At 41.0% G+C, this 238,215-nt stretch overlaps 1 protein-coding gene and 1 pseudogene across 1 annotated transcript; both read right to left on the bottom strand.

The window, feature by feature from the left end:
* Positions 1 to 14,107: 14,107 nt before the first annotated feature.
* On the bottom strand, positions 14,108 to 224,825 carry LOC136159108 (17S U2 SnRNP complex component HTATSF1 pseudogene; annotated as a pseudogene).
* On the bottom strand, positions 84,270 to 105,682 carry LOC136163683 (glycine cleavage system H protein, mitochondrial-like). Its single transcript, XM_065928255.1, has 3 exons — positions 105,506 to 105,682; positions 101,576 to 101,703; positions 84,270 to 84,942 (listed from the first exon to the last, which is right to left on the bottom strand). The coding sequence occupies exons 1-3, from the start codon at positions 105,680 to 105,682 to the stop codon at positions 84,420 to 84,422; spliced, it is 828 nt and encodes a 275-aa protein (XP_065784327.1). The 3' UTR covers positions 84,270 to 84,419.
* Positions 224,826 to 238,215: the final 13,390 nt, after the last annotated feature.

Consider the following 238,215-nt stretch of genomic DNA (forward strand, 5'->3'; position numbering starts at 1 on the left):
ACCAGGACAAGCATACTAGGTAGTTAGTAGCCAAACCCTACAGGCCAAAGGTGGAATAAGGGGGTCATTGGGGCCGTTACTGATCTAGAAAGAGCCCCTGACCCGCATTAGAGATGGAGACAAGCGTATTCACCTGAACTCTCTTCAGTCAGAACACAGTACGCACTGAATAATTTGAGGAGCTGTCGGGAACTCCACAAGGGTAGTGCTCCAGTGTGGCTGTATTGGTCTGAACTTTGGGGTTTTAAATAAGATTTATTTATAATATAATTTATCTTCTCAATCAAAACACTTCTAAGAGTAAAATAAGACATTATTAATAACTATGCTGGAACAATAAGTATAAACTAGGACTGTCCCCAAATGAAGACACATGCTCACCCTAGTTTCTAGTGTTGGAAGTCAAATAAAACTGGCTTAAGCAAAATAACATTTATTGGTGCCAGGGTTTGAAAAGTCCAGTGGTGAGCCTGACTTCAAGGATGCCAGTCTCCGAGACTCACTCTCTCTCACAGCATCTCTCTGTTCTGTTTCCCCTCTGACAAATACGCCCAGTCCCCCCACTGTCCCCTGGCACCTCCAGGCTTACATCCTGCATGCAAGCAACAACAGCTTCTCTTTCCCAACACTCTTCAAAAATCCAAGAAAAGTTTCACTGGTCCACTTGGTTCTCAAGCCCATCCTTGACCCAGTCACTGTGGCCCTGAGGGAATGGAACAAGCTGACTGGCCAAATCTGTATCACAAGTAAAGAAGCTGCAGTACATAAATACAATGGACTACTACTCAGCCATAAAAAGAACAAAATAATGCCATGTGTAGCAACATGAATGCAGCTAAAGATTATTATACTAAATGAAGTCAGTCAGAAAGACAAATCCCACATGATATCACTTATACAGGGACTCTAAAATGTGACATGTGAACCTATCTATGAAACAGAAACAGAATCGCAGACACAGAGAACAGACTGGTGGTGGCCAAGGGGGAGGGGTGAGGGAAGGATGGGGTGGGAGTTCGGGGTCAGTAAGTGTAAGCTTTTATACATAGGATGGATAAAAAATAAATCCTACTATACAGCACAGAGAACTAGATTCAATATACTATGATAAACCATGATGGAAAAGAATATATATATACATACTTTGGTCACCTGATGCAAAGAGCTGACTTATTTGAAAAGACCCTGATGCTGGGAAAGATTGAGGGTAGGAGAAGAAGGGGACGACAGAGGATGAGATGGTTGGATGGCATCACTGACTCAATGGACATGAGTCAGTAGACTCCGGCAGTTGGTGATGGACAGGGAGGCCTGGCGTGCTGTGGTTCATGGGGTCACAAAGAATCAGACACGACTGAGCAAATGAACTGAACTGAACTGATATATGTATAACTGAATCACTTTATTGTACAGCAGTTAATTAATACAACATTGTAAATCAACTATACTTCAATTCAAAAAATCTGTATCATAAGGCCACTTTTGGACTTGAGGATAAGAGAGAGGGCAAGTCATCTACCCAAACCACATGGATCAAGCCTGGTCTAGTTATGACTCTCCAATGGAAAATCAAAAAATAAATTTGCAGGAAGAATTATGCTAGGCAGGTAACATTAATAATGTTCACTAACTCTAGGACTCATTTTGGTTAATAACAGCAGATAACTTTTTTTTGTGAGGTTCTTATGTGCCAGGATCCATGTTAATGGCTCTATATGGAATATCCCATTTAAACTTCAAAACAATTCTATAAGCTAGATACTTTATTGTATGCATTTATAGATGAGGTAACTCAGGTACAGAGAAAACTAAGTAACTTGCTCAAACTCACAAACCAGGGCATGAAAAAGCCAAGACTGAAATCCAGACAAGTCAGGTTCCAGAGCTCACGCTCTGAGCCCTTCTCAGAGAACCATCCCATGCAGGCTATGTAAGCACACTTGGTTAGATCTCTTGGAACAACCCAGGAGAGGTTTGGAGTGAATCAAAAGAAAAAGGGCCGGGCCAGTTAAGAAAAGCCTCCTCTCTATTGATTTACAGCCCCAAAGTCCTGATACAAATTACATCAGCACCTGATAGAGTGTACCAAAGCCCTGCACTCAGCCAGCTTCTTGAGATAAGCACAGGAAGCAGCTTTATCTGTCTGGCTTCATCTATCTCCAAAATCCCAACAAGAAAGTCTCTTAACACCACTGAAACGGTACACTCTAACAGTGGATCCCATGAATTCAAAAAGCCCTCCATTAACAAACAACAAAAACTAATCTCAGAGAACGGAAAAAATGGGGATATGTTGCTGAGAAAGATTGGGAGGAGAAGGAGGTGGCACAGGATGAAATGGTTGGATGGCATCACCAACTCAACAGACATGAGTTTCAGCAAACTCTGGGAGACAGTGAAGGGAGGGAAGCCTGGTGTACAGCAGTCCTTGGAGTCTCAAAGAGTCAGACACATCTTAGCAACTGAACAACAGCAACAAAAATGTTTGCAAACTGTTTTCCTTACAGCAAGCAATTTCTAATCATAGTTACACAAAACAGACTTTAAAGAATCCAGAAATAATTTAGTTGTGTCAATGCAGAGCAGTACTTGGCAACTTTGAATGCAAGTGTATTTAAATATATTTGGCCATGTTTACTTGCACATTCCTAAATTAGATCTGAATAACTAGCTGATAGATACATAGTTACATACAGCTTGTTTTTAACAGGAAAATTGTTCAATCTATCTTCCTTTATAACTGACCTTCCACAACCTTGATTTATTGGTGGAATTCAGGAAATTTGCCCCACATAGAGTTATAAGGAATCACTTTCATTTGTATGCTAACTGCTTTTGATTATCTTTAGCATCATCAGTGGCCTTCATGATTGATTTTCAGTCTAGCTAAACCAGTTCGTTATTGTACATATTTCCCAGTAGGAAAGAGATTAGCTTAGCAGATAGTACACTTCATTGTGCAAAAGTTCTAGCTCAATCCACTGACATTTGAAAGTTTTCAAGGAACATGCCCCATGAGCAAGGTTTCTAGGCATTTATTATTATTTTATTATTTTTAAAAATTATTTATTTTACTTTACAACATTGTATTGGTTTTGCCATACATTGACTTGAATCCACCATGGGTGTACATGTGTTCCCCATCCTGAACCCTGCTCCCACCTCCTTCCCCATCCCATTCCTCTGGGTCATCCCAGCGCACCAGCCCCAAGCACCCTGTATCATGCATCGAACCTGGACTGGTGATTCATTTCACATATGATAATTTACATGTTTCAATGCCATTCTACCATATCATCCTGTCCTTGCCTTCTCCCATAGAGTCCAAAAGACTGTCAATACATCTGTGTCTCTCTTGCTGTCTCGCATAAAGGGTTATCATTACTGTCTTTCTAAATTCCATATAGTATACTGTATTGGTGTTTTTCTTTCTGGCTTACTTCACTCTGTATAATAGGCTCCAGTTTCATCCACCTCATTAGAACTGATTCAAATGTATTCTTTTTGATGGGTGAGTAATATTCCACTGAGTATATGTACCACAGTTTTCTTATCCATTCATCTGCTGATGGACATCTAGGTTGCTTTCATGTCCTGGTTATTATAAACAGTGCTGCGATGAACACTGAGGTACGCGTGTCTCTTTCAACTCTGGTTTCCTCAGTGTGTATGCCCAACAGTGGGATTGCTGGGTCATATGGCAGGTCTACTTCCAGTTTTTTAAGAAATCTCCACATAAATCTACCTAAAAGAAAAAAAAGACCTATATATAGAAAAGTATAAAACACTGATGAAAGAAATCAAAGAGGACACAAATAGAGGGAGAAATATACCATGCTCATGGATCAGAAGAATCAATATAGGGAAAATAAGTGTACTACCCAAAGCAATCTATAGATTCAATGCACTCCCTATCAAGCTACCAACGGTATTTTTCACAGAACTAGAACAAATAATTTCACAATTTGTATGGAAATACAAAAAACCTCGAATAGACAAAGCAATTTTGAGAAAGAAGAATGGAACTGGAGGAATCAACCTGCCTCACTTCAGGCTCTACTACAAAGCCACAGTCATCAAGACAGTGCAGTACTGGCACAAAGACAGAAATATAGATCAATGGAACAGAACAGAAAGCCCAGAGATAAATCCACATACCTATGGACACCTTATCTTCAACAAAGGAGGCAAGAATATACAATGGAGAAAAGACAACCTCTTCAACAAGTGGTGCTGGGAAAACTGGTCAACCACTTGTAAAAGTATGAAACTAGAACACTTTCTAACACCATACACAAAAATAAGCTCAAAATGGATTAAAAATCTAAATGTAAGACCAGAAACTATAAAACTCCTAGAAGAAAACATAGGCAAAACACTCTCTGACATAAATCACAGCAGGATCCTCTATGATCCACCTCCCAGAATATTGGAAATAAAAGCATAAATAAACAAATAAACAAAAGCATAAAAAAACAAAACTAAAAGCTTCTGCACAACAAAGGAAACTATAAGCAAGGTGAAAAGATAGCCTTCAGAATGGGAGAAAATAATAGCAAATGAAGCAACGGACAAAGAATTAATCTCAAAAATATACAAGCAACTCAATTCCAGAAAAATAGAAGACCCAATCAAAAAGTGGGCCAAAGAACTAAACAGACATTTGTCCAAAGACATACAGATGGCTAACATGAAAAGATGCTCAACATCACTCATTATCAGAGAAATGCAAATCAAAACCACAATGAGGTACCATTACACACCAGTCAGGATGACTGCTATCCAAAAGTCTACAAGCAATAAATGCTGGGGAGGGTGTGGAGAACAGGGAACCCTCTTACACAGTTGGTGGGAATGCAAACTAGTACAGCCACTATGGCTTCTAGGCTTTTAAAGGAAAGATCATAGCAACAACCAAAAAAGTAGTTAATTCTTTAGACATAGATACAGTGAGGGTATTCATAACAACTAAAGAGTTAAAGAATTTAGTCTCTGAGGTCAAGACTCTGGAGTTTGCATCTTAGCATCAACCATTCCCAGTTACATGACCTTAGGCAGGTTACTTAACCTGTCTAGACCTTCATTTCCACACTGTAAGATCAGAGCCGCTAGCAATATCAACAATATTGAGCTGTTTGAGGATTAAATAAAATGCTGCATATGTCACATTTGGCATGGCTTTTGGCTCATAGGAAACCCTCAGTAAATATTAGCTCTTAATGTTGTTGTTGGAATTGCAAAGGAAAGAAATGCAAAGATACTTCTTTGGCCACCAGATACCTGATAACTTAAGGGGAATGGAATAGAGAGTCACTCAAACAAGATCGAAAATGTCCACTCAGCCAATAGTGATTTTTCTGCACATGGGCTAGAATTTATTCTTTTGAGTATCAACCCACGTTTGTCACAATGTCCCAGTCAAAGAATGAGATGGGATCATGATTCCAATTAATGATCTTTTAGTTAATACAACAGTAAATTTTCATTCATTTCAGTTTTCCTCCTGACCCATATCATATGTGATCATGCATCTCTTCCCTACCATAAAAATGAGAGCTTTGTCCTACACATTCCCTGCTATATCTTTTGCACCACCACCCCCCACCCCCAATGCTGAAAATACCACTAATCCTCCTCCAAAAGGCCTGTAGTGTTCCCAGCTGTAACTTTGCAAGCTCAGAGGATGTGTTTTACGTTACACTTGAGGCAGGTGCTAGACGGCACATTTCCCATCCTTATGCCCCAGGCCTCAGGGAAAATAGGACTGTATGATATGCAATGGCCATTCCTGCAGTTTCTGCCCTGATCCATGTTCTTTTATTTGATGACACCACTGGATCTGCTTTTGGGAAGTTCCTCTAACCCACTGCACACAGTTACAGTGAGGATGTCAGTTGAAGTCAACTTCTCCTGGGCAGAAATGGATATATGACCTGTATTTGTTTCCTGAAACAAATCACCAAAAACTTGCTGACTCAAATAACAACAACGAATTCTCTCACAGAGGACCCCAGTTTACAATCCAGCTGCAGCAGGCTTGGTTCTCTCTGGCGGCTCTGAGGAGAAAGCATCCCTTGTCGCCCTTTCATCTAAAGATGGTTATTGCCCATCCTGGTGTTCCTCAGCTTGTAGACACATCGCTCCTGTCTCTACCTCCATTCTCCCATCACCTTCTTTTCTCTGTCTCTGTGTCCCCTTCTTGTCTGACATAAAGACACTCCTGTCAGATGCAGGGCCCACTCTAACCAAGTATGACTACATTTTCACCGTTTCCTTAATTACATCTCTATGTGTGTGCTAAGTCATTTCAGTCATGTCCAACTCTTTGCGACTCTATGGACTGTAGCCCACCAGGCTCCTCGGTTCACGGAATTCTCCAGTCAAGAATACTGGGGTGGATTGCCATTTCTTTCTCCAGGGGATCTTTCCCACCCAGAGATCAAACCCTGCGTCTCTTATGTCTCCTGCAACACCAGGCAGGCTCTTTACCTCTAGTGCCACCTGGGAAGCCCAATTACATCTGTAAAAACACTTACTCTAAATAAGGTCACACATTTTGAAGTTATGAGTGGACATGAATTTTGCGGAGATGCTATTAGACCTATTCCATGACCCAAGATAGGGCAATCCAAACCTCTTTCCTTGGAAAGTCAAAAGAACTACAGTAAGTCCCCTACATACACACAAGTTCTGTTCCAAGACCATGCTTGTAAGTCCAGTTTGTTGGTAAGTCCAACAAAGTTAGACTAGGTACCTAACTAACATAATTGGCCATATAGTACTGTACTATAATGGGTTTATAATACTTTTCACACAAGTAAAACATAAAAAACAAACATGAAAAATAGAGACATATTTAATCATACAGTACTACAGTACAGTGCCTTGAAAAGTACAGTAGTACAATACAACAGATGGCATACAGGGCTGGCTTCAACTGAAGAAGCAAAACGAGTTGCTGACTGGAGGAGGGAGAGGAGGTGGGAGATGGCAGAGCTGAAGGACCATCAGGAATAGGAGATACAAGGCAAGCTTCGTTTTCACTCACGTCTGATGTTGATGGAACGCACGTTCACATCTTTGAAAGTTTGAGACTTGAAGGTTCGTATGTAGGGGACTTACTGTAAAACTATTTGCAACATGGTCATTTTCCCAGCAGAAACCTGAGGAGACAGCCCCCTAGTTCCTACTACCTATGTCCTAGAAGCTTCTCTGGTCTCCTACATTGCATGACTGAGTTATTCAGAGTCTCCTTCACTCTGCGCACTTCCCAATAGCCTGGCAATAAATTCCCATGCAGCTTAACCAGATGGAATCAGGTTCTGCTACTAGAAACCAAAGGAGTCTAAAACAGAGATTGCAACATCTGAACCATCTCAGTCATGAAATGTAGAAATAGGAACAATGGATGTCAAGGCTTTTTTTTTTTTCAGACTTCCCACTGACTAAATAGTTCTTTGATCACAACTCTTCCACCCATCTAACTTAGAACATGTTATTCCTGGAGACTTTACCTGTTTGTCATAGTAATTTTTCTAAAAGTCTTAAAAGTTTATGCAAGTATGTAGGTAATAGTTCCCGGCATTCTTCCAAAGTCTGAAAATGCTGACAGACTAAGAAGCATTGTAGAATGCTAGGGCAGGCTAATTAAGTCCTACACATTGACATTTTGGCTAAAAATGATAACTGCACTAATTAGCCAGTTAGAAAACGTTCACATCTCACTGTGCCAAATGAGAGGGAATTCCTTATAATCGTTTCTATAGGATTGCCAGCTACTGCTGGGGACACCATTGAATTACGTCCCAAGTCCCATCACCACTTAACTACTGAAGAGGTTCCCACCCAAACAGTGAGTAGGAGTCAGAGCTGGATAGGCTTCCTAGAATCACGGTTCATTACCACTGCATTCCAAAGTTTGGGGAACATCCTGAGTCTTTGAAAGTGAAATGAGCATCTCCTCTGACTTCCTATAAGATCCTGTGCCATCTCAAGACACAAGGAAGCCAAAATTCTAACTGGTACAGGGTGAACACTGCAAACTTTTGAAGACACTGTGGAAGCTATAGTTCATGTTTATAAAGAACATTTAGAGCTTCCAGGAAAGCACTGAAAGTAAAATCCCTAAAGATTTACTAAATGTCAGGCAGAGGAATTAAAATGTCAGTATACCACAGAGAGGTCAAAACTGAATTAACAACATGAAGACAAATTACTCAATTCAATATAATTTAACAAATCATTATGGACACCTACTATGTGCCTGACACTGAGTAGGCTCAGCAGAGGATCAAAGATAAGATAGAAGAGACACGCGCTCAGAGAGTTTGCAGTCCAATAAGAAGGATAAGAGCAGAATGTGAATCCCAGAAATACAAGGGGGAAAATGCTATAAGACAATTAGAAAGAGAAAAACGAATGTGGTATATTCGAGCATATATCTAGAATCTAGAAAGATGGTACTGATGAACCTACTTGCAGGGCAGCACTAGAGATGCAGACACAGTGAACAGACTTGTGGACACAGTGAGGAAAGGAGTGCTCGAGCTCATTCACGCAGTCACGTCCGACTCTGTTCCTCTGTCCGTGGAATCTTCCAGGCAAGAATACTGGGGTGGGTTACCATTTCCTCTTACAGGGCATCTTCCTGACCCAAAGATTGAACCTGAGTTTCTTTTTGTCTCCTGCACTGGCAGCTGGATTCTTTACCACTGAGCCACCAGGGAAGCCAAGGGAAGGAGAGAGTGAGATAAATTGAGAGAGTAGCAGTGATATTATTTACATATTACCATATGTAAAATAGATAATCAGTGGGAATTTGTTGTATGACGCAGAGAGATCAAACCCAGTGCTCTGTGACAACCTAGAGGGATGGGTGGGGTGGAGGCAGGAGGGAGTTTCAAGACGGAGGGGACATATGTATATCTATGGCTGATTTATGTCCATGTATGGCAGAAAACAACCCAATATTGTAAAGCAATTATCCTCCAATAAAATAAACTTAAAAAGAAAAGTGCTATAAGAAACAAAGTGCTAGAGGAAAAATGATTACATCAGTTGCAAAGATCAATAAAGGCTTTCATAGAGGAAGTAAAAAACAGGGATGGTCCTTAATTGACAGATATGCAGAAAAGATTAACCAGATGGAGAGTCAACCCAAGCAAAATCAAAGAGACAGGAAAACCTATGGTCTATTCAGAGGACATAAATTAATTTAGTCTTTCTGAGATACAGGGTTCAGTAAAGAGGGAAACATGGCTGGAAAAGTAGGTTGGAGCTACGCTAAGAAGAGCCTTACGGGATAGGTGCGTGACCTTGCTTATTTGTGGAGGGCAATGTGGAGTCACTGAAGGTTTTTGCAAGGGTGCAGTATGTTCAGCACTAGCTTGAGAAGGATCCATCTGGAGGCAACGGGAATGATAAGCAGGGGTTAGAGAGGTCAATCAGCTGGGAGTCTGATTCAGCTTTAAGCAGGAGCGTTTGGGAAGAAAGGAGGACACCTGTGCAAGAGATAAGACAACGTCCAAACCCAGAAGAGTTCTCAACCCTGGGTGCATGGTAGACTCTTGCGAGTAACATTACTGAAATAATGCCAGGGCCCACCCCAAACCAATTACAGTAGAACCTCTGTGGTTGGGTTTGAGCCTTGGGACATTTGAAAAGTTCACTAGGTGATTCCCATACAAAGATAGTATTGACATTCATTTATTCTTCAAGGTATAGTTCCGGGATCAGCAGGCCCAACGTCACTTGAGAGTATGTTCGAACTACAGACTCTCAAGACTACTGCACTCAGGACACACACGATTACAAGATGCCCAGGAAATATGTCCATGCACACTGAAGGTGGAGAAGCACAAACAGACACTTCCGGGACAGGCCCTGAGATGCTTCAGGTCTAATCAGCAGCCAGGTGAAGCCAACACAGGCCCACACACCACGCCTGAGCATGTGTTAGAAACGCAAGCGCCACACACAGCCAGACCACTCACTGGGGCATCTGCTGTGCTCTTGGGGTCCATGTCCTAGTGTCAGACCTCATCCCCATCTCTGCACCCTGTCACCACGTTCACAGGTGTCAGGAACAACTCCAGGAAAACACTCTGGCTATTCCTCAAGAAGCCACACATGAATGACCATATGACCCACCAATTTCACTCCTAGGAACATACACCAAAGAACTGAAAGCAGAGACCCACACAGACACCTGTACACCAGTGTTCATGTGGTGGTTTAGTCACTCAGTCGTGTCCAACTCTTGCAATCCCATGGACTATAGGCTGCAGGCTCCTCTGTCCATGGTGTTCTCCAGGTGAGGAGACTGGAGTGGGTTGCCATTTCCTTCTCCAGAGGATCTTCCCAACCCAGGACTTGAACCCAGGTCTCCTGTACTGCAGGCAGGTTCTTTACTGACTGAGCCACCAGGGAAGCCAGTGTTCACATAGCACTATTCACAGTAGCCAAAATGCGGAAGCAGCTTGACAGTCCACTGACAGAGGAATGGATAAGCAAAATGCAGCAAACTTCAGTTTATTGTGTGTGTGTGTATATATATGTACCAGTAGTCATGTATGGATGTGAGAGTTGGACTATAAAGAAAGCTGAGCACTGAAGAATTGATGCTTTTGAACTGTGGTGTTGCAGAAGGTTCTTGAGAATCCCTTGGACTACAAGAAGACCCAACCAATCCATCCTAAAGGAAATCAGCCCTGAATATTTATTGGAAGGACTGATGGTGAAGCTGAAACTCCAATACTTTGGCCACCTGACGTGAAGAGCTGACTCACTGGGAAAGCCCCTAATACTGGGAAAGATTAAAGGCGGCGCGGGGGGGCGGGGGGGGGGGCGGGCGGGAAATAAATAAATAAAGGCGGGAGGAGAAGCGGATGACAGAGGATGAGATGGTTGGATGGCATCACCGACTCAATGGACATGAGTTTGAATAAGCTCCAAGAGTTGCTGATGGACAGGGAGACCTGATGTGCTACAGTCCAAGGGATCACAAAGAGTCAGACAGAACTGAGCGACTCAACTGAACTGCTATATAATGTAATATGTATCCTGTGGTCAACAGTCCGAGGGTTTCAGAGAGTCGGATGTGACTGATGACTAAGAACAGCACACGGCATATTGTGTGTGTATATATATCATATATATATATATATATATATATAATTTCATCCTAAAAAAACAGACTCTGACACATGTTGCAACATGGATGAACACTGAAAACACTATGCTATTTGAAATAACTCAGACACAAAAAAGGACAAATAGGAGAAGTATTTTATGATCCCACTTATATGAAATATTGGTTAGGCAAACAATAACTCTAACCCTAACCCTGGAGGTTCAGACAGTAAAGAATCCACGTACAATGCAGGAGACCTTGTTCGATTGCTGGGTAAAGATCCCCTGGGGGAGGGCATGGAAACCCACTCCAGTATTCTTGCCTGAAAAATCCCATAGACAGAGGAGCCTGGCGGGCTATAGTCCATGGGGTCGCAAAGAGTCAGACATGACTCAGCAACTAACACTTTCATTACTTTTCATAGAAACATAAATTAGATTAGAGGTTATTAAGGGCTAGAGGGAGGAGAGAATAGAGAATCATTGCTTAATGATTACAGAGTTTCTATTTGGAATGATGAAAAGTTTTGGAAATAGTAATAGTTTCACAACATTATGTATATGATTAATGGTGCTGAATTATGCTTGTATGCTTTAAACATGGCAAATTTTACATTATATATATATATATATATATATATATATTTCCCCACAATTAAAAAGAAAACAAGCTCCATCCCCACCATTTAATTGAGAGTTCTAAGCCTCCTGCTCTTTGTCCCCAGACTGACACATTACTTCCAAACTACTTGCATTCCCCCAAATGGGACACTTCCTGGATTCCAACCTAAACTCACATTGACACAGAAAGGAAAGAACCTGCATTGTATCCAGATACTTCAAATTAAACCAGGGCTCCCCTGGGGACACGGAACAGACAGGTTCCAAATACGAAAAGGAGTACATCAAGGCTGTGTATTGTCATACTGCTTATTTAACTTACATGCAGAGGACATCATGAGAAACGCTGGGCTGGAAGAAGCACAAGCTGGAATCAAGACTGCCGGAGGAAATATCAATAACCTCAGATATGCAGATGACACCACCCTTATGGCAAGAGAGTGAAGAGGAACTAAAAAGCCCCTTGATGAAAGTGAAAGAGGAGAGTGAAAAAGTTGGCTTAAAGCTCAACATTCAGAAAACTAAGATTATGGCATCTGGTCCCATCACCTCATGGGAAATAGATGGGGAGACAGTGGAAACAATGTCAGACTTTATTTTTCTTGGCTCCAAAATCGCTACAGATGGTGACTGCAGCCATGAAATTAAAAGACACTTACTCCTTGCAAGGCAAGTTATGACCAACCTAGATAGCATATTAAAAAGCAGAGACATTACTTTGCCAGCAAAGGTCCGACTGGTCAAGGCTATGGTTTTTCCAGTGGTCATGTATGGATGTGAGAGTTGGACTGTGAAGAAAGCTGAGCGCCAAAAAATTGATGTCTTTGAACTGTGGTGCTGGAGAAGACTCCTGAGAGTCCCTTGAACTGCAAGGAGATCCAACCAGTCCATCCTGAAGGAAATCAGTCCTGGGTGTTCACTGGAAGGACTGATGCTGAAGCTGAAACTCCAATACTTTGGCCCCCTCATGCCAAGAGTTGACTCACTGGAAAAGACCCTGATGCTGGGAGGGATTGGGGGCAGGAGGAGAAGGGGACAACAGAGGAGGAGATGGCTGGATGGCATCACCAACATGATGGGCATGAGTATGAGTAAACTCCAGGAGTTTGTGATGGACAGGGAGGCCTGGCGTGCTGCAATTCATGGGGTCGCAAAGAGTTGGACACGACTGAGCGACTGAACTGAACTGAACTCCCTGGTGGCTCAGAGGTAAAAAAATATCTGCCTGCAATGCAGGAGATGCTGCAGACGCAGGTTCAATCTCTGGGTCAAGAAGATCCCCTGGAGAAGGAAATGGCATCCCACTCCAATATTCTTACCTGGAGAATCCCATGGACAGAAGAGCCTGGCAGGCTACAGTCCATGGAGTTGCAAAGAGTTGGACATAACTTAGCCACAAAACAACAACAAAAACTTCAAATAGAATCATCCAGCCTTTCACCCCATTCTCCAGGGTACTTGGGTTGTCACAATTTCCTTCAGCTTAAAGTGATACCTCTGGTCTCTGTACCAGGAAATGCTGCACTGTCCACCTCACTTCAAACAATCCCAAATTGGCCCAAGCTTTTCACCCCTCCCGGGGGGGTATTCACAACACTCAGAATCCTAGTTTGGTGACATGATCCAAAAACCCCACTTTCTTTTTTTTTTTTTTTAATGAAAATGCACCAATGCAGTTTATTTTAATTCTAATTTATGAGAATAACTTCTTAAGTGCAACATCAGAAGCCAATTCATCAATACTGAATTTGGAAAGCGCAATCAAGAAAAGAGCCACATTTTTTATTGGAACTACACAATTTCCATAGTACTAGGCACCACAATTCTAGAACAAAACCAAAAACAAAAATCTGAAATATTCGTGACAAAAGTTCTTAAACTCCAGGAGATGTACATGAACTGCCCCAAACTGGATACAAAAGGTTGTGTAGTATACACACAGATTTTTCTGGGGAAAGGTCTTCTAACTTGAATCAGCTTCTAGAGGTGTCCAAACAGTAAATGGTAGAATTCTAATCTCCTCCATTTTTTCAATAATGGAAGCGGTGGACTGTGGGAAGTTCACCTTTGCACATTTAAGAGTCACTTTTCATGGGAAGAGGGTAGAAAAAAGTAACTTGTGAGGACTGTGGAGAGAAAAACTCCAAAGAGTTCTTTACCTCATAAGTTTTAGTAACATGTTCTGGTTTAGAGAGGGAAAATGGGGATATCAGTGGTAACATCATAAAGTGGAAGCAAGGAGACACCTACAGGGATTTTTCAAGTCCTTAAAAAACACCAAACATTAGTATGAAAAAAGCAAGAGCAAGAATTAAAAATGCAATTTAACTCAAGTACAATTTTCCATTTCTGCATATCAACAACATTCTTTATTTCTGAATGTCACAAACTTCAATCAGAATACTTTAAACAACATTATTTTGCATGCACTTAACAAATCTGACAAAGGACGAGGAGCAACGTAACTTGCATTATGCTATGGAATTTGAACTGAACAGCCAATGAACACATATTTAAAACCATTAGGTACAGGTAACCATGAACACTTCACTGCATTAATCAGATGGCATCCTACCTCTATGCACACATTCATGTAACACCATGAGTAATTACCCTGCAGCAGAGGCAAAATGGAGAAGGAATCTCCGTAAAAAGCAAGCTTAAGGGATTAAATAGTGTTGTCATCATCATCATCCTCACTACTGAGAACAAAGCTGCTGCCTGTGGACAAGGGCCCTTCCTCTTTAACATTCCCTAAACCACCCACAGTCCCTCTCTCGTCAGAATCTTCAAACAATTTGTCGCTGGAATCGTCATCAAACAACTTCTTGTTGGAATCATCATCTTCAAATACCTTTTCATCTATGCCTTCATCTTCCTTTACATCTCCATCTTCATCTTTTCTGTCCGAATCTTCAAATAGCTCTTCATCTGCATCATCTTCTTTGTCCTTTTCATCAGCATCTTCAAGTTCCTTTTCTTCTGCACCTTCTTCATCCTCCTTCTCATCTGACTCATCATCAAATAGCTTTTCACATGCATCTTCCTCTCCTTCCTTTTCATCTGACTCTTCTTCAAACTCTTTCTCAGAGCTTTCTTCATCAAACACTTTTTCAGAGCTGTCATCTTCGAATTCTGATTTTTCAGACTCATTTTCTTCTAACTCATTTTCCGTAATGTTTTCATTAAATTCCTTGTCGGAGGCATCTTCCTCAAAGCCTTTCTCAAGGCCATTTTCTTCTAACTCTTTTTCAGAGCCATCTTCCAACTGCTTTTCCGAGCAGTCTTCAGACTTTTGTTCTGAGTCATCATCTTCAGAAGCCACCTTTTGGGGGCTGGCCTCCCCCTCAGACTCCTTGCCGGGGCCTTCTTCAGACTCCTTCTCATGGCCATTCTTGTCAGGGTCCGTTTTGAGTTTCTTCCTTTTGGATTCTCTTTCACGGACAGTCTCTTTTGACTCTTTGTTAGGATTACCCTCTTCACGCTCTTTCTCAGGGCTGCCTTCTCCAGATTCTCTCTTGGGGAAGTCTTCTTCACTCTCTCTTTTGTGACAGCCTTCCTTAGATTCTCTTTCAAGGCAGCTCTCTTCAGATTCTTCTTGGGGACCTTCAGCTTCTTTCTCAGGGTCACTTTCTTTAGCATCTTTTTCAGAAGCAACTTCTTCAACTTCTCCCCCATCTTCCATTTTTTCAAACGTCTTTTCATCTATAGGTTCTTCAAATGCCATTTCAGTTGCAGCTGCTTGAACATTTGTTTGAGATGTGCCAGGGTGCTCAGAAAAATGCCTAACTCTAGAAGGCCCTGCCCTTTCTGGAGCATGGATGGAATCTGAATGCTGCAGGCCTCTGTTGGCCTCAGGAGCGTTGAGGAAAGCCTCCCATCCTCTCAGCCTCTCCTCCCTTTCTCTTGTGGTCTCCTCCACCTGATAATCCGTAGTTCCATCCCATGCTTGGGCAGTGATTTGATGCCCACCAAACCACCTTCCATTGAGGGTTTGGATACAATAATCAGCTTCCTCTGGATCCCTAAAGGACACAGAGGCCACACCATCGGGGTGTCTATCAAAGAGAAGGAGCTTCCTAATTTGTCCAAACTTTGAGCACTCTACTCGAAGGTCTTCTCTGATTTCATTCAACACCAGTGGATCATCCTCAAAATCCACTGGATGAAACATGTATTTGAGGATGACAACTCGCTCATGGCGCATTCGGAACGGGCCAGCTCGTCCCTCAGGTCTCCAGTCCAACTGCTTTTGTTGCACAGACAGCTTTTTCTTGTAGTCTTTGCACTTCTTCTTCTTCTTTGAGGCATCATATTCTCCCTTCAACTGAAATTTTGCCACCTCCACGTGTAATTTGTAGCCTCTAATTTCATCTTCATCCAAAAGTTTTAATGCCAGATCCACAGATTCTCTCTTCAAATAACAGCAAAGTCCATCTCCTTTAAGATTTCCTTGATTATCTTTGTAAAGTTTGACCTTAAATTCTTCTGTTTGAGGATCTCTCATAATAATGCCAAACTTCGACATGAGCTGTATAAATTCATCCACTGTAAAGTCTGGAGGCAAACCAGACACATAAACATTTGTATTTCTGTCTTCTTCAACACAAAACCATCCTGATTCAGCCTTTCTCTTTTCTCCCTTCTTTTTCAGGTCACTGGGTTCAGGAGATTGTCTTTGCGGAGGTTCTTTTGCAGTCCTAGCACTGACATCTTGGACACTTGCAGTAAAACTAGATGCACCATCGTTAGAAAAGCTGTAATTGGCCTGATAAGTAGCAATGAAATCTTCAGTGATCTTGGGGAACCAAGCCTTCTTGTCGAGGTCCCACTCGTATGGGGTGTCAGTCGGCTGCTGCCCGAAAGAATCGGTTTCTCTACCAGGATCTTTCTCGGTGTTGTCGTCCTTGGTGTCTCCGTACAACTCTTGCATTCGCAACTGCTCATCAAACTCATCATTTGCATTCAAGTTGTTGCCGCTCATGTTACCCACTTAGCCTAGAGGCAAGGTCCGGTCAAGCGAAGAGGCCGAGCTGATGCTGGAGGGGAACAGAGAAAAGAAGGTTGGCCATACTCAGCCTGCTCCCCGCTGCCCCCCAGCCCGCCTCCCCCGAAAACCTCACTTTCTATAAACCAACACTTCTAAGGGTAGGAGGGAAAAAGTCCATTTCAAACAGCAAACTCTTAATGCCCTGAGCCTATGAGACCTAAAATGACCAAGATGAATAGAGTGAAAACGTGAGTCCTTTCATGCACATTCTCTTCTTGAACTGAGACAGTTCAGCTTGATGTTTGGTACAATGATAAATTGTTCTGGGCAGATTTTCCAAAGTAATCCAAAATCCCCGAGTCCCTCTATACAAATTGTCTACTGTGGTGACTTAATTTCATGTTTTTAGTTTTAAGGAGAAGAGATTTGGATAAATGTTCTAATGTAGCAATTAGCAATTACACTAATAGCATTGATTTCCCATTATGTTGTCCCATTATTCTAATTATATTTCTCTTTAAACAATTTTTCAGACTGCAATCTTTTACTTAGATGAGCCTGACACCCCAGATAACCTCCCCTCGCCATTGTCCACCCAAATTGGTAACGAGTCCTGTGCTGTTTAACTTCACATCACACATTTTTTTAAAATCATTCTGGAAGAGCTCTGTGTCAGTGTATTCTCTTGAGCAATTATCGCCAGGACCCAGAACCAGCGTTGCAGTAATCAAAGCTGGTGGCCATTTGGTAAGGCTCTCTACACAAACAGCTCCTTAACATCCCACTAATGTACTTGAAATCTTACCCTTGAAGAGCACTTTTGGGAGATCTTTGGGGGTTTTCAGGCTTTAACAGTTTCTGCAAAAGAGCAACCCATGTCAGGCAATAACCAGGAAAGAAGACCACTTAACAAGAGCCTATAAGACACACCAAATACTCTCAAATGAGAGCTAACTAACACTCTATGTTTCATGCACTATTCTGAATGCCTTACATATATTAACTCATTTAGTTCCCTCCTATACTTGTATAAGATATGTAATATTATGATCTCCATTTTACAGATGAGGAAATTGAAGCTCATCCAAGATCATCTAACAAAATGGGGACACAGTCAAAATTCAAACCCAAGCACGCCGCCTTCAGGATCTGTACTCTTCACTGATGCTGTTTTGCTTTCTGGTATGTTTCTTTTTCAGCCCTCTCATGAGACCGGCATTTTATGTCTTCTTGGACAGATGTACTTAATGATCAGAAGGTTAAATAACTTGGCCAAAGGCACACAGCGCTAAGTGTCCAGCTATTATGTAAACCCAAATATTTCGGACTCTAGAGACTTACTCTTTCTCCTCTGCTGCCTACCCAAGAATGTATCACAATATCCAATCATGATGCCTATTTATGAGCAAGACCAAAACAACCAGGAGATAATAATAATAGGCTATATGGTACACTAACTAACAGAAAAAATGGCAGACAGGTATGGCAGAGCCTACTAGCTGATTGACAGATCTATTTTCTCTTCCTCTTGGGCACACACTGCCTTTTCAAACATCCTTTGTAGTCAAGTGTAGTGAAGTATCTGAATTTCAACCAGTGAGTTTTGGCCAAAATATCGTATTAAAATATGTCAACCTTCTCTCCTCACACCTGAATGGAGAGACACTGAGAACCTCGAGTAGGGAGGAGCCACAAGAGTGAGGGGGCCTGGGTTCCTGATTGACCCTGTGGAAGGGTGACCAACCAGGAAGCGATCCGAATGATCCTGGCAATAAGAAGTAAGCTTTAGGAATTCCCTGGTTGCCTAGTGGTTAGGATTCTGGGTTTTCACTGTTGTGTCCCAGGTTCAATTCCTGGTTGGGGAGCTGAGATCCCACAAGGTGTGTGGCATGGTCAAAATAAAAAGTAAGCTTGTACAGTGTTGAACCATAGAGGTTTCAAACTTACCTCTTATAGCAACTACTGTTATACCAACTAATATAAGATAAAAGTTGAATGTTGTCATCAAAAACTTAGAGTAAGACATTGATTTACAGTTGGATTTTGGATAGAAGAGAAATAAATGACTAACTCAGGTTGAAAAGCTGGAGATCATGTGGTAAGTATCCGCAAAACGCTTGGCCAATCTTTCTCTACAGTAACGCGTAAAGCAGTTCATCACTCGCCTCCTGGCTTTCACTCCAAATGAAATGGGCCACCATTTGGGTGTGTTGAGTAGCATCACACAATCTGATGTTATTAAATGTTCACGTCTGGCTGCTGTGTTGAGATTAATTTGCAGGTCAAGGGTAGAAGAATGACAAGAAGTTAAGAGGCTATTTTCACTGATCACAAAGAGTGAATTTGTGGAATGAAGACTCTCCTCCTACAGCCGGATGATGCCTGGTTCTCCTAAAGACTGTTTCTGAACCACCAGGCCAGGTAGAGTTACCACCGTGGGTTCTGAGAACACTATTGCTTCTGACTAATGATATTTCAAAAACAAATCAAAAGTGAAGAAACTATTTGTGTCTGAGCATTCAGTTTTTTCTTTGTTAACATTTTCTTTCAGATGGTTTTAATTTTCTTTTGAGATCTTATATATATTAAAAAGCAATGGATATCCAGTTAAATAATTGGACATAGATATCCAATTTATTTAAAAGATCCTTAAATACCTAATTGTGTTGCCTGTAGAATCATGACTTCTATAAATTTGGGGTGTATGAAAACAGAAGGGATATTTAGGGGTCTGCAAACTGCAGTAGGGACTGAGATTTACACTGGCCTTCCTGAGACAGACATTCACAGTTCAGTGAAACCCCCCAAGGCATAAGCATGAGGCCCATAAGACGGGTAGTAGGAAACACCACCTTCAATGCTTCAGTTTAATATCTCTGTCCCACCTTCAAATAAGCCTAGAAAACATGCTACTCCATAGACACTCTGCATATATTTTCCATTTACAAATGGCTGTATTTTATTATATCTCTGCCTACGGTATGGTCACATTCCAGTAAAATCCTAAGAGACTGGCAGGGCTGGGAGCAGTGTTCTTGGAAAACTATGAAGAAGTAGGAATTCTAGCATGCAGTGTTTGAAAGTGAAGGCGTTAGTCGCTCAGTTGTGTCCAACTCTTTTCAACCCCATGGACTGTAGCCCACCATGCTAGGATGCAGTGTTTATCCATCATTTGTATGCAAATTCCAGTTCAGTCAGTAATTAGAAAGCAACCCACGCTCTGGATCCTGCTTAACTGCCTACACCTAAAGGGTATGCTTGTGTGTCCACTGCTTGTTTCTAATCCATGTCATTACTGAGATTCACATCTTAGAAGTTCAGGCTTTTGTGGTTTGTTTTGGGATTGTTTGAAAAAAAAAATTTTTTTTTTAAAACTAGAGTGGATGGCCTGATACTCCCAGTGTTCCTCAAACGGAGGGAGGAAGGACTCTCTTCCAAGTCAGTATTTAGATTCCAACTCTGTCATCAATGATGAAATGATCCATTGCAGATGCTGAGACAAAAAAGGCAAAATGGGACACCCACTGTTTTCCTGTCTGCTGACCATCATTCAAAGGTAGAGTTAGCTGTTATTGAAATAAACCATGGAGAAAATATCAAAATAAGCCTATTACGCTAGGACCCAACCATTACAGCCAAGGAAATAAAACAATAAATCCTTTGAAATGAAGAAATATAGCAAGAGGCACTTGAAACCTGAGAGGTGTTTTGTCACCAAATTGCAGCATTAACAGTGCTTTGATGCTCCTTGCTAAATTGTATAGTTGTGACACTCAGAACGAACATTTGGAAAATAATACTTATTTCATACAACTCGTTAGCAGCAAAGAAGAAAACAAGATGATGTTTTAAAACCATAAATCTCCTTTATAACTAACTGTGAACCTAATGATATTGGACGACGAAAGAAAATTGAAAGGGAAAGTATGATTCCAAACTGCATTATAATCTTGGGTGTAAATGAACTATTATCTCATCAGTAGAGGATAAGTTCTATTTGGAATATGATGCTGAATGTTGGCAATATTCCTTCTCTGATAATGATAAGAAACTAGGAATCACAGGAGAAGTTATTTCTTTTTCATTATCAGTGGGACACTGGTGCCATTACCTGTGATTTTTTTTTTTAACCAATTTTTCTTCCTTACATATATCCCCGTGTATCCCAACTAATGAAATATCACTTAAATTTATGTTACTTAATAAAAATGACAAATTTAAAGAATCAGAAGGAAATTGGATGCTCACAGCACACTGCTCCATAGGCAAGGTCTATGATCACCAGCACCATTTTCAGACTTTCGTTAATGCTTGCTGGTATTCTAGATGTCTGTTTACCCAATCTCATTTTAATTTGTTAAAGGAAGTTGAAGTCATGACTCAGCTATAATGTGGCAGCATTTGAGTATTAAACAAAAATGCAAATCTAGCAGTACCTCCCTAATGAGATGTAGCAAGCTCATTTTTCTTCATATCATTTCTAATTCAGTCTCTGGTTTGAGGGAGCATTTCTGCGGCACACGGTCATGTTTAAACTTTATTTTATTACTTCTAAGCTTCTCCCATATTATTAGTCAACTTGAAGGCCTAATTCTGAAATCTGTTGGCTTAGAGACCTGCATAAACACTTGGGAAAATATTTTTCATGCAGCCACTGCACTGAACAGGGGGAACATCTGAGCTGTTTCAAGTGTTCTGTCTGTGTACAAAAGTGACAGCTAGGTTGCAGAGCTCCCAGTGTCTTTAGACATATGCAATGAGTCTTTCTCATCTGTCTTAATTTTTCATCCTAAACAATGCATGATTCTGTCATTAACCAGCAGACAGAAGACTCCCTGAGGGGTACCTAGTTGTCTTAATTTGGGTCTTGGGTGAAGGGAATATTGGGGAGCTGATCTCAGAGAACACCTTGAGCTAGCGGGGAAAACAAGAAGAGGAAGGAAGATCTGTGAAAGGTGGGTTAATGAGGGATTACTCTGTGGGCAACCCAGACTGTATCCCACAAGGGACTCTCTAAGCAGTTGTCTTTTCTAAGACCTCAAAATTGCTGAAGGGCAAGGAAACAAGGCATTAAATCTTTCTGGTTTCTAAACCTCAATGGTTGAGGGCTGCTCCTGGAGCATGAGGCCCTCAGGACTTCCAGCCTGCCCAGCGTTCTAACGAAACACACTTTCAGCGACCAGAGAACGCCCAAGGTCAGAGAGCTGCAGGAAGCCACCAACAGGAAAAGGGACTTCCACGCTGGTGCCTCCAAGAGAGCCAGGGGCACATGGGCAGGGACTCCCCAAAAAAGGAGACAGCGCTGTGAGGCAGGATGCTGACAGTCTCGGCCTGAATCTCAGGGAAGCAAAACCTGCTACGCTAATTAGTCTCTTTCAGTTCAGTTCAGCTCAGTCCTCAGTCGTGTCTGACTCTCTGCGACCCCATGGACTGCAGCATGCCAGGCCTCCCTGTCCATCACCAACCACGGAGTTTACTCAAACTCATGTCCATTGAGTCAGTGATACCAATTAGTCCCTAGCATGCAAATTATTTTAGCTGAAAACAATCAAGGCCCAAATGACTCAGGAAGAAACTTTGACCTTCCCCATAACTGCCTGAAACAATTCAGACACAGGACCTGAAACTGAATGTAAAACAGCTTAAACTGGTTTTGTCTCCTTAAACAGGGTGCTGTTTAACCAAACCTTGAGTTATTTTACAAAAACAGCACTGCTCATGTGCAAGACAGGAACCTCTGTCTCCCAGATCACCCCAGAATCAAGAATCTCCAGTATACCAAACTCAAAGAATAGAAATATTGTCACCAGAACCTTTTACAAAGAGAGTGTTAGTCGCTCAGTCGTGTCCAACTCTTTGCAGTCCCATGGTCTGTAGCCTGTCAGGTTCCTCTGTCCATGGAATTTTCCAGGCAAGAACATTGGAATGGGTCGCTATTTCCTTCTCCATTACAAAGAAAGAAGTCCTTCAATAACGAAAATCTGGCTTCCAGCAGTGCAAGTAGCTTATGGACTGATTCTAGACTAGCCAATCAGCTTCCAAGTTTGAAAATCCCTTACCCCTAAAAAATAAATAAATAAATAAAGCAAAAAGAAAATCCCTTACCCCTTAAATTTCTGCTCCAAACTCTGAATTGGGAAGACAGATTTGAGCTGTATCTCCTAAGGCCATCAACCTATTAATAAAACTCTTTCTTTTCTCTAAAGCCTGTGCCACAGTTCTGGCTTCCATGTGCTTCACTGAGTCAGGAGACTTGCTCCATAAAAGGCCTTTCCTGGAATAGAGCTATCACCAGAAATACCTGCAGAGAATATGAGCGAGATGTGGTAAAGGGAACAGGGCCTAAAGATCAGAGTCCTCTCAATGATTAAAGCTGTGGTAGCTATATGCAATGAATATTACTCAGCCATAGAGAGAATGAGATAATGCCATTTGCAGCAACATGGATGAACCTAGAGACTGTCATCCTGAGTGAAGCAAGTCAGACAGAGAAGGATAAATATCATATGACATAACTTATATGTGGAATCTTAAAAAATAATACAAATGAGCTTATTTACTAAACAGAAACAGACTCACAGACTCCTAAAACAAACTTACGGGGACCAAAGGGGAAACAGGGGCAGGGAGCAGGGGTAAATTAGGAGTTTGGAACAGATGTACACACATTACTGTCTATAAAATAGATCATCAGTAAAGACCTACTGTACGGCTCAGGGAACTCTACTCAATACTCTGTAACAATCTATACGGGGGAAAAGAAGCTGGAAAAGAATAGATACATGTATATGTACATGTGCAACTGAATCACTTTGCTATATACCTGAAACTAACACAACATTGTAAAACAACTATATGGTATCTCAGTGGTAAAGAATCTGTCTGCCAATGTAGATGAGGATTTGATCCCTGGATCAGGAAGATTCCCTGGAGAAGGAATCCAGTATTCTTGGGCTTGCCTGGTGATCAGCTGGTAAAGAATCTGCCTGCAATGCAGGAGACCTGGTTTTGATCCCTGGGTTGGGAAGATCCCCTGGAGAAGGGACCGGCTATCCACTGCAGTATTCTGGCCTGGAGAATTCCATGGACAGTCCATGGAGTCCCAAAGAGTGGGACACGACTGAGAGACTTTCACTTTCACTTTAGTGACTAAACTATAACAACGAAACAAAAATTTTAATTAAAAAAAAAAAAAAGAAGACAACATTCAAAAACAGAGAATGGTTAAATAAATAGTAAAACATCTTAAAAAGAAAATAAAAGGTCCTCTCTGTGTTCCCTTGTCACCACAGGGCCCAGACAGAAGAAGCTGGAAGAGCAGAGGAAAATGTCTTCCTCCCCTGCAGACCCCTGCTTCCCCTTTACTCATCGTGTGATTTGGATGCATGACTTAAGATCTCTGAATTTTACTTTTCCATACAGCGAGGTTTGTGACGCTGAGCTCTCTGGGTGATAATAAGGATTCCATATAACGATGTGAGACTGTATGTAAATTTGCCCACCAAGGACTCAGCATACAGTAGGTGCTCAGTAAGTGCTGCTCATTTTGGTTGTGATGATTATAATCTTTACTAACTATAATGCCCAATAAATATCCTCTGAACCTCAGCCCCTCCTTGCAGAGTAGGATAGTCCTACCATGCTCATCTCGCCCTCACAGCACAGTTTAGGACAGGAAGCGGGAGGAGTCTGTCAATCGCCCCTGCATCACTTCTGCAGCACATTTCTCGAACACAGCATGTCTCGTGACATCGGGTGCGAGTCACAAGCAGGCAGTCCTCTGAGAAACCCCAGCAGCCAAGCAGGGCGTGTGGCAGAATCAACCCTCATCTACACTCCTCGTAAAACTCATCAGAAGCCCTTACTACACTCAGAAGAAAAGAGTCACAGGGTAAGGCCTGTTGGTCTGCGGATATTGATGTCAGCTAAGGGAGACACTGACTCTGATTTCTATTAACTTTAACACTGCTGACTGAAAAAAATGAACAATGTAAAAGTTGAAAATTATGTTTTATTCGGCAGATGTGTTGAGGTCTTAAGCTCAGGAGACACTGCCTCTCAGTTCTGAGGGACCGTTTTGAAGAGGTAAGGAAGGAACCAGGATATATTGGAGTCTTTGCAACAAAAGTCAGGTAGTTTGAACATCAAAAGAATACTGTTAATTAAAGAAAAACTAGACATCTGAAGTTAATGGACTTAGCACTTTTCTCTGTATGGGAAGATGCGTGAGTCTGGGCTCACTGAACTCATTCCTTTGATATGCACCATAACTATCTAGGGCCACATCTGATTTCCTCCATCCTGCATCCCCTAAGGGTGCACAGTCGGGGGTGACTGCAGTGGCTGATTGCTTGATGCAAGCAACATCATTTACTATGGAAGGTGATGATATTATGATATGGAAGGTGACATTCGTCATCCACAATACTGAGACCCACTCTTGCCCCTTTCCCTCCAGCAAAGCTCCAATCCCCTTGGACTAATTGTACCATGAGGTCAAAGTCACCTCCATCCCAACAACTAAACAGGTGAGACTCCAAGGTGAGAGAGACATAACAATAGCTGTCATCAGGCAGTTTTCTCTGTGAAAAGGAATGCTGCTCCCAAGTTCGTACTAATGTCTGTTGACTTTTATAATGCCAGCCTTTCCATTACCTTGCTTTCCCTCTCTGTTTTAAAAAAAAAAAGTAGGAAAAAACTCTACAAACTCATGTTCCCGAGGTTATTCTGTAGCAAAACAATGTCTTCCTGGATCTGAGTTTTACGCCATTTGTGAAGTGTCAATAAAGCCCTCAGTTCCATAGATCATCAGGAGACCTCGCCCTTTCTCATCTTTGTATATGTGGCTGAGTATCCCTAAACTATTCCTCCCAACTCTGGAGTTACTAATAAATGTCCCGGGGAAGCATTAGAAACGAGAATACTGTGCTGGCTTCTATCCCTATGACCCCTCCTACTGAGAGTTCAGAGGAACCGTAGGATTGGAGGAAGGAAAATAGAGGGCAGGGAACAGAGAATCATATCATCCATGAGTTCATTATCTTGTACATTTATTGCACTGGAATCAACCAGCTTTCTATTACATTGGGTACCTAAATAGTACACTTGTTTTTACTGTTGCTGTTTAGTTGCTCAGTCATGTCCAACTCTTTACACCCCCATGGACTGTAGCCCACCAGGCTCCTCTGTCCATGGGGTTTTCCCAGGCAAGAATCCTGAAATAAGTTGCCATTTTCTTCTCCAAGGGATCTTCCCAGATTAGAGATCAAACCTATGTCTTCTGCACTGGCAGGCAGATGCTTTACCACCGAGCCATCTGGGAAACCCCTAATAGTACATTTACCTACATGTAATTTTTATATAGGGCTTCCCAGGCGGCACTATGTAGGAAGACTGAGGTGAGAGAATTAGTTACATGGCCCTCAATTTTACAGAAGGAAATGAACGGTTAATGAAAGCCTACTCACTGGGTGGATTTTTATATCTTATTCTGACGTGGCTGCATGTCTGGATGGCAGGCTGAGTTATAAATAGTTGATGCGATGCTCTGGTGCGGCAACGCCTATTGAATTGTTGCATCCATAAACTTTTTACGTGCTCAACTGGAGAAGTGAACCAATTATAAAGTTTTGCCCATTTGAACCCTCCACATAAAGTATCTTCAGCAAGTAGATAAACATCTTTGATGCCTTTGACTGCTTGGTGAGCTAAAATTTTATTCAAATTGGCTTTGTAATATCTTAAAATATACATGCCTGTGATGTTCTGCTCTTAACGTTCATACAAAATGAGTATTTGGACATCGTTAAACAAGAATACTGGCTGAACTTCCTTGTCAAAGGAAATTTCAGAAATTTTAATTTGTTCAGGGCCTCCTTTTTATTACATTTGTTTGTATCTCTAACTATTCCATTCGACCTCCCTGGCATCAGTGTGAAGAAATTCTTTGAGAAAAAGCTGATAGTTATGTTTCATGGAAGCCAAAGTCCTCCTTGCAAATTAAAATTACATTCCACTTTGCTGAACACTAAGAAAATCAGCTTTGGAAAATTACCTCAGCCCTAAAGACTGGGCCGCTACTTAGCAGTCAAACCCTGTTCCTTTAATGCGCATCTGTGAGCAAACACGCTTGGCTCTGACCCACACTGGACTGAACAAACCTCATTAACAGACTCGGTCTGAAGAGGCGCTTGAAAAGGCAGCTACTCATGTTCCACATGATAGGAAACGTCACACAAAATCAGAACAGAGGTGAAGTTTTGGACACGTATTTCCATCAGAGGACTACCTTCTCTTCCAAACAATAGCTCAGAATGTGTCAAAGCTGCTCTTCCAACTGCTCCCATCCCTTGACTGAGATTATTAATAAGCCATTTTTAAGATGAGGACCAGGAGAGAAAAGAAGGAGGGGAAGGTGACAGCTTGCTTGTAATCGGGAGAAAACAAGCAGTAACAACGGCTTGAATGCTGCGGTGGGCACTGGTGTCTTAGGGACGTGAATGGGAAACTGATCCTGCCTTTCAGAAGCACGCTGTAGAGGGGATCCAGATCAACAAAATGAAGGGAAACAAAAACACAATTACAAGACAGGATAAGTGGTGCTTGAGTTGGGACTGAAGCAGGCAAAAAAGCTCTAAAGTCAACTTGGGGGAGTCAACATTCTACAGAAGATGCTGAGCTGAGGCTTTGAGGATGGGTAATTCAGAAGACAAATGAGGGAAGGACACTGCAAGCTGAAGGAATGGTGCTTGAAGGTTCAGTATTGCCAGAGCTGGGGCTCAAGGGGCTAGAGGGAAGAAGTGAGGCTAGGCAGGTAACATGAAGCCACTTCAACAAGGATTTTGAATGCGTTGAAAAGAAACTTGGATTTGGTTCTGCAATTAGTCTAGAAGCAATTAAGATTATTGTGTAGGAGAATAGCATGATTATACACAATTATCAGAAAAATCTCTCTGCTCACAGCACAGAAGAGAGATTTGAGAGTTGCAAGAACACAGTCAGGTTTATCTCTGAGAGGGACAGGACCCCTAACACAAATATAGTGGTGTACTTCATGGACCATGTCTGCTAACACTCTCTGTTAGAGGTCTATAGCCACAGTCTCCAGTTATTTTTTAGCACCAGGGACTGGTTTTGTGGAAGACAGTTTTTCCATGGGCTGGGCTGCAGGGAGGATGATTCAGGCGGTAATGCGAGCAATGGGGAACAGCAGATCAATGTTCACTCTCTGGCCCACCACTCACCTTCTGCTGTGTTACCCCATTCCTAACAGGCCACGGTTGGGGTCTTCAGCATGATGCTAAACCAAAATCTAGCAAAAAAAAAAAAAAAAGACAAGATCCTGATGCTGGGAAAGACTGAGGGCAGGAAGAGTAGGGGCAACAGAGAATGGGATGGTTGGATGTCATCACCTACTCAAGGCACATAAGTTTGAGCAAACTCCAGGAGATACTGAAGGACAGGGAAGCCTGGCGTGCTGCAGTCCATGGGGTTGCAAAGAGCTGGACACAATTTAGTGACTGAACAGCCACAAAACTAAAACCAAACTTTATGAGGGGGCGAACTGGTCTAAGTTAAGGCTGTCTGATGGCCTAACTTAAATTTGAGAAAAAATTACCGAATTTAGACTATTCAATAACATAAACATTATTTAAGTCAACTTTTTGGCAAGTTTTGGACAGCTGAATATCAAAAGTTACAAGCTCCCTGGCACTTTCCTGATACACACAGTTTCTCTGAAACTCATGAAGGGTGTGCACATGCATTAACTTCAGGGCCATGCCATTGCCATCTGTGAAAAGTCTAACCTACTCAGTCATTTGAGACTCATTCAACATGCCTCAACACATTTAAAGTGGTGAATTTTGGAGTTCCTTTCTAGTCAAATCCTGATTTTCCAGATATTGTCTTGCCTTTATCTGATTACAAATTCTTAAGAACCCACACCATCCAGTTTGCTTTCCTTGAACACTTTTGGCAAGAAAAATAAAAACGTGAGGAGATAAAGCTCACACTAGTACATGTCCCTATTTATCTGGGCTGACAGAAAGTTAGGGAGGAAGAATTCAGAGCCTCCATGGCACTTAGACATGAACACTACATTGGCCAAGACTTCGTTACTCAGGTTATGCTGGGGGTCTGCCTAGTGACATAATGCCTAGGACGCTGGGTGGTACACGCAATAGTTGGGTAAAATCAGAAACCTAGACAGGTCATTCAGCACCTGGTGTCCAGCAGCACTGGAATTACTGCCCAGACCTTCCCGAAGCTTTAGCCTGAGACGTTCCACAGTGCATTCCACCATCTTGGAAGTAACGCTGCTTCCTGGTTTAGGCTTGGTTTCTCTTCAGGAATATAAGTTAATTTCATCAGAAAATATCACATGAGCAAAGAATGGACCCGAACTTCTCAGATACATCTCCACACCCAGGTTTCCAAAGCTTGGGACGAGTCCGAGCTCTCTGGTGGTCACAGCTTTCACATTTTCCCCGAAGTCTTCTTCTGTTTCTCTGAGTAAGAATTCAATCCCTATACCACTTTCTTATTTAAAGAGTTGGGTTTTATGTGTGTTATGACAGTTAAATATTCCATCTTCTGACAACTAAATATAAAAACCAATAAATGGAGGGATGAATTTTCACAATTTCACATTAGAATGCATCTGCCTTTGGTTTCATCAATTTATATGTGGTTACCTCTTATCATAAATAGGTTTTGAGCTGTCAGAATGATCCTTTTCTTCACACATTCCCCAAACAAAAACTTTGCACAGAGCTATCTATACCCCCAAGAAGCATGAAAAATACAGGTTTCTTGACAAGGAAGAAAACATGATAATTGATGACTAAGATAGGCTGCCCTTCTCTGGAGGTTTTTAATTACCACCTTTCATTTACATAACACTTGAAGCTCTTCCAAGAGCTTTCAGGTACATTATCACATTTGTTCCTCGGCACAACTCCGCAAGGAGCGGGAGCGTGTATTATAATCATTACTTTCAAGAATAAACCGGGAAGACCCAGAGGGATGGGATGGGGAGGGAGGCGGGAGGGGGGATCGGGATGGGGAACACATGTAAATCCATGGCTGATTCATGTCAATATACGGCGAAAACCACTGCAATATTGTAAAGTAATTAGCCTCCAACTAATAAAAATAAATGAAAAAATAAATAAATAAAAACGTATTTAAAACAATTAAAAAAAAAAAAAGAATAAACCACTAAGAATGAGAGAGGTGAAGTGATTTGACGAGGTCACACAGCTTGTTATGGATGGAGTTCGTGCTAGAACTCAGGACACCTAACACCTCATCAGATATTTCCTACCATACATATCTTCCATAATTCCACTGACTAGAGAGCTATCTGGTATGGCTCCTCTGACCTAAGGAGTGTACAGCTGATGGCAAAGTTAGTGTAACAGTTTCTTTTATGAGCATTTGTTATCTTTCCATTGGACATTTCAAAAAACTATGGTTTGAGACAAGAGGTGGGACTGTGGACATCCATTCCAGCAAAGCCTCTTGGCTTTAGAGGCAACTCAATCACTTGCTAGATAAGCATCTATAAGTCTCATTTTCCTTAAGCATCAAATGAGCATGATAATAGTACCTATCTCATGGAGTTATTGTGAGGGCTGGAAGAAATGATGCGTGTAAGGCACTCAGCATGATGCCTGGTACATAGTAAGTGCTCAGTAAATGACTGCTGATATTTCTAGGGTTGCTGTTGTCACCATCATTGTCATTATTATTATAGATCATGATGTGTGTAATTCTGAACTCTGTGGTAAGATTCTCCAAATACTGCCAAGCTGTCATTTGGGGGTTATACTGGCCTGTACTTTTCTGGCCCTTACTCAAATAATACAGTTTGCAATTCCATTGACTGGGTGTGCTAATCAGAAGCTTTTTAAAGATTTCTCTTGTCCATTGAGGCCACTAAATAATCTCCACAAGGGTCAAGCTCTATAATCACCCCCGTGGTCTCACCGATTGTACAAGTCAGCACTTACAGCCATGATGGAAGATCTATGGTGAAACAAAATGAAAAGTCTAAAGACCCAAAATCAAACTTGTCTGTGGTCTGGTTTATTCTTTCATTGTACCTAATACTCAACTTTTATCTACATAATAATTAAATAATAAGACATTTTCTTAACCAGCATCCTGCCCATTTTTAAATACATCCTTTATTAGATAGTAGAGCTTATAAAATATTCATCAACACAAGCTACTGCAGTTTTTTTTTCCTACTGACCTAACCTCAGAGCTGCTCAAGTGGAAATTAGATTTTTTTGTTAACTCGCAGAAACTGTCTGCATTTGCTAGATTTCCTAAGAAGCAGGAAAAAAGTAATTCTGTAGGATTAATAAGGGCAACGTATAATCGTATTCCAAAAAGACACACAAAAAGGGGGCAGAGATCCTATTCAGCGAGGATAATTGATATTGTAGCACAGCGTTCTGCCTAAGCTCATTGTATTTTGAATAGGTGCACAGTTTCTTTGAATCCTCATCAAGAATAGTTTGGGGGTCTCTTACATCTTACCTTGAATTAAAGAAGACTTTTAGAGACCTTATGAAATATAAGATACTCATAATGTTAATCAGCATAAATAGACATCTGATTGCACTGCCAAAAGAACGAGGAAGAGATTTTGTCGTGTCAGAGTGTTCCTAACCGAAAAGCAGGAAAGTCTAAGAACTGTTATTTATCTCTCTTTGCACCCTCATGCATGCAGCCCCTGTTCTGCCCATGCTCTCTTCTTCCCTCGGCGCCTTTTGCTCCTTTACTTCTCTCTCTTAATTAAAAAGTTCAAGCTTCCAGAAGATTATTGGTTTGGTATTGAATGTCTTGCTTGTTTTTTCTGTGATGATTATAAAGCCGGGACCTCAAAGTGCCCTCTCTGTAATCCCATATCTTCTTACCTTGGCATCTTGGTTTGGATGCAACTTCGCTGCAGACACCCAGAGACTCACTTAATGAGAATGTTCATCAAAACACTAAAAATAGACTAAAACCCTCAACTTCATCACACAAGTCTCTGACCCCTCTACTGTAAAGTGCATCCTGCCCCCTACATGGAACCCCACACACACGCCCAGTGTCTCAACTGCGATATGAGACCAAGTGAAGTTTCCCTATTTTAATTAGATTTAAATTTCTCTCATTAGGGAAGAAGGAAATCTGCTTAGCATTTACATTACTGAAAAGAAGGTAACTCTGAGCCACACAAAAGAGCTTGAAACCACCACCCCCTCTTATATTAACAATTATTGCAACAACATTTTCTCGCAGAGGTGTGTTTCTTGCCCACTCAGACACTAATTTTATGATAATTGAAATTTATGCTATTGATATTAAGAAAATTGAGCTGTGTGAAATGAAAATATAATATAGTATTACCATACTAGTTTTCTGTTTGTAATTTAAGGTCTTCAGGGCCACATACCAACAATCTGCTTGAAATTTTTCTATCTCTGAAGTAACCTTAGCAACAGGAGGCATCCAAGTGGTACTTCCATTGACATACTTTCTATTTGATTAGAATGTGTTTATCTTAGGACATTTATCTTAAAACGGAAGTGACAGTAATGGTCATGCTCTCCTGTTCTTATTTCCCATTTCCGTCCCCATTTTTCACATTGCTCTACCCGCCCCCCCTCACCTTAAGAACCATCAGAAATGGAGAATCCATGTCAGTGGTTTCCACCAAGTAAACCCCAAGCTTTTTGGAAAGCTTCACCCATTACACTGGGTAGAAAATCCAGATGCCGTCCAAGCATTACCTCCAATTTGTCACCGTAAACAACCTAAAGCAATGAACCTGAGGTTTTCTGAGTGGAACTGAGGAGATAACCTCATTTCTGAATAAAGTCCGGGATCCTGTGGGCCTGTCCTGCTCAGTTAGACCTCTGAACTTTGACGCATCCATCTGGTTCCGATGATATCTTGACACCCAACCCAAGACTTAAGACCATTAACCATGATGCTCAAGAGAAGGCTCTACCATCCTGTCCAGCATCAGACACATCTGCCCTAAGAAGAAGAATGCTCTAATTGGAATCATAAACTAACAATGACAAAGGAAGAGTTGATGCCATCTGCTTCTTTTTCCTACTGTATTCAGTAATCAGGCTTTTCCTCGCCTCACATGTTTTCAAAATTCTGGTTTTAATCTTTCACCATATAACTGAGTTAGAATTCTAATTCTATATTTACAGTAGTAGTCACTAAACTTGTGTTTTGTAGTTTATCATTTCTGAGTTCTTGAAATGCCTAAAAATCAACATGTACATTGATTACAATATTTCCTTTTCTAAAATGCTATTACTAAATCAGTAAGTGTATTACTCTACATCATCCTGAATTCACTGAAATCAAATTCTTCCTCTGGGCAGTAGCACAGCCAGCTATGTCAACACCTAAATGTAGACTTATCTCCCAGGATACGTAAGCCCTCCATGGTTTATGATGAAGCCACTCAATCACTCTGTAAATTCAGTCTCATTACTGGACTCTGGGGCCTATCCAGTTCTCCTTATCCTCCAAACCTAGACAAATACATCCTTACATCCCAGTAACGGTAGCTGGGCTCTGACCTTGTCTCACTTCCTTTAGCAACACCCTCCCAGCACCACCTGCCTGCTCTGTAGCCCCTGTAAGTCTGTCACTGCAGCTTACCTCTGCCGAGATCCATCAGCAGATGGATCCTCTGTTCGCCTGTGTATTCCGGGGCACAGAAAAAAAGAGACCGTACTCAACTTTGCAATGTTTACATTTATTTTTGATGTTTCTCTTGTTGTCACTGTGAACTGATGTGGCAGGGGGGATTTTAATCTCTACAGCATTAATGTCCTCTTAAGAACTCTGTCTTTGGCTTACTACCAGATCTTCCTAGCATCTCAAGCTACTGGTTTCTTGGGTCACTCACTGTTATCTATATCATGGCCATGGAGGCCCTCAGTGACCTTGGCTGGGGCTTTCTCCTATCCTGCTGATGACTACTGTATCATCCTTTGTTTGCCCTTGGAGATCTATTGGATTTTCAGGACTGACACTGGCCATTTTACCCTGGGCAGTATTGGTTATAAGGGTTATCATTGTTTCATGAGCAGATTGAGGGAGAGAGATCAGTGTAGGAGTTCAAAACAATAGAATAGTATCACAGGGACATTGAGGAGGCTATTTAATTTCTCTGAACTTTATTTTCATCTGTGAAATGAAGATAATAATACCACTAGTATTATATGAGAATTAAATAAGAAAATGTATGTAAATATCTGATTACAGTTTCTATCATACTAAGCACTATATAATATGTAGAAACTATTAGCTATTATTATTAGATGACATGCCCAAAGACAGAGAGCAAGTGAGTGATCTAATTCTAAGCCATTCACTTGCCCCATTTCATTTTCAGAGCTGACCTAACAGTGTTAACCTGTTGTCCCACGTAGAAATCTCTCCATCTGAAGCTCTCTGATCACCATGGAATAACATGTGCTTCTCTTCCCTTTCTGAGAAGAAAAGTGGTCATGGGAGAAACTAATTAAACATACTTTGTATTAGTTATACTGAGGAAAACTTGGATCTACTGGAAGAAACAAGAAGTGACTCAAGAAAAAAACTGTTCTAATCATCTTCACTATATGGCAATGGAACAGACCACTGCATAAGAGGGCAAGCCCCCCATCACTGAAGATGTTCAAGCTTGGATAGATGTAAAGGGTTAAGAACTGACAGCCTAATCTTTGTTTCTTTCCAATCCTGAGATTCTAAAGATTAGGAAACAAGGCAGCCTATCAGAGTTAATTCACTCATTCAACATTAACTTTCAAAGCATACAGCATGGCTCCAAATTGTGGTTTGATTTGGAGATTCAAAAGCACTTTTTTTAAAACCACTGTAGAGGAGAAACCATGGTATAAGATTGAATCACTATACTATGCACCTGAAACTAATACAACATTGTAAAGTAACTATACTTCAATTGTTTTTAATGGTTTAAAAAATACAAAGAAGAGTAATGTGGTGATAGCTCCCTTCCTAGAATAGGTCGTCTACCTAAATTCTTTAAGGTAATTAAGAGAAAGGTCAAAGGTTCTTTCTGAGTCTTTGGGGGCTTGTTTTGGGCCTGAAATAATCCACATGTCAAAGAGATGCATCTTGAGGTGGCAAGGTTTGCTCGCTTACAAGAACAGGAATCCAAGGTCCCTACAATGACCTACAGGTTCTATGTGATCCGGTCACGCATAAGGTCTCTGGTCTCAGCTCCCACCACTCTCCCATCATCACTCTACTGCAGCCAAACTGGCTGCTTTGCTGTACAGACACTCTCTTGCCACAGGGCCTTTGTACTTACTGACATCCTTTCCCCAGATCTCCATGTGGTTCACTCTCTCACCCTCTCCAGGTCTTTACTCAAATACCATCTTTGCAGTGGGATATTCCCTGACCACCTTCTCTAGAATTTCAACAGCGTCCACTTTCTCAACTTTTCCTAACCCCATCTTTGCTTGATTTTTTCCCCATAGCACTTATCACTATACAGCATGTTAAACATGTTACTTTTCATCACATTAAATTGTCTGGCCACACACACTAGAACATCGCATCCACAAGGACAGAGATTTCCTTTGTTTTGTTTACTGTTGTGTCTTTAATGCCTGGAATGATGCCTAAAACATAGTAGGTGCCTAATGAATCTTTGTTGGATAAAGGAGAGGAACAGAAGGAGCTCAGATCTCTGATCTTGTGGAGCAGACCTATCAACTTAAGCTCAGAGAGAACCACTGTTTTAATAAGTTCATTATTACATCCTCCCTTTGTTACAGCAGCCAAACCAATACTCAGTGAATGCAAAGAGAGTGATTCTCCTTCAGCAGAGACTAAACGATGCCCCACTCCAGCATCATTCATAACTTCCACGGGGTGCTCTTCTGATAGGGGATAAATTCATGAGCTAAGACAGACAGACATGACTCTCCCTTCACAAAGTCTATATTTGAATAAAGAGGAAGGCATTGATCACATAATTGCACCAACAAATAACAAGCTGCAAGCAAATGAGACCAAAGAGAGGCAGCCAGGAGAGCCAAGAGAGGGAAGATGTGACCTAGTGGGAAAGCCTTAAGGAAAATAAACGTGGAGGGGGAACTTCCTTGGTAGTCCAGTGGCTAAGACTCCATGCTCCTGATGCAGGGGCCCCAGGTTCAATCTCTGGTCAGGGAACCAGGTCCCACATGAAACAACCAAGAGTTTACATGCCACAGCTAAGACCCAGTGCAACCAAAGAAATTAAAACATACACACACACACACATTCGTGTGTGTGTGTGTGTGCGTGTGTGTGTGTGTGTGTGTGTGCGCGTGTGTGTGTGTGCGCGCGCGCGTACAGCTGATATGTGGAGGGTAAGGAAGTCTTTCTTTGGGAAGGAGGAGAGGGAGGAAACTTCCAGGCAGAGGTACAGTATGTGTCAGGTCCCCATGTTTGGAGGAAGTGTGGCAAACATAAGAGAATGAGGGAAGCTCGCTGGCGGGAGCAGACTGTGGGGGAGAGGCAAGTGCTGTCTGAAGGAGCCCGAGAGATAAGAGCTGAGGACTTTTGACTTTCTATCGTGAACAGTGCAAACCCAAGACGTGCTTTAGGCAGGAGGGCAGGTGACATGACTGATACAGGCCTCCTGGTTTTCAGAAATGTTCTCTGGACCCTCAGAGCCCCCTCTCCAGCAGAGTCACTCCCCAGCTGCCCCTGAGATGACGACAGACTGAAAACCTTTGGAATGGGAGCCTGGCTTCTGTTACAGCTCTTTCATTTGGCGCCTCACAAATTACTTGCAAGAACTTGCCCTGGAGACAAGGGGATGTAAATGCAGACGATGTGGAATTGTAATAACATAAACATTATGAAACAATGCAAACCAGTTGGGCCCCCTGTGGAGAAATAATCCCCGTGCTCCTTTCCGAATTGTCTTTATGGAAATTTCATAAAATCTGCCATTATTAAAACTGAGTAGCAATTATTTCTTTCTTTGGTTCATCAGTTGTGGGAGGAAAATTAATTGCGTTCTCCTTCTTTTCTGGAGTTCATCAGTTAGGAATGAGGCAATGAGGATTGACAGGCCCAGGCCCTCTGTTGATGGAGAGAAGGCAGGAGAGCCCGTGGGATGTTATCACAGATGTGACTTTAGAGGTGGGAGCGGTTAAGAGAGTGGTCGTGGCAGATGCGGCCGCGCTAACAAGTGTGCTCAGGAAGCCCAAGTCATTACGGTGTGTTGACATAACATTTGCCAGCTTCACAGGGGCCATCATTGTAAATTAGATTTAATATTGATCAGACCATTCTCCATCAGGGCCAGGAGAAAATTGGACACAGAGTTCTTAGTCAAAATTGGCTCTTAAGATTCTGTTTTCTAATTACCATAGAAGAACAGAAATCCGGGGCCTGGCTGGCTGGCCCAGTGTGGCAATAACTGCTCTCCTGTCCCCTAAGGGCCGTGCAGAAGTGACAGCAATTTCCGCTGTCTCTCCATTTTCTCTCCCAGCCCGACTCCGCTGTGCAGCCGTGGAGCAGAGAAGGAAGGGTGAGGAGCAGGATGTGGCAAAAGGACCAGGGGGCTCGCAGGGTACAGACGGCTGCGCTCCTCTCCTCAGCTGTCACCTCAGAAAGCTGAGAGACTTTTTAAAGAAATCTGGTTTGCCCATAGTCTAAATAAGCTATATGTTGTTTTTTTTTTAAGTCCACTCAAAGTTAGGAGTCTAGAGAAATTGCCAGTGTATCTCCCACCACCACTGGCTTACCCTGACCCTTTGAGGGAACGTGGTGGACGAGCCTGGGTTAAATCCTGACCTTTAGAGAAGCCTGGCGGGCTATAGTCCATACAGTCACAAAGAGTAGGACAGGACTGAGATACCAAGCAAGCACTCAGCTGACCCTCTGCACCATCTGACGTTGGGCAGATGACTGACATCGCTGAACTTCAGTTTCTTCTACAAAACAGAAATCATGATACACCCTGTCTCAAAGGGTTGTAGTAAGGACTAAAGGAATAATGAATTAATTAGGCATTCAGCTAATAACAACTATGGTTTTCAGTACTGTTATTGTTGTGGGCTTAATATTGCCCTTATTAGGATATGATTTGTTCTATTAGACAAGAATATTAATGCTAATAATAACAATAGGAGCATGACATCTAATTTTTTACTTTAAAAACAATAACTGGCCAGGACAACTCCAAGAGAAGTATCAGAAAGCAGTTCCCAGGCCATTTTAGACACTTGGGCTTCTCTCTTCCAACTCCAGCTCCATCCAGAGGCTTGCAGAACGCCCGAACTTCAAGTTTCTCTGTTTGACATCTTTTTCCTGGGAGCTTCAGGAGGACCTAATACTTCTCAAGACTTATCTTCACCTTTCATGGACTTCCCAGGCAGGGAATGTACTGGAATCAGAAATCACATCCCATTTATCTTTGGCTCTCTTGACACCTTACACAGAACTTAGCCCGTAAAAACCATGCCGGAACTAAGGTGAAGCAAGGGAGGCTCCCAGGACATAGAATCTGAGGCTGTAATCACCCTCAAGCAAGCTCTACACTTTCACGACCCTAAGAATTAGCACTTCCTTAAATTGTGTGCCCTAGAAGCCTCCTTTATGACACCAGGGTCCTGTCTCTGCATAGAAGAGATGCTTTATCAAGATGACATGAATAGATGAATGATAAGAAAAGGATTTCTCAACTGTTCTATAACCCTAACCCCCAGCCCTGGGCACCCAGTTGCTACTGCTGGTTTGCTGGCCTGGATACACACAGGAAGAGAAGATTTTGAGACAAGAAAGTTTTTAGGAATCTGCTGTACCAATAATAAATGCAAAAGTACCCGATTTAATATTTATTTATTTGACTGCATCAGGTCTTAGGTGCAGCACAGGGGATCTTCCTTGCTGCGCAAAGGCTCTCTAGTCGTGGTCCACAGGCTTAGTTGCCTGGTGACACGTGGGATCCTAGTTCCCTGAAAAAGGAATTAAACTCACATCCCCTGCCTTGGAAGGCAGATTCTTAACCACTGGACCACCAAGGAAGTTCCCAAAGTACCAATTTTTAAAAAACAGCAGTCCCAGGTTTATCTTATCTGCAAAAAGTTCTTCCTCTAAGCTTCATCAAGTTACTGGTCTTCAGAATTAATTACAAAACTCCAGTCCAACCAGAAACATCTGCTGCCCGTTAGTAAAACAGTAACCAAGGAACTGAAAGAAAGCAGGTCCCAGGAGCCTTAGGTCCCCGATTTATTAATTTACAGAGCTTTTTTCCTCCTGCTCCCTCAAATGATTTCCAGAGAGTCAGGCAGGTCTAAAATCTCTATGGGGTTTTACTCTCTGTCCCCCAGGACTACTTCTTACACAACTGACACCTTTCCATAGGAAAATATATATATATATTTCTCTTTGACTGTGCCTTCTCATTCAATTCCAGCTTCTGCCTTCAACTCCAAGAGCTTTCTTCCCTTGAAGCCATAAGTCTCCTAATCCATCCTTCCCAATTCGCATTTTAGTGAGTTCACCTACTCTTGGAGACCAAACTGCAGCTGTGGAATTTGTTTATGGAGTCAAACCATGCACTAAAAATGTTCAGAATTTTATCATAAGCACAGGCACATGATAAAATATGTATATATGAAAAAGCATCCAGATGATGATAAACCACTAAAATGTTAACCATTTTTTGTGCATTTAGTACATGCCAAACCTTCTTTCATTTTATCCTGCTACTAATTAGTTCAGTTTTCTCTCCTATAAAATACGCCATGTGAGCTGATTTGTTACCTTATTTCAATTTGAAGGCATCTAGTGTGAGGCTAGGAGGGTTACTAAAGCTCTGAGGAGGCCAGGGCCTGACTTAGTTATATACTGAAGAGGACATCTATCATTTGTCCCTACCCAGCATTCATCCCCCTGTTTCTAGAAATGGTGCCCCAATTTTCTTTTGGAAACCACTTTTCCTCCTCTCTCCAACCATATGCAAGGGGTTGGACTCAGCCTATTGGTTTCAGAGATGGGAACGGGTCAGAGTTCTAACTAATCTGAACGGCACACACCGAGCGCCCGTGACTGCCCGTGCTACGCATGCCGTGAAAGCTAGAGGGATGGAGGGCAGACCCAGACCATGAGCTGGAGGAGCGGTTCCCTCTCTGTACAGGGAGGCCATCAGCTGAAAGGTACTGAATGGTCACTTCTCTTTCATGCAGGGAGAGCCTGCCAGTAGAAAGCAGACTTAGAGCTGGGGCAGAAACATCCCAGAACACCTTATGTGGACTTCTGGAGCCATCTCTGCCAGAAGTTGGAATTTGCAGTTACATAAAACAATTTGTTTTCACTTAAGCCAATATGATACATGAGACATTCGTAATAGTCTGAAAAGTCAAAGTGTCAGTCACTCAGTCATGTCTGACTCTCTGTGACCCCGCGGACTATAGCCTTCCAGGCTCCTCTGTCCATGGAGTTCTCCAGGCAAGAATACTGGAGTGGGTTGTCATTCCCTTCTCCAAGGGATTTTCCCAACCCTTCAAACCCACATCCCCTACATTGTAGGTAGATTCTTTACCATCTGAGCCACAAAGGAAGTCCATAATCTGAAGCAATGGCTGAAGCATTGATTTAAATCAATTGGAGGGACATCCCCTGTGGTCAAGTGGTTAAGAAACCGCCTGTCCATGAAGGGGACGTGAGTTTGCTTCCTGGTCCGGGAAGACCCCACCTGCACTAAGCCTGTGCACATCCACTGAGCCTGCACGCCTCGAGCCTGCGCTCTGCAACGACAGAAGCCGCCAGAGTGAGAAGCCGTGCACTGCGACCAAGAGCGGCCCCGCTCGCCACACCCCGAGAAAGCCTGAGCACAGCGACTAAGACCCAGCACTGCCAAAAACAAATAAATAAATTTAAAAAAAATCATTGGCGAGTAGTGACTTCCACAATAACACAACCACTTGGCTCAGACCAGGATCGCCACTGTTTTCACAATCAGATCTGCCAGGCAAGCAACCCAGTGATTAGTCCAAACTGACCACAAAACAAGCTACTACAAGTATCTTCATTCATTATACCTATGTATTTAGGGGACGGTTTGGAGCAGACCCCATCCCCTTTCAGAGAGAGAAATGCCTTCCTGATGGAACTAATCTGCTTTAAGAAAGCAAGGTTTTTGTCCTCCAGTTAAATACTTGAGCGGTAAGAGCAAGGGCTCGAAGACTGGGCTGTTTTATTCCGCACCTGAACAGTAGAGATTAGGTGTGCTGCACCTTCATGCCCAGAAGCTGCAGTGGCTAATGAAAGCTGAAATGAGGCAGGAACCAGCGTGCGAGGCAAGGGGAAATGGATGAACTTGGGAGAGCGGCTGCTGTGGGGAGCCTTTCCCAGGCAGCACCTCTAACTGTATGAGCAATAAGGACGACACCACAGAGGCTGGAAGCTTGGCAGAAGTCGAATGTTGCCTAAATGAGACTGTACCAAGTTTCTAAACTTCGGTGTTGGTCAGTAAGACCTGACTGGTTCAAAGACAGAAGCATTTACATAAATCTTCAGCCTTTAGAGCAGATTCCATGAGAAAGCTCCAGAAGCACCATGATAAGCTAAGGGAGCAAAAGCACTGTTAAAGGACATGCAGGCAGATGTAGCTCAGCCTTCTCTGATGTGTTCACCAGATTTCTGAGCTCTATTTAGATTCTTCCAAATGTAAATCTTTTCTTTCTCTTTGCTTCTCCAAACTGAGGCATCTCCTGCTGAACAGTGCTAGGGAGAGGCAATATTGGACCAAGTAACACATTTTTAATGATGTGAAACAAAGCTTTAATCATCATAGTTATTTACAAAATAATGTCCTCCTTGCATTTGGTTTAATAGCACTTTGTCCACAGCTTTCATCAAAACAACTACCCATCTGACTTATTGGAAGATTATATGAAATGTCAGAAGAGCTCCCTGGACTCATAAAGTGCTTCCTCGCCAATCAGGATTTTAATTTTGGATGGAGAAAGAATAAATACAATAATCATTGAACACTGTGACATTAACTGATCAAGACACCCTCTTCCCTTGAATTATCAATTTCACATTGGCATAAAAAATAGATCAGTGACAATTTAGTCCCACATCTGGTGACCTTTAAGTAATGCTGTAACACTTCACAGCTTTGTCATTAGCATGTCATCAGCCTTCTCTCTGAAAGAAATGATACCTAAATGCTTCATTTTAGAATGTCTCCAAAGTTTGCTAATGTTTAATATCTGGTAACAAATCTAGAGAAGTATAAAGGACCCATACCACACAACTTGGTCAAAAGCAATCTTCAAAATAATCTCATTATAATTTACCGTGTGAGAGACATTGGATAGTCAAAAAGCTATAGAACCTTGATATGCATTGTGTTCAAGGGGAGACCTGCTCACAGCCACATCTTCCTGGTGGGTAAGGATGTTGGTGCCAACACTGTGGGACTCTATCCAGATTTCAAATATACACCCCTTTCTACTCAACAATTCTACTTCTAGAGTTCTAGTCTACTGAACTATTTATACATGAGCACAAAAGACTGTTCATTATAGCTTTGTCTGTAATATCAACCATATCCAAAACTGTAAACCTAAATTCCTTGTGGCTCAGCTGGTAAAGAATCTGCCTGCAATGCAGGAGACCTGGGTTCAACCCCTGAGTTGGGAAGATCCCCTGGAGAAGGGAAATGCTACCCATTCCAGTATTCTGGCCTGGAGAATTTCATGGACTGTATACCCCATGGGTCACAAAGAGTCGGACACGACTGAGAGACTTTCACTTTCAAATTTCCTTTAAAAGAGGAATGCTTAATTAAATTGGTGCACCTGCATAATGGTGCATGACCCAGTCACTAAAAAGGAATGAGTGTACCATATACACTGACCTCATAAGTTCTTTGTACTGTACTGTTAACATCACATCAAACATATCAAGAAATCATCTTGAACTCATTTCAGACTATGACCAGAATCCAACCACTTCTCACAACCTCCTGTGTGCCCATCCCAATTCAAGCCACCACTATCTCATTTAAATGACCGCAGTCACCTCCTATCAGGTCTCCCACGTCTGTCTTGTCTCCAAAGAGTCTATTATGAACATGGCAGCCAAAGTCATCTCGCCAAATGTCATTCAGATCAAGTGTCTTCCTAACAGCAAAACCTAACAGTGACTTCCCATTTGACTCCCCACAAATGCCAAAGTCCTCACAGTGGCAATGAGGCTCTTCCTGATCAACTCATCCCTCCACCCCACAATTACCTCTATGTCTTCCATTCTTCCATCTGCCCCGCCGCCGGACTCTGCTTTAGCCCCTATTTCTCTCTATTCCTCAATCATGTGGAGTCCTCGGGCCTTTGCACTGCTTGCTCTCTCTGTCAGAAAACTCTTCCCCAGATACCCACATGTCCATTCCCTTACCTTCTTCAAATCTTTGTTCAAAAAGCACTTTCTCAAAAAAGCACACTTTGAAAACGTTAGTCGCTCAGTTGTATCTGACTCTTTGCGACCCCGTGGACTGTAGCACACCCAGGCAAGAATACTGGAGTGGGTAGCCATTCCCTTCTCCAGGAGATCTTCCCCGACCAGAGTTTGAATCCAGGTCTCCTTCACTGCAGGCAGATTCTTTACTGTCTGAGCCACCACGCATCTTGACCAACATATATAAAATAACAATGCATCACCCCCTGGCACTACTAATCCCGTTTTCCTTTCCTCCATAGCACTTATCTCCTAATTCACCACATAATTTACTTACCTGCTATATCATTGCTTACTGTCTACCTATCCCTCTCTCCACTAGAATATAAACACCAAAAAGCAAGGATCTTTGTCTTTTTCGCTCACCAATATATCACAAGAGCCTTGAACAGTACCTGGCACATAGGAGATGCTCAATAAATATTTCCTGAGCCAATGAATGCATGGACATAATAAAATTATATTCATAACAAAATGCTTTATTGAGCACTGATCCTCTTATAAGCACTAAACTAAGCATTTAGCATATATTTATGTCATATAATCCTTACATAAATACTAGGGAAAGCAGAAAGGGCAGAAGAGAGGGTAAGGTATTATAATTCCCATCTGCAGGTGAATAAAATGGAAAACCAGAAGGCTAACAATCCACAAAGGCTACATTCTAATAAGCAGCGGGACGAATGAGAGGAGGGGAAGGAGGTTTGAATGCAGGTCTGTCCACCTGCTTAAATGGGAGATTGTAACCACTGTGCCCGACTGCTGCTCCAAAGGGAGCCCAACTAGCTAAAAGTCTACCTGCGTTCATGCTACGTCCCTCCAATAGTGTCCAACTCTTTGCGACCCCATGGACTGGGGCCTGCCAGGCACCTCTGTCCATGGGATTCTCCAGGCAAGAATACTGGAGTGGGTTGCCAGGCCCTCCTCCAGGGGGTCCCCCTGACCCAGGGATCAAACCCACATCTCTACGTCTCGTGCATTGACAAGGGGGTTCTGCACCACTAGTGCCACCTGGGAAGCCCTAAAAAGCTACATATCCACTCAGTCTCTTGCTCCATCCTCTTTAGGCTTCCATAATACCTATCAGGCTTCCCAGATAGCTCAGTGGTAAAGAATCTGCCTGCCAATGCAGGAGATGAGGTTAAGTTTAATCCCTAGGTCAGGAAGATCCTCTAGTGGAGGACATGGCAACCCACTTCCCCGGAAAAATTCATGGACAGAGGAGCCTGGTGGGCTACAGTCCATGGGGTCACAAAGAGTCAGAAAAACAACTGGGAGACTGAGCATTACTGCTGCTGTTGCTACTAATACCTGTTATTTTAGACAAATGCTACCAAGCTGAACATGCTTCAGCTTTGCTGACGCTTACTCCTTGGAAGAAAAGTTATAACCAACCTCGACAGCATATTAAAAAGCAGAGACATTACCTTGCCAACAGAGGTCCATCTGGTCAAGGCTATGGTTTTTCCTGTAGTCATGTATGGATGTGAGAGTTGGACTATAAAGAAAGCTGAGCACCAAAGAATTGATGCTTTTGAACTGTGGTGTTGGAAAACACTCTTGAGAGTCCCTTGGACTGCAAGGAGATCCAACCAGTCCATCCTAAAGGAAATCAGTCCTGAATATTTATTGGAAGGACTGATGTTGAAGCTGAAACTCCAATACTTTGGCCACGTGATGCAAAGAATTGACTCATTTGAAAAGACCCTGACGCTGGGAAAGATTGAAGGCAGGAAATGGGGACAACAGAGGATGAGAAGGTTGGATGGCATCACCAACTCAATGGATATGAGTTTGAATAAACTCCGGGAGTTGGTGATAGACAGAGAAGCCTGGCATGCTGCAGTCCCAGGGGTCGCGGAGTCGGCCATGACTGAGCAACTAAACTGAACTGAACTGAACAACTTTGTATACCTAAAAATGAAGTGTGGTCCTGGGTAAGATAATGGATGAGGCCATAAGTCTTTAAATTTCCTTCAAGCTTGTGTTTTATCAATATTAAGTTGCAAATCATACTTTGCTTCTGGGAGTGGTGCTTTGGTTTACTTTCACTCTAAGGAACTGTATCTCTCCCTCATGCCCAACTATTAGCTGTAATCATAAACAGCAATCAGTGGGACATGAGGGTTTTTTATAAGATAGTTAATTCCAATGTGGCATTCTTTGGTATTTTTGAAAAATTTTAATGTCAGCAAATTTGCTTTTGGATCTGCAAATATGATTTTGTTCTAGATACTCCTGTTTTATGAGTGAGATTAATTTTACTCAGAATATTGCTAGAAAGTAGACTGTCTTAAATTTAGTATGTCAATAAATAATTTCTCTCCCATAAACTAAATGAATTCTGAGTTTTAAAAAAATGGATAAAGTATCTAGAATCTAAGTGGTAAAATTAAATTGGAAAGTTTTAAGGAGGAAACACCCTCAATGATTTTTTCAGAACTTTTCTAGGATCAGTGATGTCAATGCTAATCCCATAACTCTCAGTATTAACTTGGAGAGCTCCCTCCATGAGTAACAGAGCAGATTCTGTGGGTGCCCCACCCATACCTCTGAGCTACGTCACTTCCTCCACACGGTCTGATTTCTGATGGCAGCATTCGTATGTTTTGCTTCAGAAGATTTTTTGGCCTTCTATGCCTCTTCTACCGAAGCATACAGGCCAGAGTATCAAGAACTGTATGCCCAAGAGACACGTGCACCCTAATGTTCATCGCAGCACTGTTTATAATAGCCAGGACATAGAAGCAACCTAGATGCCCATCAGCAGACGAATGGATAAGGAAGCTGTGGTACACATACATCATGGAATATTCCTCAGCCGTTAAAAAGAATTCATTTGAATCAGTTCTAATGAGATGGATGAAACTGGAGCCCCTTATACAGAGTGAAGTAAGCCAGAAAGATAAAGATCATTACAGCATACTAACACATATATATGGAATTTAGAAAGATGGTAACGATAACCCTATATGCAAAACAGAAAAAGAGACACAGAAGTACAGAACAGACTTTTGAACTCTGTGGGAGAAGGTGAGGGTGGAATGTTTCGAAAGAACAGCATCGAAACATGTATATTACCTATAGGGAAACATATCACCAGCCCAGGTTGGATGCATGAGACAAGTGCTCGGGCCTGGTGCACTGGGAAGACCCAGAGGAATCGGGTGGAGAGGGAGGTGAGAGGGGGGATAGGGATGGGGAATACATGTAACTCCATGGCTGATTCATGTCAATGTATGACAAAACCCACTTCAATACTGTAAAGTAATTAGCCTCCAACTAATAAAAATAAATGAAAAAAAAGAAGTATTAAAAAAAAAAAAAGAACAGCTCTCAATTACTGGGGCTTAGCATACAACAACCCCACCCTCACAGGATGACTCTGGGGTGCCTTTCCTGCACTAGCTCCTAGTGTGGCCCAGTGAAGTTCCAGGGGTCACCTGCCTGACAATATATTCTTTATTGGCACCTTCTTTTTTTCTCCATTCCCTAACCACTGTTACCTGGGACCAACTTTCTAGTAATTTACTTGTATTCGAATCCTTATGACAGGATCTGCTTCTGGAGTAACTCAGTCTAAGACAGCTGCCTTCATTTGGGGCTTAGATGTAGGTCTTGGGAATAATAATATTCTTCCTTCTTCAGAAAATATATATTGAATATCTACCATGTTCCAGTGAAAGACAAGGAAGCTTGGCGCGCTACAGTCCATGGGGTCACAGAGAGTCAGATACGACTGAGTGACTGAAGAAGAACCATGTTCCAGGCATTGTTTTTGTCACTGGAGATTTAACAGTGACCCAATAAACAAAAATCTCAGTTTTCATGGAGTTTACATTCTTGTGGGGAAAATAATATACAAAATAAAAATATTGTGTAAGATAGATTATGATGTAAGTGCTGTGGAGGAAAACAAAGCCAAGGAGAGGAGTAGGGAGCGCCAGCTACTGAGGTGTGCGATTGCAAAAATGTGGGCAGTGAAGGTGGACAAGAGAGTGACGCGAACAAAGACCTGGAGTGGTGGAGGATAAGCCAGGGAAGAGGAACGCTTGCCTAGGCAGGAGGAGACAGGTACAGAGGGGGCCGGGCCTGCAATGCTGCAGAAATATCAGGGCCACTGGGGCTGGAAAAGGGGTAGGAAAGGAGAACATGATAGGAGATGAGTCATTTCTGTTATTGTAACTATTTCTTGTTAGTACCACTGCTTAATAGCTATTTGTTGTTGTTGTTTCCATGTTTTAGTATGAAAATTACAGAAAGGTTGAAATGTTTCACAGTGAAGACCCATGTACTCACCACCTGAATTCTACCATATCTGCTATACCTGCTTTTCCACACATCTATCCTTTGACTCATCGATCAAGCCACCTTTCTAATTCATCTCAAAGCAAATTACATTTAACAGACATAATCATAATACAGATACTGTTTCTAAACCTGCAAAAGCCTTGAAAGGTGGATGCTATATCCCTGTTTTACAGATAGGAAACCTGAGACTCAGGGAGGTTGAATAGCTCAGCTAAGGCAGGAACACAGGCACTGGCTCGGTGAGTCTAGTCTGAGCTTGCTCACGGCCAGCACTCACGTTCTTGCCACTACTGACACACCTGCTGCTCTTTGCCAACAAATGCATCCTGAAGAATGGACAAGCAGTTGGCCAGCAGCCCTGCTCTTCTCTGAAGGGAGCGGTTTCCCTTCCCTACTTCCTCCGCATCTCAAAGACAGAGATCCAGAGATGTGCTGGTAAATGTTTACCAGTCAGCTGTTTGGATGAGGATGGGGAGAAGGGCAGAGCCCCAGTGTGCAATATTTTACCAGTTCCTGAGATATAAGTGCTCCTGCCCTGGCTGATCTGAAGCCACCTAACTGGGGTCATTTTGTAAGCTCTTGTGAGCTGGTGCAAGCCGGCTCCAGCAGAGCATCACAGTTGCTCAGTCTTACACTGTGGACGACAAGTACCACTGGCCCCGAGGACCAGCATCAAATTCGGGATCAGAGCCCATTGCCTGTATCAGTGCTCAGTAAATACAAGTGGTGGTGAGAACAGAGATCTGCACCTTCCCACCCACATCCACAGCCAGCATCACACATCTGCTCACACATACGCACACACATTTTCTTCTCAGGGTGGATGACAGAACATTTGAATAATGAATACGGGACACTATATATAACACACTTGTGTAAAGCAAACTTCACCACAGAAAGTAACAAAACCCCTTTCTCTGTATAATTTCTAGCCCTTGATCCACTGCTCTTGCTTTGTCTCTCTCTTTGTCTTTTTTGTTTCCCTGTACTGCTGACCATTTCTTTGGCAAGAGCATTGATGTTGTGCTGAAACCAGAGAACACCATATTTCACGTGGGTCAAGGTTATAAATTAAAAGATGCTTGCTCCTTGGGAAAAAAGTTATGACCAACCTAGACAGCCTATTAAAAAGCAGAGACATTACCTTGCCAACAAAGATCCATCTAGCCAAAGCTATGGTTTTTTCCAGTAGTCATGTATGGATATGAGAGTTGGACCATAAAGAAGGCTGAGCACGAAAGAATTAATGCCTTTGAACTGTGGTGTTGGAGAAGACTCTTGAGAGTCCCTTGGACTGCAAGGAGATCCAACCAGTCCATCCTAAAGGAAATCATTCCTGAATATTTATTGGAAGGACTGATGCTGAAGCTGAAGCTCCAATACTTTGGCCACCTGATAAAAAGAACTGACTCATCTAATGCTGGGAAAGATTGAAGGCAGGAGGAGATAGGGACAACAGAGGATGAGATGGTTGGATGGCATCACCAACTTGATGGACATGAGTTTGAGCAAGCTCCAGGAGTTGCTGATGGACAGGGAAGCCTGGCGTGCTGCAGTCCATGGGGTCACAAAGATTTGGACACGACTGAGCGACTGAACTGAACTGAACTGAAGTGAGGTTATAAACCATTTAAAACACAGACACTCTGCCCTGAGAAGCTTGCTCTTCCTCCTCCTCCTCAAGCTTCCTTTCTTGGTCAAAACATTTACACACGTTCAAAGCATTTCCCAGGGTTGCCCTGAACAAGATTCTGTTTCTTTTCATCACGCATTATGCCACCTGAAGCCTGATTCTTTTTGTCTCCCTGCTCGATCCTCCTCCCCCAACTGCCCTCTACCTTCTTCACCCAAATTTCCCTCTGCATCCTTTCCCCATGGGCCTCATACATTTAAGACAAAGTATCTGATCCCATCACCTAAAGCTCCCTGTCTTCCAGACCTGGCTGAGGCTATTTGCACGAACTTTGGTAGGTCAGTTCCGGAAGCCTTATAGTCAGACTTCTTCAAGTTGAACCCCTTAGTCATTTCCTCCTTTCCCACCTCACCCCCTCTCACCCCAAATCCCACCTCCTGCCATACTCTTGTCCCATGCAGGCCACATCCCCAACAATCTGCAGTGCAAATAACAATCACTGCTGGCAGAATCAGCACGGACAAAATCTGATGCTTAACGACTTCAAAGCATTTTTACAGTACAGCAAATCCCATTACCATGCAACAAAGAACAGCTAATTGTTAAGAATTAATAATGAGAAGTAAGTATAGATAATGGTTTAGCTGACACTGTCATATTTTAATACACTATGTCCTGAAATATTTGCGCCTTTGGGTTGTGAATGTGCTATTTTTGTCACTAATAGGCCTACAGAAGCCTTGTGGAAATGAGAAGTTTCCTCAGAGAAAGTTATGCATTCTGAGATTTCTGTGATAAGGGGAAGGGGTCAATGTGCCTGTAGTTTCTGTGCTTCATTAAAATTCTGCTTCCATACTGCATAATGTGAGTAATATTAATTTTCTAAACATTCGTGTACAGCAGCTGCTAACTAATTTCCATAACAGTGTTCCTATTCTACAGGCATTTTAAAGAGGGGGAAGGAGATGACTGCTGACTGTCTGCCAAGCAGAAAGGCTTATCCTAACCTCCTCTGAATCATTCCAGGCCAAGAAAGGGACCACATTAGAAATGCTATCTCTCTACCCATGAAGACATCTAGGATTCGACAAGCTGCCTGGGTCCCAGGGCTGATACACCTGGAAAAAACTGTGGGCTTATTCCAAGGCTGTATCTTCCCCCTAACACTTCTGTAATGGCCCAGTTCATATAACCTAGACTGGCTACTAATCCAGGCATGTCTGAGCCCCGGTCAGACTGAATACTAGCAGTTTCCCCTCCCATCCTGGTCCGGGACACTGAAGTCCCCATGAGACAGGCTGCAGTTACAGCAGTCCAAACTGGCACTTGTGGACGCCATGCTTTTGGGACTTGCCTCAGGGCATCCTCCACCAAATCTCCTCCAGAAAACACAGAGATACCTGGGCACATAGTCAGAATATAATTTGAAGAGTTTTCATTATATGTTGATACATTCTCAGATTGGACTTCTGTTTTCTGCCAAGATGAAGAACAACTAGTGTCATGAACGTGAACAAGTAAATCTCCCCCGACTCTCTCCATCAGTCCTGTCCTTTTGGACAGTGACCTCCAACCATTTTCGCACCAGGTACCAGATTCATGGAACACAATCTTCCCACAGATCGGGGGCAGGGAGGGAGATGGTTTGGGGATGATTCAAGCATTTTACACTAATAAGTATAAAATTATAAGTTATAATTTTAAAGTATTTCTAATTTATAAATTATAAAGTACACTTTATTTCAATTATTATTATTACATCAGTTCCATATCAGATCATCAGGCATTGGATCCTGGAGGTTGGGGACCTCTGCTTTTGACGATATCATCCAATGTTGCATCCATCACCTTTGCAACCCATCTTTGCCTTCATACTCCAGCCCCAACTTGTCTCTCTAACCCTACCTTCCACTTCTCTTTCTCACGTGCTCAGCAATCCCACCACATAGGTCTACTTGACCACTCCTCCTACAAAACCATATCCAGTCACTCCTCCAAGTCTTAAGTTGTCATTTCTGGCTAGATCACCTACCCTTTTGAATCCCAGTAAAACTTTACTTTTTATCTTTTTATAATCACACAAAGTTGCTCCCCTCCATCTTCAAACTGTCCCAGCTTTCGTCCTTACCCAGAACCTGAGACGTGTCATGATGCTGGCTGGTGGCTGGAGTGGCTGGTTGGTCAGTGACGTGCAGATCTGTTTCCTTTGCACCTTTGTGATGCTTAGAGTCAATGAGCTGGGTTTTTATCCACCTTCATATACACTGTGCTCATAATACCACAGGCACTAAAGAAATTCTTATTGAATGGAATTTATCCTCAAAATGAGCCTGCACAGGATATGTAGAAATAGGTGACCACAAATTTTGTCAAGTCATATACAAACATAATTAGAGCCAGATGAGGGAAAACTAAACTTGCTTCTATTCTGTATGTCTCCCATCCAAAAACTGGCTACAGATAACCCTATATGCAAAACAGAAAAAGAGACACAGAAGTACAGAACAGACTTTTGAACTCTGTGGGAGAAGGTGAGGATGGGATGTTTTGAAAGAACAGCATGTATATTATCTATGGTGAAACAGATCACCAGCCCAGGTGGGATGCATGAGACAAGTGCTCGGGCCTGGTGCACTGGGAGGACCCAGAGGAATCGGGTGGAAAGGGAGGTGCGAGGGGGAATCGGGATGGGGAATACGTGTAACTCTATGGCTGATTCATATCAACGTATGACAAAGCCCACTGAAATGTTGTGAAGTAATTAGCCTCCAACTAATAAAAAAAAATTAAAAAAAGAACAAAAACTGGCTACTGTTTATCAATCAATTATCATCCATATAGATTAGCCAGTGTGGGCACTCCAGAGAAATAGAACCAAGAGCGTTGTTGTTGTTGCTCTGTCACTAAGTCGTGTCCAGCTCTCTGTGACCACATGGACTGCAGCACACCAGACTCCTCAGTCCTTCATTGTCTCCTGGAATTTGCTCAAATTAAAGAGATTTGTTTTAAAGAATTGACTCATGCAGTGATGGAGGCTTGAGAAGCCCCACGATCTGAAGACCCAGGAACGCAAGTGGTGTAGTTCCAATCTGAGTCCAAAGGCCTGATAACTGGAGAACTAATGGTATAAATTCCAGTCCAAGCCTGGAGGCCTGAGAACGAGGAGCATCCATGGTGTAAGTCACAGTCCAAAGGCTGGAGAAGACCAGTGTCCAGCTCAAACTGTGAGAAAGAGGGAGAGTGAATTCCCCCTTCCTCCACTTTCTTGTTCTATTCAGGTTCTCAACAGATGGGAAGAGAACCACTTGGGAAAGGCATCTCCCTTACTTTCCCAGCACAAATGCCAATCTGATCCAGAAACATCCTCACAGGCACACGCAGTAATATTTGTGTCAAATACCTGTGCACCTATGATTGAGTCAAGTTGTGCATACATACTCAGTCGCTCAATCATGTCCAACTCTTTGTGACCCCATGGACTGTAGCCTGCCAGTTTCCTCTGTTCATGGGATTTCTCAGGCAAGAATACTGGACTGGGTTGCCAGCTCCATCTCCAGGGGATCTTCCTAACCCAAGGGTCAAACCCATATCTGCATTGGCAGGTGGCTTCTTTATCACTGTGCCACATAGAATTAACCATCAGAGCAAGTGTAATCCTCACCAACAACCCTACAAGATATGTACTATTATTTCTGCTCCATTTTACAGATTACGGACTGAAGAATCAGCGAGGAGAAGACATTGAGCCTAAGCCACACAGCTAGTTAGCGGCGCAGCTAGTGAGGGACTCCAACCCAAGTCGGGGCAGCTCCACAGTCTGGGCCTCTGCCGTCCCCTCTACTAACTCAGCACAGAAAGGCTGCCCCTGCTGCCTCACTCCACAAAGCAGTCCAAAGGAAGAATTAGGAAAGAAGCTAAGAGGGCTTGCTACTTTCCATGGGATCTACTTCTCAGGGTGGTGTGGACAGAACAACTGGAGCTCAACCAACATAGATAAATGTTGAATGGATGGTGTTGCTAGAGAAAGGCCATCATGGAGGTTCATATATGGCCCCCTGGACCCCAGGAGAAGAGGCCTCTATATTTACGCCGGACATTTTCCCTCGTGTTCTCTCTTCTGCCTTCCTGACCCGTCCTCCACACCCTCCTGAGTTGGCTCCACTACTCTCATTCTGCTCTCGTTACCATGAAATTGTTCCTCCCCCTTTCATATTTCCACATTTACACAGTCAGTCCCCAGAGTTTCTGCCTTCTCAAAAACTGTCTAACTCATCTGAGATACAAAATTGAAACAATAAACCAAAATGAGGATGCAACTCAATAGTGAAAACTCCACATGTGACAACACTCAGAAATGCAAAATCAGTTCCCAAGTCTGCTATCATTGAGGATTCTATGACTAAATGTTTTTGCCTTAATTCTAAATTTGGTACTGGCCTCAGCACACACTAAAATGGGCAGGGACTTTCTGCAATCTCTCTTGGAAGCCAAAGAAGTAACGGATGTTAATCTCAACATGGGAGCTTCAAAGTCATCAACAGAGTTGGAACAAGACTAAGTTCCAAGTAATAAATGTGAGAGATGAATGCCAAAGTCTTTGGTGAAATCTCTATCAGTCTTGACCACTAACTGAGAGGTGAAGGATTATTCTATTTTTTTAAACTGACTGCCTTTTTAGAGTACATAAACTATTACATACTTCTTTATTTGGCCGCATCAGGTCTTGGCATGCAGGATTTTGATGCACCATGTGGGGTCTCACAATGCAGTGCACAGGGTCTGTCTAATTGTGGCATGCATGCTCTCTAAATGTGGTATGCATGCTCCTGAGCACTAAGGCTCAGTAGCTGTGGCGAATAGGTTTAGTTACCCTGCAGCATGTGAGATTTTATTTCCCTGACCAGGGATCAAACCCACACCCCCGGCATTGCAAGGAAAACTCTTAAACACTGGACCCTCAGGGAAGTTCTGGGAATACACAGAATTTAAACACCCATTCAAAAAGCACTTCAATATGAGTGAGAAAAAGTCAAAAGCTAAAGAATGCGGGCTCACGATTCAAATGATCAGGCATTTCCTTGACCGAAAAGCTGCGTGAAGAAGAGATGGGTCATAATCACATAAACTGTAAAAGCAAGTAGCTCAGGGGGTCTTGAAAGAATTTCCTCAACCCAAAAAGGTTCTCTCTCAATAGGCCCCAGAGTAGACACTCAATATATGTTTGCTGAATGAACAAATGAACTTATGGGAAAAAATTAAATGTATTTCAATTTTATAAATTAGATTTAAAATTTTAAATGTTTAAATTTTAATATAAATTATAAATTGTATTGTGTATAAAATAATCGGTTACTGTAGTAACATTTTTCAAAATCTTCCAACAGTTTATTAAGCATTCATACATACCTAGACAGTAGGAACATTAGGATGATGACTGACTATGTTCTTCAAGTTCTGCTCAACAAAAGGGCTCTGAGAACTCACTGTGTCCCCAGGGGCCACACACAAGGCCAAGGGGGATGCAGAAGCAAAATGGAGGTGGTCCACCTCAGCTGCTGGGGTCGCCGTCTAGTGGGCGATGGCGCCTGCAGCAGGAGTGCAGCAGTCCACCCTGGGTGGCCAGCAAACAGCCCCGCTTCATTACCCTCACAGGGCCTTATATTTCACCAGTGAAGACTCATGCCTCCACATCTTGAAGGTTAGCTGAGTTTCTTAATAAAGGTTAAGTGAGTACCTTGGGGTGGGTACCTTCTTAAGCCACTGTCACGTGCGACTGGGCCCGAGCGTCGGATCACAGCCAGCAGAGAGCACGCTGGGTGGAAGACAGAAGAGCAGCGGAGTTTCAGGATGAAGACACAGAGGGGACGCACCTGAGGGCACCACTGATTTATTTTATTTGCAGTGTCCTCATTTTTCCCTTTCCTTAACCACTCGAGGCTGGCACAGAAAAGCCACACAAGACTGCACCCTTCCACTGGAATGCCTTTTCCATTCCTTATCGCTGGGTTTCTAGGCTCCACACCCTGCATTTTCTATTCCAATAATAACAGGCCATGCTCCCCAGATGCTTAATCTGTGCCAGCTAGTATCCTAAGAGCTATACAAGAATTATCTCATTTTAGTCTCACAACCATGCTACCCTTATTGTACAGCTAAGAAAACGGAGGGTCAGAGAAGTTAAGTAACTTGTTAAAATCACCTAGCTTCATATAGCAAAGCCAGGATTTTAATTTAAGTCCAACTCCAGACCCCAAGTTCTTAATCTCATTACTACAATGCCTCATAACTTAGGCTGAAATTACTACAACAGCTCTATTAGACAGACTTACGAAGCAATGGTCGCATTCTAGCCTAGCTTCAAGGTCCAGTTTCTCTGAGGAACCATGAACCTTAGTGTTCTTATCTGTAAAGAGAGAGTTAAGAAAATCTCCTGTGAGATCAAATGAGGACCCGATGAGCTCACAAAGAAAGTGTTTGGCCAGAGTATTTCGTAAATAGCAGCTATAAGGCACAGACTTCCTGCCTGTGCTTCTTTGCTCTGGTAATGTTCCAGCTGGCCTCTACGGGTTGCTCAAGCCTCCACTCGCTGCCCCTCCTGCCATGGAGGTGTCAGGGCTCTCAGCCTGACTGTGCACTCAAATTTCCCAGCTATAAACACACACATGCATACATACGCATGTTAATTTAGATATACATGTGTGTGCACATCTGCATACATATGTACACTTACATATGTGTGCATATATAAATACATGTCCAAGGGCAGGGCCTGGACATGCTTTAGAGTCATCCAAGTCACTAATATACAGCAGGGTTAAAGCCGCAGCAAGGGCTTCCTTGGTGGTCAGGTGGTTAAGAATACACCTGACAATGCAGGGCAAGCGGGTTCGATCCCTGGTCAGGGAACTAAGATCCCACACGTGAGTACCCTGCCGAGTCACTTACTTCAACTGCGTCTGGCTCTGCAGCCCTATGGACCGTAACCCACCAGGCTCCTCAGTCCATGGAATTCTCCAGGCAAGAATACAGGAGTGGGTTGCCATTCCCTCCTCCAGGGGATCTTCCCAACTCAGGGATTGAACCCGCGTCTCTTATGTCTCCTATACTGGCAGGCAGGTTCTTTGCCACCAGCGCCACCTGGGAAGACCCACATACCGTGGGGGCAACTAAGCCCACATGCCGCGACTACTGAAGCCCATGTGCCTAGAGAAGCTGCTGCAACGAGAAGCCCACCCACTGCAACAAAGTATAGCCCCTGCTCTCCGCAGCTAGAGAGAGCCTGAGTGCGGCAACGAAGATCCAGCGAGCCAAAAATAAATGTAAAAAGCCACTGCAAACAAAAACTGCCAGAAAGGGCTAATGACATTTTGGAGTTGAAGCAACAAGGAAATGGATGTTACTGAGCAAGAAGTTTAAAAGTTAACTAGAAATTGAAAATTCTAGTGTCCAAGTGGCAAGCGTCCCAGTTCAGAATCTGTTCTTCAGCTCTCCACTGTAGACTCTCCCTCTCTATAGGAGCCATCTCTTGGCTTACCTGTAAAAATCCTAGCCATACTTGGACCCTGGACCCTGAGCTTGACTCTGACCACAAGGACTACCCTCCTAGACTCCCTGACATGAGGCCCTGATAACTACTGAAACATGACCCTGACCTTGGTGCTATCTTCAGCGAACCTTGGTTAGAGGTTGAAGCAGTCGTCAGATGCCATGACCTCCCCACCACAATGACCTTCCAGCATCAGCCCTAGCAGGCAGGACAGGTGTCCCACTTCTGTCCACCCCACAAGCATGACAAAGACCAGATCTATCTTGCTTCAAGTAAAGTCCCTTTAAGTCCTAGGCTGAGACAAGACTCTTAGAACCAGGATCTCTTTCCCCAAAAGCAAAAATAAACATATATTCGGCTTTGTTGATAACTGTTGCAGGCTGATCACACACAATTCAAACTTCTGTCCTTGTCCACCCTGAGTGCAGCTGATAAGGCCATTCGCCTGCCCCAGTGGGCCTGCAGTCTTTATAACGCAGGATTCAAATACTCCCTCCCCTACTGCCTCTCCAGATTTTCAGTTCCTCACTCATTATTCTCCCAAATTATAAAAAACCATAGAGAAAAGTATGCTCACTACCCACCCTGCTCTGAATTAGGGATCTAAGCAGTTAATAAATTATCTGGTTAAGAGCCTCACTTTTTTTCTTAAGAGGTGAAATATTCCCTCTGCCCATTACTCACACACTTGTCACTCAAAGGGGACTGAGCACATATTCACCAGATTTGGCAACATTTCACTCTGAGACTGAAAACGAACATGATAAATTTCTCCCCCAAAGAAAATGTTGGTGATATGTACAGGCCACCGAAAATGAGAATGTTACGACTTTAGTGCTGGGATAATATATGGTAGTAATTATATTAACAAGGGAAATTACATCCCTTTTCAGCAATTTCAGCTCATACCACCCACATGAATAGTGGGCAGAAGCAAAAATGCTGAAATGGCGCTAGTCATATAGAGGGAGCAATATTTGCTGAATTTAGAACCTGCTTTAATCACTTTTTTAATCTATTGAGCTCCTACTATGTGCCAAGCACCATGTGAGCACAGTGGGGAATGAATGCGATGTAGCCTGTGATCTTAAGATGCTCACCGAGTAATAAAGGATTTTAGCTATGTACATAAATCACTGTAATGCCAGGGAGGAAGTGAGAGGTGACAGGAGGGTACAGATAGAGTTCTGCAGGGTTTGAAAAGAGGAAGCTATCACTTCTAGATAAAGCGCTGATGAAGACCTGGCTTGCCCAGAAAGCAACCAGACACCCAGGAGGTGAGCAGTAAGCAGCAGCCCACAGTTTTCAGCATCGAGATAAACTGCAGCCAATTAACCCTGGAAATTCTGCCACTGACTTGGCCCCAGAAAATATCCACCAGCAGCCTCCATAACTGGATAACCATGGAAGCAAACCCCATATCCCATGGCTACAGAAATCCTTCTAAAAACTCTTCTGCCAAGAACTTATAAATGTGTGGATTAATGAAATATAAATAGGGATTAAAAGCATGAGTAAAACTCTGTAATTCATTTTGAAATTTTATTGGAATCAAATTTGAGATATTCATTCTGTTTAGCTCTACCAATCTGATTAGCTTTTGTTTCCTTTCTCCCATGTACAAGAAGGTATAGAGGATTCGAAGAGAAATAACACACAACCAGACCCTGAGGTGTCTTGGAATTTCAAATGGGAGAGGAACACTTACAAAATAATTGTAAAAATGATCTGCTGTTTCATCAACTTGAGCTGGTGGAAAAAATAATTTTGAATCAGACAGACTTACGTTGAATTCCTAGTTTGTAGCCTACCAGCTCTGTGACCTAAAAAAGAATTATTGACTCTTTCTCTAGGTTAACATTCATTTATCTGTAACTGTTCAAATTGCAGGGCTGTGCTGAGGATTAAATAATACAATATTGTGAAAACATTTTGCCTAATGCCTACAAACATCTAATGAATCTGTAGAATAACATGCATCAGAAAGCTTCTGTGTGTCAGAAGGTTTTTTCTTTTTAATATTTAAAGAAAAGAATCTTAATTACTATGGTGTACACCTGAAACTTACATGCTGCAATTCATGGGGTCACAAAGAGTCAGACACGACTGAGCGACTGAGCTGAACTGAACTGAACACCTGAAACTAACAAAATATTGTAAATCCACTATATGCCAATAAACTTTTTTAATTAAAAATAAATAAGTGAAAAAAACCCTAAAATAATTCTCAAAGAAAGAGCTCATTTTGAAGTTGGAGGGAACAGGAGGAAGCGGAGCACCAAAGAATTGATGCTTTTGAACTATGGTGTTGGAGAAGACTCTTGAGAGTCCCTTGGACTGAAAGAAGATCCAACTAGTCCATCCTAAAGGAAATCAACCCTGAATATTCACTGGAAGGACAGATGCTGAAACTGAAGCTCCAATACTTTGGCCACCTCATGCAAAGAGTTGACTCATTGGAAAAGACCCTGATGCTGGGAGGGGTTGGGGGCAGGAGGAGAAGGGGATGACAGAGGATAAGATGGTTGGATGGCATAACCGACATGATGGACATGGGTTTGGGTGGACTCCGGGAGTTGGTAATGGACAGGGAGGCCTGGTGTGCCGCAGTTCATGGGGTCACAAAGAGTCGGACACGACTGAGTGACTGAACTGAACAGAAGAATTTTGTATATGAAAAACTTGACTTACAGAGTCACTCTAGACAAATCAGTACTTTAACACACATAACCTCCAAAACACCAACCTATGTAATCAAAACTCCAGTGGTGCCCAAGACAAAGGACACACACATGGCAGAGGAGGACAGTTCTTCCAGATCATAGAAAAAGGAGAGCTTTGAAAAGTCAGCATAATATTTATACCATAACATTTTTTAATTCAGACAAAAATTTTCCTATGAATATTAAAGCAAAAATGCCATAATATATTGGGAAACAGAATACAGAAGCATAATAAAGGAATAAAATAACACATTTCAGTGGAGTTTACCCTAGAATTGCAAAGAATTATAGGATTAAATACCAGGAAATTTATTTATAAAATTACTTAAAGTAAGGATAAAAATTAAAATTTAAGGAAATAGTAAAATCACTTAAAGGACAAAAAGAGAAATACATTGCAATTTCCACAGGTACTAAAGTCATCTAATGAAATTTAATATCCATTACTAAGTTTTAAATAAAAAATGATAAAGTGTGAATAGATACTTCATTAACATGGCAAATATATAAATATATGCAGCAACCTAAAAGTTATCACAACTAATGGGAAAATACTAGAAGATTCCCATTAAAGTCTGGAACAAGTTCACTTGTGTCACTAATACTTCATATTACCCTGGAGCATCTAGGTAGTTAATAAATTTGGTACCTGAAAGAAAGAGAGAAAATCATATAAAGAGAAAGTAAAAGCATTATGACTCATAGTTTTTAAAAGGGATGATAGCCTAGAAACTCAATAAAATCAACTGAGAAACTAATTTCTTAGTATTGGTAACAAAAAGAATTGAATAATGAATTAGCTCAAAAAAAGTAATATGTGGAAAGAAATAATCTTCATGTAAACATGTAACAATTAGAAGAAATAAAAGACCCTAATTTACATGAGTACCAAAAAGTATAAAATACATATGAATAAATTTAACCAGAAAAGTGCAGAAGTTATACAAAACAATTTTAAAGTGCTTTAATATCATTGCAAAGAAATAGAGGAAAACAACAGAATGGGAAAGACTAGAGATCTCTTCAAGAAAATTAGAGATACCAAGGGAACATTTCATGCAAAGATGGGCTCAATAAAGTAGAGAAATGGTATGGACCTAACAGAATCAGAAGGTATTAAGAAGAGGTAGCAAGGATACACAGAAAAACTATAAAAAAAAGATCTTCACAGCCCAGATAATCATGATAGTGTGATCACTCACCTAAAGCCAGACATCCTGGAATGCAAAGTCAAGTGGGCCTTAGGAAGGATCACTACAAACAATGCTAGTGGAAGTGAAGTGATGGAATTCCAGTTGAGCCATTTCAAATCCTAAAAGGTGATGCTGTGAAAGTGCTGCACTCAATATGTCAGCAAATTTGGAAAACTCAGCAGTGACCACGGGGCTGGAAAAGGTCAGTTTTCATTCCAATCCCTAAGAAAGGCAATGCCAAAGAATGCTCAATCTACCGCACAATTGCACTCATCTCACACACTAGTAAAGTAATGCTCAAAATTCTCCAAGCCAGGCTTCAACAGTACATGAACTGTGAACTTCCAGATGTTCAAGCTGGTTTGAGAAAAGGCAGAGGAACCAGAGATTAAATTGCCAACATCCGCTGGATCATCAAAAAAGCAAGAGAGCTCCAGAAAAGCATCTATTTCTGCTTTATTGATGCCAAAGTCTTTGACTGTGTGGATCACAATAAACTGTGGAAAATCCTGAAAGAGATGGGAATACCAGACTACCTGATCTGCCTCCTGAGAAATATGTATGCAGGTCAGGAAGCAACAGTAAGAACTGGACATGGAAAAACAGACTGGTTCCAAATAGGAAAAAGAGTACGTCAAGGCTGCATGTTGTCACCCTGCTTATTTAACATATATGCAGAGAACATCATGAGAAACGCTGGGCTGGATGAAGCAGAAGTTGCAATCAAGATTGCTGGGAGAAATATCAATAACCTCAGATATGCAGATGACACCACCCTTATGGGCAGAAAGTGAAGAGGAACTAAAAAGCCTCTTGATGAAAGAGAAAGAGGAGAGTGAAAAAGTTGGTTTAAAGCTCAACATTCAGAAACCTAAAATCATGGCATCCGGTCCCATCACTTCATTGCAAATAGGTAGAAAAACAATGGAAACAATAACAGACTTTATTTTTTTGGACTACAAAATCACTGCAGATGGTGACTGCAGCCATGAAATTAAAAGACGCTTGCTCCTTGGAAGAAAAGTTATGCCCAACCTAGGTAGCGTATTAAAAAGCAGAGACATTACTTTGTCAACAAAGGTCCGTCTAGTCAAGGCTATGGTTTTTCCAGTGGTCATGTATGGATGTGAGAGTTGGACTATAAAGAAAGCTGAGCGCCAAAGAATTCATGCTTTTGAACTGTGGTATTGGAGAAGACTTTTGAGAGTCCCTTGGAGTGCAAGGAGATCCAGCCTGTCAATCCTAAAGGAAATCAGTCCTGAATATTCATTAGAAGAACTGATGCTGAAGCTGAAACTCCAATACTTTGGCTACCTGATGCAAAGAACTGACTCATTTGAAAAGACCCTGATGCTGGGAAAGACTGAAGGAGTAAGGAGAAGGGGACAACAGAGGATGAGATGGTTGGATGGCATCACAGACTCAATGGGCATGAGCTTGAGTAAACTCCCAGAGTTGGTGATGGACAGGGAGGCCTGGCATGCTGCAGTCCATGGGGTCACAAAGAGTTGGACACAACTGAGCAACTGAACAAACTCCCACAAAAAATTATTTAAGCTAATGGAAAGACATTCCACATTTTTGCAGAAAGTTTTATCATTTTAAAGCTGTAAGTTTTCTTTAGTTTAACCATTTACACAAATCCAAAGTCTACCAAGGGGATTACTTTTGGAACTAAAATAATTTAATCTAGTCCATAAAAGAAAAAACAACACAAAACCAAGAACAGTACAGAAGTTTGGTGGAAAAAATTTGTAACGTGAGATTGTCATTGCTTTTGTTTAGTCACTCAATCATGCCCAGCTCTTTGCAAATGGACTGACTATAGCCCACCAGGCTCCTTTGTCCATGGAATTTCCCAAGCAAGAATCCAGAGTGGGCTGCCATCCAAAGGATTGAACCCACATCTCCTGCGTTAGCAAGCATATTCTTTACCACTGAGTCACCAGGGAAGCCCAATATGAGATTAGCCCTACAAAATATTAAAATGTAGAATAAAGTTACAATAATTAAATAATATGATACAAGTCATAATATGAATATGCAAATAGATAAAATAAAACAGTCTAGAAGCCCCTTAAAAAGACTCAAATATATATTTAAATTTAAATACACTGAAGATAATATTTCAAATTGGTAGTTCAACTGTTACTTTAAAGATAAAATATTGTTATATTATTGGAACACCAGACTATCCATTGGAGAAAAATACTGACTACTTGCCTCACAATATCCATAAAAATAAATCCCAAATAGATCAAAGATTTAAAGGTGAAAATAAAACCTTAAAAAATAAAGAAGACATGAGAGTATTTTTTTTTTATTTTCAAGTGGGAAAGGTCTTTAAAGTAATATTTTTTTAAATCCCAGTGGTCATAAATAAATTATTAATAAATTTCACTACATAAGAATGTCTTAAATTTCTGTATATGATAGCAGAAAAACAAAGCAAAAAGAAAAAGAAAAATCCTGGGGAAAAACGTTGCAATTCACAACAAAACAAAAGGATAATTTTTCTAATATATGAAAAGCATCTACAAATCAAAAAGCAAAAGAGATGAATAACCCAGTAGAAATATAGGCAATGAGTATGAAGAGTTTTTAGTAGATAGAAAATATGAATGGCAATGTAAATATATGAAGAGCTATTCACCTGACCCATAATAAAAGAAATGCAAATTAAGACTACAACTAGGTATTATTTTTTACCTAACATTGTCAAAGATCACTAAAGTTTGCTAAAATACTCTTACAATCAGCATGTGGGGAAATAGCCCTTTTTTACATTTCTGATGAGATTGCAAATTGTACAATCAGTGAGAGCAGCAATTTGGTAATATCTGTCAAAAATTAAAATGCCTACTGTCTGTCAGCAATTAAAATGCCTACTATACCCTTTGATAAAATTGATTTCCAAGGAATTCATCCTGCAGACTCTATAAATAAAATATATTCAGAGATAGTCCCTTCAGTATGAAATATTTGACATGGTCAAAAAAAGGCCCCATTTGATGGTTTGAGAAGGTTCTATTTATCACACCCACACAATGGATTTATTAAAGCGTATGGGAACACATTTGTCACGCAGCATCTGGCACTCAGCCCGCGATAATGCAAATTGTACCTCTAAACATCTGTTCACATTCTTAATGCCATTCAGTTCCCAAGAAAAAGCTCCACATTTTTTGCCCTATGTCTTCAAATGAAAGGTGACTCTATCCAAATATACTAGAAATTTGTGGGCTGTGCCATTGCCAGTACCAGAAATGACCACTGCCTTGGGGAATAGGAGTGGTATAGGCTACAGAAGCATTTCCTAAGGGCAAAGACTAATAACTTCAATGTTCCTCTCAGATGGCAAGAATGCAACTGTTGTTGCTGTGTCCAACTCTTCGAGACCCCACTGACTGCAGGACACCAGGCTTCCCTGTCCTTCACGATCTCCCAGAACTTGCTCAAACTCATGTCCACAGAGTCAGTGAAGCCATCTAACCATCTCATCCTCTGTCTTCCCCTTCTCCTCCTGCCTTCAGTCTTTCCCAGCATCAGGGTTTTTCTAATGAGTCAGCTCTTCGAATCAGGTGGCCAAAGTACTGGAGCTTCAGCATCAGCATCAGTCCTTCCAATGAATATTCAGTGTTGATTTCCTTTAGGATTGACTGGTTTGATCTTCCTGCAGTCCAAGGGACTCTCAAGAGTCTTCTCCAACACCACAGTTCAAAAGCATCAACTCTTTGGCAGTCAGCCTTCTTTATGGTCCAGCTCTCACGTCCATACATGACTACTGGAAAAACCATAGCCTTGACTATATGGACCTTGGTCAGCAAAGTAATGTCTCTGCTTCTTAATTCATTCTCTAGATTTGTCATAACTTTTCTTCCATGGAGCAAGCATCTTTTAATTCCATGGCTGCAGTCACCATCTGCAGTGATTTTGGAGCCCAAGAAAATAAAATTAGTCACTGTTTCCATTGTTTCCTCATCTATTTGACATGAAGCAATGGGATCAGATGCCATGATCTTAGTTTTTTAAATGCTGAGTTTTTAGCCAGTTTTTTCACTCTCCTCTTTCACTTCATCAAAAGGCTCTTTAGTTCCTCTTTCTGCCATAAGGATTGTACTGTCTGCATATCTGAGGTTATTGATATTTCTCCTGGTAATCTTGATTCCAGCTTGTATTTCATCTAGTCCAGCATTTCGCATGATGTACTCTGTATATGTTAAATAAGCAGGGTGACAATATACATCCTTGATGTACTCCTTTCCCAATTTGGAACCAGTCGACTGTTCCATGTCCGGTTCTAACTGTTGCTTCTTGATCTGCATACAGGTTTCTCAGGAGGCAGGTAAGGTGGTCTGGTATTCCCATCTCTTTAAGAATTTTCCACAGTTTGTGGTGATCCACACAGTCAAACGCTTTAGGGTAGTCAAGAAGCAGAAGCTTTTCTAGAATACTCTTGCTTTTTCTGTGATCCAACAGTTTGACCCCCGGTTCCTCTTTTTTTAATCCAGCTTTAATCTTTTCTTAATCCAGCTTGAACATCTGGAAGTTCTCAGCTCATATACTGTTGAAGCCTAGCTTGGAGGATTTTGAGCATGACCTCGCTAGCATGTGCATCACATGAGTGGAATTGTGTGGTAGTTTAAGCATTCTTTGTATTGCCCTTCTTATGGGATTGGAATGAATACTGACATTTTCCAGTCCTGTGGCCACTGCTGAGTTTTCCAAATTTACTGGCATATTGAATGCAGCACTTTCACAGCATCATCTTTTAGTATTTGAAATAGCTCAGCTGGTATTCCATCACCTCCACTAGCTTGGTTAGTAGTGACGTTACCTAAGGACCACTTGAATCTGGACTCGAGGAAGTCTGGCTCTAGGTAAGTGATGACATCATCGTGGTTATATGGGTCAGTAAGATCTTTCTGTATAGTTCTTCTGTGTATTCTTGCTAACTCTTCTGCATATCTTCTGTGTCAGTTAGGTCCATATCATTTCTGTTCATTATTGTGCCCATCTTTGCATGAAATGTTCCCTTGATATCTCATTTTCTTGAAGAGATCTCTAGTCTTTCTTATCTCTCCTTGCTATTCTTTGGAACACTGCATTCAGATGGATATATCTTTCCTTTTCTCCTTTGCCTTTTGCGTCTCTTCTCAGCTTAGTAAGGCCTCCTCAGACAACCATTTTGCCTTTTTGCATCTTTTTCTTGGGGATGATTTTGATCACTGCCTCCTGTAAAATATTATGAACCTCCCTCCATAGTTCTTCAGGCACTCTATCAGATCTAATCCTTTGACTCTATTTGTCACTTCCACTGTATAATCATAAGGGATCTGATTTGGGTAGATTCCTGCATCTTTTTTACAATGAAGCTGATCATACGTTCTCTTGCTTCCTGTGCTTTGTTTTGTTTATTTTAATGTTTGAATTGTGATTCCACTTCTGGTGTCCACAGAAGTTGCTAATAGTAATTGGTTGAGGAACGTTACCCAGTGTAAACAACTAATAATTCTTCTAATAATGGAATGATACAGATTCCTTACAACTTGGCCCTTGGATGGACTTTGAAGACCAGAACCAAAAAAGCTTTAAATGAGTTTTAATTTAAATTAAAATACTTTACTAACACGAAATTATCATTTGATTAATGACATTTATAATTAAAATATTAAATGAGATCAATTAATTTCAAAAAATAAATATACAATAAATTTATCTATATTCAAGTTTTTATTTTTGACATTCAGTCATCAAATTTTCCTTTTGCCTTTGCATTCAGTGGGTATTTTAAAAGAAAGCTTTTCAAAGACATAAAAATTACTATTAATAAATATTTTATACTTGTATTGATTTATATTTGTATTATCGATTTATACTTTTATGCAAATACATTTAAATTTTGTACTCTTTGAATTACATGTTCAATACCAATATTATTATTGATAATTTTGATTAAAATATCTTAAGTAATTTTGCTAAAATGAAAGAAGAAAATAAATTATATAGAGTACATTGATAATGAATCATATTTTTTACTTTTATTATCAATCCAAATATCAGTGTATCATCAGAATACTGTGACATCTGCAATAATAATTCCAGTTTTTATATTTTGCCAAGTTTCAGTTATATAAGAAATATAACTTTATTCACATGTTTCTATTTCATGTTGTTCATCAAAGTAATAGGGATAGAATATATTTTAGTTAATAGCTTGTGATTTATAACTTTTAAATATTTAGACACATTGTGTGGAGGTTCCATCTGAATTAATTCCCTGAGCTCCACAAATGTTATTATGAGAGGGGCCGTATGCAATATTGCATATAATAGGAAAAACTTAAGAAATTCTAAACACTCATTAACATGACACTTGCTGAATATTTTATTTCATATGTATAATATTTAAAGGACATATTAAGTGTTTGTATGTGGGTGGAATAAATATTTCACTAATTATCCTTTTGTATACATTGGATTTTGAACTATATACATATTCCCTTAATTTGGGGGGAGAATGGAATCTAATGACCAAAAAATCTTAACATCCCAGTTCTGATACTATCATCTCAGAAGCAAATACCATCAGATTCTCATAACCATCACTTCTCCTATGCAGTGTCCTAAAACTGGAATTCCCGGTGGGCACGCATGCATTGTAACATAGCACTGCCTTGCGTATGTCTGGTTCTTTACAGTTAACCACATTCTATCACATGCACAGTGTGGCTCTTTCCAGGTACACAGAGAAAATGTCATCATCCCTAATTTACAGATTCAAAACCTGCCCAAGTTCAAACAGTGCAGAATGGGGTTCACTTTCCACAGCTCACACAGCTGTTATAAAAACAGATTCAAGTCGATTTTTTGTACTGCTCTGGAAAGACAGCTCTGTTCTGTGGAATAGACAGCAGGTTCACTTCTTTAAGTGGTTGGCATCCTTTACAAATACAGCATCCTCTAAAGCTGAGTTTGTGGCCAGTTCCAAACGCACTTTATGAAGCGAAAGAGGAACTATATTTTCTCTCCCTTATTGTTTATTTTTACGGTGCACTGTCTTTAGTAATAAATTTTGTTACACAATTGTGGCAAAGTGTAATAGGTTTGCCTGAAAATCCTTCTCTTAGGTGATGAAACTTTCCAAAAAGAATTCTCCTTTCCATGTTTTGTTTTTCCTCTTTAATCCAATTCCCTATGACTTTTACTGAAAACATTTCACTTCTTTAAAAATGACATTATCACATTTTTCTTAATTTCATCATCTTCTCAACTCCTGCATCCTTTATGCATCATGCTTTTGTATCCTTTTATTTTCAAGTTCTTTTCATGTTTCCCCCTTTTGTTTTATTTCCATGGGAGCTTTCATTGTCATCTCTGTGTTTTTGTCTAGGCTTCTACACTGAGGCCTGGCCCAACAGTGAGGAAATGAACAGGGAAATAGCTGTGATGCAGTGGTAAAGGCAGACAGGTGCAAAGGACGGGAAGAAACAAAAAGGACAGAGAAAGACTGGATGCAGACCTGATTATTTTTTCAGCCTTCAGGGTATAATATCTTTGAAGGTGAAAAATAATGACATTTACACAGGCATCTAAATAAAAAATGTGACTTGCAGAACATAGAATTGCATAGAAAACAGTTTCCTTTATTTAGAAGCTTGTTTCCATGTCCAATAGGCTGAGTCAAATTTACTTTGAAGACATGAGCCAGAATATTACCCTGCAAAGCTAAGGTTGACAAATGAACTCAGTCTGTCTTGAAACCAACTCATTAGTAAGTGAAATTCAGAATTCCACTTGAAGTTTCTTAATGTTGATTGAGACGAAGCAAGCCATGTTCCTTAATGTCTAAAAGCAATATATCAATTTAATAAATCAGTAAGAATGGCCACAGTATGATTCTCGTGCAGAAAGATTAACAATCAATATTAGAAATTTTGACAAATAGTTGTTCCTATCTCTACTTTTTTTTTTTTAGTTCTACCACTTTATTGCTACCAACCCATCTCCCTCCACCCTCGTGCACACATGCTCAGTCATGTAATCCCATGGACTGCAGCCCGCCAGGCTCCTCTGTCCATGGACTTTTCCAGGCAAGAATACTGGAGTGGGTTGCCATTTCCTTCTCCCCTATCTCTACTTAATAGACATTTTTGTGTTTCAGATTTAGCTGTTTATGTATCCTCTTTTCTTGGAGTTCATTCTGGCTTGATTTATCTTTCACCTGCCTAGCTTCCAACCAGTATCGCCTAACTCTTTAGTCCATCTATAATTCTACCCCTACTACCCTATAACCCATGGAGCATCTACAGATCAAAACTGAGCAATTAAAATAAGAGGCAGATCCCTGCTAAAAGGGAATATGTGTATTTCATAAAGTTTTTATTGCCTTTGCAATGAACTAAACTAAATCTGAAAATTTCATCTCACAAAACCATTAAAAGTGATACATGTGATGCATGTGTCTGTGTATGTGAGGCTATGACTGGATGGATATATGTGTGTATTCCTAAATATGTCTTGTGTGAGGATGCAAGTGTGTGTATGCATATCTGTGAGTTTGCCATAAAGGGGCAACAAGGAGGAAAATCAGTAAATCAGACCATTTTTTATTTACTTGGCATTAAATGACTGGTTACTTATAAATATGTATGATTAATTTTTTGCTTTAAAAAATGAAAATCTGGATGTTAAACATATATGGAAAATGTGAATGACTTTGCCTTTGCCTTAAACTCTTTTTTTCATTTACTCCTTTTCCTTTCCTTATCTGCTAGCTTTCACCCTCATTTTGCTTTTTCTATCTGGTGTTTCCTAGTTCTGTTCAGTTTAATTTATCCAAATGTCATACCCAATAAGTTGCTGAATTTCCACTCCATTCCTGCTGAATTATTGTATTACTTTTAAATAACTTGCATCTGCTCCTGATTCTTCCATCTGCTTCTCTTCCTTCTTACTTTCTCATCAGGATGCCTGGCTCAAAGTTAAGGACATTGGCCAGACACCCTTTATTTTCTGTTTTTCAACCACTGACACAAAGTTCATTATCCTTTCAGACTCTCGACCTGAAAAAGCCAGCCACAGGCAAAATTTGTGAAGTAGGTCAGATATGTGAATGTTGCCGTGCATACCTTTCATACTTTCTCGTTCATGTACCTGCAAGAGGTACCACACAATTCTGGTTTTTTCCCTTTCATTCCCCTCCTTCAAATAGTACACATCCAGGTCTGCATTACCTCACTTCTAGGAGAAATCCAGTAGGAAAATCCATTAAAATATTACACATAGACAATAAAAATTTCATTGTTCATCTTCTATGGAATGAGTTTCAAGATGTTTTGTTTCTATGTTCTGTCATAATTGCAGACATGTGAGGCAGCCCCAGAAAAGAAACCAGCTGTAACTGATCTTCAACACTTGTAAGCAAAATTGACTGCTCTCTTAAACCCAAGAATTTGATGGCATTTTAGGAAAAGAAAGGAAATTAACATTTCCCACATTTTTATTTTGTGCCAGACACAAGCTAAACTGCATGTTCATTTTAATCAATGAAAAGACAGAATACTTGCCCAAAATGGAAAGACCGTATGGCTGTAAGAAGTGCAGATGCTAGGTACAAGTGAACAGCAAAAACCCAGTGCTCTGTCCACACATGCTGCTGCTTGAACCCAGAGTCGTGGACCAACAGCATTCCTCTGTTTTAGGTTCCAACCATCCATCATACCTCAGTAGCTGTTATGCATCAAGACAAAGCTGGAAGTGAGAAACAGCTTGGGGTGGATGGTAAACTGTTGTAAGGGCACAAAGTCTGCAGCAGGGATGTGTCCTAAGAAGCATCACTGGGATGCAATTTTGAAAGCTTTGTAGTACAGACTACAGAACTCAGGCCTGCGGTGCCTTTAAAGGTTCTAAGCAAGAGAATGAGATGGGCAGAGTCGAGTTCTGGATTCATCATCCTAGAACAGGATATATACAGGCTTCGAGATGGACACACTCCACGGAGGGTGACTAGTTGGGAAGCTACATGGCTGTTGCCCCAGCAAGAGATGAAAGTCAGCTTAAATAAGGCAACAGAAGATACAACGGGACCTCTATTTTCGGAGGTAAATCAGTAGGACTTAGTGATCATCTGGATACAAAATGTAAAAGAAAAAAAAAAGGAATCAAAGATGTCTATTTTCCCTTTGTATTTGTTCCCAAGTGCCACAGTCTTTTTCTAAATCAAAGGAAAGTGAAAGTCGCATCCGACTCTTTGCAACCCCATGGACTATACAGTCTGTGGAATTCTCCAGGCCAGAATACTGGAGTGGGTAGCCTTTCCCTTCTCCAGGGATCTTCCCAACCCAGGGATCTAACCCAGGTCTCCCACATTGCAGGCGGATTCTTTACCAGCTGAGCCACAAGGGAAGCCCAAGAATACTGGAGTGGGTAGCCTATCCCTTCTCCAGGGGATCTTCCTGACCCAGGGATTGAACCAGGGTCTCCTGCACTGCAGGTGGATTCTTTACCAGCTGAGCTATGAGGGAAGCACTATTATGATAAACAGGGGTGCCTTAGGACAGATTCCCAAACTGAATTTATGAATGCTTAAGGCTGACAAAATTATACCTAACCTGACCAGTGACACATTCGGCAGGTATAGTTTATGACCAGAATATATAACATCCACACAATTAAAGAATAATTTACCCTTAAGAAAAGGCTAGAATTCTCTTTTCTGGAAAATCATCTTTTCCTACCTCAAGAGGTGTCTTGACAGAGACAGTCTTTATAATTCTTGGTTATGTTTACAGCAATTTGATTTTAGAAATCATCCTAAAGACAGATATTTCTATAGTGAACATTCCCAGCTGCCATCTTTGGAAGGAGTAATTTGATTAGTGGCACTGTGCTGAATTGCATTATAACTGGTTTCTGCACATAATGTCTACTGCCTACATAAAGAAAAATAAATAAATCATAAACTAATGTCTAGGTGATCTGCTTGGCACAAAAGTGATGGCAGGATGGGGTTAACAAGTGTTTGTGGAGAGATAACAGGGAATGATGAACTCTCTCAAGTTTTGATGTTTATTAAAGAGTTTATTGAAATCTCAAAGAGCAGTAACAAATGATCTAATAAAGCAAATAAGATTAAGCAGTGCCAGTAAACAAATTTATAATAAAACTCCAGAAGAGTAGACATAAACAATTTTTATTTTTTTAATTCTTGCAAGTGTCATATTAATATTTCCAAATCTTATAAAGAGTTTTGGAATTAGGACCCTGTTTGAAAATGGACATAGCCATTCAAATCATGATTCATGTAATTTATTAATTCATTTAATGGGCTATATAGCCACATTAGCAAACTTTTTAAAGGAAGATAACTTTTCCTGGCATGAGATTAGGGGAAAACCACTGAACATTGATCAGCAAATAAATGGTATATGCTGCAGAGTTTTATTGGAAAATGAAAAACAAGTAAACAAGCTTGAGTTGAAGAGACGAGGAAAGTTTCCTAAAGGAAGAAAGGCTTGCTTAAGGAAGTTACGAGATATCAGATGTTTCTAGCAGCCTTCTTCCTTGCCCATCTTTCTAAAAGGAGAAAAGGGGTTCAGAGTAAATATAGGCAGATGGGCTGTGGATATCCTCCAGAAATTCACATATCTAACACAGCTTGGGAAAAGTACAATTAACTATTTTGGCCAAAACAAGTTCCTAGATAACAAAGTGACCAGCCTGAACAAGCTAAATGGACAAGAACCAGGTACATCTCAGCAGCAAAGGTGTAGACCCATGTCCCCACAGAACAACAGACCTCTCCATGGATTCTCCTATGCACAGATAAAATTAGAGACCAAATATGCTCTAAATGCCCTGGAGTTGTGTGAAGTCCCTCGGAAGCTAGGCAGTGACATGATATTGACTGGTACTGAGTTTGTGCTGCCCTAGCAGAGCAGGAACTGGACACAGTAAGTTGAGACAAACAAAAATAAGGGTCTTATTTCTTGCCCACCTAAATACTGGACTGGGGGTTGCACCTGCTACATACGGGAGAATGCTTTAAATCTCCTGGGCAGATACAGACAGGTGAGTAGAAAGAAAGAAGAGAAGGTAAAAGCATCCTGGTAAGAAATTAGGGAAATTTCTCAGGAAGGTTCCCAGAGGGGCAGAAATCACTGAGTTTTAAAGACGGGTTTCTGAACCTCTTTCTGATAAGGAAGTGTATTATGGACTGGATGTTTATGTTCCCCCACCCAATTCACATATGGAAAGTATAACCACCACCAATATAATACTAGATAGTATTAGAAGGTGGAACCTTTATGAAGTGATTAGGTCTAGATGAGGTCATGAGAGTAAAACCCAGATGATGAGATGGTGGCTCAGTGCTAACGAATCCGCCTGCAATGCAGGAGTCTTGCAGGAGAAGCGGGTTCTACCCCTGGGTCAGGAAGATCCCCTGGAGTAGGAAATGGCAACCCACTCCAGTGTTCTTGCCTGGGAAATCCCATGGACAGAGGAGCCTGGTGGACTACAGTCCACAGGGTCACAAAAATGTCGGACACAGCTTAGCAACTAAATGACAGCAAAGAAGAAGAAAAGACTAGAGTTCTCTCTCTCTCCCCCCTCCCCCTCTCTCTCTTTCCCCACCACGTGAGGATACATCAAAAAGGCAGCCACCTATCAACCAGGAAAAGGATCTTCACTAAGAACCGGACCCTGTTGGCACCCTGATCTCTGACTGTCACACAGCCTGCAGAACTACAAGAAATAAATCTCTGCTGTTTAAACCTCCCAGTCTACAGTATTCTGTTACAGTACCCCAAAATGATGACGACAAAGGGCAATTCCAAAGGTTACATATGGATCTTGCAATTGGTGAAGATAAAAACTTAGGCTGGAGTTCTTCACTATCCCAAGACTGAGCTTTGAGTTTTTATCTCCGGGCTTCCTAACACTCAAAAAAATGAGAAATATGAGTTAATTACATGATTTACATCTTTTAAGAAAAGTTACATGTGCCAATTCTTTAAGACACCAACAAAAATTTAATGAAATAAATTTTTTGCCTTTATTCCATGGATACTGTTCAACATAAGATACAATATTTCCTCTGACAGTTGTGTAAAAAGTAAGAATGGAATTTCCATTTTTTTCTTGTTTTAACTCTTAATGAAACCTTTTATTACTCATCTTTGCTATGCTTATGTATGCATATTTTCTGTTGGATTAGGTTTTCTGCCAGGATAAGGCTTGTGACTCATTACAGAAACCCAGTTCTTAGCAGAGTGGCACATGTGAGGACTTCACAAATGTGTGCTTAACCAGAAGTAAGTAATGCGGTGGAATGACTTCTGATGGAGAGAGGTACTGACCTAAACTAAAGATATGTAAATTTTCAGGATCTCAGTCAGCTTGGGTTGCTATAACAAAATACCATAGACTGGGTGACTTAAACAACAGACATTTATTTCTCACAGTACCAGAGGCTGGAAAGTACATGTTCAAGGTGCCAGCAAATTCAGTTCATGGAGATGGCACTCTTCCTGGCTCCCTTCTCACTGTAAATTCACCTGATGGAGAGAGGAAGCTCTGGTGTCTTGTCCTTTTCTATAAAGGCACTAATCCTACCACAGGAGTTCCATCCTCATGACCTCATCTAAACCTAACAACCTTCCAAAGGCCCCACCTCCTAATACCATCACACTGGGGTTAGCATTTCTACCCGTGAATGTTGGGGGGACACAAACATTCAGTCCATAGCAGGATCTAATTTGGACAGTACGTAACAGGATCTAATTTGCACCACTGATAAAAATCCAAACCACCCAAACTCTCCTAAGCACATAGTTTCCTTAATATATACTGAAAAGAAACTTATAATATCTTTAATTTCTCTTCAAGATAAGTAAAAACATTTCCTTATTTTGCACTAGAACTATGAAAATCTGCCTACACTGCTAGATTCTTTTTTTAATGATGGATCTTTGGTTCAGTTACAAAATAAGATTTGTTGAATCAGGGCAAAAGCATCTAAATAAGTGTCTTAGAAATAAAGCTCAATCTTGAATCCAATGTTTCATTGTGTAAAGATTCCATTTTCAAACTTTTGTCAATGACACAGCATGGACACTGACTAATCATAAAAGGTATCATCTGTAAACAAGTGCTGTAATCATCTGAGTGCGTGCCAGAGAAATATCTGCAAGTTATGATGGATTTAATACTCAAAGTACTCAATAGGTGGTGAATAACTAAGTTAGTAATTACTTAATTGTAATTTTATTCATACAGAGATTTCTAGAATTAGCAGCTATAAGAACATTCTTATGATAATCTAAGGTATCTGCTGAGGTAGAAATTGATTTTTTTTTTCAGTATCGAAACCACCTAACCAACAAATCTGTATATGTAATTTGAACCTCCAAAAGGCATTCAAATGTCCCCAACATGATTGAAAGTTGGAACTAATGGGGCAGTGACAATAGTTCCTTTATACAGACAATTTTATAATATTTCAGGACACTGGCATCTAATGATGGTGACCAACACAAAATCATTGGGCTGTCAGCTTCTACTTTCTGCAGCAAAGTTAGCAATTATTCTGAAATAATTTCCTGTTACTAATGCCTTCCCAGAAGTACTTAAGCATGATGGCCTTATGAATATAGTTATTAGTGGAACTACATTTAGTACTTGGATTCTTTGGGAAATCTGATAAAGATAATATTCCTCCAAAGGTTACTGTCCAGATTAGAAGTCATTTTTATCACTGGACCTAAGTTCTAGTCAGCTGTCATTAAGAGCATCTTGTTAGCCAGGGAAGGACTTTGTAGCTGGGTCAAGGCCGAGGAAGTCTGGGCAAGGTTGCTAAGGTAACGAATCTGTCCAAAGGCTTCTCTCAGCATCAACCTTTCATCTTATTAAATTTAGATAAGCAAAGCACTGTGAGGAGAATGCTAATAAGCCAAATGACAGAAAGAATTGCACAAAGATATTTTTAAGCTTGATAGATGTGTGTTTAAGCTCTTTTATAAAGATACAACAATATGTGTGGGCTTAGAGATGTTCATGGAAATGAGCTAAATTATCCCGGGTCCACATATTGCTTACATTAGCATGTGAAATATGTGGCTCTACAGAATAGAATTTAATATGATGATACACATTGATTGAGTGCCTGTTTGGTACCTGAATTTGTTTTTCAGTGTAACATTTGAGTCTGAGAAGAATTAAATTCTAAAGATAGTGAAGCTTAATATGTCTTCTAAAGAGTCCAGACTCAGTGAGGTAGAGAAACTTCAGGTCTTGCTTTAGGGATTGTTGGCTAGGTGGAGTGAGGCTATTGTGCTAAAAATATACAAGCTATCCAGCAGTCCAACTCCTGGGCATATTCCCAAACAAAACTATAACTCAAAAAGATGCATGCACCCCTGTGTTCACAGCAGAACTATTCACAGTAACCAAGACATGGAAACAACCGAAATGTCCATCAACAGGCGAGTGGATAAAGATGTGGTACACACATCCCATGGAGTATTATTCAACCATGACAACCTAGAGGGGTGGGATGGGGGTGGGTGGGAGGGAGTGCAAGAGGGAGGAGATATATGCATACTTGTGGCCGATTCATGCTGCTGTACAGCAGAAATCAACACAACATTGTAAAGCAATTCTTCTCCGAAAGTGAAATGAAAGTGTTGGCTGCTCAATCTTGCCCAACTCTTTGCAACCCCATGGAGTGTAGCCCACCAGACTCCTCTGCCAATGGAATTCTCCAGGCAGGAATACTGGAGTGGGCTGCCATTCCCTTCTGACCCAGGGATGGAACCTGGGTCTCCAGTACTGAAGGCAGATTCTCTGCTGTCTGAGCCACCAGGGAAGCTAACTGAAAATAAACAGATGACAGATGAGAAGGAGGGCGAGATAACGCCATCTGTAGCCATATGGATGGGCCTAGAGTTATCATACTAGGTGAAGCACGTCAGAGAAAGAAAAGTGGTAACGGTGTCACTCACATGTGAGATCCAAAATACAACAGAAACGAACACATGTGAACCAGACTCACAGAGAGAAAACACACCTGTGATTCCAAAGGGGAGGGAGAGTAAGGAAGGAAAGACTGGGAGTTTGGGATTCAGCAGATGCAAACCACTATATACAGAATGGATAAACAGCAAGGTCCTACTGTATAGCCTGGGAAATTATACTCAATATCCTGTATAAGCCATAATGGAAAAGAATATGTAAAAGAACATACATATATGTATAACTGAGTCACTTTGCTGTATAGAAGAACTTAACATTGTAAATCAACTATACTTCAATAAAATTTAAACATATTTTCTATATATACATATATATATTAAATATATAGGGCTTCCTCATTGGCTCAGACGGTAAAGAGTCCACCTGCAATGCTGGAAATGCCTGAAGGATTCCAGGGACAGAGGAGCCCGGCAGGCTACAGTCCCTGGGGTCACAAAGAGCTGGACACGACTGAGTAACACTTTCACTTTCATATATATATAATATATATGAATTTAATATGTATACACACACACACACACACACACACACACACACACACACAATAGCAAAGACTAACAGAATCATGTCTAAAGGATACAAGAGTCAAATTGAGGGGCTCTGTCTGGCCTAAGATAGGACAACTTGAACATCAAAAAGAATAATTATGACAATGGATTGAAATGAATCAAAAATGGAAAAGTCCAAGAGCTCATAATGATATTGGGGGGAAAAAAAACCTAATTGAACTCTATTAGGAGTTGCTAAGGCCACTAACTCACTACTGAAATTTAATAAAGAGTAGGAAAGAATGAAGTATATGTCTTGCCTTTCCTATATGAATTGCATTTCTATACAACTAAATTGCTGATTAAAAAAATGCTTTTATTTTTTGATTGGGTCGTTTATTTTTCTGGAATTGAGCTTCAGGAGTTGCTTGTATATTTTTGAGATTAATCCTTTGTCTGTTTCCTCATTTGTTATTATTTTCTCCCAATCTGAGGGCTGTCTTTTCACCTTACTTATAGTTTCCTTTGTTGTGCAAAAGCTTTTAATTTTCATTAGGTCCCATTTGTTTATTTTTGCTTTTATTTCCAATATTCTGGGAGGTGGGTCATAGAAGATCTTGCTGTGATTTATGTCGGAGAGTGTTTTGCCTATGTTCTCCTCTAGGAGTTTTATAGTTTCTGGTCTTACATTTAGATCTTTAATCCATTTTGAGTTTATTTTTGTGTATGGTGTTAGAAAGTGTTCTAGAACTAAACAGACATTTCTCCAAAGAAGACATACAGATGGCTAACAAACACATGAAAAGATGCTCCACATCACTCATCATCAGAGAAATGCAAATCAAAACCACAATGAGGTACCATTACACGCCAGTCAGGATGGCTGCTATCCAAAAGTCTACAAGCAATAAATGCTGGAGAGGGTGTGGAGAAAAGGGAACCCTCTTACACTGTTGGTGGGAATGCAAACTAGTACAGCCACTATGGAAAACAGTGTGGAGATTTCTTAAAAAACTGGAAATAGAACTGCCATATGACCCAGCAATACCACTTCTAGGCATACACACTGAGGAATCCAGATCTGAAAGAGACACGTGCACCCCAATGTTCATCGCAGCACTGTTTATAATAGCCAGGACATGGAAGCAACCCAGATGCCCATCAACAGATGAATGGATAAGGAAGCTGTGGTACATATACACCATGGAATATTACTCAGCCGTTAAAAAGAATTCATTTGAATCAGTTCTAATGAGATGGATGAAACTGGAGCCCATTATACAGAGTGAAGTAAGCCAGAAAGATAAAGAACATTACAGTATACTAACACATATATACGGAATTTAGATAGATGGTGGCGATAACCCTATATGCAAAACAGAAAAAGAGACACAGAAGTACAGAACAGACTTTTGAACTCTGGGGGAGAACGTGAGGGTGGGATGTTTTGAAAGAACAGCATGTATACTATCTATGGTGAAACGGACCACCAGCCCAGGTGGGATACATGAGTCAGGTGCTCGGGCCTGGTGCACTGGGAGGACCCTGAGGAGTCGGGTGGGGAGGGAGGTGGGAGGGGGGATCGGGATGGGGAATACGTGTAACTATATGGCTGATTCATGCCAATGTATGACAAAACCCACTGAAATGTTGTAAAGTGATTGGCCTCCAACTAATAAAATAATATTTAAAAAAAAAAAAATGCTTTTAAAAATAATTGCAGATAGTACATGCATAAGAAATAGTAAGATTAAAAATCAGAACTTTTCAACTCTCAATGAAATGATGGATCTAGACAACATACATCAATGAACGCTAAAACTATTAGGTGAAATGTTGGTGGGGAACTTAATAATGGAGAGACTATGTTGACAACATCTGAACTCACTAATCAATCAAAACATCATTAAAGATGGGACTATCAGACCTGAGGCACCTCATAATATAATGCAATGGGAAGTACACCCATCACTTATGAAACAGTCTTGCCTAGGAATATTGATTGAATCTCAATGTAATCAACCCTCTAGTTCTAACTACAAGGAAGAGAGAACGTAGCTTTGAAAAAAGCAAAATCCAAAAATTGGGACCTTTTAAAGACAAATGACCCAGTTTCTCCCACAAATCAATAGTGTGAAAGAAAGCAGGGAGGGGAGCTGCTTTATAATAAAAGAGTCCTAAGAGACAGAACAGTCACATCCAATGAGTAGACCTTTTCTGGATTCTGAGTCAAACAAATCAATGTAAAGCAACATCTTTGACAAAATTAGAAGAAATTTAACGTAACTGAGAAAGAGATGATACAAAATTATTATTTGTGTTCAGTTTGATAATATTAGCTGGTGCTTTGAAAGATTCTAAGCAGTTAGAGATGTGTGTGGCCTGCCCGCACAGTCAAGTCTGACTCTGCGACCCCATGGACTATAGCCCACCAGGATCCTCTGTCCATGGGATTCTCCAGGCAAGAATGCTGGGGTGGGCTGCCATCTCCTCCTCCGGGCGATCTTCCTGACCCAGGGATGGAACACAGGTTCCCTGCATTGCAGGTGGATTCTTAACGGTCTGAGCCACCAGGGAAGCCCAAGAATGCTGGCATGGGTTGCTATTTCCTCCTCCGGGGGATCTTCCTGACCCAGGGCTCGAACTGCATTCTCCTCTGCCTTTTGTTCTGCAGGCAGATTCTTCATCACTGAGTCACGTGGGAAGGCCTAGAGATGCCCACTAAAGTATTCACAGGTGTTATAAAATGGGGTCAGAGGTTTGCTTTAAAATGCTCTAGGGAGGGACTTCCCTGGCAGTCCAGTGGTTAAGACTTTGCCTTCCAATGCAAGGGGTGTGGGTTCAATCCCTGGAAAGGGAGCTAAGATCCCACATGCCTCTAGGTCACAACACTCAAACATAAAACAGAAGCAATGTTGTAACAAATTCAATAAAGCTTTTAAAAATGGTCCACATCAAAAAATACTTTAGGAAAAAATGCTTTAGGGACCTCTATTCTACCTTGTAATGACCTATATGGGAAAAGAATCTAAGAAAAGAGTGGATATGTGTCTGTCTATAGTTTATTCACTTTGCTATGTCATAGAAAGTAACACAACATTGTAAATCAACTATAGTCCAATAAAAAATTTAAATGGCTTTAAAATGCCAGGGGGAATGCAGGGAAGTTAGTAAAACACATTGGCAAAATGTTTATGACTGTCAAAATCCTGAAAACAAAGCACCTGTGGAAAACCGGGTGCTTGAATTACAGTGTTGGAACTAACTGACTAATATTTCTTACAGTTTCACCATGGAGAGAACCAGTAGCACCTGTCTGGTGCTTATATAAATTACTCTTACTTCTGGCAAGAGTCTCTACTGAATGGAGTCAGCCAAACCACCATATTTAAAAATTTATATTTATCCTGGTCTTTATTCCAAAAGAAATATGTCAGTTCCTAAGGATAATCTGAACTCTGAAACATGCCCTCATCTGAAAATATAAACAAAGGAAGAGTTTGGTACAGTGAAAACACTGCCCCTAGATAAAGATAAATGATTTGGTGACTCAGAAGAGCATACCATATAGTCACCAGGGGGAACCTCTGAAGAGTCTAAGCTTTCTGCTAATTTGGGCTGCTACCAAGCAACTGAAGCCACTTTCTTAGCAAGCCAGACACTCAAGTTTCTGTCAACAACATGAAAAACTGAAGGAGGAAAGCACAGAAGTACACAGTCACTCTTCCTATTAAAATAAACTAAAATTAAGTTAAATAAGAACAAGAGATTTTAAAGAATTAAGGAATTACTTATAATGTGACAATGATAATATATAAAGAGCTCCTACAGATCAATAAAAAGATGAACACTCCAATAGAAAAATGGGCGAAGGACACAAAATCAATTGAGAATAATATAAATGATCAACATACATTATAAAAATCATTTTAAACACTTGAAAATCAACCTCAGTAATAATCAATGAATGCAAATAAGACAAGGAAATACCGCTTTTATCTATCATACTGGCAAATGTTTTCAGTGATAAATAGAATGAGATGGTTGGATGGCAACACTGACTCAACGGACATGAGTTTGAGCAAACTCCGGGAGAGGGTGAAGGACAGGGAAGTTGGGCATGCTGCAGTCCATGGGGTCACAAAAGCTCAGCCACAACTTAGCAACTGAACAACAACAGTGACTTTCTCTAGAAACAGTAGTAACAATTGGTTCAACACTTCTTAAGGTCAATTTGGCAAAATGTATAAACATCACTGTCTTTGCTTCAACAATTCTATTTCCTGGAATTAGTCCAAAGGATATAATTATGAATGCTGACAAAGATTTAGGCAGAAGAAAGTTCATTCCAGTGATGTTTATAATAGTTCAGATCAGTCGCTCAGTAGTGTCAGATTCCTTGTGACCCCAAGGACGGCAGCATGCCAGGCTTCCCTGTCCCTATTTTCTTCAGTTTAAGTCTGAATTTTGCAATAAGGAGTTCATGATCTGAGCCACAGTCAGCTCCTGGTCTTGTTTTTGCTGACTATATAGAGTTTCTTCATCTTCGGCTGCAAAGAAAATAATCAATCTGATTTTTGTATTGACCATCTGGTGATGTCCATGTGTAAAGTCGTCTCTTGTGTTGTTGGAAGAGGGTGTTTGCTATGACCAGTGCGTTCTCTTGGCAAAATTCTGTTAGCCTTTGTTCTGCTTCATTCTGTACTTCAAGGCCAAACTTGCCTGTTACTCCAGATATCTCTTGACTTCCTACTTTTGCATTCCAGTCCCCTATGATAAAAAAGACATCCTTTTTTGGTGTTAGTTCTAGAAGGTCTTGTAAGTGCTCATAGAACTGTTCAGCTTCTTCGGCATTAGTGGTTGGGGCATAAACTTGGATTACTGTTACATTGACTAGTATAGTAAATATTTATAATAGTAAAAATTGAAAATAACCTAGATATTCAGTAGAAATAAATTATGATACATACATAAAATAGAACACCATGTTATCATTATCTCTGTTGTCATAAAGCTATCCAGATAAATATGAAAAGATTCAGAAATTTGCTTATATTATACTCTTAAGTATAAAAATGGGGCTTCTTTTTACTGACTTAGCAGTAAACAATCTACCTGCCATGCAGGAGATGTGGGTTCCTGGGTTCAATCCCTGGGTTGGGAAGATCACCTGCAGGAGGAAATGGCAACCCACTTCATTATTCTTGCCTGGAAAATCCCATGGACAGAGGAGCCTGGCAGGTTACAGTCCATGGGATTGCAAAGAGTTGGACAACTTAACAACTAAACAACAACACAAAGTATAAAAACGGGCTATTAAAGTAGTATGTGTTGTGTATGCATATGTAAATACATGCAAAATAATCACAAGTAAAATATACTCAAAGTGGCAATCAATACTCTGATTAATGGGAGTGTAATTAATAAAAATAATTCTTATTAGTCAATATTCTCTAAAATTTGTACACTGAACATATAAGGATAAAAGCTATCATTTAAGAGTGAAAAGAAAACTTTCTAAGGACTAACTTCTACTTCTCCAACTGTGCTCAATTGTTGTTTCACTCAGTTTGGGTTTACTGCACCCTATTTCCTCACTGATGGAACATACAAGGGAAGCCCTGCCATTTCCACCGGCCGGCTGCACCAAGAGCCCCGGGGAAGAGACACACTGGTGGCTGGCCTCTAAGTGTGGAAAGCCTTTATCACCCAAATTGTTATGCTTCCTGTTCCATTTTTCCTCACAACTGTCTCAGCAGTGCCAACACCTCTATCTTTTCTCCCTGGCTAAAACTAGAATTCAAGCAACATAGAGCCCCTGTGCGCTTCCCTTCTGTGTCAATGGTCCCCTATCAGAAATACCCTGCCACCAAAGACTCATTCACCTAGCCTGATTTCCATGCCAATAAATGCTTAATCTACTGGTTACAATCTTTTCATAACCCTATGCTCCTATTTCCAGGGCAAACCTATATTACTTCTTAGCTGTATCCATTTGGGGTTCTCAAAGTCAGAGTGCCTTTTTTTCTCCTTTGGTAAGTTTAAGTATCAGAGCTTGATAAACAATTTTTAAATGTAGAAAATAATTGTTTTGTCATTGAAGGCAATCCTATTTCCAAATTAAGATATAATTTTAAACCACCATCTTCATAATTTTAAAAAAGTGATTAAGGTCACAGAAATCAGTTAAATTGAACATTGTACAGAGCAGATTAGAGAAATTTAATCCTTGCATTCTGGGATCTTACAATTTCAGGCAAATCACTCATATTTGCATAGTGTCAATGTACCATTTCATATACTCAACAAACCCTTGTTGAGTACCTACTAATGGTCAAGGGACACTCCTTCCACCAAAGTCCTGGAGGTACAAATACACACAGGCAGGGACACTATTTGAGAAGCTAACAGATTAGTCAATGTTGTCAATAGACAATATGTGAGCAATACAATCCAGTGGATGAGTGTAAGAACAGAGTTGTGTTCTAGGCAGTATATGCCCTTCATAGGGACTACTAAAGAGTCACTCTTTATTCACTAAAGGAGTTTCTCAAGTACGGTGTTACTCCAGGTGTCAGCAGGAGATAAAAATAAAGTGTTTCCTAAGTCCTAGGACAGACTAGGTTAAACTGAGTTCAAGAGGTTTCTTTGCTGTATAACTTATCAGAGTTTTTATTTATTCTTTTTTAAGAAGTTGAATATTTTATTATTAAATTGTTTATTCTCCTGCAAGGCTGTTGCTTCACTGTATAAAAATAGCACCAGCAAACACAGTATATTGCAAAATTAAGACAGTAATATTCTTCACTGGACACTATACAACTAACAAACTTTTCTCCACTGGGAGTTATTTCTAGTGGGAAGATCATTTTGACCCAAATCCAAGGATAGCTGTAAGCAAGTTACAATGTCATATAAGGTATAAGATAACCATGCTATCCTTGAATTACATAATTTTTATAATTAGTTTTATCAGAGATAATTTCAGGAATTCTGAATATTATAACTGGAGCCTAGCCTAAAAATCACAGGATGCTGTGGAAAAGATACACAGTGTTTATTGAAGGCATTAGAAAGTTAAGGGGTATTTTCTTCAGGAAACATTGTTACAAGTAGTTTCTTTTGCTAAAAGTTGCTTTTTAAATATCTATCCACCACTAATTTAAGACAACTATGCTAGATTAAGTTGTTTCAAAGTAGTTTATTTAGGGGTTCCATTTTCATTCCTCAATAGATTTTATGTATTTTTCATATGCTTCTTCACTCATTAGTTCATCTAGTCCTGAAGGGTTACTGAATGTCATCTTGATCAGCCAACCATCTTCATAACAAGACTTGTTGACAAGTCCTGGATTTTCTGCTAGAGCTGTATTAATTTCAGTTACTTCTCCTGATAGAGGGGAATAGAGTTCACTAGCAGCTTTCACACTTTCCAAAGCACTAAACTCCTCTTGTTTGTTCAACTTTGTCCCAACTTCAGGCAGACTACAGTAAACAACATCTCCCAAAGCTTCCTGTGCAAAATTGCTGATTCCCACTGTTCCAACACCGTTTTCTGTTGTTACCCATTGGTGTTTTTCTGTGAATTTCCGCACCGACAGCAGAGCAGGGCCGGTGCGCAGTCCCCATGGCCGCGGCGAGCAGGGCGCGCTGGGTGGAGATGGCGCGCAGACTGCCGCCCGCGCCCGCACGCTCCGCACCGCTTGCAGCGCCGTGTTCGCACGGGTGCAGAGGGGCTCGGCGCTGCACCCAGAGCACCCCGGCCGGCGGGGGCGGGCTTATCAGAGCTTTTAATATCCAATGTTCATCATGAATTCCCAGGATAAATTTCCAAAGATTGGCATTGTGAATTTCCAAAAATTATCCAAGAATAAGCTACTGGACCACAGAACTCTTTCTTCCCAGATCACCGTGATCCAAGAGTTTTAGAGTTCACAGAGTGCTTTTCTAAGGTACATAATCTCATGTGCCCAAGATGGCAAGCTTCTTGTGCAGAGGAACTGAAGACACCCATGAGACGAGGCAATAGGAACATACCTTGCTTACCTTTGTATCTCCAGAATCTACCCAGCATTTGGCACAGAAAAGACTCATTTAGTTACTGATCTATTTGTGACTTACTGCACCTTCCCAGCTGAGCCACCAGAGCCTGGAGGGAATAATTTAAGCACGTATTAGCCTCACTTTACAGAAGAAAATATACAGTGCGGGGACATTAAGTGACTCAACCAAGATCACAGAGTAAGCGAGTGATGCAATGAGGACTGGAAACCAGATCCCCAAAAGTCCAGTGCTCCTTTTCTTGTATGATGATACAATCTGAATTTTCTGGGTAGTCTTAATTTCAGATGCTGCTGCTACTGCTGTTAAGTCACTTCAGTCGTGTCCGATTCTGTGCGACCCCACAGACGGGAGCCCACCAGGCTCCGCCATCCCTGGGATTCTCTAGGCAAGAACACTGGAGTGGGCTTAATTTCAGATAGTCTGTTTTAAACAAGACCAAGTGACACCCTTGCTTTTTGGTTCTGAAAATAGCCTCCATAGCCACAACTTTCTATGTTTTATAAACATAAAAATATAAACATCTACCTAATAAATATGGAAACATACAGTCAGTCATGATATAAGGGAATCTACATGATATTGTGTGTGAGTGATTACACAAGAATGGCCTTAAGTACAGTCTGATTATTCTGTGGGAGAAGGGCATTTACAACAATGATAAAGTCCATTTTCAGTTCAGATTCTAAGTAGGGACAGCCACAGCTGGGCAAAGATGCCAGGAGTCTCCCACACAGACATCACTCAGAGAAAGAAGATACTCTCAGGAGCTGGCTGTGGGTCCTTCAGAGAGACCACAGCACAAAACACTGTCAATCATCCTCGGCTAACAAGCCTGGTGCCCGCCCCCCAAGACTACATGTCAGGAAAGCACATAAACAAAGATGAGACCAAGATGGATCAACACATTTTCTGTAGCAAGAGATCCCCTGAGCAGCATGGAATAATAGAAGATAGTCCCCATCAGACCAGCCCTAGGATGGTTTGCTTAGCCACACAAGTTCAGGGGTATTGCTAGTCCTTTAGTGAACAGGACAGAGGTAACCATCAGAATGACCTCTGTTCTGGAGGCAGAGACACTCTGAGTCAGAACCTTGCCTCTGCTATAATACCTTGCCAAGTGAATTTATCTCTATAAAGCTTCATCTATAAAATGAAAATAATAATTTTAGCTTCCTCACAGGACAACTGTGGTTTACATGAGATAAAAGGACCAAGTGCTTACCAGAGGACTTAGAACACAGTAAATGCTCAATATTTTTATTATAAAGAGGTACTATTTTAATTAATAATTCTATCATAACACATCACACCCATTAGGCTGTGCAGTCATTCCTATTACTTAATGTAACTTAGTCATCCTCAGCTAGTCCTTTGGTCTTCTCCTGAAAGTTCCTAGTTCAAGACCCTTTCAGGAATCAATAGAGAATTTAAAGCAAGGGGACCTCATCTATACATTACAGTCATCACCCAGGGACCCAAAATGGGTAAAAACACAGAAGCAGCCTCCTTGTAGAATGCTGTCTCAATAAGGCTTTGTTCTAGGTGGGAATTCCAAATTATAAGTAAGTAGTGGTCCAAATGATCAGAGACAGCATCACTGGAATAAAGGGAACAGCCTCTCTCTGCTATTCCTCTCAGCCAAGATCATCTTGTTCTTTGAACATAGTTACAAAAACTAATGGGCTTCCCTGGCGGCTCAGTGGTAAAGAATCCATCTGCAATGCAGGAGACTCAGGTTTGATCCCTGAGTCGGGAAGATCCCCTGGAGAAGGAAATGGCACCAGTATTCTTGCCTGGGAAATCCCAAGGACAGGGCAACCTGGCAGGCTACAGTGCATGGGGTCACAAAAGAAAAGGACACAGTGACTAAACAACAAAAACCAATACCCAATAAGACTAAACAACAGCTAAAACCAGTAAGAGTGGGTCATTTCTAGGGCTAGGATCACAAAACAAGTTTCTTAACTCACAAGGCATTGCTTTACGTTAAACATAGTATTTCTTGATTTTTTTCCTTATCCAAATAGAAAGCCCTGAAAATTTTTTTAAAAGAAGAATGAAGGTAACAGGTTGATAAAAATAGCCTTGATCAGTCAGCATCTAATTCCTGCTAGGTCTCTTCCATCTAAGTCGTGTATTGACTAATAAGCACTCTCTCCTGTCACTTGCAATGGCTTGCATGCATCACAGAGTTATTTGCAAGTTAATATATATTAAAATCACATATGCCCACACACATTACTTCTGTGTGTCAGGAGACCTCAAGAGATAATACATCCATCTTCATTTGTGACAGTGTATGCACCCATAGTTCATAAATGGTGATAAATGAATTGTCATGCCATCCCAATGGTATAATACACTTATCCCCTATTCTTGCCATATTAATACATGTTCATTTCAGCACCAGTCAGATCTTTAAATGAGTGATCCAACATCTGCCTCCTATTGGTAACCACAGAAGAATGCTAATTTCACCTCTCAACACCCAGTATAATTTGTTTGGTATGTAAATCAACAGCAGAAGAGAGAAGCCAAAAAAGTAATAATAATAACTTCAACTCATTATGTCTCTCTGATATGCTATGACAAATTGAGATGGAAAATGTTGACTTTGTTTATATTTCAGTGAATCCAGGGAGAGATTGCCCTCGGCAGCTGACCCACCCCCAGCTCATGGCCCACCCAAGTGGGGAGGGAGGGTAAAGTGGGGAGAACTGTTCAGGTTGATGAATAGGCCTGTGAACGCTCTTTAAATCGGTCTCTAACTGATGTGTTTATCACTTTCGCATCTGCCTGTATTAAGTGATTATTCATTAATAATTGCCATCCTCACCTTATACAGCCAACTTTCCATTTTTCAGAGGCTAATGGTAGTTTATCACTTAACTCTGCCTATACCTTTTGAAGGAGTATGAAATATCTTCCAGTTATTTTAGCCCTTCACACCTGCACTTACTGATGGCTGATGAAAGGAGATGCAACCTGAGGTCACTAAACCTTGAGGCTGAGAGGGAACTTAGGTGTGCTGGACTCCACCCTGACCTCATCACCTCTTTACCTCTCTCTGCCTCCTGTTCCCATGCTCTCAGCCTCCCTCCCTCACACCTTCTTTCTATCCCTCCAAGCTTTTTGGTTTGTTTGCCTGGTAAAATGATATTTAGGACTACAGAAATAAAACAGATGGCCAAAATGAGGACATGCATTAAGAGTGAGTCTTGTTAACTAGTTCTCACTAAAAAGATGACACAGCACTAATTAGTTGCTTCCAAATCTGGGGATCACCCACCCTATGGGTATTTAAAAATTTAAAGCACACATAATATATAAAAACAAGTTCTATATATATAGGACTTTATTTTTAACTGGTGTCTTTTTGGTGGGGGCAGAGCCATGCAGCATGCTGGATCTGAGTTCCCTAACAGGGACTGGATCCAGGGCCCCTGCAGTGGGAGTGCAGGGTCTTAGGCACCGGCACAGCAGGCGAGTGCCTACACTGTAGCATTTAAATCCCTCATAGCTCAGGGTAACGAATCTGCTCGCAATGCAGGAGACCCGGGTTCGATTCCTGGGTCAGGAAGATCCTCTGGAGAAGGAAATGATAACCCACTCCAGTATTCCTGCCTGGGAAATCTCATGGACAGAGGAGCCTGGCAGGCTGTAGTCTACGGGGACTGTAGTCCATGGGGTTGCAAGAGTCAGACACGACTTACAACCTCCAAAAGGAGATAAAATGTGAACAGATAACTCTCTTTTTTTGCCTTTCACATGTTGGAGATGACAGACCCAGATAAGCCAATCCCTTTCATGAGCACTTCGCAGATCCCAAGTGGTCCAACATATCTCTTTGGAAGAGGTCTTGTGAATAAACACGTGGACACACTCCTTTTGGTCAGAGTTCTGTGAACTCAGCACACTTTTTGTGCAATCCCTTGTTTCCCTGAGATTTGCATTCTGACGCAATTCTGTTTCAATAAGTTTGGAGTAAGACTCAGAAAACAAGAGTCAAACCTTCTGAAGCTATGTATGCGTTAAAAATGAATATTTTCTCAATCACTTATCCATTTAAGTCTAACAGGTGGCCCAGGGACACAGCCAGAGCCAACGTGAGGCCTCAGTCAAAAGCAAACAAAGAACAGGTGAGACTCCTCACAGGGGTGGTCTCAGGGGCAGCTGTCTGTACAATTCGGCAGAGAAAAGAACACGAGGGGAATGCTGAACTGACAAAGTCAGTGAGTTATAATCTCTCATTCCCATAAAATGACTCTCGTTATTCTTGGAGCTTAGACTCTGAAGCGAGCTGTAATGGGCCACTGGGCTAAAAATGAAGTGCAGATTTATTTCTATAATCACCACCAGCCAAGCCCTTCCCTGGGAAATAACGAACTTGGCTTCTGAAGTGCTAGGATACCTTTAGGATGCTTGAGATTTATCTTTGGGATTGAGTGCTTGTGTTGCTCTGGGACAGTCTAACTGTTTGAGTTGTAGATGCCCCAATCAGTGTGCTGGGGAATGCTGGAAAGACAACAGAGAAGGGAGCTCTGCTTCCCTTTCACACTCTGTTCTGAGAAAATTCTTATGCCTGAGAGATGGTAAGTAAATAGCTATTACAAACACATCAAATACTGAGCTAAGAGACCACCTGATTCAGCCTCGGTCCAGGAGACCAAATGCTTTCAGCCTCAATACAAATTTAAATTCTGAAATTGAATCCGATTCACAATAGGCCTCTACACTGATGGCTCTTGGCTTGGGGTGGTGGGGTCAGTGGGGGTTGGGGGGTGGGTGGGTAGGGGAGGTTTACTGTACTTCCCTTGCTATTCAAAAAAATCACTGGATCTAGAAAATGTTCCAAGTATAGTTATATAATTATGAATCTCAAGAGTTAAGGTAAAAGATACATACAGAAAAGTAAAACAAAAATAAATAAATAAAAACCACAAGGTCCTTCACGTAATTCTGGCACAGAGCTCACTGTGTAACACTGCCCTTCCTCTGGCACATGGGTGATCCAACAGCCACTGCTGTTCCCTCCAATGCCTCTTGGCAGATGTCTTAACTCATAACTAATTCATTTATTGGTTGCACACTGTTACTTCAGTTGCATCTGACTCTTTGTGACCCTATGGACTGTAGTCCACCAGGCTCCTTGCTCTATGGGATTCTCCAGGCAAGAATAATGGAGTAAGTAGCCCTGCCCTCCTCTAGGGGATCTTCCCCACCCAGGGACTGAATCTGCATCTCTTAAGTCTCCTGCATCAGCAGGCAGGTTCTTCACCACTAGTGCCACCTGGGAAGCATACATATAAATATGCTTTTCCTGGGACTTCCTGGCTGTCTGGTGGTCAACACTCCATGCTTCCACTTCTAGGGGTACAGGTTCAATTCCTGGTCGGGGAACTAAAATCCCACATGCCAAGTGACCAAAAAGTAAAAATTAAACAAAAAATAAAACTAAATAAATAAATTGGGCCAAGACATTTTTTAAAAAGACTAAAAAAATTCCTTTTCCTGACTTTCCTCTGCCTCATCTTTAAGAATCTTCTCAACTCTTAACTTTGTACAAAGCAAAAGTACTTCAAGCATTTTCTGGAAGTGAAAACTACAAATCTCCATTTGTGGAATTACCATGATGTTCAGAGCATAATCCAAAAAGCACAGAATTTTAGAGCTGAAGGTTCTGAAGGAGCATTTATACCAGTCTTTATGGACAAAAACACTGAAGCCCAGTGGGAATAAATGCATCATCTGAGGTCACTCAAGCAGTCAATGGTAGACTGAGAGTAAAATCTGGTTCTTCTAGCTCTGCCATGATAATGCCTTAAAATACTTTAAAAAATTACAGACCCAGAGGAATGACAGTAGAAGAAAGTTATTTCTTTGCTTTGAAAGGGTCAAAGGTCTGAGAAGGTCAGAAACTGCTTCCAACATCTAGAGCCTTAGCCCATAATGAGATAGACTGCCAGTATTTGCTGGAAAATGCCTTCTTCTTTCACAGGTCAATTAATTTTTTAATGATTTATGGTGATTCTCAAAGAAAATGCTTTTCCTGCAAGAGGAATTAATATGCTAAACTTAAAATATTTGCACTAATTACTAAAGGTCAAAATGGGATTGTGCAAAGACATTAAGCAGAAGGCCCAAGGGAATGGGAATACATTGGACAAATAATGTGAAATTCTGATCAAAATATTGAGTAAAGTGCCCTTTTTTGCTTATGTGATTACAAACTGGAGCAAGGACATTCTCCCTTAAATCTAGACCACGAATTTTATGATGACTTGCCAATAGTGACCATAATATCAAAACCCTAAATTGCTCAGAATGTCCATAAGAGAAACTGCAAAGTCAATTACTAGCATGGAGATAAGGCTCTTCCTAATCTGATCCCACCCTGCTCGTCTATTTCTACCATTGCTTTCTCCTATCCATACTGTCCTTCTTTCACTTTCTCAAAGTCGCCAAACCTCTAGAACTGTCCACTTGTGTCCCCTGCCTAGACCACTTCCTCCTCTGACTATTCCACCCACTTCCTTTCATCTCAAGAAACCCTACTCATCCTTCAGGTCTCATTAGGTGTCATGTTCTGTGTCAAAAGGCTGCCTCACTCTCCCCAATTCTTCACTCTTTAGTGTATTAACGTATGGTATTAGAAGACTCTACACATGGAGAACACCACATGGTCAATACCAAAATCAGATTCATTATATTCTTTGCAGCCAAAGATGGAAAAGCTCTATACAGTCAGCAAAAACAAGACCAGGAGCTGACTCTGGCTCAGATCATGAGATCCTTATTGCCAAATTAAGACTTAAATTGAAGAAAGTAGGGAAAACCACGAGACCATTCAGGTATGATCTAAATCAAATCCCTAATGATTATACAGTGGAAGTGACAAATAGATTCAAGGGATTAGATCAGATAGACAGAGTGCCTGAAGAACTATGGATGGAGGTTCATGACACTGTACAGGAGGAGGGATCAAGACCATCCCCAAGAAAAATAAATGCAAAAAGGCAAAATGGTTGTCTGAGTAGGCCTTACAAATAGCTGAGAAAAGAAGAGAAGCAAAAGGCATATGAGCAAAGGAAAGATATACCCATTTGAATGCAGAGTTCCAGAGAATAGCAAGGAGAGATAAGAAAGTCTTTCTCAGCAATCAATGCAAAGAAATAGAGGAAGACAACAAAATAGGAAAGACTAGAGATCTCTTCACAAAAATTAGACATACCAAGGAAAGATTTAATGCATAGATGGGCACAATAATAGACAGAAATGGTATGGACCTAACATAAGCAGAAGATATTAAGAAGAAGTGGCAAAAATACAAAGAAAAACTATACAAAAAAGATCTTCACAACCCAGATGATCACAATGGTGTGATCACTCATCTAGAGCCAGACATCTTGGAGTGTAAAGTCAAGTCGACCTTAGGAATCATCACTACAAACAAAGCTAGTGGAGGTGATGGAATTCCAGTTGAGCCATTTCAAGTCCTAAAAGATGATGCTGTGAAAGTGCTGCACTCACTATGCCAGCAAATTTGGAAAACTCAGCAGTGGTCACAGGACTGGAAAAGGTCAGTTTTCATTTCAATTCCAAAGAAAGGCAATGCCAAAGAATGCTCAAATTACTGCACAATTGCACTCATCTCACATGCTAGCAAAGTAATGCTCAAAATTCTCCAAGTTTCAACAGTATGTGAGCTGTGAACTTCCAGATGTTCAACCTGGATTTAGAAAAGGCAGAGGAACCAGAGATCAAATTGCAACATCAACTGGATCATCAAAAAAGCAAGAGATTTCCATAAAAACATCTATTTCTGCTTTACTGACTATGCCAAAGCCTTTGGCAGTGTGGATCACAACAAACTGTGGAAAATTATTAAAGAGATAGGAATACCAGACCACTTGACATGCCTCCTGAGAAATCTGTATGCAGGTCAGGAAGCAACAGTTAAAACTGGACATGGAAAAACAAACTGGTTCCAAATAGTCAAGGCTGTATATTGTCACCCTGCTTATTTAACTTATATGCAGAGTACATCATAAGAAATGCTGGGCTGGATGAGGCACAAGCTGGAATCAAGATTGCTGGGAAAAACATCAATAACCTCAGATATGCAGATGACACCATCCTTATGGCAGAAAGGGAAGAAGAACTAAAGAGCCTCTTGATGGAAGTGAAAGGGGAGAATGAAAAAGTTGGCTTAAAACTCAACATTCAGAAAACAACGATCATGGCATCTGGTCCCATCACTTCATGGCAAATAGATGGGGTAACAGTGGAAACAGTGACAGACTTTATTTGGGGGGACTCCAAAATCACTGCAGATGGTGACTGCAGCTATGAAATTAAAAGATGCTTACTCCTTGGAAGAAAAGTTATGACCAACCTAGACAGCATATTAAAAAAGAAAGACATTACTTTGCCAACAAAGGTCCATCTAGTCAAAGCTATGATTTTTCCAGTAGTCATGTATGGATGTGAGAATTGGACTATAAAAAAAAGCTGACTGCTGAAGAATTGATGCTTTTGAACTGTGGTGTTGGAGAAGACTCTTGAGAGACCCTTGGACTGCAAGGAGACCCAACCAGTCAATCCTAAAAAAAATCAGTCCTGAATATTCACTGGAAGGACTGATGCTGAAGCTGAAACTCCAATACTTTGGCCACCTGATGCAAAGAACCAACTTATTGGAAAAGACCCTGAAGCTGGAAAAGATTGAAGGTGGGAGGAGAAGGAGACAACAGAGGATGAGATGGTTGGATAGAATCATGCACTCAACAGACATGAGTTTGAGTAAACTCCAGGAGCTGGTAATGGACAGGGAGGCCTGGCGTGCTGCAGTCCATGGGGTGGCAAAGAGTCGGACACAACTGAGCGACTGAACTGAACTGAACTTAGTATATTCATATGATGTGTCCTGTGACTTTTCAGTTTCTCCCACTAATGGATGGTGGTGACAATTTAGTCTCTAAGGTGTGTCCAGCTCTTGCATCTCCATGGACTGTAGCCCACCAGACTCTATCCATGGGATTTCCCAAGCAAGAAGGGTGAAATGGGTTGTCATTTCCTTCTCCAAGGGATCTTCCCAACCCAGGAATTGAACCCAGGTCTCCTGCATTGCAGATGGATTCTTTACTGACTGAGCGACCATTTCAGTTTCTCCCACTGATAAGAGATTATTTTCCCACTCCTCAAATCTGGGTTCAGCCATATGACTTTCTTTGACTGACAGAATGAGGCAGAAGTAACAATGTGCCAGTTACGATCATAATGCTTTAAGAAGTCTCATATATTTCCGCTTGCCTTCTTTGATTCTGCTATAGCATGAGAAGAACATACTTGGACTAGCCTGCTGATCCCAAGAGAAAGATGAGGGATGTATAGAACAGAGTCACCCAGGAAAAGTTCATCAACCAAGCCCAGACCAGATCAGCTGTTCCCCAGGTGACGCATGGGCAAATGCACGAATCCAGAAAAGATCTGCTACTTGTTTAGCCTGGGTGAGACAACCTAAAGGTACCTGAGAAATGACAAATGATTGCTGTCTTTAAGACACTAAATTAGGGTGGTTTGTTACACAGCAATGATATTTTTTCTAACATAGCCGTTATCAAACTTTATTATAATCCTTGGATTAATTTCCTCTCTCTTGAGGACTGAATTCCAGTATGATTGAAGCTATGCCCATTTGCTCAACACATTATTTCAAGTTTAGTACAGTCTACTGGTATGCAATAGATACCCATTAAATAAATGGTTGTAAAATCAATTCCTTATTATTGCAAAACAGTTTCTCTTCCATTCTTTAGTCTCTCTCTAGCCAGACAGAACACTGCCCACCGACACTTTTCAAAGCTCTTCCATGGTAGGTACACAATTTTAACCTGACAACCATCCTGCAAAGTAAATTATGCTTATTTGATTCATGCTAGACCGAATGACTGAATACAAGCCCCTATTTTGTTCATCTATTATTGTTTATCTCATTGTGATTTTATAGTTAGTACTAAACAGATGAATGAACATTAACAAATAAAGCATATTCTTACATTCGGCATCACATTCTATGTTCCTCCAAATTTCTTCAACCTGTATAAATTAGATGCAAAGTCAGTCTTTGAATACATGCAAAATCTGTTAGGAATTAAGATCCTGTTCTTACAGGATCTTTCTTACAGATCTGTTCTTACAGAATGGCTATTGGAAACCTGAATATAGTGGTGAAAATTGCACTTAAATAGTCATCAAAGAACCCATCTCATGCACCTGTTTCCACATGGTGCTTTGGAAAAGGGAGAGATGCAGAGAATTTTACAATCTTTTGTTAATCCTCTGTGCCTTTATTTCACATCCCAACTCTTCACTTGCACTGAAGATTCATAATTGTAAACATTTGGCATTGTCAAGGGCTCAGCCACATGAACTATGAGAAAATGGAGATTTGATTGATTTAGCCCATTTTTAAAACTTATTTTTTAATAATTGTGGTAACAGTGTGAGGGTACTTAATATTATTGAACTGTATACAATCATTTAGCCCATCTTTGCTGCTATATGATCTAAAAATCCTTAACCTCTAGGACCTGTAGGACAAAAGAAACTGACTATGTTTGAAAGGAACACTACTGGTCTCCACCACTGAGAAATATACTTTCTTCTCATCTATAGTCTTTACTCTATGCTCTGCCTCCCATAGGAGAGGGGCATGGGGAAAAAAGTACCCGTTGTGTTAGAACATGCCAATCTTTTATTACAACCACCAACACCAGGTGTGAGCTGAAGAAAATCACTAACACTCCCAATGCAAGAGGCCTGGGTCTGATCCCTAGTCAGGGAACCAGGGAGCTTCCTAGGTGGGATGAGCGGTAAAGAATTCCCCTCCCAATGCAGGAGATGCAGCTTCCATTCCTGGGTCAGGAATCTGACCTCATGCAGTAGGAAACGGCAGCCCGCCCCAGTATTCTTGCCGGCAAAATTCCATGGACAGAGGAGCCTGACAGGCTACAGTAGATGGGGTCACAAAGAGTCTCGGACATGATTAAGCATTCACACACACAGGGAACTAGATTCCATATGCTCAAACTAAAAGATCCCACATGCTTCCACTAAGACCCAGCACAGTCAAATAAATAAATATTAAAAAAAAAAAAAAAAGAAAGAAAGGAAGAAAGAAAGAAACTTTCTCCTTGCCTCAGTTCAGTTCAGTTCAGTCACTCAGTCATGTCCGACTCTGCGACCCCATGAATCGCAGCACGCCAGGCCCCCCTGTCAATCACCAACTCCCAGAGTTTACTCAAACTCACGTTAATCGAGTCGGTGATGCCATCCAGCCATCTCATCCTCTGTCATCCCCTTCTCCTCCTGCCCCCAATTCCTTCAAGCATCAGGGTCTTTTCCAATGAGTCAACTCTTCGCATGAGGTGGCCAAAGTACTGGAGTTTCAGCTTCAGCATCAGTCCTTCCAATGAACACCCAGGACTGATCTCCTTTAGGATGGACTGGTTGGATCTCCTTGCAGTCCAAGGGACTCTCAAGAGTCTTCTCCAACACCACAGTTCAAAAGGATCAATTCTTCAGTGCTCAGTTTTCTTCACAATCCAACCCTCACATTCATACATGACCACTGGAAAAACCATAGCCTTGACTAGACGGACCTTTGTTGACAAAGTAATGTCTCTGTTTTTTAATATGCTATATAGGTTGGTCATAATTTTCCTTGCAAGGAGTAAGTGTCTTTTAATTTCATGGCTGCCATCACCATCTGCAGTGATTTTGGAATCCAAAAAAATAAAGTCTGACACTGTTTCCACTGTCTCCCCATCTATTTGCCATGAAGTGATGGGACCAGATGCCATGATCTTAGTTTTCTGAATGTTGAGCTTTAAGCCAACTTTTTTCACTCTCCTCCTTCATTTTCATCAAGAGGATTTTTAGTTCTTCTTCACTTTCTGCCATAAGGGTGGTATCATCTGCATATCTGAGGTTATTGATATTTCTCCCGGCAATCTTGATTCCAGCTTGTGCTTCTTCCAGTCCAGTGTTTCTCACGATGTACTCTGCATATAAGTTAAATAAGTAGGGTGACAATATACAGGCTTGACGTACTCCTTTTCCTATTTGGAACCAGTCTGTTCTTCCATGTCCAGTTCTAACTGTTGCTTCCTGACCTGCATACAGGTTTCTCAAGAGGCAGGTCAGCATCTCCTTGCCTAGGCCCTCGAGAATCTTACATGGAAACTGGGAACCAAAAAAACATTATGTAATAGTGTGAGTGTGAGGATTAGACTATATTATGCACAGAAGGATTCAGAGATTGGCTTGTCCTATTGAAGATTCTTCACAAATGTTATTTATTATGGTGCAATCTTGTATGCATGGATGATTCCTGAAGTACAAATAAGGCATCTACTTTCCCAACTCTATGTGTGACAAGGTTAAAAAAAAAAAAAAAAACTTGCACTTAAAATGAGATCTGCTTTGCCCTCCCTCCTTAGGCTTGTGCATTCTTGCTTTTTAAAGATACTTTGTAAACACTGCCTCTTCTGCGCCCTTGCCTCACACACAGCTGGTTTCCTCCTCGTCACCTGAGCTCCCCTCCATCACACCACTTGTTACTTGGCACTGGAATACTCCGTTGACTGGTCTGCCTCCCTCTGGGTTTTAACTAGGTTCAGGACAGAGTCCATTATTCCTCTAAATAAGCACTTCTGAGTACTGATCTGGCCCTCCCAACTGCCCAGGACAGTGCCCAGGACCCATAGGTGCTCAGTAAATCTTCAGGGGAGAGAGAATAAACAAAAAGGACACTTGGACAAAAAGAGTGGACACGATGACGGGTCTGGCATCAAAGCAAGCAGTCGGGTTGAAAAGTCCGAGCAGGAGAGCCAGTCTTGTGTCCAGAACCTAGAGAAGGGCACAGCTCAACAAAGGCTCTTGGCAAACAGGTGACTGGGCATAGCGCTTAGGGCTGCAGGCTCTGGTGCCACGAGCTACCTGAACGTGGCTCGAGGCGCCACCCCTCACCAGCTGTGCAGCCTTCAGCGAGCGACTCACTGATGAGACCATTTCCTCATCTGCAAAGCAGACACCCTGATGCCTTCCTAAGAGCGACGTGAGGCTTAAATAAAGTGATAACTGGAACTGTTTGCCTAGCACATAGGTAAGCGCTTAATAAATGTTAACGGCTGCTATTGTTATTGTTGTTGTTACTAATGGCTGAAACTATAGGCTTTGTGGTCAGCATTGAATTGAAATCGGTGTTCTAGGTCCTATTAATTTTTGTGACCTTGGGCAAATTAGTTAAATTTTGTAAACCTCAGTTTCCTCATCTATAATGAGGCAATAATATCTGTGGTGGGAAAATAACAAATAAAAATGTAGCATCATGATGCCTGGCCCCTATTAAGTTCTCCATAAAGGCTCATTACCATTAAGTCAGGAATCCCCACACAGAGTTCAAACAGGGGCAGGGACAAAGTGGAATCCAGATAGACTGGAGCAGTATCATGGGATCAGGTCAGGAAATGGTGTCACAGGTCTACTCAAAGAGGCTTGGTTACCTTCTACCCTGCTGAATGCATGTGTACACAGACTTAGGTGACTGTCACAGCCCAAAGAGTCAAGACTTTGCGGCCATCACAGCCTCCCCCACACCTAAGGCTGGGCATCCTTTGCGTTCCCACAGCTCATTATGTTTCCTCTGTCTTGTCTTCAGTTTAGAAGTATTTATGCAGGCATCAATACCATGTCTCATCTCCCTTGGTGCCCCTAAAGCCTGGCGTAGTAAAGGAATCCAGTAACATTCACTGAGTTAGCAGCACTGACAGACAGCTAGGTGAGACTCCTTCAAGGCTGAATTCCAAAACTTGGGATCTTTGGCCCTCAATGTATTTCTTCATGTCTATACTCACTTGTATTATTATTAGTATTATTTGCTTTAAAAATTTTGGAATTATCTTGGGCCAACTACAAAGTAAACTGGTTTTAAAACCTCAACTATAGAGTGCATAAAATTTCTGAGGTCCACAAACCTAAGAGAAAAGCCAAACTGTCCTCTCTCCTTCCTACCTCCACTCCCTGCTCCACCAACAAACGCGTCTACAAAATCTCACCAGGCAGTAAATCAATTGTTAAAAATGGCTATTTTGTAAAATAAAGTTTTGTGATCAATTTTCCTAAGGAAGTGGTGGGGGGGAGCAAACACTGTGTTTTTTAGTCATATAAGCACGCACACACACACACACACCAAGAAAACTTAGTTCTAATAGTGGAGTTGATCTCTGTGTGTTTCAGAAACCCAGTTTGCAGCCTGGGAAAGTGATATTTATTTGAAGGAGCTTATTGCCAAAAGTGAATCATAAATCTGCTGGCTGTTGAGACTTCAAGGCAGAAAGAACAGAGGCAATTATTAGTCTGAATGTTCCACTGACAATATGAAATCTTTGTCTTTCAAAGCATTTGTTTAAGTAAGAAAAAGTTTGCCCAGGCTGGAGAACGTTCTATTATGGGAAATGAAACTTCTGAAAGCTCCAAAGCTTATTTATATATTTGCTAGGCTTCTCTCTGCCAACTTTCTTCTCTCCCAGAGCGTCCGTTAATGCTAAGAAAAGCCTCTGAAAAGCACACATTATAAGCAGAGAAAAATCTTAATGAATGTAATATATTTGGCAAATCTGTTTTATCTACCAAAGAGATTTCCTTCCTCTCTTCATCACTCATCTCTTTTATTTTTTAATGTTTTTCTCCTTGACTCATCTTAGGTAGTTTATTTTTCTCTCCTTCCAAAAATAAAAATAGAAACCCAAACAGTCTCTTGACTCATTCTCCTGTTGTCATTTTCTATTTCTTCCTACTTACTCGATTTCCCTCCTTTTGGGGAACTCTAGAAGAGGTATTCTTGCCTGGAAAATCCCATGGACAGAGGACCCTGGCGGGCTACAGTCCATAGGGTCACAAAGAGTAGGACACAACTGGGCGTGTCCTATGCACAGCAACATAGCACAGAAGGTTGGGGTGTGGAGGAGCAGGCAGTGCAGGGAGCCTTCAGAGCCCTGTGCTAACGTCCTTTCTCTAGCTCAGCCAGAGGACTATCCATTACAAAACCCAGCTCTCAACTATGCACTTTACAAATGGTCTTTGGCTGATAGGCAAGCCAAGCTTGCCTCCCCCTCCCACTGAGCATGGTCCTTCCCTCCACTCATACATGCTCAGGAATTGCTAAGCCATCATAATACAGATCTGAACAGCTCCACATAAGTTATCAGCTAGAAAAAGTGGGAGTTTTTTGGTTTTTTTTTTTTTTAAATCATACAAGGCATTCCAGATCCCAAAGATGCAGGGGTAATTTCCTCCTAACACTAATGAGGATAAATATGAGTTGAATGTATTTGTACATCTTCATACATAGTTCTCCTTTCTGTCAAAGCTGTGCTATCTGACACCACATCTGTGACCTGAGACCCTGTTAACACCTTGCTAGTCAGAGCGCGGTGCCCCTGCCAGCAGTATCAGCATCACCCGCTATATAGCCCTGGTGGCTCAGTGGTGAAGAATCTGCCTCCACTGCAGGAGACCTGGGTTTGTGCCCTGGGTCGGGAAGATCCCCTGGAGGAGGGCAAGGCAACTCACTCCAGTACTGGGCTTTCCTGGTGTCTCAGCTGGTAAAGAATCCACCTGCAGTGTGGGAGACCTGGGTTTGATCCCTGGGTTAGGAAGATCCCCTGGAGAAGGGAACGGCTACCCACTCCAGTATTCTGGCCTGGAAAATTCCGTGGACTGTGTAGTCCATGGGGTCGCAAAGAGTGGGACACGACTGAGCGACTTCCACCTCACTACAGGAGTAACCCACTCCCCACTCTGCAAACCCTGGCTACTGACCAGAAGCTCATAACTCCAGAGGCACCCATCCTCCCATGGCTGCAAGGGTTGGAGACTGTATGTGATGAATGGGTCCCTTGAACTTTGTCTCAGCTTAATGCTGAAGACACGACCCCAAACCACATCATTAACCCTTCAGCAGATCCTCTCCACATTGAGGCAGTAAAAACACTTCTCCAAATGCATACCCACGCACATTTTAGTTTCTTGTTTTTTGTGTGGGGGTCTCATACTCCCAAGAAGCCTCCAGCATTAAGTCATTCCCTTGGAATCATGAGTTCTACATTTCTTTCCTTTCAGGCCGACAAAACGTGGGCCGGCAGCCTCTGGCCAACGCAAACGCAGTGAACTCTTCTCAGACACACGGGGTTCCAGCCAGTTTGTGGTGGTTCTGTTACTCTGAATAACCTGACACAGTCATGGATACCCTGTCAAGCTCATCTGCTTGACACTCAACACCTCGGCCCTGTAAGGAAAGCCGGGTCTGGAAGCTTCCAAAGGGCTCACACCTCGTGTCAGGTCACCGATGGCCATAATACCTCCTCCCAGCTGCACCTGTGAGACATGCAGAGAGTGCTTCCTGGTGGGTGGCCTTAGGCCTAGAACTTTTAAAATCCCTCCAAGAACAAAAAGGAAGAGTTGCATCCTCCTGCTACTTTAACATGGCCACAGACACTGTTTTATGTGGGACTCCTAGCAGTGCGAGAGTAAGAGAGGTAGAAACGGGCAGCTGAGGAAGAGGACTGGACCTCTCACGGGGTGCCCACCCTGTGTTCTCCATGGAGCATGTCCTCTGAGAGCCTCTGAGGGGCTCCGTAAGAACACAGTGGGCTCCTGCCCCTGAACTCCTCACTCAACTTTACAACCTCTGCAAACTCTGGAACTCCTGCCTCTCTCAGGAAGTCCCGACCTATCATCAGATTGAGATAAGAGTCTTGTCTCCTGCCACGAAATGAAACAACCTCTCAGGAATGAAACTATCTAAGATTCCATTTAGATTAAACCCAGTTAATTCAGCTGCAACAGAGGCCATAGGGATGTGTTCTGAAGAAGGAGGAAAGCCATTGCTTTAACTGAGTTCCAACAGAGATGTTTCACTTACAGTGGGGCCTAGGATGTAACTTTCCTGTGAGTCTCAGGGATTTGTCAAAAATTCAATTTGGATATTTTGAGATCCTTAGGAGGATCTAGTTGGTAACAGGGAGTGGTGACTTGCTTGCCACAGATTAACTTAAGTGGAAAATAAGATTAGTCTAAATGACCCCCGTGCCTATTTCTAGCATAGTCCCTAAATGAAACGTCCTTTTCTCACAATGCATTTCACTGTTTTGAGAGGAGCTCCACTGTTGTTGTTGCTTTAATTTCTAGTGGAGTACAGTTGCTTTATAACGTTGTGATAGTCTCCACTGTAAACTAAAGTAAACCAGCTCCACATACACACAGATCCCTCTCTGGGGATTTCCTTCCCATGGAGGTCACCATGGAGCACCAAGCAGCGTGCCCTGTGCCGTACGGTAGGTTCTCATTAGTTATCTGTTTTATACACAGTATGAACAGTGTATATATCACAATGCAGTTTTATAACATCACTCTTTCAATCTACTAAAAAAGGAACAAAACATAAGACTGGCCCTCATTTTAGTTCTCAGTCCTAATTCTGCATGTATTTAGTGGCATATAATCCTTAGGTTATCACTGTTTCCATACTGTGCATCCCTACTGAGTGCCTGGGGTCACCGTGGAGGATATCAAAGTATGAAACTCAGTTTACTACACAGAGTTGCAACCCACATGAAGCCAAGCTGGCCTTTTCTCACCTAGAAGTCAACCTTAGCCTGGAATCTATCAGAGAAATGAGCTCAAAAATAACCAAGAAGCAATTAATATCTATATTGAAATCTATTAAAAATCCTCCAAAGAGATCCCACTCATAGCACATAGCAAAACCGATTGAAATCATGTTTTTGCCACTTTTATCTACATAAATATATTATTTGGTGTGTGCATTTCTGTGCATTGCACCTGGAAGCTCTCTTCTCCAAAATCTCTCAAAAGTCAGACTCCCACAAGATTTCTTCTCTGTCCGCCTTCCCTGTGTCCACAGGTGACACTTCCCCTTGTCAGCAGTACTCTGGTGATTCCAGTGTAGACCTGGCTGACCTCCCCTAAAATCAGTCAGTGATTGGCCCAGAGCCCACCTGGGAAGACACGGGGAAGGGAGGCAGGAGGGGCTGCAGCTGCTTCTCCTCAGCAAACCAGGGGGGGGGACGCTGTCAACATTTAAATGATATTCTTGCCCTATTCGGAGGGAAATGTTTAACAAATATTGGTTGAATACCTCTTTTATGGGCTACACACTACTCAGTACGAACCTTACTGATAAAGCAGATATGGTCCCTTATAGTCCACAGGCAGCAGCAATTCTCAGTAATTGAATAGGATGGCTCCTACAGCCACCAGCAGGGAAGTCTCTATCCAGATGTCCCTGGGTGCAAATGAGAGCATCCCATATCCAGTGATTATGTCCGGAGCCCTCTTCCAGAGCGCAAAATTCCCAAAGAGAAGATGGGGAGGGTGAGATATATTTTCCTGTCTCAGCTGAAATCTCCCTCATTTCCTGCTTCTGCCGAATTCTTGTTCTCTGTTCTGTGCCTGGAGGTCAATCCTTTTTCTCCCTGATTCCCTATTCAAGTAACAAGGGAACAAAGCCTGCGATGTGTAGCAAACTTCTGCTGAAGTTTTCTAGGTCACCGCCAAAGAGTTACATTCCTGCGTGACACAGCAAATAACTTAAAACAACACATTAGTCACCTCATCTTAAAAGTCCCTTTGGGGACTTTGCTGGTAGTACAGTAGTTAAGACTCTGCCTTCCAATGCAAGGGGCAGGGGTTTGGTCCCTGTTCACGGAACTAAGATCTCACAAGCCTCATGGCCAAAAAAAAAGAAGCCAAAACATAAAAAAGAAGCAATACTGCAGCAAATAGACATGTTAAGAAATGGCCGCTATCCATGACATGGGATTTCACAATGGTCTCCCTGCTCCAATCAGCACCTGGTCACTGACCGTCTTGCTGCTGCGTGTGCACACACGCAGACACAGACACACACGCACGTGCATGCAAAAACTGCTCAAGGAATTCCAAATTCCTCTCACTTTGTTAGGCACAGAAATTCAGTACTCTCCAACCCTTATATCCAAATTTAATTCTAGAACCAACCTTGGATAGCTAAAAATTTCAGCTACTCAGAGGAGAAAAAGAGCTGGTTTTATGTTAAAAGCAAAAAGAACGACATATTTATAGTCTTTTCCCTAATAGGATTGAGCCTCCTTTATTAAGTGACAAAAAGAATTATGCCAATGCTAAGAGGTATAAAATTTGCCCCTTTCTGTGTAATAAGATTAGACCAATACTCTCTAAGACCCACTAGACTATAAGTTTCAAAAGAGCAAGGATAGTGTCTGTCTTCTTCTCTGCTGTATCTAGTATCTAGCTATCTCAACAAATATTTTTAATAATTTACTAATATCCTGTTCCGTACTGACATTCTGTAATTCTTTATTATTTGCAATTCCTTAATCTATTTTTGGAGCTCCCTCAATGGCTCAACAGGTAAAGAATCCACCTGCAAAGCAGAAGACATAAGAGACGCAGGTTCGATCCCGGGTTGGGAAGGAGGAGGAAAATGGCAACCCACTCCAGCATTCTTGCCTGAAGAATTTCATGGAGAGAAGAGCCTAGTGGGCTACAGTCCACAAGGTCACAGAGTCGGACACGACTGAGTGAAAGCAGAAGCAACCTTTTTTTTTTTTTACCATACTTCTCTCACATTTGGAGGATGTGTAGAAGAAATGTTTTAGTCAAAAGAGTTAAAGCATTAAATGCATATACTTATTACTGTATCAGAATTACTTCAGCTATGAATAACTGAAGAACCAACTCAAAATAACTTAAGTGACAAAGAAATTTATTATTTCACAGAATACGAAGTTCAAAGATGAGGTTGTCTTAGGGCTAATCAATTTTGCAGCTTGGCAACAATATTGATATTCAGGTTCTTTTCCGATTTCTACTCTGCCATCCTGGGTGAGGTCCTGTGAAAGGTAAAATTCAAACGACTCCATTTTAAGATAATACCACCATTTTGAGCAGAACTCCCCCGAAGAAAGAGAAGAGACAAAGAAATTCAAACAAGCCAATCAGGAGAAGACAAGTTACCCTTCACCCCTAGCCAATCAAGGGAGGGCAAGAAAGTCCCTCTAGAAAGCCCCTCACCTCCCACCAATCAGTAGCTTACAAGACCTCCCTAGTTAAAGAAATAACCATCCCCTTAAGCTACCCGCTTCCCCCACTATACGGTATAAAAATGGATCGCCGCCATCACTCGGGGCTCTGTCTGCATGACCATTAGGTTGTGTGGAGGGAGTCCCTGCTCGAGCTTGTAATAAAGTTCCTCACTGCTTTTGCATCGATCCGCGGCTCCTGTGGTGTTTGGTGGGATTCCGCGATCCAGGTACAACAGTCTTTGAGACATCTTACAACTGCAAAGTGGCTGTAGCCACACCAAACATCATGTTTCATACAACAAAGCCCTTCTCTGGGTCCTTCATCAGGAACAAAGATAACCTTCCCAGAAGCCACTCTGTAGACTTTAGCTCACATTTCACTAGCCAAAACCACATTACCTACTCAGTCCTAAACCAATGCAAGGGAAATGGAATAACGACTGTGCAAGACTAACCAGGATTCAGTCCTTAGAGCTGGGACACCAGAATCCCAAAAGAACCCAAAATCCTTGAAGAACTTGGTCACTCCTTGCCTGAACGAAACTGGAGTTCTATTCTAAAGGATAAAGGAAGGAGTGTCTGCTGGGTAGTCAACCAGCAGTATATACCATACTTACTACCATACTTACTATCATTTTAAAAAGCCATTCTGAATGCAATGAGAATTACTTCAAATGGGGAACAAATTCCAATCAAAAGGAATGTTTTTAAGACTAAGTCACAGATTAACACAAAATTGTCAATGTTGGTGTGTTAATCTCTTTTTCCTACAGACCTTTGATCATATTTTGAATCCAAAGTTATTGGGAATACTAAAGATAAAAATTGTCAATGTCTTCCTTCTAATTATTTAGGATTCCTGTCTTAATTGGAACTTTTCAGAAGGATATTCTGATGCCATGACACAAACAAACAAAAACCATATGCAATCGATCACACCAAACTCTAGGAAGTTGTTATTTATTTGGAATGCTATATAAGCCAACCTCTTAGAAATATTCCATTATCTTGTGGAAGTTTCTCTCCTGGATACCAAGCTAGAACACAGAAGAGCTAGTCATTAACACTAATGACCACAGCAAACCATGATAGACACCAAAGCTATAAAGACAAAGCGTCAGGCCATGTAGTAGAGATCCACACAGAAAGGCAACAAACCATTTTCATCTCGTTGCCCTTGATAAATCGAAGACTCTTCTAGGTGCAAGTGACAAAAATCTGACCTTAAACTATCTTAAGCAGAACAGGAGTTTCATTGACTCATCCAAACATTCTCTGTGAATCTCAATAGAAAGGAAACTTCTTTCCAATTTAAACTTTTGTATCATCATTTAGGATTTTTTTTGAAACAGTAGACAGTTTAAAGGCTTCCTGCTTGGTTGCCAAATAGCACCGCGTGATGAATCTTATAGCACCCAAAATTACCATCAGCAGCAACCCAGCCGCTCACATCTGCTTGTGGAGTTACCTTTATAATCAATCAGGTGATTGAAAAGGTCTTTGTGATGCAGAAGGGAATAAGTCACCTGTGTTTTTCAATTTACTCTAATTTGTACACAAAATATAATTTGCTACACTGCAGGTCTCTTGCTCAAAAAGATTCAAAACAACAAAAGCAAAAATATTCACTACTATTCTGAGAGTGAGATAAGTGATAGGAAATCTAGCTGTGATCAGCTGGGAATTACATTAAATCTAAACCATACATAGAAACAAAGATTTTTAGTGGAGGGAAAGACCTAAAAAATGTATCACAGTAACCTCCCATTTCATAGGTAAAGAAATGAGGTCAATGGCCAGTTGCATGCATTGATTTTCATTTCCTCCGCAATCCCAATTTGACTAAATGAAATGTATAAACCAATGGGCAAAAGAGAACAGCAGAGGACATACATAGCAGACAGGAGGTCACAGGGGAGTAGATGAGTGGCGGTCACACTAAGCAGTCAGAGAAACCTGGAAACTGAGTGGCTCTAGACAGACAATCCAATGGCAAGAAAACCTACTTCTGCCTCTAAACTGCAGAGAGGAGTGGGAACTGGTGACACCAGGTACCTCTGAATGGTTGAAGGATGAAAATAAAGATCCAGAGAACTGGTTGAAAGTCAGGAAAAGGAGCCAGTAAATCTTAGGTCACCTTCCCAAATCTACTTAGCCAAGAGACTGTTCATCCATTTTGGCAAAAAGAGGGAGAGTTTTCATCTAGACACTGAACCAGAGAAGTTCCATGCTAGGGCAACGGAGGGAGGGAAGGATGAGACACAATGGGGGAATTATACTGAATTAATAATGATTTTGATGACGACAGGTGTGTGTGTGTGTGTGTACTAAGTCATGTCAAACTCTTTGCGAGGGCAACGGAGGGAGGGAAGAATGACACAATGGGGGAATTATACTGAATTAATAATGATTTTGATGGCGACAGGTGTGTGTGTGTGTGTGTGTGTGTGTGTGGCGACAGGTGTGTGTGTGTGTGTGTGTGTGTGTGTGTGTGTACTAAGCCAAGTCAAACTCTTTGCGACCCCATGGATTGTAGCCCACCAGGCTCCTCTGTCCATGGAACTCTCCAGGCAAGAATAATGGAGTGGGTTGCTATTTAACATTCATGATGTTTAAAGGGCTTCCCAGGCGGCTCAGTGGTGAAGAATCCACCTGCCAATGCAGGATATGGAGGAGATATGGGTTCGATCCCTGGGTCAGTTAGATCCCCTGGAGGAGGAAATGGCAACCCACTCCAATATTCTTGCCTAAGAAATCTCATGGACAGAGGAGTCTGGAGGGCTACAGTACATGGGATCCAAAGAGTCAGACACAACTAGGCACGCATGCACACACACATGATGTTTAAAACACTGTAGGCACTTTATAGGCCTTGATTCATCTAATCCTAAAAACTACATGTCTCCCCCACTTTTCAAAAGTTCAATTTACACCACTTCAATTTTATTAAAGACCTAAATTAGTATTGTTTTCATTAACTGAAAGAACTCAAAGAGAATTTTCACTTTTACCAAAAAAAAGACAAAGTGCAGAAATAATGTTTATCTGCCTCAAACCGCTTGGGGTGAACCACCACAGAGGCCACTGGCACTCGGGGCAGTGAGCCTGGCACCGCCGAGCTCCTCCCCAGGCGCCACACTCAGCATCTCAGTACAAGCCACCAGCGCTTTGAGCTGTGTCTGCGAGCCTCTGTGCTTCATCTCCATTTATTCTGTGTGCTCAGCGGCAAGATGTTTTCCTAAGGTATTGATAGTTGCTTCTTCTCTTTATAGTGTCTCAGCTTATGAAAGGTTTCATAAGAACACTCTACTTTTGGATAGCAGGGGAAACCTATATTCTATAAAATAGGTATTACTAGGGCCCTTATTTTACAGATGATAAAACAGGTTTTAAAATTTTAAAGAACCACAGAGAAAAGACCTATAGGTCCTGCCAGATCCAAGTCACCCATCAGCCTGATCCACCAAGCACCCGAAGCTTTTATTCAGCTTCTTAGAATGTTACAGTTGCTTAAGAACAGACAGCCAAGGACACCATGTATTTGAGGAAAGTCTCTAATGTGGAAAAGAGGAACCAAAGAAAACTGGAAAATGGAATTCAGAAAAATAAAAAAGAAAGTAAAATGTCTTCAGAGAAACAGGAAAAAATACTGATCCAAGAAACAAGTACAGAATGTTATTTTTTAAAGAATTTTTTTAATTTAACATCCTAAATAGAAAAATCAGAAGTTGAAATTAGAAAATACGTAAGAAAACTATATATATAATCAATCTATGATTCAAGTATCTTATTAATAGGTGTTTTACAAAAAAAAAAAAAAAAAAAAAAAAAAACAGAGAAAAGGGAGGGGAGAAAATTACCAAAGAAATGATACAAGAAAATTTCTCAGAAATGAAAAAAGTGAAAGGCGTATTGTGTGTCCAACACAATGAACAACAAAAACAGCTCTACAGTACACTATTAATTTCAGAATATCAGAGATAAAGAGAAGTTCCAAAAAACTTTGAAGAGGACAAAGAAAACATGTACAAAGAATCAGAAATCAGAACAACATTAGATTTCTCAAGAGGAACCCTAGAAGTTAGTAGACTAGGGAGAAATATCTTCATAATTCTTAGGGGAAAAGATTTCTAAACCAGCTTTGGCTAACTCTCCAATCTATCCTGCTCTACCCTGCCTTACCCAATCTAACTTGCAATCCAGAAGCAATTTAGCAAATTCCCAGGGGCCTGTGGGCTGGCCTGCACTGTGCCTGGCTGAGGTGGCAGCCAAGGCTAACACTATAATCCCACCATAGCTGCTGTCACCATTCCAGGACTCCAACTTTTCCGTGGCTCCCTCTATGGCAATTTTTATCATTTGTTGCAGACCCAGACTATTCCACCTTTATGATGGGTTTCCAAAATCTGGTCTGTTGAAGCTAGTAAATTAATTCTGTATTTGTTTTCTTTTGGCTTCTGTAACAATCACCACTAATTTAATGGTATATAATAATACAGGTTTATTATCCCACCATTCTGTAGGTCGGAAGGCTGGGCAGACTAGACTGATTTCTCTGCTACTAGCCTCAGAAGCTGTACTCAAGGTATAGTCTAACCTGACTCTCCCCTGGTGGCTCTGCGGGACAAGCTGCTACCAGACACACTCCCGTTGTGGGCAGAATTCAGCTCCCTGTGGAGGTGGTGTCAAGGTTTCTCTTACAGACTGTCAGCCAGAAGCCCCTCTCGGCTCCTAGAGGTCTCCCTTCACTCTGTGCACACAGCCTTCTGCATCTCAAGGCCTGAAATGGCACATCAAGTCCTTCTTACACTCGGAATCTCACTGGCTTCTCCTGCTGCATCTCCAGCCCAAGAAAGTTCTCTGCTTTTAAGGGCTCTTGTGATTAGATTGGGCCTATCCGGATAGTCCAGGATGAACAACTATTTTAAGGTGTGTAACCTTAAATACACCTGCAAAATCCCTTTTGCCATGTTATATGACATATTCACAGGATCCAGGATTGGAACACAGATCTTGGAGGAACCATTCTGCCTACCACAGTTTGTACAGAAAATAAAGTCAGTCTATTATGTGGGTGTGCATGCTAAGTCACTTCAGTTGTGTCCGACTCTGCGACCCTATGGACTATAGCCTGGCAGGCTCCTCTGTCCATGGGATTCTCCAGGCAAGCATACTGGAGTGGGTTGCCATTTCCTTCTCTAAGGGATCTTCCCAACCCACATCTCTTATGTCTCTCACATTGGTAGGCAGGTTCTTTACCACTACCGCCACCTGGGAAGCCCCAGTTTATTACAGCAACAGATAAATCTATTTTCCTCCCTGACCCTTCACTGGAATAGGAATATTTGTACTTACATATGTATCTGTTAGCACCTGCAATGACTAATTTGAGTCATTGAGCAACAAAATTTGAGTGCTTACTATGTAAAAACATTGTGGTAAGCCTAGGGAATTAAAAAGTGATGAAACAGAGTCCACTCTCAAGATGCTCACAGTACAGCAGATGAGATAGAAAATGATCCTCCTCAGAAATGCAGGGGGACTTTATTAGAGATGACCCACCTGTTACCTGATAAGACTCGGATCAGAACCTAAGTCATCCAGATCCAGTAAGAAAGTCTAGTACCTATTTCACTGTGGTGCACCATCTCTACTTCTCAAGTTTTCTGTTCAATTTATTTAGCTCTTTGCCTCATTTTTATAATGCATGTGATACAATTATGGATTTATGGAACACCCGAAAGACACCAATTGATTTTTACTTTTTGCCTTTGAGTTTACTGCACAAGAAAGGAGCAAAATTATACCCATACTCAGACATTACTGCTTTGTTGATTTTTCCCAAAATGAATAATTTTTTGTTGTTCTACCACAGCCATTAAAAGAAACAGAAGATCTGATCTGTGGAAACATTGTGATTGTTGCAGGGAAGCCTCCTGGAGGACATGCGGGCTATTGGTATTCTCTCCTCAAACTGAAAGCGGTCTCTGGAGATCCATGAGAGACACAGAATAACAACAAAGACTGGAAAACAAATCGATGGAATCAGAGATGGCTGCAGACCCGTGAATAGCTTTTCACGCTGTTGCCGTTTCAGTTCAAATTACACTTCAGTTTTGCAAATTGATGGAAAAAAAAATTAGTTTTATTTCAGTGTGTTTAACTTTTCAGTTAAAGACCAAAGAGCAGGTTTCTACACTCAAAATGGATCCTTTTGGTTGCTTTGTTAAAAATCACAAAGCTCCTTTCCCCCCAAAAGAGGCCCATTCATTACACTGCAATGCTAGGAGCGAACTGAAAGGAGAATGTGTGACTGTATGAAGGTTTTAATATTTTCATAAAGATCCTCTCTTTGGCTCCTCAAGCATTTGCCTTTCATTTTGTTTTATTGAATTAGGCTGCAAAGCACTTGAGCATGAAGCTCTTTGTCATCTCTAACCAGGCTTACACTGATTCCACGTATCCATATGCCTCGTCTTGGTATATTAATATACACATCTATTCCACTGAAAAAGAGAACTCTCTAATTTATTATGTAAAAGGATAAGCCACTTCCATAGCCTATTTGCATGCAGGTATGCTAAGAAGCAGATTTGTTTTCTCAGACTTAGAGCTGACTCCTTTAGTGGCATTAAACCAAGGGAAAAATGAAATTATATTTTGATTTTTATGGTGGATTATGCTACAACCATGACAAAAGCAGGCTGAAATTTGGGCTTTATATTTCTTTAAATATAAGCAAATTTTAGCACAAAGAACTCTAAACTAATATAAACAAAACTCTTCACACAGACACACACACATACACACAACCTCAAAAATGCAAACCACACTATTAATTCACCACCTGCCACTCATTTGGGTCACTTTATCCTTAGCCCAAGCAGAGGATTTCCTGGGATGGTAAAGGGATTTATACAAGTGACCAAAAATGTGGTTTCCTCATAAATATTACTCTTACAAATATTAATAAGGGAAATGTATAAAATGAGCAATAAAGCAATCAAGAATTTCAGAGTCTGAAGACCTTAGTTACTGTTTATAAGGCAAAAGCAAAATAATATTTTCTGAAGGCCCTCTCCTTAGTCACAGAAAGTTTTCAGATGCATTTATAAGCTTCTCTTTCACCTTATTCTGATTCAGAAGCATCTTTTCTAAGAAGAATGTGTACCTGGCTTGTCTATTCTACAAAATCTATTGAGTGCCTCCTCTGTGCCAGGCACTATTCTGGGTGCTGGTGTATAGTAATGAGCCAGTCAGATGCGTTCGCTGTTGTTGTGGAAAATGAACAGCAAACACATGAATATATTAACATTAGAAAACTTCAAAAGCAGTGAAGGCTTTGAAGAAAATTCAATATGACAATGTGAAGCCAGTGGCTAATGGAGCACCGGCAGATGTGGGAAAGAGTAGAGACCAAAGCTGAGATCTAAATGACAAGAGTCAATCACATAGAATCTGGGTAAGAGTCATCCAGGTGGGGGCAGCAGCAAGTGCCAAGGCCTGGGCTGGTTCACTGCAGCTGGAACAGGAAGACAATCCATCCTCCATTCACTGAGCCTCTGTTCAGTGGGGCCCAGGAATATAGAAGTAAAAACTTCCATTTCTGTTCTCAAAAGGCTCAGTCTAGTGGAAAAGACAGACAAAAAATTTGAACATAACACAGTAGGTGCTATGATGGCAGTATGCACATGGAATATAAGACACAAGAGTACAGATCAGGTAGGTCATGAAACCAGTCATAAATTAGGTGCCAGCCAATGTCGGATTTTCACACTGGATTAACCATTAATTAACGTACACCTTGGCAGGTGAAAGTTATTCATATTTTCATGCACTCAGTATATCAGTCAACAAATGCTGAGTATAATACTCCAGGACTACCTTAGGTGTGAAAGTAAAAGTGTTAGACACTCAGTTGGGTCCAACTCTTTGCGACCCCATAGACTGTAGCCCTCCATGGGACTCTCCAGGCAAGGAAAGTGGGTATGCTTCTCCAGGGTATCTTCCTGACTTAAGGATCAAACCTGGTCTCCTACATTACAAGCAGACTCTTTACCATCTGAGCCATCAGGGAAGCCCGTATTAGGTATAGGGGACTTTACAGCAGCTCAGGTGCTTTCTCTTGCTAAGAATAGAAACTTGTGTGTGTTAGTCGGTCAGTCATGTCCGACTCTCTGTGACCCCTTGGACTGTAGCTCACCAGGCTCCTCTGTCCATGGAACTCTCCAGGCAAGAATACTGGAGGGGGTTGCCATTTCCTACTCCAGAGGATCCTCCTGACCCAGGAATCAAACCTGGGTCTCCTGTATTGCAGGCAGATTCTTTACCATCTGAGCTGAAAGTCAACTTGGAAATCTCAAAACAGGAACTTCCCTGGTGGCTCAGTGGTAAAGAATTTTCTTGCCATGTAGGAGACACAGGTTTGATTCCTGATCCTGGAAGATCCCACATACCGAGGAGCAACTAAACCCGTGGGCCACAGCTATTGAGCTTCTGCTCTAGAGCCCAAGAGCCGCAGCTACTGAGCCCATGTGCTCTAGAGCCTGTGCTCCACGCAGGTGAAGCCGCCACAGTGAGAAGCCCACACATAGCGAGAGCAGCCCCGGGCTCTGGAAGCAGAGGAAGAACCTACACAGCAAATAAGATTATATTTTTCTAAATATCAAAATGGCTTAAACAAAAGAGGAACTTCTTTGATTTGCCTAACTGACAAGTCCAGGAGTTTGACTTCAAGTACAGGCTAGTCCAAAGGTTCAAACAATAAAGCTAAGTCCATCCAACCTCAGAAGTACAAAACTGTAGGCCTTCAATTATGGATAACTTACATTTTGCACATCATTAAAATTTTCCTGTTCTTTGCAATGGTATTCTGTCTTTCAGTTTGATATCTTTAATTAGCCCTATATCTTAAAGATGCTGTGGTCCAACATTTGGTATTTGATGTTCCTATGGGTCTTTGTTGCTGACAACAATGTTGCCATCTCTATGTCTGGTTTATAGTCAAACACATATATGTCCCTACTTGCTTTTCTTTTTAATGGAAATTTGATGAGGAAAGTTTTCAGATTTTCTAAAACATTCATCATAAAATAACTCTCTGTCCCAGAATCATGCTCAAAACCCTTAAGTCATTTTGAGATAGGTTGGCTGGAGTATGAGTTTTGTTCATACGTATATTTGTTGAATATAAAAATCAATAACATCACCACTCTGCACATTTATCTAATATAATAATCAATACCAATACCTTTCCTGATATTTACTTAATGTAATAATCAATAACAATACTGTTTGTTTATTTGATGACACTGATCAAGGAAGAAGACCAAATCTATGTGCTTTACACACCCTACGTACATTCAGACTGGGCCACTCACTGCTCACGTCTCCCTTCTACTTCACACCATCCAGACCTAAAGAGACAGCATCCTTCTTCTCTTGGCTATGGAAGGCACTGGGCAATAAATTATCATATTTTTGTGAGGCAGTCAGCATTGATGGATCCCCTCTCTACATTATTCTTGGTAATGTGAAGGAAACAAAGAAATAGAACATGATTTACCCCTATATTTGTTAGTGTAATACTAGCTACTGTAAAAGATAAATTCCAAGATAACAGTAGCTTAATAAATGATAAACAGATAAGTTAGTTGCCTATCATCTGACAGTATAGTATGGCTATTTCTGGTTGCTCAAACGTTTCCATATAATACTTGGGGACCTATGCTTCTTCCATATTACCTTCTCCTAGAATCCTACAATCCTCTGCATTCAGATAGCATCCATGGAAAGAGCATGGAAGCCCACTTGAAGTAGCTCTCATCACTTCTTCCTGATCCCTTTGGCTTGACCTCAGTCTGCATATACCAGGCAAGCTGAGGATACAATCTGGCAATATGACCAAAAAGGAAATGAATTTGTTAAACAGCCAATCTCTGCCACCATCCCATCCTTAAGTTGCCTATAATTCAAAGAGGAAGACGAGATGAGACAAATGAAGTATTATACATCTGTAAAAAGGGAGAAATATTAAAGACTGTAATAGTCAGAATACTAGAGACTTTTCTAAGGAGAAACTAAAAACGAGTAGAATTTGAGGATAAACCTGAAAAGCCATCCCAAGAAATAAAACACTACAGTATAAGTAAAATCAGAAGTAGAGACAGGCATGCATCTGGCAGAGGAGTATAAAGGACTGATCTGACAACTGTACAGAGTCTATGCCAGAAGGTAGAAAACAACACACCCGGCTAAGGAGACTTGTATGAAACTACCCTGGCTAGGACCACTGATCGTGCCACCTTAAACATACGTTTGCACTGCATTATGTGTGTTGCACTGCATCAGAATTCCTATAATATAGCCAAAGAGCCCAGTGTTCTTTACCCTCTTTTTCTTAGTAATCTCTAAATCTCAGCTGACATTTCCAGTTTGAGTAGAAAATGTTGATATTACCTAGAGGGTGTGTGTGTGTTAAATTGCTTCAGCCGTGTCTGACTCTTTGCAATCCTATGGACTGTAGCCTGCCAGGCTCCTCTGTCCATGGGGATTCTCCAGGTGAGAATACTGGAGTGGATTGCCATGCCTCCTCCAGGGGATCTTTTCCCACCCAGAGACTGAACGCATTTCTCCTGAGGCTCCTGCATTGCAGGCAGATTCTTTACCACTGAGCCACCAGGGAAGCCCAGCTACCCTTCACTAATTTTGAGTTTCTCAAAGAACAAAGAAAAAACAAATAGCAAATTCTAAGAGATAATGATTAACCTAAATAACCATCTCACTTGTGAATTAAACTACCAGTCTTTGTAATACAACAAAGTTAAGAAGTCGTTGAGAACCAGACGCTCCAGCTGAGGACACGTAGGAGTAGATAATTAAATTCTTGACCATGGACATAGAGTTACAGCAAAATTAAAGTAGCAATTAAATGCCAGTAGCTCTCTCTTTGGATTAACCACTAAATACCCACAGCATTAGGGAGACCAGGGCTTTAATCAAATACTTCCTACAAAAGAGGAAGTTTCTAAAGGTTAATTCACATGTGGTCCCAATAGAAGTCCTTATGGGCATATGTTTTTGAATCTTTTAGGGAAGACTCTCTGGATGCCAGGGAACACACCTCTGCCTCAACTTGTTCTGATGCCTGCTCCAATATTTCAATGTGCTGCATCACTCACCTTGCTAAACTGAAAACTATATCTTCAACTCCATCATGCTTTGTACTCCATGATACAGTACACAAATCAGGACTGTCCTGTCCCTTTGTGGAAATTTTAGGGCAGTGGTGATTTACCTTTGAGGAATTTTGAATTTTTAAAATCCAAAGGAAGCTATGGCTCATGTCTGCTCCCCAGAAAAATTCACATAAGCATAGAAAGGATTTTAATTTTATGTGAGGGAGGCATTCCAAAGAAGCTCTTATAATTTTAAGACCCCGTTTTTCCACTCTCCGACATAAATCACAGCAGGATCCTCTATGACCCACCTCCCAGAATATTGGAAATAAAAGCAAAAATAAACAAATGGGACCTAATGAAATTTAAAAGCTTTTGCACAACAATGGAAACTATAAGCAAGGTGAAAAGACAGCCTTCAGAATGGGAGAAAATAATAGCAAATGAAGAAACAGACAAAGGATTAATCTCAAAAATATACAAGCAACTCCTACAGCTCAATTCCAGAAAAATAAATGACCCAATCAAAAAATGGGCCAAAGATCTAAACAGACATTTCTCCAAAGAAGACATACAGATGGCTAACAAACACATGAAAAGATGCTCAACATCACTCATTATCAGAGAAATGAAAATCAAAACCACAATGAGGTACCATTACACGCCAGTCAGGATGGCTACTATCCAAAAGTCTACAAGCAATAAATGCTGGAGAGGGTGTGGAGAAAAGGGAACCCTCTTACACTGTTGGTGGGAATGCAAACTGGTACAGTCACTATGGAGAACAGTGTGGAGATTCCTTTAAAAACTGGAAATAGAACTGCCATATGATCCAGCAATCCCACTCCTGGGCATATACACCAAGGAAACCAGATCTGAAAGAGACACGTGCACCCCAATGTTCATCGCAGCACTGTTTATAATAGCCAGGACCTGGAAGCAACCTAGATGCCCATCAGCAGACGAATGGATAAGGAAGCTGTGGTACATATACGCCATGGAATATTACTCAGCCATTAAAAAGAATTCATTTGAATCAGTTCTAATGAGATGGATGAAACTGGAGCCCATTATACAGAGTGAAGTAAGCCAGAAAGATAAACACCAATACAGTATACTAACGCATATATATGGAATTTAAAAAGATGGTAATGATAACCCTATATGCAAAACAGAAAAAGAGACACAGATGTATAGAACAGACTTTTAAGACTCTGTGGGAGAAGGTGAGGGTGGGATGTTCAGAGAGAACAGCATTGAAACAAGTATACTATCAAGGGTGAAACAGATCACCAGTCCAGGTTGGATGCATGAGATGGGTGCTCAGGGCTGGTGCACTGGGAAGACCCAGAAGGATGGGATAGGGAGGGAGGCAGGAAGGGGGATAGGGATGGGGAACACATGTAAATCCATGGCTGATTCATATCAGTGTATGGCAAAAACCACTACAATACTGTAAACTAATTAGCCTCCAATGAAAAAAAATAAATGGGAAAAAAAATAGACCCCGTTTTTCAGCAATAATTTCCCATAGGAATGCCATAGACTTCTATGGGGCAGGACAGCACACTAGTAAAGCCTGTTTCCTATACCAACTCAAGTTTCCCCATTTTATAGATGAGAAAAATGATGCACAGAGACATTAGGCAACTTATCATGTTCCACCTCCAGGAAGTAGCAGAGCAGGAGGAAGTGACCAAGCAGTCTACCTCCAAAGACTTTGTCCACACATATAACCACAGTGAGATACTGTCCCCACTTGTCTGTTCTAATGATACATTTTTTTTATTTTTAAAAGAATAGAGACTGCTCTATCCACATTTCTGATGGAAACAGAAACCCTAAAGGGGTTGGGTGTTGCACGTTACCAGTGCTCCATCTCCCGCCCATGCATTTCGGTCAAGTTATCAATGAGGGATACCTTCACACAACCTTAGGATGAATTCCTTATTTTCAAAGAGTCAGGCATATGTGGTACCGAATCGTGTGCCTCCTCTCTCCTAGGCTCAAGCCAGGCCACTTGGTTTCTTCTAAAGCTAATTACTGAACCATCTATAATGGAGTTCCCATATTTCTTTATTTTTAACTTCCCTGACTTTCAGGCCACACATCAAGACAAAGCCCTCCTGGACGTAGTATCATTTTACATTCTCCAGACACCATCCCAGGAATAGCAGTATTCTTCTCTTAATTTGCCTCAGCTCTGGAGTCCCTGGGCTCCCCTTGTGGCTCGGCTGGTAAAGAATCCGCCTACAATGCGGGAGGATCTAGGTTCAATCCCTGGGTTGGGAAGGTCCCCTGGAGAAGGGAAAGGCTACCCACTCCAAGATCCCGGCCTGGAGAATTCCATAGACTGTATAGTCTGTGGGGTCACAAAGAGTTGGACATGACTGAGAGACTTTCACTTTCACTAGAGTCCCTGAGGTTTGTAGTTAGCCATACCACTGGTCAGGGAAAGACTATAATAAAAGCTCATTCAGTCCAAGTTAATAAAATCTTCTTTAGTTTTCAGTTTTAATCTCCTCATCTTGGCTTTATCTAGGCTAAAACTCAGGGTGATATCTAATTAAATTTGGAGAATTAAATATTTTAATTGATTTACTTATTTTCTATAATCTTAAGCAATCTAATGCCCCACACTTGATTAGGCCAATTTTGTTAAATTTGCAATAAACTCAAACATTATTTAGCATTTTCTAAATTTAATCCAAATGCATATGTTCTAATTATTAAGTTTATGAAGAGTTCCTTCTCACCACTTCTCCAAAAAGGCATTATGACTGGTAGGGGCCTTTATATAAATCCAGACTGGATATCTAGCTTTAACTACAAGTGGAGGCTTAAGGTCATTTTCTTTCCACGTTATCTCTGTCAGGACTTCTCAGTCTTCTCCAAGTAAACATGTGTCATAAGTAAAAACACTATTCTCACTATTTTGTTGTGATTCATATCATGTGTCTCACTGATTCACGTCTGACTCTGTGACACCATGGACTCAGCACACCAGGCTTCCCTGTCCTTCACTATCTTCCGAGTTTGCTCTAACTCGTGTCCATGGAGTCAGTGATGCCATCCAACCATCTCATGCTCTGCTACCCCCTTCTCTTCTTGCCTTCAATCTTTCCCAGCATCAGGGTCTTTTCCAATGAGTTGGCTCTTCCTATCAGGTTGCCAAAGTACTGGAGCTTCAGCATCAGCATCTGTCCTTCCAATAAATATTCAGGGTTGATTCCTTTAGGAAATTTAGTTCAACATAAAGACCATGTCAAATTTCTATCAACTTGCATTCAAGCTATTCCAAATAAACATGGATATCTAGTAACAAAAAAAAAAAAAAAAGAAATAGTTTTTGTTATACATGTTGCAAATGCAACTATAATATATTGATAGATTCCTAAACAAGTTCTATCACCTTCCAGATAGAAAATTTCGTGTTCCCACTGGTGTCAAAGACTGTCAAAGCAACTCTGTGGCTTAATTCCATATTTTTTCTACCTATAATATTGAGTGTGGGACCTGAACTTAGAAATTATTTAAGTGGTGTAAAAATTTGTAGTCAAGAAATTGACCTATAAACTAGTCTAGAATCACTGAAAAACATAGGTCCCTAGCAAAGATGGGGTAAAATACCCTATAGAGGTGCCTCCTCAACTCAAAGCTCAAATAAGACAACCAAGAGACAACTCCAACTGAAGACAAGTTCATAACACAAAACTGTGAAACACATGGACACTCATAGCGCTTAGAGAGAAAGCAAACACAATAAATGGGGGAATTTACAGCTGAAAGAATTCAGGCAATAGAATAATCTAAAATAAAGTCTTTTTTTTTTAATGGCACATTATTTAATGTGCCATGGTCTGGTTAACCATCGACCAAAAAATACATTAATAAAATTAAGTCTTTAAAAATGAAGTATGTTAATAATGTTCTATAAGATAAAGGAAGGAAAAAGTATCGACAAGACAAAACCAAAATGCTTTTAAAAAGAACAGGCAGATTAAGAAAGGAAAAAAATTTTCTAGAAATGAAAACCATAGTCATTGTCAATTGATGGCTTAAACAAAAGACTAAACAAAACTGAAAAAGAAATTACTGAGCTAGAAGGCAAAGAACTAAGGCACCCAGAACATGAAAAAATTTAAGATACACAAAAGAGAGAACAAGAAGTTTTAATATACCTATTATAAGGATTTCAGAAAGAAGTAAAAGGTTATGGGAAAGAAGCAATACTGAAAGGGATAATAGTGAAGATGTTTCTAGAAAAGAAAAAAGGCATGAATCATTAGATTTTAAAGAACATAGTGAGTTCTTGGCAGAATTTTTTTTGGGGGGGGGGCCATGCTGTGCAGCTTGTGGGATTAGTTCCCCAACCAGCGGCTGCATTAGGGCCCTTGGCAGTGAGAGAGCAGAGTCCTAAGCACTGCACCACCAGAAACTCCCTTTGCAGAATTTCTTTAAAATCACAAATCATGGTGAAACTTTAGAGAATCTAAAATAGAGATAATAAAGCTAGCTGGAAGAAATGACTGTTTACCTTCAAATAAACAACAATCACACTGACAACAGGCTTGTCATCACGAAAATAGGTTCCAGAAATCAAAGGAGAAACATACTCAGTGTTCTGAGTAAAGTAACTATCAACCTTGAATCATCTGCCCAGTGAAACTAACATTCAAAAGAGTGACAATAAAATAAAGGCATTTTCAGACATACAAAGAATAAAGGAGTTCGCTACTTATAGACCACTAAAAACTAAACCTGAGCAAAAAGCAAAGATAGAATTACAACGGAATATAAGAAACAATGGTTTAAAAAAAGAACTTGGTTTTCATTTGCATATCTAAATAAATATAGACTCTATAAATAATAATAAAGTAACTAATTTGAGGGATGATCTCAAACCACAGTGGAGCTAAAATATGAGACTAACAATAATAATGGAAGATAGGATGGGTTCAGAGGAAAACTAAAACATTCTAAGGTTCTTGCTTTTTATTCCTCAGGAAAACGAACGGGGAAAATGAACCAAACAGCACAAGAGAGAAAGGATTATGCCATAGTTGTGTTTGGGTTATGAGTGGGGAAAAGATAATTAAGATTTTCTTTTCATAAAGTTTCCAAGAATACGATTTCATCCTTCTCAAATGAGATTAATATAAATCACTTTAAAGGTGTTTTTCAAATACTCTTTCCTTGCATTAGAAGTAGCTACCATTTTTCTAGAAATTCAAAGACAATGACTTTGATCCAGAAATAAGAAAAGTTACTTGTTTGTGACCCAGTTCATGAAGAATTAATTTTGACATTCAGTTTCCAACATTAATATTTGTTTCTTTGAGTTTCTATGAGCTCTAAAATCCCCATCAAAGTAGATAAATTATCTCCATAATTCCACATACTTTACAAATTAAAAATAAAAATATTTTCCACAAGAACTGAAAGTCCTAAAAACTCCTCAGAAATAATATCTTTTATATTCTCCAAAAAAAAATTCTCAAGTATCCCTTTCATTCTTCCTGGGAGAAAATCCATAGACAATTGATGTTAACTATAATTTATGAATAAATAATTATCAGGCTCCATGCTGCCTTATCACCAAGGAATCCACCTGGAAAGTCAACTGCCGAGTCTACATTCATTTGAGGGAAAAAAAAAGCCCATCTATAAAATTACATTTTAGGGCTTTATTGCACTAACTAGCCACTGTCGCCACAAAGAATCATTTTTACTTGAACACAAGTGCTAAAAACTTAACTTCGCTTTTTTATTTAGTGCTTTTGAGAGACTAAATTGCAACTCACAAAGACAGTTATTAAGGTCTGAATGGAAAATTATTTAGATTAAATATCATGTTCACATTCAAGAATCACTGTAATTGGTCCATTAAACAGAAGCATTGTAATGGGGTCTATATCTTTATTTGCTCCATTACTTAAAGCTAAATAGCAGTTATTATATATATTACAGTGGTTAAAGATTCTACTGTTTACATTGTTGATGTTGAAATTTAGCTTTTTATCAACTCATTGGCAATTTCCTCTATTTATTTATTTATTAAACAATAGATGATAGATTAGCTGAATTCTCTGCCTTTATATCAAGTTTTTTAAAACAAAGAATACAATCAAGAAGGTATTTATATAAGTCAAAATATAATGGCTATTAGCAATAACAAACATGTCCAAAATCCCAACAAAAACAAGGGTTTATTTCTTCTTTGTACTATATATCCATTGCTGGTTGGCCATGGATCTGCTCCATGTCAACTTCACTGTAGGACCTGAAAACTCCCCAAAGCAACACAGATCTTCATAGAGGAGAGGAAAAAAAAAAAAAAAGATAAGGCAAACTGTGAGATGGTTACATGAGCTTCTATTAGAAGTGCCTCACATCACCTCCACCAGAGCAAGTCACATGACTAAGCCTCCCTTAACAAGAAAAAAAACTGTGTAATCCTCCCAAAGAATGACACCACAGGAGAGGCATCAAAATATATGGTAAACAGTCATACAATATATCACAGTGACCATGCCAATATTTTCTATAAAATTGAGGAATCACTTCAATATACGATTTGCTTTCCAAGGCAAAGCTGGTCCTGTTTCTTCACTGAAGATAGAAAGTGACTCTTACTTAAGAAAATTCCAGATAAATTAAACACATTGACTTGAACCTGAAAAAAAATTTTGGTGCAAGATTACAGAATTAAATTTTCCTCTGACTTTCAACAAGGAGTAAGGGCACAAAGAATGCCCACTGTAACAGGAAGCCTTAAAGAATGTGATCATTTATGGAAAGAAATTTTTCATAGAAGTCTTCTAAGGGCATTTCACCAGAAGAAGCTTACATTTCAATTTCATTTCATATAAGGGATGAAAAATATGCTTAAGAGGCAGAAGCTAAAATTTGAAGTTTAAACTAATTTTGACAATTTAACATTGCCAAAATCAAATGCCACCTCACACACCCTTATGATTTGTACTTCAAAAATCTTAAGAGGTTTTAGACAGCTGAGTGTATTCATTTTAAGTCTTAAAAATGTTTTGGTGTTATAGACAGTATTTAAGAAATCTTCAGCCTATAGAACAAATTGTCAGTATTTGAGACTGAACTTTTTTGCTTTTATTCAAGGAAGTAAATTTTATCACAGCAGTTACTTGATGTGATTATTAGAACAAGATCACAAAGTAGAAGTCACATGAAGCCATATTCCTGGTTTATTTAAATGTCAATAATACTTTGCCGGGCTTCCCTGGTCGCTCAGACGGTAAAGAACCTGATTGCAATGTGGGAGACCTGGGTTCGATCCCTGGGTAGGGAAGATCCCCTGGAGGAGGGCATGGCAACTGACTCCAGTATACTTGCCTGGAGAAGCCCCATGGACAGAGGGGCCTGGCGGGCTACAGTCCACGGGTTCGCAAAGAGTCAGACACGACTGAGCGACTACGCACACAGCACACACAAGCAGCTCTACACGTTTGCTGACCACTGAGATCCCATCTCTTTCACCACCACGTGCCAAACCCAAAGTTACATCAACATGAACCCAGCAGAGCTTCCCAATGTTTGGATTTAGAAGAATATATAAAAACTTTTAACTATAACCACAGTAAAGATCAGTAATTAAAACAAGTTCAAATGTGGCACCCTCAAGCCCACTCAAGAAACATTAACAAGCAATTCTATTTATTCTTCTAAGAAATTTAACATCAGCCACACCAGCTTTTCCCAGAGCATATCCTATAAATTGGTAGTTCTGTAGAATTTAATTGACAGTTATGTGACATTCTATAATCAAATAAGTTTGGGAAACACTGAGTTAAACAAAAATAAAATGTTTGTTTATTGAAAAGTTCTCACAGCTATTAAAAGACCAATACACATCAAGGATCTCCAAGAAAGAAGGGTAGCATAGAGCACTTCCCAAAATTATTTGGCCACTGAATCCCTCTTTATTTTTTTGAAGACATTAATAGTAGGACCAACTGTTCCACAGGATATACTTCAAAATGTTCTGAATTAAGAGGAAGGAGAGGATGAGATGAATGGACAGGATAGCATGGAAGCATATCACTACCGTGTGTAAAACAGGCAACCAGTGGAAATTTTCTGTCTGACTCAGAGGACTCCAATCAGGGCTTCGTAACAACCTAGAGGGGTGGGAAGGGTGGGAGGTAGGAGGAAGGTTCCAGACGGAGGGCACATCTGTACATCTATGACTAATTCATGCTGCTGTATGGCAGAAATCAAACTAATATTGTAAAGCAATCATCAATCAATTAAAAATAAATAAAGATAATTTTTTTTAAGTTCTGAATTAGACTCTTTCAGATGATGTCTACATTAGACTATTATTGTAAATATTATGTAGAGTCAACGCTTTAGTCACAACATCTGTTCAAAATTATTAAATCACTCCATTTAGTCAAAAAATGACTAATTAGACAGTAATGGCCATTACACAGCTGAATCAACCATAACACTGCAGATTTCCTTTTTTCCGTCATCTTAAGACCAGATTTAAAGAACTTTTGACAATGTGATCAATTGCTTCATTATCAGGAATTTATGAATAAAAAGGAAAGGGAGAAGAACAAATTAATCAGTGAATGTTTTCATTCTCTATATATCATATTTTACCATCCTATCATACAGAACCAGCCAATGTAAACCCAGTCTCTGGAGTCCCTTCAATGACTTAGAAACAACGTAAGTAAATGACAGGAAGCAGTAGTTTTCCCAGAAAATCAATCTGGCTGGAATAGGAGTTGCTCACATTTTTGAGAAGGAGCTTGTCTTGATTTTCCTTCAAGGATCAAAGAAGTGAAGAGGACTGAGGCGCTGACCGTGAAGAACATGAGAAGAAAGCACCAGCAGCCCTCTTTGTTCAGGCTGAGGAGGAACTGATGTCAGCGACTCATCTTCTTCACCAACGGAAGGCACAGCATAAAAGGAAAAGCGACGGCACACCAGCTGTCTCCAGTTAATGGTATTTGAAATTACCAAGGCCTGCTGGCCACCAAACCCAAATACTTTCTCAATGAAGCCTACCCTGACCACTCCATTAATACTGAAAGCTGCCCCCCACCTCCATCAACCCCACCCCATCCCTGGAACTCCCACTAACCTTGTCCTACATTTTTTCTATAATTTTTGTCATAATCCAACACATGTAATTTACATATTTATGAAGCTTAAGAATTATTGTCTGTTTTCCCCACTAATTTAAGCTATACAATGACTGCACAAATACTTTTTGATTTAATGAAGTTAATTAGAGAAAAAGAGGTTCTGAGAATTTTGGTCCTAGGACGGTTCCCTTATAGGACTTCCAAAGACATTCATTCCAACAGTGCCTGCCTCTGTCTGCACATTCCCTCAGGAAGGAAAAGAAGATGGGGGAGACAGCTAGAATTCCACCCACCGAGAGCCCACTTGCCAGAGGTGCGGCCTGTGTCTGCTACTACTGTCACCATCCTGCTACTTACCCTCTTTAATTGAAAGGGATTATAAAGCCAAGAGGGCTTCCCTGGTGGCTCAGATGGTAAAGAATCTGCCTGCAATGCAAGAGACCCGGATTCTATCCCTGGGCCAGGAAGACCCCCTGGAGAAGGAAACTGCAACCCACTCCAGTGTTTTTGCCTGGAGAACTCCATGGACAGAGGAGCCTGGCTGGTTACAGTTCATGGGTCACAAAGAGTTGGACACGACTGAGTGACAAACACACACACACGTAAAGACAAGAAGAGCGGAAATCTTTCTTCAGACCCTATCCTTGAAAACTTACAAAGCATGAGAGCATAGTATGGAAGCCTCTTAACTGAAGATGCCACATTTTCACCTCAGTCTATTTCAACACAGCAGCCAGGATGATCCTTTGAAACCTAAGTCAGATCACACACTGCTCAGTTAAATGGCCCCTATTTCCCTCAAACAGGAAACAGAGTCTCCAGTACTGCATGTCTGGCCTCGCATTTCCTCTCAGACCTCATTTCCGATTGCTCTCTCCACCCCTGGTCCCCACTCTGACCTCCCTGCTGTCTTTCAAACATGATAAGCATGCTCCCACACCAGGGTCTTTGCAGCAGCTTTTCCTTCAGCCAAGAATACTCTCCTCTTAGCAGACAGTCACATGGCTCATACCATCCTTCTTCAACGTTCTGCTCAAGCACCACCTTGTCAGGGAAGCCTCCTGTGACCCTCGTATTAAATACTGACATCTTGTCCCGGTTTGTCCCAACCATGCGGCTGCCCTCTCTTACCCTGCTCCACCACCCTCTTTTTTGTCTTTTCTTTTTAAATTGAGGGTAATTGCTTTACAATGTTGTGTTGGTTTCTGTCACGTGCTTAGTCATTCAGTCGTGTCTGACTCTGTGCGACCCCGTGGACGGTAGCCCGCCAGGCTCCTCTGTCCATGGGGAGTCTCCAGGCCAGAATACTGGAGTGGGCAGCCCTTCTCTTCTCACACGTGCAGGCGGGTTCTTCACTGTCTGAGCTAGCAGGGTTTCTGCCATAGAGCACCGTGAATCAGGCAGAAGTACACACCCTCCCTGCGGAGGCTCCCTCCCACAGCCCCACCCCACCCCACCGCTCCAGGCTGTCAGCAGGCAGGGCTGGGCTCCTGGGCCCATAGGGCAGCTTCCCACGAGCTCTGAGCTTGGCACGCGACAGTGCAAACGTGTCAGTGCTACCCTCTCAACGTGTCCCACCTTCTTTCCCCTCCACGTCCACAAGTCTGTTCTCTCTGTCTGCATCTCTACTTGTCATACGTAACTCACTTCTGGGAAAGTCATGCCCAACTCTTTGCAGCCTCATAGACTATACAGTACATGGAATTCTCCAGGCCAGAATACTGGAGTGGGTAGCCCTTCCCTTCTCCAGGGGATCTTCTCAACCCAAGAATCAAACCAGGGAATCCTGCATTGCAGGCAGATTCTTTACCAACAGACCTATTAGCGAAGCCCCACTTATAGCACATAATTTACTTGTCATGTTTATTGTTTTAATTCCCCACTAGAACTTTTTTTAAAAAAAGAAAAGAATCTTCAGAAAGGCAGAAATTATTGCAATTCCTCTTTACTTTTTATCCTTAAGGCTTGGAGTATTCCTAGCACATAGTGTTTTACAAATGTTTGTGGAAAGAATAGAGTAGTTTAAATAACATATTTTGGTTACACAGACTGGGCCTGAATCCCAATTCTATCATTTATTAGGGCTTTCCTTGTAGCTCAGCTGGTAAAGAATCCACCTGCAATCTCTGAGTATGTACATGTACAACCTGCATACACTGAGGATAAAAATGGACATAAATTAACCAAAGTGATCTACTACACAATGGATTTTATGAATAATGCAGATAAAAATGAAAGCAGTTGACCAGTATGATACTTTGAAGTTGCTCTCTTCATACTGGTTGAAATGCACCAAAAGGATTTTTCTTTTCAATACTTCAGAAACAATACTTCTATGGTGTCTCGGGGTTGCCCAGATTGTCTCCATTTCATGCATCCTAGAATGTCATTAGGATGACTTTGCACTTGCCATTTCTTCCCTATGTCTGTTAGCTAGACTGGCTTTGGCAGAAAGGAAAGGCCATATGGTGACCATCCATATGGATGGGTTGGCTGGGTTTTAGACTCTTATTCCCTATTGATGTTCCTGTTGTGTGAACAGAAGAACTTCTATTTAAGAGGAAAAGACGTGGGATTCCAGTCTTGCATACTGTATCAGTTAGAAAATATGCTCAACTGGGAGCAGCAAAGAACGGAGCAGAATATCAGAGTTTACACAAACTGGGGTGGTACGATGGCTCTATGACCTAACTGTAGACCTCTTCTCTCTCTTCTTTGCCCTTCATCTTCTCTGATCTGTGACTTCCTCCCTGTTATACTATGAGGCTGCCTCATATTCATAAAGTGGCTACTAGAATTCCAGCAGTATTTTCTTGTTCCAGGTAGGAAGGAGGGGAAGACAAGGAACAAAGGGGGCATGTCAGATGAGGCACTGCCCCTTTTCAGGGAGTTTCACCAGAAGACTCATCCAGTAACTTCCTCTTATCTCTCACCAGCTAGAATTCAGTCATAAACCCCTCCCATCTTTCAGGTAGGATGAGAGAGCTAGCATATTTCAGTGAAGCATGATGCTATGCTAATAAAATCAAGTTTTTATAGCCATCAAACGGGAGAGATAGTAGGTATTTAGTAGTCTCTTGTCTAGAAAAATACTTGATTTCTCCAATAAATAGAGGAATCTTAAAAGATGACTGTCATAGGCTGCTAATGACTTTACAGTTCCTCTCGCACCAAACTAGAAATTAAAATCCTTCCCTTTAGCTCTCCAAATGGTGGTTTACAGCAAATATCATTTTTTAAAAGTCAATCTTTACATTGGTATCTACACTAATCACCAAGACTCCAGCTCACTTTTGCAGACCATTTGGTCTCCGTTTGATTGACTACATCGGTGATTCCAGTCATTCTTCACTGAATTCTGTAGGAGGAAACACTGTCAGAACCCCATCATTGGAATCATCATTTTGCTGCAGTGATCCAGGATCAGAAGCCCCCTTGTGTAATTGAGAACCCTGCCTGCCTCTTGCTCCTATACAATACGTACTGTAGAATTGATGTTTGGGGAGCTATATCTGTTTTTCACTTAAGAAACTCTCTAAGAATCCTTTAAGCACTCAATAGCCCTTTCAGGTCACCAGGGCGTGATCTTGGTACATTTCACCCTAGTCAACTACTTCTACAGGCATCGTTCCAAGGACTAATCTCTTAAACTGCCCCTCCGTTGCTTGAAAAAGTCACGCAGCTTCAGAAAGTGCCTGACTTGCTCTCAGGCAGTGGCCCATCTACTAAGAAGATCTAGAAGCCAAAAAAAATTATAGAATTCCTGTTGTTCCTGATTCCTAATACTACTTGAGGAATGGGAAGATATAAATGCCAACAATTTGTTCTAAAGACCAAGTATGTAGTCATATGGGACAGAGCCATGAAAAAAACACATACTACACATACCCTCCCCCTTTCCCTCTATCCCCACTCCAGTGCTTACCTTTTGTTTGCTAAATAAAATAGAACCTGCATCCACTATGAGAAAGATAAGCCTTTGATTTTTTTTAATCTATTTTTAATTGGAGGATAATTGCTTTACAATATTGTGTTGGCTTCTGCCAGACAACAATGTGAGTCAACCCTAAGTATACACATGCCCCCTTCCTCTTGAACCTCTCTCCACTCCCCTACCCCATCCCACTCCTCACAGAGACCTCAGCCATAAAAAGGAGAACATCCGAGACAGATGGACTAAGGTAGATGAACCTAGACACTGTTATACAGAGTGAGATAAGTCAGAAAACAAAATACAATTATCGTGTATTAATGCGCGTATATGAAATAAAGAGAACGGCACTGGTTTGCAGGGCAGGACTGGAGGCGGAAGCATAAAGCAGACTGTGGACACAGCAGGGGAGAGTGGGTGGGACGAACTGAGAGGACCACTGAGGCACACACAGCACCGTATGTAAACAGACGGGTGTAAAAGGGACAAGAAGGCAGCAGAGGGTGAGACGGCTGGACAGCATCAGCAACCCAATGTACACGAATCTGAGCAAACTTTAGGAGACAGTGAAGGACAGGGAAGCCTGGCATGCTGCAGACCATGGGGTCACCAAGAGGTGGACACAACTTAGCGACCGGACAACAACAACAACAAATAGGATGCCTTTGATTTTTTATCTGAATTTTTTTCTCCTTCATGGAGATGGCTCCCTGGAGCTTTCAACTTATCAGATATAATCTGTTCTGGCCACACAGTCGTGAGAGGATGACAGCCACAGAAACTGTGATGTCAGATTAAAAAAAAAAAAAGCATGAATGCAAATGCACAGGCATCACAGAGGTGATGGACCTGAAGTTCTCTTCCTGAGAAGGGATGACCGGGAAGGAGCAGTTACAACAAATGACATGGGCCTCTGTGGATAGAGTGCAGCCCAGAGCCTCAACCGGTCATGTGGGCAGTTCCCAAAGACTGTTCATCCACACATCTCTCTTGTCACTCCCACTGAGACCTTTTGAAAAGAGGGCCAAATCGCCCTTCATCAGGATATGCTGATTCAGACAGACAGCTAAGCCAAGATGGCTTTGGTGAACACACTGTATGGGATGAAATGAGTTCCCCTGTGGTCAGCTGCCCTGTTGCGGTTTAACTGAAACCAGAGGATCTCAGAGTTGCTAAGAGATTGTCACACTGCTGTGGGAAGAATTTACACGATTGGTGCCCTCAGGCAAGTAGTGCTGAATCTGTCAGTATTCAAGAATGTGTAATTTTTTTTAGCTATTTCTTCATTCTAACCTCTATGGAGTACAGCCTTCTCTCCACACTGACATAGTAGGCATTTATAGCACTGCTAAGTTCGAAGTAAAGCAAAGACTGGCTACCAGAAGTGTGGGTTCAAGGACTGACTCCTGGGGCAAAACTGGTATGAAGATAAACTGTCAGAACTGAGAGTGTGGACAGCTCCAGAGGTAGACATAAAAAGCATCTGGAAGGTGAGTCAAAGCAATGGCAGAAATGAGGAAGTGTCCCTAGAAATTAGAAGTCGTGATATTTGGGGTCTGAAACTCACTGAGCAGTCCAAAAGTAGATTTGCATTAGGAATAAAGATCCAAGTTAAATAGTAGGGCAGAACCAAGATGCAGCACATATGTTGCTCAATTTGCCCAGCTCCTTCCCCAATAATCAGAAAGTCAACACCAATAGACCCAATTGATGAGGCAGGGAGCTATGCAGTCTCACACGCCTTTGCCACAGACAACTGGATCTCAGACAAACATCAGACTCAAACACAGCCAATCAAGCAGATGAGTACCAACCATCTGATTCTCTCTCTTGAGAATTTAAAATAAAAGATACACTGATTGCAGCTGGTCAGATAGTGCTGGGCACTAAACCTCTAACATCATAGAGAACTGGGGCCAGAACCAATGCCACAACAACCTAGAGTCACGTGCAAGCCAGTCTCAGGGGAGCCTTTGAAGGAAGCTGGTGTGGAAACAAAGATATGCAGACAACAGCAAAGGTGAGAGATCATGTGATCCCAGACGGAAAGAGAAATGGGGAAAGTGACTACGCTATCAAGTAACTTTCCAGCTCCTAAGAAGTCTAGAGGTAATGCCTTCAGTCCAGTTCTCTGAGATTTCCTGCATCCTCATAATCTAACCAAAAGCCTTGATCCTGCCTGGTGCCCCACATTCAGCCTACACCCCACTGTTGTAACGGCAGCTTTGCTCCAAACAGATTCATTGGATTGCAGAGAACACACTCAGGCCACCCTAAGAAACTGAATTGCCATAAAGATACCCATGAACATGTCCAGAACCACAGAAACTTCTGAGAACCAAGACAGACTAGGGGTCAGACGCTCTCTGTCTCTCTGCGTCTCTCACAGTCTCTCTCTGCGTCCTGCTCCGTTTTCCTCTCTATACCAACTGGTCTCTTTCCCTCCACTCTGCATAACTTTCCTCTGCTTCAAAGATTCTGCTCCCTCATAGCTTTTGCTTTATAAAGCCTGCTCCAGCTTGCTGGGACCTTTCATGGCCCTATCTTACCTCATAGCTTCTCTTTATAGATTCCTTCTGCGTCAGAGACCACCAGTAACTTCATTTTCTAGTACATCTTCAAAAGACAGAATAGGACAAGCCCTGCTCACTTTTTTGCACCAGCTCACGGACTGGCCAGTCTCTGGTTTTGTTAGGGGAAGCACACTGATTGAAACCGCCCACCCTGGCCAGGCACCATAGTAACCATTTGCATGAGTTGTTTTATGGCAGGAGATCCTGATAAGGAATACGGAACTAATAAGCCACCACCAGCCACAAGAGTTCGGGAAAGGTCGAGAGGAGACACTACCTGTCCGCCACTTCCCAGAATCCCTCTCGCTAGCATCCACGTTGGCTGAGCGATGCTGCGCCACCAGGAAAGACTCTGAATTAGAATGATTGGCCAAAGACCACCCGGAAACGAATCCCATCACCATAAAACCCAAGACTGCGAGCCACGCGGCAGAGCAGTTCTCCTGGGTTCCCCTACCTACTGCTCTCCACCCGGGTGCCCTTTCTCAATAAAATCTCTTGCTTTGTCAGCATGTCTCCTCGGACAATTCATTTCCGAGTGTTAGACAAGAGCCCAGTTTCGGGCCCTGGAAGGGGTCCCCCTTCCTGCAAGAGTTTGACTATTCTTGGAGCAAAACCCACTCCTTATACAGCCAGCCCCAGCCATTAGAGCAGAGTCTCATAGTATAAAACACAGTAATCTAGGCCTATCCATTTAGAGGGGGCTCTGAGCCTGGAAGACATTATGAGGAGCATGTTTTCCATGCCAGTCCCTCCTTGCCATAAATATCCTTGAAATACTCTCCTCTGTTTTCTAAGAAAAAATTAATTATGTGATAAAGCAATTAATTTTGTGATACTAATAATCATTCTGTAATTTTTTTAATTTTCTTCTTTTCAGAAGTTTCCAAATTTCCCAGAAGTAATATATCCTACTTTTATAATTAATACTTTTGCATTAAGTATTAAGAAAACGAATGTAGCATCATTTATACGACAAATATATTGAGCGTTAACCACATACCTGGCTTTATGCTAAACACTGCAGATATGGCGGTGAACAAGAAATGGACTTCTTGTCATGGAACTTGAGTGACTGTATACTGTATCAGTCAAATGAGGACACTTTTGAGGGTGAAAAGGAATGTTATTAATAATCAGATAAGGACAAAACTGGAACTGTGGGCATATGGTGAATGTTTCCAATTATGCGTGCCAGCTAACATTTTAACCTTCCTGTGTATTTGAGCAGAGGACTAAGGCTTTAACTCTCCCCTCAAAAATTAATTTCTAAAATCAGAAAACTCGGAGACTGTGTCAGGCAGGTACTGGGGACAGGGAAGACTTTAGCAGTCCTTTGACTCTCAGCATTCGCATTCCATACTTTGGAAACCAGACAGGGTTCCAGTTTAACCAAGAAGGGCCAGAAGAGGGAAGCGTGAGGTAGGGGATAAGGAAGGAGAATTAGTATCTATTGATCACTTATATGTGCCAGCTACAGGGTTGGGTATTTTCCATATGCAATCAAAGTTAATTTCACGACAATTAGGTGATACAGTTATTATTAAACCCATTCTCCTAATGGAAAAAAAAGGCTCAGAGAGTTTAATTAAGTTGCCCAAGGTAACACACCCAACATTTAGGACTAAAATTTGAACCCAGCTCTAGCTAACTCCAATACATCAAGCCACTTCTCAACAATTTGAGACCTTAAAGCACTGAAACATTATATCTAATTTCCTCTAAAATAAATACGAATAATGATGGGATTGTCATTAAAAGTCAAGTTACAGTGGTCAACTCTTCCACACCATCACTGTTTCAGCTTATACTGTTGAAATGAGCTTAACTGATACTGCTTCTTGGAGTATTTCTCATGGTCTTTATGTAGGTGAATTTGCATGTAATTTGAAAATGAGATTCTTGAAAGCAATTAAAGAAAAACTTCTGAAGAATGCAGTTAGCCCAGAGAAAAACATCCAATATGCTGAAAAGCATTTGGAACTAATTTCCTATCAGTTGAGTCAAAAGAGAATAAGTCCACTGATATCAGATTGGTTAGAGATATATGTCAAATTCTGTTTTGACAAATATCATCACAATTCACATCTCCATTCACTTTAATGGGATTTGACCTCCATCAACTTCTTCCAAAGCATGAAAGTGGAAAAAAGGTAGATTTTGCTGGAAGAGTTTTGCTGTTTGTTTGGGCTTTTTCAATTGTTACAGTTTATGCTTATTGCCAAATTATGCAAATGGCCAACTCTGGATCAAAAAGTCATGGAACTCTAGAAAACAATTTTTTAGGACATAAAATAAAATCACCTGTACAACGTTTTTCAGTGCCCTCTGTTAGTAAAATTCATTTACAGACTAACATTAAAGAATGCCAAAACACATAAAAACAGCATAGAAAATCATACTGCATCTGTGACTTGTTAGATCTCTGCTTCAGATCAAATTATACATTTCAAACTCATTGTCTTTGGAGGAGCTGCACTGAAGATCCTGCCATTGGAGGATCCCTCTGAAATAGAAAGTCTCTTTTTATCCTCAGATCTCTCTTGAAACAAAAGAACTTCTTAATGACATATTTTGGAAAGTCTGAAATAAAAGTTCAAAATGTGGTCCTTATTGTACTTAAAATGTGAGAGGTGAAGAAACAGAATACAGTTTGATAAGGAAAGGAACTTTCTTTAAGACCTAAATGTTTTGAGTGGTACATAAACAGAATTGAGTAATTTCATTCACTGTAAAAGAAAAACAAGATCCTTTTGCTACAAATAAGTAACTGATGCATCTATCACAGAACTTGCACTGTTCTTCACCTTTAGACCTCAAGGCTGCAATTCAGACCAGTGTTTTAAAATACTTACGGTCTTTATTCTCTTTCAGTTTCTTCCATTAGCCAAGAAAAACACTCTCCTTTCATGTTGTGTAGCTGATAACAAAAACTGGCTAGCACAAGAATGCCCTGCTGAATTCACAGTCAGCTTTGCAGAGCTTAATTGTATAGAAATAAATGAAACTACTTACTGCCTCACTGAATTATGGATTTTAGAAACTGTTTAATAAGGAAGAAAACATTTAAGACAGATTCTATTGAATTTTGCAAACATAGAAAACTAACATGAAACAGGAACTGATAACAGATTTTGTTGGGAAAGTTAAATTGTAATTTTATGACCATTTAAAAGCCTAGATATCTTCACAAGGACAAACCACACAATTATCTATGTGTCAGTTACTTGGACTTGGATAATTATATTTTAAATGGTCAGATCCCTCTTTACCTACAACTTGAGATTTAGAACTTTTGCTATTTCTTTGGCCTTTATTTAACTCCTGGAATATAAAGAAGAAAAAAACAAAAAAACAGTTTCCAAATATTTGCCACTTCCTCTCCTACAATTGTTCAACTGTTTTGGAGACGATTATCACCAGAATTATTGCTTGTAAATTCCTCAGTGGAAGGTAAACTTCTTAAGACCTAAAACGTATTCATTTTTATATCTTTCAGAACACTTAGTAAATTACAGGCACAGAGCAGGACCTCAGAAAATGTGTTCTAATTGACATGAACTTTTATGGTTAACCCAAAGACTCACAAGACTTCTTATGTTTATTTGTTATTTTTAAATTGTATGTGTACTTGGACTTGCTGAGAGCCCACCAAATGTCACTCAAAAGTGATTAGAGAGAAAATCAAGCTCAGTCTTCACCCCGCAGCAGCTCCCAGTCCTGTGTGAGAAACAAAGGAGACAAGAAATCATAATTGTGTGTGTGTGTGTGTGAGAGAGAGAGAGAGAGAGTGTGTGTGTGTGTGACTGTGTGTGTGTGTCAGTGTGTGTGTGTGTGTGTGTGTGTGTGTGTGTGTGTGTATGTATGCATGCTCAGTCATGTCTGATGTTCTACAACCCAATGGACTGCAACCCGCCAGGCTCCTCTATCCATGGAATTTTTCCAAGCAAGAATACTGGAAGTAGCAAGGTTGCTACTTCCTACTCCAGGAGATCTTCCTGACCCAGGGATCAAAACCACATCTACCACTGATGACACCTGGGAAGCCCAATACTGCGTGACAAACACCAAACATGATAGCATAGGAGGGAAGTATCTACCTTACTCAGAGGGCTCAGAGCTTTGGTAGAAGCTTACATCTAAGTTGAAATAAGCACAAGTAGTGAAAATAGAGAGAAGGAGATTCTAGGCAAAGGGAAGAGCATACTGCAAAGGTCAAGACTCAAGAGAAAAACCACGTTTTGGGGAACTTCAAACAATTCAGTATGGGTGGAGTATAGAGTGTGTGGTAGGTTGGGGGAAAGACAAGACTGAACCACAAACAATAGGGGAACCTTTGGAGAGCTTTAGGTACCAAGTTAACTCATTATATAGCCCTAGAATAAAAATTGCTGATGCTTCTGTGTTCTTTCCCATTACAAGGAGTTGAGTTTTACCCTAGCCCCCAAGATGGTGTCATTACTAAAGTCAAGAGAAACAAAAGATAATTTGCTTTAAAATAGGGTGATATCATTCAGCAGATATTCTGAAGTACATATGGTTTTAGCTTATAGAACCAAACATGTTATATATCTCTTTTTCTACCTCCACACTTAAAGAGATAGGAATACCAAACCACCTTACCTGCGTCCTGAGAAACCTGTATGCTGGTCAAGAAACAACAGTTAAAACTGGACATGGAACAACAGATTGGTTCAAAACTGGGGAAGGAGTATGTCAAGGCTGTATATTGTCACCCTGCTTATTTAATTTCTATGCAGAGTATATCATGTGAAATACTGGGCTAGATGAAGCTCAAACTGGAATCAAGATTTCCGGGGAAAATGTCAATAACTTCAGTTATGCAGATGACACCATCCCAATGGCAGAAAGCAAAGAGGAACTAAAGTGCCTCTTGATGAAGGTGAAAGAAGAGAGTGAAAAAGCTGGCTTAAAATTCAACATTCCAAAAACTAAGATCATGGCATCTGGTTCCATCATTTCATGACAAATAGAAGGAGTAAAAGTGGAAAAAGTGACAGATTTTCTTTTCTTGGGCTCCAAAATCACGGCAGATGGTGACTGCAGCCATGAAATTAGAGGACACTTGCTTCTTGGAAGGAAAGTTATGACCAACCTATACAGTATATGGACTTTCCTGGTGGCTCAATGGTAAAGTGTCTGTCTAGTGCAAGAGACCCAGGTTTAACCCCTGGGTCGGGAAGATCTCCTGGAGAAGGAAATGACAACCCACTCCAGTATTCTTGCCTGGAAAATCCCATGGATGGAGGAACCTGGTAGGCTACAGTTCACGGGGTTACAAAGAGTCAGACACGACTGAGAGACTTCACTTTCACTTTTACTTTCAGACAGTATATTAAAAAGCAAAACATCACTTTGCCAACAACAGCCCATCTAGTCAAAGCTATGGCTTTTCTAGCAGTCATGCACCTCTGTGAGAGTAGGACCAAAAAGAAGGCTGAGTGCCAAAGAATTGATGCTTTTGAACTGTGGTGTTGGAAGAGATTCTTGAGAGTCCCTTGACTGCAAGGAGATCAAACCAGTCAATCCTAAAGAAAATCAACCCTGAATATTTATTGGAAGGACTGATGCTGAAGCTGAAGCTCTAATACTTAAGCCACCTGATGCAAAAAGACAACTCATTGGAAAAGGCCCTGATGCTGGGAAAGACTGAAGACAAAAAGGGAAGTCAGAGGATGAGACGGTTAGATAGCATCACAGACTCAATGGACATGAATCTGAGCAAACTCCAGGAGATTTGTAGGATGGAGGAGCCTGACATGCTGCAGTCCATGAGGTCACAAAGAGTCAGACTTAGCAGTGGAACAACAACACACAAATCAGCTTCAACACACCACTGGAAAAAAAAGTAGGTGGAGATCTCACTCTCTATTTACCATTTTAGAAATGACACATGTCTCTCTCTCTCTGTCTCACTCTCACACACACACTTTACTCATGCATAGTTCACTTTACTCACAGTCCATTGGTCAAAATTAGTCATGTGGCCTTCCTGACTGCTAAGGTATCCAAAAGGCAAAAATAGGATACTGGCGAGCACAACAAAGCCCAATCCTTGGGCATCCTCTTTCTTACCTGGCAAAACCATTATATACTTTCCTCAAGCAAAAATTATTCTCTCAATAAAAGAAATTCTACCACTACCTTCAAAATAATTATTTGTTCTCATTTATTATATATATGATACACAGATACAAAGAAAAAACAAAATTATTTCTGAGTAATAGTTTTAGGAATTTTTTAATTTTCTTTTGATTAATTTGTATTTTTTTATTTTCCATAATAAACATTGTTTTTATAAAAATAAAAATGTTTTCATGTTTAATATACATGTGTGTCTTTCTTGAATAATTCCTGCAAATTCTTCTTATTTTGACTTTAAGATGGGGGAGGTAGAATACGTAATCATTTGGTTATCACTTTTCTGGTCACTCCCAGCAACTGTGGCAACCTTCCTTTTACATTAGAAGTTTCTCTTTAATTTTGCCTTAGAAATGCTACTTGGCATTGACTGACAAAGCTCCTTGTAATCTAGATTTTCTTGTAAGTTTCCCTTCCCAGTCAAACACCATAGCAGCCTCCAGATCAGTGTGCCTCAGGCAGATCTAATTAATGTCCTCTCAATTCCTCACATGGCCACTAGTTAATGTCAAAAAATCGAAATACGGAAATCATTCAAGGAAAATACTTTTCCCTGACTTCCTCCAATAAACTGTCTGAAGAAGAACATTGTTAAAAATTTGGCAGACAATTCTTTTTCATTTTTTCATCTCATTTCCATGATCTGAAATTTAATCTTCAGAGTACATAAGAAGGTTTTCTCCATCCATGAAAACCCAAGGGTGAGAAGATTGCTCAAGAGGGAAAAAAGACCCTAAAGGAGCACTGTGGGTGAGGGTACTCATAAAATCTAAGAGTTTATATGAAGTTATTATAAAACATCAGCTACGTTACCTGTGCTGTACACTACATCCCTGAAACGTATTTATTTTACACTTAGTAGTTTTTAATCTCTTAATTCCTGTCACCTATTATGCCCCTCCCCCACATCTTCTCCCCACTTCTCTCCATATCTGTGAGTCTGTTTACGTCTTACTCATTCATTTGTTATTTAGATTCCACATGTAATATTTGTCGTTTTCTGTCTGATTTATTTCACTAGGCGTAATATCCTCAGGCCCATCCAGATTGTCACAGATGGCAGATTTTCCAGGATTTTTATGGTTGAGTAATGTTCCCCCATGTACATGTGCCACATCTTCTTTATCCACTAACTTGTTGATGTGTACTTAGGCTGTTCCCCTTTCTTGGCCGTTGTAAGGACTGCTGCCATGAACATAGGGGTGCATATATCTTTTTCTAGAGTGTAATGTATAAAAATATCAAATTAGTATGGTATACACCTGAAACTAATATATATCTTGTAAATCAACTATACTTCAATTTTTTAATGAAGAAACTGACAGCTTTCCATCAGCAGTATTTGAGTGTCAATTGTTCCACAGAAATTCTAGTGAGTAGGTAAAGTAGTTTATGGCGGTATCAATATGTGTTTGTACAATAAGCCACTGGTCCTCTGCAATAAATACCAAGCAAATCTTGGTGAAAACGACATTACAACAATTATCCTGATGTACTATAATATCAAGGGCTAACAAGATTGTCAATCATTTGCCTGTATATATTAATAAACCATAAAAAGGCAAAAAAAAGAACTAAGGCTCTAAATAAATACAAGTTGTTATTACTACATTGTATTATATCTAATATTCATTTGTACTTAATATACATGAGTTTTCAAGAAGTTGTTACTTCTGCACCAACTTCAGAATAATGTATTTGTTACTGATTGCCTTTAGTACTGAAATAATAAAGATCTGCATCTACATTTTTAACCTGGAATAAATGAATAGTAGTCTTTCTTAATTGTTTACTTATAATCCAAGTTCTTTTTCAAAGTGAATTTTAGAATAGCAAATGCATAAATCTAAATTACTCTTTAAAGGTAAAGAATACAGCACGAAGACAAATTTTAAAATATTTTAGAGGATTTTAGACATAACTTTATTACCACTGCAATGTTCCCCCACGTATCAGGTAACCACTTCCCTGCACTGAATGTTCTGTCTGATAATGGAGGAATATTCATCGAATTGAAAAGGGCTAGAGAACGACATTAGATTACAACTTTTATATACAGGAAAAGTACATCACAGCAATGCCTTTTCTTCTTTTTATCTGCTTCCCCTTTCCCTTCAGGCAAAATATAAATGAAAAATGCCTTCTACCTTCAATCAAATACCAAAGATAAAATACCGATTGCTTGCTCGACTGCTTACAATGGAGGTATAACAAATGTTAATCTATTTCTGCAGCCAACAGAGAGGGGAAGTTGGAAAGGGGAGAAAGGGATTAGAAGAGCTTTTCCTCGGTGGCATTTTTGAGACTTCAAAATGCTCTTAGAAGCTACTTAACAACAAAATCAGTTGATCCCATTGTTGTGGCTCAGAATTCTGTTTCAGTATACTGCAGCTGAGTAAGGAAGCTAAGGTGCTGGAGAAGAATTAATGCATTGCCCATGGATATTTCCAAAATCTTTTCATTGTAACACTTTAAAAAAGACCTTATGAAAATCCTCTGGCCTGCCACAAGACCTGTGTCGCTGGAGGCAGGCCCACTATGGAGAAAATCAAAGCCCACGTCACCTCCTCAGAGGATCTAGCTTGTTTCTGAAACTCTAATTCTGCCCAGTCTTTACCTGTTCCCCACCCATGCCCTGGCTTTACCTCTCCTCTGCAGTGGGTGTGCAGGAGACATTCTCTCCTTCATCATGGGTTCCATATGACTTCCTGTTGCACTATTACAGTTTCTGATTTCACTCCTTTGTTGCAGCCACCAGTGCCCAGCCTTAAACACTAACATCCCCTGGGATAACCCTGACCCACCACCACCATCACCAATCAAGTTTCATATCCTGCTTAGCTGCTAGAAAAGAGAGGAAGAAAAGGAATTTGAGAGAGCATCTTTCCTCCTTCCTTTGATGGTTAATTTTATGCATCAACTTTACTGGCCCTTGGTGCCCAGCTGCTGGCTCACGCACCAGTCTAAATGTTGCTATAAAGGTATTATTTAGATTAACATTTGAATCAGTAGAGCTTGAGTAAAGCAGATTGCCCTCCATAATGCAGGTGGTCCTCATCCAAACAACTGAGGGCCTTCAGAGGAACAGACTGAGGCCCCCTGAAGAGGAAGGAGCTCTGCCTATACACTGCCTTCAGATCCAAGACTGCAGTATCAACTCTGGCTGGAATTTCCAGCCTGCTGGCCTGTCCTCAAGATTTTAGACCTTCCAATTCCCATGATTGCATGAGTCAGTTTTTATATATATTTCTATTGTTTCTGTTTCTCCAATTGGTTCTGCTTCTCTGAAGTTCCCTGACAAATACACTTCCCCAGCAGCTTTCCTTTCTTCATGGGACAGTGTATATGACTTTAAAAGGTGGACTTGAACACTCAGGATTCTAATCCCCTCAAGTAAGGGATCATCTAAACCTTCAGGATGTGAGTTGTGAAGCCCAATCATGTAACTTTTCTCTGACCAAGTTTTGAGGCTGACCCACCCCCTAAGGCTTGAAAGGAAATTGGTAGCAAGAGAACCCTGCCTTTTTGCCCTGTCACTTCCTCAAACCTAGTGACCAAGGGGACTTTGGATCCTCTCCAACCCAGGGGGACCCTGTGTTTCTCTCTCCTTCTGGTGACTACTCCTGAGGAGAAATAGCTTTTCCATTTAGTAAGACTCTGCCATCTGATAGACCATAGCACTAATGGGCAGGCCACTTCTGGATATGTGCCTGTATCCACCACATACTTCATGATGATTGACCCTTAACACAGACAGGGTTTTCCTCAAGCTTCCAGAAAGGTGAGAGATTCCCAATAGGTACTATAAGATGAAATTGTACATGATTCCATTTATCTGTCTCATGGAACAAGAATTTGGACAGGAGAAAAGACCCAAATTCTGTCTCCTGAGACTTTTCATTCTTTCTCGCTCTTTAGACTCTGAGTTGTTCTCTGCAGGCATAAATCAAACTCTAAGATCATCTAAATTCTTCAGTAGTCACCCAGAGTCCTGACTCTCCAAAGTAGGATAAATCTTCCCCATCCACACCCTTTCCATGTGATCTTAGTGTATTTCATCATCACCTTTCATCTTCTGAAAGTCAAACCAGCTTTTTATATGCTTTCTCCTTTATCTTTCTCCACTCTCCCTTCACCACTTTCCCCTTTTTCGTTTGGTCTCTCTCTGGTATTGGATTTGACCTGAATTATTTCAACAACTGCATTTTCCTTCTATGTCACACTTGCTCTACAGACCAAATCTCAACATATTTCTCCATTCACTATATTCTGGATTTTTTTTTTTTCTCTTACGCTTTTTTCTCATATGTCCATGAGCTCATGGAAAAACTAGGAAAGCTTGAATTACAAGTATCTAATTGCCTTACCTACTTCATTCATATTTATTACCTTTACTCATACAAAAACTGCACCAAAATTCTCCAGGAAATTAGCTCTGCTACCCCAAAAGTACAAGGAAGAAATTGTGTGAGATTCCCTGAGAGATTTAAAGTCATTATCATGGTAACTTGGAAATAACCAGCTACAACTGCTCCACTGAGGTCAAAGACTTGGCTAACTAGCACTGCTTAATTAATCCAAGACACTCTAACTGAATGCCCAACTGTTGTGAAAATAATTACTAAATAACCAAAAGGTCATCTAGAAGCCAAGAGAATAGCACTTGGGCCTGCCTATAGAAACAGAGATTGAATTCCTCCCTTCTGGCTTCCCTCATGTCTACTGCAAAGTTGGTTACCCTAAGAAGAAGGGGAAGAAATAAGATCTCGGAAAACAGAGGAGTTTTGACCAAAAGTTAGGCTCTCCCAAGAGAGTGAGCCACATTCCCTCAAAATGATACAGCAGCCCATGAATCATGAAACAGAAAGAATGATCTGTCAGGAACTAGTGTTTTGAGCTGAAAAGGAAGGATATCCTGGGTAACTACCCTGACAAAATGTATGGAGGTGCCCTCACAAGGCTAAAAGTAGAGTCTGCTGTTCAGCAACCCAAAACAACTTTTAAGAATGCAAGATATAGAGGTAGCCTGAGTTCAAATCCCGACTCCCCATTTTACCAAATGTGTCATCTTGCTGAGTTAATCTAACTAAGCCTGAGTGTCCCTACCTGTAAAGCGGGAGTGACCACAGGATGGGATGAGAATTAAATCAGTTCAGATCAGTTCAGTCGTTCAGTAGAGTCCAACTCCTTGCGACCCCATGAATCGCAGCACGCCAGGCCTCCCTGTCCATCACAAACTCCCGGAATTTACTCAAACTCATGTCCATCGAGTCAGTGATGCCATCCAGCCATCTCATCCTCTGTCATCCCCTTCTCCTCCTGCACCCAATCCCTCTCAGCATCAGGGTCTTTTCCAATGAGTCAACTCTTTGCATGAGGTGGCCAAAGTACTGGAGTTTCAGCTTCAGCATCAGTCCTTCCAAAATATACCCAGGACTGATCTCCTTTAGGATGGACTGGTTGGATCTCCCTGCAGTCCAAGGAACTCTCAAGAGTCTTCTCCAACACCACAATTCAAAAGCATCAATTTTTCGGCACTCAGCTTTCTTCACAGTCCAACTGTCACATCCATACATGACCACTGGAAAAACCATAGCCTTGACTAGACGGACCATTGTTAGCAAAGTAATGTCTCTGCTTTTTAATATGTTTAGGTTGGTCATTACTTTCCTTCCAAGGAGTAAGCATCTTTTAATTTCATGGCTGCAATCACCAACTGCAGTGATTTTGGAGCCCAAAAAAAGAAAGTCTGACAGTGGTTCCCCATCTATTTCCCATGAGGTGATGGGACCAGATGCCATGATCTTAGTTTTCTGAATGTTGAGCTTTAAGCCAACTTTTTCACTCTCCTCTTTCACTTTCATCAAGAGGCTTTTTAGTTCCTCTTCACTTTCTACCATAAGGGTGGTGTCATCTGCATATCTGAGGTTACTGATATTTCTCCCGGCAGTCTTGATTCCAGCTTGTGCTTCTTCCAGCCCAGCATTTCTCATGATGTACTCTGCATATAAGTTAAATAAGCAAGGTGATAATGTACAGCCTTGACACACTCCTTTTTCTATTTGGAACCACTCTGTTGTTCCATGTCCAGAAATAACTGTTGCTCTCTCACCTCATATAGGTTTCTCAAAAGGCAGGTCAGGCGGTCTGGTATTCCCATCTCTTTCAGAATTTTCCACAGTTTACTGTGATCCACACAGTCAAAGGCTTTGGCACAGTCAATAAAGCAGAAATAGATGTTTTTCTGGAACTCTCTTGCTTTTTCAATGATCCAGAGGATCTTGGCAATTTGTCTGTGGTTCCTCTGCCTTTTCTAAAACCAGCTTGAAAAACACTGATGAAAGAAATCAAAGAGGACACAAACAGAGGGAGAAATATACCGTGTTCACAGATTGGAAGAATCAATATTGTGAAAATGACTATACTACCCAAAGCAATCTATAGATTCAATGCAATCCCTATCAAGTTACCAATGGTATTTTTCACAGAACTAGAACAAATAATTTCACAATTTGTATGGAAATACAAAAAAACTCAAATAACCAAAGCAATCTTGAGAAAGAAGAATGGAACTGGAGGAATCAACCTGCCTGACTTCAGGCTCTCTACTACAAAGCCACAGTCATCAAGACAGTATGGTACTTGCACAAAGACGGAAATATAGATCAATGGAACAAAATAGAAAGCCCAGAGATAAATCCACATACCTATGGACACCTTATCTTCAACAAAGGAGGCAAGAATATACAATGGAAAAAACACAACCTCTTTAACAAGTGGTGCTGGGAAAAATGGTCAACCACTTGTAAAAGAATGAAACTAAAACACTTTCTAACACCATACACAAAAATAAACTCAAAATGGATTAAAGATCTAAACGTAAGACCAGAAACTATAAAACTCCTAGAGGAGAACATAGGCAAAACACTCTCCGACATAAACCACAGCAGGATCCTCTATGACCCACTCCTAGAATATTGGAAATCAAAGCAAAAATAAACAACAAAGGAAACTATAAGCAAGGTGAAACAACAGCCTTCAGAATGGGAGAAAATAATAGCAAACAAAGCAACAGACAATCTCAAAAATATACAAGCAACACCTGCAGCTCAATTCCAGAAAAATAAATGACCCAATCAAAAAATGGATCTAAACAGACATTTCTCCAAAGAAGACATACAGATGGCTAACAAACACATGAAAAGATGCTCAACATCACTCATTATCAGAGAAATGAAAATCAAAACCACAATGAGGTACCATTACACGCCAGTCAGAATGGCTGCTATCCAAAAGTCTACAAGCAATAAATGCTGGAGAGGGTGTGGAGAAAAGGGAACCCTCTTACACTGTTGGTGGGAATGCAAACTAGTACAGCCACTATGGAGAACAGTGTGGAGATTCCTTAAAAAACTGGAAATAGAACTGCCATATGACCCAACAATCCCACACCTGGGCATATACAACGAGGAAACCAGATCTGAAAGAGATACATGTACCCCAATGTTCATCGCAGCACTGTTTATAATAGCCAGGACATGGAAGCAACCTAGATGTCCATCAGCAGACGACTGGGTAAGAAACCTATGGTACATATACGCAATGGAAAATTACTCGGCCATTAAAAAGAATACATTTGAATCACTCCTAATGAGATGGATGAAACTGGAGCCCATTATACAAAGTGAAGTAAGCCAGAAAGATAAACACCAATACAATATACTAATGCATATATATGGAATTTAGAAATATGGTAACAATAACCCTATATACAAGACATAAAAATAGACACAGATGTATAGAACAGGCTTTTGGACTCTATAGGAGAAGGCGAGGGTGGGATGATCTGAGAGAATTGCACTGAAACATGTATATTATCAAGTGTGAAACAGATCGCCAGTCCAGGTTGGATGCATGAGACAAGTGCTCAGGACTGGTGCACTGGGATGACCCAGATGGATGGGATAGGGAGGGAAGTGGGAGGGGGGTTCAGGATGGGGAACACATGTAAATCCATGGTTGACTCAAGTCAATGTATGGCAAATACCACTATAATATTGTAAAGTAATTAGCCTCCAACTAATAAAAATAAAGGAAAAAAAAATAATAAAATCAGCTTGAACATCTGGAAGTTCATGTTTCACGTATTGCTGAAGACTGACTTGGAGAATTTTGAGCATTACTTTACTAGCGCGTGAGATGAGTGCAATTGTGCGATAGTTTGAGCATTCATTGGGATTGCCTTTCTTTGGGATTGGAATGAAAACTGACCTTTCTCCAGTCCTGTGGCCACTGCTGAGTTTTCCAAATTTCCTGGCACACTGAGTGCAGCACTTTCACAGCATCATCTTTCAGGATTTGAAACAGCTCAACTAGAATTCCATCACTTCCACTAGCTTTGTTTGAAGTGATGCTTTCTAAGGTGCACTTGACTTCACATTCGAGGATGTCTGGCTCTAGGTGAGTGATCACACCATCGTGATTATCTGGGTCGTGAAGATCTTTTTTGTACAGTTCTATCTTTGCATGAAACGTTCCTTTGGTATTTCTAATTTTCTTGAAGATACCTGTAGTCTTTCTCATTCTGTTGTTTTCCTCTATTTCTTTGCATTGATTGCTGAGGAAGGCTTTTGTATCTCTCCTTGCTATTCTTTGGAACTCTGCATTCAAATGGGAATATCTCTCCTTTTCTCCATTGCTTTTCGCTTCTCTTCATTTCACAGCTATTTGTAAGGCCTCCTCAGACAGCCATTTTGCTTTTTTGCATTTCTTTTCCATGGGGATGGTCTTGATCCCTGTCTCCTATACAATGTTACCAACCTCCATACATAGCACATCAGGCACTCTGTCTATCAGATCTAGTCCCTTAAATCTATTTCTCACTTCCACTGTATAGTGGGATTTGATTTAGGTCATACCTGAATGGTCTAGTGGTTTTCCCTATTTTCTTCAGTTTAAGTCTGAATTTGGCAATAAGGAGTTCATGATCTGAGCCACAGTCAGCTCCCAGTCTTATTTTTGCTGACTGTATAGAGCTTTCTCCATCTTTGACTGCAAAGAATATAATCAATCTGATTTCAGTGTTGACCATCTGGAGATGTCCATGTGTAGAGTCTTCTCTTGTGTTGTTGGAAGAGGGTGTTTGCTATGACCAGTGTGTTCTCTTGGCAAAACTCTATTAGCCTTTGCCCTGCTTCATTCTGTACTCCAAGGCCAAATTTGCCTGTTATTCCACATGTTTCTTAACTTCCTACTTCTGCATTCCAGTCCCCTACAATGAAAAAGACATCTTCTTGGGGTGTTAGTTCTAAAAGGTCTTGTAGGTCTTCATAGAACCATTCAACTTCAGCTTCTTCAGCGTTACAGGTCAGAGCATAGGCTTGGATTACCATGATATTGAATGGTTTGCCTTGAAAACAAATAGAGATCATTCTGTCATTTCTGATATTGCATCCACATACTTGCATTTCGGACTCTTTTGTTGACCATGATGGCTACTCCATTTCTTCTAAGGGATTCCTGCCCACAGTAAAAGATATAATGGTCAGCTGAGTTAAATTCACCCATTCCTGTCCATTTTAGTTCGCTGATTCCTAGAATGTCGACATTCACTCTTGCCATCTCCTGTTTGAACACTTCCAATTTGCCTTCATTCATGGACCTAACATTCCAGGTTCCTATGCAATATTGCTCTTTACAGCATCAGACCTTGCTTCTATCACCATCACATCCACAACTGGGTATTGTTTTCGCTTTGGCTCCATCCCTTCATTCTTTCTGAAGTTATTTCTCCACTGATCTCCAGTAGCCTATTGGACACCTACCGACCAGGGGAGTTCCTCTTTCTGTATCCTATCACTTTGCCTTCCCATACTGTTCATGGGGTTCTCAAGGCAAGAATACTGAAGTGGTTTGCCATTCCCTTCTCCAGTGGATCACATTCTGTCAGACCTCTCCACCATGACCCGACCGCCTTGGGTGGCCCCACAGGGCATGGCTTAGTTTCACTGAGTTAGACACGACTGTGGTCCTGTGATCAGATTGGCTGGTTTTCTGTGATTATGGTTTCAGTGTGTCTGCCCTCTGATGCCCTCTCGCAACACCTACCATCTTACTTGGGTTTCTTTTACCTTGGACGTGGGGTATCTCTTTACGGCTGCTCCAGCAAAGCACAGCCACTACAGATATGAGGGGTATCTCCTCAAGGCCACCCCTCCTGACCTTGAACATGGAATAGCTCCTCTCAGCCCTCCTGTGCCCGCACAGTCACTGCTCCTTGGACTTGGGGTAGCTCCTCTTGGCCACTGCCCCTGAACTTGGACATGGGGTACCTCCTCTCAGCCGCTCCTACACCGTCACAGCCTGGTGCTCTCGGTCGCTGCCGCTGACCTTGGGCGAGGGGCAGCTCCTCACGGCCGCACTTCTGCACGGTCTGTCGCGGCCGGCGTGCTTCTGCGCGGCCCATCGCAGCTGGAGCATCCAAATTAATTACCTCATTAAATAAGCATTTGAATAAATTACAAACGGTAAATGTTTTTCAAATCATGTCTGATTATCATGTATGAAAGCACCAACCACTGAAAAATTCACAGAATAATTGCACCATCATAAGAAGTCTTAGATTTTGAGATACTCAGGGACCAAGCAAGAAATTAAAAGAACTGGATGACCAGTAGCATTAGGGTTTCTATCCCAAGTAATGGTAAGAAATTTGAAAAGTAAACGAGGACAAAGAATCCAGGAAGTGAGCAGCTGATATTATTATACAGTGTCAGAGAATGGGTTTGGGATTCCTGAATGATTGTTTAAGGTCTCAGAAACAGACACCTGGCTGGGGATAGGGCTGGTGAATGGGAACACCTACTGTCTATCAACAGTAGAATGAATAAATAAAAGGGTGGTCTATTCATATAAAAATGAGATACTACTCACAATTTAAAAAATAATTAAGTACTAAACACACAATATATAGATAAATTGCAAAAACACTACGAGTCAAAGAAAGCCAATTACAGAAGTATACACTGCATGATTCCATTTTTATGAAGTTCTAGAAGGGAAAAAACTAATCTAATGATGACAGAAAACCAAACAGTGCTTTGGCTCTGTGATGGGGTGGGAGGGGAGGGATTGACAGGAAGAGGCCATTTGGGGAGGGATGGCAATGTTCTACAACTTGTTTTGGTGGTGATTTATCAAAATTCATTGAACTGAACTATGTGATTGTTTTACTGTATCTTAATTATCACTCAAGAACAACACAGTGAAAGCAAAATAAACACATTTCAGATTAACAAAGACTGAGAGTTTACCATTCACAGGCCCTCTTTGAAAAATGTACTGAAAGATGTTCCTCATGAAAAAGAAAATTAATGAAGAAATGAAAAATGAGAGCAAAGAAACAAAGAAATCGGGGGTCCATCAACTGTATAAAAGATGCCAAAAATATTCACTAATCTTGTGTGTTTGCATTTCAAAAGGCAGAGTTAAACACTATACAGGGCTACCCAGGCAGCGCTAGTGGTAAAGAACCTGCCTGCCAACACAGGAGACGTAAATAGACATGGGTTCAGTCCCTGGGCCAGGAAGATACCCTGGAAGAGAGCATGACAACCCCTCCAATATTCTTGCCTGGAGAATCCGACAGACAGAGGAGCCTTGTTGGCTACAGTCAATGGGGTCACAGAAAGTCAGACACAACTAAAGTGATTTAGCATGCACAAACACTATACAATAAACAATAACATGAAAGGCAGGAACTACCTTTTCATAAAAAGAGCAGAAATACTGATTAGATTTTTTAGGTCAAGTACGCATGCAAAAAGGAATAATGGCACCTAAAATGGTATCACAATGTACAACTTGTGGAGTGGAAGGCGATGTAGAAAGTTGAAGTAAAAAAGTGAAAGTGTTAGTCGCTCAGTCGTGTCTGACTGTTTGTGACCCATTGACTATAGGGCACCAGGTTCCTCTGCCCATTGAATTCTCCAGGCAAGAATACTGAAGCGGGTAGCCATGCCCTTCTCCAGGGGATCTTTCTGACCAGTGATCAAATCCAGGACTCTTACATTGCAGGCAGACTCTTTACCATCTGAGCCACCAGGGAAGTCCTATAGAAAGGTACACAGCAATAAAGAATGCTCAATGATCTAATAGACACAACCAAACACATATGCAAACATACACACACACACAAAAAAAACCACACACAAATGAGTGAGAGAATGAAAAATCAAAGAAATATTATAATCATAAAGTACAAAATAAAATGGTGGAAATAGAGATATCAGTAATGACAAAAAACATACATACAATACACTCATCAGTCTTATATTGGTTTTTAAACATGTGCACTCTCCAATTATATACTGCTTCCACCTAAACATAATACCAAAAAGATTAAAAGAAGAGAGGTGCAAAATTATACAATGGGCAAATACTAATAAAAATAAAATCAATATAGTCATATTAAATCAGACAAAAATAGATTCACAGGAGAAAACATATGATGAAAAATGTTATTATGTAGTGACAAAGTGAATAATTTTTCTGAAAGATATAATAATACTATACCTGTATAATAACATAGCTTCAAAATATATAAAGCAAAACAAAAAATCCATAGGGAGAAATGAATAAATTCACAATCATTAGGGGAAGATTTTAATATATTGCACTAACTGCTGTATAAAAAGCTAATAAATTTTCTCAAATGCACTGAAATGTATGTCCTACACCAAAAATTAAAGAATAATTTAACACAAAAAAATTAATTTAATTTAACAAAAAATAGTTTATTTTCAATTGCATATGAATGAACTACCAAAATTTGACTAAGTACTTGCTTACAAAGCAAGATTCAATAAATTCAAAACTTTCTGTAGCATACAGACCACATTTTGTGACAAAAGGACTAAAATATTAGAAATCAACAGTTCAAAAATCCTAAAGTATCTCATAAATCATCTATAAGACCAGGGATAAATCAGAAAGAAAATTATCACCATTCAAACCTGAGGCAATAAAAGTACTACATATCAAAACTGATGTATGCAAATAGCAGTACTCAGTACTTTGGGGCAGTTGAAGTCTTAAATGTATATATTAGGAAAAAATTAAAAAGTTATGACTTTAGCATCTAAGTCAAAAAAAATGAAAAATAGCAAACCTGTATGAAGGAGTAGTAGAAAGAAAACATAAACTAGAAATTTATCATATAGAAGCAAAAAAAAAACAAAATAAAGAGGGTCAGCAGAAACAAAGCCTTTGCAAAGACAGAAAATAAGCCAGTCCTCTGGCAAGGTACAAATTAGCCTTACTAGACATAAAAAGTCCATCCAACCAGGCCATCCTAAAGGAAATCCGTCCTGAATATTCATTGGAAGGACTGATGGTGAAGCTGAAACTCCAATACTTTAGCCACCTGATGCGAAGAACTGACTCATTAGAAAAGACCTTCAATGTAGGAAAGACTGAAGGCAGGGGGAGAAGAGGAGGACAGAGGATGAGATAGTTGGATGACATCACCGACTCAATGGACATGAGTTTGAGTAAACTCCGGGAGTTGGTGATGGACAGGGAGGCCTGGCATGCTGCAGTCCGTGCTGCAAAGAGTCGGACACAACTGAGCTACTGAACTGAACTGATTACACTGAGACATAAAAAGGGCTTCCCTGGTGGCTCAGCTGGTAAAGAATCCACCCACAATGTGGGAGACGTTAGTTTGATTCCTGGATTCAGAAGATCCCCTGGAGAAGGGAACAGATACCCACTCCACTATCCTAGCCCGGAGAACTCCATGGACTGTAGTCTATGCGGCTGCAAAGAGTTAGACACAACTGAGCAACTTTCACTTTCAGACATTAAAAAAGATATATAATTGCATCTGGTCTCATCACTTCATGGCAAATGGCTGGGGAAACAATGAGAGACTTTATTTTCTTGGGCTCCAAAATCACTCCAGATGGTGACTGCAGCCATGAAATTAAAAGACACTTGCTCCTTGGAAGCAAAGCTATGACCAACCTAGACAGCATATTAAAAAGCAGATGCATTACTTTGCCAACAAAGGTCCATCTAGTCAAAGCTATGGTTTTTCCAGTAGTCATGTATAGATGTGAGAGTTGGACCACAGATAAAGCTGAGCACTGAAGAATTGATGCTTTTGAACTGTGGTGTTGGGTCTTGAGAGTTCCTTGGACTGCAGGGAGATCAGATCCAGTCAATCCCAACCGAAACTGGAAGGACTGATGCTGAAGCTCCAATACTTTGGCCACCTGATGCAAAGAACTGACTCATTGGAAAAGACCCTGATGCTGGGCAAGATTGAAGGCAGGAGGAGAAGGGGACAAGAGAGGATAAGATGGTTGGATGGCATCATTCGCCCAATGGACAAGAGTTTAAGCTAGTTCGGGAGTTGGTGATGGACAGGGAAACCTGGTGTGCTGCAGTCCACGGGGTGGCAAAGAGTCAGACATGACTGAGCAACTGAACTGACTTGATAATTCAAGTGAAGTGAAAGTTTCTCAGTTGAGTCCGACTCTTGGTGACCCCATGAATTATACAGTCCATGGAATTCTCCAGGCCAGAATACTGGAGTGGGTAGCCGTTCCCTTCTCCATGGGATTTTCCCAACCCAGGGATCTAACTCTGGTCTCCCACATTGCAGGCGGATTCTTTACCAGCTCAGATGCCAGGGAAGCCCCTGTATAATTACAAATACAATAAAAATTTAAAGTATCTTAAGAGAATGCTTGAACAACTTGATGCCAATAAATTTGAAACTTACAAAGTCATGCATTTAAAAAGAAAATAAAGCTTGAGTCACCAAACTTTCTCATAAAAAAAATATGAAAAACCTGAACAGACTTATGATTGTTAAAGCTGAATCTGTAATTTAAAAACCTATGCTCTCCCCCTCCTCCAAAAAACGGGGCGCCACAATGACTGTACAGATAGATATCAAATTTGCAAAGAACAAATATTTCCTAACTTATGTAAATGTTTCCAAGTACTTAGAAAGGAAAAGCTCCCAACTCATTACACAAAGCTCTGTCACACTTAGTGCCCGAAATGGAGGAGGAGGACACAAAGAGTGAAAACCACAGGTCAGGCTCACTTGTGAGCAAAGATGTCAAAGTCTTAAATAATTTTTTTAGCAGTCAAATGCATTGAAGTATTTAAAAACAAATACCCTGTGACCACGTAGGGCTTATTTCAAGAATGCAATGAGGATTTAGTATTAGAAAATCAATAAAAGTAATAAACAACCCTAATAGAAAAAAAGGAAACAACCCATGTGATAATCTCCAAAGATGCAGAAAAAGAGCAGATGAAATTGACTCAAGTAAAAACTCTTAGCAACCACGACTGGGAGAGAATGTTCTTTACTTAGATTAAGGGTATCTACCCCAAAACGTCAACAAATACTATGCTAACTAGTGCAATGTTGAAAGTATTCTATTTTCAGGAATAAGGATGCCATTTAGCACTGACTGTATTCAGCATTTTCCTGAAGGTCCTAGCTAAAGCAAAAAGACCAGGGGAGAAAAAAAAAATGTAATGATTGGGCAGGAAGAATCAAAACTGTCATTATTCACAGATGATATGATTATCTACATGGAGAAAAAATCCATGAGATTATATTTTAAAACTATTAAAAGCAATAAGAGCTTGGTGGATACAAAATAATATACCAAAATCAATAACATCTCTATACACCAGCAACATTCAATTTAAAAATATAAAAATCACATTGGTCACAGTAGCAACAATATCTTCTATTTATAAGGTATGTAAGCACAAAGCTAACAAAATATACTAATTAATATTATAGAAATTGTATAAAATTTTATTGAAGGATATAAATTTTTAAAACCTGGAAAAAGAAGTGAAAAATGCAGCAAATTCATGGGTAAGAAAGATTTACTATTTTAAAGATAGCAATTTTCTCCAAATTAATCCATAAAGTCAATACATTTCAGTCAAAACTTCCTAGAAGTTTCTTCATAGACCTCATCAAGCCGATGCTAAAATTCACACAGAACAAGAAAGGACAAAGGAGAACCAGGAAAATTTTGAAGGAAATAAATGAAAGGGGAGATATAACATCTCACACTGTAGGAGATAATAATGTCAGATCACAGGGCAAGGTGGCTGTGTCTGTGCCTGGTCACTCAGCCATGACTGAATGACTGTGACCCCGGGGGCTGTAGCCTACCAGGCTCCTCTGTCCATGGGATTTCCCAGGCAAGAATACTGTACTGGGTTGCCATTTCCTCCCCCAGGGGATCTTCCCAACCCAGGAATCAAACCTGAGTCTCCTGTGTCTCCTGCATCTCCTGCGTTGCAGGTGAATTCTTTACCCGCTGAGCCATCAGGGTTAGGTGAGAGAGTGGACAATTGGAACACAGCAAGAGCCTTGAAACAGACCTGGGTTTATGAACTGGAACTTAGTATGTGACCAAACAGGCCTTAAAGCTAACAGTTAGAACCTTACATGGAACAAATGACTGGTTCCTTGGGAAGGAGTACAACAAAGCTGCATACCATCATCCTGTTTATTCAACTTATTTGCAGAATGTTGCTGTTCAGTTGCTCAGTCATGTCCGACTCTTTGTGCCCCCATGGACAACACCACACTAGGTTTCCTTGTCCTTCCCTATCTCCTAGAGTTTGCTCAAAACTCATGTCCATTGAGTTGGTGATGCCATCCAGTCATCTCACCCTCTGCCACCCCCTTCTGCTCCTGCCCTCGATCTTTCCCAGCATCAGAGTTCTTTCCAATGAGTGGGCTCTTGACATCAGGTGGCCAAAGTATTGGAGCTTCAGTTTCAGCATCAGTCCTTCCAATGAACATTCAGAGTTGAAAATCAGGATTGACTGGTTTGATCTCCTTGCTCTCCAAGGGACTCTCAAGAGTCTTTTCCAGCACCACAATTCAAAAGCATCAATTCTTTGGCTTTCAGCCTTGTTTATGGTCCAACTCTCACATCTGTACATGACTACTGGAAAAACCACTGCTTTGACTATACAGATCTTTGCAGGCAAAGTGATGTATTTGCCTTTTAAGAGACTGTCTAGGTTTGGCATAGCTTTTCTTCCAAGGAGCAAGCATCTTTTAGTTTCATGGCTGCAGTCACCATCTGGAGTGATCTTGGGGCCCAAGAAAATAAAGTCTCTCATTGTTTCCACTATTTCCCCATCTGTCTGCCATGCGGTGATGGGACCGGATGCCATGGTCTTAGTTTGCTGAATGCTGTTTTGAGCCAGCTTTTTCAATCTCCTCTCTCACCTTCATCAAAAGTCTCTTTATTTCCTCTTCACTTTCTGTCATCAGAGTGGTAGCATATGCATATCTGAGGTTGTTGATATTTCTCCTGTCAATCTCGGTTCCAGCTTGAGCTTCTGGTCCCATCACTTCATGGCAAATAGATGGGGAAACAATGGAAACAGTGACAGACTTTATTTTGGGGGGCTCCAAAATCACTGCAGATGGTGACTGCAGCCAAGAAATTAAAAGATGCTTACTCCTTGGAAGAAAAGTTATGATAAACCTGCTGCTGCTGCTGCTGCTAAGTCACTTCAGTCGTGTCCGACTCTGTGCAACCCCATAGATGGCAGCCCACCAGGCTCCCCCATCCCCTAGACAGTGTATTAAAAAGCAGAGACATCACTTTGCTGAAAAAGTCCGTATAGTCAAAGCTATGACTTTTCCAGTAGTCATGTACGGATGTAAAAGTTGGAGCATAAAGAAGTCTGAGTGTTAAAGAATTGATGCTTTTGAACTGTGGTGTTGGAGAAGACTCTCTGGTATTGGAGAGTCCCTTGGACTGCAAGGAGATCAAACCAGTCAATCCTAAAGGAAATCAACTCTGAATATTCAATGGAAGGACTGATGCTGAAACTGAAGCTCCAATACTTTGACCACCTGATGTCAAGAGCCAACTCATTTGAAAAGACCCTGATGCTGGGAAAGATTGAGGGCAGGAGCAGAAGGGGATGACAAAGAATGAGATGATTGGATGACATCACGGACTCAATGGACATCAGTTTGAGCAAACTCCGGGAGATGGTGAAGGACAGGGAAGCATGGTGTGCTGCTGTCCATGGGGTCACAAAGAGTCGGACATGACTGAGCAACTGATTTTCTCAAAGCCATGTACAGTTAGCCACCTCTGGAATTAATCTAGCTTCCCTGGTAGGCTAACACTCTGCTGTGGATAGACTGGAAAGCACTCACCGGAAAGGAAGATTCCTGCCATTCAAAGGGCGATGAAGCCACTATGATTTGGCCTTTGGATTAGGATCCAGAAACCCCTGAGCTCAAATCCCACTCTCTCAGTAGCTGGGTTACTTTTGGGCAAGTTAACCACCTTCTCTGGGCCTTCATTTCTTCATCCTCAAAATGGGCATAACAAGAATACTTGCTTCATTGGGTTACTCAGAAGTTTAAATAGTATGATGTGTACAAAGAGGTTAGCACATTGCCAATCATACAGGCAATGTTAAACAGACCAGCAACATCTGCATTGCTTGAGAACTTGCTAGAAATAAAACTTCTCAACCCTGCTCCAGACTTAGTGAATCAGAAACTATAGGGTAAAACCAGCAGTCCGTGCTTTTTTTTTTTTTTTAAACAAGCCCTCCAGTCATCCTGTTGGCACAAGAATTTGAAAATTACTGGGTTCAAATAATCAGGAACACCCCAAAAGCTGAAGTCAATTAGCCTCCCCCGTTCCATCGACTGCACAGAGGAGGGTGGGGTGGACCTGAGAACAAAAGTAGCATACTCTCTTTTTTAACTCTGGCTGTGCTGGGTCTTTGTTGCAGTGTACAGCCATTCTCTAGCTGTGGCACAAGGGCTCAGCTATTTTGTGGCATGTGGGATCTTAGTTCCCAGACCAGGGAATGAACCTGTGTCCCTACATTGGAAGGCAGATTCTTAACCACTGGACCACCAGAGAAGTCCCAAAACTAATATACTTTTAAGAAAAGGAAGAGGAATGAATGCAAGGAAAGAAGACATATATATGCTAACATTCCTTGACTATTTACTACAAACTATTGGGTTAACCATTTTGCAAATGTTATATAACAACCAATAAGACAGGCAGTATTTTTGCCCATGTAACAAGTGCAAAAATTGAAGCACAGAGGGTCCACACGACTTGCCCAAGATCACAATACAACCAGTGACAGGGTTGAATTTTCATCAAGCTAGACTCCAGTGACTGCCTTCTAAACTAAAGCATGTGTGTGCTTTTCTTTTTTTTTTTTTTTTATTTAAGGTGCAGTCTTTATTTTTTAAAATTAATTTATTTATTTTAATTGGAGGCTAATTACTTTACAATATTGTGGTGGTTTTTGCCATACAGTTACATGAATCAGCCATGGGTGTACATGTGTTCCCAATCCTGAATTCCCCTCCCATCCCATCCCCCTCCCATCCCATCACTCAGGGTCATCCCAGTGCACCAGCCCTGAGCACCCTGTCTCATGCATCGAACCTGGACTGGCGATCTATTTCACATATGATAATATACATGTTTCAATGCTGTTCTCTCAAATCATCCCACCCTCACCTTCTCCCACAGAGTCCAAGTCTGTTCTTTACATATGTGTCTCTTTTGCTGTCTCACATATAGGGTCATCGTTACCATCTTTCTAAATTCCATATATATGCATTAATATACTGTATTGGTATTTTTCTTTCTGACTTACTTTGCTCTGTATAATAGGCTCCAGTTTCATCTACGTCATTAGAAGCGATTCAAATGCATTCTTTTTAATAGCTGAGTAATACTCCATGGTGTATATCTACCACAGCTTCCTTATCCATTCGTCTGCCGATGGACATCTAGGTTGCTTCCATGTCCTGGCTATTGTAAACAGTGCTGTGATGAACATTGGGGTGCACGTGTCTCTTTCAGTTCTGGTTTCCTCGGTGTGTATGCCCAGCAGTGGGATTGCTGGGTTGTACGGCAGTTCTATTTCCAGTTTTTTAAGGAATCTTGTGTGGGATTTTCTTTTCAAAGTTTCTCTACGTGCAAAATGGAGGACTAGCTCCAGATTGCGGATAAGCCTCATGCTGCCGGGAGGAAGCCATCTTCTTCAGTGACATTGTACCCTGCCTCACTTTACAGATAAGGAAACAGATAAGGATGAAGCGAAGAGAAGCTAAAATACTTCCCTAAGTCAATGAGTCTGTTGGCACCACAACCAGAACTTGAAATCCACTTTTCTTAGAATAAGATTTATGATATTTGTTAAATGTACATCTGTCTTAGCATTGGGGGATATTTATTCCCTTTTTTATTTCATTTAAGTTGTTGTTAAACCTGGAGTTTTAAGCAATTTAAGTATTAGCAGCTTCTTGACTGGAGTAGAAACTGCTGAAAAGACCCTACATGAGCAGTGCACTTAGGGAGGAAAGGTCTTCTACTTCCTTCATAAACCCTCTGAAAAATTGCCGTCTGTGCTATGGTAGCAGCTGTTCCGTTCTCATATTTGACTCCACGGGGAGTCAACTAACTTTGGGTTCCTTTTTTAAAAATTGGAAATCAATGTCAAATCCAGTGATGGAGAAGGCCAATGAAGCCCTTTTGTTCATATTCCCTAGCTACAGGGCACAGACACTCTTCCCTTCACCAGCATTGATCTGAGAGCAGACAATTGTCTGCAATTCTTATGTTGGCGTACCGAGATCCTTCAAGTACTCTGAGGCTGGCATAGGCTGGACTTGCTTTAGACTAGAAAAAAAGAAATCAATATTTCTTTCTAAAAGTCGTACTTGGGGCAGTGTTCAGAAGCCTTCTTATTTCTGCTGCTTTGGTCAAAATGACTGAAAGATTCGGTACGAGACATACACTCTGTTCTCTGTAATTTGCTGCCTTAAATTTCTAAATTGAGCAAAAAGTGGGCAAAGAGTTAACACTATCAGTTAGGCTAAGGAAAGTCAGCAGAATGATGGCTTCTTTTCAAATTATCACCCTTTGAGATGCGGGTACCTGGTGTACTATTTGATCATTTTCTAGTTTCATGGCACTATCTTTCATCTTTCTCCTTCTTTGCGGCAGACTGAAAGATGGGCTCCAATTCTCCACCCTTCCCTTGTCAAGGCCTCTCGATGGCCTGATGCCTTTCCTGCCCTTCATGTTGGGCTCTACTATGTGGCTTGCTCTCATCAGCGGCAGAGGAAGGGAGAGTCGAAAGCCTAGACATGGATTTTTCTGATGGCCATCTTGTTCCTCTGCTGTCGCCATGAGAAGAACTGGCGCTGGGTGGCTCTGGGAGGATGAGAGGCAGGTGAAACCCATCTAGGCCAGACTCCAGTGAGAAGAAAGCCACTGCAGCCTGACGGGACACTTGGCTGACACCAGCGCGCCGGAGCAGACCCCCAGCTGCGCTACTCGTTCACAGGCCTACTGTTGGACGCTACCGAGAGTTTGTGCTGCATTGATGTGATGATGGTTAACTGGAACACTCTCTTTTTCACTTTTTATTTTGTATTGGGGTATAGCCAGCTGACAACTAAGCCATACACATACATGTATCCATTCTCCCCCAAACTCCCCTCCCATCCAGGCTGCCACGTAACATTGAACAGAGTTCCCTGTGCTATACAGGAGGTCCTTTTGGTTATCCATTTTTAAAATAGTAGTATGTACATGTCCAGAGCACCCTTTTAAAAGAAAATCATATAATTCCATGCATAAATAAGCCTATGAAAAAGCATGATTGCTTTTGAAACACACATACACAAAACAGTCTGAGTCATGAATTTTTCCCCTTTGGAAATAATCCATTCATTCTTTCGCTGCTGCCTTCTTCCAAAAAAAACTGGGGAAAATGCTTTTAAGAATTGCTTTCTTAATCTATAGCACACACACACACAAAATCTATAGCACAGATTTTGGATTGTCCTCAGTAACAGCAACCCTTCATACTTTGAAAAAAAGCTTTTTTTTTTTAAGCTAGATGACATTAGGGTGTATTTTAATTTCTTCAGAATCAAGTAGAATTATTTTAATGCTTAGAGCAAAGTAAATAACGTAAGTATAGTTTAGAAGATTAAAATGTTTTATCATCAAACTCACAACCACAACCCAATTGTTATTCTGGTGTATTCAATTTCTTTTTTCCTCAAATGCATATGTTTTTCTAACGTACTGCAAAAGATCTTTTCCAAGATGAAATGTGTTTCTTGTTACAAGTTTGTAATGTGAGACTTTAACTGAAAATAAATATTTGGTATCAACTGGAAGCATTTATAAAATATCTCTAGTCATGAGTCTTTTATATATATATATATATATAGAGAGAGAGAGAGAGAGAGATCTTTATTTATACTAATTGCAGCTTCCAGAATGTGTGCCAATAAAATTGTCATTCATATATCTCTCTGCATCCTCTGAAATAAATCAGGAGTAAGAAGACAGCAGCAGGAAAATTCAAGAGTTAGAAGACTTAGAGGGTATGATCTAGAAGTGTGAAAACCAAGAACCTAAATGGGGGGCTTAACTAGATCTGTCAACACAAGGACATGCTGCATTTTTGGTGAAACTTTGAGTGAAAGTGTTCTCCACTCTAAGCCAACTCCAAAAAGAGCCTCTTGATGAAAATGAAAGAGGAGAGTGAAAAAATTTACTTAAAACTCAACATTCAGAAAACTAAGATCATGGCATCTGGTCCCATCACTTCATGGGAAATAGATGGCAAAACAATGGAAACAGTGACAGACTTTATTTTGGGGGGCTCCAAAATCACTGCAGATGGTGACTGCAGCCATGAAATTAAAAGATGCTTGGTCATTGGAAGAAAAGTTACGACCAACTTACACAGCATATTAAAAAGCAAAGTAATGACTTTGCCAACAAAAAGTTCATCTAGTCAAAGCTATGGTGTCTCCAGTAGTCATGTAAGGATGTGAGAGTTGGACCATAAAGAAAGCTGAGCGCCGAAGAATTGATGCTTTTGAACTAAGGTATTGGAGAAGACTCTTGAGAGTCCCTTGGACTGCAAGGAGATCCAACCAGTCCATCCTAAAGGAAATCAGTCCTGAATATTCATTTGAAGGACTGATGCTGAAGCTAAAACTCCAATACTCTGCCCACCTGATGCAAAGAACTGACTCACTGGAAAAGACCCTGATGCTGGGAAAGACTGAAGGCAGGAGAAGGAGACGACAGAGGCTGAGATGGTTGGATAGTATCACTGACTCAGTGGACATGAGTTTGAGTAAACTCTGGGAGTTACTCAGTGGACATGAGTTTGAGTAAACTCTGGGAGTTGGGATGGACAGGGAAGCCTGGCGTGCTGTAGTCCATGGGATCACAAAGAGTCAGACACGACTGAGCGACTGAACTGAACTGACCTGGCTGTCAAGCTTCAATCTATCAAAAGCATTATATTCCTTCACAAAGCAATATCCCAGCTTGGTGAAAACTTTTGGTGTCAGTAAAAATCTACAATTTGGATGGGGTCCAAGTTCTGACATGTTTATTGCCATCACACTGTGGTTCTTCCAGGCCATGGCCATATTTTTGTGCAGACAGTCCCCAGTTCTTTGCCTCCAATTCCAAGAAATGACACTAATGCCGAAAGATGAATCATAATCAACAAATATGACAAGCCATATTTCACAGATATCTTCATTTAGCACCCAGTGGAACATCTTATGGAAATGAACTTGTGATAAACCTTTATGTATAACTGAATGTTTTCTTGTCAGTTTCTTTAACAATTTATCCTAATCTTTACACAGAGTTATGATTACAGTAGTCCTACAAACTTTTTTCCTTTCCTTAACATAATATTTGTTTGTAAGCATATAACTGCATATATTTAACAACTGCTCAATATTTCACAATTAATGACATCACATTTATTTAGTCATTGTCTTACAATGGGATATTTAGGGTTTTTTAATAAATAATACTGAAAGTAACATACCAGTGCATATAAATTTCCCCTTTTATACTAATTTCTTGTGAAAGATTCCTAGATATGGAACTATTAGATCAAGAGTTGTGCACATTTTTAGGGCCCTTGGTACATAGTGAGGGGCTTCGCAGGTCGAATCAGTGGTAAAGAATCTGCCTGCCAGTGCAGGAGATGCAGGAGATTTGGGTTCTACCCCTGGGTCAGGAAGATTCCCCAGAGGATGAAATGGCAACCCACTCCAGTATCCTTGCCTGAAAAATTCCCTGGACAGAGGAGCCTGGCTGGCTACAGTCTGTGGGGTCACAAAGAGTGAGACACGACTTAAGCAACTGAGCTTGCACACATATAGTGAAATGTTGTTTTCTAGAAGGCTATGCCATTTTCACTGGAGTGATGCATACCAATCTCACCAGCGCTGCAAGATTAGACATTATCATTTGAAAGTCATTATGCTGATATAATACTCAGGCAAGTTACCTCTTTATATTTTTAAAACAGTGTTTATTTAATTATAGGCAGATAGACTATTTTCCATGTATATTTGTAGTTTTATAACATGTTTATTTGCTAGTAATCTTCTCGTGGTTTTTTTCTGGTTTTATATTTAGTAAAGAAAGGATATAGCTAAAAGATCAGTGATTTGCTGGGAGTTAGGAGATGAGCAGACTCAAAATAGAGATTATAAAGAATCATCTTTACCAACAAATACATCAAAGATGTTCCCACCTCCAAGATGTTCTTTGAAAACTGTAGCTTAAGGGATAATAGGGGAAATTGTGTTAAATGCATAGAATATGCTATACCTAATTGACAACTGGAAATAAACAATGTACTTGGAGTAAATGATAACAGCAACATAAGACTTCTTGAACCACTCAAAAATGACAGTGTGGTACAAATGAACAGAAAGTAAAAGTTGTGACTGAACTTGGTGTCTGTACTAAGAACCTGCCTGGGGGCATCCTGCATATCAGTACTCAGGAGAACCTGGGCCTTGCAAGGTTAAACTCAGTCTGTATTTGCGAACAAGGACATTTAATGGTGCCCTTAGAGCCACAAGCCAGACACGACCCCTGCTGAGGACAATGACAAGATGGGTATACAGTAGAGTGGTTAAGGGATGAAGATTTGCTCTTGATCTCTATGACCTTCCTATGTGTGACCTTGAAAACATTACTTCCTCTCTCTAACCCTCCATTCCACATATGAGACTTGACTAACTGCACTTCTCTCCAAAGACTGAGAATTCAATACGACAGCACTTGGAAACTGCTTAGCTCAGTGCCCAGCCCAGATTTAACTCTCAGCAAATCTGATTTTCTGAGCAATTATCGCTAATTGCCCGTAAAAGAAACGTCTACATGAATGATATTTTAGACCCCTTTAATAGACTAAATGAGACAAAGAATAGGGAGTTACTTAAAGCCATGTTTGCCAGGTTTGGACCTGGACATTTACTTTGGCCAGCTTGCCTGGCCCCCATGTCATGCATCCAGCACCAGAAAAGAGCACATCTATGGCAATTTGAGATTATTCCCAGCCTGTTCTGAATTTTACAACAATGAGAGTTATAGTTCAGTATTAATCTACTAATGTGAATTTAATAATAATGCAACTACTGTAGCTATTATATATGACATTATTACAGAGATCTCTTCAAGAAAATTAGAGATATGAAGGGAACATTTCATGCAAAGATGGGCACAATAAAGGAAAGAAATGGTATGGATCTAACAGAAGCAAAAGATAATAAGAAGAGGTGGCAAGACTACACAGAAGGACTAGACAAAAAAGATCTTCATGACCCAGATAACCACAATGGTGTGATCACTCTAGAGCCTGACATCCTGGAATGTGAAGTCAAGTGGGCCTTAAGCATCAGTACAAACAAAGCTAGTAGAAATGATGGAATTCCAGCTGAGTTATTTCAAATCCTAAAAGATGATGCTGTGAAGGTGCTGCATTCAATATGCCAGCAAATTTGAAAATCCAGCAGTGGCCACAAGACTGAAAAAGGTCAGTTTTCATTCCAATCCCAAAGAAGGTCGATGCTAAAGAATGTTCAAGTTGCCACATAATTGCATTCATTTCACATGCTAGCAAGGTCATGCTCAAAATCCTCCAAGCTAGGTTTCAACAGTTCATGAACTGAGAAATTCCAGATATACAAGCTGGATTTTAAAAAGGCAGAGGAACCAGAGATCAAATTGCCAACATTCATTGGACAATAGAAAAAGCAAGAGAATTCCAGAAAAATATCTACTGCTTCATGAACTACCCTAAAGCCTTTGACAGTGTGGATCACAACAAACTGTGGAAAATTCTTAAAGCAATGGGGATACCGGACCACCTTACCTGCCTCCAGAGAAATCTGTATGAAAGTCAAGAAGCAACAGTTACAACCGGACATGGGACAACGGACTGGTTCAAAACTGGGAAAGGAGTACATCAAGGCTGTATATTGTCATTCTACTAATTTAACTTATATGTAGAGTATATCATGAGAAATGCTGGGCCAGATGAAGCAAGCTGGAATCAAAATTGCCAGGAGAAATATCAATAACCTCAGATATGCAGATGACACCACCCTTATGGCAGAAAGCGAAAAGGAACTAAAGAGCCTCTTGATGAAAGTGAAAGAAGAGAGTGAAAAAGCCGACTTAAAACTCAACATTCAAAAAACTAAGATAAAAAAAAAAAAAAAACCTAAGATCATGGCATCCAGTCCCATCACTTCATAGCAAATAGATGGGGAAACAATGGAAACAGTGACAGACTTTATTCTCTTGGACTCCAAAATCACTGGGGCTTCCCTGGTAGCTCAGACAGTAAAGAATCTGCCTGCAATGCAGGAAACCCAGGTTTGATCCCTGGGTTGGGAAGACCCCCTGGAGATGGGAACAGCAACCCACTCCAGTATTCTTGTCTAGAGACTTTACAGAGGAGCCGGGCAGGCTATAGTCCATGGGGTCACAGAGAGCTGGACATGACTGAGTGACTAACACATCCAAAATGACAGCAGATGGTGACTGCAGCCTTGAAATTAAAAGATGCTTGCTCCTTGGAAGAAAAGCTATGACCAACCTAGACAGCATATTAAAAAGCAGAGGCATTACTTTGCCAACAAAGGTCCATCTAGTCAAAGTTATGGTTTTTCCAGTAGTCATGTATGGATGTAAGAGCTGAACCATAAAGAAAACTGAGTGCCAAAGAATTGATGCTTTTGAACTGTGGTATTGGAGAAGACCCCTGAGAGTCCCTTAGACTGCAAGGAGATTCAACCAGTCAATTCCAAAGGAAATCAGTCCTGAATATTCATTGGAAGAACTTATGCTGAAGCTGAAGCTCCAATCCTTTGGCCACTTGATGTGAAGAACTGACTCACTGGAAAAGACCCTGATGCTGGGAAAGATTGAAGGTGGGAAGAGAAGGGGACGACAGAGGATGAGATGGTTGGATGGCATCACCGACTCAGTGGAGATGAGTTTGGGTAACCTCCGGGAGTTGGTGATGGACAGGGAAGCCTGGCATGCTGCAGTCCATGGGGTTGCAAAGAGTCGGACATGACTGAACTGAAGTGAATATAGTTATTAATAAAAATCTTGATTATCTGCTATGTGATATTGCGCAGAGCCCTGAATCATATGCTACAGTCACACTGTAAGAGGAATATGATTATTATTCCAATGTGGAAGAATGAATAAAGGATTCTTTTAACAAGTTGGCATCACAGGACCTCTTTTGGAGGGGACTGCCTTGTGTAATGGCCACTCCCCTAAAAGATAGATAGTATACAACCTTTTCCTCATTTTCTTATTCCTCTTTTCTTCCTTTATGCTGCTTGAAGCTTGACGTGATAGCTGGGATTCCATTTGGGGCCATGAGGACAGGGAACCCTAGAAAGAGTAGAGGGAAAACTTGGAAGCAGCCTAAATCTGAGGTGTTAGAGACAGCATGCCAGCTCTTTATTGTCCATCACTGGACTTCACTGGGAAAGAAAAAATAATTTCTGTTTTCTGAGGTAATAGTTTCAAGTCTCTAATTCTAACTGCCAAGAGAGGGCATTGGACTTTATCCAGAAGCCAAACTTATTTAGGGCCAAAAAATAGTATAACCTCAGCTAACATCTGGGTCACAACTATTTTAAAGATGGGGAAACAGAGGGTCAAAGAAATTAAGTGCCTGCCCAAAGCTATATACATGGCGTAACCAAATTTGGGACAAGGTTTACCTGGTTTAAACCCTGTATTCTAACATTTCTTCTTTAATTTCTCTCTTGGAGCTGACACTAACACTGCTTTCTGAACACTGAACTTACCTTCCTTCTCAACAAAAATCTGCATTCTCACTCTTCGCTCCCTCCAGTGGTGGTCAGCCTCCAGGCCCTGCAAGAAAACTGACACTTTCTCCATTCCAGTTGAGACTAGACCTCAGGGTAAATACATATGACCAGTATCCCTACAAAAGCACTCCAGTAACAAGGAACTGGAAATTCATTCAACCATATTTCCCTAAAGACTTTTTATTAAAATTAGGCACAAAAGCATTTTTTTCTTCAAGTTGAGTCACAGTGAGATTCAAGGAGAATTTCTAAAAATATGAGGATAATACATTCAAATCAGTTATTATTAAAGAAAGCTAGAGGTGTTTAGGGTATGTCCTCCAACCTCCTGAGATTGATATCAGAGAAAAACATGCCCTTTCAAAAAAGATTCTAGAATGCCACTGTGAGAGAGAAAATGCTAAGCTGGTCTGACCCTTTTGGCATTTCTTTGGATCAAGTCTAATAAATTCATTCTTAAAATAAATTTTTTCTATTATGAAAGTAGTTTCTGTTATTATGGAATGATTAAAATAAAGAAAGATTTATATCTCAAAAAGAACCACTGTCACCCTACCCTTGAAGTATTGTTATAAAACTCATCAAGCTCTCCTGGGTTGGGACACATAGTTTTTCAAGGTGGGAGACCTTTGCCTGGCTAAGCAATAAACCTATCCTTTTCTACTTCAGAAAGAAAAAAAAAGAATCATTGTTAACATTTTGAAGTTTTCAATTTGCAGTCTCTTTGCTTCATAAATATTTTAAACTTTTGCAATCATATGGCAAACAAAAGCTTACAGAGTGATTATTAACAGCAACTATTTTTATTTTTCAAGTTATAGTACAAATTGTAAAATATTTGAAAAAAATAGAAGTATGAAAATATAAAATCAACCAGAACATCTATGTCCAAAGAAAACTAATGAAAAACATTTTAGTGTTTGTCCTCAGAGCCTTCCCACTCTATACATTTTACATTATTGAAATCTAATTGTAAAGGTTATACTTAAAGTAATTCAACACAAAAACACCCAGATACTATATAGACATTTCAAAGAGTCTTTCCCTTGGAAACTTAATGTCTAAGGTCATTAATTTGAATTTTAAAGAAATAGGGCATTGCCTCTCAAGTTCCTTGCCAAAGAAAACGGCTAATAAATTGCTCTCTGTAACTCTGATTTTGTGAAAGGGAAAGAATATAATTTATTTAGTAATTTTTCTGGCACAGTATCCCCAACATGTAAATAGTTTTGTCATTCTTAGTAAGTGTTTGCAGAACAACACCAATTATCATTTCAAATGGTTTTCAAACATGGCAGCAATGTCCATCTGAATTATGGTGGGAAGAACGCACCTCAGAAAAACACATTTGCTAGTACTATAAAAAGAGCCAAACCAAACAATAAAGAACAGAGAGACCCACTGTCTTAGTCAGTGCAGGGTCCTATGACAAAATATTATAGACTGAGTGGCTTCAACATTTCTTGCTCACGGTACTGGAGGCTGGCTGTCCAAGATCAACACCCCAGCAGGGTCTTAAGGCCTGACTGCTGAGGGCCCATTTCCTGGTTCATAGATGGCTGTCTTTTCATAATGGGAGGGGAAAGAGCTCTTTGGGGCTTCCTTTATAAGGGCACTAACACCATTCATGAAGGCTCCAACCTCTTGACCTACTCCTACTCACCTTCCTTAATCAGACCACCACTCCCTTAATACCATAATATTTGGCATTAGGTTACAACATATGAACTTGGCTGGGGGGACACATTAGTCTGTTCAGTTCAGTTCAGTCACTCAGTCACGCCCAACTCTTTGCAACCCCATGGACTGCAGTACGCCAGGCTTCCCTGTCCATCAGCAACTCCTGGAGCCTACTCAAACCCATGTCCATCACGTCAGTGATGCCATCCAACCATCTCATCCTCCGTCATCCCCATCTCCTCCCGCCTTCAGTCTTTCCCAGCATCGGGGTCATTTAGTCTGTAGCACCCGTTCTCTCCCTTTTCATCCTTCCTCTTCATGCTGTCCACCAGTAATCTGCTGTCTTTGTTTCACAAGAGACATAGCTTTTCTTTTCTTTGGAGGTTCTCAGTTATCTGTTTTATACATGTGTGTATAAATACTTTGGCCACCTGATGCGAACAGCTGACTCACTGGAAAAGACCCTGATGCTGGGAAAGATTGAAGGCAGAAGCAGAAGTGGGCAACAGAGGATGAGATGGTTGGATGGACATGAACTTGGGCAAACTCCATGAGATGGTAAGGGACAGAGAGGCCTGGCAGGCTGCAGTACATGGGGTCACAAAGAGTCAGACACGACATGGTGACTGAACAACAATAAGTGTGTGTTAAGTCGCTTCAGTTGTGTCTGACTCTTGGCAACCCTATGGACTGTAGCCCACCATGCTCCTCTGTCCGTGGGATCATCCAGGCAAGAATACTGGAGTGGATGCCATGCCCCCCTCCAGGGGACCTTCCCGACCTGGGCACTGAACCCCCATCTCTGATGTCCCTGCACTGGCAGGCAGGCTCTTTACCACTAGCGCCGCAGTGCAGTGTACATACGTCAATTCCAGCTCACCCCCCTCCCCTCTCCCCACTCGATGTTCCTATGTTTGTTTTCCACATCTGTGTCTCTATTTCTGCTTTGCAAATAGCTTAATCTGTACCATTTTTCTAGATTCCACATATACGTGTTAATACACGATATTCGGTTTTCTCTTCCTAACTTCACTCTGTATGACAGTCCCTGGGTCCATCCAGATCTCTGCAGATGGCACAATATCATTCCTTTTTAATGCTGAGTAATATCCCGTTGTGTACATGTACCATAATCTTCTTTATACATTTGTCTGCTGATGGGCATTTCAGTTGTTTCCATGTCCTGACTACTGTAAATAGTGCTGCAAGGGTGTGTGTATCTTTTGGAATTATTAGTTTCTCTGGGTAGATGCCCAGGAGTGGGACTGCTGGGTCATATCATGGTTCTATTTTTAGTTTTTCAATGAACCTCCATGTTGGTCTCCATTGTGACTGTATCAATTTATAGGCTCACCAACAGTGTAAGTATTAATCTCCAAAATATACAAATAGCTCATGCAGCTCAATATCAAAAAAAAAAAGCTCAATCAAAAAATGAGCAGAAGACCTAAACAGCCATTTCTCCAAAGAAGACATACAGATGGCCAAGAGGTACACGAGAAGAAGCTCAACATCACTAATAATTAGAGAGATGCAAATCAAAACCACAACGCAGGATCACCTCACACTGGTCAGAATGGCCATTATCAAAAAATCTACAAACAATAAATGCTGGAGAAGGTGTACAGACAAAGGACATTGCTTCTGGCTACATCTGTGTTTCTTCCTGCTTGTGTCTCAGCCCCACAGTTTTATAGAGACTACCACCTCTGAACAGATGAAGACAGAAGAGGCTGTAACTCATCCTGTGAATATATATGGAAGTGCAACTGAAACCCTGGCACAAGGATCCTCAGAGTTCCACAACTCTGAAATTACATCTGTAATGAGATCCAAAAAAAGCCACTTCTTGCTCTGTACAGTCAACCAATTACTATCATAACAGAGGTAAAACCCTAAATCACAGCCTCAGAGCTGCACTGTGTTTAAATAAGCAAAGCCCTGGAGTTTCTAAGCTTCACCTTTGCCTCCTTCAAATATTAAAAGATATCCACAGAAACTAATTAAAACTCCCAGGAGTGAGAACCTTGTTCCACTTTCCCAAAAGATGACTCTCTTTCTCATCTTTATCACCACACCTACAACCTGCTGCCTCGGTGGACTCTCTCCTCCCTGGCCTCAATAAACAAGCTGCTGGGATGACCAACAGGCACAAAAAAATGCTCAACATCACGAACTGTTAGAAAAATGTAAATCAAAACTCCAATGAAGTACCACCTCACAGAATGGTCATCACTAAAAAGTCCACAAACAACAAATGCTAAAGAGGGTTTGAAGAAAAGGGAACACTTCTACCCTGTTAGTGGGAACATAAATCAGTGCAGCCACTATGGAAATAAGCACGGAGTTTCCTCAAAAACCTAAAAACAGAGTTGCTGCATAAGATCCAGCATTCCACTCTTGAAAATATATCCAGACAAAACTACAATTCATAAAGATACTCGTGCCCTTATGTTCACAGCACCACTATGCACACAGACAAGACACAGAAACAGTCTACGTCAGATGAATGGATAAAGATGTGGTGTATATCAGTCTGCTTCTCTGGCGGCGCAGTGGTAAAGAATCCATCTGCCAATGCACGAGACACAGGACACATGGGTTCAGTCCCTGGGTCGGGAAGATCCCCTAGAGAAGGAAAAGGCAACCCACTCCAGTATTCTTGACTGGGGAATCCTATGGACAGAGGAGCCTGGCAGGCTACAGTCCACGGGTTGCAAAAGAGTCAGACATGACTTAGTGGTTAAACAACAACAAGATATCAATATATACAATGGAATACTAATTAGCCATTTTAAAAAAGATGAAATAATGCCATTTGCAGAAACATGGATAGACAAAAACATTATCATACTAAGTGAAGTATCGGTAAGTCAGAAAAATAAACACAATATAATATCATTTATATGTGGAATCTAAAATACAACACAAATGACCTTATCTATGAAACAGAAATAGACTCAGGCATAGAGATGAGATTTGTGGTTACCAAGGGGGCGGGGGACAGAAGGGGAATGGATTGGAAGTTTGGGGTTAGCAGATGAACACTCTTGTATATAGAATGGATAAACAGCAAGGTCCTACTGTATAGTGCAGGGAACTATATTCAGTATCCTTTGGTAAACCATAACAGAAAAGTATATGAAAAAGAACATATTTAAAGGTATAATTCAACACTTTGCTGCACAGCAGAAATTAACATACTATAAATCAACTATACTTCAATAAAGTAAATTTTAAAAAAAAAGAAAAGAAAAGAAACAACCTTCTGGCATTTCTGTCTCCCACTAGACCCCAGGGAAGTAGTCATTTTTCTAGGCTTCTGTTCTTATCTTGAGAATACACCTAGAGTTTCTCGTCTTTTTTTGGAAGAAAAAGGGGAGGAAAGTCAAGAGAGCAAGTCAAACAAACTGTGGTTTTCACATCATTGTCCAATACGGCCCAGGACTAAGTATCCTAGCAAGAATGAGATGTTGAATATAGAATGGGAAAAAAACCTCTTTACCAAGTGGTGCTGGGAAAACTGGTCAACCACTTGTAAAAGAATGAAACTAGAACACTTTCTAACACCATACACAAAAATAAACTCAAAATAGATTAAAGATCTAAATGTAAGACCAGAAACTATTAAACTCCTAGAGGAGAACATAGGCAAAACACTCTCCGACATAAATCACAGCAGGATCCTCTATGACCCACCTCCCAGAATACTGGAAATAAAAGCAAAAATAAACAAATGGGACCTAATGAAACTGAAAAGCTTTTGTACAACAAAGGAAACTATAAGCAAGGTGAAAAGACAGCCCTCAGATTGGGAGAAAATAATAGCAAACAAAGCAACAAAGGATTAATCTCAAAAATATACAAGCAACTCCCGAAGCTCAATTCCAGAAAAATAAATGACCCAATCTAAAAATGGGCCAAAGAACAGACGTTTCTCCAAAGAAGACATATAGATGGCTAACAAGCACATGAAAAGATGCTCAACATCACTCATTATCAGAGAAATGCAAATCAAATCAAAACCACAATGAGGTACCATTACACACCAGTCAGGATGGCTGCTATCCAAAAGTCTACAAGCAATAAATGCTGGAGAGGGTGTGGAGAAAAGGGAACCCTCTTACACTATTGGTGGGAATGCAAACTAGTACAGCTGCTATGGAGAACAGTGTGGAGGTTTCTTAAAAAACTGGAACTAGAACTGCCATATGACCCAGCAATACCACTTCTGGGCATACACACTGAGGAAACCAGATCTGAAAGAGACACATGCACCCCAATGTTCATCGCAGCACTGTTTATAATAGCCAGGACATGGAAACAACCTAGATGCCTATCAGCAGACGAATGGATAAGGAAGCTGTGGTACATATACACCATTGAATATTACTCAGCCGTTAAAAAGAATTCATTTGAATCAGTTCTAATGAGATGGATGAAACTGGAGCCCATTATACAGAGTGAAGTAAGCCAGAAAGATAAAGATCATTACAGCATACTAACACATATATATGGAATTTAGAAAGATGGTAATGATAACATTATATGCAAAACAGAAAAAGAGACACAGATGTACAGAACAGACTTTTGGACTCTGTGGGAGAAGGTGAGGGTGGGATGATCTGAGAGAAGAGCATCGAAACATGTATATTATCAAGTGTGAAGCAGATCACCATCCCAGGTTGGATGCATGAGACAAGTGCTAGGGCCTGGTGCACTGGGAAGACCCAGAGGGTTTGGGTGGAGAGGGAGGCGGGAGTGGGGATCGGGATGGGGAACACATGTAAATCCATGGCTGATTCATGCCAATGTAAGACAAAAACCACGGCAATATTGTAAAGTAATTAGCCTCCAACTAATAAAAATAAATGGAAAAAAAAAAAAAACGAATGAGATGTTGCCAGTGTATAAAGAGGAAACCAGTGAGACTGGATCCCAAAGTATCAACCACTCCAGGGACACAGGAGAGTACAAAGCATGCTTCTAAAATATGTCCCTGCTTCTCCAGTTTCAAAACTCATACACAAGTGTCTGGATTGGGGGGCAACAGGGGAAAGTTCATGACACAGGCAAAGCTCACTCAGACGGCATGTGAGAACATACATCACACGGGACGCACAGCACCAACCCGCCACACCCTCTCCTCCTCTCGGCTGCCACCAGCCACCACCTTCACCTCCTCCAGCAGCACCACCTAGGTGCAAGTCACTATCTTTTCTCTTTTTAAAGAAATCTTTAACATGTGAAAAACATAGAGAATAAAAGTCCCAGTGAAAACAGATCACTGTTAGCCTATTTTCATGTGTCTTAGAGTCTATTTTTTTATTTATGCTGAGTTGGTAGGACATTCACATGGCTTCAAAATATAAAAGGTAAGAGAGAATGCATCTCCTATCCACTGTTGCCCAGATATCCAGTTCTCTGCCCCCGGAGGCTACTAAATTTTGAATATTTTTTAAATGCAAAAAATAAAACATTATAGATACAGCTGAAGTTTCCTTTTCTACATTCTCCTTCAACGCTCCCTAGAGGCAACCATTATCATGAATTTGACACATCCTTCTAACACCTTTTTATGGTTTTTACATACATACGTATGTATTTGTGAACCACAGAGAGTTTTGTACTGTGGGCTTTTTGTAATTCACATCATGAATATCATATCTTTAAGCATTATCCTACGTTGCTAGTTCATTCCTTTTAACTGATATATGATATTCCAGTGTATGACTATGCCATGTTTTATTCATCCATTTTCCTGTTGATAGGAAATTCTTTCCCCACTTTTTGAGATTATAAATAAATATAAAAAAAAACTTTTGTGTTTTCTAAATTAAAATAACATGTAGGGCCATTTCTCCCCCAGATGAATCTGTAAATCCAAAATAATCATGTCAAAATCAAAGATGATATTTTATGAAAACTGATAAACTACTTCTAAAGTTCATCTGGAAGAAAAGAGGAATGGGCAAATATTTCTTGAAAAAGAGACAAGGAAAATTGCCCTTTAGTTTTATATCTGCTTTTTCTTTCATTGTGTATATCATGTACAGGAGAGGGAGGATCAGATGGATGCTTCCAAAAAAGAAGAGGGGATTCTCCTTTCCCTGGAGGTTCTTCTCTCTAGAAGGGATGCTGGAAATGCTACAGCCATCTCGTTACCAGTCTAAGTGAGAAGCCAGCACAGCATAGCTTAAAGAGGAAGAATCAAGAGAAATTAAACCACACCTTGAAATAACACAGTGGGGACCAGCCCGACCTCTGCACTTGTTATTTAGATAATGTCTGCAGGGTGTGTGTGTGTGTGAGAGTGAGTGTGTGTGTGTGTGAGTGAGTGAGTGTGTGTGTGTGTGTGTGTGTGTGTGTGTGTGTGCACACATGTGCATGCACACATGCTCAGTCACTCAGTTGTGTCTGACCCTTTGCAACGCCATGGACTGTAGCCCACCAGGCTCCTCTGCCCATGGATTTTTCCAGGCAAGAATACTGGAGCAAGTTGCCTTTCCTACACCAGGGGATCTACCTAACCCAGGGATCAAACCCACGCCTCTTGCATCTTCTGCATTCACAGGAGGGTTCTTGTATACCCTTTTAAAGGAGCAGAAGAGGGGAGGATTATTCTATTTATAGCCAAAAGTGTCAAAACTGGTACTTCTTAAAATATTGTTCAATTTAATCAGTCCTGGACTATTGGGAGTTTCTTAAGTGATTTTCAACTTTTTGGTGGCCCCACCAAACAAAATACTGCAAGGAATATCCCTGTTGCTAAATCCCTATGCAAGTCTATGATCATTTTCTGAAGACTGATTTCTAAGAATTCCTACTCAAGTGGAATTACTCAACCTAGAATGGGAGGGGGGAGGTTTCTGTGATAGAAAACAATGTAACATATTCTAACTCAGTAGAGAAAATAAAGAAATTCAAAGTAATTTCTGAGTCTCAAGACTGTACCCAATGTCTCTGGGCTTCACTTCTTATCTCCAGAGGGCCAGGACATTTCCTTGCCTTGGATCCTAAAGCCCCTACTGTGTTTGCTGCCAACAGAATAACAATAATAACTATAATGATGATAACAGTTAACATTAATTAAGCATTTATTCTGTGCAACAAGGTATCTATTACATCATCTCATTTAATTTTCATAACAATCGTATTAAGAAGATATGGCTATTACTCCTATCTCATAAATAAGAGAACAAGGCTCAGAAAGAATTAGTCTTTGTGATCCCGGCTGGTCCGGGATCACATTGCTACATGAAGGAGCTGGGATTCCAGGCTGGGTCCTACTTCTCTCATTCCTGCTTCTCTTACCTCTCCCGAATCTTTGTTGAGAATTCTACTCCCAGATATTTCTACCCAAGTTTCCTGGCTTTTCCATGTGTTTAGTTTCTTTATGTTTATTTAAAGAATATTCCAAAAAAAATTACCCGGGCTACCAGGAATGAGGCAAGTAAACAGGTGTTCCTAGCACCCTCACCTGCTCCCTCAGTTACTCCAGAGGTGGGGGCTCACCTGCAGGGATATCTTTGTGTTGGTGAAGCTGAGGAAGAACGTCTCCCAGTAAAGTCCCCATATCATACATCATGATCCTTCCTTTGCTTTCAGAACGAAGTCAAAAACTTCAGCAAGTGTTACCTAAGGCCAGCACAAAGAGCTCCTATTACAGACACTGTTATTGGTTCTCCAGCACCCATTACTCCCTTCATTCTTCACAGAAGCTCATTATTCATGTGGTTCCAGGGAATGCGGTTTCACCCCCAGCTTGAGGGGTATCATGATTTGAGCTAAGATCTATACAAACTGAGTGATTCAGAGATGTGTGTGCTGTGGCCTAAGCTGGTCTAATCAGACTGACTCTCAAGCACAAAGCCTTAATAGTTCCCTCAGCTCGATTATCTTTTAGTACGAAACTTTCATCGCAGTCTCCTAATAATAGCAATGCTAACAATTAAATAGCACTTACTATATGCCAGGCAGTGACTTAAGCATTTTGTACATATTTTATTTATTTAACCCTCTACAAGAGCCCTATGAGGGAGTTGGGATTTTTAAAGTGCCATTTTAGAAATGAGAAAAGTGAAGCACAAAATCAGGTTAAATAACTCTGTCAGAGCTAGCAGGTGGCTAGATGGATCCTCTGGCTCTAAAGTTCTCAGTCTTAAAACCAGGTGCCAGCAGCTCACCCACTGCTGTCCTGGGCTCCCTCGTGGAGGGAGACTAACAGCATCACACTGGACTGCAGAAGGTGGGGGTGGGATGCAGGTGATCTGTCCAGTCACTGAGTCATGTCCGACTCTGCGACCCCACGGACTGCAGCATGCCAGGCTTCTCTGTCCTTCACTGTCTCCCGCAGTTTGCTCAAATTCATGTCCATAGAGTTAGTGATGTGGGTAAGGGGTATGCAAATGTTCACTTCCACTTCTTTCTTTTAAAGGAAACTAAAGGGACATATTTCGGTTTTCATTAACCTCAAATCCAACTGAGAATCTGACTGTGTCCCTCTCCCAGGTCACCAGTGAAACTCCTTCTGCCAGGCCGTTTCTCGATGGCTGACAGCGGTGGGCTGAGGCTGGGCTGGTGCTTTCACGTCTACTCATAGTCCTGAGTGTCAAGATCACTGAAAAATAAACGCCAGGGTTTTTTCTTGGTGTTCTAGCTGCTGCTGTGAATTTAGACACAAAGTCTGAAGTCTATCTCCCAAGTATCATGTATACAGAATTCAAGAGGTATAAATTCATGCAGAATACATTCATATAAACATGGCAGTATTCTCAACTCATGTGCTTTTTGAAGCAAAGCGGCCCGTGCATCATATTCATTTTGCTGAGGTGGCTGTGGAAGCTTCAACCAATGACACTTGAGTTTCAAACTATGCCTTTATCTCCAGGCCAAATACTCTTACATTTTTTATTAAAAAGAAAAAGAAAACCTGAAGTACTGTAAAAAAAATTCTCTTTGCTATCAGGAGCTTGTGATGTTTTCAATTAATAATCATCTTTAATGGAATGGAATGGGCACTATTTTCTATATTATTGTATCTCTTCCTCTCTTTGTTTCTGTTGTTTTTCTATTCGTTAATTCAACCATGAGAGGGGCTCAAGAAAGAAAAGAAAGAAGAAAACTGGGGGCAGTACCTGCAAGTTAAAAGGCCAGCTGTTGGGAAATCATTGTTCATAACAGCTGAGAGTCTGAGATGTGGTGTCTGAATACACACATTTCAAAGTGAACCAGAAATCTTTCCCTGAGAGCCAGGGAAAAAGGAGGTTTCCAATGTTCTTGTCCTATGCAAACGATTCTCAAAATGGGTCTATGGAATTAGTCAGACCACTGCAAAAATAGACAGTATAGCCATAACCACATATTGCACTTATTTTTTAGTTAATAATATATGCGTCCATTTTTTCACACTTGTAATTATTTCCTTTTTCTCCAGTGTTATTGAGGTAAAATTGACATAAAACAAATTATTTCTTTATCATTTTATCACAAACTTTCTTCCAATATACCTCCATCTTGTTTTTTATTTTACGATTTATTTTTAATTGAAGGATAATTGCTTTACTTTATTTTTAATTAGAGGATGAGATGGTTAGATAGTATTACTAACTCAATGGACATGAATCTGAGCAGGAGACAGTGAAGGACAGTGAAGCCTGCCAAGCTGCAGTCCATGGGGTTTCAGAGTCGGGCATGACTGGGCGACTGAACAACAAATGGCTTTACAATGCTGCGCTGGTTTCTGCCACACCTCAGCATCAGTCAGCCGCAGGTACACGTGTGTCCCTCCCCCGAGCCTGCCTCCCACCTCACACCCCAGCCTCTCGGCTCTCACAGAGCACCAGACTGAGCTCCCCGGCTACGCAGTAGCTCCCTCTAGCGGTCACTGTACACACGGTGGTGGACACGCGCCACTGCTGCTCCTGTCAGGTCAGTCCCCCCGCCCCCTCCCCACTGCCTCCACACGTCTGTCCTCTATGCCTGCCCTGCAAAGAGGCTCACCAGCTCCATTTTTCTAAACCCCATACACATGTGTTAATGTATGCTGTTTATTTCTCTCCTTCTGACTGACTTCACTCTATATAACAGGCTCGAGGTTCATCCACTTCACTAGCAAAGAAAAAAGTGACATCGCTCAGTCGTGTCCGACTCTCTGCGACCCCACAGACTGACTGTAGCCTGCCAGGCTCTTCCATCCATGGAATTTTCCAGGCAAGGATACTGGAGGGGGTTGCCATTTCCTTCCCAGGGAATCTTCCCGACCCACGGATCAAACCTGGGTCTCCTGCACTGCAGGCAGACTTCATCGTCTAAGCCACCAGATCTGACTCTGAGTAATATTCCACTGCATATATGGACCACATCTTCTTTAGCCATTCATCTGTTAATGGACATTTAGGTTGCTTCCATGTCCTGGCTATTGTAAATATTGCTGCAAAGAACACTGGGGTGCATGTATCTTTTTCAAATATGCTTTTCTCAGGGTATATGCCCAGTAGTGGGATGGCTGGGACATATATACACCTGCATTTTGAATGAAGCTGGAATCTATCTGGAAAATATAGATTAATCTTGTATGGGGGTAGGGGAGAACCCATAACATCACTTCTCGGAACTCTCCTTTACTTTTCAGTATCTATATGAAGGCCAAACAGAAATGGACATAAAGGAAGACCAATTACTAAACATCTACTAAATACTAAGTCCTTGGAGAAGGAAATGGCAATCCACTCCAGTACTCTTGCCTGGAAAATCCCATGGATGGAGGAGCCTGGTAGGCTACAGTCCATGGGGTCGCAGAGTCAGACATGACTGAGCAACTTCACTTTCACTTTCAATAAGTGTGCAAAACAGGCACTCTGCTGGCAAGAAAAAGAAAAATAAATAAATAAATAAATAAATACTAAGTCCTAAATAAGATGCATTTGTTGCTGTTCAGTTGCTCAGTCATGTCTGACTCCTTGCGACCCTATGGACTGAAGCACACCAGGCTTCACTGTCCCTCGCATCTCCCAGAGTTTGCTCAAACTCATGTTCATTGAGTTGGTGACACCATCCAACCATCTCATCCTCTGTCATCCCCTTCTCCTCCTGCCTTCAATCTTTCCCAGCATCAGGGTCTTTTCCAATGAGTTGGCTCTTTGCTGAATGTAAAGATGCTTTACATTCATTATTTAAACCTATGAAAGCTAATGAAATGTTAACCATCCCATTTTAAGTAAGAGAGAACTAAAGAAACTTAAATTCTGTTGCAATGATTAACAGATATAGACTTGCAATTCTTCTGACCTGTGCACTTTCTGTTACCATGCTTTATTTCTCTAACAACTGAAAAACAAATATACATAAGGCCAATGATTTCAGCACAGTGGACAAGCCAGTATGAGATAACTCTCAGTATGAAGACTGTCCTCTCCATTGTCACACAGCCATAGAAGGAGGCATATTTCCAAAACAGGAATTTACTAAATTTCTAGTATACCAAGTGTTAATACAGTAGCCAATAGGAATAGGAATATAACCAGTGTTAACAGAAAAGCAGCTAATGAAGACCCCATGCTTTAAATCTAATTACTAAAAATTTACTGACTGAGGGACTACAAGTCTGCTTCATATACCACATATATATATGTGGTGCAGCCAAACAATACACGAGAGAGAGAGAGAGAGAGAGACAAGTACCAGAAATCAAGGGTACTGATTCTACTGCTGTTGCAAATTAATAATCAAACCCAATCAAAATTAAGTTTTTTTTTTATATCCTGAACAAATTTTATTACATATTATTAGTTCTAATCCTACAGTGCTGAATATAAGATTTATCACAAACTCTTTACTAACTCACAAAGAAATACGCTTGAAAGTCTAATTTTTCCACAGATAAATTAGAGATTAAAATGTGTGCCTTTCCATTTTTCCTCCAAAGCTTTGCAAGCTGCTGGAAGGAACTGTGCAGAAATGAATAGATGTCAGAGACAATTTTGTACCATGAATGATTGGTGGACAAAAAAGATTACAGATTTTTCTACAATTTATTTTTATCTTAGAGAAGCTTCAGTAGTTCACAGATACACATTCCTGATTAGCCTTTATGGAAAAACGCACCCTTTTCAAGGCCAGTTCTAGAGATGTTAGCCCCTTGTCTCTCATTGGTTTTCTGACACATTCCTGTGAGTCACTCGCACACTCTCAGTGTGTAAGCCTTGGCGAAAGAGGCTTTGTTTTGTTTTATGCAAAACCTTTGACTCCTGTAATGTGCAGTTCACACCTTTAGTGTCAGATAAATGACAAGCAATCATCGTTAGAGGCAATAACACATTCAAATGTGAAGTTTTACAACAATCCCTGTTTTCCTTAAGCTGCTAAAACCATTAAATTTGTGACACTGGTGGATTAAAAGAACTGTATGCCTCTGCTCTATTTACTTAATTTTTGAATAGACTGGAACATGCTTTTAATGTGGAAATCATATTATGGTGTTCAAATATCTTGTGCTGTAAACAAGATTATTAGCTATAGAAACCAAATGGGATTTTATCCCTTGTCATCGCCCTCTATTTTTCTTGACGTGTTCATCCCATCTATTGGCAAACCAAATTTGATGTCAGAATTTGCTCCAAAATACCAACAACATGTTTTGTAATTGCAAAGCTAACACCTATGAATAATAAAATTGCAAACAAGCAGAGAGCCATCAAAAATTCAAGATGATTATTTTTTAATGATTGTATTATTTCCTGTATGTGATGGCATACACACCATGGGGCATTGTCTTTCTCAAGACTGAATTCCAGTGAATTTCTGAGCCTGAGGACCATGAGGGCAGAAGCAATATTTTTTCCATCAATCTAATGGTAATGCATGTCTTGGAAAGCAGCAAGTTAGTTAAGAGAAAAGGATTCTTAGCTCATACCACATCTTCCCCCAAACACTTTTAAGCTAATTACATGAACACTGCACAAGGAACGAAATATCCTTTGCATCCAGTGCTAGATCTGGGGGTGTGAAGACAGAATTCCAATTCTAGTCCTGTCATTGATCTGTTAGACTTATTAATATAACCTCTAAAATCTATCTCAATTTAAGTTTATCTAAGAACCATGAGATGAGAGAGACTACATAATAGTCCAACTCCCTCACTTATAGGTGAAGAAACCAAGATTCTATTAGCTTAAAAGACTAGCCCAGAGCCATCCTCCTTGATTTAACATGGCTTGTTTAACTGTAGGCACATCCCACTGCTTCAGAGCAGGACTCCAATTTCACCTTGGAATTCACTTTCTTGATCCCAAACTATCTGCTCTAACCCAATTCAAGCTCCACATCTAACTCTCTTCCAACCCACAGACCTTTCCTCTTACCTCATTTCCTTCAACACCAAGAGTAGAATTATTTCCTTTTAAAACGCTCTGTTTAACTGCAAACACCCTGGAGGTGTGATGTTTTACAATCTAACAATCTTTATCATTTATTGGATGCCTTTTATACCCCAGAGACCATATTGGGAATGCTGTAAATACTCTTGCATTTAATCTTCACAACACTATAAGATTGGTACCATTACATAGATGGGAAAACTGAAGGTCAGAGAGCATAAGTAACTTGCCTATAGTAGAGTAGTACAACCAGAATTTGTACCTGCCTCTGTCTGGGGCTTACTACCTGTCATTTCCTCCTAAAACATTTGGTCATTCAACACATTATTTCCAACATCGAATATATACTGGGCACAGTGCTGGCAGGACAGGGAGTGCAAGGATGAAAGAACAACTTGGGGCACAGGGGGAAGCTGTGACACTTCAGATCCTGAGTTACTTGTCCCCGAAACAGTGACATAGTGCCTGAGCCTAGTCACACCACAGGGCTTACAGACAGGCAGATCCCTGGACTGTTCCAGGCAATAATAAATTAGGTGTGGTCTGAAAAGGGCATGCAAAGGTGTGTGTGGAAGATGGAGGAGTAGAAGGATATGCACTCATCTCTTCCACCAAAGAGGAGAGCACCAAAATTGCAACTAGCAGTTGAACAACCATCGACAGGAGGATGCTGGAACTCACCAAAAGAAGATACCCCATGTCCAAAAACAAAGAACTCCCAGCAAGATGGTAAGAGAGGTACAATCACGATCAAATCAAATCCCATACCTGCCAGGTGGGTGATCCACAGACAGGAGAACAATAATACCAAAGAAGTTCTCACATTATTGTGAAAGTTTTGAACACCACCTCAGGCTTCCCAGCCTGGGGATGCAAAGGGACTGGGAATCCCCAGGGAATCTGGCCTTGTGGGCCAGCAGGATTTGATTAGAGGACTTCCAGAGGACTAAGGCAAACAGACTCCAGTCTTGGAGTGCACAAACAAAATTTTGCAAGCACCAAGACCCAGAGGAGAGGAGCAGTAACCCCACAGGAGACTGAACTGGTCTCACAGGAGACTGACTGGAAGGTCCACCTTGGCATAAACCCTCTTGGAGTTCACCATTAACCCTACCATAGAACCTGTAGACCGAGGACTGGGTCAGCTCACTCCAAACAACTAACAGGGAGGGAGTCTTACCACAGCCATCAGCAGATAACCGAATTAGAGCTTTATTGAGCATGGCCCTGCCCACCAGAGCAAGATCCAGGTTTTTCCTCACCAGTCCTGCCATCAAGAAGCTTACACAAGTCTCTTAGCCTGCTCCATCAGAGGGCGGACAGATGAAGCAAGAAGAAGCACAGTCTCATAGCGACTAAAACAAAAACCATATTAAAGAAAGATAATCATGATGAAAAAGCGAAAAGTTATGTCCCAGATGAAGAGACAAGATAAAATCCCAGAAAAACAACTAAATGAAATGGAGATAGGCAACCTCTTAGGAAAAGAATTCAGAATAATGATAGTGAAGATGATCTAGGATCTCAGGAAAAGAATGGAGGCAAAGGTTGAGAAGATGCAAGAAATGTTTACCAAAGACCTAGAAAAACTAAAGAACAAACAGAGATGAATAGTACACTGGAAGGAATCAATAGCAGAATAACTGAGGCAGTAGAACAGATAAATGACCTGGAGGGCAGAATGGCAGAAATCACTGCCACAGAACAGGATATAGAAAAAAGAATGAAAAGAAATGAAGACAGCCTAAGAGACCTCTGGGACAACATTAAATGTATCAACATTAGCATTACAGGGATCCCAGAAAAAGAGACAGAAAGGACCTGAGAAAATATTTGAAGAGATAATAGCTGAAGACTTCCTGAACATAGGAAAGGAAACAGTCAACCAAGTCCAGGAAGCTCAGAGACTCCCAGGAAGGATAAACCCAAGGAGGAACACACCAAGACACATAGTAATTAAACTGACAGAAATTAAAGACAGAGATAAAATATTAAAAGCAACAAAGGGAAAATGACAACATACAAGGGAACTCCTATCAGGCTATCAGCTGATTCCTCAGCAGAAACTCTACAAGCCAGAGGACACTGCATGATATATTTAAAGTGATGAAAGGGAAGAAACTACAGCCAAGAATACTCTACCCAGTAAGACTCTCCTTCAGATCTGATGGAGAAATCAAAAGCTTATACTTCTGCTTTATTGACTATGCCAAAGCCTTTGACTGTGTGGATCACAGCAAACTGTGGAAAATTCTTAAAGAGATGGGAATACCAGATCACCTTATCTGCCTCCTGAGAAATCTGTATGCAGGTCAAGAAGCAGCAGTTAGAACCGGATATGGAAAAATTGACTGATTCCAAATTGGGAAAGGAGTATGTCAAGGCTGTATATTGTCACCCTGCTTATTTAACTTATATGCAGAGTACATCATGAGAAACGCTGGGCTGAATGAAGCACAAGCTAGAATCAAGATTGTCGGGAGAAATATCAATAATCTCAGATATGTGGATGATACCACCCTTAATGGCAGAAAGCTAAAAGGAACTGAAGAGCCTCTTGATGAAAGTAAAAGAGGAGAGTGAAAAAGCTGACTTAAAACTCAACATTCAGAAAACTAAGATCATGGCATATGGTCCCATCACTTCATGGCAAATAGACGGGGAAACAATGGAAACAGTGACAGACTTTCTTTTCTTGAGCTCCAAAGTCACTGCAGATGGTGACTGCAGCCATGAAATTAAAAGACGCTTGCTCCTTGTAAGAAAAGCTATGACAAACCTAGACAGCATATTAAAAAGCAGAGACATTACTTTGCCAACAAAGGTCCGTCTGGTCAAGGCTATGGTTTTTCCAGTGGTCATGTATGGATGTGACAGTTGGACTGTGAAGAAAGCTGAGCATGGAAGAATTGATGCTTTTGAACTGTGGTATTGGAGAAGACTCTTGAGAGTCCCTTGGACTGCAAGGAGATCAAACCAGTCAATCCTAAAGGAAATCAGTACTGAATATTCATTGAAAGGACTGATACTGAAGCTGAAGCTCCAATACTTTGGCCACCTGATACAAAGAGCTGACTCATTTGAAAAGACCCTGATGCTGGGAAAGATTGCAGGCAGGAGAAGGGGATGACAGAGGATGAGATGGTTGGATGGCATCTCTGACTCGATGGAAATGAGTCTGAATAAGTCCAGCAGTTGGTGATGGACAGGGAAACCTGGTGTGCTGCAGTCCATGGTGCTGCAAAGAGTCGGACATGACTGAGCGACTGAACTGAACTGAAGAGAATTCAGCACCACCAAACCAGCTTTACAACAATGCTAAAGGAACTTCTCCAGGCAGGAAAACACAAGAGAAGGAAAAGACCTACAGAAAAGTAAATGCAAAACAATTAAGAAAACAGTAATAAGATCATACATATTACATTATCTTAAATGTAAATGGATTAAATGCACCAGCCAAAAAAAAACACAGACTGGCTGGGTGGATGAAAACATATGCACTTCCACTTACCGCATCACTCTGCTTGACCCCCCTGCCAAATTGTATGTAATTATTTTATATTGTTAAGTTAATCATGTTCCCATTATGGCTTGCAGTTGTAATTATCTTTTATTTTTTGTCTGGCTATTGATTGTGAAAAATGATAAACATCTTTTACTATTGTGATTATGTAACTATTACTCACTTAATATCATTGTTTCATGATTGGTTAACAGAAAAATAAGAAAACTCTGTATCACCAAAACTAGGATCTAATAGAAAAACCTATAATCATTTTTTTAAATCCAGATGCATATCAGAATTATCTTGCAATTTTTTGAAAAATACAAATGCTCAGGTATTGTTTTTAATCTCCAGAGCTCCAGATATGTTTCTAATGAGAAGTCAAGTTTAAAAACAACTGGACTATATGATGATCTTTTCCTTTTATCTTGTTTCATTTTTTCTATTTCATATTTTATGCTCCCATTTCATTTAGTTTATGTTCTCCAGTTTCTCCATCTCTTTATTTTTTTGATGTTCTCTCTCAAGTATAGTAGAAAAGCTTTTGTATACATAATAATGCATATATATTTTAGAAAACATGAATTTTTGCCTAAATAAAAAATTTATGACATTTTGAGTCCACTTGTTTGACTTAGCATGAATAGAATGCTAGATTTCTAATTAAAAGCTAGATTATGGAACAAGCAACAAAGGTTTACTGTATAGCATAGGGAACCATATCAATATCTTGTAATAACCTATGATGGAAAATAATTTCAAAACTAATATGTGCATGGGTATGTGTATAACTGAATCACCTTCTGGGCACCTGAAACCTTGTAAGTCAACTATACTTCAATAGATTTTATATATTTAAAAAGAAGGCATGCATCCAAGTCTCCATATTCTCAGGTAGCTCAACAAATTCCAAATATCTCTTTCCGAATTTCCTCCCAGCCTTAGTTGCTATCCTTCCCCCCACCCATCCCCATGGCTCCTCAATTTGCAAAAGCTGCAAGCTGTCTTTGTCTGGGTCTTTAAGGCTAAGGAAAGGTGTTCCTGCCCTCTGCCCGCATACCTAGACAGGATGTTCAGCAATTCGCTCAGCTGTCTGTTTTTATTTGTTATACACTCACACTCTGTGGGTATTTCATAAATTGCTAATGCTTGCAGAATTTCGTTCTCTGCCTGCTTCCCCACCTCTTCCCTCACTCACCAACTGCCAATGTAGCGACTGTTCTTCCCCTCATATTTGAACACTGGATCAAGCTTCCTCTTTAAGTTACGTCAGCTATCAGTTTATTTAGTGGCATCACTCATGCCCAGGCTTGGGATCTGCTTTTTCTATAAGTTTGTTCCTTCAACAAAGCCTTGAAGGTAGGGTCTCGTACTTATCACACTATGTTCTTCTGGTCATCTGTCACTTGCATCTTGAATGTATTTCATCACCAAAATACTTTTTCTACTGCCTCTTCATCTCCACAGATTTGTGAAATGTTCTATATTGGGCTATATGAGATGGGGTAGAAGGGGCAGGGGGTACCTTACCGTGGGTTCTGATTTCTCTTTTAACTTCCCACATTTGTCTTAAGTGGGTTCATTAAGTTTGGGAAAAACAGCAATCAAAGCAACTAAGCATCTGTGAGACATAAGCAAAGCAAAACAGTTAAACCCTACAAAGACGAATTATGTTTTTAAAAAAAAGATGATTTACTCATAGCAAGAAATTAAAAAGTCGAATAGAAAAGAAACAGTGAAGTGTGAGGAGGAAAGGCTGACAGCTAAATTACCCTTCAAGGAAAGAGAGCTAATTCCCCTGCCAGGCCTAGGAGAGGGGGCATTCATGACAAATTTAAATTCCAACAGCCTTGTATGGACTTTTGGCCCATTATTCTCATTTCTATATTTAGTTATTGGTTATTTCTTCATTGCAATAAATGTTTGGATGCATTCAGCCAGAGGCTTTTTTGATAATGAGCACATTTCTACAAAGCAGAAAAAATAAACATGATATAGTTGCTACCTATTTCCAGAATCCCATACGGCTGCGTTTAGAGGGAGCTGTCCGCCTCTAGAGGACAGATTCCCATTGAAAAGACTGTAGCTCATCCTGAGACCAGCTTTCTAAATCAATTAAAAAATTCCAATCTCATTCTGTCACTCACTTCAGCTTTGTAAGAAAAAAAAGGGGGGGATTTTTAATGATTTTGTAAACTTCCATATACATAAAAGCTACAACCAGCAAATACGCACTTCCTTTTTTGGTAGATAACTCTGGTAATTAAGATAAACCAATAATAACCCTTTTAAGAGTGCATGATAGATGGTTCTGAAACATATTGAGAGGAATCTTATTGAGCAGTTTTATAACCAGACAGATCCTGAGAGAGAGCCCTGCCAAGAACAACAACAACCAAAAAAACTGCCCACAAGGAAAAAATTAACCTGGAGCAGTCAAAGTCTGAGTTTTCACCAAAGTTTTAATCCGTCTGAAGCATTCTGTGATGCACCCTTTTATGATAACTTGCTTGTTTTCCAATTCTCAAAAGTTGATATAAATGTGACCAACCCTTTTTTTAAATTTATTTTAAATTGGAGTATAATTGCTTTATGATATTGTGTTAGTTTCTACTGTACATTACTGTACATTCATATGTCCCCTCCCTTTCAATCCTTTTTTAAAGCAAGTGTTTTAATGACTGCATTTGCCAAAGAATCTTGAGCGTGGTTGGCAAATTCTTCTGTAAAGGGCCAGATAGCCGGTATTTTCTGCCATACAGTCTCTCTGGCAACTATAAACTCTGTGTTGTAATGAGGAAGCAGCCATAGACAACAGTAAACATATGACTAGTCTATGTAACAGTGAAACTTTATTTATGAAAACAGGGTGGACCATATGTAGCATAAGGGCTGTGGTTTCCTGATTCCTGTTCTTGGGGACAAGTTAGTAGGGTATGACCAAGACCAACCCAGCCACTTCCGCTTCCCAGGGTCTGGGCTTCCTGGTTCCAGACATAAGCAGTATGTACCACCTGGGGAAAATGAGCTCAATATATGGAGAAAACAACTCGTTTTGGAATCTAGACTTCCTGAGCTCTCTGACAACGATGACACATCACAGCATTATTTCATCTCTCGCTCACTTACAATGAGTCACTACTTGATTTCCAAGTTTCCCTACTTCAATGATAATGTTGAAAGCCCACTAATATTAGTCACAGCAAGAAACTGCCCTGAAAGCTGGGAGAGGAAATTACTTTACAGTTTTAATTTCAGACTATAAACTAGAATGACTATATATCAGATGGTTTTTAATGCTGCCTTTGGTACTAACACAAACAAGGATGATCACTTTTTAAGTTATGTTGTTCTTCACAGCAGAAAACTGCCTGGAGTCTTGAAACAAGAGACAAACTGATATGCTCTACAATACAGAGAAAAAAGGCATTGGCTTTGGACTCAGACAAAGCTGGGTTCTAACCTCTGCTCTGCCATGTACTGCCAATGGAATCCATCAAGTTTTTTAACCTCTCTGAGTTCATTTTCTTGATTGCAGAATGATGCACTAGGCCTTGCCCTGGCTCTTGCTCTCTACCTCAAAGGATTATTGACCAAGAATTAGGGTGCTTGGGACAGAGGGCTGCTGTGAAATGAGATAATGGCTAAAGACTAGTTCTGTCCATCGCACAGTGCTCTCACACAAGAAGGGTTATCATTTATGAGATGGTATCAGCCACTAGACTCGAGAATCCCTCCACTTTCTTTGCATCAATTTGTGCCACTAGTGTGACCCTCAGAGTAGATCTGCCCCTTGAAAATCTATCTGGTCTCATGGATTAGGTTCACGAGGAGCATCCTGACCAGGCACTGATACTGAGACATATGGGAACTCAGTCCACCAGCACCGTGATCCTATCTTCAGCTCTTAGGGCAAAAATCACTAAATAACTCTAGAGGTAGAAAAAACAGGCAGCCAGATAATGCAGGCTCAGTGAAAGGGGTCCTCTTCCCCCGTTCTGAAGTCTCTCGTCTGTCTTTTATATTTCACCTTGGAAATCTGCAGAATTCCACCATTCTCTTGAAGGATGATTTATCCCTAGGCCAGACATTCTTCTCAAAAGATTTTTCTCCTTAACTGAAGATGTCCCCTGTCTTGATATTTCCATCTCTCCTGATTATAAAGATAAAAAAAATTCATTCATTTTTCACCATGATATTTTGCCTCTGCAATGGTCCGAGGCAATTGGTCAGTCTTAGATAGCCCCACGGGATGAAGTAGCATTTATCAAAAGCATCCTGTAGAGAAGAAAATGTAATTTAAATGGGATGAGCAGTGGAGATGCCATCCCTGCTCCTAGATGATAAAACTATTGTCAAGGTATCTATTCCTTACCCAACTAATATCATTTCTGTGATTTATATACCACAAGATTATCTGAAGTTCTTACAGATGAACAAATAGAAGGAAAGTTGAGGAAAGTTTTAAAATGAAGAGTGATGATTAGACGTTTAACCTAATGTCAACTCTAATTTTCAAACTGTGATACTAACATATGAAATAAAAACTGAAATCCAGATCAGTGGAAATAGTTCCACACTGAAACAGATTCCTGTGTATTTATGGCAAAGTATCAAAGCTATATGTACCTTAAATTTATACAGCACTGTGTGTCAATTATATCTCAATAAAACTGGAAGAATAAATAAATACATACACACCCAAAAGAATTACATATAGTAAAGGTAAAGATTAAAGATTGAGAACCACCTCTTACAGGGAGCCTCCCCTGGTTATCTCAGTTCTGGATTAAATGTCTGTCTTCAGTAACCATATGTATCCTGTGACTGTTTCCTTTTTTATATATTGAAGCATACCCTACAGGCGAGCACAAAGCATAAAATTCCATCTCAATAAACTTTCACAAAGTGAACATGCCTAAGGAACCAGCACCCAGATCAAGAAATAAAATGCTATTCAAATGTCAGAAGCCTCCCCATTCCCCTTCCAGGGACCATCACCACCTCTAGCACTGAAGTCTCTGCCAGTCATTATTATTCTGACTTCTAATATTGAGATGAGTTTTGCCTATCTGGGGACTTCCCACTGACAGACTCGTATAATTCATATTCTTTAGTGTCTGGCTTCTTTGGGTCAATGCTGTTTTTGTAAGGTTTATCCATGCTGTTGGAGTTCATGCTTTCTCATTGCTGTACACTAACCTATTGAGTGAATATACTGTGATACATCATTCCAATTTACCACAGATGATATCTGTCTTATTTCCATTTGGAGGCTATGTGCTACTACACACATTCTTGTGCAAGTCTGTTGGTTGACCATCTATGCACATTTCTGTTGGTATGTGCCTGGTGGCAGAAGGCATATACGATCTACGCAGCTTTCCACTAGTGGCTGTACTGACTTACATGCCCACCAGCAGTGTATGAGAGTTTCCTCTGCTCCACATCCTCACCAATTCTTGGTATTATCTGTTTCATTTTAGCCATTCTGGTGGGGTTCTAGGCATACATCTAAAAGTACTCTGTCATACTTTACCTGGGTACTTGTCTATCTCCCTCACAAGTTTGCAGGAATCCATTCTCAAAAGTTAAGAAACCATGGCCCAGAGAGGCTGAAAGATATACCCAAGATCACAGCTTATAATTATTCTTTACAGCACAGAAGCCCCTAATGAGCAATGGTTAGAAGATCAGGAAAGACAAACTGCCTTCTTTAAAGGAGTTTTAAAAACTACTGCCACATAATTAATACAACTTGCTCACATAACCAGAGAGCTGCTCAGACACATGTGCACAGGCAGCTGCACACACACACACACACACACACACTCAGCATTTCTAAATGGAAGGTTTAATTTGGAAGCACACTGCTGTTAGTTAAATGATCCTGCAACCAACAGCCACGCATTCCTCCCTTATCTCCCCTTGGTTAAATGTTTTGAAATGAGTTTCAAATGGGGTTGGCTCAAACGACAGCTCTTCATTTCACCTTGTTTCTGCAGATGCCATTTGTGGGAATGTTTTATGGTTCTGTTAATTACCCACATCAAGAGGTTATTTCATTGTTTCTAGAGAAGTAGAGTTATAGATGTAAATATTCTGAGGCAGCAAATTGCCTCAGCAAACTAAAATTAGGAGTTCTTACTATGTGAATCAATGTATACATTTAAACTTTGCATTATTTCAGCTATTACTAATGGCCTAAAATATTTTTCAGGCACAGATCAGTGCATGGAAAATCTGAGGCAGATGCTGTGCTTTCAAAGTAGACTGGAAGCCTGAAAGATGTGGATTTGAAACCCAGTCGTAGCATTCAAACAACACTCTTTTATCCTCTCTGGACCTACGTTTCCCCATCTCTGAAATGGGAAATTATAATACTAGCTACCTGCTAGTGTCACTGGGCAAAGTCTATTGTTTTCTAGGAAATAAAAATAGAACCTGAGCAATAAGTCTAACCTTTTCTTCCCTTTGTGCTTAGTCTGGGTTCATTTGCTCACAGGCTGCCACATGCAGAGGTCTTGCCCCCGGCAAGACCATAGCTTCCATGCAAAATGGCTATGCTGGCACCTCAGCTCCCAGACCACGCGCAGAAGCTCCGCACACGATGCTCGATCCAAGACGGCAGGGGCCAGACATGTGCATGGCACTGTGCCAGGTGTGGGGTCTGGAACCTGAGCAGCACACCTGCACCCGACCAGCAGGAGCTCTGCCCGCTCCTGGCTGGCAAGAACCCTACAAAGAGCAGGTAGTCTACAGCCTGAGCGTGCACTTCTCCCATTTTTTGATCAAAGAATAGAACTCTACTTTTCTTCTGAACCAAACTCAGTCTCATTCTGTGGGCTCAGATGACTCCCGGCAAGAGAACTTCCACTGGGGAGCAACCTGAGAGAGTCAGGAGCAGCGGTACTGCTGTGAGGTTCAGGAGGCTGCTGCACAAAAAGGCCTGACAATCATAAGTGCACAATTACTGCCTCCTGATGATTGAAAGCGAAAGGGAAGGCGCTCAGTCGTGTCCAACTCTTCGCGACCCCATGGACTATAGCCCACCAGGCTCCTCTGCCCATGGGATTTTCCAGGCAAGAGTACTGGAGTGGGTTGTCATTTCCTTCTCCAGGGGATTTTCCTGACCCAGGGATCAAACCCGGGTCTCCAACATTGCAGGCAGACACCTTCCCATCTAAGCCACCAGGGAATCCCTCCTGATGACTGGGGACTGAGGAATTCTGTCACACAGTGAATGCATAATGAGGTTGTAGCATAACAGTTAGGAGCAGTACTGCCTGGATAACTATTCTGACTTCCCTCATTACTAGTTCTGCTTCAGCTTCTGTGTCGATAAAATGTGTAGCAATAGTAGCAGTTTCAGTGTTGTGAAGACGCAGTGTGATAATCCACAAAGCCTGCTTAGAACAGAACTTGACACACAGCTGACCATAAACACTGGCTGCAGACAGGTGTGGCTTTGTCCCAGGGATGATCAAGTAAGTTTACCTTGATGACCAGATAGTGTGGAAATAGGACTGATGCCCTTCGTTGCATTTCACTTGCCCCAACCCGGCTGGCACCTGCCCAAGCCTAACATTTCTCCTGCAACGAGCCCCGCTGTGTTTGCACCTCACAGCTCTGGCACCTTCAGCAGGTGGCAGTGCCAACAGCTCACTGCCCCAGCCCAGACGAGAGCCCACCACAGAGCCCTTAGAGAAAGGTGCCCAACAAACATCCAGAGAAACCATGGACTAAAAGGATGTATGCACCCCAAAGTTCATTCCAACACTGTTTACAACAGCCAAGACATGGAAGCAACTAAATGTCCATCGACAGAGGAATGGACAAAAAAGGTGTGGTACATACATGCGATGAAATATTACTCAGCCATTAAAAAGAATGAAATAATGCTATTTGAAGCAACATGGATGGACCCAGACACTGTCATACTGAGTGAAGTCAGTCAGACAGAGGAGAAATATTGTATGACATCCCTCATATGTGGATTCTAAAAAGAAATGATACAAATAAACTTACTGACAAAACAGAAAGAGACTCATAGAAAAAGAACTTATGGTTGCTGGGGGATGTGATAGGGTACTTTGGGAAGATTATGTACACATTGCTATATTCTAAATGGATAACCAACAAGGACCTATTACATAGCACATGGAACTCTACTCAATGTTACGTGCCAGCCTGGATGGGAGAGGGGCTTGGGGGAGAGTGGAGACATGCGTATGGATGGCTGAGTCCCTTCTCTGTTCACCTGACACTACCACAGCATTGTTAGTTGACTGACCGCAATACAAAATAAGAAGTTTAAAATCTGAAAGAAAAGAAAGGGTGTCTGAGAAGACTGCCTCTCAGGCCACGGCCACCAAGACAATGCTTCACATGGGAGCATGGCCCCAGGACCCCACAGTCTTGCTCCAGAAGGGACGCCTCAATTCCGGCATTGGGAGAAAAGCCTAGATTTTGAGCTCACTCTGACCTGAGTTCAAATCCCAGCTTCACCATTTAAAACACCTTGATCCAGGGCAGGTTATTTACCTTTACTGAGCATCAGTCTCATCAATAAAACAGGAGTAAGAAGACTTACTTCTCACTCTTTGGTATAAGCGACTCCTTGGACTTCCCTGGCAGCACAGACAGTAAAGTGTCTGCCTACAATGCGGGAGACCTGGGTTTGATTCCTGGGTCTGGAGGATCCCCTGGAGAAGGAAATGGCCACCCACTCCAGTATTCTTGCCTGGAAAATCCCATGGACAGAGGATCCTGGTAGGCTACAGTCCATGGGGTCGCAAAGAGTCGGACACAACTGAGTGACTTAACTTTCAACTTTCAAGAAGACTTTTACCTCAGATGTGATCATGAAGAATGAGGTAAAGTAGTTTTATAAAGTTAGGTCTGACAAACCTCAAACAGAGAATTTAATTCAAAATAATCAGGACTGACAGTGCCTCGGGCGACTGACAACAATAAATGCAAACATTATTTCTGGCAAACACATGATTACACCTCAATGATTTCATAAATCAGCTTGGGGTTTTACACAGTGTTATGGTGTAGAGTTAAAACCCAGACCTATGGTCAAACTGAAGGACTCCTCTCCTATTTCTACCTCTTTCTAGTCCAAATGTCCTAGCCTAATTATTTGTAGTTTCAGGTTCCACATCCTCAAAATGGCATCATAATAGTGCTAGTTTTAAAACTGTCATCAGGAGATAATTAAATGAGATATTAAATGCTTGTTTAATATAGATATTTCATATTAAATGAGACAATCCACATTAAATGCTTACTACTGTATCTGGTATGTGATAAATACCAAATAAATGTATTTTTTAAAAAAACAAAAGTAGGTTTATAAAGCACTTCTGCCAGGAGCTGGCATGTAGCAGCTATGATTATAATTTTCCAAACCTCAGCATTAATGTATCTGGACCTTTCCATATACAACTACTACAAGAGCCATGGAAAAAAAAAAGAAACAGGAGACTCCTGCAAAGAGCTTGAGCTGCATCTTATTATCTGCTCCTTGGAGTACAGAAGCAAATGGCTGTTTCAGTCCTGAAGGGCCTCACGTGATCTGACCCTCAGTCAATTTAGGCTTTAGGCCACAGGCAGAGAAGGCAAGGCCTCCCTTCACACAGCTTAATTACCTTTCATCTTTGCTTACAAACTGACCAGATTTATTTCTCACAGAAGTTTGCTAAAAATGTCAAGAAGCAGCCAACACACTTCACTGTTCTGACCTTTTTCAACCACTTCCCCTGGAGGACCAGGGTTGGGAGACATGTGGTCTCGCTTCCAAGGTTGTCACAGGCAACAGTTTACTAAAAATTCTACCACATGTATCAGAAGGAGGGTCACCAACTTCCCAGACTGCAGGCTCTTCATTCCTGCTGTTCAACTCTCAACACCTGCTCAGGAAACCGAGATCACATACTGTTAGGGTTTTTACAACAGTGTTTTATCCCCAGTTCCAATTCCATATTCAAGAAGATTCAGATTTCAGCTACTCTAATATATCAGGAACTGAAACAGGATACAAGCTCTGACAGGGTATAGGTCAGATAACGTAGTTACAGTCCAGACTCTACAATTTACTCCTGCATGATTTTGGACATGTAACTTAAGGACTCAGAGCTTCAGTTTTTTCATCTGTGAAATGGAGGTGGTAAACATATTACCTGCTTCGTGGCATTGTGAGCATTAAATGAGTTGATATTATATAAAGCCCTCTGTGCCAGGCATGTCTTGACAAACTCTCAATAAATGTTAGCTCTCATTACTATTAAGCACCTAGTTGTTCTGAGCATTGTGCTAGTTTGGGCAGAAGACCATTGATAATAGGGGCTTCCCAGGTGGCTCCATGGTAAAGAACCCACCTGCCAACGCAGGAGATGCAAGAGATGAGGGTTCAACCCCTGGGTTGGGAAGATCCCCTGGAGGAGAGCATGGCAACCCATTCCAGTATTCTTGCCTGGAGAAGAGGACATGGGCAGAGGAGTCTGGTGGGCTATACGGTCCACGGGGTCTCAGAGTCAAGATCTGAAGCAACTTAGCGTGCAAGAACACACGCTTAGCCGCTTCAAACATTTTGAGACGGCTCCCCATCTAATGCTATGCTGTCGTTTCCTTGGTTCTACCCATACTTTTGACTTTAGAAAGTCAAACAGAAGACAGCTGTTTGTAAATCCAGCCTGAATGACAAGGACAGAGGTTTCTAGAACCCACCCTAGGAACAGCTGGTCACTTGATATCACTCTCATTTCCACTAAAACAGGATAAATGAGAGGAAGCTTCCTGGTTTTGTAAAACCCAGCAACTGTCTGGTCAGTCTGGGAGAATGTCCTGGTCACCCCAGCCCACACCCCATGATTATGCATTCAAACACATTTGCCACAAGAGGCAGAATATTCTAGTTGCCATCAGAACCCTCAAAGAGACTTCATAACATGCAGTTCAACAGACTACAAGTCACAAAGAGGCACTATTCTTTGCAAAATGACAATGAATTTCTCATCTTGGGCGTTTGATGTGTAAGGATGTATATTTAGAAGGAAAAGCTCTATTACAGCGAATCAAAGAAGAGGTTCTATTTAAAAAGAAATATTTATCAGGAGTTTCTTCAGGACAAACGATGTGACCTGGGGCTTGTTCCTGCAGATGGTGTGTCTTTGAGAACAATGAAACTGTGGCAGGATTGTTTGACTGCCCCCTCCCCACTGGTGCAAGGCAGCCCCATACAAATGGGCTCCAACACGCTGCGGAGGTGGTGATGAAAACAGTCAATCACCTCACGTTTATCTGGCCTCATGTGGTTCTCCTGGGTACCATTTCTTCGCTCTGAGCTTTGTAGATGCTGCTGCTCTGCTTGCTAATGACATTAACAGGAGTGTCACGTCTCACCTGAGCTGTGGCCATTTTGAGCAAAAGCACTTGGGCCTGTAAAGCTCCGAATTCACTAAATAGACACATGCAAAGGATTCCTTTTGAACAAACTATTCATTCCAGATTTGACTTTAAAAAGAACTGAAGTAGAAATATCCAGGGCGGGTGTGTGTGTGTGTGTGTGTGTGTGTGTGTGTGTGTGTGTGTACATGTGCACAATGCAAGTGTGGGTGTTTGAGTGTGTGTGTGTGTGTGTGTGTGTGTGTGTGTGTGTGTGTGTGTACATGTGCACAATGCAAGTGTGGGTGTTTGAAGGGAAAATCATGGAAATCCAGCATTACAGAAAGCAAATATATTATGAAGGAAAAAATTTAACTGTATTCCTGCACTTTAGAAAATCAACTTTCTCCTTGTTATTCTGTCAAGTATGGTGTCTGTGTTTCAGCCTGTGAGCCCTGTTTATTGCATACGCATCCAGCACTTCAACTCTTGTATCTTTTCTTAAGGAGATTAGGGTAACCTGACCAGCATGCCTCTCAGGTGAAGCTGGCCTCCTCAAGCCCTGGTAACAGTCAGTTTTCCCTGTCGGCTGGACTCAAAGAGTCAGGGAAAATAAAAACATTAGAAGCATATCAGTTTGGGCAACACTCCTTGTGAAATGTTTGCTTTAATGACACTATAATGTCATGCCCTTGGTGTGCCATTTTATTGTGAGATTTAATCAAAGGCAAAGAGAAATGAAGATGCCTGGCTTGGATGCAGGGGCTTCTTTGTTGGAGTGCTTCCTGGGGGTGGGGGGTGGTCCGCTGCCCAGGGCCTGGGCGTGTGTCTCTGAGTGAATGCAGAGGCTGGGCCTGGACCTGTGTGTGAGCTTTGTATGTTGCTGCTGTTCAGTGGCTGCGTCATGTCTGACTCTGCAACCACGTGGGCTGCAGCACGCCAGGCTTCCCTGTCACGCACTATCTCCTGGGGTTTGCTCAAACTTATATCCATTGAGTCACTGATGCTATCCAACCATATCTTCTGTCCTCCCCTTCTCCTCCTGCCCTCAATCTTTCCCAGCATCAGGGTCTTTTCCAGTGAGTCGGTTCTTTGCATCAGGTGACCAAAGTATAAGCTTCAGTTTTAGCATCAGTCCTTCCAGTGAATATTCAGGGTTGATTTCCTTTAGGATTGACTGGTTTGAGCTTCTTGCTGTCCATGGGACTCTCAAGAATCTTCTCCAGCACCACAATTCGAAAGCATCAACTCTTGGGTGTTCAGCCTTCTTTGTAGTCCAACTCCCACATCTGTATATGACTACTAGAAAAACTATAGCTGTGACTATACTTTGACTACATATATGCTTTCATATGTATCAACCCCAGAATTAAGACAAAATATGTATATATATATATATACTATATAATATATATATAGAGAGAGAGAGAGAGAGAAAGACATGCCACACACACATACCTTCACAAAATGCACACATTTACCATATACATACAAACCACGCACTCACACAAACATTTCCCACTCTAACATACATGCATGGGCACACATACCCACCAATGCGTAAACATATAACCCCAGGGTTCCCTGACATATTCATTCTCTCTCTCTCTACATATGTGTGTGTGTCCATGCATGTATGTTGGAGTGGGAAATGCTTGTGTGTGTGGTCTGTATGTATACATGTGTGGTATGTGTGCATTTTGTCAGGGCATGTGCATGTGGCATGTGTGTGTACATGGATGTATTCGTGTGTTGTGTATACACATATGGGAGGTATGATGTGGGACTGCATGTATGATGAACACATTTGTGTGCATTGTGTGGTATGTGGGTGTGTGTGGTATGTGTCCATGCATGTGATGTGGATGTGTGTTCAGAGTTCATGCATGTGATGTGGCTATGTTTGTGTGTAGTGTGTGTGCATACATGTGACAGTCTGTGTGCACGTGATAGGTATATGAACACATGAATGTGCACTCACATGCCCATGTGTATATTCATATGATCTGCAGGGTCTTTTATAGCCCCTAGGATTCATGTACTCATTATATTGAGCACAAGAATATGAAAATGTCATATTTGTGGCCACATACATATTTGGGCTGTCTGTGGCCCTATACACTTTGTATGGAGCCAACAATTGTTATTCAAAAGAAAAGACAAAGCAATTAACTTAAGTGCCAAGTTCACAATGTTCACTCCATCTGGTAAATGTTTCTGAAGAATACAGGGGAGAAGAAGAAAAAAATTCCAAAGAATTTCAAAATTAGGATTTTTTTTACTCTGACATGGATGTTAGAATTTAAGGGATGATACTAATCAATCACATCTCTTTCCTGATGGGTTCTGAATCTACTGAGGAGTCAGACCTAGATCAGCAGACCTGAAATGATCAACTTTATTTCCAAAAAAGACTGCCATAGAGAATTGTCTTGACCTCTGACAGAACTGACTGGTCAACCAGAACCCCAGGTTTCCCTCCAAAGAGCAGAGTCTCCATGCAGAGTTCATAGTCTGGAAAGGCTGAACTTTGACGCACCATGACCCTCTCCCCAGCCAAGCAAGGGGCTGGAAAAAAGACAGAGGCTTTCTCCCCAAATTTTCCATTCTTCCACAAGGTGGAAGTTCCTACTTTACAGATCAAGACAAAATAATAAGAAGAAGAAGAAGAAGAGAAAGAAAATAATTTTCCCTATGACTCCAAAGATGTTGCCCTCTTAACCTGCCAGGTTTAAGCATTCAGGTCAACCAAGAGTGTGTCAGGAACTGTGGAGTCCCCATGGGGAGCAGATCATGGTTAATAGGGCACCTTCACATACCCCAAACAGTACAGGCCTCCATTATCTGGTCCCTTTCCAAACTGATCTATATTTCTCCTCAAATCCCCTTCTTCCAGAAAATCCAGACCTACGTACCCATGTGAATTCCCACCTTTCCATTTTTACACTAATGTCACATCTTAGGAAAGTTAATCTTGTGAGAATTCAGTCTTATACAGTCTTCCCACCACTCTAGTCATTCCTCCATCCCATTGTAGGGCACACAAGATAACACAGATTATGCCTCCTTTTGAGTGGAGTTCACCCCACTGCTGACTATTCCTCCTCCTCAAACTGAACACCAGTACCCCAACTCGCTCCCCAATACTTATATCAACTTAGCATAGGCATCAGAAATATAGATGGGATCACTTCTCTGTCCTTGAGCTCACTTGGCCTTGAAATTGAGATGGAGCTTAGCAATACCCAACAGCCAGTCACAGAGACAAAGGACCATCTCCTTGTCAAGCAGCAACCTTCAGCTGCCTCACTTTCAATATTACAAGCATCTTGCCTCAACAATTTGCAGATAGTGGTTAAAGTGGTTAAAGAGATGCTATTTTTGTTCCACACCATCCCAAACACAAGCCAACTATAGAAATTTGAGGGGTGGAAGAGGCTCTGTGGTCCAAAGAAGTAGCAATCTGTGCTAACTCTGCAGGGAAAAGTGACTGTGCTGAGCTTAAAGACAGAAGGTACATGCATACCACAGAGTCAGTACAAGAGCCTACACTTCATTATCTATTTAAGGAAGTTTTAAGAGTAAAATATAATTTTCCATGAATTTATGCTTATATGCCCCTCTTTTAAGTGCAACTTTTGCATAAGACATGACACTGCTATGCCTAATCCAAGTGCCCAACCCAAAACCTTCTTTGTTTCGATGTACATTTGAGTCCCACCTATTCCTCAGTGCTGCCTCTGACCAGGAGCCCTCAGTGATCGCTCCTTCCTCTGGACTCACTGGATACCTGTATCATTTTCCTGGAATGTAATTTAGCAACCTACTATCATTACTCATCTAATTATGGGTAGTATATATGTACATAGCCAACATGTCCGATGGCATTATAACTCCTGGAAGACAGGGACCTTATCTCTCAGTATTTGAATTTCTAGCATCCACCCAGAGTAAATTCTGGGTAAACATATTTGATGTCAATGAATGAATGAATGAATGAATGTCAATGAATGAATAAAAATTATGGTCCTTTGGAAAGACTGGAAAGTCAGGGTGTCAAGAAAAATATTTGCATATTCTGTCCACCTAGAAATGCTCATCCTTAATGATCCAAACCAAATGCCAGCTCCTCTTCACTCTTCCATGTAGTTGAGATAGACACAGGTTTTGGAGTCAGCCAGAGAGGTATTCAAATCTTTTCTGCACTATAACTGGCCAAGTGACTTTGAGTGACAAGTGTACTTGAGCCTTGGTTTCTACTTCTGTTAAAAGGAAACAGTGATAACTACTTTCAAAGACAAGAATAAAATTAAATAACATATGGAAGTGTTTTGAACAAGGTAGGCATGGAAAGCAAGGTAGACAAGGTAATTATTAATATTTTCTTCAAAGTCCTCTTCTTGTGCTCCCACTCCACTTTGTACATGTTGCTGTCACGGTCCCTATAGCTCCCAGCCTAGCTGGTGGAGGAGACAGGTGTCAACCCAAACTCTCACTGCAACTACCGATCCTATTTGCTACAACTATTGAAGCCCATGTGCCTAGAGCCAGTGCTCCGCAGGGAGAGGCCACCACAATGAGAAGCCTGTGCACCACAGCAAAGAGCAGACCCAGCTCACCACAATTAGAAGCCTGCCCAAGCTACAAAGACTCAGAGCAGCCAAAGATAAACTGGATAAATTATTTTTAAAAAAAGAAAAGGGCTCTAAATTTACCAGCTTCTGTTTCATAGGAGGCACACATTTAGTACATAAAGGAAAATCACTGTTTACATCCCTAAGAGATTCTCCGATAAGGCCGGAGGGAGGATGTTCATTGCAGTCTTAATTTGTGGAGGGAGGAAATTGGAGTATCATCACTGGGAGAGTGGAAATGTGATAGATGTTCACCCTGGGGTACAGCCATTGTAAGAATAGATCATAAGTGGACAAAGCAACATGGATTCTTCTTAAAGGCAAAGTGCTGACTGAAATAAGAAACAAATTGAGATTTATAGCAGTGCTATTTATACAATATCATTTACATAAATTAAAAGTACATATACACAAACACAGTACACATTCTGGTGGTGTGGTTGATAATTAAAAGCATGATTTAAGACCTGAACTGCCTAGGTTCAAATTCCAACCTCTTTGCTTAGCAGCTAAGTGACCTCAAGCAAGTTACCCTGTGCCTCAATTCCTTCTTCCACTCAATGGGAACAATAAAGGTTTTTAACTCATAATGTTGTTGTGAGAATTAAATAGTAACATGTAGAGGGCTTAGAACAGAACCTAGCACATGGTAAGTTCTATACAAGTGTTACCCTTATAACAGTTTTTCAACACACACACAAAGAAGAAAACACATAAGAAACATATTAGAATTACTGCCCATAGGGAATGGAATGGGGATAGGATAATAAGGAATAAATTAAGACAAAAAAACAGGAGCCTTGCATGAAACATCAATGATAGTTTACCTTGTATTCAGAAGTATGATTAATTTAAACCTCCTTAATTTACATTTTTCTTTAAAAAAAAAAACAAACTAGCATTTACTAACCAACCCGTTATTAACCGGTTATTTGCCTTACTGAGTTGGTAAGTGATTATCTGAATGTCCAACTTGTGGTAAGTCAACTGTCCAAAGTTCAAAACACTCACTACAAAATTAGGTTCAATATATACTTGAGATATGACTACAGCTAAGCCCAGCCCACCCCAATACCCATTCTGAGCCAACAGAGCCACTCACTGGGTAATAAAAAAACAAGCATTTACTAAGTGCCTACTATGTGAAGGACACTGAATTGGCTATAATAAAGCAAAATAAAGTCCTTAAAGTAAACTTTTATAAGATAAAATGCTGTTTGAGGGCCAGGTGAGCTGTACCAAATTCAGCTGCTGAAAGGCATTTTAAACTACTAGTAGCTGGAGTACTAGGAAAAGAAAGTCTTCACAGGAGAAGTGGGAATCAACGTCAACCCCATTAAATGCTTAAATAACTTCTAATGAATATCCTTAATAAGAGATGCTTCACAACCTAGATGCCCATCAGCAGACGAATGGATAAGGAAGCTGTGGTACATATACACCATGGAATATTACTCAGCCATTAAAAAGAATTCATTTGAATCAGTTCTAACGAGATAGATGAAACTGGAGCCCCTTATACAGAGTGAAGTAAGCCAGAAAGATAAAGATCATTACGGCATACTAACACATATATATGGAATTTAGAAAGATGGTAATGATAACCCTATATGCAAAACAGAAAAAGAGACACAGATGTACAGAACAGACTTTTGGATTCTGTCGCAGAAGGCGAGGGTGGGATGTTTCGAGAGAACAGCATGTATATTATCTATAGTGAAACAGATCACCAGCCCAGGTGGGATGCATGAGACAGGTGCTCGGGCCTGGTGCACTGGGAAGTCCCAAAGGAATCGGGTGGGGAGGGAGGTGGGAGGGGGTATCGGGATGGGGAATACATGTAATTCTATGGCTGATTCATGGCAATGTATGACAAAACCCACTGCAATGCTGTGAAGTAATTAGCCTCCAACTAACAAAAATAAATGAAAAAAAAAAAAAAGAGATGCTTCAGAAACAATCTATGTACCCATCAGTGGATGAAAGGATAAAGAAAAGATAGTAGATACAACCATGGAATACTATTCAAACATAAAAAAAAAGAGAATCTTGTTATTTTGCAACAACATGGATGAAATTTGAGGACATTATGCTAAGTGAAATAAGTCAAATACTCAGTTCAGTTCAGTCACTCAGTCACGTCTGATTCTTTGGGACCCCATGAACTGCAGCATGCCATGCCTCCGTGTCCATCACCAACTCCCAGAGTTTACCCAAACTCATGTCCATTGACTCGGTGATGCCATCCAACTGTCTCAAGCTCTGTCGTCCCCTTCTCCTCCTGCCTCCAATCCTTCACAGCATCAGGATCTTTTACAATGAGTCAACTCTTCACATGAGATGGCCAAAGTGTTGGAGTTTCAGCTTCAGCATCAGTCCTCCCAATGAACACCCAGGACTGATCTCCTTTAGGATGGACTGGTTGGATCTCCTTGCAGTCCAAGGGACTCGCAAGAGTCTTCCCCAACACCACAGTTCAAAAGAATCAATTTTTCGGCGCTCAGCTTTCTTCACAGTCCAACTCTCACATCCATACATGACCACTGGGAAAACCATAGCCTTGACTAGATGGACCTTTGTTGTTAAGTAATGTCTCTGTTTTTTAATATGCTGTCTAGGTTGGTCATAACTTTCCTTGCAAGGAGCAAGCATCTTTTAATTTCATGGCTACAATCACCAACTGCAGTGATTTTAGAGCCCAGAAAAACTAAGTCAGCCACTGTTTCCACTGTTTCCCCATCTATTTGCCATGAAGTAATGGGACCAGATGCCATGATCTTAGTTTTCTGAATGTTGAGTTTTAAGCCAACTTTTTCACTCTCCTCTTTCACTTTCATCAACAGGCTCTTTAGTTCTTCTTCACTTTCTGCCATAAGGGTGGTGTCATCTGCATATCTGAGGTTACTGATATTTCTCCCAGCAATCTTGACTCCAGCTTGTGCTTCATCCAGCCCAGCGTTCCTCATGATGTACTCTGCATATAAGTTAAATAAGCAGGGTGACAATATACAGCCTTGACATACTCTTTTCCCAATTTGGAACAAGTCTGTTGTTCCATGTCCAGTTCTAACTGTTGCTTCCTGACCTGCATACAGGTTTCTCAAGAGGCAGTTCAGGTGGTCTGGTATTCCCATCTCTTGAAGAATATTCCACAGTTTGTTGTGATCCACACAGTCAAAGGCTTTGGCATAGTCAATAACGCAGAAATAGATGTTTTTCTGGAGCTCTCTTGCTTTTTGCAATGATCCAGCGGATGTTGGCAATTTGATCTCTGATTCCTCTGCCGTTTCTAAAATCAGCTTAAACATCTGGAAGTTCACAGTTCACATATTGCTGAAGCCTGGCTTGGAGAATTTTAAGCTTTACTTTACTAGTGTGCGAGATGAGTGCAATTATGTGGCAGTATGAGCATTCTTTGGGATTGCCTTTCTTTGCAATGGGAATGAAAACTGACCTTTTCCAGTTCTGTGGCCACTGCTGAGTTTTCCAAATTTGATGACATATTGAGTGAAGCACTTTCACAACACCATCTTTCAGGATTTGAAATAGCTCAACTGGAATTCCATCACCTCTACTAGCTTTGTTCATAGTGATGCTTCCTAAGGTCCACTTGACTTCACATTCCAGGATGTCTGGCTCTAGGTCAGTGATCACACCATCGTGATTATCTGGGTCATGAAGATCTTTTTTGTACAGTTCTTCTGTGTATTCTTGCCACCTCTTCTTAATCTCTTCTGCTTCTGTTAGGTCCATACCATTTCTGTCCTTTATTGAGCCCATCTTTGCATGAAATGTTCCCTGGTATCTCTAATTTTCTTGGAGAGATCACTAGTCTTTCCCATTCTATTGTTTTCCTCTATTTCTTTGCACTGATCTCTGACGAAGGCTTTCTTATCTCTACTTGCTATTCTTTGGAACTCTGTACTCAAATGGATATATCTTTCCTTTTCTCCTTTGCATTTTGCTTCTCTTCTTTTCACAACTATTTGTAAGGCCTCCTCAGACAGCCATTTTGCTTTTTTGCATTTCTTTTTCTTGGGGATGGTCTTGATCCCTGTCTCCTGTACAATGTCACGAACCTCCATCCATAGTTCATCAGGCACTCTGTCTATCAGATCTAGTCCCTTAAATCTTTCTCATTCCACTGTATAATCGCTAGGGATTTGATTTGGGTCATACCTGAATGGTCTAGTGGTTTTCTCCACTTTCTTCAATTTAAGTCTGAATTTGGCAATAAGGAGTTCATGATCTGAGCCACAGTCAGCTCCCGGTCTTGTTTTTGCTGACTGTATAGAGCTTCTCCATCTTCAGCTGCAAAGAATATATCAATCTGATTTCGGTGTTGACCATCTGGTGATGTACATGTGTAGAGTCTTCTCTTGTGTTGTTGGAAGAGGGTGTTTGCTATGACTAGTGTGCCCTCTTCGCAAAACTCTATTAGCCTTTGCCCTGCTTCATTCTGTACTCCAAGGCCAGATCTACCTGTTACTCCAGGTGTTTCTTGACTTCCTACTTCTGCATTCCAGTCCCCTTTAATGAAAAGGACATCTTTTTGGGTGTTAGTTCTAGAAGGTCTTGTAGGTCTTCATAGAACCGTTCAACTTCAGCTTCTTCAGCATTACTGGTCGGGGCATAGACTTGGATTACCGAGGTACTGAATGGTTTGCCTTGAAAACGAACAGAGATCATTCACTACATGATGTTATATGTGGAGTCTTAAAACAACTGAGCTCATAGATACAGGGAACAGATCAGTAGTTGGCACAGGCAGGGGCTGAGGGGTGAGTTTAATGGGGTCAAAAGTTCACAGACCTCAGTTACAAAATAAATGTCATGTGTATATAATATACAGCATGGTGATTGTAGTTAATAATGGTATATTGCATATATTAGAGCTGCTAATCATGTAAATCTTCAAAGTTCTCATCATAAGAAAAAAAACTGTTAACTATGCATGGTGATGAATGTTAACTAGACTTACTCTGGCAATCCTTTCATGAGAGATACAAATACCAAGTCATTATGCTGTATACCTAAATCTAATATGGTATTACATGCCAAAATACCTTAATTTTTAAATTTTTAATAAAAAATGAAATTTTTTAAAGAGATGTTTAAGCCAAAGATTAGCTAAGAGCTACACATAAAGGGAAGACTCATGTGACAAAGTAACTTCAACTGACCTCAGCCTCCAGACTGACTAACACCTCCTGATACCTAGCACTACAGTGAAAATGGCACTACACTCTCATTCCTTAAGAGATGAGGCAGCAATGCACTGTGGACAACATATAAACAGGAGGAAACTCCTATTCCAGACTGGGGGAGGGGAGAGTTTTTAACACCAACTTATTTTGAATCTTATCAAATCATTAATAATTACTAAATTCTCAGTAATAAGATGCAAATGCAAAGTGATAGGATTATGCTGTGAGTAGTTTTAATTTTTAAAATGCATGTTTTAGTACAAACATCAAATATACATATGCATGATTCTTGCATTACTGCAAATGATCCCAAAATCTAGTCTAAAGAGAGGTCTTATTATAGTATGATTACTCTCATCAGGATTCTTAGCAATTCAAGACTGCCATGGTCCAGAATGATGCAGAAGTTTAGAAACTAGTAACCCGTGCACGCGAACACTGTCTATGTCTTCTTCATTGGTGAAAATGTGAAATCAAGGCTTTAACTTGGCCAGCTTTGTATTGGAAACCAATAGGCTTGGTTGTTTTGCTTCCTTATTTTGACAGGATGGCATTTTTAAAATAAGTTCTTGTGAGGCATTCATATTTCCTTTGGGCCTTGACTTTGTCTCCTAAAATATTCAGGTCCCTTTTTAAAGCTATGTCCTTCCAAAGACTATATCAATGATGAAATAATTATTAGACTTAGCTTGTGATGCAAGTGACCAAAAGCCCCAACAACAGTGGCTTTAAAAAGACTGAAATTTAGAACTTCCCTAGAGGTCCAGTGGTTAAGAATCTGCCTGCCAATGCAGAAAACAGGTTCGTTCCCTGGTCTGGGACGATCCCACATGCCTCCAGACAACTAAGCCCATGTACCACAACTACTGAGCCCATGCACCCTACAGCCTGTGCTCCACAACAAGAGAAGCCACCACAATGAGAAGCCTGTGCATCACAATGAAGAGTAGCCTTCACTTGCTGCAACTAGAGAAAGCCCATGAGCAACAGCAAAGACCCAGTGCAGCCAAGATAAATGAATGAAAAGTTTTTAAAGCATCCATGCTTCCACTGCAGGTTCAATCCCTGGTTGGGGAACTAAGATCCCACATGCCTCAAGTGAAAGTGATAGTTGCTCACTTGTGTCCAACTCTTTGCGACTCCATGGACTGTAGCCTGCCAAAGTCTCTGTCCATGGTATTCTCCAGGCAAAAATAGTGGAGTGGGTAGCCATTCCCTTCTCTAGAGGATCTTCCTGACCCAGGGATCAAACCTGGGTCTCCTTCATTGCAGGCAAATTCTTTACCACATGAGCCACCAGGGAAGCCACCATTCACGGCCAAAAAAAAAGAAGTGTGTTCTTTTTCCGATAAGCATCAGCAGTCTAGCACTGAGCTGGTAGCTCCATGATCATAAAGGATCCAGTCTCCTTCATCTTTTAATGAGGCCTACACCTCAGAACCCAGACAACTGTTCCATACAAACACAGCCATCAACACCAACATTCCAGCAAGCAGAGGAGGAAGGAAAGGAAAGAACACACAATCTCTCTTTAAGAAAACATAGGGTAGATGGCACACCCTGCTTCCTCTCACCACCCATTTTCCCTGGTCACACCCCTTACAAAAGAGGCCGAAACAAGAAGTCATTATTTTAAGCAGCCATGGGCCCGTCTATCACCAGAATGATTCTGTTACAGCAGGAGAAAAGGAAAATGGATTTTAAAGGAGAATCAGCAAACTCAACCACACTATTCCTGAGTAAAACGATCACTTTTATGTGTTATTTCCCAGCTTGGGATAACTATTCTGGTATGCTGTACATTTTCCAGATGTTACTTTTTCTATCAGAAGGAGAATAAAAAAGCAAAATAGTTTTCAACTATTTCTAGTATTCAAGGGATATTGGACATTGTATTGGTGCTTTCACATTTGTTATCTCCTTTAATTCTCACAAGGTATTGTCCTCATTCAGGGAAATTAAGATTCACAGCACTGATATGAGAAATGGAAGTATTTAAAGCTTAAGCCTCTCCTAATTTTCTCCCCTATGAAATGTATTTAGCAAAGTTCTTTTCCTCCTTAGAATCTAATCAAAGACCCCTATTCAACTCTCCCCATGACCAAGACCTTTTTCTGAAGCACCAGTAAATAAGTCAGGATTCTGCCATGCATCTGTAGAAAGGTAATTAACAACATTTGCAATGTGGAGTAGAAATTCTCAAGTGTTTCAGTCTTTAAGTCTCAAATTCATGTTCTTCAGACTCCCATTATTAATGGAATGTTTTATTTTACTGTGTGCTGCTTAGAAGTATCATGTAATGTTACCACTGGCTCTAATGCCACGTAACAATGGAAAGGAACCACTTGGCTTCCACACCAGAAAAACTCCCAACTTTCACCATGTGCTTCAGCAATCCCACCTTTCTGTCCACTCTGGAGTATGTATCATTATATCACTGGGACTTTTAAGGCCACTGAATTCATACTTGTAGCAGAAGATATTTATTGAGTGTTTCATATGTGCCAATGATGTGGAAATGATCTATGAAGTAGAAAGAACTGCTGTCATTATTATTATCCCCATTTTGCGATAAAAACACAGGACCTTAGAAAGGCTTAGGAACATGCCCGAATTCCCATAATTACTATGTAGGAGATCTGGGACTCAAACTTGCTTCTCTTTGACCAAATAGCTCACACTCTTAATTTGCCTACAAGGAACCAGGTACCAGCTCAGATGTTGAAAACACAGCAACTGTGCCATAATCAGTCCCTGTCCTCAAGGAATCACAGTCCAGTGGGATAAATGGCACTGTGCCTTTAATTGCACTGCACTAGGACAAGTTCTAGGACTGCCCAAGACCCACTGTTGTCGGTGCCAACACAGGGGCAGCTAATCCCACACTTGGAATGTAAGACCCTGCGTCGTCTCCTACCTCCTATTGTCTCCAGTATCTCTCTACCTGGGGACCAGAGTCTCACACGTCTTTCTTTCCTTAGTCCCTAACACAATCCCTGACACAAAGCAAGTATTCATGCAACGGCCCATACTATGGAAGCAGTACAACCCAGAATGGAGAGTGGGTACCCTGACGTGTAAGACGACCTGGGACTAAATCCACACTTTCTAGCTGAAAGGCTACCAGCCTAGACGTACACCAATCTCATTTCTCATCTAGTGGTATTAGAAGACACATGAACTAGTAGGAAAGACAAGTCCCAGCATGAGCAGCAACTGAGCTGCCTCTAATCACTGGGCCAGCTTCTGGCAGAGGGAGGAGGACACTGAGGAAGCAGTCACAAAGCAGAAGGTTTCTGAGAAGTGGGAGAGACCTGGAATGCTAAGGACTAAAGTTGTTTTCTTTTTCAAAAATGCCTGTCAGTCGTCTAAAAATCCTCCTCCAGCAGCAAAGATGAAGACATTATGCAACGACTGAAGGGCACTGGAGAGACCTGGAGGACTGGTCACTTCAGCAGCAAACTGCAACAGAAAATAGCTAAAGCGATCGAAACACCATTGATCAACTGATGAAGTCACAGCACTCTAAGTCTGCACAATGAGCAGTTTCAGGGAATCTGAGACTTCTCTGCAGTTGCAATGTCAACTGCAAAAAAAAACCATGAACCTATTTAAGTCAGTATGGAGAGCAGATTGGTGTGGAAAATGAAAGAGAATTAGCATAACCCAGAAAAAAATACATGGTGACCAGTGTGGAAATAAATGAAGACCAATCAAATGAGAGCAAGCAAACATGTTTATTCAGAGCTTGCTATAGAAAGGGAGTCAACCTCTATCACTTACATTTGGCCAAAGGCAGGCAGAAGCATGGGAAAGCTTTACATTTGGAAAAAGAGAAGGCTTCAGGCATGCCCTGATTGGAAGTTGTTGGCATGGGGAAGCTGTAGGCAGGCTAACCAGAAAAGGAACATCTCAAATGATTGATCACGGTATATATTGGGCTTTCACTAACTAGGGCTTCCCAGGTGACTCAGTGAAACTGCCTGACAATGCAGGAGACTCAGGAGACATGCGTTCAATCCCTAGGTTGGGAAGATCCCTGGAGAACAAAATGGCAACCCCTTCCAGTATTCTTGCCTGGGAAATCACAAAGACAGAGGAGCCTGGCAGACTATAGTCCAGAGGGTCGCAAAGAGTCAGAAATGACTGAGCACACATGCATGCAAATTAGTCCTAAGTTTGAAATGGTGACAAAAACTAGGGAAGCTGTCAGTTATTAAGCTAAGCCATCTGGGGCCAATTGTTCTGAAGACTATTGTTTGGCTTCCTGGACCACTTGCTAGAGATAGTGATCTGACTTCCTACAAATCTGACTGATAGCAGGCTGGTTTCCTGGGCTGGTTATGGTTGATAAAGAGTCGAACTCAACTAAGCAACTTCACTTCTTAATTCTTCCTTACGGTTGATAATAGATCAGTTTCCTGCGCTACTTGCTGCAGATGGTGGGTGAGAGTTTTGTTTTTATATATGGTGTGACCTTTATCTGTTTGTAATAGGAAAAGGAGTATGTCCAGGCTGTATATTGTCACCCTGCTTATTTAATTTATGTGCAGAGTACATCATGAGAAACCCTGGGCTGGTTGAAGCACAAGTTGGAATCAAAATTGACAGGAGAAATATCAATAACCTCAGATATGCAGATGACACAGCAGAAAATGAATAAAAACTAAAGAGCCTCTTGAAGAAAGTGAAAGAGGAGAGTAAAAAAGTTGGTTTAAAGCTCAACATTCAGAAAACTAAGATCATGGCATCTGGTCCCATAACTTCCTGGCAAATAGATGGGGAAACAGTACAAACACTGGCTGACTTTACTTTGGGGGGTTCCAAAACCACTGCAGATCATGACTGCAGCCATGAAATTAAAAGATGCTTACTCCTTGGAAGGAAAGTTATGGCCAACCTAGACAGCATATTAAAAAAACAGAAACATTACTTTGCCAACAAAGGTCTGTCTAGTCAAGGCTATGGTTTTTCCAGTGGTCATGTATGGATGTGAGAGTTGGACTATAAAGAAAGCTGAGCACCAAAGAATTGATGCTTTTGAACTGTGGTGTTGGAGAAGACTCTTGAGAGTCCCTTGGACTGCAAGGAGATCCAACCAGTCCATCCTAAAGGAGATCAGTCCTGGATGTTCATTGGAAGGACTGATGTTGAAGTCGAAACTCCAATACTTTGGCCACCTGATGCGACCTGACTCATTAGAAAAGACCCTGATGCTGGGAAAGATTGAAGGTGAGAGGAGAAGGGGATGACAGAGGATGAGATGGTTGGATGGCATCACCGAGTCAATGGACATGAGTTTGGGTAAACTCTGGGAGTTGGTGATGGACAGGGAGGCCTGGCTTGCTGCAGTCCATGGGGTCCCAAAGAGTCCAACAAGACTGGGCGACTGAACTGAATTGATATTCCCTCTCCCTGGGGAAAAACACTTTAGAATAATCTAGCACAAGACTGATGTCAGTATACTGTGAATAGGTCCACGGCTCTACTTTCTAGTTGTATGACTTGCACAAAGTTGCTTGCTTCCTTAACCCTCAGTTTTCTCATCTGCAAAGTGGTGATATCGCATAATAAGAGTTTGATGAGCAGTGAATGACGTAGGGCACCTAGCATGTTTAGCATAGTGCCTGGACATGAAGAGTAGCCCATTGATGTGAGCTGCTATTAACATTATGAATATTATCAGTATCCTTTTTTACCTAACCTAATCCAGGGATTTAACCAGATAAAGAGGATGAAATTGCAAAGGATACCATTCCAGGAAAAACCTTATGGAGAGGTTTAATAGGATATAAAGAAGATATTGGATGCTCTGTATGATCACAAAAAGATTAGTTGGTAAAGGCATATGAATCCCCCATGCTCAGAGAACCAGAGAGTTGCCTTTAGTATCTTATGATTGATACTAAACTGCCTGAGAGTAAATTGATTCCAGAGAAAGTTACATGGCGGCAATATGGGAAAAAAGTACAGAGGAGGTTAAAACAATTTGCAAACTTGTGAGAAGAGACAACAAAAGAACACAAGATAATAAGAATATCATGACATCTCCTGAAATAGACACTATTATCACACCTATTTTACCTACAAGAAGATGGAGGCAGAGAGGACTTAGTAACCTGATGGTCACAGTCATAATCAAAAAGAAACTTTAGCAGCTTAGTAGAAATTTGCAGGAAAAAAAAAAAAAGACCTAGATGGTTCTATTAAGAACACAGCACAGAAATAGAGGCTTAGGTACAAATGAACTGAGCATGTGGAACAAAAAAGTTTATAATCACCAAGTTGTCTTTTCAAAATGTCCCCCTATTATGAAATATCAGGATTTTGCATTTCAGCATTATGGAACTATTGTATTTAGTTATACTTGCTTCCCACATTTTCCATTAAGTTTCTTGGAAATGTTATTCACTTTCCTGAGGGGAGAAGATGCCTGAAAGAGGCAAATTATTCTTTCTGCAACAGGACCTAAACATCCCTTCTCTCTCAGCCTTGACCTCCAAGATCCCAAGGACCTCCTCCTAGCAGCTAACACCAGAGCAGGCTTTGGTTCAAAGAGACTGAGTCTGTATTGTAAGAAAAGAAGAGGAACAGCCACTAAAAATGTTTGGTTGATTTAACAAGGCAGTTTGTGTACCTTCTGGAATGTACAAGTTGTTAATAAATTGCATTTCTTACCTTTTTATAGAGTACATTCCTAGTGTGGTGTTTTGGTTTATGTTTTATGATAGGTGCTATAGTTTCAGCGTCTGAATATGGATTTCATTAATCCTTAATTTGTGCCTCCACCAGAAGGAATTGCGCCTTCTAGACTTTGCAAACAGTGCCCTCTCCTGGATGAAGTGACACCTGCTTTTCTGATCTGCAAAACTTAGAGACAAGGACATGAATGCTAAAATACAGGAAAGGCTCTGGAGACCCCCATATATGGGATTTCTGGCCTCTCTCAGGGATGCAAAGAGATGGTACCCAGGCCCAGTTCTGTCCCAGTGAAAGGTGAGAGCCCTGGACTTGCATGGCTATAAAGAAAAAGAAAAGAAAGAAAAGCCAAGGACCTGAGGATATGATCACTGGTCTGGATCCAGAAGTCTAAACATCTGACAATGAGTTGGATGGATGAAATTAATCTCACTTCAGATTGCTGCAGGAACCCAAACAGAACTTTGATGGGCTTAACGAAAAAAAAGTCACATACTTAATGCTTAGGATGACTCCTGAAAATCAGATCTTAATCATCTACTAAATTTGTTTAACTTCACCAAAGCAACTGAGTTGGACTGCATTTAAAGGATGCTTTTTGAAGCTGTTGAGAGCTTGAGGAAACACTGGTTTCTCTAAAAAAGAATAGAGAAGGGGTTCGTGATCACTGGTGCTATTCATCAATATTTCCCATTCTCTTTCTGGAGAAGGATAAGGACTACACTTTCTGTTTCTCCGTGAATTTAGATGTGGACAGGTGGTTTGCTATAGCCAATCAAGTGTGAGTGAAAGTTATGCCTTGAAGAATTGGTGCAAGGTTTACCACCTTTCCTTCTTTTCCACCATAGGGTGGACAAACTATAGCCCACAACCCAAATCCAGCCCACGGCCAATTTTTATAAATAAAGCTTTATTGGGACACAATCATGTCCGTTCTTTTACACACAGTCTATGGCTGCTTGCTTGCTGCACAGCAGAGTTGAGTAGCTGCCACAGAGACCATATGGCCTGCAAAACTGAAAATATTTACCATCTGGCCCTTTACAGAAAAAGTCTGTGAACCTGTGCTCTCAACAGTGGGGGGGACCCTGAAAGAAAACATCATGGAGCACAGCTCATGCTGGACAAGACTGACACGTCGCAACACAGCTCGAGAATGAAATTAACCCTCACTGTTTTAAGCCACTGAGATTTTGAAGTGGTTTTGCTGCCCCAGCATGACAGATCTAACAAAAATAGCAAAAGAGAATGTATACCCAGAATGTAAAACACCTTGAAAGAAACTCTCCAAATACTAATGATGGAGAATATGCAAATTCAATGTCATTGACATTATTCTTTTAACCATGTGGGGAATAAGCATGATCCCCACATGCAAATGAGGCTGTTATCAGGTAAGCCAGACAAGTGTGATACTTTTCCCCCTAAAATCTAATTGAATTAATTTCTGTATCTAAGGAAGGCCAGCCAGCTCTAATCAGACACTGGTTTGTTTTATGAGAGGAGTAAAGAGGCTCATTACAGCAAATCCCAGGCATGTTGATAAATTCCCAATCTTGGGCTCTCATAAAAACTCAGAAACACACTTTCCATTGCCTTCCACACTTCTTCTGAATCACTGAGCCAGAGGCAGCTGCCTGATTTGTGACCTTCAGCCATCCGCCATCTCTCGTAGATCATTTTCACCAAATAGAGTCTTAAAATTGTCATCATTTTCTTTACATCGACATTTGAAAGAAATGTTAGATTGATCCACCACTGGGTTAGCTATTTTGCAACTTCTCCCAGCTGGTTAAGGAAGTCGTTGTAAATAAATGTAGCTTTTCTGGACATTTTAAATGGTAGCAATCACAACAATTTTAGCAACACAGAGAGGAAGGGAGGAGAGAGAAAAGGAAAACTGGAGAAAATGGTCTGCGGGCAACACACATCACCCCTAGAGAGCTGGAGCAGAGCCTTTCCCAGCCCCCTCTGGCTGGAAGCTGGAGCCACCTAGCAGCCAGGAGCTTGGAGGAAGAGGAGCACTGCCTGTCTGTGCGGTCCACCAGCCGTGACGTCACATCTGGCTTCATCTAAAAACTCCTCTGCGTCCCAAGGGAGGACACAGAGCACTGGAGAAGCATGGCTGCTTATTAACCCCCAGCAGCTTAGAGGTGGTTCCACTGAACCCTGGCTGAAAGAGACAGCAGGTACCCCACAAGGTCATGGCAGCTAAGCTGGGAGATTCCATCAGAAAGACATCTGTGGAGCTAGGGCTCAATTCATCTGAACCTAGGAGTGGGACAAAGGGGATGGCAGGAGTGATGTACTCTGTCTCAGGGATCAGCCTCTAGGCATCCTGTAAAATGGCTCCATCCCCGGACGCTGGATTTGTGCTGCTCATAACTGCTTCATCCAAATTCAGTTCAGAATGGAAATTCTCCTAACTGATACAGAACTTCATGCTCCCTCGGGCTGTGGCTTGTGTTCTCTAAGGATTCAAAAACTAAGGAGACAAGGAAGGAAGCGTCTTTTCCCTTTTGCCATCAATGCCAGCCTTCTTATGAGCCTGTGTGACTCCTTCCAATCTATTCCAGGACAATAAGGAGAAATAAGTTTCCCAACCTTTTAGAGCAGGTAGGAACCATAAGAATGGAAATAGAGCTGGAGGCCTCAGCTGAAGGGGTTGAACTGAGACTCGGATTCTGGTTTTGCCAATTGCCTGTAGTTGCTTGTTAAGTTCACAGGTAATTTGCAACTAAGGCAGCTGCTGAACACACAAAAAACAAAAGTTCAAAACGGCCTTACTAAATTAAAGGTGAGACCCAAAGGCACCAGCAAATGAAGGTTAATAGAGGGCTTCTACTGCATCTCAGATTAAGGGAAAAACAGCAAAACTACCCAAGTACAAACAGCATGTGGAAGTACTGGCCATGAGCGTGAATGGCAGAGGAAGATCTCAAGGTCTTAGTGGACAAGTTCACTGTGCCAGAAATGTAAGAGAAATGCTAAATAAGAATATAAAAAACAGCAATTGTGAAATAATCTTCATTGGCGCAAGTACTCTCTTACTCAACACACTTCACTGAATGCCTACTATGTTCCAGGGCAAGATTCAGCAAACCAGGGCCCACAAGTCAAATCTGACCCACTACTTGTTTTTGCATGGCCCTTGAGCTAAGAATGATTTTCACATTTCTATAATGCAAAATGAAAAAACAGTATTAGCATTTCAGAAACAACAGCTATTCAAAGAAGATAGGACATAATCTCTTGGCCTGCAATGGCTAAAGTATTGCTATCTGTCTCTTTTTAGGGAAAAAGAGGGTTTCCAACCCCCTAATCTAGGGGTAAAAAGTTCAATAAGAAATAACCCTTACCCTCAAGGAACTCACAGTTTGGTATGAACTTCATAAACAGTATCAGTGCACCTTGTCCTGTCCTTTCCTGGCTTCACAACCTAGAAGCAAGATAGAAAATTTAAAGGAAGCTCATGGAAAGTTATAAAGGTTAATAAAAGAATGGGAAGAAGAATTTATGAGAAAATTTTAAAGGAATTTGGATTATTTATTCTCAAGAAAAGGAGACTATGGGGAGACTTAAGAATAGCCTTCAAATATTTGAAGAGATATTATTAAGCAAAAGGTTTTTCCATTATGGACATAAAGATTAATAGAATGTAGTCTAAAATTTTTTATTATAGAAACGGAAGGATTTCCTGGAAGGCTTTTAAACTTCTACAATGAATTGAGAAATCCATTTTCTTTAATCTTCTAAAACTAGTGTCTTTTCTCATCTGTCTGGAGCTGTTAAATGTTTGAGTGTTGTCTGAGCTAAAGGTAGAGGTGGAGTAAATGTCCTAAGTCCAATCCAGGTCTCTGATTCTTCCATTCAGAACTTGGGGGTCCTCAGAAGGAAAAAGTCTTTTTCCCCTCCTGGTCTCAGTTTTCCCCTCTTGCAAAATGAGAGCCTAACATGCTCTGAGTCTGTGACTTCCTGGGCAGAAACTCTGATGTGGTCCAGCAGCTGAGGAAGACAAAGGAGCTTCAGGGATCTCCTTTGATGAGAGAGGAGGCAACAGAAGCTGTTTCATTCTTGACATGAATAAAGAATCCCAGACTCAACATCTGTTTTAATGCAAAGGTAACTACTAATTGCAAAAAAAAGAACATATTTACTAGACAGAAAAGACCAAAGAAATTTTGAGCAAATGATGAAAGACTGTACAAGCATAAACAGGGGAATGTCAAGGAGGCATACACAAAGAAAATTATAAAATAAGAAGATAGAAGCAAAAACTGACATTCCACAATCCCAGTCAATGCGATGGGGTCAAAGGCTCCTCCTTCGAAGATGAACTCTTAGATAAGACCTAAGTTCAAAATTCTACTACATGCTGTTTACAAGAGAGCCACTGAAAACCAAATGGCACACAAGCGTAAAAAATATAGGGTTTAATATGGAACTTGGTTCATGATAGGCATGCTGAAGTCGTTAAGGGTAAAGCATACTAAAGGCTGCAACTGACCATGGAATTCATCAAAAAATAAAGTAAGATGAAAAGATGTTTACATAGAGAGATGGATGGAGAGATATGTGAAAAAGTAAATATAGGAATATATTAAATGTAGATGCTACCCCTGATTGGGAAGATCCCTTGGAGGAGGGCACAGCAACCCACTTCAGTATTCTTTGCCTGGAGAATCCCAAGGACAGAGGAGCCTGGTGGACGACAGTCTACAGGGTGGAGGAGTTGGCTATGACTGAGCGACTAAGCACAGCACAGCCCAGGAGGTGAATATACAGATGCTTACCCAACAGTTTTGTACGTCTGAACTTCGTTATACTAAAAACTCTGGGGGAAAGTGACTGGCCAGAAATAAATTAAACAAGTATAAAGACTGAGATTTCATTTTTGTTGATTCTATCGATGCATAAAGAAAAAGAAAGCTCTTTAAAATAAGTGATATCTGAAGTAGGCAGAATTTGAGTTATTTGGGCTTCTTTGCCCTGCTCTTTTTATAGCTTTGATAATAATTCCCAGGCCCACACCAGGAGGTCAACTTCCTTTAATGTACTCTGTGCTTCTGTCCAAATATGACCATCCCTTCCTTTTTAGGGAAGATCATAACGAACCACAGTTTAAAGACAGATTTTAGGAAATGGTGTTATTAGAGGCTTCCTGATGCTGATTTACATCTAGAACTCTCCATCAGTAGAAGGACATCGGTCTTAGAATCATATAGAGTGTGATGTCATCCCAGTTTCATCACACTATAGCCATGCGCATGTTAATTAAACACTGGTCTTTGGTTAAAGAAAGATATAACATTGAATATGTTATCTGATATGACATAACTGTACCTCCACTCAGGTTTCTAATAAGCACCTTACACTTAATATGCTAAAACCTGCACTCCTGATTTTTCACCTCAATCCTGTTTCTCTTATGGTGGTGGTTTAGTCACTAAGTCCTGTCCAACTCCTGCAATGCCATGGAGAGTAGCCTGCTAGGCTACTCTGTCCATGGGATTCTCCAGGCAAGACTACTGCAGTGATTTTTCCACTTCCTTCTCCTGGCGATCTTCCCAACCCAGGAATCAAACCTGGGTCTCCTGCACTGCAGGCAGATTCTTTATGAACTGAGCTATAAGCCTCCCCTACTTCAAATGTGGAAGTTTCTCAGTCCAAAATCCTTGGAGTCACCTCTTTTCTCTTTCATACTCCATTTATGATGCAAATCCTTCAATAGATTGTGGCTCAACCTTCAACAGATAACCAGAATCAGATTGATTTCATCACATCCAATGCTACATCTCTGGTGCCAACCACTACGGTTTCTTTTCTGGATTATTGCAACAGCCCTGGAACTGGCCTCAAACTTTAGGCCCCTCAGATTAGCCTCAACACAGTAGCCAGACTGGTCTCTTAAAATGATATCTAATCATGTCAATTCTCTGCTCAGAATTCTTCAGTGGCCCCCATCTCAATCAGTTAGTTCAATCACTCAGTCGTGCCCAACTCTTTGTGACCCCATGGATTATAGCACACCAGGCCCCCCTGTCCATCACCAACTCCCAGAGTTTACTCAAACTCATGTCCATCGAGTCGGTGATGCCATCCAACCATCTCATCCTCTGTCATCCCCTTCTCCTCCTGCCTTCAATCTTTCCCAGCATCAGGGTCTTTTCTAATGAGTCAGCTCTTCGCATCAGGTGGCCAAAGTATTGGAGTTTCAGCTTCAGCATCAGTCCTTCCAATGAACACCCAGGACTGATCTCCTTTAGGATGGACTGGTTGGATTTCCCTGCAGTCCAAGGGACTCTCAAGAGTCTTCAACACCACAGTTCAAAAGCATCAATTCTTCGGCACTCAGTTTTCTTTATAGTTCAACTCTCACATCCATACATGACCACTGGAAAAACCATAGCCTTGACTAAACAGACCTTTGTTGGCTAAGTCATCTCTCTGTTTTTTAATATGCTGTCTAGGTTGGTCATAACTTTTCTTCCAAGGAGCAAGCATCTTTTACTTTCATGGCTGCAGTCACCATTTGGAGTGATTTTGAAGCCCCAAAAATAAAAGTCTGTCACTGTTTTCACTGTTTCCCCATTTATTTGCCATGAAGTGATCGGACCAGATGCCATGATCTTAGTTTTCTGAATGTTGAGTTTTAAGTTAACTTTTTCACTCTCTTCTTTCACTTTCATCAAGAGGCTCTTTAGTTCTTTTTCACTTTCTGACATACTTTGGTGTCATCTGCATATCTGAGGTTATTGGTATTTCTCCCAGCAATCTTGACTCCAGCTTGTGCTTCATCCAGCCCAAAATTTCTCATGATGTACTCTGCATATAAGTTAAATAAGCAGGGGGACAATACACAGCCTTGACATACTCCTTTCCCTATTTGGAACAAGTCTATGTTCCATGTCCAGTTCTAACTGTTGCTTCCTGACCTGCATACAGATCTCTCAAGAGGCAGGTCAGGTAGTCTGGTATTCCCATCTCTTGAAGAATTTTCCACAGTTTGTTGTGATCCACACAGACAAAGGCTTTGACATAGTCAATAAGCAGAAGTATATGTTTTTCTGGAACTCTCTTGCTTTTTCTGTGGTCCAGTGGATGTTGGCAATTTGATCTCTGGTTCCTTTGCTTTTTCTAACTCCAGCTTGAGCATCTGGAAGTTCACAGTTCATGTACTGTTGAAGCCTGGCTTGGAGAATTTTGAGCATTACTTTACTAGTGTGTGAGATGAGTGCAATTGTGTGATAGCTTGAGCATTCCTTGGCATTGCCTTTCTTTGGGACTGGAATGAAGACTGACCTTTTCCAGTACTGTGCCCACTACTGAGTTTTCCAAATTTGCTGGTATATTGAGTGCAGCACTTTCACAGCATCATCTTTTAGGATTTGAAATAGCTCAGCTGGAATTCCATCACCTCCACTAGCTTTGTTCAGAGTGATGCTTCCTAAGGTCCACTTGACTTTGCACTCCAGGATGTCTGGCTCTAGGTGAGTGATCACACCATCATGATTATCTGGGTAATGAAGATTTTTTTTTTCTTTTGGGTGGTTTATTTTTTTATTTTATTTTTTAAATTTTAATTGGAAACTAATTACTTTACAATATTGTGGTGGTTTTTTCCATACAGTCACAAGAATTAGCCATGGATATACATGTGTTCCCCATCCTGACCCTTCCTCCCACCTCCCTCCCCATCCCATTCCTCAGGGTCATCCCAGTGCACCAGCCCTGAGCACCCTGCCTCATGCATCGAACCTGGACTGCCGATCTATTTCACATATGGTAATATACATGTTTCAATGCTATTCTCTCAAATCATCCCACCCTTGCCTTCTCCCACAGAGTCCAAAAGTCTGTTCTTTACATCTGTGTTTACTTTGCTGTTTCTCATATATGGTCATCATCACCATCTTTCTAAATTCCATATATATGCATTAATATACTGTATTGGTGTTTTTCTTTCTGACTTACTTCACTCTGTATAATAGGTTCCAGTTTCATCCACCTCATTAGAATGGATTTAAATGCATTCTTTTTAATAGCTGAGTAATATTCTACTGTATATATGTACCACAGCTTTCCTATCCATTTGTCTGCTGATGGACATCTAGGTTGCTTCCATGCCCTAGCTACTGTCAAACAGTGCTGCGATGGACATTAGGGTACACATGTCTCTTTCAATTCTGGTCTCCTCAGTGTGTATGCCCAGCAGTGGGATTGCTGTGTCGTATGGCAGTTCTATTTCCAGCTTTTTAAGGAATCTCCACACTGTTCTCCATAGAGGCTGTACTAGTTTGCATTCCCACCAACAGTGTAAGAGGGTTCCTTTTTCTCCACACCCTCTCCAGCATTTATTGTTTGTAGACTTTTTGATAGCAGCCATTCTAACCAGCGTGAGATGGTACCTCATGGTGGTTTTTATTTGCATTTCTCTGATAATGAGTAATGTTGAGCATCTTTTCATGTGTTTGTTAGCCATTTATATGTCGTCTTTGGAGAAATGTCTGTTTAGTTCTTTGGCCCTTTTTCTAATTGGGCTGCTTATTTTTCTGGTATTGAGCTACAGGAGCTGCTTGTATATTTTTGAGATTCTTTGTCAGTTGATGAAGTTTTTTTTTGTATAGTTCTGTGTATTCTTGCCACCTCTTCTTAATATCTTAAGGTTAGGTACATACCATCAGCAGACGAATGAATAGGAAAACTGTGGTACATATACACAATGGTATTTTACTCAGCTATTAAAAAGAATGCTTCTGTTAGGTACACACCATTTCTGTCCTTTATTGAGCCCATCTTTGCATGAAATGTTCCCTGGTATCTCTAATTTTCTTGAAGAGATTCCTAGTCTTTCCCATTCTATTGTTTTCCTCTATTTCTTTGCACAGATCACTGAGGAAGGCTTTCTTATCTCTCCTTGCCATTCTTTGGAATTCTGCATTCAGATGGGTATATCTTTCCTTTTCTCCTTTGCCTTTAGCTTCCTTCTTTTCACAGCTATTTGTAAGGCCTCCTCAGACAACCATTTTGCCTTTTGCATTTCGTTTTCTTGGGGATGGTCTTGATCCCTGCCTCCTGTACAATGTCATGAACCTCCGTCCATAGTTCATCAGGCAATCTGTCTATCAGAGCTCTTCCCTTGACTCTATTTCTCACTTCCACTGTATAATCGTTAGGGATTGATTTAGGTCATACCTGAAGAGTCTAGTGGTTTTCCCTACTTTCTTCAGTTTAAGTCTGAATTTGGCAATAAGGAGTTCATGATCTGAGCCACAGTCAGCTCCCAGTTTTGTTTTTGCTGACTGTATAGAGCTTCTCCATCTTCAGCTGCAAAGAATATAATCAATCTGATTTCAGTGTTGACCATCTGGTGATGTCCATGTGTAGAGTCTTCTCTTGTGTTGTTGGAAGAGGGTGTTTGCTATGACCAGTGTGTTCTCTTGGCAAAATTCTACTAGCCTTTGCCCTGTTTCATTCTGTATTCTCAATCAGAGTCAAACCCAAACTCCTTCTTCAATGGCTTACAAGGTCTCTGGGTTACTATCTCTGACACTTCATCTTCCCTGTTTCTCCACCATTCACTCAGCTCCAGCCATACCAGCCTCCTTATCATTCACTGAACTTGTCAAGCACAAACCAGTCCCAGAGCACCCGCTGTTCTCTCTGCTTGGAACCCTCCTCTCCCTAATATCTACATGATTCACTCTCTTCCCCTCTTTACATCTCTGCAAAAGTACCCACCTTAGTCATGGACCTCCCCTCCCCAACTATGTGACATGGCCATACCCCGACCCCCACACTCCCAAGTGCGCAAACTGCTTTATCCTATTCCACGGTGCTTATCTTTCTCCATTGTATTACATATTTGTTTCCTCTGGTCTGTGTTCCCCACCCCTCATACATAAGCTTTAAGAGGCCAAGAAACTTTATTTTGTCTCCTCTGTATGCTCAGAACTATAACAGAACATGGCACTAGTTTCTCCTCAATTTGTTAAAAGAATATAAAAGTGCTTTGAAAATCATAAAGCTGTAAATACATGTGATGGGGCATTATTCTTATTTACATGGGTAAACCATAAGAGAGCCTTTTTAAAAAATCCCCTGTTCATTTTTCTCCTCAACTTTGCTACATATAAGGAGATTCTTCCTCTGCCACCTGCAGACTAGCTACTGCCACACTTCAGGTGATACCCAGGGGTGTGACTCAAAACAACAAAACTGGAAACAGAACTGCCATATGACCCAGCAATCCCACTCCTGGGCATACACACCAAGGAAACCAGATCTGAAAGAGACACATGCAACCCAATGTTCATGGCAACACTGTTTATAATTGCCAGGATATGGAAGCAACCTAGATGCCCATCAAAAGACAAAGGGATAAGGAAGCTATGGTACATATACACAATGGAATATTACTCAGCCATTAAAAAGAATTCATTTGAATCAGTTCTAATGAGATGGATAAAACTGGAGCCCATTATACAGAGTGAAGTAAGCCAGAAAGATAAACACCAATACAGTATACTAACGCATATATATGGAATTTAGAAAGATGGCAACGATAACCCTATATGCAAAACAGAAAAAGAGACACAGATGTACAGAACAGACTTTTGGACTCTGCGGGAGAAGGCGAGGGTGGGATGTTCTGAGAGAATAGCACTGAAACAAGTATACCATCAAGGGTGAAACAGATCATCAGCCCAGGTTGGATGCATGAGACAGGTGCTCAGGGCTGGTGCACTGGAAGACCCAGAGGGATAGGGTGGGGAGGGAGGCGGGAGAGGGGATCGGGATAGTGAACACACGTAAATCCATGGCTGATTCATGTCAATGTACGGCAAAAACCACTACAATACTGTAAACTAATTAGCCTCCAACTAATAAAAATAAATGGAAAAAAAATTTTTTTAACTGAAAAAAAAAAAAAAAAACAACCCAGCAGAATAGATACAATGACCCACTGTCACCACTAAAACCCATTAACAATTCCTGGGAAATAAAAATGGAATATGCCCCTATCGGCTGGAACGGCCATCTTCCAGTAATTTGTCAAAATGACCAACACAAAACAAAGGGAGACAGGAAGGACCCCCACTACGTGTTCTCCAGGACTTTCAGAAAACATGGAGTTGTTCCTTTGCCCACATACAAGCAAATCTACAAGAAAAGTGATATTGTAGATATCAAGGGACTGGGTACCTACAAAAAGGAACGTCCCACAAACGTTACCATGGCAAAACTAGGAGTTTTGCCAGCATGCTCTGGCATCACTGTACACAAACAAGGGCAAGATTCTTGCCAAGAGAATGAGTGCGCCTACGGAGCATACTGAGCACCCTTAAGAGCTGAGCTAGCTTCCTAAAACGTGCAAAGGAAAACGATCAGAAAAAGAAGGACGCCAAAGAGAAAGGGGCTTGGGTTCAGCTGACGCGCCAGCCTGCTCCACCCTGAGAAGCACACTTCGTGAGAGTCAATGAAAAGGAGCCTCAACTGTTGGAGCCCGTTCCCTATGAACTCCTGACCTGCCCGGTGTAAAGAAAATAAAGACCTGGACTGTACAAATGTTTCGGGGAAAAAATGGAATCCGGTAATAAAATAGTCTAACCTTTTGTTCTCCTTCGTGGTTAGTCTCTTTTTCGCTCGCTCACAGGGTGACGCCTGTAGAGGCCTTGCCCTCCGGCCTTCAGGCCAGTATTCCCAGAACAAACAGCTGAGCCAGCACCTCAGCTCCAGGGCCGCGCGCAGAAGCAGCGCGCGCAGCCTTCAACCCAAGATGGCGGCGGCGGGCCGCGCAGAGGGGCTGCGCCGGCGTCGCGGTCGCCACGCGCCTGCGCCTGTCCCGCGAGAGCTCAGCCCACTCCCCACTGGCAAGGATGCCCAAAAGGCACTTACCTGTGGACCAGCGATTAAAATTCTGTGCTTTCACTGCAGAGGGAGCAGGTTCCGGGCACTAAGATCCCGAATTCCCTGCAGTTCAGAAAAAAGAAAAACTACTAAAGCAGCCCCACCAATAAAGCAACCTGTAAGGGAGAGCGTGTACTCTACGGCTTGAGCTCACTCCTCTCTGTTCCTTCATCACATTAAAGCTTCCCTTTGCTTCTGAACCAAATTCAGTCTCCTTCTGTTGGCACAAGCGACTCTGGGCAGAAGGGTCCTTGCCAGGGATCAACTCGGGATTGGTCGGTAACAATCAAAATAATATCAGCTGCAGCTACCGCCGTACCAGAGACACATCGGCCTGGAGAAACTTAGGATCAATGACCGCTCTACTACACTATTATCTTTAGAAACTTGTAGAGAAATAAGCATTAAATTGGAAATCAAAAAAAACAACAACCCGGGTCCCCAGCCACGCCCTCCAGTTGAGGGTTTCCCAGCCTCAGCACTGCTGACACCCCGTGCCTATACTTCGATGTGAGGGGTTGTCGTCAGCATGCTACGCTGGCCAGCATCCCTTGTCTCTACCGTCAGAAGCATTTTCTGTCGGTTGTGACAACCAGAAATGTCTCCAGACTTTGCTAAATGTCTCCTGGGCATTGAGGACTATTACTCTGCCTCCTAGCTATGGAAACCAATAAATTAGTCAGACTCTTTGGGGGTTAATTTCCTTGTTTGTAAAACAGGCCCAGCAATACCTATCACGCAGGATGGCTTTAACAACTAAAAGAAATCATGCATACAAGTACTCAGCAAATCTTACCAAATTACTATTTTTGTACCTATTTATTCTTACTCCCAATGAATAATAAGTTATTTATCTTGCTCTAATAAATGTCTTTCCTTATGTAGGCTACAATGATGAGCATCCTGCCTTTCTATAGTCATAAAGTTGAGCTTTTTTTCAGTGCCTTATCAGGTCACACCTGCAACACACAAATTATCTCCAAATCCGTTCCCTAGTTGCTTTCTCCTCTTAAAGAGCATGCCCTTTAAAGAGTGCATTAAGAGACTGTCTGCTCACCCATGGTTAATTTTATGGGTTGTTTATCTACAGTAGGATTTACTCGAGTCTATCTTGGCAAATGTAATGAAGCCTGGGTGTGCTTTCATGGGGGACTGTGAGGTGAGGTTAGTGAGAGCAGAGCAAAATCTTAGGCTAGTTTCGGAAATGTCATTTCAGAATGACTTAAATTGGAAAAGTTCTAGACAGTTCTAAAAGAAGAGCTCCAGTAAACAAACCCATCACAACAAATAAGACAGAAAACCCACATCTGCTCTTTGGAGGCAGAGAACAGTGCAGCATTCAGTGTGGATTCTATCTTGAAAACTATTAATAACCCGGTCTGCCAATTTTTCAATCCCCTCAAGGACTAGACAAGTACATTGTGCAGTAGACTATATCCATTGCGATATTAATTCATGTCTCTCTTCAGTGAAAAGATTTAAATGGATGGTAGGACTCTGGGAGGGATGGATAGAATTACCATCATTTTACAAATGAAAAAAGAAGTTTGGTAGCCTGTGCAAGGTCACACAGACAATAATTGATGGAGTCAAGATTTGAACTCAAGTCAGCCACCTTTAGATCCATCCCAGCTCCTTTCATTAAACTGCACTGAAATAATTCAGCATTCTTGGAGTGCATTACCACCTGCCCCACAGTGAGCGATGGTGGGAAATGTAAGTGGGTTTTAACAGTGTCAACACATTTACAAAAGGAAAAGCCAAAAAAAACTGAGAAAAGTAAGTTAACGACAGGAAATACTATCAGTCCCTCCCTAGAGCAAGTGTTGATGAAGGAACACTAGCAAGAGCTTATGCATATGAATGTTCAGGGAGATTCATACACTCTCTTAGAGGATAGTTAAGCTACAAACCCTAACATACCGGGCGGGATGTGTGCTATGAAAACTACCTCCATCAACAGAGGTACATCCAGTGCAGCAGAGGACCCACCCCATGAGAGCAGATTCTGGCCCCAGAGACCTCCTACAGTACAAACCCCTCCTTAGCTGGCTGATCATGGAGCAGGCTAGGGACATGTGACCTCTCAGAAGAGCTTGTAATGACTACTTACTACTAGAATAGAAATTTTTCAACATTTTAATGACTTGTCCAGTCACTCAACCCCACTCCACACTTCTTAGACATGTGGCCTTACATGAATTATTTAATCCTTCCAAGCCTTCACATTTATTTGTAAAACAATGATGTTAACAATGCTTACCACCCATATTGCCATGAGGATTAAATGAGATGCAAACAAAGTGCTATGCACTGTTCTTGACATATATTAAATGCACAACCACTATTAGTGCTCACTATTATTAAAGGAGAAATCTTGAAATATCCAATGTATCAATTGATTTTGGTAAAAAATGAACTTGAGTCTCATGTATTAGATGTGACAATTCCTAAGGTCAGACATACATGGCATAGTCTACACCCTTGCTGAATCACACAGTCCAATCCCGGTAACCGAGTCAACTTGATCTCCTTTTGGTTCTGTTCCAGGCACTGATACTAATTTTGTCTCCGAATAAGACAAATAGGATGGGCTCTCTGTCAATAGGGTGCCTTATGGAGTCAATCATGATTTACCCTATTTCTACCAGCGGCTGAGTCCTCCATCTGACTTCTCATGCTTTCAGTCGCAGAGATCAACCTTCTCAGTAGCTAAACACAGAACCGTATGTGTCGGCCCTCAATAGCTAGGTTTCCTGTCCCTCGGTGCTGGTCCCTGGCTCCCCAGCTGCCGATGCCTGGCTTTACCAGTGCTCACTGCCAATCTGATCAGAACCAGCTTTTCCAAAGCTGAGTCTCAGGCAAATCTATTTCCCAGATCTTGCATCCTCAGTAGATGCTGGATTAAAAGGCTCGGGAATCCCACATATTCTTCCCTTGGACTTAGCTCCCCACGGTGGATTTTCTAAACCTCTCTATGTGAAAACCCTGGACATGCTCCTATCTGTGGTCCCTGTCATTGTTTGACCTAGACTTCAGGTTGTGAAGCAGGATGGCTTATGAGCACAGTGTTGAAGTTACATGAAGGAGAGCTTGAACCCCAGGTCTGCCACTTTCTAAGGTTTTGAGTAATTTCTTATTCTTTTTGAACCAAATTCTAAAATGGAGATAAAAATACATACTTCTCAGAGTTGCTCTAAGAGAGTAATTTAAACCCGGTTCCATAGCTGGCACAGAGACGCATCCCACAGTCTTGTTTTCCATGGAAAGCCGCATGCCTCCTCTACTGCAACTTGATGTCTGGTCATTTTCTGTCTATTTAAACTAGATCCTTAATAAAACTACCTGGAAATTACTCGAAAGTCTAGACAGCTGCTCACACCAATACTTTCTGGCCTCTCAATCAAAATTGTCCAAAATCAAATTTGGACATACACTGTTTTTACTGCTTGTTTATGATCTCATTCCTTCAACAAATACATAGTGAGCATCTAGTGTGCCCATGAGTGGGCCATGTGAACAAGAATTTGCCCTCATGGAGGTTACAGCCTGGTGTTCCCCAACCAGATTTTTTTAAATATTTGTTTATTTATTTGGCTGTACCAGGTCTTAGTTGCAGCATATGGGATCTCGTTCCCTGCCCAGAGATTGAACCCAGGCCTCCTGCACTGGGAGCATTGAGTCTTAGCTACTGGACCACCAGGGAAGTCACCCTCACCCAGATTTAAGGGACGGTCTTTCATGGAAATCTTATTAATCCGGGATGGTGTCTAGCACAGTGCTTGTGAGATAATTCTTCTGTTAGTACTTGTCTACCTACATTTTCCAGTATTTTCAAGAGTATATTACACTTATCATTTAAAAATTCATTAAATTTGAAAAATACTGGCTGACTCTCTGGGAAGTGCATGAAAGTCCTTTGTCAGCCCGCCTTATGCAGCAGGAAGTTCCGACCTTCCCATTGCAGTAGCTGGGTCTCTTTTAGGTAAACTCCCGAGTGAACAGTCACCACTGGCTCTTCACCTGCTGCCCAATATCTATTCTCTTCCCTCCAAAGACTTTGCCATTTTTCTAGGTCTGAACCACCCAGGATTCCAAAATAAATACTGTGTTTAAAATCCAACCCATTTCCTCTGGAAGTTTAAAACAGACAGCAATTACTTAATCTGGATTCTTTAAACAAGAAAAAAAAACTCCAGGTGCTACAGTCAATCTTTTAGAAAGGCAAAGCAACTTCTCTCTTTGGGAGTTGCTACGTATGATGCCACTCTGTTTTAAAGGGTCTGAGATAAGTCTTCAATTTTGTGAAGTTTAAAGATTAATAATACCTTTGGGAGAAAAAAGTGCTGAAAGGTAGGCAGGACTTGTCACAGGAAAAGAAAAGAATCTCTCCTGCTTTGCTGTGATTAGCTGCATAAATTGTAGTGCGAATTCCAGAGTTAAATGAATTAGTATGCATCCCACCCAGAGTTCTTTATTTGTTGAAGTAAAATGCTTACAATCTTTGCTTGGGGGAGAAAAAGAGGGTATGTCATTGAATGAATATGAATTAATCAGTACTTTATGGACAGAACCCATAATTTTAAAGCAGTGAAAAAAGGCAAGGCATTTATCAGGGTTCCACTCAGCAATCTCCCTCTGTCATTGCTAATAAATCTTTTATGAAATGGAGTTTTGCAATCTTTGCAGGAACATTCCCCCTCCCTCCAACCTTTCCTTGGAAGAAAAAAATAAGTTAGCATTCATCTCTAATATTTTCTCTTCCTTTCCCTATTTGAATTTCCTGTATGCAGAAAATCTCTGAACCTTTTTGTTTTCAAACCTTTTCCCCAAATTTATAAGCTCAAGACCTCTTTCATCAGAAGAAATAATTCATATGAAACTTCTCCCAAGAGATTGGAGGCAAGAAGCTGAGTTTTCAGGTGAGAAACACAATATTTTAGTAAGTATAATATCCTGGGCCTGCTAAACAATCAATGTTTATAGACGGAGTGACACAGTCTGTTGACTAAAGGAGTTTGGAGACAGATAGTAATTAAAGGATACAACATTCTAGTTCTAACGCTTTATAATTTTCCTATAACTACTCATAGAAACAAGACTCTGCCGAATTATAAACAGCTTGCCAATAACCTCACGTTGTCCTGATTTAATTAGGATTTTATGCTCCTACTTGAAGGTTAGGTTCATTAGCTGTGAAATACGCCACTGGATGTCTGGATTAAGATTTTAAGAGAACCCTAAATGTGGAGTGGCACGTAGCCAGTTTCTAGCCGCTTAAACTGTGCAAAGGGACGTGTGATCATTCTCCCTGAGGTTGGTAACTTTTTATTTTTAGACACAAATCCACAGGCCATCTCTCTTGGTTAGGGATGGGGCCTGATGGCCGGTCGAAAGCTTAAAAAGGTACATGACTGAGAAACAAGTTGTTAAGAGGCTATAATGAAGGGTTGGCAAGAGGGGGGTAGGATGCCTGTAATGATTTTGCCATTAAGTGTGTGTTCCATTTTACAGCTTGGATTTATTTATAACAACAGGTGGTGGTATTTGTGGGGAATTGCTTGTTTTTTCATTTGAGAAGGGCAGCTCCATACATCTGTTAGAAGGCGAAACAAAACCTTTTCCAAACACCGTTTTCCTCGCTTTCTGCATCACCATTAGGAAGCAAGAATTTGTAGCAAAAGGCCACCCTGCCATTATTTCTTCCTGATGACACTCATTTAGCAGCCATTAAAATGCAAATAGAACTATGATTTTTAGATCACAAAATTAACATTAACGGTTGGATGATTGATTAAAGGTCATGGCAACGGTATAACTTAATTTCTTAGATAATTGTGTTCAGTTTTCTGCAGACTGTTTGGGTTTCTGAATTAATTTGATCTGTTGTTGAACACTGACAGGTGCGGTAATTGGCAGAGCCTCCTTGGGGCTCATTTCTTCCCTTAAACCGCGCCCTCTTGTCTTCCTCGAAGTCCTTGTCTAAAACACAGGAGAGAGGGCCAAGCCAGCCAGCGCACAACCAGTGGACTTGTAAGTCTGAGTGAGGTCACTGGAGAGGTTATTACCGACCTGGAAAGAGCCAAATAGAATTCCATTCCACGGTTAACGAGTTTTTCCCCTAAGAACTTCCTGCATTGGGCTCACGGGGGTATAGCATGACCCCGGCCCTCCCTTGGGACTCAGGCTAGCCTCTTCAGAACCCAGGTTGAAGGGGCCCATCTCGGACCCATTTTTCTTTAATGGAGGCAATAGGCCATACGGAGAGGTAATAATAAATCACCAGCCTTTCATGTCACCTCTGTATGTGACAGTTCAGGCAGTGACCCAGTGCGCTGAGACCAGAAGTGGCCAGATTCGGCCCAGCTGCCCTGCTTCTCTCAAATGTCAAAACGTCAAATATGTGTGGTGCTTACCTGGTAGGCTAAATGCCTTTGAATTCTGTGTTGTCAAGTTAGGAGTTCACAGGGAAAGCACTGAGAAAATTCAGTTAAGCTGCTTTATTATTGTTGCTATTATTATTATTATCTTTTCAAGTACTTTCCTGAAGTACTTTCTTTCTGGAAATTTCATAGGACTTGGTTTTATCATGATGGATTCTATCCTGCAACCTTCTGTCCATCAACTGCTCGATTCTGGCTCAAATCAAGCAACACCTCTCAATAGCCGAGTTATAGCTGATGTCAATGGCATTATCCTCGAAGTAATCAAATTCACCCTTAGTTCAAAACAACTTCACTTAAATGATAGCAAACCAATACACAACAAGGTCACAACCTTGTTTTAAATCTTGAATTAAATCTCATCAGGATTTAATTCAACATAAGCACTGACTCAGCAAGTATACATTGAGCATCTACTAAATGCCGAATTCTATTCCAGGACTGAGGATATTCTAATAAAGAGGACAGACGGTCCCTTCAGGATGTGACTTAGAGACTGATGAGACAGGGAAGTGAGAACAAGCGATGAACGAGACACTTAAAGGTAGGCTGAGCACTACAAAAGAGAAAGGGGAAAGTGAGAGTGGTATTTGAGCTTCTAGCAGGCTTTGAATTCCCAGTGCCTTTCCCAGTGCACACTAGGTCCTAAAGGCATGTTTGTTGAAATCATCAATCTCTTCACTAACGAATCAACAAGAGGATATACGGAGATAATTCTGGTAAGTTCTAGAAGAGCCCATGGAAGAAGTGGGACTTGCAGGCCACCACACCGGCTACTGTGGGTTCCTCAAACACACCATATTTCCCTGCCCCGGGGCCTTTGCACATCCACTCTTGCTGTGATATACTCCCTTACCTCCTATATGCCTAGTTAATGTCTGCTTATACTTCAGACCTCAGCCAAAGGCCAGGACTGCAGGAAAGATGTCCCTGACTTCCCCTTCCCTTTCAACCAGGTCAGATCCAGAGCCTGGGTACAGAGGCCCAGCCAGGTGCCCAGGTACAGGCTCCCACAGGCTCCACCACAGCAACCCCCCACCACCCCCTGCATGGCACCATCACACAATCTGTGCTGATCTGGATGATTATTGCATAAATGTCTCTCTCCCTCCCTGGACTCAAAGCTCCATGGGGATTAGCAATGTCTGTCTTGCACCATTGTGTCCATGGCTGTCTCTCACTGAATAGCTGCTAAATGCATAGATTAACTTGGGCACATTATGCATCAGGTCTTTAATCATAGCAAGAATCTGAAGAGGCAAAGAAGAAGAAGAGCAAACACAGGGGTGGAAAGAGTGCAGAGTAGGTCCCATGGGGCTGTGCAGGGCGGATGAAAAGCATCTCACCAGCTGAGCAACTGGGCTCAGACCACACCTAGCAGATGGTTCGAGGCTGGCATTCCCTGCCTGCATTAACCCTTTTACTCCTGGGTTGTGGAAGAGTGGGCAGGTCCCATAGGTGATCTGGGGCTGGCCTGTAGGGGTGCTCTTTGGGGCAGCAGCTATCCACCAATATTTTAACAAGCCAAAGATTCAATCAGAGCACCGGCTGCCTGAGAGCAATCTCAGAAGTAAAGAAGACCCAATGGGGGCCTATTCCTTTATGGAATATATATATATATATATATTTGGAAGATAAGCTAGATTATGAGAAACCTTAAAACTCAGACATAGGCATTTGATCTTCAGTTCAGCAAACAACATAGGAAGTCACTGTAGATCCCTGAGAAAGAGAGCAAGGATGGAAGGCATACTTTTAGGAAGACTGACTGCAAAGTTCAGGTCGGACACTGTGCTAGGTACTGAAGAACTAAAGCTGACACACAGACATTAGGCTTTGCCAAAACAAAATTCCCCATTTTATAATGCCCAAGGGAGATTATGAATCTCCCCAGAAGTCAAAGTCTCCATTTTCAATTGCTATGAGACTGGTTTGGGCTGTTTTCTCTTCTGGTATCTGAGCTCCCTAAAGAAATTCCTTATATCCTTAGTAATGAGTCTGGAAGTGTGAGTCACTCAGTCGTATCCAACTCTTGTGACCCCATGGACTGTAGCCCACCAGGCTCCTCTCTCCATGGAATTCTTCAGGCAAGAATTCTGGAGCAGGTTACCATTTCCTTCTCCAGGGAATCTTCCTGATCCAAGGATCAATCCCAGGTCTCCAGCATTGCAGACAGATTCTTTATCATCTGAGCCACCAGGGAAACCCAGTAATGAGTCTACACTTTGGTAAATGTTTGTTGAATGAATGAAATGAATGGCTTTCTTCAGAATAAAAACATCAAAATTAGCCTGCAAATCTGTGCTACATTGGAAATCCTCTTTCCCCTCCATCTTTCCTTAAACAACTAAAGCCTGCCTTTCATCAGCTTTGCCAAAACCAAAGACAGCCTAAATCTCCTCCTTCTTTATCTGTGATCTGCAGAGCCCCATTTCAGGGTGTGATTGCCTGCACTCTTCTGAATCCAACCCAGTCCCCCTCTTGGCTAACACTAACTTGGTAAGCGGTATTTTATGAAGTTAACCAGGCTCATCACAGAGAACATATTTCCAAGAGGAGGGATGTTAATTTCTTCCTCATACAAAGACCAAAAGTCAATATAGTAAATCCAGGAAATCTCCCCTAAATGTCTCTCCCGTCATCATTCTTCCCTGCGCGCTGGGTAAATATACCGTTATGACAGGTTAGCTATATTTCTGCTCAGCAATGTAATATTGAGGTGACTGCAAGACAAGTCACGCTGCTGAAGTAAGGAGTATTGGCTGAGCTGTAACTCCTCCAGGCATTTTGTGACATTGGAATTCCATCAAATCGAGTTGAATGTACCTTTAACGTTTAAACAAGCCCCAGTTCTGAGCCTTAACCTGCTTAGAACATGCTGAACTTGGATGATGACCTACAGATTCTCAACCTGAGTTAGAGGTGGATGAAAAGGAAGCAGTTTTCTAGGGCATATTTTCATGTCAATAGATTGGTTTACTCAAATGTGTAACAAACACCCACTGCACACAATGCAGAGAGATACATAGACACGTGGGGAGAGACGTGGGGACAGAGGAATGAATTCTGCAGGAATTTACAATCTAAGCAAGCAAAGAGAGTTTAAACTAAGACTCAGTATTTTAATTTTAATACACACATACACATCAGACCCTAGTAAAAATTTCTGTGCAGAAGTGTGAAATCTCCAAGTAATGTTTTCCCTACCACCTTACAAGAATCCCTTAACCTCATACAAAATCAGGGAGAGGAACACAGCTTCATTTTAGGAGTAAACAAGAATCTAATTTTAGAAATCCTCCAAGATGTTGACCTTTGTGTAGGGATCTGTCAGCCTAAGACTCAGGGTCTTGGATGGGTTATTATAAATTAAAATCTAATACTCTGTCCTTCTATTTGGATCTATAACGCCCCATTCAATCAGCAACGTCCAGCTTATGTGTGCAATTCAGCTCCAAAAGGTAGACTGCAAAATCTGGTGACTTTAACATCTCAAGGGCACAGGCGAAATTAATTAAGGCATTGCCACTAAATATTAGCCCTTCCTGAATCCTTCTTCCTAAGTTTATTTCTAATTATCTCCCATTGAGTCATGTCCCCAGTGAGTCAAAATTTTTATTAGATTTTAAAGAGCCTATCTCCTGACAGCTTCAAAGGATTTTTATATTTTAGCATAGTTGATTCCTTCTAATACGCTTCCATCTCTTAACTAAACTCTGTCCTGAATTATATTATAAAGCTATAGAGTGGAAAGAATCCTTTGCGGTCACCTACCCCTATTCCATCTGATTACAGACAAGGAAACTGAGGCATAAGGAAGTCTGGTATCTTGAGAAATATGAATAAGTTAATGTTGCAGAAACCTGATGTTACAAAGACCTACTATTAGATCCTATCAAGACCAAGTTGGAAATGGTCCTAGAATAAAGGCTTGCATATTTTAATTTTGAAGCTATCCCATCAAAAGGTTATCCTATGCTCCAATCATCCTACATAAAGTCTTCCACATCAACAAGCCCAGTCCAGGCACTCAGAGTTTCCAACTGATCTTTTTCGCATCTGCTTCTCTAATGTGGAAAAATAGACAAGTAATCCCTATACATAGAAGCAAAGATTCCACCATGAGGCAAACTAAAGCAAACTCAAAGCAAAACATAAAAAAGGAAACTAGAGATAACAGAAAATCCAGGAAACAGGAGAAAATCTCAAAAATTAGTATCCTCGGAGTGATATTTTATACATAAAACATGATACTGTGAAAGGGAATTTATTAAAGGACAAGAATGAGTTCTTATATATTAAAACTATGCAAGCAAACTTAAAAACATAATAAAGAGTTTGGACTATCAAACTCAGAAACCTCATAGAAAGGAAAGCAAAAAATAAATAAAGGAAAACTGGGCCAAAAAAAGTATGAGAATGGTAAGGGGATTCATTCAAAAAGTCTGCCATGCAACCAACAGGTACCCCAAGAATTCAGCAAACTAAGGAAAGGGAACTATCAGAGCATAAAACAAGAACATTTCTCAGGGCTACAGGACAGAAGTCTGCCTGAAGGACCTTTCTGAGTTCCCAATGCCACACTGCAGTGGTGTGGAATTCCAGAAGGCCAGGGATAAAGAGGAGACCTAGAGAGACTTTGAGAAGAGAAGGCTTCAACAGTTTTCAACAAAGGACATGCTTTGCACTTCTAGACATTGGGAGTAAAAAATAGTGGAGCAAATCCTTAAAAATCATGAGTGGATATTATGTGAAGCCTAGCATTCTATACTAAATAAATGATGAATCAAAAGAGAGGATGGAATATTGACAGCTTCCCATCAACAAGGTTCAGAGCATGGGTCTCCTATGCATTATTTCTTAGAAAGTTACTAAAGGGTTTTCAGTAATATAGTAATGCTTTGTTTTATGCCTGAAGAAAATGTGGCAAAATGTTAGGTTATAACTATGTGAGATTGAGATTATAGGTATCTGGGTATTTCATGGTATTTCTTTTCTCTAATCATTTGCTTTGGATTTTTATAACAGGATCCTAGTACCCTAATTGGCTCAGTAATCTATTCATAGTCAAAGTAATGTTAAAATTGGTTACTGAACGAACTTAAAATTGTCATATAAAAATATGAACAGAAGGGAAAATAAGAGGCATGAGAACTCTAATGAAAAATAGATCTAAAATGTTGACAACTTTAAAATTAACGGGAAAATGATAACTTTAGTCCTAAAAGGGATCTCAAACAGCCCTCTTGCCTACTTTCCACCATCTGAAGACAAAGCAAGAAGACAGCCATCTAGTTAGGAGGTTTGGGGTGGACACGTACACACATGTATATATTTAAAATGCTCAGCCAGCAAGGACCTATGGGACTCTGCTCGACGTCTCACTGGCAGTCTGGATGGGAGGCGGGTTTGGGGGAGAATGGACACATGTATGTGGATGGACAGGTTTGCTGTCTGCCTGAAACTGTCACAGCGTTGTCTGTTAACCGGCTGTGCCCCAATATGAAAAAAGGTTAAAAAAAAGACAGCCATCTACGAACCCAGAAGTGGGCCCTCCTCAGTAATTAGATCTCTGTTTCCTTGATCTCAGCCCCCAGAACTGTAAGAAATAAATATTTGTTGCAAAACCACCAAGTCTATGGTATTTTTTATGGTGGCCCATACTAGACCAAGACACTTACCGCAAAACTGAAATTTTGTTCAGAGTAGCAGTGTGCCCAGCCCAAGGTAATGAACCATAATGATCCTATTCCCTTTTGCCAATGACTTGTAATGCCAGGGTCCCCTAAAACTAAGAATGGCCCCATGACCCAGCTCTGACTGATGAGTCACAAGGAAAATCTGCTTGAGGGCTTCCAGACAGTGTTTTACTTTCCTAATAAGAGAGTCAAACTTGGCCATTACTAAAACTACCCCTTCAATCTTTCCTTGAGGGCACATATTATAATGCTTGGATTTGTGGCAGCCATCATGTGACCACACAATAAGCATGAGAATGAAAAGTCAATATGTTGAGGGTGGAAGTGAAGAAGACACAGAGAGTTTGGATCCTTGATTGTATCATTAAACAACTAAACAAATGCCAGCAGCCACTTAGCACCAGATTTCTTGCTATGCAAGAAAGTTAATTCCAATAGTTTAAGCCAATATTAGGTTTCTTTTGCTTGCAACTGAAAGCATTCCTAGCTGATACAAACTCAAAGTTTAAGTCTCACATTAAATGAACTAGGTATTATTCATTTTTGGCTTTAATACCCCATTTTCCGTGCTGGAATTTGAATCGCTTTTCTGAGGCTTCAGAGCTAGAGAATAACGCCAGATTTTGAACCCAGGGATAATGTCAAAGCCCGAGGTTCTTCCTCTACTCCCTTTCTATTCACAGGATGGCCCCTGAACCAGCAGGGTTGGCATCACCTGGGAGCTTGTTAGAGATCCAGAATCTCTGACCCTGTCTTATATCCACCAGCTCAAAATGTGCAGTTTAAAAGATCCACAAGCCTTGCTTAGATATACCCAGGAGGAAAATGAGAGCCACTGGTTGCAGCTTACAGGAGGCCAGATTTGATTTCAGGGCAAAGAAAATGAGAAGCTTTTAATAAGTAAAGCTGTCAGGAAGAAAAGGATCTGCTTATAAAGTAGTGAGTTCCCCATCGCTGGAGGTATTCAACATCAAT

Source organism: Muntiacus reevesi, chromosome 1 (genome assembly GCF_963930625.1).
Source record: "Muntiacus reevesi chromosome 1, mMunRee1.1, whole genome shotgun sequence".
In the NCBI taxonomy this organism is placed as follows: domain Eukaryota; kingdom Metazoa; phylum Chordata; class Mammalia; order Artiodactyla; family Cervidae; genus Muntiacus; species Muntiacus reevesi.

Bases quoted from the DNA above. Each gene is read 5' to 3' on its own strand.
- LOC136163683 (XM_065928255.1), bottom strand. From the start codon at position 105,682: ATGTCTCAAAGACTGTTGTACCTGGATCGCGGAATCCCACCAAACACC. The intron at 101,704-105,505 runs GTATAGTGGGGG...CATGTCTCACAG, and splicing joins CGGCGATCCATTTTTATACC to GTGCAGCTGGGAGGAGGTAT. The intron at 84,943-101,575 runs GTATCCATGACT...CTCTGGGTGCAG, and splicing joins AAGCAGATGAGCTTGACAGG to CGCCGAGCCCCTCTGCACCC.